General features: G+C 47.6%; 3 protein-coding genes and 1 non-coding gene across 11 annotated transcripts; 2 read left to right on the forward strand and 2 right to left on the reverse strand.

The window, feature by feature from the left end:
• Positions 1–354: 354 nt before the first annotated feature.
• ATP9A (ATPase phospholipid transporting 9A (putative)) lies at positions 355–122728 on the reverse strand. Of its 3 annotated transcripts, none has more exons than XM_043478778.1 (28): positions 122405–122728; positions 96301–96445; positions 93980–94093; positions 88117–88225; positions 74217–74275; positions 72857–72908; positions 70701–70795; positions 69343–69423; positions 68317–68392; positions 63410–63486; positions 58453–58613; positions 58074–58216; positions 57005–57117; positions 46234–46443; positions 33632–33793; positions 27096–27188; positions 25911–25994; positions 24412–24582; positions 21358–21456; positions 18669–18758; positions 18445–18589; positions 17538–17602; positions 14772–14927; positions 10584–10648; positions 9159–9267; positions 8311–8368; positions 6026–6229; positions 355–4776 (listed from the first exon to the last, which is right to left on the reverse strand). In XM_043478778.1, exons 1-28 carry the CDS (start codon positions 122680–122682, stop codon positions 4640–4642), a joined length of 3351 nt encoding a protein of 1116 aa, XP_043334713.1. In that variant the 5' UTR covers positions 122683–122728; the 3' UTR covers positions 355–4639. The 3 variants fall into 3 exon arrangements, with proteins under 3 accessions (XP_043334713.1, XP_043334712.1, XP_043334714.1); XM_043478777.1 differs by having other exon boundaries at positions 46234–46446; XM_043478779.1 differs by lacking the exon at positions 122405–122728 and adding an exon at positions 97416–97531 and having other exon boundaries at positions 46234–46446.
• A 7654-nt stretch (positions 122729–130382) lies between these two features.
• On the reverse strand, positions 130383–147720 carry SALL4 (spalt like transcription factor 4). 6 transcript variants are annotated; one of them, XM_043480424.1, is made up of 5 exons: positions 143801–144527; positions 142521–142741; positions 135077–137413; positions 133932–134212; positions 130383–132280 (listed from the first exon to the last, which is right to left on the reverse strand). In XM_043480424.1, the coding sequence occupies exons 3-5, from the start codon at positions 137403–137405 to the stop codon at positions 131861–131863; spliced, it is 3030 nt and encodes a 1009-aa protein (XP_043336359.1). In that variant the 5' UTR covers positions 137406–137413; positions 142521–142741; positions 143801–144527; the 3' UTR covers positions 130383–131860. The 6 variants fall into 6 exon arrangements, with proteins under 6 accessions (XP_043336359.1, XP_043336362.1, XP_043336358.1 ...); XM_043480427.1 differs by lacking the exons at positions 142521–142741; positions 143801–144527 and adding an exon at positions 147377–147720 and having other exon boundaries at positions 136400–137413; XM_043480423.1 differs by lacking the exons at positions 142521–142741; positions 143801–144527 and adding an exon at positions 147377–147720.
• A 103192-nt stretch (positions 147721–250912) lies between these two features.
• On the forward strand, positions 250913–251019 carry LOC122448995. Its single transcript, XR_006271816.1, has one exon. It is a non-coding gene; the product is annotated as a U6 spliceosomal RNA (small nuclear RNA).
• Positions 251020–272957: 21938 nt separating this feature from the next.
• LOC122448494 (small integral membrane protein 20-like) lies at positions 272958–273665 on the forward strand. The gene has a single exon (XM_043479825.1). It carries the CDS (start codon positions 273200–273202, stop codon positions 273503–273505), a length of 306 nt encoding a protein of 101 aa, XP_043335760.1. The 5' UTR covers positions 272958–273199; the 3' UTR covers positions 273506–273665.
• Positions 273666–288358: the final 14693 nt, after the last annotated feature.

The following is a 288358-nucleotide window of genomic DNA, read 5'->3' on the forward strand; positions in this document are numbered from 1 at the left end:
GGATTCTTTACCGCTGAGCCACCAGGGAAGCCCCCAATAAAACATACTCAAAGCAATCGAAGACTGTGGGTATAAATAAAATATGAATCATAAAAAAAAGTTTGCCTTTTTTTATAGAGATCACTTTTTGAACTTCTAACATGTTTGGAATAGGCAACAGTACAGAATAATAAATAATGCATGGATTTGGGGGGGGTTTTGCTGAAATTGAAATACTTCTTTACCCAGAGAAAAAGCTCTTTACTTTTTATGTACCAGAAGACACACACAAAATAGGAGCATTATCATAAAACGCTCTCATTCTGACACCAGAATTTCATGTTTCCGCACAAATTAAGATGATCCCTGAAGGCATAAAGTACACAAGCTTTATTGGGCAACAGCAACGGGCCACGCTGGCAGACAATGAAAACAGAACCGTTCAGAATCACGCAGGATCACATGTGTCATCACGGGATCAAGAATTTAAATCATCTGGGAGTTCCTGCTAAACTCAAGTTCTGTACTAGAGCTTCTCTCTAATCAAAAAAACGCTGTCCTGGTGAATATTTGCCATGAGGATTACAGATAATCTACTAATGAAGAAGTCAAGGAGTCCTAGAGGAATTCAGTCAGCCCCATCGCGACAAAAGAATAAATGAGCCACAATTTTTTTTTTTTTTTTTGGGCAATACCATGCCCCCTCCCCAGCTAGCCCCCAACACACACAATATTCACTGACATTGCCAAGCAACACCAGCAGACAGCGCCTCCAGCCACAGCGTGACAGAGAAGACCAGGTTCCCTGGAGCAAGGCGCTGGCCAGAGAAGACACTGCAAATCCCCAGGTACCGCCACGCACTCACATGCTTCCAGGCTTCGTACAAAAGCATAACATATACACATTTTTTATAAGACAGAATGGACATAATTCATGGAAATATTTCCTAAGAGGTATATATAAACGACAAAAAAAAAAGCACTTTATGTTAAAAGAGGGTGAGAGAAATAAAGTCTGTTGCCTTTGCAAAGCTCCTTGCATATTTCTTAATGAAAAAGAAAACCGTGAATGACAGGATTTTAACACAGTGAAAACCAAGTATGTCTTTGGAACACTTGAGGAGACATCATACGCGATCTCACACACACACACACACACACAAACACACACACACACACACACTCTCCAAACACGCAAAAAAGGTCAAAGATAAAAATGGCTGATGGGTGTTGGCCTTAAAAAGGATGGAGCCGAAGAACATATAGGTCCCCTTTGCAATTTTGGCGGAGGTTTAAAATGCTGCCCCATAAACACGCAAGGGCGTTTCCATCCCCACCCTAGGAAAAACAAAGTATGAAAGCAAAAGTCTGGAGAAAGAAAACTAGGCATGATCGTGTCAATTCCCAACGATCACAAAAGCTCAAAATACATTCAAGAGTATCGTCAGTATAGTCTAAATTTTCAGCGGAAACCATACGGGGAAAAGGGTAAGCAGACGTTGGTATTTAACACCACTGCTACGAAAAAGGGTTTTGCTAGGAAAGTCAGTCTGGGATCTGGAGACAGTGAAGTGGGAGGACACTCAGCTCTGTGCCTCCCAGCTCCAGGTGGCTGGAAACAGAGGGTCCTGCTCCAAAGTCGAGGTGCTCCCTGGGATGCCCTTCTTCGCTTCGGGGGAAAGTCCTTTGACCCAAGCAGCCCGAGTCAGCGTGACCAGCCTCTCCAAGCACCACTGGCAACACACACGTGCACAGGCATGCTCTCAAAATGGGCATCAAGGCAGGCAGAGGCAGGAAGTCACTCAAGCTGGAGAAGCTTGTCCGTCATTCTCCTAGAGAAAGGGAGGGAGGAACGGAGGAGGGAAAAGACACAGCAAACGGACTGCTCACCTGCCTACACACAGCACCATCGCCAAAAAAATGCAAGAAAAATAACCATCGAGTAACAAAGAAATACCTAGTACTGTTGAAGGGCAGGAGGAGGTGTCTTTTTTTTAACTTTGAAGGAAAGTATGTAAACAGCACTGTGCCCATGCGCCGGGGAGGGGGGAGGTCTCCGGCTTCCAATCAAACTGGCTGTGGGAGACTCGCGGCCACTGAGTTCCAAGGTGAGGGGACCTCCAAGCTGCCAACGGTGCTTCCTAAATTCCTTCCCAGGTGGTGAATAGAATCTTAGGCTTAAGGTTTATGAACTCAGGAGCTTCCTGTAAAACGGGGGGCTTTGTTTGTTTTTTGTCCTTGTCTTCTGCCCGCAGATAAGCCAGGAAGCGCCCGTGTGCGCCGGCCCTATAGGATTATGTCTGATGTGTGCAGGTCAGGGTCCAGTACCCTCAGCTGACTCATGGCTCCCACCCTGCGGGGTCTCCAGCATTTTCCTAGACACTCGGCACTCCTGCCGGCGGTGGGAACAGGCTGCCTGCCAGCGGGGTGGCTCTCCAAGGTGGCCACGGTCTCCACTCGCACGCTGGATCCTCCAGCTCCTGGCTGCCTCCACCGGGGTGTGGTCAAGAGACAGAACGAGAGGGTCTGTGGATGGCACGAAGGGGCACGCGCAACCTCCGGACAGGGCTTCCTCCACTCCCCTGCGACCCTTCCTCCCTCTCAGATGCCAGTAAGGAGTTTAGTCTAGTCAACTCAAGCACCTTAATCAAAGTTGGGAAATAAAGAAAAATCCAAAGAGACCATCTTCATTCCCCATCTCTGCTGTTAATCTAAACATTTCCTACTGAGGGTTCCAGGAGACCTTCCTGTGGAAGCCATCACCTGTCTGTGAACAAGGTCAAGGTCAGAGCTTGAGAAGGGGGAGAAGGACCTTGAGACTTCTGGGTCAACAGGGCTGACTTCCAGGCAGATAGGTGCAAAAACGCTGAGCACACCTTCCTCCCGCCCCTCCTCTGAAACCACAGAAAATCACCCAGCAAAGACGTCAGACTGGCTCATCCTTTCTCAAAGTTTTAGAGCAAGATCTTCTTCCTAAATAACCATTCATTTAATGCAACATTATTTCCTGTGGGGTAGAAATGGCTGGGACAGAATGGGAAAAATCTCGCAAAACTGCAGAATCTTGAAAACAAAAATAGAAGTGATGTCATAGCCAATTTAGCAATGCCTGCAACTTACTGTCATTCTATAAAGTTTTAAGAGGGCAACGGAAATACATCAGTGTATCAAGCAGTTCAAAGGCAAGGACCTGGTGTCCCCAGCAATCCAAGAGCAGGCTTACCCGTGGTGGGGTGGCCATAACTTACACCTCTGAAGCACAAGAACCAGGCAGGCCAAAGAGCTGGAGGGGACGCAGTCAGAAAGAATTCATCACAAATCTAAGATCTCAAGCACGATCAGCTCTTGCAGATCCACCAACCTAACCCTTCTGGCATGCACATGTGGCTTCTGGAGGGAGAGACTTGACAACCCAAGAAAGCTTTGCCGGGCCACGGCCAGCGCTCGCCAAGTCTCTTCTTCCTCTGAAACAAGAAGCCACAGCTTTATAAGAAACAGTCGCGCAAGGGCCCCACCCTGGTTGGGGAGAGGGATCTCCACTCGCGGCTGCCTTTCAGTGAGCTTCCCTTGAAATCCAGAGGCAGTGCAAGCGAGCCCAGACCGCAGAATCGCAGTTCAGGCCTCCCCCCGCCCCAGGCTCCTGACTCAAAGCTGCCATCGGTGACCCGCAACGCGCTAAGACATGTCCACCTCTGTCACTGCGTCCTCAGCGATTCCTCCTAACAGGAAACAGACTCCTGTGGACGTCGAGAGAGCCCCATCCCTGACCTTTCCACTTCAGACTAGGAGGGTCTGAGCCACATGTGCAACGGTGTCTAAAGAATTAGCTGAGGCTCTTGTCACGCTGTCGGCAGGTCGAGGGGCCGCCCGGTGGCACATTTCCTGCTGAGAAAAGAAAGTCCCGGGTGTCCTCAGGTAGCCGCAGGCTTTGTAATTGTTACCAGGTCCCAACGAAGCAAGATAACACCTTTGAAATTCTTTTACAAGGTGGTAGGTGTTAACGTTAACGCTGGGGATGCAGATGCTGAGCTGCAGGAAGGAGAACGTGCCTCTCTTGCTCCCTTCTCAAGGCTTTTTTGTAATTCCAGGAGTCCAGCGCCTTTTCGACAAGCCAGGCTGCCTTAGAGAGGATATTCAGCGTTTCAAAACTCAGATTACCGTCTGCTTAACTTTTTTAACCAAATGTCCCATCTTTTCCCCCAAACCTACACCAGGAGCTCTATCTTTCTCTGAAACCAGTTTTTAAGGGCAGAAAGACATAAAAAGTGCACAGACGTTGGGATGGTTTAAAACAACAACGAGAAACCCTCTACAGCTTTCAACTAGACAGAAACTTTTAGCACACGACAACGAAATTCAAGTTGTAAGGAAGCCTGCGCGGTGATGCACGTGTCAACCTCTGGGCTGAGTCACGGGGTTTCAGAGCCACGTTCAGTCCTCCGTGAATCGCCAGGGGCTCAGACAGGCCCTCGGCGGCCCTCCGGTGTCTGCCTCCCGCGTATGCCAGGCCGGGGCTCTCCGTGGAAGCCCAGAGCCTGGGCGGCAGGCCCACCTGTGGGCACCCGACCTGCACAGTCCCAAGGCGGTGGTCAACAGGAAGTGGCTTGTACGCTGCCCCGCCTGGCGTGAGCGGAGCCCGGGGTCCCCTTCCGCGCTCGGCCTAGGACGTGAGCTTCGAGTAGCTGGGAGGCGAGAACCGGCGTCGCAGGTACTTCAGGACGTAGAGGGGCAGACAGCTGACCAGAGTGATGACGGACACTTTCCACAGGAAGGACAGCGTGGCGATGAAGTACACGTCTGCGGGCAGACAGCACAGGGGTGGGCACCTGGCTGTCAGCCTGACCGCCGCGCTCCCCCCATCCCTCTGACCTGCTTCTGCAGCTTCCGGATCGTCCGTGACATGCTACTTTCAACAACTCGTAAAAGAAAACTATGGGGGGGGGGCACCCTTCCAGGTGTTTTTGATTTGGAATCTGACAGCTGGAGGTTTTTCTTCCTAAACCTGGCAGAAAGGGATGCTCAAATACACGGTTCTGCTTCCGAGCGGCTTTTTGCCTTCATCTCAGGGACAGTCACAGAAGCCGGAGCCAGGTCAGAGGGAGGAACAAGGGGGTGGAGACCCGTGCTCAGGAAGAGCATGACCTTGGGGGCGGGGGGGGCTGGCGTGAGATCCCCTCCTGGCCGCAGGAGAGTCATCCCTACGGTTAGGTGGCTTTCGCAAGAGAGGAATGACAGCTAGTGAGTACCAGCAGAACTGGGAGCATCTCCCCTGCCTCTTGAGCAGAAGCTGGGGGAATGCAGTGGGCACTGAGTAAGCCCCTACTAAGGGCCAGGCCGAAGGCCCCGCCCATGGGCCGCTTGCCCAGTCTCAGGGCAGGTCCACGTCTAAAGCAATGACTGAAGCTCCTGAGGGCAGGCTTGTCTGGCAAGCCTCTGTGACTCCCCGGAGTCAAGCCATTGAAATACACATGTAGGTGCTCACAAAACCCATTCACGGAGGCTTTCCAAACAAGTGTGCAACTGTCCTAAGACTTCACTTTCCACGGGAATGCCGCTTTATCAAAATCTTTTTGAGGAGCAGTTTGCTGATGAAGAGGCAGGATGCAACAGGGCAGTGCTTCCAGAGCCAACGGCAGTGTCAAGTCCTGCTGTCACCTCCTCTGTGGCAAGCCTGACTCGGCTCCCCACCCCGGCAGCTCCACGGGGCCCAGCACGGTGACCAGCTCCCTGGAGAAAGCCCACCAGGTCCTCGCATTAAACAAATCCCCTGCTAAGCCAGCGGGCACGGGGCGTGGTTTAAAGACCACACTCGGCACTGAGACCAGCCCACCAGCTTCAGTTCCAAGAGGCTGGCCAGCTGTCAACGGTCCCGTGCCCCGTGGGGTGCCCATGAGACAAGGAGGGCTGCCGAGTGCGGAGGCCTGCTGGACAGCGGGCCCAGGCCTCACGTGCTGAGGGGCCCGCCTCCCTTCCCATGCTGAGGCCCCTGGACCCGACGGGCAGGCTCTAAATGTGCGTGCGCGTCGGGGGCGGGTGGGGCTCTTACCGATGAACTCGTGGAGGAACACCAGGGAGGCGATGTAGCAGGCCAGGCTGAGCAGCTCGGCCACCGTCATCAGCCAGTGCCAGGTCTGGATGGTCAGGGCCACCATGAGCAGCTCCGTGAGGATGAGCGATGTGAAGGAGATCGCCACGATGTGCACGAATTCCGACTCGAACAGCAGCAGCGCCCCGTACATGATGGTGCTCCCTGGGGGGGGGGGGTGGTCCACGTGGGGAGGGGCTCATGCCGCCCCCGCAGCCCCCTGCTGGGCCCCATGCCCACCTTCCCCACCCCGGACACAGCCTGCCCACCCATGTCTGACCCCTCTCCTCTCCATTTAGACATGAAAGGCACCATTTGGTCAAGGAGGGTAATGAGAGGGCCTTCATGGATATTTGAAAGAGAGGCAGCAGATCCCAGTTTTCCTACGTTCCTTTCTTTTTTTTCTTTTAGATTTTTTGGCCACGCTGGGCAGCGTGTGGGATCTAAGTTGCCCAACCAGGGATCACACCCACACCCACTGGAAGCATCAGTTTTAACCACTGGACAGCCAGGGAAGTCCCTAATTTTGCTATACTCCTTTTGACTTAAATATAATTGAGAGTTGATCACCGGGAGAGAGAGGGAAAGATAGATAGGAAAGAAAGGAAAAGAGGCAGAAGACAACAGTAACTGTCTGGATTGGGAGGAACAAGAGACAGAGGGTTTTGTATTTGATTTGAAATGACAGGCGTGGCCAGCCACTAAATAACACACAGTGTGGGATCCCTGTTCTACCAGGGCTCTGAAGCAGTCGTGTTCGGAGACACGAGCAGAACAGTGATTACCAAGGAGCTGCTGGGAGGAAGGGAGAGAGGTGTGGGCTGTTGGACAGATACAGTTTTCGTTCGCAAAGCTGAGAGCGTCCTGGAGACTGGTTCCCCAACACCGCGAATGTGCTGAGCACTGTTGAGCTGGGCCGTCAGCAGGGCTCCGACAGCGAGTGGCGCCTCTCGTCTGCTCTACCTTCCACCACCACACCCCCCCCCCGCAAACACACACAAAAGGACAAGAGGCCTCTAAGAGACACTGGAAAAGTCCTGGCACTCATGCTGAGAAGAGAAAGCAAGTGGGGGAGGGAGTCCAGCTAAGTACGTCTTCATCCAGAATTGCTGGAACTGACCGGACGACGTCTCGTGTTGAACACACACACTAGCTATGTGAGATTACTGCGTAAGAGCAGGGCCCGGAGACTGTGAAGCCCCGAAACCCAGGTGAGTCTACCCCAACGGAGCTGGGGGTGGGGGAGGCTGCAGGAAAGCGCCATGGCTTCTCATTATGAACTTTCACATAGGCTTCGCTATCTTCCCCTGGATACACACACGTCACTTTGCTACACCTCTCAAAAAGACCCCTTCAAACTGTTCTAATGACAGTGTAGCCTCCCACCAACAAATGCAATGGTCTCTACACTTTTTAACTACACATCATCTCATCAGTAAAAATCATTAAGCACGGATCCCTACTGGACGATGTGTATTTGTGAAAGACCCATGTGGACCTGTGCAGACAGAGCAAGCAGGCCCACTGCACAAATGTATCAGATACATTATAAAACACACCACCAATAAAGAGAAATTATAAACAGAGTGAGGAAAAAGTATATACAAAGAGGGCTTGATATTTCCTTTCCATATTCCAGTGAATCCTCTTACAAAGCCTCTACGGTCTGAGGGACCCTCTCTGGAGGCTGCGGAAGTAAATACCTTGTTCAAAAACTAGAGCTGGACCTCAGAAAATGTATCAGGACATCCCCGAAAGCAAGCATTTCTTTTGTTACAATGACTCCAACACCCCAGCAAGCTTTGATTAGTTACATTTTTCTCTGGGCCTCCCGGGGGTTCAGGCTGGTCAAGAATCTGCCTGCAATGCAGAAGACCCAGGTTCAATCTCTTGGTGGGGAAGATCCCCAGGAAAAGGGAATGGCTGCCCACTCCAGTGTTCCTGCCTGGAAAACCCCATGGAAAGAGGAGCCTGGCGGGCTACAGACCATGGGGTCACAAAGAGTGGGACACGACTGAGCGTCTAACACTTTCTCTGATTTTGTCTCAGTTCACGTGTGACTCTGGGCCCCACGATGAAGTCCTCGGGGCTTGCAGAGGGGGCTTTGGGGGCACAATGCCACACTCCTGACTGCTGTCTCAAGATTCTACTGTTTCTCTTCATGTTCTACAGACAACAGCACAGGAAATTTGACCCTCAGGCCAAGGCCAGAGCACAAGACAACAGGCAGTTTCGCCCATCCTTACCTTGATAGATGCTGATCAAAACCCATATCAAGAACGTCTTGTAAGACAGTGGCCGTCCCTGAACGAGAGAGGAGACAGAGCGCGTCACCGGGTGGGGCTCGGCCAGGGTGCCGGCTGCCTTCAGACGCCCCTCCACCAGCCAGACAAGACAATTTGCCCGTTTTCATCGCAACAGTGACTCCATCGAAATACATTAGAGAAATGACGTTTTTTTAAAAGAGAAGTGATTTTAGATGAAATAAAGCTGCTCCTTATTAAAAATTCCTTGAGGACAAAAAAAAAAAAAAATGCCATTACACACACACACACAGATTTTTCTGGAGGGTACATAAGAGCATTTCCAGAGGCACAAGGAGCAGCTACAGAACAGAACTGTCAGGGGCTTGTAAAAAAGGTATGCGGGGGTTTGTTTTCTATTGACGTTATCAGTGTTACGGTTTAACAGTCTTTGCGTGTGCATAGAATAGTTTAAGAAAGATGGCAAGCCCCCACACCTTCCTCTCAAAGTAAGAAAGCCATCAGTTCAAGGGTGTTCACATCAGACATGCAGCGTCCGTGTGAAACATGTCAAAAGCAGCAGAAAGGTGAGGTCTTCAGACGATTTGAGTAGAGTCTACATAATACCTTCTGCTGACGGGGTGAGAAACGGTCTAGGGACTGTATCATAAAAATAAAGACGTGACCACAGCCATAGAATAGCTTTGTGGGTTAAGTCAGAAAGCATCTGCCCATCTAAGGCAAACATGCCACATTAGATACATGCTAACTTATCATTTAAAGCAGCAGCGGGGAGGGTGGGAAGGGAGGCGGGAACGGGGCTGGAGGAGGAAGCTGGCCGGGGCTGGAACCTTAAGCAGGTCTTTGTAGAGCTCGGGGTACAGCATAGCCACTTCTGACTCGACGTCCTTGTCCAGGACCAGAGAGAAGACGGGGAACATGGTGTAGACGGTGGAGTACCTGTGAGAAGAGATGCCCCTCAGCGAAGAGCCGGCCAGCCCCCGCCTCTGCAGGCAGCTCCCACCACTTCGCTCAACAACCACGCACAGAGCGCCCGGAGCACTCCAGGGCCAGTGCGAAGCCCTGGACATTCAAGACGAAAAGCAGGCAAAATCGCCCACCTTCCCAGAGCTCCCGTGCTGGGAGTCAAAAAACAAACTCAGAAAACCGTGCTGGGTGTGGGAGGTAAGGTGCTGAGGAGGGAAACACAACCGGGAAGAGGGACCAAGACGCGGGCTCAGACGGTGCGACTGCAGAGCAGGTGGACGGGATGAGACACCCACGAGAGGACGGGGTGGCCGTGCCGGGTTCCAGGGAGCAGCCTCCCGGGCAGGCACAGCGAGTGCAGAGGCCCGGGGTGGAAGTCTGTCTGTCCCGTGTGAAGAGCAGCGAGGTGGCCCCCGTGGCCAGAGCCGCGCAGGTGAGGGGGACGCGAGCAGATGAACGTCCCCCAAGGGGGAAGGGGGACCAGGTCCCGGGGAGGCACGTGCAGCGTAAAGCCCTGCCTCTGTTCTGGCACATTCTGCCACGGTTCCAGGGCCTGACAAAGGGCAGGCCGCTCTCCCCAGTGAGAAGCAGGCAGGACCCCAGGGCCGGCTCTCAGGCTGAACGGCACAAGAGTACTTTGTAAGACGGCCCTGGGATCAGCCGGCCCCTCTGGGCCTCCCGCCTTGGTAACCAGGGGCCCTACCAGCATCTACCTGGGGCGTGTGGAAACCAGACTCCACCTCCCCAGGTAACTCAGAGACTAGCACATCCTCTGAAAAGGTCACAAGGAACGTCACAAATTCCAGGTCGGGAACAGGGGTGGACGTGATGGCACAGCGTCCCAGGTCACGGCACAAGCTCTACCAAGGCTACGTACCCCCAAGAGGGCTAGGCTCCGGCAGCCTCAGAGACTCGCCCGCAGGCGGTCGCTGCAGGCGGCCATGGCAAGAAGGGTCCTTTCCTGCTCCCCTCATTCCGTTTTTCCTAAGACCCCTCGGGGACTTCAGTTTTGCCTGGTTGCCAATTATCTGATAACCTCAGGCTCTTGCTGCAAGCAGTGTTCAAGCATCAGGTACAGAGGGACCACAAACAGACTAGACTCTACCCCTGTAGTCTGGTTACGAGCTTATCAGTTCAAAGCCATATTGATTAAAGAAGGCTCTAAACCAAACTGCCAGACCAGCCTTGACCTGGGGACTGAGGCGTCTTTAACACAACACTTCTTCCTTCTTCTGTGGCGTTTTAGGGGTGGCTCATTAAAAATTAACACTTTGCCTGGACTTCCTTACCCAATGATGAGGAATCCTTGATAGAGGGGGACGGAGGCGAAGTAAAACACGGACGAAAAGACAGCCTGTGCCAAGGAGAAAAAAGGATGTCACCAAAACATACCAAAAACATTACCAAAGCCCTCATGTCTGTATCATAAAGACAGTGTCACTCACAGAGTGCTAATTTCACACCTGCCCATTACAGTGCTTTAAGTATATTAGCTCATTTAATTCCTACAGCAACCCTACAGAGCAGGTGTTGTTACCATCGTACCCACTCTACAGATGAGGGAAGTAAGGCACAGAGAGTTTCGGTGACTTACCCGAGACAGCACAGCTCATAAGGGACAGAGCCAGGAGTCACGTCAGAGGGTTTAGCTCCAGGGTCCACTCTCAGCTCCTCTAAACATTTATTAACTTACACACAAGCCGGACCTGGGAATACCTTATTATCTGATCTCAGTGAATCTCCACAACCACCCATGAGATCAAGTCCTAATATCCCCTACATCATAGAAGGGCAGAGTGAGCAGATAAATGGCCCTGCAAGGGTTCAAGCCCTGTTCTGTCTCCAGAGCCCACACACCCAACGGCTCAAAATCACCTGCTCTCCAGGTGCACAACTGATGAACAAGTTGGCATATGCATGGAAACAGACACAAAAAAAGATCCTCCACCCTAAGGGTATGTACCAGTTACCCTGGAGGGTGGGATCGCAGAGAAGGCTTCATGTCTCACATTACATGTTCTACTTTGCTTCAAAATTTTTACAGAGTCCAAAACCTACCACTTTTGCAATCAGACAAAAGCAATAAAGATATTTACCAACCCCTACTGTAACGTCTGCTTCCAGATTAGGAAAATATGAGTAGTGAAAAATTGGCTGGGGAGATAAAACCAGGCTTGATGCTCTGTTACTCCTTCTCTGAACATCTACTGACCTCAACAGAAGCAAAGTGACCTCTAAGCTAATTAGTATAAAACCTACCAGAGGCCAGGGACAGCTGTTGCCTGAAGGATTTTAAAAACTGAACATGAAAAAAAAAAAAAAAACTGAACATGGAAGAAAATCACTGCAGACAGTGACTGCAGCCATGACATTAAAAGACGCTTGCTTCTTGGAAGAAAAGCTATGACAAACCCAGACAGCCTATTAAAAAGCAGAGACATTACTTTGCTGACAAAGGTCCGTCTAATCAAAGCTATGGTTTTTCCAGTAGTCATGCAGAGATGTGAGAATTGGACCATAAAGAAGGCTGAGTGCCAAAGAATTGATGCTTTTGAAATGTGGTGCTGAAGAAGACTCTTGAGAGACCCCTGGACAGCAAGGAGATCCAACCAGTCCATCCTAAAGGAAATCGACCCTGAATATTCACTGGAAGGACTGATGCTGACATTGAAGCTCCAGTACTTTGGCCATCTGATGCGAAGAGATGACTCACTGGAGAAGACCCTGATGCCGGGAAAGATTGAGAGCAGAAGGAGAAGGGGACGACAGAGGATGAGATGGTTGGATGGCATCACCGACTCGATGGACATGAGTTTGAGCAAGCTCCAGGAGACAGTGAAGGAAAAGGAAGTCTTGCGTGCTGCAGTCCATGGGGTCGCAAAGAGTCAGACACGACTGAGCGGCTGAACAACAAATGGAAGAAAAGGCTGGGCCAGGCTAGTGGCTAGAAAGAGTGTGGAATCAGAGCCCTCTCCCCCTCATCACCGTCGTGGGCCTTGGCTTGGTACAGAGGTCAGGATGCAGGTGACACCAAGGGCCGTGGTCACGGGCAGCCTGGCTCTGCCCTGGCTGTGACTTTGGAATTGAAAGGTCAAAGCCTCTTTTCAGATGACTTCTCACACAGGCTGCTGCCCAGAAAGGATTAGAAACGGGTCAAGAATCCTGGTGCTCAGTTTTGCAAATCAGTCAGGAGCCTCTTCCTCTAAATGGGCCAGACTGACCACGACACCTTCACCTTGGAAACAGCACTGGGGAAAATAAATGCTCTATCTTCATCTATCTCATAGGCCACTGTCAAAGTGCCATTCTAACGGGACTCTCTCTTAGCCAGTTACTTTCAGCACAGTGGACAGGGTTGAGCGGGTTTTTTACTGAGGGGAGGGGGGGATGGTTTGTTTGTTTTTCCCTCGATAGCACAAAGAACAATTCCTCACGCTAGAACTGTTTTTCTCTGAATCCATGTTTATGGTAACATACGGGCATTACAGAAGTAAATTCATCCAGGCCAGCCTGTGTGTGTTTGCCCGGGAATGAGCTGATTAATCTCCCAGTGATTAAAACCATGACATTATCCAGTCCAACTGATGAGCTTACATAAAATAAAAGTACAGATGTGGTCTGATGAACCACAGCAGCTGTTAGCGTTTTGATCGTGCTGATGAAAATCACTTTAAAGCTCCTTCACTCATAAGTGCAATAGATATTGAAAATATAACCACCCCCAGCCCTCCCCCGCAAAGGCACAGACAAGCCAGTGGAGGGTGGATTCTCCTGTACATCAGGCAGCACCACTCGAGCCTGAAGGAGGGTGTCTTTTGCATATGATTAAACACCTTTCCCACCTTAAAACACCACCTTAACCGAGAACAGTCAAATTCAGAGAGTCAGAAAGTGCACGGGGAGATTCCAGGGGCTGGGAGGAGGAATGGGGAGCTGGTGTTTAACGGGCAGAGTTTCAGTTTAGAAAAGTGAGCAGTTCAGGAGATGGATGATAATGAGAATTGCACAACTGTGAGAATGTTGTACTCAGCGCCACTAATGTGTGCAGTTAAATGTGGTTAAAATAAGGTTTTATATTATGTGACTTTTACCACAATAAAAAAAGTAAAAGGATAAAACCTCACCTTAGGTTTACACATTAGCCTGTTTTGCTTTTATTAATGATGGTAAGGATGCCTTCAGCACTTGATGCCTTAATAAAACTCTCTGCTTCTCAAAGTAGCCCTCTCTGCGGGGCAAGAGCCAAGACCCTTGAACAGAGTGATGCCCCCTTGACAGGTGGAAAGACTGAATCCCAGAGTGGTAATGTGACTTGCTCAAGGTCTCAAGAGACACCTGGGGATACGGGTTCCAAGATGTACCATCCCTAAGTTCTCACCATTTAACTGGGGTTCTTTTTTACCTAAATGCCCAAGGAGAAAATCAGCCAATAGATGTTCAAGACCCAAAATGTTTTCCCGCTTTGGGCCTCCTCCCTAATACGACTTCACTGCCGCGGCCTGAGGACAGACTATGAAGGAGCTGGGGAGACAGAAGATGGGAAGATACCTTATACATTCTAGAATCCTCTGTGAAAAAGCAAGATGTTACTCCCTGGGTCTGACCCGTGGGTCAGGAAGATCCCCTGGAGTAAGAAATGGCAACCCAGGACAGTATTCTAGCCTGGAGAACTTCACGGACAGAGGAGCCTGATGGGCTACAGTCCACAGGGTCACAAAGAGTCGGAAACGACTGAGGATATCCGACTCTTTCAGCTCCCCGAGGACTGACTGGGATGGGCACACGGGACTCCCAGCCGGGCTGCGCTGGAGGCAGAGCTGAGATGCCCTGGCTGCACCGCCCTCACTAAGCGCCCCCTTCGGTGGAGGCAACACCCACCCCCCACAATGGAGGGCAGGGGGGTCCCGGGACTAACAGGGCAGGTACCAAGGCCCCCTGCCCAGGTAGACTAAATCCCTGAGGGATACGGTACCAATTTCTCGCCCTCACTGAGGCTCAGCCTCCCCATCTGTAGAATGGGCACAGACCACAGGGAAGACTGCAAGAGCCCCTGCATTGTGAACACTCAACCCACGGTACAGGATGCTCTCAAAAAAACACACTGTTCACTGATGGCTGCTCTCTGTAGGTCCTTGATTCTGCATGCGGAAAACTCCGAGCTGGAGTGTTCATTTGGTGTTTACCTCTGCATCCTTCCCTCTGGCAACTCATCCCGATGCACGAACCCAGGTCACCTACACCTCTGTCCATCTCGTGCCTGGCCAGGCCCCACCGCTGAGGCTCTGCAGGGCAAGCATAGCCTCGGCCCCCACACAGGAGGGCTCCAGGCAGGCGCTCGGAGCTCTTTCGGAGCTGGGGGGGCGGGGGCAGTGCAGAGCGGCGGGCTGGAACTGGCCCGGCGGGGTAACCGTTCCAAAGGGGGCCTGCTGCTTCTCCGGCGCTCTGCACAGCGGCCCCCGCTGCGCCCGCCCACCCACCTGCATGGTGCTGATGCAGAGGCTCCTGTGGATGACGAACTGGCTGAGGGCGGCTGAGCGCTTGTAGCTGTTGCGGCCATGCACCATGAGCAGGCGGCCGAGGTGCCGGAACTGAGTGATGGAGAAGTCGGCGGCCAGTGAAGCCTGCTTGCCCTCCTGGGACCGGACGTCGAAAGCGGGCACCATCAGAAGCACGGGGCGGGTCAAGGCAAACACATATTTTTTTTTTAATTGAAAAAGCAAGACACTGGTAAGGGGATCTTTGAAGAACTTCAATAGAGAAATTCTTTTGGCTTCCAGCTACACACAGTTGGTGGTCTGAGTCTAAATGTGATTTTAAGAGAGGAATTTATTTAAATAAAAAACATTCCCAAGCACAGATAGTCACAATTGGGAGGTCAAATGGATCTAGTATTAAGCCTTGGGGGTTAGGCCCAACCCATAATGGGAGTCAGGAGCAAAGAATCATTCCAAGATAGGCTGTGAGCACTCAGCTCCCTTAAGAGTTAAACATATCGGGGGGTGGGGCTGATGCTACCAATGATACCAAATTGAACATTCCCAAACACAGCTTTGCACATTCATAGAACTGGAAATAACTTAGAGCGCAGCCGTATTACGGGATTCTTTCAAAGGTACACAGCAGACGCTATCAACGGGACAGACGGATGTCACGGCCTCCTGGCGTGGTGAAACAGGGAGGCACAAGCCCCTCTTATGTACGCCGTACACCAAAACACAGAACCATAAGCAAATCCACCTGCCCCACGGACGTCATGGGATGGTTCTCCAACTGCCCTGCATGTTTCAAAAATGAGTGTCCTGAAACACACCGCCTCTCCCACAAAACAGACGGAGAGAAGTATTCTCCACTAGAGAAGAGTGCAGAGACATGACATGCAAACAAATGCAGTGTGTGAGCCTTCACTGCTTCCTGGAGATTTCTTTTTTAAACATTTTGAGGCCCACTGGAGAAATGAGACCATGAATATTATATAACAGTATCGTGTCAATGTTACACTTTTTTTTGATGCTATTTTCCTTATGTAGAAACACAGAGATCCAGGCTGAAGCACTGAGGGGTAACATATCTGCAACTTACTTTCAGCTGATTCAGAGGGAGAGGGAACTGGGAGGAGAACGTGACAAACGCTAATAACTGGTAAATTAAAGCAAAGAGTAAACAGGTGCTCACTGTTCTAGCTCGACTCTTCTGAAGGAGTTACATTTTTCAAAACAAAGTTTGAGGAAATATACAAAATGATGGATCTACATGTTCTGATGTATAAAGAAATCTAAGAACAACAAACTGATGTACAAAGAAATCTAAGCTACAGCAGATTTAGGCAAGTTTCATTTTAAAAAAACATAGTATAATGTTTTAAATGTTAAATTATACATGAGAACAATATATATGTGTGTAAGGTGTACGTATACATGTTGTTGTTGTTTAGTCGCTAAGTCATATCTGATTCTTTGCGACCCCGTGGACTGTAGCCCACCCGGCTCCTCTGTCCATGGCATTTTCCAGGCAAGAACACTGGAGTGGGTTGCCATTTCCTCCTCCAGGGGCTCTTCCTAACCCAGGGATTGAACCTGCGTCTCCTGCTTGGCAAGCAGATTCTTCACCACTGAGCCACCTAGGAATCCCACGTATATTTGTGTGTGTACATATAAATTATATACATTCCCATGACAAGTAGTAAACACACAGACAAAAATTCTAGGAGAATAATCAGTGTTACTAGTTTGATGCAGCTGTCTAAAAGAAAAAATGCATTTTACCCATTTCTACATTGTTGTGGCTTTTTTACTGTAAGCACTTGTCACTTTTATACTCCAAAAAACTAAAGAAGCAGACTATAATTTTTAACAGAAGAGAAAACGTTCTCGTACTATACAGCATTGTGTAAAGAATTCCATCTATTAACCTCAACTGTGCTTCTTACAACCTGCATTAAAGGAATCATACAGATTTTAGACCTAACATCTTCTTCAAGGATCAGTTAGCTCTATAACTTCAAGCAACTGTCAACTGGATGAGAACCAGAAAACCAGGGGAAAAAGGTGGAAAGGAAAAAAAATTGGTGGAAAATCCAGATGCATGAATGCATGGGACAAAATGCAGAGAGCACATCTCTGGCCTTCATTCAAGGCCTCCACACTCTCACTCCAAACACAGAGCTAACAAATGTGGGCCCAACCTTCTGGCCTACGGTCATCTCAAGTCACACAGGACAGAGGGCAGGGCAAACTATTAGTGGAAGGCACACAGCTGACAGGGAAGGAAAAAGAAAAACGACTGTAACACACAACCTTTAAAAACCTGCAGCTGCCACAGCATTTTAGGGAGGGGCAAACACTGCCCCATTCCTCCATAACCCCTGAGAGGCGGTCCACAGTGCGGTGACTGACGCGTTACTCACAGCACTGCCAGGGAGGGCTGGAGGACGTTGCTGCACCCTAAGAGTGCAGGAAGACACTTCAAAAGAGATTAGGTCTGGGCAAGCAGAGACTCAGCATTGGTCTGTAAGATACGGTGACACGGATCTCTTTCACAGTAACACCAAGTAATTACCATACCTGGTTCCTTAGGCTCTGTAATTCTAATCGAGAATTTCCAGAAGCATTGAAGCTGCATCTCGGAGGGAAAGAGAAAGCCCAGCTGGTGGAGCAGAGTGGCTCCCCTCTGCCGTCCTGAGGACCACTACCTAACACCCTAATGTGGACCCCCGGGCGAAATCAGCGTGCCCGATGCGTGCTCACCTTTCCCTCCACGCCCACGCCGCAGTCTGACTCCTGGATCATGCTGACGTCATTGCCACCGTCGCCTGCACAGATCAGAGGGCAAGGTCAGCAAGGGGGGAGAGGCGAGAAACCACCTCGCCGTTCACGGCTCCTTCACAGTCTGGTCCACCTCGGCCTCCCGTCGCGGGCTAAGTTTCTGTTCTGTTCTGCCCACTCAGTCTCTCTGCAACAAGCTGCGGGATCAGCTGCTTTGTTTACAGGCAGAGGAGCTGAGAGTCAGAGGGACCCGGCGACTGGCCGAGGGGCCTGGCCGCTGAGTCACTGAGCAAGGGGACTGTGTCCACACCACGTGGGGGTCTACAGCCCCTCGGGCCCTGCCTCCGAAGTGCGGGGGTCCCGTTATCAATAGCGATGACAGATGCTGCCCGGCTTACTGTGATTGCAGCAGGCGCCTTGCAAGGCTACCGCCCTTCTGAAACCTCTCGAAGGAACCTCGGGACCTCTCCCATTCTACCGATGAGCAGACCGGCTCCAGATGGGGAAACGAGGACCCCCGTGGACCCCCAGCTAGGGAAAACCGGCAGACTGAACCCAGACCCCGCTCGGCAGTGTGGTCTTCTTCACGCCGGGGCTTTGCTGCGCTGGGGTCACTACTGAAGGCACAAACCCAGGAGGAAGGCCTGGACGCCCTCAGCGTCCTCCTGGACGCTCTCTCAGGGAGAAGTGTTTGAAAATTATGACGACAGAAACAGGGCCAAAGGGGGGAAGGGGTATAAACGTCATGGCCTGGGTCAAGGGGCCTGGGAACCTGCAGCGTGCGGCCTTGGGGCCCAGTCCCCGAAGGTCACCGGGCGTCCCCTGCAGGGTCACGCGCAGCCGTGGGGCCCGCCCCCCCGCAGGTGCGCGGGCGCGGCCGCGGGCCTACCTACTGCGCAGGTCAGCCTCCCGGTGCGCTCCTGGAGCAGACGCACGATCTGGGCCTTCTGCGTGGGCGCGCAGCGGCAGCAGACCACCGCTGGGCACTGGCAGGCCAGCTCCATGAACTCGTATTCGTAGTACTTGAGGCATACCTGGCGGCGACGGGGAGAGGGGCTGGGTCGGCCACGGTCCCCCCGCCCCCAGGGCAGCTCCCGGGGTCCCCACGCCCACCTCCAGGGAGTCTCCGGAGATGACCAGCGCGCAGTCGTGCTTCCTGCGGAAGGCGTTCAGCTCCAGGTGTGCCTCGCCGCGGTTGGTCACCTGGAAGGGAAGGCGGTGAAGGAGGCCTTGCACTCCGAGCCGCTGGGAACAACAAGCAGCGACCTCCTGGAGCCCCGTGAGGGCCAGGTCCCCCGCCTAGAACCCCACCCTCCCCTGCCACCGACCCCCAAGCCAGAGCAGCCCCTGTTTGCTGTGGCTGTGGGAATCACGGGGGTCTGCACACCAACCGTCCCCTCACGTTGCCCCCAGGAAGGCTGGGACCACGTAATCAAGGGGAGAGCAAAAAGCCAGCGTCCTTTCAATCTGTGCCCAGCACCGTGCTAAGCGCTGTTCCTACACTTCCACCCTCTGTATTTCCCACAGGGCTCTTCCAGGCTCCACTGCAGGTGCAAGGAAACAGAGGCAGGGCACGGTGTGTTCTGGCTAGAGGAGCAGAGCCAGTCCATTTCAGACGAGATCGGGCGCGTTCAGGGTGGTATGGCCGTAGACAAGCCAGTCCATTTCAGAGCAGGCCTCGGAAGCCAGGCTTCCAGCAGGGTGGCTGGCTCTTCTATAAAGAATCAGATGTTAAATACGATATGCTCTGTGGACCACACAGTCTGCCTCAACTACCCCACTCTGCTGCTACGCTGCCAGAGCAGCCACAGATAATCCTAAACAGATGGGCAGATCTTGCATTTAAATAAAACTTTATTTACAAAAACAGGTGACCAGCACACAGGCCATAGTCTGCCACCCCTGAATCCTAGCACATACAGTGTGTTCTCATTATGGGCAACAGTTAGGCTCTATAAAATCGCTGTGAACACTCAGTTCGTGATTACTGAACCCCTGCTCCTGGGAAAGATACAGGGCTAGGCTCTTGCAAGCCTCTGGTCACAATATTTTTGTCCGTTCGTCAATACACAAGCTTGCTTTCTACATGTCTCAGTTTAAAGACATCTTTGAAAATATATACTGCTGAAATAAGTCAAAGATAAATACTGTACGATGTCACTTATATGTGGAATCTGAAAAATAAAACTAATGAATATAAAGAGACAGATACAGAGAACACATTGTGACCAGTGAAGAGAGGGAAGAGGAGGGGCAAGATGGGGTAAAGGATTAAAAGATACAAACTACTATGCATAAAATAAATAAGCTACAAGGCTCTACTGTGTAACACAGGGAATCTAGCCCATACTTTATAATTATAAATGTAGTGCATGCCAAGTTGCTTCAGTCATGTCCGACTCTTTGTGATCCCATGGACCACCAGAGTCTTCTGTCCATGAGATTCTCCAGGCAAGAATACTGGAGTGGGTTGCCATTTCCTTCTCCATATGCCATTTAAAAAACTATAAACCACTATGTTGCACATGTGAAACATATAACTTTGTACATCAACTATACCTCAAAGTTTTTTTTAGTAATATACATAGGTATAGTTGATTCATTAACCCTAGACTCATGGCCAACAGGACCGTAACTCACACCCGAAGGAAGCTATCTCTGGGAGGTACGGCACAGCCTTCTTGCACTCAGGGACATGGTCAGTACTCAGCTTTGCGCTGGGGACCATCTTAAACCGTGAAACTGCAGGTGGCAATGAACAGACTGAAGGGCCCGTGCATCTACTGAGGGCTGAGACGAGATGGCAGAGCGTCGCCTGACTCCACCTCAGCTGGGAAGCTGCTCGTCAGGTGACGCCACTGTGCACGTCCACATACAACTCTGAAGCAGCTCGAGTGCTGATTTTTGTCACAAATAAATCTTAACGAGTGGGCAGACTTGCAAATGCGGAATCCATGGATAGTGAGGAGCCACTGTATCTGCCTCTACGTGATGCTGGTTGGGCTATTCCAGAAACTGCCAGATTTCTTAAAGCTTCAACGTGCTATGGACCAACAGCAGGGGTGGCTGTGGGGGAGAGCCGCAGAACATCTAGAGAACCCCCAGCTGTTTGGCTCTGCTGGCAGATAAGCAGGACCATGATATCTGGCCCCAGAGGAGACCCGGTGGCTCTCGCCCCGCGACCCAGTAAAGCCGATCACAGTCCTCGGCTTCGCGCCCGGGAGCGGCTCCCCCTGCCTGCACTGTCTGGCCAAGGGCTTCCACCAGGGCAGGGCGTCCTCCTCTGCCACCCACCATGCCTCCTCCTAAAGGCTCCTCAGTGGTTTCCTTCAGAAAGGCAGACAGGCCAGTATCTGTGATCTCGAATTTATCTCCTATCCGAGGACTTGGCTTTCAAGGGTTCAGTGAAACCCTAGACTCATCTGCACAGTTTCACGTGTATGAGCTTATCTGCATCCCGTCAGCTTCTCCAAGGGACCACGGCCCCCCGCAGGTCAAGGACATGGGTTAACGCGGGGTGGTCACCAGGAGCCTCTGCACCACCTCCAGAAGGAATCCTTCAGCCTCACCCAGGCCATTCTGTAAGTCCACCCAAACCAGTGCCCTGAGCTCCCCCCACCCTCGGTGGTTAACGTCCTTCCCCTCTCCCTAGAGGGGCCCACGTGAGATTATGAGGTTACAGGGCAAACACAGTGTCCCGCCCCCGCCCTGCCCCTGCCCCAAGGCAGAGGACCCTTTACAGGCCGGAAAACACAGTGTCCCGCCCCCGCCTGCCCCCGCCCGGAGGCAGAGGACACTCTACCGGCCGGAAGATGTGGACGTCCTGGCTCCTGGTCACCAGGTGTGCGTTCTTCGCCGTGCACGTGGCTGTCTCCAGCTTGTCCCCCGTCAGCATCCAAACCTGAAATGACCGCAGGGAGGACGTCCCCTCGGTTAGCCTTCAAGCCGGCCTGTCGCCCACGTCAGCTGCGTTTCCAAACACGTCATGCTGAACCGATGAGCTCCAACCACCTCGAGGCTTACAATGTCCCCGAAGCACCACAGGGAAAGCCCTGGTTCAAGGGCTTCAAGACCCTGTGCGCCCGCTGCGGGAGGAGCAAAAGCTGGTGCAGCGCTTTCGGGAAACGGCACGTGCTCTGGCAGACACCGTGAAGCCCACCTCTGCCCTCCTGATCCCCCTTCTGGGAATTTTTCTTAAAGCAATAAATAATCTCAACAAAGGTGAAGGCTGTATGGATGGGGGATCACACGTCCATGTCCTACAAGAAACACTGATTTGTCACGTTACATGGGGTCTTTCTACGGAGTCAGATGCCCCTGTGTGATCTCAGGGGGCTTAAAAGTGAAAGTGTTTAGTTGCTCAGTCCTGTTTGACTCTTCACGACCTCATGGACTGTAGCCCGCCAAGCTCCTCCGTCCATGGGATTCTCCAGGCAAGAATACTGGAGTGGGTAGCCATTCCCTTCTGCAGGGGATCTTCCTGACCCAGGGGTCAAACCTGAGTCTCCTGCATTGCAGGCAGAGTCTTCACCGTCAACAGGGTTCCAACAGGGAAGCCCCAGGGAGCTTCACCCTAACTGTGAACTGCCCACAGTGAACACGCCAGGCTCCGCGTCACCTTGTAACAGAACACTCTGCGTCTCACTGCTGTGGGCTCAGAGAGGGTGGGTGAGATCCCCAAGGTCACACAACTGGCCCCTGTCCCGACCAGGCCCAGAACCCAGACCTGCAGAGTCTAAACCAATGTGCTTCCTGCTCCGCTTGTTCACTCATTAACTCTCTGTTCTCTCTGCTCCCAGGAGGGGTGGTGGGGTGGGGGCACCTTAAGAGTCACGGGACAGGGACACCTCGGCACGAGGGGAAGAGCAGGGAAGAAAATGACCGTGAAGGTTCTTCACTGTGCCAGGCACCGCTTCAGCGCTGTGCATTTAACCAAGTGCTCAGGGCGCTGTCCCTTCACAAACCCTTGAGGCAGGAAACAAAGGCGCTGTGAAGTCAGGCCACCAGTCAAGAACCACAGAAGTCATCGGTGGGGAGGCAGGATTTGAACCCCCAGGCAGTGAAATGGCCAGGATGAAGGCACCAGGCCCTGCTGGGGGCCCCTTGCCTCTGGATTTGACTCCAGGGTATGGTGATGTTTTCCTTCCATCTCCCACCTGGTCTTAAAAACAGTGCTGTTGTTCAAGAGGGAGGGGGCATATGTATACCGCTGGCTGATTCATGCTGATGTGTGGCAGAAACCAACACAATATTGTAAAGCAATTATCCTCCAATTAAAAATAAATAACAGTATTGTTTTATGTGATCCCAGTTCAGCGCCAGTCTTCAGGGTTCTTTGTAAGAGAGCAAACCCTGGGACAGGAGCTAGAAGGCTAGAGTTCCAGAAAACCATGGAAAGTCCTGAGCGCACTGAGGCTGTGCCCCACGCCGGGACACAGGCGGGGCCCCGAGGGGAAGCTCCAGTCCCAGGCCCGCGGTTCCAGCAGGAGAGCCTGCATGTGAAGCCACCTCGCGCGGCCTGAGGGGCTGCACCCGGGAAGGGAAGTGGAAGTTCCCAAGTTCTAACGCCTCCCGGCCTGTGAAAGACCACACGTTAGACCCTCATGACAAGCTAGCCGGACCCCTAACTGTACACTCCACGCCCTCCCCTCTCACGATGGAAACCAGCAGAAGTCCAGCACACATGTAATGAATAAAACATCGCTTTTGGACAGAATGGTTTTAAGGAGGGAAAAAACCTCAGGACAAAGCCAGCGGCAGAAACTTGGAATCTCCCAGGTTCCTAGAGGAGAGGTTTTAGAAATTGGCAGGAACAAACACGACAGGCCCCAAGGCGTCAGAAATGGGCCTCTCTGACGTCAGACTTTGTGCAGAAATGGGATCTCGCTGGCAATTTCCTTGCAATGAGCCAGGCCTGTGGGCCAAAGACAAGTGACAGTCTGGTGTGCAATGAGACACGCCCACACACGTGTGAGCCCCCGTGGGCTAGAAGGTGGCCGGAGCTGGTTTATGCCGCAGGCCTCATCCCTCTTGTTCACACCGTCCTGCTCATAAGGACTCCTGCCAGACGGGGGCCCTGGAATGTAGCTAACCTACGTTATCTTCAGGAGCTTCTAACCCACAGGGCTTCCCTGGTGGCTCAGATGGTAAAGAATCTACCTGCAGTGCAGGAGACCCAGGTTCGATCCCTAGGCTGGGAAGATCCCCAGGAGCAGGGAATGGCAGCCCACTCCAGTATTCTTGCCTGGAGAACTCCATGGACAGGGGAGCCTGGCGGGCTACAGTCCATGGGGTCACAAGAGTCGGTCAGGACTGAGCAACTAACACTTTCACTTTCTAACCCATGAGTTTGCTAATCCCTTTCTTGGGTCCACTGAGATGGAGCCTGCTCCCCAGACGCCCTCTACTGGCCTCTCCAGATTAAACAACTGGATATGAACTTTTTGGCCCACGAACAGGCGAGGACAAAAATGCAAACACGGGAGTTTGCTGGGGCAGGTGGTCACTCTGCCAGGTGGTCGTTCATTCGCCTAGACCATAACACAGAGGGCTAGCCGGCCACTCAACAAGGATGTAACAGACACTCCAGGCGTGCAGGACACCGTGGTCCTGAGCCAAGGTGAAGCGCCCGGTCCTGCCTTCACGGAACCCAGCGCGCAAAGGGGCAGCCACCAGCGCAAGGGAAGCGGGCTGTCAGAGCAGGAAGGACGAGCGCCTCAGGTCGCCGTCCGAAGCTGGCGCCCTGTGCTCCCGGTCACTGCTCCCACCCTCTGCCCCATCTCTAATTTTCACCCTCCACTGAAGAGACCCCTCGTCTGAGCCCAGAATCTGCTGCCAGGCGGCAGGCTGGCCGTACCTTGATGCCGGCGTTCCTCAGCGTCTCCAGGGTGGGCCTCACGTCCGCCTGCAGCTGGTCCTCCACACCCGTCAGGCACAGCAGCTCCATCTCCATCTCCAGGCTCTCGATCACCGTGGCCACCTTCAGGGAGCGGTCGTGCACGCTCAGCTTGGCCTGGACATAGCGGGCCTGGGACAAGCAGGGAACACGGTCACGCCGTGCGGTGGGGAGGTGCAAGGCAGGCCGGGCCCATACAGGGCAGTGACCCCAGCCCCTGGGTGAACCTCAAAGTGGTGAAACTGAGATCTTCGGCCTCCTTCCAAGTTCATCAATCCAGACACCGGAGGTGGAGAGACCAGAGTCCCACCCTCTGTTCTGCGCTCACCTGCTGTGCAGCTCCTAGCAGGTCACTAAACTTCTCAGAGCCTCAGCTGTCTTCCTCCATGAAGAGGCAATAACAGCCCCAACTGGACTGAGTTTTCACAAGGATGAGCACACCTCTAGACCTCAAAAAGCAGTAGGCTCTCCCCCATAAACATACGCTGTAACCAAGAACCAGGTTGTCTAAAGATGAAGTCCCACTTCCAAAGACTATTGACCCAACCCATCTGTTTATCCCCTCTTTATACGGTTAGCAAGGATACAGTCATTTCAAAGCATATGCCTTTGAAGTTGAGAAAACGGCAGAATGCATCAGGGCTAGAACTCCTGTTAAATCAAACTTCACAGAGAACTCACGCGTGTGAACGGGACAGACTGAAGCCCAGCTTCTCTGGGTGGAGCAGAGCAAGAGCCCAGAAGCCTCTCTCTGCAGCCTGCTCTCCCTCCCTCCCAGGCACGCACAAATACAGTCATTCAGCTTTGTGCCAGGACAGGCAGCACAAGGACCCCCTCAAGGGGCACACAGTCCATGGGGCAGGGTGACAATTGACAAGACAGATTGATACTGGAAGCCTTGGCTATGAAAGTCAGCGACCTAGTTCACATCCAGTACTTTCTACAGCTTAAAAAAAATCAGAGCCCCAAGAAAGTTTACCATTTCAAATTTGAAGGTTTCATTTCATATTTCCTAGAAGATTTACAATGACGACCCTAAGTGCTGGGGTACAAGAGCAAGCCAGACCAATAAAGTCTTTGCTCTCAAGATGATTTTATTCCAAAAAGAAGACATTAAAAAGAACGTTGAAATACACACATAAACAAAGTTATCATATTATAGCTGTTGATAAATGCAAATGAAGAAAGCTCAACAGGGTGACAGTGGGAAGGGATGGGGTGGGACTACCTTAGATGAGGAGACAGGAAGACTTCTCGGAGGAAGAAGCCTTTGAGCTGAGACCCAAAGGCAGCAAGGGAGGGGGGCCACGGAGTTCCACAAGGGAGGAGCATTCTAGGCACAGAGAAGAACCTGGTGTGCTCAGAAGTGACATGGGTCTGGGCCAGAGCAGAAGGAAGGGAGGGAAGATGGTGAGGGGGGCGGGGCTCAAAGCCAGCAGAAAAGCCACAGAACCCCTTACCTCGAAGTCTTGATACTGCTCCTCTGCTAGAGACTTCTTCGCCACCACGAGCACCCGGAGCCCCTCTCGGGCCATGTTTCCACACTGAAATGCAGACCCCGGTCAGCGGAGAGCCGTCCCAAGAGCTCCGAGTCCCCACCTCTCCCTGGGGCTGGCTGGAGGCTGAGGCCGATGGGACCCCCTTTTCAGTCCAGGGAGGACCCCTGGCAAATCACAACACTGCTTTTTCCTAAAGCCGTCTCCCTGAGCAAACCTTCTAAAAGGGGTTCAAAATTTAAGTCAATGCAGTCTGACTTAAATCTGGATATTTCTGCCTCATTGGAAAAACTGAACCTCTGACAAAAGCACTTTCCCAAATGACCACAGTCAATGACGCTGCAAGGCGGCTATTCCCATTAAACACAGTTGTCAGTATGCTGCCAGTATGTTTAACACACACAGTGTGGCCCTGCCAGAAAACACATCCTGGCCTGTCTCAGTCAACTGAGTTACCTGCAAGGCCGGCCCCTGTTGGCATGTGGGATTATTATCTTGCTAACTAGGAATTTTTTATTACTGAGTTTAAAATGTGACTTCTTCACCTGGAGCTGAGAGATGACACAGAAACAGCCTGAGACACAGGCAGGTCCTTCCCTCCAGGCTGTGGCGAGTTCCCACATCACAACCCGGGACAAGGCAGCCTGGGCCGGAGCCCCACGATGCCCGCCTCCTGGTACCCACATCCCTGTATGACCACCTGCCCTGAGGATGCAACGGACCCAGGGCCTTGTTCTCAACAGACAGAATGTGGCAAAGTGCAGGAAGGTCGTTTCAGAGAAGGTGGTTTCTGTTTAACCTCTGTTCCCTGGCTTGCTCCTCTGACAAAGCCAGGGCCACGTGTATGCTGCCTACGCACAGACCCACAGGGCCAAGAGCGCGGCTGCCTCCATCCAGGGGCCACTGCAGAGCTGAATCCCGCCCCCAACCGCTAAGTGAGCTCAGAAGTGGGTCCTGCCCCAGCCGAGCCTTCAGATGAGACCCCGGCCCGAGATCTGAGCGGAGGGCCTGGCTGAGCTGTGCCTGAAGTGCCGATTGGGCGGCCTGTTACACGACCACAGAAAACGCACACAGGGACCCCCTCCCCGTTGCACACAGGGGACAGGCCCCAGAAACAGGCCCCGCTCCCGCGTCCCGCGTCGTGCTCACCTCTTCCTCCAGCCAGTCATTGTACTGCACGATGCCTGCCATGACCACGTCCGCTCCCTTCATGTAGAAGGTGATCTCCCCAGTTGACTCATCCTAGAGAAGGGGCGGGGGGCGGGAAGAATGAACACGCAGGAGGAGCCCGCCTTCCGCACCAGTGCCCGCTGCCCGTGAGAGGCGCCGCACACCGTCCTTCCCCAGCAGATGTCGCGGCGTTTGCTCACTTGGCCAGAGATGAAAAGCGAGACAGGGGGCGGGTGGTGCGGGGTGGGGGAGCTCACTCTGGGGCAAAGGCCACAGAAAACAAAAGAAAACTCAAAGCACTTGGAAGATCATTAAAGGACTAAAGCAATGCCAAAAGGACAGAAGAACTCTGTTTTTGCAGTTATCACTGTTCTAACAGGAATGGACTCCCACACTGTAAGACCGTTTTAAATCGATACACAGCACTGCCAGTGTGGCTGAAAGGTGGTCTACCGGAAAGAGTTTGGGAAGTGAGATAATTCTCGAGGTCAGGGTTTCTCAGCCTTGGTGATATTAACATTAGGTAGGGGCTGGAGAATTCTCTGACACGAGAAGGCTGGACTGTGCATTGCACTATCTCCTGCAGCATCCCTGGGCCTCCACCCGCTAGATACCAGCAGCAGGCCCCATGATGACAACCAAAATCTCTCCAGATATGAACCAACATCCCCTGGAGGATACAGCGCCTCAGCTGAGAACCAATGATCCAGGTAAAGCTGAACCTTAGCTGAGGTCCAGCTGGACCTTGGCTCAGCCCTCGAGCCGAGGACTCAGCTAGAGAAGAAGGTACACAGAGTCTCAGTCCACACTGACCAGATGTTCTGGGGAGAGGGTAACATCGCAGCCCAGGCATCAAATGCTTAGACCCAGCACCAGCTCCTGGCTGTGTGCACCTGGACAAACTACCTCTCCTCTCTAGACCTCACTTTCCTCCTCTATAAAGCCAGGATCCTAACAACTCTTACCACACGGTTTGTTGGGGCTTAAGTGAGATACTCTACATAGAGCAGAAAGCAAAGGGCCAACATCTACAGAAACTGCTGACCCAGTGTTATTATTCCTGTTGGAGTGACAGGAACTCCTCAAGACCTTCAGTTGCACTGCTTATAGAAAACAGGGGTCTGAATGAGGGTGGTTTTGTCCCCAGGGGACTTCCAACACATCTCGACAAGTAACTGACTGTCTCAACCCGGAGATGCTACCAGCATCTAGAGGCTAGAGAACAAGGATGCTGCTAACCATCCTACGGGCTTCCTGGGTGGCTCAGTGGTAAAGAATCTGCCTGCCAATGCAGGAGACGTGGGTTCGATCCCTGGGTGGGGAAGATCTCCTGAAGAAGGAAATGGCAGACTGCTCCAGTATTCTTGCCTGGGAAATCTCATGGACAGAGAAGCCTGTAGGCTACAGTCCATAGGGTCACAAAGAGTTGGACACAGCTTAGCAACTGAATAACATCAATCAGCCTACGATGACCAGGACAGTCCCTGCAAGAGAGGCTCATCCGACCCCAGACGTCAACAGTGCAGAGGTTGAGAAACCCTGGCTTTAAGGAACGGCTGGTGAAATTGCTGATTCTTATCCCACGACTCTTTCCTCAGTGACCTTCATCACAGGAAGCCTGGAGGCAGTGAAGATGGGCAAGGGTAACAGCACAACCACCACCCCTTGTGCCTAAATTCTACTGCCCCATGGAGCCCAGAATGCATGTCTGGAAGCTCTTCGTGGAAGAGGAAATAAATACCCAGCGCCAAATCAGTGGTGTAGTTTCATCTTCTAAAGTAACTTCTGAACGCCTCTGATCACTGACCAACTTTTCGAACAGCATACTTACTCATAAAAGCACCCACAGGCCATGAAGAGGCACCTGCATTTTAAAAGCATCACAAATGCAGGCTGCTTCTTTGATGGATTGCATCTATGCTTGCTTGTGACCTGGGCCAAAGATAGCTATGGGGTCTGAACATGAAAGCATCAGGTTTCTCTTTTTGTTTGTTTCATTTCCCCTTCACCCTAAACATGTTGTGGGAAATAATGCCCCCCACCACTGCTTCCTCTACTCCAGAAGGGACTCAACAGAGCTTGGACATCTCGGCCAATATAAATACTGTATCGCCTGTCTCCTCCCGTTGGTCATTTCCTCCCACCAAGTTCACCGTGAGGTTACTTTGTTCCCATGTTATGGCAAGATTACGCTGTGAATTTACAGAGGTCTGCCCATTGCGTTGCATCATTTTGGGGCCTCATCTTTTTCCACTGTGGTCTGATTCTGGCACCTGTTCAAAGGCTCCTTTTATTCAGACAACGACAAGGGTACGATCTCTACCGACGACACGACTTCGGCACGCCACGTGGGAAGGGCGTGGGGAGGGCGACGGAACATCTTGTAACACAACGAAAACAAAACCAGCGGGCCGGCCCCGAGCCAAACACACAAGCTGCAAGGAAACCGGCTTCTCGAACCCGGCCAACCCTCTCAGGAGAGACTCACGCAAAGACCAGACCTTGCTTTGTGAGGGTTAAGATACTGCTCAGTTCCGTCCATGAGCTCACAGGTGCTTGAGGGTTGACGGGGACTTCCCTGGTGGTCCAGAGGTTAGGAATTCGCCTTGCAGTACAAGGGACACCAATGTGATCCCTGTTCGAGGAACTAAGATCCCACATGCTGAAGAGCACTAAGCCCGAGCGCCGTAACTAGGGCCCGTGTGCTGTAACCGAGACACAACTGAGCCGAATAAATAAAGAAAAATTTAAAAAAACAAGAAACTGTAACTGTCAACAGTCACTAAATCAAGTTGAGAACCGTTTGGTAACTGAGGGCAAACCTCACATCCAGTAACTGGACAAACAACAGGCAGAAAAGACGGACACCTTGGGACAGTTTCTCAGCCCTGGCCCGACGACCACGTGGGACGGGAACATTCTTCGTTAGCAGGCTGTCGGGGCCTCTACCCACGAGATGCCACTGGCAGCATCCTCTGAGTTCTAACGAGCAAAGAATGTCCCCAGACGTCCCCGTGTCCCCTGGGGGTGAGATGGCTCCAGGATGAGAAACGTCTGGCGAAGACAGGACAGTGAGGTTTGTGCAGAGACGTGAGCTAGTCCCACGGCCCTGACCTGCACTCGGCAAGACCAAAGATAAAGAGGGAGACGGGTCAGGAAGTACAAACATCAGCCAAATAATCCACATTTCATTAAAGACAGTCAAACAAAGATGGATGTGCACAGATTCACTGTTGGGAGTAAGAAACAACAAACTACCTAAGTATCTGAGAGAGGGATATTTGACTAAATAATGCCACGTTTTTTCCAACAGAACACTAAGCATGCATTAAATAATAAAAATGATGTTTTAATGACAGGAGAATATTTTCAGCATACCTATCGGTCAATGGAGGGGGTGGGAGTTTACAAGTTTTAGGTGGAGTTTGATATCAATTGGATAAAAATGTGTGTGGCTATTTACACTCATTTATGCTTAGAGAAAAAAACATAAGGGAAATTCCCTGAAAAGCCAAGAGTGAGTGAGTCTTCGGGTGGTCAAAATACAGATGAATGGTTCTAATCCCCGGCTTTAACATGTATTTGTTCTGAATGCTGGGTGAATGCTGATTTTTTAAAGTATTACCTGGGAAGGACAGAGCGCCATTTTAAAATACAATAGATTTGCCCATCCAACAGCATCCCAGACATACACCCCATTCTTGCTGGGGGCAGAGCCAGGGGTCACGGCTCGTAAACTATGACTCGAGTCTGGGCATGAGAGCCCTTCGCCACGCAAGGGAGGGGACGTACAGGGCCCACTTCTAGAACAGCTGATATCGGGACTATCTGATGATGACTCAACCCCCAAATGACTCTAGCAGAGCCCGCGGCCCTAGAACTTGGAAAAATAATGGCTGGAACAAAATTAAAGTAGGAGATAATGACTAATTCCTCAGGAAACACCCACCCAAAGGGTTCATGTGGCTGCTTCTAGGCCATGGACGTTCTTGACATCAGACATGAAGTCAAGACGTGGTCTGAAGGCGTGGGGCAGGCAGGATGCAGGCCAGTGGGGAAAGCAGGGACTGCAAGGGAGAAAAAGCCCTCATCCCACTTAGAAGCTGCCAAGGATATACATCCAGTGGAGTCTGAGGACTTACTGGCATCAGGGACATAAAAACCCCTTAAAGCGTGTTTTAAGGCACATTCCTGCTGTGTGTCACGGGACCATCAGGACCCCGCCTAACTTTAACCTGGAGAAGCGGCCTCGTCAATGACTCCCACGTCCCCCATCAAGTGTGGGGGCTGGACCCAGTGACCCGCTTCTGAGAACAGAATGAGCCAAAAGTGTGTCTGCTGCTGCTGCTGTTTAGCCGCCAAGTCGTGTTTGACTCTTTGGCAAAATCCCATGGACTATACAGCCCACCAGGCTCCTATGTCCATGGGATTTCCCAGGCAAGGATGCCGGAGTGGGTTGTCATTTCCTTCTCCAAAAGTATATCTATTCTCCAATAAAAATTAATTTCTAAAAAATCAGACTTGTTTGTAAGAAATAAAACTAATTAAAAATAAAAGCAATTTTAAGGTACGACTTAAAAGGGCATCTACAGCTTCCTTCATATAAAGCTCAAAGAGACAAAGTCAGTCAGTGGTAGGAATGGGACAGTGGCTATACCCTCGTGGGGAAGAAGGATGCAAAACCAGAAAGAGGCACAAGGGAGCTGCTGGCGTGACGGTGGAGGGGTTCTGTCCTTTTCTGGGCGCCAGGCAAGTGGTATTCATTTTCCAAACACTTAAGCTGTACATTTATGGAGTCTGCACCTTTCTCTCTGTATGTTGTACTTCCATAAAAGTTTCAAAGAATTTAAAAAGAAAATCTGAAATATCAATGCCAAAATGACTTGCTGCTGCGTGATCACGTTTTTCAGTAACTTTTGTGATTCTATGAATGAAAAATCACTGAAAATATTTTATTACGATAAAGGTGTCAAGACTATTCAATGGGGAAACAACAGTCTCTGCAGCAAACGATGCTGGGACAACTCTATATCCACAGGCAAAAGAATGAAGCTAAAACCCCTACCTCACACCATACACAAACATCACTCAAAATGGATCAATGACCTAAAGAGATAAAACTACAAAAACTTTTCAAAGAAAATATGGGGGTAAATTTTCATGACCTTGGGTTTAGCAATGGACTCTTAGGTATGACACCAAAGTCAAGAGCAACAAAGGAAAAAAATAAATTGGACTTCATCAAAATGAATAACTTATGTGCATGAAAAGAATTTTATCAAGAAAACAAAAACATAAGCTACAGAATGAGAGAAAATATTTGTATGTCCTATCTCTGATAAGGGACCTAGACCATATAAAGCACTCTTACAAGACAATGATAAAAGACAACCCAATTAAAAACTGGGCAAATGACTTGAACAGACATGTCTCCAAGGAAGAAATACAAGTGGCCAGTAAGAACATGGCAAGATGCTCAACATCATTAGCCAAAGGGAAACGCAAATCAAAACCACAATGAAATGCCACTTCACAGCAACCAGGATGGCTACAAAGAAAAGAAAATGAAAAATAACAGGCACTGAGGAAGAGAAACCAGAACTTCACACACTCCTGGTAGAATGTAAAGATGCATCATTTTGCAGAAAAGTTTATCAGTTTCTCATAAGGTTAAAAGAGAATTATCCAGCAATTGGGAAACAGACCCAACAATTCCACTGCTAGGCATCTATCCTGGAGAACTGAAAATAGGTACTTACATGTTTTTACTTGAGTGTTCACAGTAGCCAACTATTCACAATAACCGAAAGGTGGGAACAACCCAAACGTCCACTCATGGGTGAATGGATAATCAACAAGAAATATTATTCAGTCGTAAAAAGGAACGAAGTATGCATACATGCAGCAACATGGATGAATCTCTAAAACATGAGGCCAAGTGAAAGAAGCCAGGAATATTGTGTGATTTCATTTATATGAAATACCCAGAATCGGTAAATCCTAGAGACAGAAAGAAGACTGGAGACTTCCAAAGACAACAGGCAAGGAGGTTTGAGGAGTGACTGCCTAAGGCTATGAGGTTTCCTTCTGGGGTGATGCAAACTCAACAGAAGTGGTGGCCATACGACATTATGAATGTACTAGGTGGTAAAAAATTAACCACGTCATGAATTCACCTCAATAGAAAAGAATATATTTTAACTAAATGAACGAATATACAATGGGAAATGTATTATTACCAAGAGTTGCCCAATCTACACTCATTAGACCTTTCACTCTGAAATTGGGTTGACCAAAAAGCTGAGCAGCTATCAGAGATCTGTCCAACTGAAGAACAAATTCTCTTTCGGCAGAGGGAACTGTACCCTCTTGTTAGTCTGAACAACAGGCAATACGAGAGGAAAGAAAGGGGAAGAAAGAATGTGTGTGTCCCAGCCAGAGACACACACCAGACTTAGGCATGTTGTTTTTTTAAATAAAAAACAATTTTTAGCCATAAACAAAAGACAACTCACCCTCACGATGATGCCCATGCGCTTGCTTTCGTAGGTAAAGGGGAAGAGCTGCAAGATGGTGAAGTTCAGGATCTGGTCGCCAGGGGTCCTCAGCTGCATGGAAGACTGGTCGCGGCCCACCAGCGTCAAGCCCACGCTCTCGGTCCACTGCACTAGGGCCACCTAAACGAGACGCAGGCCGAAGGTCAGACACACATGCAGGCGTCCTGGCACACAGGTCAAGCGAACGAACAGGAAGGTGGATGGGGAAGCGGAGACAGGTGAGCCTGAACGCAGCCTGCATCCCTGGGGAGGCCACGCTGGCCCGGTGACTCGCCAGCACCCCGCTCAGGCCTGGGGGGGCCCAGGGCTCATGGCTGCCTCCTCTTCCCTAAAGCAGCCACGAGCCAGACTGTGGAGACAGCTACGCAGGTTCAAGGGTGACCAGCGCAACCAGGGGTCCCATCGGGAAGCACCTGCAGCAAGCCAACTGCAAATATCAGGAGAGCAGCCGCATGATGCGGGCGTGGGGGGGCTCCCGCCCCGGCTCCCCATTAAACCTCACGAAAGCCCAACTGGGAGGGGATCTACAGGAGCTCCCCACTGGGCAGCTCCGCCCGCGAGGGCAGTGTTGGGTGTTACAGCCAAGCAGAGGGTGGACGTTTGCTCTTGGCATCTTGTGGCGGAGGCCAGGAACTGCTAAACGTTCTACATTGCACGGGACAGCCCCCCTCCCCGACAGAGAATCACCCCCACCATACCCCACACAGCAGGCCTGACGAGGGTGAGGAGACAGGCTCGGAGAAGCTCCCAGGCTGTGAGCGGTGATGCTCCAGGGCCCGAACCTGGGTTTACCTGGTGCGCAGCCATGCCCTCCACCGCCCTCTGCACTTGCTGGGGGCCTGGTCCTGTCACCAGCTAAACGTTTTCACAGCCTGAGCAAGGCTTGCTTCGCTGCCCATCAAAAGGCATGGAGGATGCAGGTTCCAAGGTGAGGACCACTGCTGGGAACAGCAGCCAGCCAGAGCCCGAGCCCCAGCTGGAGGCGGTTAACCCCCGGGAATGGGGGTCCAGGGTGGGCACGGCTTCCAGCTTCTCAAGAAAAACCAGAAACCTGACCTTCTCCCCAAGCATTCTCAACTTTTCAACGTAAGCAAGTAAGCTGCATGTTTTAAACACCCGTGAAGAAAGTGAAACATGTCCGCACATGAAGCTGGCCTCGGGTCTTCAGGGAAAGAAGGAAAGAGAAGTAGAAAAGGGGGAGACAGAGAGGAGAGCTGGGAAGGGGCGACCGCCCAGCCCCGACCCCGGCGCCACAGGAAGGGGGACGGGCTGGGGGTGGTGGAGGACGGGCAAGGATGAAGAGCTATGGTGGATGAAGGACAGCCTCGTGTTTACTTGTCACAAGAGCCCACGGAGGCAGGAACTACCAACCAGCTCTACGTGGAGGGGATGAAGAAACGGTCTCAGAGACGGGAGGGGAGCTGCTCCCAACTGGCTGCTACAATGGGCTGAGATGAGCTCTAACCCGAGGTCCAGCTGACCCAAGTGAGAGGTCCAAGACGAGTGCCCATCCGGGGCCATCCAGATGCCCGTTCTTGAAACAGGGGCACGCACATCAGCGCATCCTCAGGGAGTGCCTGGCCACCCGACTCCCCACCGCCATCGGAAGTTGACGGGAGGCACCGGGGGCAGAGTAACAGCCCCCAAACATGCCCACCTCCTAATCCCCATGACCTCCACCTCCTAGTCCCCGCCGACCTCCACCACTTAGTACCCACCGACCTCCACCTCCAAAGAGAGGGCTAATCAAGTAATATTTTTTTTTATGTGGACCAGTTTTTAAGGCTTTATTGAGTTTATTACAATATTGCTTCTGTTTTATGCTTTGGCTTTTTGGCCACAGGTGTGTGATATCAGCTCCCCAACCAGGGATGGACCCACACCCTCTGCACTGGAAGGTGCATCTTAATCGCTGGACTGCCAGGGAAGTCCCAAGTAATAATTTATTTTTTGGTACTAACTTGCCTAAGTCTTCACAAACGCATTCATGTAACTGTTTGTTCTAATCACTCTGAATTTCAGTATGGCCTGTCTTATCTGCTAACAATTTTCTTTCAAAGTTTAAAATGAAAGGAATCAGTAAATATTTTGAAAATCTCATCCATATATATGAGAAAAACGTTGAGTAGTAGGCTCAACTAGTAAAGAATCCATCTGCAATGCAGGAGACCCCACTTCGATTCCTCGGTCGGGAAGATCCACTGGAGATCATTCCAGTATTCTTGGGCTTCCCCGGTGGCTCAGCTAGTAAAAGAATCCACCCGCAATGCGGGAGACCTGGGTTCGATCCCTGGGTTGGGAAGATTCCCTGGAGGAGGGAAAGGCTACCCACTCCAGTATTCTGGCCTGGAGAATTCCACGGACTGTATAGGCCATGGGGTTGCAAAGAGTCAGACATGACTGAGAGACTTTCACTTTCATGTGCATTAAAACGCTCACTGGGTAATACACATGAAGAGAAACTCCTTCCAGCTTTTCCTTTTCTCCATGTATACTACTGAAATATTTTAGCATGTACATGTATTTCTTTTATTTTTAGCATCTTTAATTTTGATTAAGTAAATAAATATCCCTATACAATGTGAGATATTATAAATACCTAGGTCTATACAAGACTCAAAAGCTTGACTAAATTTACATCCTCCTTTACATACCAATTTAATAACAAAGAAAAAATAATTGTTCCTCTGATGCTTTCTAACATGACTGCTAGGGAAGAGATTTTTTTTTTTCATCCTTGCATTTAAACAACTATTATTTCACTCCTTAAAAACATATTTAATTGTTCTGAAATGATGTGAAAAATCTCTAATACTGGGCTTTAAGAAAATACGCTAAGTCCCCGAAAACCTATTCTTAATGTCAATCAAGAGGACTTCCCTGGTGGTCCAGTGTTACAGTTAGAGTCCACAGGCTGATGCAGAGGACACGCCGTTGATCCCTGGTCCAGGAAGGTTCCACATGCCGTGGAGCAGCTAAGCCTGTTTGCCATGACTACTGAGCCCACAGGCCCTAGATTTCACAATGAGAAGGGTCCTTACAGTGGGAAGCCGTGCACCGCAATGATAGGCGGCCCCCACTTGCTGCACCGAGGGACAGCCCGCGTGCAGCCACGGAGCTGCAGTGCTGACCCAGAAAAGAAGAAAGAAAAAGGATCCGAAACTCCAAAACGGGAAGCGGCTTTCAGGGCTGCGGGGGCAGGTCTGGCCTCAGCCAGCCCAGGTCCCCCAGCGCAGACTCCACAGGAGTGCGCTGGAGGGAAAGCAGAACTGGAAATCTCAAACAAGCACCAGCGCAAGTGTTCCCGGGAAGCGTGAACTACACCGGCGTGGAAGTATCTTCTCAGCCTGCGTTCAGCTCCAGCATCCCCCCACCGCCCCCCACCCTCACCCCTGGGGGCCAAGGTCCTAATGGAAAGCTTGAAGGTCTCCTCAGGGGCTGATTCCAACAGGATATGAGCCCTGCGGGGGCCTTTCTTTCTCACCGTCCACTCTCTTACTCCGACAAACATTAAGTCAGCCTTAATTTAAAGCTGATTTCTATCAGAACACGTGAAGTCCCCAGGGGCCTACTCAGAAGAGAGCGGATTGGTTTAGAAGGCATGAGGGGTAGGGGTGCTCTCTAGGCCGTCTCAACTGCAGTGGGGACAGACATTTCAGAGGTCAAGAAGGGATGCTACCTATCCCTTCCCAGAACAAGAAGATGTGAATAAGGCTGCTACTTCTCCTAGGCGGTCAGAGCTTTAGTTCAAAAGAATCATTCCCTATTGCCAAATCATCAAGTCTCACCTGAGGTCTCATTGAGTCTTGCTGAGTACGGGGTCTTAGAGGGCCTCGGTGAAACTATTTGGAGGTCAGGACGGCAGCAGAAAAAGACATCTCGTAAGGTGGCTCAGTGTTAGAGAATCAGCCTGCCAATGCAGGAGACACAAGTTCGATCCTTACATAGCGAGTATCCCCTGGAGAAGGAAATGGCAACCCACTCCAGTACTCTTGCCTGGAGAATCCCATGGACAGAGGAGCCTGGAGGGCTACAGTCCATGAGGTCACAAAGAGTTCGACTGGGCGTTCACGCAAGCATAAGGTAAATGAATCAACAACTTAAGAGTCAAAGGCAAAGGCTAGAAACCAAGAAAGTGCCCGAGGTGGGGATCTGGCTCTGTGAGTTGGCTGCATATTCTGATTTGGATCAGGAAATAAAAACAAAACACAGAGTCTGCTACTCTACTCTGCCCCCACGAAAATAAAAGCCTATCTGAAGAATTCTTGCCAGAGCTGCCCATGAAAGGGCTTTTTCACCATTTGTTGGTCAGCAATGAGCCATCTGTGATAAGTTTTAATAATTTTCCCTTTGTACCTGGCAATGTGTGCTTGGGAATTATGCCAGGCAGGCTAAAGAGCCTTGAATTCTTGTCAAAAGCAGGATACATGAGAAACATAAGAACATGCACAAATCCGCTATCTGATTTATTAATAAAAGGGTTCTTTGGTGGCCTTCCATCAGATAAACAGCCAGGCTTACAAAGAGTGGCCAGTCTGCCTGAAGCCAGCCTTTCAGGATTATAAATGTATCCACAGATCTAGGGTATTCTTTACTGAAGAAATAAGTTTCATAAAACTACCATATGACCCAGCAATGTCACTACAGGGCATATACCCTGAGAAAACTGCAATTGAAAAAGACAGAGATACCTCAGTGTTCACTGCAGCACTGTTTACAACAGCCAGAATAAGGAAGCAACCAAGATGTCCATCGACAGATGAACAGATAAAGAAGTTATGGTACATATATATATAATGGAATATTATGCAGCCGTTAAAAGGAGGGTAAAATTTGAGTCAGTTCTGATGAGGTGGATGAACTTAGAGCCTATCATACAGAGTGAAGTAAATCAGAAAGAAACAGGGATCATATATTAAAGCACATACATGGAATTTAGAGAAATGGTGCTACTGATGAGCCTCTTTGCAGGGCAGGAATAGAGACGCAGACACAGAGAACAGACGTGAGGACAGTGCAGGGGCTGACGAGGGTGGGATGAACCGGGAGTGGTGCTGAAACATGCACATTATCACACGCAAAACAGAGCTACCAGGAAGCTGCCCGAGGCTCTGTGACAACCCACAGCGGTGGGAGGGGGTGGGATGTGGTAGGAAGGGGATTCAAGAAGGAGGGGACATATGAACACCTGTGACTGATTCATGTTGATGTATGGCAGAAACCAGTACCACACTGGAAAGCAATTATCCCCCAAACAAAAATAATTTTTTTTTAAGTCAAATAGGTTCCAAAATGTGCCACACGGTAGTTGCAGGTTTGACTCTCGACAGGATTAGGGCAGGTAGTGGACTGGGGCAGGGCAGGCCACCGGGGCGGTGGGGGTGGGGAGGGTGGGGGGGCGCCTGGGGAAACAGAGGCGGCAGCCACCCCACGCGGCTCACTGCTGCCAGGCAGAAACTGGGCCCAGTCTTTCCAGATTCTCATCTTTCTCAGGAGAAGCTGACTCTTCTAGAACACTAAGTGATTTTTAAATATTGCTGATTTAAAAAAAAAAAAAACCATCACGGAGCCAGCAACGTTTAAGAATCAGTGGACAGGCGGTTTCCCGGGGGTCCAGTAGTTAAGACTAAGCTTACACTGCAGGGGATGTGGGTTTAATAGCTGGTCGAGGAACTAAGGTCCTGCACACCACGTAGTGCGGTTAAAAATTTTTTTTCAAAAAGAATCAATGGACACTGTAGTAGAATAAATGGCCACTCCCTGATCTAAATTTCCTTGATCTTATTACTCAAAATTCAGCCTCCTATCACTTAACTCTGATGAAAATGAATATCTGAGAAGGAAGAATGGCATCATCTCCATTAAAATTCAGCCCTTTGGAAACGACTCTTTACTTAATCCATTCTGGCCAAAACTGACATGATGCGGGACAGAACTTCTACATGTCTGTCCACAGAGGGGCTCAAACCAAAGAAGGCTCATATGGCAGTTCTCTAGTGTCCCCACAACCCCGCGGTCCTGCCTTACACAGGACCCCTCTCTTCTGAGCAACCAAACTCCTATTTCAACATTCCAGCCCGCCGGTTAATAAATGACAGTGATGGAGGGTTTTTATCAAGTTCCCGAGCACTGTTCTCTGACCTCACCAATGGCCTGGCAACGTGATGGTGGAGCTCCACCAGCCTCCCAAACCTCTCTGCGTCAACACTGCACGCTCCCCCGAGCACGCGTCTAATGCTGGCGTGGTCCATGGCCTGGGCTGAGATGCAGGCACCAGGAGGCCTTCAGGAGAGACAGGGATGCAGTCGTGGGGTGAAGAAAAAAAACTCAAGGCCATGAACAGACTGGGAGGTTGCCAGCCCCTCCTCAAGGCCACGAGCTTCCCTTCCCCTATAGCTTTTCTCCTCGCTCTTTGCAACAGGGCTAAGAAAACACAGTGAGACAACTGGGACCTTTCGTGCACGCTGCGATGTGCACAGAGACTGAATACGCAAGGCTCTCCATCACGACATTATTTATGACGGCCAAAAGAGGGGACCACCTAGATGTTATGCTTGGGAGACAGGAAAAATCATCTGTGGTGTATCTCAGCAGTCACTAAGAATCTTCCTATCATAGACGGTTACCGGAAAGGGATAATGCAAGGGAACAAGTCAAGGTCATTGAACATATAAGGTGTATATATATATATACACACACACATATATATATACACACACACACACACACACATACTAGAGAGAGGTAGCAAAAACATCGAGATACTTTTGGCCTTTTTTCCTTTTTTCTTTTTCTATAAAAAGCTCTTGCTACTGTGTTCGCTTATACATACATAATTTATTTCCTTTCGGCTGTGCGCGGCCCTCGCTGCCGCACAGGCTCTTCTCTCGTTGCAAAGAGCAGGGCTTGCTCGCGAGCAGCGGTGCTTCGGTGGTTCCTCTGTCACAAAGCCAGGCTCTGGAGCACAGGCTCAGCAGCTCCCGGCATGGGGGATCTTCTCGGAGCAAAGACCGAACCCCGGTCTCCTGCACGGGCAGGCGGACTCCTTACCCGAGCCACCAGGGAAGCCCTGTCACTCTAACAATGAGTGCACGCCAAGCTGCCTCAGGCGTGTCCGACTCTGCGACCCCGTGGACTGTAGCCCACCAGGCTTCTCTGTCCACGGGGCTCTCCAGCAAGAAGACGGGCGTGGGGAACAAAACTAAAACCCACTCCTCGAGCGCTGCACCCTCACTGCACACCCCTTTCTCCCCGTCTGCAGGACTCCCAGCCCCTGACATTTGAATGGAGGCAGGGATGCTCTCCATCTCCAGAGGCTTAGAAGCCCCCTCCACTGCACCCCACCTCTGATGGTGCCAAACATCCTGGGAACTGGACGCATTCAGGGCGAAAGCGTGTGTGTTCAAGCCTCCGGGGGCCACTTCTCCCCAGCAGACTTCATCCATTTCACTTCCCCGGGGAGTCACTGTACTGGGGCGGGGGAGGGCGCTGCCCCCAGGCTGTAATCAATAGCTGAATAAAGACACTTCAAGGCTTCCCAGGCGGAATGCGCACAGGAAACAAATTTAGGAAATCCTGCTTTCTGTTACAGGAAATGAATCCTGGGCCAACTGGTAGGAATTACTCCAGCAGCCCCAAAGTAAAACGGATACTGGCTTCTGTATGTATTCCATCAACTGACCTTGCCCGCACCAGTGAGGCTTTATTGATATAGAATTTCAAAGGTGGGATTCTAGACCCCGCTGCTCCTACGTGGAATCCCACAGAGAGCTGGAAACAGGACGACTTTCTGAAAGAATTCATTGGCAACAGATTCAGCCAACTTTCTGTCAGATGGTCTATTTACATAAACAGATTTCTGTTTTGAGGTATGCATCTTTTGAAGTATTTTAAAAGGGTGATGGGGAAAATATTAACAGTGGTGACACCTTTTAGTTGGGCTTCCCTGGTGGCTCAGTGGTAAAGAATCCGCCTGCCAATGCAGGAGACTCGGGTTCGATCCGTGATCTGGGAAGATTCCCTGGAGAAGGAAATGGCAACCACGCCAGTATTCTTGCCTGGATAATCCCATGGACAGAAGAGCCTGTCCATGGAGTACAGTCCACAGGGTCACAAACAGTTGGACACAACTTAGCAACTGAACAACAACACACCTTTAGTTAGTAGGGTTTTGGCTTACCTTTTTTCTTCTCTACGCTTTCATATATTCTATCATAAACCTGAAATAACTGTGTAATTAAAAAAACTGTCATGGGGAAAAGGAAACCAAGAAAGTAATGCTGACCTCTGTGAAGACACCAAAGACCAAAGAAAATATCTTTTAAAAAAGAAACACTATTCAGAATCTTAGCAAAACAGAACAAATCTGAATCTAAAGGCGATTAACGGGCAGCAGAGATAAAGGGCTCTTCTCTTTAACAAAAAGGAGCTGAGAAGCACAAAGCATTCCATGGAAGATTTACCTTCATGGAAAAACCTTTGCACAGCCCTAAAACAAATATATCAAAGTTCAGCAGGAAGCAGGCATGTGGGGCAGGCATTAAAGACCATCACAGATGCATGTCAATAGTCAACAGGAGCCCAGAGGCACAAGGGCTCATCCGACCACCTACATTTGGAACCTGTTCGAATTTAAATTCTACCAATACCCACAAACTACTGGTTCCCAATCCACAATGATCAAGACTCTGGTCCTTTCTCACATGGACCATTCAATGGTACCATCCTCCCATTCCCAAATGGAAAAGCAAGAACAAGCAGACAAACCCCGGTGGAGAAAGTGACAAATGTGACAAGCTTTTGGTCCCAGGGCAGAAGTCCCAAGAGATCAGTAGGCTCATCAATAGCTATAGTCCCTCCTTTTCTCTCTTTGCACACAATTCCCATCTCAGAATGTGGCCAAGGGCTACCACATCTTTCACCCCTGAAAAGCCTGGTTCAGGTATCAATGGTCACAGATCAACCGGGCTTCCCAGTTTGAGCTCTTTCACAAATACGGAGCAGACAGGAAGGAGGACTCTCCCAGGAGACACGCTCCATTGCCCCAGAGAAGGAGGAAGAAAGGACCTCATGGGAAAGTCGCACCCAAGTGTCCTTCCTGACCTTTGGAGAAGATTCCCGTTGTGCCTCTCTCGACCACATCAGCTCACTGATGTTCTCAGAGGAGTCCGGACCTTCAAAACACATTGAATGAGTTTCAGCCTGAATTCCTTCCTTCCCCGGAACAGCTCAGCCAAAGGGGCACAGGAGCAAAGCCTGTTTCTGTTATGGGAAGCACACGACCGAAACTGCCCACCCTGGCCAGCACCACAGTAACCATCTGCACAAGGAGGTCGTCCTGGTAAGGAATATGGAACTAACGAGCCTCCACCAACCGGAAGAGCTCGGGAAAGGTCAACAGGAGACGCCACGTGTCTGACCACCGCCCAGAATCCTTCTCGCTGGCACCCATTTTGGCTGAGCAATGCGTGTGCTACCAGAAAGGACCCTGAGTCAGAGTGACTGGTCAGAGAAAACCTGGAAGCGAACCCCGTCACCCTAAAACCCAAGGCTGTGAGCCCCACGGTGGAGCAACTCTCCTGGGTTCCCTTACCCTCACGCTCTCTACTGCGGTGCCCCTTCCCAATGAAGTCTCCAGCACATGTGTCTCTCTGGACAACTCCCCGAGTGTTAGACAAGAGCCCGCTCTCGGGCCCTGGAAGAGGTTTCCCTTCCTGCAACATTTCCTTTAACTCCACCTACCAAGGCTTTTGTCTACAGCTTGTTCACCCACACGCTTCACCAGGAGGCAGAAGGCAGAGCCAGCGAGAGCAGGTGCTGCCTGGGTCCACCCTCTGGTGCTCACCAGCCATGCAACGTTGGCCAAGTTGCTTACCCTCTCTTTGCGTCTGTCTCATCTGTAAATCAGAGATCATGATAGAAACCGCCTCCCAATGCTGTTGGAAGCATTAAACAATAATAGTCACTGACATGGGTCAGGCGGTAAAGAATCCACCTACAATGTGGGAGACCCGGCTTCAATCCCTGGGTCAGGAAAATCCTCTGGAGAAGGGAATGGCAGCCCACTCCAGTACTCTCGCCTGGAGAATCCCATGGACAGAGGAATCTGGTGGGCTACAGTCTACGGGATCACAGAGTCAGACACAACTGAGCAACTACCACTTCCAGCACTCTTCCAAAGCTGTTGTAAGCATTAAATAATAACAGAGACAAAGTTTCGAACAATCCCCGGCACGTGGTAAATGTCAACTGTCATTGTTTTTCAGTCACCCAGTTCTGTCCAATTTGTTGTGACTCTATGGACTGCAACATACCAGCTTTCCCTGTCACTCACCATCTCCCGAAGTTTGCCCAAGTTCATGGCCATTGCATCAGTGATACCATCCAGCCACCTATCTCATCCTCTGACGCCCTCTTCTCCTTCTGCCATCAATCTTGCCCAGCGTCAGGGGCTTTTCCAATGAGTCAACTGTCATCACATACATATTAAAAAAAAAAAAAAAAAGAAACTTCATGTACCACAGAAGCCCCTCCCTCCTTCTTGAAATTAATAATAATAATAATAATTGGGATTCCCTGCAACATTGGTAGAAGAGTAAAACGGTTAAAAAAAAAATCCCAGGAAGCACTCTCATAATTTACATAAACACATTCATTCATTTGACCGGCGGGATTTACTGACCACTTACTAAAAGCCTCACAACACCCTCAGACCCACCGTGAAGAAAAGAAACCTACCCAGGTGTGGAGCTGGGAACCCAGGATCCACGTGCTCAGCTGTCTCACTCCAGCTGCCCCTACAGATGTGGCCTGGAGTCTTGTTTAACGTGGACTCCTAGGGCCTGGCCAATGGGAGGCCCTCAAAGATACCTGGTGAAATCATGAACCCAATTACACCATTTCTACAAACATCAGGTGCAAGGATGCCCATCAGAAATGTTTCTAACTACTACTGCTCGAAATTAAAACATAATCTAAATTCCAGAAATATGAGAACAGTTAAAAGATGTTATGGCCCATTCACGAGCAGTAAACTGAAGAACTGAATTCTAATAATATTCAACAAAATTTAGAAACAGGCATGATAAAATATTAAGTGAAAAAAAGGAGGATGCAAAACCCTTGCTTATATTAAAATTCTCATCTTTTTTTAAGAAAAAAATACATTAAAACCTAGTGGAGGGGCTATATATCAAATTAATGAAAATCGATATCTAGTGGTGTCTAAAAATGGTTTAGTGAAAGGTTTACCAGAAAAGTATAAGAATCTGGGCTCTGAAAACAAACTCTGGTTAAAGCCCTCGCCCTCTCACCCAGGGGGCTGGTAATAAGATGCATCAGCCACAGAAAATGGCAACTTCACCCGGAAGAACAGTTTTCTAGGGGACACCACCTTAGCCAAGAAACCTACGTTAGAAGCTCTGAGAGTGGGACACGCCAACATCATGTGACTCCAGATACCAAGGCCAATGCCAGAAACGCATAACCTGAGGCAACATCATAAGAAAACGTCAGACAGACACAACCTGAAGGACACGCTATAAAACCGAGGTTAAACATAAAGTTAATGTGACCCAGTAATCCCTCTCCTATACGTACACCGAGAGAAATGAACACACATGTCCGTATAAAAACCTGGACACAAATGTTCACAGAAAAATATACATAAACATTCCACAGGTCCATCAACCAAAGAATGGACAAACAGAACACAGTATTATCCATTCGAAGGAATACTGTTCATTCAAAACAAGGCATGAAGTATTGATACATGCCACTACAGGGATGAACCTTGAAACACATGCTAAGTGAAAGAAATGAGGCAGAATGAGATACAGGAGATGTTTCCATTTGCACGCAATGTTCAGAACGGGCAAGTCTACCGAGACAGAACATAGGTCAGGGGTTGCCAGGGGCTGGAGGGGGAAGGGTGGGGGTCTGTGGGAAGGTTGGCATGGAGTGCTTCCTTTTGGGGCGGTGAAAATGCACTAAAGTCGATTATGGTGGGGACTTCCTTGGTGGTCCAGGGGTTAAGAATCTGCCTTCCAAAGCAGGGGACACAGGTTTGATCCCTGGTCGGGGAATTAAGATCCCACATGTTGTCGGGCAACTAAGCCCCCACGTGGCGACGACTGGGCCCAAGCACCACAACAAAGAGCTTATGCAGCTGAAATAAATAAAAATTCACTAATCAATAAATAAAATCGACTGTGGTGAGGTTACAGAACGCCACGAAAATATTATTAAAATAAAAATACACTGAGCTGTACGTATCTGTTAAACAGGCAATTGCATGCTATGAGGATTGTATCAATAAAGCTTTTTGAAGGAATGTGGTTCTTTAAGGAACCTGTGTCCCGTGTCTGCTGGCCATCTGAACCACAGAGATCTCTTGCTCTTTCCTGATTCATGATGGATCTCAAGGTCAAAACTGCTCCTTCCAGAGGAAGGGCGGGGCCTTTAGGGACCCAGCATCAACCCGGCTCCCGCCGCCCGACAGGCGCCCCCACCCCCACGGGGCAGGTGCGCAGCGGGCCGGCGGCGCGCGTGCGCGGGCTTACCTCGTCCGGGCTGGACGCCTGGTACACACGGCAGGAGTCCTCATACTGCTTCTCGGCCTCGGCCTGGTCGGTGACGCCGTTGGACTCGTACACGGGGGTGACGTTGTGGCAGAGCGCGATGGCCTTGACCGCTTCATGCACGCGGCTGCTCATGGTCCGCCGCACCTTGGTGGTCGGCGCGGGGCCCTTCTGAGCCGGCGGGTCCTGGGGCTGCTGCGGAAGAGGAAAGCAGCGAGGAGGACCAGGACACGGAGGGGCCTCCAGGGGAGGGAGGCTTCGGCGGGCTCGCCGCTTCCCTCCCACCTGCTCTAGCAAGTGCCCTCCTAGGGGCGTGCAATTTAGGGATCCAGTCACTGGGGCTCAGCCAAAAACAACAAACAAAATAAACAGAAATGACAGTCTAGGGTATGTGGGCGATTCTACTGGGGAACGTTGGGTGGTGTTGGGGGCTCCGCTACACTGCCAGCGATGCTGGTGTTTCAGACCAGGGCCCCGGACCTCCGCACTGGTGACATTTGGGGCTTCCCTGGGGGGCTCAGTGGTAAAGAATCTGCCTGCCAATGCAGGAGACGCAAGTTCGATCCGTGGGTCAGGAAGATCCCCTGGAGAAAGAAATGTCAACTGACTCCAGTATTATTGCCTGGGGAATCCCATGGAGGGAGGAGCCTGGTGGGCTACAGTCCATGGGGCTGCAAAGAGTTGGACACGACTGAGCGCCTAAACAGCAACTGCTGACACTTGAGAAGGGTGATTCTCTATTGGGTGGGGGCGGGGGCGGCGGGCGTACTGTGTGTGGCAGATGCTTAGCAGTTCCTCTGTCTCCATCTTCTAAACTCCAGAAACAACCCCAGGTGTCACAGGAGAACAAAAAATGTCTTCAGAGGTTGCCAAATGCCCCATAGAGACCAAAATCCTCCCAGTTTAGAGCCACCGTCTTAACTGTACATTCCTCTCAGTGCAATTAAAATGGAAGACAGCCTCAATGGGGCTCTAGGGGGCACCGAGCATCCCAGGGCAGGTCAGGGAGACCGTCAGCAACGACACAATGCAAAATGGTACCCAGAAGTCCACTCAGCGTCGATTTTCAAGAGTTAACTGAAATGTGCTCAAGCTCTGCCTTCCGAACCGACCGAGGACCCTAATTCTTGTCCAAGACGTGGCTGCCTGGCTTACACAGCCCTCATTCACCTCTTCACTGTACCTTTCAGCACATGGCTTGTCCTCCTAATGGGTTAAATCTTGGGGAAAGGTTTTGAGCAACATGGTAAAAAGAACGAAGGTGAGAAATCTGAGTCTGATTCTCGGGCAGGTGCCAAGAGCTGGGTGACCTCAAGCAAGGCCCATCTGCCCTCTGGGCCTCGGTTTTGTGCCAATGAGAGGAGTGGGCTAGGAGCTGGTTTTCAACCCACATGCGGAGGAGAGGAACCACGAGAAATCCACTCCGCAGCATCAAACGTGGAAGACAAGCAGCCCCATCCCCACCTGTGCACCATCGGGTACCATGAAGGCTCTGCTCTGAAGAATGGGTTCTACTGCTTTGCTGTGTCCTGTGCGGAGTTGCTCTATTGCCTTAAAACATAATTTAAAAAATTAAGGCCACTAGAAAGAGTACACTTGTCAGGAGTCTATGAGTCAGTGATCGGTAAAACTCAGATAGCCTCCCATGACCCACCTGATCAGCCTCTCTCTCCAACCTCCTTATCCTGCCTCAGGGCCTTTGAACTTGCTGTGCCCACTGCCTAGAATACCGTTTCCCACATCTTTGCAGAATTAGTTCATTCCACCTCATCATTCAGGCCCCAAATTCAACATCACCTCCCCAAAGATGCCTTCGCCTGGTCCCCTAATTGGCTCTGCCTCATGTGCCTGCCCCACTGGGAACCACGCTTCCATGGTAGCATGTGTGTTATTGTCTTCACTGACTAAAACTGGATTGTTTACCTGATCATTCTCCTGTCAGATCGTGAGAAAAGAGAGCTTGTCTACTGAATTTTAGTACCAAGGGCAGGAGATAACTTGCTCAGATATTTGTTGAACAAATGAACAACTTAATTTTCCTGAGATAACAGTGAGAAGTCCTCATCTGACATGAACTTCCCCCCCATTTTTAAGAAGAAATAAATATCAAACTGACCAACATTGGTTCCAGATTTTAAGTCACAGTTTAGGACAAAAGACCTATCATAGCCTCCCTACCTCCACAACTGAGTCTTGGAAGCGAGAGATGTTTGTGAGTTACTGAATACTACGTTCCATTAAAAACATATTTTATCCAACAGAGGAGAAGCGATCTGATCTTTTAGAATGAATGTTTTATACCCATGAACACATGGTTGCCCAAAATAGAGAACAGATGGGTTATGAGAAACAAGAAAAGACTTTCATTTAATTTTTTAATACTATTTTTAGCAGTGGCATCAGACTCCTCAGGTAATTAGACAATTACTAAATTACTCTGGTCACGCAGGCACACACACACTGCTCTGGCTTCCTGCTCTGTTAACCTCCGGTGTCAAGAGGACATGGGTTTCACTTCCAGGCCAAAGGGCGCTGCATGGTAACAATAATTAGAGTAATATATCAGAACTACAGTTTAAATGAATCATTATTTGCCAAGTGCTTTTAACTATAAAGAATTTAACTCTAAAATTATAACGAGGACTGAAGATTTACAGAAAGGTCCCCTCTCATAGTGAGGCTAAATCAAGAATGTTTTTTTCTTCCCCCCAAAGTTCTGTAATTTATGTTCTGGCCCTAGACGTGTGTCTTCATTTTTTTGCCCACATTCCTCAGCACCTGGACCAAATTATTATTTACCATTAGGAGCAATAACAAGACCTTTGACAAAGTAATTGCTCTGGCTGGCAAGTTTTAGCAACAGTGGGTTTGAAGGGAAGGCTGAATTAAGGGTATCTTTCACAAACCTTTGGGTTTTAGAAGCAATCTGATTATGTCTACAGGAGTCAGATACTTCCACTAATATTTTAAATGTGGGCTAACACAGAGCCCTGGGGCTTTGCATTCCAGGTGAAACCACTCCAGAGCAAGGCAAAAAGAGAAACACAGCCCAGATTTTTGCAAAGACCCCACTCAGATCAGGGAACTACTTGACAATAAACTAGAAGATGACAATGACTGAATCAGACCAGTGTCACAAGCAACTGATTTGCTGCCTTCAAGCTCCTTTGTCTCTCTCTGAAATTGATACTCATCCCCTTTTACTACTAAGACCATTTTGGCCTGTCTCAGGTCAGATTTGGAGAGGGAAATGGCAACCCACTCCCCTGTGTTCTTGCCTGGAGAATTCCATGGATAGAGAAGCCTGGCAGGCCATGGTCCATGGGATCACAGAGAATCGGACATTACTGAAGCGACTCAACACACACACACACACACACACACACACACTGAGGTGTTTCAGGGAAGACAGGTCATAACCACTGATTCTGATTTAATCTGCAAATAAAAGGCTCATCCACGCACCAAACGGTGATCCCCACATACCAGGAAGGCGCTGGTCATTACGAGGGGCTCGGCCAGTGTTCGTACTGGTCCAGTCGTTAAGCATCCTCACGTTGCCCATATGGAAAAGTTTCACATTGTACAGTGTTTATCTCCAGCCTCCTCCCCATAGGCCCTTTAACCTACACACATTTCTTCTTACTTAAAAAATACCAGGGGAAAACAAAAACAGATGTGGTATCCACAGAGGCAGGTTACGGCCCTTTCTGCCCTAGGGGGGAAACCACCAGTCCTCTTGAGGAGGGAGGACACGCTAGGCCCTGGTGAGGTCAGAAGTCGGGTGAAGAATCAAGCTCTCAGCACACAAAGGCCCCTGCCTCGGGCCCGGGGTGGGTGTCCCGCACCGTGGGGTGTCTTGGTCATTCCACGCCACCCCAGCAAACAAATGAGACTTGGAGACTCCATGGAAAAAAAGAGGCCTCCGTTCCTCGTTAATAATCCACGGTAAGGGTATTTCCCGATGAGAACCTCAGCCTATATTTCAGGAAAGAGTAATACAAAAATTAAATGCTCAGTCACGATGAATATCCACCTTCTCTTATCCATCTTCTTTCCAAATGCAGTGAAAACACTACCACTTATGAACATTCATAAGATCAACAGATACCACGAATGGGTTGCAACTGCTTAAAAGTACACTATTCAAGAGAAGGAATTCCTGTTTCAATAGGTCCACTTCACTCCCCAAATAAAGCTCAGAGCTGAAAACTCATTAACCTCAAAGGGCCACTCTTCTAGAGACAGGCTCAGAGCTACAACTTCCAAATGAATCAGCTGACTTACAGGCTAAGTGACTGAATGAATACAACATTTACTATGTAGTAGCCGGGCGTCCCTAGTGGCTCAGACTGTAAAGAATGTGCCTGCAATGTGGAAAACCAGGTTCGATCCCTGGGTCAGGAAGATCCCCTGGAGAATGGAATGGCTACCCACTGCAGCATTCTATTCTGGAGAATTCCATGGACAGAGGAGCCTGATGGGCTACAGTCCACGGGGTCACAAAGAGTCAGACACAACTAAGCAGCTAACACTTACTATGTAACAGTACACACCTTTCTGTACAGCAAAGGCAACAAATTTCAATTTGTTGAAACTGAACCACATACAGCACAGGGGTTCTCAACTTGGGAGATTCTGCCCTCCCCCTTGGGCAGTGTCTGGAGATACGTGGGGCTGTCACAAAGGCGAGGGGGAGTGTGCTACATGCATCTAGATGGTGGAGGGCATGGATGTTGCTAGACATCCTAGGATGCACATGCTGGCCCCCACAACAAAGAATGACCCCGCCCATGATGTCATCACAGCAAGGCTGGGAACCAGACATGTAGTCATTGCTGCCACAAAGCCAGGGTCAGGACGGTGAGACCAGCCTGTGCAAGTGCTGAGCTGGAGCCTGTCAATTTAAGATTTGAATTTTTTGCCTTCGTTTTGAGTTTTTTAATACTGCATTACAATATGATTTGACTTAATGACTGCGTTTTTTGCCATCTCAATAAATTTTCCTTCCTAGGTGCATTCCTCACTCTACCCCTATATGGCCCAGTTGAAAAACCATTCAAAAGGATCATAATTATGACATGTGTGGGGGAAAAAAAGGAAGATGGACAATGTTATTCTAACAGTGGGTCTTAATCAGAAATGCTTCTCTGAATAACCAGGAAAGATTTTAAGAAATATATATATATATATGCCCAGGTCCCAGTCACTTAAAGAATATAGCAGGGCCTATGCATATATACATACTTTTCAATTCTACACATAATTTTGATCCTCAACTCTAGTTTAAAAGAATTACAAAAATATAATGACTTCTTCTTGGAAAGAAAAAAGAACCAGAGACAAAAAAGTAAAGTACATATCTCACAGACACACAAAGGCAGACAGTTAGCATTTTATACAGCCAGCTGTTAACACCGGTTATCTCTTACTGATGTGAATACAGGTGATTTCAGTGTTTTTTCTTTGTACCGATCCATATTTTTTTTCCTGTAGCCAAAAAAAAATGTATCCTAAGAAAGGATTAGAATTTTTTTAATGACTAAAAAACAAAGTAAGCTTTGTGTCCCAGAGAAAAACACACGAGTAAAAATTCTTCCCTGAGAAAACAAAACCTTCTCCATGCTTCCTATGGATGCAGAAAGCAAGACACACTACTTGGAACACAGCACGTACTGATAACCGAAAGCATCCTGTGCATACGTCTTGTGCACTAAGTGAATCACAAACTCACACGTTCACAAACATACTCGTTAAAAAGAAAAGGAGAAAACTGCTCAGTAAATTCCAACTCTAATAAATCCCAAAACAGTATCAGAGACAAACCATTAAGTGAAAAATCACAGTTGACAGATCAAAATGTGTAATAATGTGAACTATGTTTAAAAAAAAAAAAGAATGTACCTATATAAAACAGCCTAGAAGAACACTCAAAAGCACTGGTCTTGGTTTTCTCTGACAAGGGACACCACCTGGCTCCCAATTCCCATAGTCATTATTTTTCTCAGACACATATATCAATAAAAGTTAAAGATGCTTCCACTTGCCGGGATAAGTAAAATAAAATAGGTGATTCCATATTCCAGGCAATATATAGACTAGTCATCTCAAATATTTTGAACATGTTGAGAAAAAAAATTAAGTACCTTCCCCACATGTGTATTCAAGTTGTATACATACTGTATTGTGCATTAAGAAACAAAAAAATTATAAAATGACGTGCTAAAAAGAAGAGATCATATTTCATAGAATTAGCTAAAAGTTCAAAATAACATATACTCAGGATCATAGACTTAAAATTATAATTATTTAAAGTTACAGATTCAAATTGTCCTATCTGTTTGTCATAAAGGAGCATGAAGTGCTGACATGCGCTGCAACCTGGAAAAACCTTGGAGATGTTACGCCAAGTGAAATAAGCCAGGTGCAAAAGGTATTGATTGATTCCAGGCATCTGAGATGTCCAAAACAGGCAAACCCACAGAGACAAAAAGTAGACGGGTGGTTGTCAGGAGCTGGGGAACGGTGGGAGTCTAAGAGACAGGCAGGGTCCCTCTTTGGAGTAGTGAAAACAGACAGAAATTAGATAGCAGTGGTGATTGCAGAATATTGAGAATATACTAATAAACCCTGACCTGTACACTTAAGAGGATAAATGTTATGGTTTGTGAACCATCTCTCAATTTTTTAAAGGTGTCAGTAAGTAAATCAATAAGCCAGAGGAAAAAGCATCACATCTCCCTAGCCTGTCACAGGTTTCCCTCATAATGTGTTGGCCATTTCTTTGTGGTTTGCTCGGGCCTGTATTAATCATCTGGAGTTTCTCTGCAGGAATCTTGTAAAACCACCTGCCTTCTTTATGAGGTTAATGTAGTTAAATAACATCCCTAAGACCAGTCACCTAGACACTCATAAAACACAGTCTGTATTCCAGTGTTTCGAAAATAAACAATCGCGGAATTGTGACTCCTTCTGCAGGACACCTCAAGGACTGTACCTGACGAATGTTCATCTGATAAATCGGGTGAGGGTCCCAGGGTCAATCTTCATGCTCCTAGTAAGGTTTAAATTTCGCTTTAATTTTGAAGATGAAAATGAAGTGTGAGTGAACACTCAAATCTTTCCTTCCTACACCTCCATGGGTCACCTTGCACCCTCTGTTTTGGAGTTCACAGATCTAGGACAGTGATATTCTGAAAAATAACGGCAGACCTTAGATTCAAGGTGGGCTTCCCAGGTGGCGCGGTGATAAAGAATCCCCCTGCCAATGCAGGAGACACAGGATCGATCCCTGGGTCAGGAAGATCCCCTGGAGAAGGAAATGCAACCCACCCCAGTATTCTTGCTTGGGAAATCCTATGGACCGAGGAGCCTGGTGGGCTACAGTCCATGGGGGTCACAAAAGAATCAGACATGGCTTAGCGACTAAATAACAATTAGATTCAAAGGAGCTGTAGTACCCCCACTGTACTCTGGAACCACCTGGTTCACCTGTCAAAATTTGTAAATCCAGCTGCCATTCCTGGAGACTCTGACTCCAGGAGTGGAGTCTGACTCTGATGGCCAGATGGTCTCTGGCCATCTCACACAGGAGTTCCAAACGCTGTATTCAGGAGACACTGTTATAAATATCCTATTATTAAACTCTAAAGGGCAGATGGATGACTGTAGAGGCTCAGGAGAATCCCACTGGGGGGGGGGGGGGGGGGAACAGTCTAAGATTGGATTGTGGGGATGATTCCATAACTCTGTAAATTTACTTGAAAAAAGCATTAAACAGTATACTTAACATCGCTAAATGTTACGGTATGTATGTTATACTTCAATAAAGCTGTTTAAAAAAACAAAACACAGGAAAGGCTTCATACTTGTCGTCACAAAAGGATCCGTGTGTTTACTGCAGGCTTTTCGCTATCCGGAGAGAAGGGTGCAGATGGCCTCCCTGGGGGCGGGGTGTGTCCACACCAGCCCCGGCCTCTCCCCATCACACCCCGTTCTTTTAAACTGAAGGCCAGGATGGGCAAGTCAATTTACGAGCCTCTGCTAAGGAAGGGCGATGAGGGGTCATGGTAAAATATGTTGTTTTCTGACTTTCAGCACTTGACAGAGAGGCTTATCTGCGCTCCCCCAAAAACGGGCCACAAAGCTGAACTAGACAAATATCCTGGGAAAGGGTGCCTTCTGTCAATAACGCAAGCTCTTAAAAATACCACCAGAATGGGTAGGGCTGTGCCTCCCGCCAGGGCACGTACTGCAGCATGGAGCTGTCTAACATAACTGTCGGCAGGCCAGCACCGCTGACACGGGGCTCCGAGGGAGGCGGGACCCCGGGGGGGCTGACAAGAGTGACGATCCACACGGTGACCCCTGCTAGGGAGTCTGGAAGGCACTGGGGGGGCGGTTCAGAGGGAAGACTACTCCAAGACACAGAAGTGAAGTGGCTCACCCTGCCCGGAAAGCTGCAGGCCATGGTGTGTTGGGGTGAGTGGGAGGAGAGGCTGAACCACAGGAGAGGGTGGGGAGGGGATGCAGGCCACGCTGGATGCCACGGACCCTGCTGCCAGGACCAGGGCGGGGAGGAGGGAAGCAGGGAAGCTTGCAGGGGGGTCTCTGCAGACAGCCAGGCAAGGGAGAGTGCAGCTTCTGCCTAGTGAGCGAGGGGATGACAACCGAAGCCAAGCAGATGGTCTGGGGGCCGGGCCTGCGATTGCAGGCAGGCGGCCACGGGGCAGGAAGCAAGGGCATTTCCCAAACCCCTGGACGGAGCTCACAGGCCAAAGGGGCATGGTGCTTACAAAGACGAGAACGACGTCACGCAACCACGTAGGGGATGCAGGGAGAAGGATGGGATGTGGGCACACTGCCCTTCTGACGCCTGAGCGGGGATGCCAAGGATTCCAGGCTAAAGCTCCAGGTAGGGTCGATGCAGACCCGGGAGCCACCAGCTCTGACAGGGCAGCAGAAGCTGGCCAAGAGGGGAGCCCCCTAGAGACTGACACACAGAGCCCAGTAGAGACCATGACACGACAGAGGAAGACAGGTCAGGCGAGGGGGCGAGGAACTGAGGTGGGCTGCGGCTTCTCCCTCCAGCCCAACCACATCCTTGTGATTTTCTAACAGTCTGAAAGTCCATCTTTGAGAAAGGTCCACGGACCCATTTGGAGTCAAGCCACGATGCCCACACCGGCAGCAGAGAATGGCAGGTGCTTCGTGGCTGGCTGTAGGAAGTGACTCGACATGGAACGAATGAGCTTGTCTTCACTTAAAATCCGCCTCGCTTCCAGCTCTGTTCTCTGCCCTGCCATGTTTAGGAGACACCCCGGAAACCCAGGTGTGCCCCCCAGGAAATGTCCCGGAAAATTAAACATTGACTCTAACTGTGCCACTAAGCATTGAGAGAGTCCATCTCTAATCCTTACACAAAAATACACTTTTAACTGGCCTTCTGACTACAGAATCACTATCTAGTCAGACAAATTAAAGCAAAAAATGGTTTCTTTATTCTCTTGTTCTCAAACCAGTGTCATAACCCCGTAGCTGGTCTAATGCAATCTATGTTAGCTCTGGGTGTGTTTTCAGAATTACCAAGGGAATTGCTTCTTTATCATCTTCCCTTTAACACACAGAAGTGCAGGTTCTCCTGGCATCTGAATGAGTCAGAATCTCTAAGGTATCAGGCCCACGTCAAAGTCTTTTGTTTTGCTTTTATTTTACTTGTTTTTTAAAACATTACTAGGAATTCTGATGAGCAGCCAAGGTGGACATCCACTGGTCTAACATTTTAGGACACTTACAAGTAATATCTTTCTCTTAAAAAAAAAAAAAAATGACTGGTTTTGAAAAATCTTGTAGCGGGGGTAAAAACCAGGAGCAGATAAAGTTGATAGTCATTTCTGATCATTTCTTCCACTAGACTGCTAAATTGAAAAGAGATGACAAACTAAAGCTCATCAGTTACACCGTAATTATGTCACAAGCAGTCCATTAATTACTGATTGCTTTTGCTCATAACTGGGGAAAAGGAAAAAGCAAACATGTCTATAAACTTGAAGGAGAAGCATTAGGTTCTCAGAGCTTTTTCTGGTGCTGCTGCTGCTGCTAAGTCGCTTCAGTCGTGCCTGACTCTGCGGGACTCCATAGATGGCAGCCCCCCAGGCTCCCCCGTCCCTGGGATTCTCCAGGCAAGAACACTGGAGTGGGTTGCCATTTCCTTCTCCAAAGCAGGAAAGTGAAAAGTCAAAGCGAAGTCACTCAGTTGTGTCCGACTCTCAGGGACCCCATGGACTGCAGCCCACCAGGCTCCTCCACCAATGGGATTTTCCAAGCAAGGGTACTGGAGTGGGGTGCCATTGCCTTCTCCGTTTCTGGTACTAGTTATTGGCAGATAATTTTCTTCCATGTCTCCCCTATCATCCACTAGTAGTAGTTCAGTAGATCAACCCTTGGGATGAGGAAGATGGGAAAAAACCTCAACCACAGGTTTAATCAAAATATGAAGAATCAGTGATTGCCAGGGGCCTGGAAGGAAAGGCGGGGTGGGGGGAAGCGAGGAGTGACTGCTCATGGGTACGGGAGTTCTTTTTCAGGTGATGAAGACAGAACAGACTGTGACGAGGGTTACACAACTCTGAGTATTCAAAACAACCCACTGAGTTGTACACATTTAATGGATGAATCATATGAATTCTTCCCAATATAGATGTTAGTAAATACTTTTAAAAATCGCTTTGGGTATCGAAACAGAAGGCTTTACCTGGGTGTAAATACTAAAAATGTGGCTTTGAACTTCATCCATTGAGTCGAGGCCATAGGCTACAGTGCCGAGATGGAGCCGTTTGAAAACCATCTCATTCTGGGTAAGAGTTCCTGAAACACAAAACAAGGAGTAACTGTGCCTACATCCTGGAGCTCTTAGTAACAGTAATGAAAGCTGTTTTGTTTTGTTTTGTTTGAGTCTTTACTCTACGTCACACACTGGTTTTTGCACTGCTCCTGTTGGAGTAGACATCTGTGATAGTCTCTCAGCCTGGAATCCGAGAACTTCGTCTAAAAACAGAACCTTAAGGTTCCAGAGGGAATGACCATCCTTGGTCCCTGGGATGGTCTAGAGAAAATGCCAATCAGGGCGCCTGACTCATTCCATTGGCCAAGAGGGTGGGACATAACATACACGAGGCCAATCAGATTCTATCGTGAAGGAATCAAAACCTTGAGCAGACAGACGCACAGACAACAGATGAGTAGAGTCAAGTCAAGAGACCATCCTGATACCGACACAGCCAGAACTTGCCTGGTTCTTCTCCTTCCTGAAATCTAGTTTTGCTCTGACTTCCCGGATCTTTGCGACAGATCCCCTTCTATCCCATGTTCACCAGATGGTAGAGATGAAGGTTAAACCCAGGTCTCCCCACTTGCTCTCAACCACAACAACCTTATAACTTGACAGATGCTAAACTGTAAAGCGGCATTTTTGAGATGTGGTTTCGAGGTCAGGACTTGAAGCCAGTCTGAGTTCAAAGCCTACTTCTGCCACTATGTGCTTCTGACAAGTCACATAACCACGAAGTCACTTAATAACTCCAAACTCACAATATCAGGGGAGGATTAAGTGACTATAATATAGACACCCAGAACAGTGCTTTTCCACACGATTAGCACTAAATAAGGCTTTGCTGCTATCATCATCATGTCCACCAAGGAGTCTATCTTCATCCAAAGATGAAGAGGATAAAAGAACTGCAACACTCATCTCTAATACCTCCAGAAAGATACTCCAAGCATCTTCTTTGACTTTGAATTCTGCAAGGATACTGGACACTCACCAGTCTTGTCTGTGAGTAGGTAGGAAATCCTCCCCAGCTGCTCCGGAATCGTGCTGGAGCGAACCACGGTCCCAGGGATTTTCGAGTCCCTGCGAATGACCCAGCTGTACACGATCTTGCCCATGTCCAAGTTCACACGCAGGCTGGCAGAAAACCAGAGCACACAGGTTAACAGGATACACACAAACAGCTGATTGTTCTCTCCACACCGATTCTAAAACACACATTGTGGGCGCTGTAACATTCGGCACAAATGAGACCCCACCTGCTCGAGTCACCCCTTTATAACGGACCAGCTCCTTCTCAAAAACACAAAAGCATGACCTTCGAATAAACAGAGACGCGCAGACGCCGCGGCAGCAGCTCGCTCTCAGCGCACCTGATGGGAATGATGTTGGAGAACAAGAGAAGGAAGCGGATGATCTGCAGGTACCAACGCCCGGCGAAGTGCTGGAGTGCGACCATGACCAGAGACACCACCACCAGGGCTCCGAAGAGGATCTTCGTGAGGCAGTTCACCTCCAGGTCGAACAGGCCAATCTGCGGGACGACACATGGACGGAAGCGCGCAATGAGCCGCCGGCCACAGCCTGCCCTGGGTCTGAGGGCGGCACGTGGACGGACACGTGATGAGCTGGCGCAGCTACAGCCCGCCCGGGCCTGCACGCGGACGGACACGTGATGAGCTGGCGCAGCCACAGCCCGCCCGGGCTGAGGGCGGCGTCGGACACGTGATGAGCCGGTGCAACCCACAGCCCGCCCGGGTCTGAGACCGGCACACGGACAGACACGTGATATCACGAGCCGCGCAGCCACAGCCCACCTGGGGTCTGAGGGCAGCACGCGGACGGACACGTGATGAGCCAGCGCAGCCACAGCCCGCCTGGGGTCTGAGGGCGGCACACGGACAAACACGTGATCGAGGCGCGCAGCCGCACAGCCACCTGGGGTCTGAGGGCGGCCGCGGACGGACACGTGATGATGGCGCAGCCACAGCCGGGCCCCGGGTCTGAGGGCGGCACACGGTCGGACACGTGATGAGCCGGTGCAACCACAGCCCACCTGGGGTCTGAGGGCGGCACGCGGACGGACACGTGATGAGCCAGCGCAGCCACAGCCCGCCCCGGGGGCTGGGCCTCCCCGGGAACCTGCACCCTGGGTGACACAGGGGGCTCTACAGAGCCCCACATCTCTGGGTGAGAATACTGGGCTCCACAGGCTAACCGACATCCCAGGGACCTCAAGGAATCTCATTTTTATTTTTTCTTAACAATTTAAAGATTTAGCTTGGAAACACATAAGCGGGTTACTGCTGCCCTCAGGGGCGCTGTGCACTGCATGGCCTCAACCATGCCCCCAGAGACCTGTGAAATGACCCAGTTCTACACCATGCACTGGTTCCCTATTGCCTGGAGATTCAGGGCACACACCACCTGTGGCATCTGATTTTTAGGTGCTGCGTTAATGAACATTATTACTTTAATGACTATCTATTTATCTTAAAGCATGTTTAAACAAAATGGAACCAGCCCATGAAACCCATCACTTTGCAGAAACATGGCCCCAGATAAGGCTAAAACCTCAAATAAGTGGCATTTATAGTTGTAATATAGTTGGATATATGTAATAAACTTGGACATATGTAATATAGTTGGATAAATGTAATAGAGTACAAAATGAAGCAGGGCAAAGGCTAACAGATTTTTGCCAAGGGAACACACTGGTCATAGCAAACACCCTCTTCCGACAACACAAGAGAAGACTCTACACATGGACATCACCAGATGGTAATACAGAAATCAGACTGATTATATTCTTTGCAGCCAAAGATGGAGAAGCTCTATACAGTCAGCAAAAACAAGACCAGGAGCTGACTGTGGCTCAGATCATGAACTCCTTATTGCCAAATTCAGACCTAAATTGAAGAAAGTAGGGAAAATCAGTAGACCATTCAGGTATGACCTAAATCAAATCCCTTATGATTATACAGTGGAAGTGACAAAGAGATTCAAGGGATTAGATCTGATAGAGTGCCTGAAGAACTATGGACAGAGGTTCGTGACATTATATAGGAGGCAGGGATCAAGACCATCCCCAAGAAAAATAAATGTAAAAAGGCAAAGTGGTTGTCTGAGGAGGTCTTACAAATAGCTGTGAAAAGAAGGGAAGTGAAAGTCAAAGGAGAAAAGGAAAGATATACCCAGAATTCCAAAGAATAGCCAAGAGAGATAAGAAAGTCTTCCTCAGTGATCAATGCAAAGAAATAGAGGAAAACAAAAAAATGGAAAAGACTAGAGATCTCTTCAAGAAAATTAGAGATACCAAGGGAACATTTCATGCAAAGATGGGCTCAATAAAGGACAGAAATGGTAGGGACCTAACAGAAGCATTAGATATTAAGAAGAGGTGGCAAGAATACACAGAAGAACTGTACAATAAAGATCTTCACGACCCAGATAATCACGATGGTGTGATCACTCACCTAGAGCCAGACATCCTAGAATGTGAAGTCAAGTGGGCCTTACAAAGCATCAGTATGAACAAAGCTAGTGGAGCTGATGGAATTCCAGTTGAGCTATTTCAAATCCTGAAAGATGATGCTGTGAAAGTGCTGCACTCAACATGCCAGCAAATTTGGAAAACACAGCAGTGGCCACAGGACTGGGAAAGGTCAGTTTTCATTCTAATCTCAAAGAAAGGCAGTGCCAAAGAATGCTCAAACTACCACAGAATTGCATTCATCTCACACGTTAGCAAAGTAATACTCAAAATTCTCCAAGCCAGGCTTCAACAGTACGCGAACCATGAACTTCCAGATGTTCAAGCTGCATTTAGGAAGGGCAGAGGAACCAGAGATCAAATTGCCAACATTTGTTGGATCACAGAAAAAGAAAGAGTCCCAGAAAGACATCTACTTCTGCTTTATTGACCACACCAAAGCCTTTGACTGTGTGGATCACAACACACTGTGAAGAATTCTTAAAGAGATGGAAAGACCAGACCACCTTACCTGCCTCCTGAGAAATCTGCATGCAGGTCAAGAAGCAACAGTTAGAACCAGATATGGAACAGCAGACTGGTTCCAAATTGGGAAAGGAGTTAAGTCAAGGCTGTATATTGTCACCCCAATTATTTAACTTATATGTAGAGTACATCATGTGAAATGCCAAGCTGGATTAAGCACAAGCTGGAATCAAGATTGCCAGGAGAAATATCAATAACCTCAGATACGCAGATGACACCACCCTTATGGCCGAAGCAAAGAGGAACTAAAGACCCTCTTGATGAAAGTGAAAGAGGAGAGTGAAAAGGCTGGCTTAAAACTCAACATTCAAAAAATTAAGATTATGGCATCTGGTCCCATCACTTCATGACAAATAGATGAGGAAACAGTGGAAACAGTGACAGAAATTTTTAAGGACTCCAAAATCACTGCAGATGGTGACTGCAGCCATGACATTAAAAGACACTTGCTCCTTGGAAGAAAAGCTATGACCAACCTAGACAGCATATTTAAAAGCAGAGACACTACTTTGCTGACAAAGGTCTGTCTAGTCAAGGCTATGGTTTTTCCAGGAGTCATGTATGGATGTGAGAGTTGGACTATAAAAAAAGCTGACTACTGAAGAATTGATGCTTTTGAATTGTGGTGTTGGAGAAGTCTCTTGAGAGTTTCTTGGACTGCAAGGAAATCAAACCAGTCCATCCTAAAGGAAATCAGTACTGAATAGTAATTAGAAGAACTGTTCCTAAATATGAAGCTCCAATACTTTGACCACCTGATATGAAGAACTGACTCATTTGAAAAGACCCCGATGCTGGGAAAGACTGAAGGCAGGAGGAGAAGGGGATGACAGAGGATGAAATGGCTGGATGGCATCACTGACTTGATGGACACGAGTTTGAGTAAGCTCCAGGAGTTGGTGATGGACAGGGAGGCCTGGCGTGCTGCAGTCCATGGGGTCACAAAGAGTCAGACTGAGTGACTGAACTGAACTGACAGTTGTAATGATGGTGGTCATGGGGACTATAACGGTGGGATGAAGTGACTGATATTTGTTCATGGTACTGACAAAGGAAATCATTCTGCAGTATTCTGACTCTAAGAAACTGAAGGAGGGGTGGGGTCGGGAGCGAGGGCCCTGGTGTATTCGAGCAGTAACAGGGCTGTTCGGTGGACCCCAGAACTGACCCCGTGGACCGTGCCAGAGCCAGCCGCTTGGTGTGGGTTTGAATCCAGGTCTACGCAGCTTCGCCAGAGCGCGGTGCTTCTCAGGCCGTTTCTCCTCTTGGGGAGAGGCTGCAGCCGGGTGCTGACAGGCTGCTCTAGTACTACATGGAGCAAAGAGCAAGGACTCAGCTGGGGTTGCTTAGTCGCTAAATCGTGTCTGACTCTGTGTGACCCCGTGGACTGCAGCCCCGCCAGGCTCCTCTGTCCATGGGACTTCCCAGGCAAGAAAACCAGAGTAGGCTGCCATGCCCTCCTCCAGGGGGTCTTCCCGACCAGGGAGCGAACCTGAGTCTCCGGCACTGGCAGGGGAATTCTTTAGCGCCAAGCCACCTGGGGAGCCCCTCAGGACTCAATACTTCATTTTAAAACTTTTAAAATGTTATGTATTCATACACAGGCATTCCTTGTTTAACTGCAGAGAGCTCTGCAGGTACTGTGTTTTTTTACAAATTGAAGGTGTATGGCAAACCTGTGTTGCCAGATGATTGTTAGTATTTTCTAGCAATAAAGTTTTTTTAAAGCATGTACATTCTTGACACAATACTTTTACTGCACACTTTAACAGACTACAGAATAGTGTAAACATAACTTATATGCACTGGGAAACCAAAATATTCATGTGACTTGCTTTGTAGTGATACGCCCTTGACGTGGTAGTCTGGAACCCAACCACAGTATCTTCAAACACGAATTTGAATATGTGTTTATGTATGGTGTGTGCATAAATACATATATGGGCTTCCCAGGTGGTGATGGGGTAAAGAATCTGCCTGGCAGTACAGGAGACTAAGAGACGCAAGTTCAATCCCTGGACTGGGACAATCCCCTGGAGGAGGGCATGGCAACCCACTCCAGCATTCTCGCCTGGAGAATCCCACGGACGGAGGAGCCTGGCGGGCTACAGTCCACAGGGTGGCGAGGAGCCAGACACGACTGAGGTGACTTAGCACAGAATACACACACACGCAGTAAGTTTATACAAGTGAAGTCACACTTTTAGGGGTTCCTGTTCCTGAGTCTTGCTCCTCATCCCACCAACACCAATCATCAAACCACATCAGTCAAAGTTCTGGCAAGAAAACACACCCTATGGCCATGTACACACCTTACTTCGAGGATTCGAGGTGTTCATGACACTCCGGAGTTCTCTCCCCGTGTAAAGAACAACACCCACGACGGTACCTACGACGAAAAAACAGAAGCCAGAGAAGTGTGAGTCCCGACAGGCAGGCTTTTGGAGGGTCTGCTGCGCTCCAGCCTCCGCAGTGCGAGAAAGTCCCCGAGTTACATCAGGGCCAACCAACGTCCGCACCCACACAGATGTGTGGCCATTCACATTTAAATTCAGTGAAAAAAAAAGTGAAACACAGCCCCCATTTTCATTAGCCTCATTTCAGACTCAACAGCCACAGAAGGCCAGAGGCGGCCACCAGGTCAGTGAAGACACAGGGCATCCCCGCTACTGCTGAACGCGCCACTGCTCAGGGCTTCCCCGCCGTCCAGCGGAGAAGAATCCGCCTGGCAATGCAAGGGACAGCAGCTCGACCCCAGGCCTGGGAAGACCCACACGCCGCAGGGCACCTAAGCCCGCGCCCGAGAGCCTGCGGGCCTTTCCAGCTGAGCCAGGCCCACAGAGCCCACGCGGGCAACAAGAAGCACACTCTGCAACCAGAGCGAGCCCCAGTGCAGCCACGAAGGTCCAGTGCGCGAAAAATAAATACACATTAATGTAAAAAAAAGCATCACCAGGCACTGCTGGCCTGCGGGCCTGGCCGCCTCGGAGAACAGGAGAGGTGGAGGGGAGGGGGCCCGTCCTTTATGCCCCTGGCCTCAGAGGCTTCCAGAGGTGCCTGCAACTTCACAAACTACCCTGGAAACCTATGAACACGCCCCTCTTATCAGAGCACGTTCCTCCCACGGGCTCTGATTCCACTCAGAGTCGGGGTGCAACCAGAACCTTTGGCAGACGTCTGTCTGGATGGCAGCTCTTTCCTGAGAACTTCCTTCCATCCCTCCATCATCATTTGTTTTTAAAAAAGACATCAATTGTTATAAACAATTTCTAAAAGAAACCCCAAAAGCCCATTAATATCAGAAAAGACGTTTACCCTACTCAAAAAACAAAAAAACTGGGAAATTCTTATTCCCATCCTCGCAATAAAAATTCCGAAGCGTGGGAACAGCAGCGTGAGCCAAGAGGTGGGGACGTGGACTGGCACTCAGGCTGTTGGCTGGGGCGTCTGCTGGAACAGCCTGTCTGGGGCGGGAAACTGGCATTATCTATCAGAAACGCACCTCTGTCTCCCCTTTCCAGGATGTGCCAGGGAAATGGTCCGCACAGCGGGGCACGTGCAGAGTCAAGGGCAGCAGCACCGCAGTCAGCACGGGGCTGGTGGGCACCCCGATGGACCCAGGAGAGAAACCGACGGGAGCGGCTGGGGAGGGGCCGGTGAGCGCCGGCGACCAGGGACGCGGGCTCGGAGTGGAGGACATCTAAGCTGGAACCCGAAACACGAGAAGGGGCAGCCCCGCCAAGCACTCAGGGAAGACCCCAAGATACAAACAGCTGGTGTCCGGGATAAAGGAGTCCCTAAGCTCCTCTCCTCTGGCCCCTCAGCTCTTGGCACAGCACCAGCAGGGGGACGCACCCAAACCTCCAAGAGATTCAAAGAGTCGCTAAAGGAGCGTAACCCCGATGGAGTGCCGGGCCGAGTCTCTCGGCAGACACCCCAGGGGAGACACCGAGGGCCCCCTGAGTCGATGCACAGTCTTCTGCACAACGCGGTTCCCTTCCAGGGAGGTGCTCGGCAGGCGGAGGGCTGGGGAGAGAGCCTGCCTGCTCCCAGCGAGTGCAGGCCGACCCCCGCAGACCCCCGCAGACGGTCGGACGGGGGGAGCTGAGCTTGGGCCACGCAGGGGTGGCTGTGCGCCCACGACTCTCACCGCAGGGCAGACATGGGCTGGTCTCAACCCCCAGCGCCCAGGGTTCTAGCGAGTCCTGACAACAGGGGCCCCCGAGGGCAGCGTCCCCATCTAGTACTGGCCAATCCTGGTGCCTTCAAAGGCTGCTGGAGATGCCCTCCCCCCACACCCCGCTGTGCCCAGGACCGAACCTGTCTCTGGGAGAAGCAGACCCCAGCCTCAGCCACCCCACAAGAGCACAGAGCCGCGCTCGTCTGGTCTGCCCAGGGCTCAAAAGCTTTGTTTAACTTCCAGCTGTGCGGGGTCTTCACTGCCGCGGGTGGGCTTTCTCTGCTGCAGTGAGTGAGTAGGGGGCGGTGTGGCTACTCGCGCGTGCGGTGCACGGGCTTAGTTGTCCCACGGGACACGGAACCTTCTCAGACCAGGAACTGAACCCACGTCCCCTGCATTGGCAGGTGGATTCTTAACCGCCGGACCACCACGGAAGTCCCTAAAGGTTTTGAAGTAGTTGTCAACTTTTAAATACAGGAGCTTTCACATTAACTATATATATATGTATATGCATAAGTAGAGATTTCTGGCTTCTTCTGGAAAACTGGAAGATCTGAGGCCACTGGGTCTGCAGTCCTCACCGCATCTCCAGCGGGCGCTGAGCTCAGCCACCCTGTTTGGCCAGGCTCCCGCTTTCTCCTCATCATGGTCCCCACTCAGCCCTTAAGACCCCCTGCCCTGCGCCCCCCCGCTCCCCCAGACCGTAACCCCACTTCCTAGGCTACATTCCCGGCAGCTCCCCTCACACGGCCCCGCCCTCAGCCGCCTGCCCACCGTGGTGTCCGCTCCATCCTGCCCGCCAGGGTCTCCATCCAGCCAGGTATTTCCCCCAGCCTGAGACCCTCCACTGCAGTGCGCTGCCAGGGACTTCTGACCCCGTCTGAGATGAGAGAGGGGGTGAGCCCCAGAAAGGGAGGATTTGACACATTTACAGCAACCAGACGCTGCTCTGACACGACTCTGTGATTCCGGGACGAGCCCCAAGGAACAGGGTACAGACGAGTGAGCATTATCAGACCCGCGTGGTGTGACCCGCATGCTGGTCACAGTTCAGCCCCAGCAGGGCCACCGACTGACCTGCTGCACACTGGGGGTGTCCCTTTCCACGGAGTCTGAGAAGAACCGGGATCCACGACACCCAGGCTCTCCTTCTGCCAAGCCCCACCAGCCTCTCCCGACTATCATCACCCCAGTGACTCCTCAGCCTAGCAGCCCAGTTACCATGGCAACTGTATCCTCTGCAGACTGATGCCAGCCAGTGCACCTGGACCCTTAGCATTGCCTGGCAAGCTTTTTTATTCTTTAAATTTCCAACTGATGATGGTGCAGTGACCAAGACACGGGAATTAGATTCTGAAGGGAACACAGAAGTGAAATCTCAAATAATTAAGATTACTCTCGAGGGCTGCTTCTGGAGTTGAGCACCGGAAGGAGGAAATGGCTTGCATTTAACTCCGTGTTTACATTAGAACCAGAGTGTGGTCAGACATCTACCCAGGGAGAAGCCAAGGCCCTCTAAAGAAACGGTCACCGCCCAGCTCCTCAGACCCACTGCAAAGCAGACGTCTACTGCAGGGCGTGGCAGGCACTGCTTCTGGATTGGGGATCACGGCGGGCTCTCGTCCCACCTCACCAAACACAAGGAATTCACACAAGTGGGGGAAAAACGCGTGTTTTAATGTCACAGTGCATTTCTGAGGAACTGTGTGAAATCTTTTTTCCATCTTCAAGGTGTCAGTGTGCCTTCCCTTCTCCTCCTCCCAGGAGATGACCTCTCCAAGGCTGTGTGACCTTAGGCAAGTCGCTCGACCTCTCTGAGACTCAATTCTTTATTCCATTAAGTGTCCTCATTTAATGTTGTGCGATCGAAACAAGAGAATGGAAGATAAAACAGTCTGTACACAAACAGGGCCTGACAAATAAGCCTTCTTACTGCTAATCGCTGACATTAAGGCTGAGAAGCTGAGCCCATCTCTGCCCACGTGCACTGAGTCTGTGGATGCCAGCCTGGGCAGAGGCCGTGCGGGTCCTGCTCCTTGTCAGAGAGCATCCTGACCGCATCTGCTGTACTGAAGAGCCACAGAGCAGCAGCAAGCAGAGGGAAACAGGCTGGGTGCGGGAGCAGGGCGGGGAGCGGAGTCTCCCACAGTAAAGACAAAAAGTTGCCAGTAGTGGAATTACATGTTAATAACAGTATATACTATTACATATTGGGTTGGCCAAAAAGCTTGTTTGGGTTCTTCATAAGATGCTGCAGAAAAACCCAAACTTTTTGGCCAACCCAGTAACATATATAATAGAGTGGTAACAGGGGAACAGAGTTCTGCTTCTGGGGCAAAACGCCTGGGCTCAAGTCATGCTGTGTGACCTTGGGCAAGTTACTTAGCCTCACCGACCCTCAGTTTCCCTGTCTGCAGCATGGGGACGAAGCCAGCACCTGCCCGCAGGGTACGGCTGGGAGGGTTAAGTGAACCGCGTGACACACAGCAGGTGCCGACAGACGGGCGGTCCCACCGCCATCACTCCAGCCGCCCCAGGCATGCTCAGCCCCTGGAGCCCTTCCGCTCAGCTGCACCCCAGTGTCCCAACCCCTTCTTCCCGCTCCTCAACAGGTCATCCCGCAAACTCTGTTCTGGGGTCCAGATGACCAGACAATTTCTGCATCACCTTGGAGTCTCAAACACCAGGGCACCATCAGGACCAGCTGAGGAGCCCTCACAGATGCAAGAGCCCGGACCTCCAGGCTGACCCACTTTCTGGTTCAGATTAGGATGTCAATCTCACGTGGCAATTAGGGGTTATTCCCAGAGCGGACGCTGTGGCCGAGTCCACAGGCCAGGGCGGACTCCTCTCCAGACGCCTCCAAGCACCAGGGGCCAATTAGATGGCCATTGCACTCCCCGGGGGTGCAGGAGCCAGTGGAAAACACCATTTGACCGACAGCTCATTTTCCCCACTGACAGATGGTTATTCTCATTATACCGAAGGATTTGCTTTCCTCTTCAAATTGCTAACACATTCCTCCGTGAGGGCACGTACCTGACGCGGTGACTGTGCCGGCCCAGAGCGCGTTCTCTATGCTCAGGCTCTCGCTGATCGGGGGGTCGCTGTCCTCCTGCAAAAGAGCAGATGGACACAGGCTGACCCATCCAGGTCTGCGCGGAGCCCGCTGCTGTCTCCAGCCTGCTCTTTGCAAAAGAGGAAGAGAGGATGACCCCCGCATTTGGAAGCCAACAGCCCCGCCGGGAGAGAAGGATCATAAACCCTTATCCTTGGTGCTTCCGCCCCACGGAAATACTTGAAAACAGTGGTTCGTGATTTAAGAAATGCAGGCTTCCAGCACTGGAGAAACATTCCACAAGATGGGAATGATAATGGAGAGGGAAATCCATCAGAAACAGCCCTTTGCTGGCCTGTCTGAGGGCTTCTAGAACAAGAGCAGGAACAATTCATTACGGGTTTCACAAACCTATCATCTCAGATGCCTAAAATAATTCAAATCCAAATTTAATTTCTATTCTGAAAGGTTGGGATATCGTTTAAAAGTTATAACCATGGTGGACAGGACTTGGAGGACACTCATTGGAAAAGACCCTGATGCTGGGAAAGATTGAAGGCCGGAGGAGGAGGGGACGATAGAGGATGAGATGGCTGGATAGCATCACCGACTCGATGGACATGAGTTTGAGCGAATTCCGGGAGACAGTGACAGACAGGGAAGTCTGGCGTGCTGCAGCCTATGGCGTCCCAAAGAGTCAGAAATGACTTAGTGATGAACAATAGCAACGAATGGGCTCATGTGAAAAAGACAGAGTGACATTAATTACAAGAACACTTGGCTCTAAGTAGTCAGGGGACGAAAGCTGTCGGGAGGCTGGAAGAAATTTCCAGTTGTGTCGCTTTTACTGAGAAGCAGTTTTGTAGGTGGAGTCTTCTGACGGGGACGTCACCTCCACGTCACACAGAGCTACCCCCCAACAAAGCCCTGCCGGCACTGGGAAGCGGGCCTGCCCCCCGGTCATGCGCCCCCCAGACAGGACCCCGCACCCCTCGAGGCTTACTCACTCGGGTGAAGGTCCCCACGAAGTTGTGAATGTCGATGTTCGGCTCTTCCGCATACACATACGAGCGAATCTGAAGAAGGTCCTGTCCCCCGGGGGTGACGTTTTGGAGGTAAAACAAAGTCAGCACATGATTAAAAGGGATCTGGGGAAGCATCCGCTGTTTTTCAGAAGCAACTGTACTTTCCAAACAGGCCCTCAAAGCCACGGGGCAGGTGGAAGAAAGAGGGAAGCCTTCCAGCAAGTTAGTCTGGGAGTCTCTACCTGCGAGACCCCCAAATACCCGGAAGCCCCAAAGGGGAGCGTCTGTGTTTACCCGGCTTTTCCAGAACTGATTGATGGCGCACATCCCTCCCCCTCCACGACACTCTCGTGTACAAGAGTCATTCAAACCCACCAAAACCCTCGCCCGACAACAAAGGGCCACAGGGCGCTGACTGTGTGCAAAGCCTCGGAAAGGGCAGAGAGGCGAACAAGTGTGCAAGAACACCTCACACCCGTTAGGGTGGCTGCGATCAAGATATAGGAAAGAGGACTGACTTCCCTGGTGGTCCAGCGGCTAAGAAGCCACCTGCCAATGCAGGGGTCCTGGTTCAACCCTAGGAACACCTGGGAACACCCCAGGCACCTCCCTTGGGGAGACTAAGTGAACACACCACAACTGCCGGGCCGTCCTCTCGAGCCCGGGCTCCCCAAGAACAGACGCCACCCCGATGGAAGCCGCGGCCCGCAGAGAGCGGCCCCCGCTCACCGCGACTGCAGAGAGCCCGCACTGCAACCACGGCCTGGGCAAGCCAGATGCAAATAAACACATGGGGTTTCCACAGCAAACGGAGCCCCAGGGGCTGGCGCACACGGGCCAGGAGCGGGTCTGCCTGCTCCTGGAGGGGAAGGGCAAGGGCCAGGGTCGGAAGGCAGAGCTGGCGCCGGCGGGCACGGGGACGGGACGGGAGGGGAGTCCGTCAGAGACAGTCCTCTCGCTGGCCTGTCTGAGGGCTTCCAGTACCGGGCAGGGCCTCTGCAGAGAGATAAGAGCCGCAGGACCGAGTCCCAGTGACCGCGACGCCTTCGGAGAGCCCGAGCAAAGGAGCGCATGCCCTGCGTTGCCTTTTCATTTCTCACCAGGTGCTCCGCCAAGGTTTCTTAAGGGCTGGAGCTGCCCACCAGAGACCATCAACCCCATCGGCCAGACTGGGGTTCACAAGGCCGCACGGCCCGGAACTAGCGAGCGCCCGAGGTGCCAGGGCCCCGGGGCCTCATCTCACAGCGGGCGGCCTCCGTGTGTCCCGCGCGAGGTGGGGGTCAGAGCCCCGCGGGGACATGGCCATGGGGGTGGGGGCTTCTGCAGGGAAAGCTACTCACGGCGGCGGTGGGCAGCCTCTGCGTGCAGGCCACGGGAAGCCGAAGCTTCCAGTCTGTCTCCCCGTCCAGCTGATCCGTCCGCAGGAAGCAGGACCCTGTGGAGGGAAGAGGGGGCGCCCTCTGTGCACCTGAGGGTCAGGAGCCCCCCGGGCTGCGGGGGCGCCGACAGCTCCTGCTTTGGTCCGTGTCAGGACAGCCGGCCAATGGCCAAGAGGGAAGAAGTGATACCCGACTTCCCGCTTTCGCCGGCAGCTCTGGGTTTAAATCCCCGCTCATCCACTCACAGTGGGAGCCGGGGCTGGGCTCCTGACCGCGCTAAGCCTCAGCATGTCATGTCTGTAAACTGGGGAGAAACGCAGACCTCTCAAGCTGGCTGTAGAGGATTCAGTGGGGGTGACTGTACCTCCAGACAGCGGCTGGCACAGGCTCACCAACATTCACGTCTATGAGGTGCAGGCGTTACAAGCAGCTTCCCAGGAACCGAATCTCCTGGGTTCAAGGCTCCACGGCTCACTAGCTGCACAACTTGAGGTAGCCACTTCCCTCTGAGCCTCAGTCTCCTCACGTGCACAAATGAGGATATCAGAGCGCCGACTCACACTATGAGGACTAGAGAGCTGCTTCATGCAAACTGCTCAGACCTGGGAAGGACCACGGAACCGTCAGCCGTGACTATCCACCTGCACGCGTGACGGATGCCAGCTGCAGCCTGATGTGTGCACGTCTGAGCAGTCAGTCAGCTCCATGTTTCATCAGAGGATCCACCGAGTATCCTGACACTGCAGTTAACTTATGAGAACTTTCAGGAAGACCCCTTCCAGTCCATCTTCTGGTTTTGTTTTTGGGGAAAAGAGAGAACACTCTGGGACCCTAATCCATTTTCACTGACAAGGACACAAGGACCAATATGAGGACAAAGCTGTCGTGTTTAAAAGACTGTTTTAATGGAGTACATTCTACCCTCTTTGGATGATTTAATGTATCATTAGTATACCTTGCATAGTATACTTGATGCAAAGAGCCAACTCACTGGAAAATACCCTGAGGCTGGAAAAGACCAAGGGCAGGATAAGGGGGCAACAACCGACATGAGATGGTTGGATGGACATGAGTTTGAGCAAACCCCAGGAGACAGTGAAGGACAGGGAAGCCTGGCATGCCACAGTCCATGGAGTCACAGAGTCAGACGTGACTGCGTGACTGAACAAAAACAGCAAATTAAATATGAAACCTCAGCCTCACTTTTACCCAATTCATTACAGGATGAGGCTGCAGCAAGCTCAAAAGAATATAAAGGTGGATTTTTCTGAGATTCAAAGGTCTCTGCTTCTGCTTGCGGGGCAAGAGAAAAATGGCCTTGTGTCCTAAGAACAGCTTAAATAACAAAAATAAAAAGGAGATTTGAATCAACTGATGAGGTGGGCAGGCAGCAGAGGGTGCAGCCACCCTGGGGAATACAGCCGGGCCTCCAACCCTGCTGGGGATGCAGGACCTGTGCTGGCTGAGGGTCCGGCATCATTTCATATGAGGGACATGAGGATCCGTGGATTTGGTACCCACAGGGGGTTCCTGAAACCAACCCTCCTGGGTCACGGAGAGACAATGGTAACTGTGACAAGTAGAGTCTTATAGGAGACTAAAGAGGTTCATTCAGGCAAACGGGCTGTAACAATAAATAAACGGACAGGCAGGTGCACCCGTGACCCCACCACTCAGGAGCCGAGGTTGGGGGGAAGGCCACCCCGCTCTCTCCTGCCCGGCTTCTCTACTGCCCCACCTCGGGACACACCTCCCAGCATCTTCTCAGAAGAGTGTCTGTTGCTGTTGGCTTCTGTGTGTTCAACACACTTCCCCATCCTGCCAACTCCTGAGGTTGAGCTGAACGCAGCCCAGCAGGGAAAACGCCCAGCCACCACATGTAATCCCCCAGCAGTGACTCGGCACAGATCCCGCTTCCTCTGTCGTGATCAGAACCTGTTGACCAAGCCCCCTCGTCCCCCCCCCCCCATTTTTTTTAAAGACTGCTCTATGAAATTTTTGGTGTGCCTCCATGGCTCCAAAATGATCATCCATTTCTTACATTTTCAAATGATTATTTTGCCAAATCACCACTGAAAGGTTAATGGCTATTTTCAAAATTGATCCCAGATGCTTACCGTTTTTTTCTGATGTCCTCAGGAAGATCATGTCGGCAGGGACCCGCTGGTTCTGTGTTATGAACAGAGAGACTGTTACCGTGAGTGCCCCTGGGTGGGGGATTTGCGCCCCCGCTACCCCGGGCCCCCTCGGTGGGGAGTGGGGGGGGGGGCAACCAAAACCCACAGCCTCTTTTAAGTGTCTGCCTTTGTCGGAGACAGACCTAGGGATTTATCCTGTTTCTGAATCTGAAAAATCTTGCGCTGCTGCTGTTACACTGCTAATCCCCTATTGAAATCTTATCTCGGAAAGAAAGCTTCCCGTTTTCTGGCGAATCCAACCATTACCTCCTGCAACTGCAGCCTGCGGACCCGGGGGCCCAAAGCCTGCTCCCCGAACTGGCTCTCATCGAGGCTGTCTGCTGAAACTAAAGACAGACATACGCTGGGCTCATGCTTTCTGCTTCTACCAGTTTTCAGGCTTGATGTTTGGCTTTGAGCGGGATTTAAATAAGGAAGTCAAGTAGGAAGAAGCGAAAAAAAAGCCACGCTCAAAAAAAAGAGGGACAGCCAACAGCAGCCCTTGTGTAATTGTGAACAGGAAAGTGTGTCAGAGCAGAACGAGGTCTGTGAGGGTCTTCGCAGCTGCCACTCAGGAGAGCTTTGCTTTGCCTCAAATCAACTGTGAGTTCTTAGATTTAATCCTTTTAAAAGAGCAGAGTTCACTTCCTTCAGAAACGAGTTGAGATGCAATCCTTTTCTAAGCAGGTGTGACTCCAAGACTCTCCAGGGCCACCCCTGAATCCAACAGCTCCCAGTGTACGCAGTACCAGGAGATGTGAGCCTTGGCTGGAGTAACAAACAGAACAGTGCTGCTTAAAAAAATGCATTTGCGGCCTTCTTACTGTTCTCATGTTTCACTTAACGCCAACTCCCCATAAAATGACAGGACAGCACAATGTTTCAGTCAAAAATACGCAACCTAAAATTCTTCAACAGGCAAATGACAAATATTTTTCTGTGCTGACATAGCCAGCGGGCCTCTAGGAAAAAACTTGATGATGAATTAAAAACAAAAAGAAGACTCCCAAACAAGGAATACATCAAACGGGAAATCAGAGCGTATACTCTTCGTGTTTGTAAGCAGGATTTCTCGCTAAGCAGCACAGAAACCTTGAAACAATATTTTGGGTCTGTGTCCCATGTTTCTCCCAGGCAAAGGTGCGGAGTAGAACCCAGGAAGCTTATGGCCACAGATACAGGAATCGCACGGCGGGATTCGTTAAGTGGGTGCGCATGCGCGGGGCGTGGTCACGGGGCCACGCCCCGCGCATGCGCACCCACGCAGCAGCCGTCACGAGCCGCGAGACTCCGCTCTCACCTTCTCAACGATGATGAGGTCTCCCACCTGGATCCCGGAGCTCTTCACCTTCACCGTCCCTGCAAAGAAACGGGCCCACGATACCTCACGTCTGAATTCATTTCAAGTCCTCGTGTCTCTACAGAGCGTCCGCCAGCCTCCACACCCTGAAGGATGTGCCTCCCAAACCCAACGGCTGCGGGGTCTCCCGCCTCTCTCAGAAAAGGTTCGTCTACTGCAGAGGCCAATTCGAAACCTGATCCCCACATCTGAGAGCCCTGGAATGATTCACAGGCCTCAAGTCAGATCTTCTGTCCTAATGGCATCTTAGAGGCTATTCTAAATCGGGACTACAAAAGATTCATTCAGCCTCACACACACACACAGAAATGGGGAAGAAAATTCAAAGTCAGATCCATGGTCAGAAGATCAACACTGAATTCTCAGCACCACCAAAAAGAAAGCAGCTAACCCAAAGTGACTTTTTAAAATTTGCAATTGCTATACAGTATGGTTCATATGGGCTTCACTGGTGGCTCAGACAGTAAAGAATCTGCCCGCAATGCAGAAGACCCTGCTTCCATCCCTGGGTCAGGAAGATCCCCTGGAGAAGGGAATGACCCACTCCAGTATTCTTGGCTGGAGAATCCCATGGACAGAGGAGCCTGGTGGGCTACAGTCCACGTTGTTGCGAAGAGTCAGACATGACTTAGTGACTAAACAACAACTGGTTTATATGATTATAATCAGACCACACAACTCTGGCCGGATGCTTATCTGGATAAATAACAACAGCCTATATTAAACACGGATTCCATGCTAAGCGCTGTATTTACATTGACATCCTGATGGCTTCACTTCCTCCTCTCAATGGCCATCAGAAAAGATACTATCTCTAGCTTTCAGACAAGGGAAGTGGGCTCAGAGAGGCCCCATCTGCCCCCAGTCTCACAGAACAGGCCAGCAGCAACAGGCACAGCCCCACCTGACTTCAGAGGAAGGAAGAAAAAACAGGAAATTCAAGTCAACTCAAAAAACATTTACTGAAGTGCCATGGTCTAGGAATTCAAAGACAGTCCCCTCATCCTAAAAAAGCCACAGTCTCATGCAGGAGTCAACAAAGGTGTCCTGGGAAGAGCAGGACAGTAGATAGTTTAGGTTCTGCAGCCAATAAACAAACTCAAGTCTCCCAAAAACTGTTCTCCTCAAAGGCCAATAGTCTTTTGTGCATTTATGGTGTAAAGTGTAAAGACCCATTCCTGGCTCCCCAGCTGTAGTCTGCAAACCCATGAGCTGTGAGAAAGACAGCAGGATAGATGCTGTGAGTGCAAAATAGTGTGTGAAAGGCAGGAGTTAGGTGAGTGCAGAAAGGAATCAGGAAGGAAGGAGACCTCCCCCTCTGAAGGAGGACAGAGAACAGTGGCTGGCACCCTGAAGGCACTTGATGCCTCACCCCACATTTAAGCCCCTTCAGCTGAATGCCCGCTGGAAGCTAGAGGTTCCAAGGGTGGGCTCCGTGGGATTAGCACCAGGGGAGGAGGCAAGAGACGCGTAATAAGTGAATGGGGTGGGGCATGGGGAGGTGTCAACAAACACTGTACAGAAGCGCTGAGGTCAGACATGACCAGGTGAATCTGGCTACCAGCATCGGGAAAAAGGCATGAGATGGGAAAAGAGACGCATGAACAGTACACGTACGTATGTGTGTGGCCGCAAGCTGGGACTCCTTTAGCAAGACCAGAAGCGTCACATGGAGCACAGAGACGAAGGTCTGCGGGCAGCCAGGTGGCCAGCACCCTGTGAACACGCCTTCGGAGGACTCGGGTCTTTACTCTCGTGATGGATGGGATTCCCACACAAGGGAGCAACACCACCAAAATCTTCATGCTCCTCGCACCTCTTATTAGGCCCGTTCAATAAGTTCAGGGGTCCTGAATCTGCTGTCCCCCACGGTGGGCTCCTTCCTCCAACAAACACCCCACATTCACCCACCAGTAACTTGTGCACGCAGCTCAGATTATTTGATCTTATTTTCACGTCATTTAATGCCACGGGTCTTTCCAGTAATTCATCACTGCTGAGATGCTTCAAAGCATTCCGAAGACTTCAACTGAAACAGTTCTTTCTAAGAGGTTCCACAGGGTTTGATCTTTAACTAATGTTTGTCCTTAATTAAATTTTGTCATGGTAACAGTGAGAAGACCTGGTGCTAAAAGGGCAGGTCTCAAACACAAATGACATCTAGAAAGCACGATGCAGAGGGCCCTCAAGACGGTTAGACGGTCCCAGCTAGACCCTCCCTCCCCCGAAAAGGGAGACTCCCATAGAGCCTTGCCTTCATAAAGCAGAACTCAAGCCGATGGCCTGAGCCGGGGCATCCTTGGAACCCACTCGCCTTAAGCATCTATGACGCCACTATCTTTGCAGAGAGTCAGCTCGTTAGAAACGCATGAATGAACAGGGGGTGCGAAGCACAGAATTCTCTTCCTGCCTGAACAATGCTTCTGGCCCCAGCAGGGGGGCAACAGGGAAACCGCACACAGACACACTGCTCTTTCTGAGCAGCTTATCAAGGATCTTCCTGGAGGGAAGATCGTAAATTCAGCACGTCCCCCTACCCCCACCCCCGGTGCCCGTAAGCTTTTCCTTTGCCTGAGTTCACCCCAACTTTCCCAAACATAAATTTACACATTGTCTTTGGTATTCTCACTGGGATTTATGCTGGTGGCCTGGCCCAAACCATCCCTGAGCCTGTGTTCTGATCTTCAAGCCCTACTCACATGTTTTCTCTGAACGGCCAACCCTAAGAACACTGTTATAAGTCTTATTAAATAATAACTGCATCTGGATGTGCGTGGGCATGTGAGCAAGACAGAGGACAAAATCAGGGGCATTATCCTAAAAAGGTTAATCTAGGGACAGAGAGATTTATCCTTTTCTTTAGCATATGTACTTTCTAAATTCTTCACGATGATTTTTTCTTTTTTCTTTTTTTTTTTAGAGTTAACATGAGGGGCTCCTTCAATAAGAAAAAATATATAATAAATTAAATTAGCTCCAACATCTAAGTGACCAGGCCCAGACTTTCCCCTTCCAGGCGGGGTTCTGATTTACGATGGGTTAATTTGAACTCTGGCTCTCTGTCCTTCTGCTCTGCCTCAACAAAAACCCCTTTAATCCACTGCGCTTGCAGAGCAGTTTCTGACCAACCCCAGCAGGCCGATCCCTCGGACAAACCCTCCTACTGTAACGGGCTCCATGTCGGGAGGAGGGCAGTGGGGGGGCACCCCCGCCCCGAGGTCCCTGGGGAGTCTCAGTCACAGCTCCCTCATTAGCATGTTAGTATTCGGTGGGAGGAGCCTCAGCTTTTCAGGTTCCACACCAGGGGACCCTCAGACTCACCAGCTCCGCTGAGCCAACACACAGGCCGGAATGTAAGTTTGGACATCTCGGGTGGTGCTGCCATTCTAGGGTGATGAAAACTGTGCGGTTCACAAGTGTTAAATGGACAGCTAGCGGGAGCTGCTGCCCAGCATGGGCGCTGGGCTAGGTGCTCTGTGATAACCTAGAGCAGTGGGACGGTGGGCACGGGGAAGAGGGGGGTCCAAGAGGGAGGGGACGTGTGTACACCTACGGCTGGTTCACGCCACTGAACATCAGAAACCAACCAACACTGTAGAGCCAATGTCCTCCAAATTAAAAAAAAAAAAGTCTAGCTCACATCTGCATGCAGAACACACGTGTACCTGCTCCTTCTGATAAGAAAAGGCGAAACCAGAAGCACAAAAGAAGGAAAGAGAAGGGGAAGCTGAGATCCACACTCCAATTCCAACATCACTGGGGGTTTTGCTGCCCATATCCAACATCCGAATGACACGCCCTCTCTAAGGAGGCCTCGAGTGGTAAAGAAACCACCACTGAGGCAGGACAGAAACAGGACCAGAGTCAGCAGTGAAGAGCCAAGCACGCGGTGGCTGGGATTAACCCCGAGAAAGAGAAGAATCTCAAACCTGTGGAAAAGGTCCAAAACACATGATGTCTAACCATGCCTGAGCCACTGTGCTGAGCGTTCTACCAACGTTCCTGCAAAAAAGAGCAGAAACGTTCACACTCTCACGGAGCTCCCCATCTTCCTCAGAAAGGAAACCAAGGCCTGAAAAACGGCACAGCGACAGTGACGATGACCTAGACCTCGAGATAGACGAGAGCCTGACGCCTCCCTGCTGGCTTGGTGGTGAAGAGTCCGCCTGCCAATGCAGGGGACACGGGTTCGATCCCTGGTCCGAGATGATCGCTCAAGCCCCGGAGCAACTAAGCCCGTGCACCATGACGACTAAGCCTGTGCTCTAGAGCCGGGAGCCACAGCTCCTGAAGCCCACCCACCCTAGAGCCGGCGCTCTGCAACAAGAGGGGCGGCTGCAACGCGTAGCCTGCGCACCGCAGCCAGAGAAGGCCCAGGGGCAGCAAGAGACCCAGCACAGTCAAAAATAAAGCAGGTGTTCTGAGAGAGAGAGGAATCCGCCCTACAGTCCCTTATCCGACTGGAAGAAAATTCTCTACTAACACCCCACTGGGAAGTCAGCAGACCTACTTCCCAAGGGCTCCTATTTTCTGTTCCTTTTTTTTTCCCCATCTACTCGAGAGACTCCTAAAGCTTCTAGAGACGGAGCCCAGCCCTGTGTATTCATGTGGCCTGTGTGTTCACATGGATCCCCTCACCCTTGGGCGAATGGCCTACTCTTTTCATATTATAATTCTTAATAACTTCTAAACAAGGGACCCTGAATTTTCATTCTGCACCACGAATGCCACAGCTGGTCCTGCACAGGCGTGAACGCACGCACTCACACCTTCTTCACAAAGTGAGGAGAAGATCTGGTCTAGGAGGCGAAGACACAGAACTGCTCACCTTGCCCCCCAGACCTCCCTTCTCTTTCGGATCCTGTCACATTCAACCTCCAACCTCTTGGCTCTGGGATTTTCACATATCTTTGCAGAAACTCTACAGAAGTTGGGTAAGAGATTTTTCAAAGCTTAAGTGGCAGATTGCCTGCCGGCCACATCCTAAATCATGAAACGCCTTCTATAAAATAAAAATGCACCCTGTTCAGCTTCGGCCACTGCACCCAAGCCATCTCTTGAGTCAGAGTTTATAATGGAGAACAAACTTCCAATTACTAGATCTGTTTATTTCTGCAGAGATGGACCCCCAAGCCTTTCATAAGCAAACCTATTGAGCCCAAACCATGCTTTTCATGGATGAGAGCTTCAGAATAAGGGCAGTTTGTCTACACTGCAGAGAGAAACCAGATGTTTTCCATGAGTCGAAACAAGCAAATGACAATTCAGTCAAACTGCAGAACCGCCCGCAAAAAAAAAAAAAAGAGTAAATTCCAGGGCACTCGTACGTGTGGGTCAATTTTCTGACCCCTGAACACCTCCAGCTATACTTCTATTTTTCATTGTGCACGCAGGACATTAATTGCCTTTGTAGGTCTCTAGCAGCAAGCTCCATGCACTAACCCTGGTTAATGTATAACTCTTTAACTGGAACTCTAATCTGACTGTGACAGTGATGAGTTGTAAATTCTACAGCATGTGTACATTTCCTGGGCTTGACACGAAAACGCCTCTGCAGACCCGGCAGGGTTCACAGGTTTAAAGTTGGTATTTTCATCTTCCAATCGGCTTGTCTTGCATTGCCCAAAGTCGAAGAAAAGACTGTTATGTGAAAACAGGCAGAGGGTGGAAGAGTATTATTATAAATTCCATGGGCCACTTCCTGGGGCTTTTGTTTAAATTAGCGGGAACTTTAAAAAGAAAGGCTGGAGTTTAAATTTAACAAGTTTATACTCCACAGAGGCTTTTAAAATAAATATATAAATGGTCCTCCCCTGCTCCTGGTGCCCAATAATGATGGAATAGACCAACACCTCCCACAGAGGGTAAATACCTGTTGGGAAGGGTAACAGTGCAATTTGCATGCGAGATCTTTTTCCGGGGTTGCTTTTTTATTTTGATTAAACAGTAGATCAGTTCACCAGTGATTTGTAATAAAGTGAATTTTGAGTAGTTTGAAAGAATAAAAGGAACCTTATGAGTCTGAAATAACAAACTTCGTATCTGTCAGAAAATGTATGGGAAAGTGTTTGGCAAGACCTATTTTAAGTTAAGACTTGTAAAAGCTAATGCTCTGAATCTTAATGAGAGACGCCCAGGAAGGGAAATGCTTTGCTTACTGAGCTGTATTTGAGCGCCTCAGTAAAAACCTTTGCAGTAGTTTTGCAGCAGGGATATTCAAAAGACCATCACGGAGCAGATGCAAGCTATTTACGGATAAAATGGATAAGGTCCTAGTGTTTAGCACAGGAACCAGATTCAATAACCTGTAATAAACCACAGTGGAAAAGAATATATACATGTATCACTGAATCACTGTGCTCTACACCAGAAATTAACCTAACATTGCAAATCAACTACACTTCAGTAAAATAAAACTTTCAGGGAACTGTAGTCAATGTCCTGCGAGAAGCCATGGCAGAAAGAATATACACGAAAGAAAAGTCTCCGTGTGTCTGACCAAGTCACTCCGCTCTACCGCAGAGGCTGGCACAACACTGGGAATCAACTATACATCAATTTCAAAAATAAAGTTTAAAATGATTTTGAATAAAAAAAAAGTTTTAAAAGACCATCACTGTAATTCTCTTCTCGAAAAAAGTATGAAGCCTTTTTTAGTGTTATCCCATGTCTGAACAGAGTTCATACTTTGAAAACGTAAATGGTACCTGTGTTTAAGAACGCAGAGTTTCCGTTTCGCTCATTAACTATTAGCTAAACAACGGCCACTAATGAACCCGTGTTCCCTGCCCTATCCGATCTTCTCCCGACGAACTCCACTGGAATACAAGGTCCTAAAGGAAACACGTGTGTGTCTTTATACCTCAAATTTTAGTCATATTCATTGCAGTCCTAAATAATGGGGTAAAGTGGATTCTGAATTAAATTTTTTTTAATGTATCACTCTCAAATGGAAGCGAGGTCTTTGAGATGACTCTGTGACTAGCAGCATGGAGGAACAACCTGGAAAGAACAGGGGAAGGGTGACGATACCAGTTCCGTTCTTTGCACCACATCTGTCCTAAAAAGCTGAAGACAAGACAGATTCCCTCCACTCTGCACAGACCTTTGGCTTGTGACTTACGGTTCACCCTGTGCCCAGATGTCCCCAGCAGGAAAGAAGCCCCAGCAATTGTGTTAATTGTGCTTCTGTTTGCACTTTCTTTCAAGGCTAATTATCCACTTGCTTCATTTAGCCCTTGATCACAAGTTAGGCTGGGAAAACATTCCTGGCATGAAGACCCCTGGAATTCATCTGGTGGAAATGCAAAAACAGTTACCCACGCCCCACCTGTGATAAGCAAGGCAGGACCCCCTTCAGAAATAAAGTTGGAGTTTGGGGAAAGTCAAGGATAAAGAAAAATAATTCCTTTACTGATTATTATTTCCTGGCCCAAGCCAAATCTTTCAAGTAACAAAACAAAATTTTGCTGAGTCTGCTTCGACTTCAAGACCCTCTCTTCTTCAGCTTTGGTGTTTCCAGGGCCACTGAATACTATTTAATTGTAGAGCTGTCTTTCCAAATTAAGTCATAAAACGCATAAAGGTCAGAGAAGCTAACCTCTTTTAAGTCTCTGATCAGGTTTAAATGTGGATTTCAAGTAGGAGGAAAGGGGATGATCACTTATTTAAAAGCATCCTTCCTATGTGGCTTTCAACAGTTTGTCCACCTCAGAATGAGGAGGCTGGATCGACTTCTTTGGACTCAGAAATGTGTTTTGTCATATTGTATATTCAATATCCTATAATAAATCGTAATGGAAAATAATCTGAAAAGGCTTCCGTGATGACTCAGAGGTAAAGAATCTGCCTGCAATGCAGGAGATGCAAGACATTCGGGTTCAATCCCTGGGTTGGGAAGATCCCTGGAGAAGGAAATCACTCCAATATTCTTGCCTGGAAAATCCCATGGACAGAGGAACCTAGTGAGGAACCATGGGGGGTCACAAGAGTTGGACACGCCATAGTGACTAAACCAACATCATATATATGTGTGGGGTTGGCCAAAAAGATTTCACAGGAAAATGCAGACGAATGTTTTAGCCAACTCAATATATAACTGAATCACTTTGGTGTACCCCAGAAATGAACACAGTGTAACACAATGCTGTAAGTCAACTAAAACCTCAATTTTAAGAACACGTTTTTAAACTATGTACTAAAGCTGAACACTGTGGCAATTATTAAGAAATTTTCCAGGAAAGTCTGAGCCTCAGCTCGGGGCCCAGTGGTGACCAGACTCACAGACGAAGGTGTTACATCAGATAACCAGGCTCACACCACAGCTCAATCCTGTAACTACTACATCATCTCAGACACGATGCTGTCCCTCTCTGAGCCTCAGTTGTCCATCTGTAAAACCCACCTCTGTGAGGCTGTTTAAGCAGACCTTATCCAGCGCCTGGCTGGTTTATAGTCGAAAAACCTCCTTTGTTTTTTCCTCTCCTGCTTCCCACTGTGGACAGCATTTTTCTAACAGTTCCAATGCCACCTTCTCCCTGCTGCATGCCGTGATGACAGATTCCTGGATCACACAATGAACTTGCCCAGAGTCTCAGGTCTTCACTGGCCGATATGGTCTTGTCTTCTATTTTCCCAGGAAGGAGACGCTCAGGAAATAAGGCTGAATTGGGAAAAACAAGATGCAGCCAGAACATGAATTCTGTCCCCCATGCTTCTAACCACCACTGTCTGTGACCTTTGGAGAACTCTCTCTTCTTCCTTTCTCCCAGCCGTGCTGGGTCTCTGTTGAGGCTCACAAGCTTCTCCACTTGCTGAGCACAAGCTCCATGGCGCGCCGGCTCAGTGACTGGCACACGCACGTAGCTGTCCTGCAGCGTGTGGGAACGTCTTTCCCTGACCAGGGATTGAACCCTAGTCCCTGCATTGGAAGGCAGGTCTCTTAACCTCGGGATCCCAGGGAAGTCCCCTGGAGAACTCTTTACCAGGCCACTTCCCGGGCACGGGATCCACGTCACCGCACAGGGGGATGCACTCGGAAGCGGCCGTGACTTGGTTTCACGCTCTGCTGGGCCATCTTGAAATTCTGAACAGTTTTTGAATGGGGGCCCCTTGCCCCTTGCGTTCATTCTGCATTCGGTGCTGCAAATCACAATGCCAGTCCTGCCTTCTTTCGTCCTCGAGGACTCAGGATGCAGTCCTGCGAAGACCTCAGCAGCTCCTGCCTGAGGCACTCTCATAACCTCCAGTAACTCCCAGCTCATACCTCCATTTAGTCATCCACCAGCATTTAAGGAAGCCCTGCTACACCACCACGAGTGCTGCCTTTCTTGGGCACAGACCGAACCCCAGCCCAGTGCTAAATTCTTCTCATGCAAGAGTTATGTTCCTGGCAACTCTCTAAGGTCGGCACTATCATTATCCCCAATTTACTGACTGGTTAAGGGATCTGCCCCCACGGCAGAGGGGCGGCGGAAGCAGGACTCTTGAATCCGGCCGAACACACACTCGGAACCACTAACTCCTTCCACCGGCGGGCACTTTGCTCAGGACCGGAAATGCAGTGGTTGCCGAGAAGGGCCATAATGCTCGTGCCACTGAAGTGTAACTACGCGTTACGTTTTATAATCATCCTAATTACCTGTCTGGAGACCTTGCTGCCCTGTTAATGCCTTCAAGTCCCAATCTCTCATGTTTATCTCACCAATACAGAAACCTATCACAAACTCTGGGAAGTGACAGAGTCTGAAATATCCTTGAAGAATGAATAAAAGGTCATTTCTACATGTAGGTTAATTTTACTATTAAAGTGCTTCAAATACTTCCTATTAAACTATGACAATTACATTAAAATTTGATCTACTGGTGTGTTGTTTTAGACACATCTTGATTGAAATAAGACGATCTAAACCCTTGGAAGCAGCAATTAAAAAAAAAAAAAAACTATCCATTTTTCCTCCCAGTGGTAAGTTCCTGATTTCCAGGGTTTTAAGTTCAATTGTTTAAAATCAATTTTTTCCCTCCAAGTTCAGAACTCTTTCAACTTGACTAACATTAATGCCTCTAAAACTTTGGCAACATCCCAGAATCTGTGCCACTGACATTCTTATAATGATAGTAACTCTGTGATATCTTGAATCTAACTTTGAGACATTGGGCAAACACAAACTGAGGGACACACTACAAAGTGGCCTGAAACTGGCCTGTCCTTTTCAGAAATGTCAATGTCACGACAAAGAAATCTGGGGCTCTCTGCCAAGTTAGAGATTAAGGAAGCAATCAAATGCAACTGGCAGGCCTGTACTGCTCTGCAGACTAGTAAAAAGAAAAACACTATTAAAAAACATTTAAGGAACAAATGGCAGATTCTGAGTGAGAAAGAGAGAGGAAATTGACAGTAATATATTGATAATAAATTTCCTGATTTTGTAATCATACTGTGCTATTTAAGAGAAACATCCTACTAGGAATTAAACACAAGTATTTTGGTGGTTCAGACAGTAAAGAATCTGCCCGCAATGTAGCAGACCTGGGTTCAATTCCTGGATAGGAAGATCCCCTGGAGGAGGGCGTGGCAACCCTCTCCCGTATTCTTGCCTGGAGAACTCCATGGACAGAGGAGCCTGGTGGGCTACAGCCCATGAGATCACAAAGAGTCAGACACGACTTAACAACTAACACACACACACATTTAGGGGTTACCTGGAAAAGGAAACGGCAACCCACTCTTATCTTCCTGCCTGGAAAATCAGCCTATAGCTACAGCCCACGAGGTGGGAAAGAGCTGAACATGACTCAGTGACTGAGCAGCAGCATTAAGGGTTAAAAGGGAAGAATGTCTGCAACGTAATTCTCTGAGGACTTAGAAAGGGTGAGGCGAGGGTATTAAAAAGCAAGAGGTTAAAACCTGATAAACCTGGGTGAGGGCAAACAGGAGTTTTCCACGTAATTTTTGCAACTATTTTGCCAGTTAGCAATTATCACCACCCCCCTACCCACTTATTTGGGCTTCCCCAGTGGGTCAGACGGTAAAGAATCAGCCTGCAATGCAAGAGACACGGGTTCGATCCCTGGATCAGGAAGATCCCCTAGAGAAGGGCACGGCAACCCACTGCAGTATTCTTGCCTGGAGAATCCCATGGACAGAGGAGCCTGGTGGGCTACAGTCCACAGGGTCGCAAGGAGTCAGACATGACTGAGCGACTAACACTTTCACGTTCTTTCCCCAATTTTTTTAACTAAATTAGTATTAATACAAGTGTTGCTATTATAAACCAGGAGATGATGTAGGACGTAGGTAAATATTATGACTTCCAGTCTCATGATCAAGGACTTGATGTTTTGGTTTCCAAACTTTCTTGAGTTCCAAAAATAGTATTGAAAAGTACATTTTAAGATGCCATGTGATAAAAACAGAAAATAGTCCTGCATGGATACACATGCATGTATCTGTTTCCCTTCACTTTTGAACTTACTAAAAGGAGATCTTGGTGAAAACCCTTACTCCAGAAAATATTAAGCGATTGAATGGTAAGGTCAAAGAAGGTTTCTTTCTCTTCCTGTCTCTGAAATCCTCCAACTTTAGCTTCTTACCTTGGCCCTTCCCCCTAAAGTGTATCAAATAACTACACCCCCCACCCCACTTTCACTCTTCAAGCCGGCAGTTTTCTTCACTGCTTTTCTGGGGCTTTCGACACAAATGGTGGAGCCAGGGTCTGTGCTGACATTCAGAACTCGGCTCCGTGTCCCCCCTCCTTTTGGATTGGCATGACGATGGAAACCACGGGCCACAGAAGGAGACCCACAAAGGAAGACAAGTTTCTAACGCTGGAGCCATCTGCCAGTTCTCCTTAGGATCTTTTCAAGAGCTGAAGGAAGCTAAAGCAGGGGCTGAGAAAGGGGGTCTGCAGGGGAGGGAAGAAAAAAATCATTCACCGGAAAAGCAATCACAATATGAAAAAAAGCAAAGAAGGTGTGGAGCCTGGACGGCTGACGCATGGGGTCCCCAGACTCTCCTCCTGAGCTCAGCAAAGACCCATCGCACCCTCTCTGGTGGAGCTTCTGTGGGTTGCCGAGCATTTTAAATGTTACAGTCAGAATCCGTTATCAAGAGAGGATTTAATATACACGAACCACAAAAAAACGCCTTGCAGAGGGGTCTTCTGGTTACCTCCGTGGAAAGCCCAAGCCACCTGCCTTTGCAAAGATTTTGTTGGAATTTCTTTCTTTAGGTAGCAAAACGCCCTAAATATATGCAGTTTAGCAATAATAAAACATTTCTATACCAACTCTAAGTCCCCCCTTTTCCCAGAGACTGGCAACTTTTTGAGGCCACCAACTATGAAAATCTACTCAAATGAACTAAAGCAAAAATACTTTCATGCCCTCACGCCGTTGCTGTTTAGTCGCCCAGTCTGTCCGACCCTCTGCGACCCCCTGGACTGTGGCCCGCCAGGCTCCTCTGCCCACGGGATTCCCCAGGCGAGAATACTGGTGTGGGTTGCCATTTCTCTCTCCAGGGGATCTTCCCAAACCAGGGATGGAACCTGCATCTCCTGCCCTGCAGGCAGATTCTTTACCACTGAGCCACATAGGAAGCATGCCGTCATGCATCTAGACTAAAAAAAAAAAATTGGAGCCTTAAATATATTTCCCCAAAATTTTTCCTAGAAGGAAAATTCTTCTCAGATCAGAAACTACGGATGAACTGCTTCTTCAGAAGACTGAGGTCCTTAACATAAAGCAGTTCACACCCTGGCTGGGTGCAGGCTCCCTCAGGCATCTATCTTATCTCAGAATTCTCAATTTCCTGGAGGCAAAGCACAGCTTTCATTCCCTTCAGCTGCTCCTGAAACATTAATCCCTGAATAGAATCAGTCATCCTTGGGAGCTTTAGGTAACGTTCTTATTTCTTATGGGAAATCTACATAGAATCTGTACTTAGAAATGAAAGTTGACATCAGTTGGGTTGTTTCGTGGGTTCTCCATGGTGTATTTGACTGGATTTTTTAAATTCCACCATTTCAAAAATTCAAATGAAAGTCTGCCTACTCAATTCTCTTTGGGTCAGATTATTCACTCTTTATTCTTGCATTTTGAAAATGTATTAAGATCCCTTCAAAGAAACCTTCACAGCTGCAACATTTAGTATGTAAGTCTGGTGCCTGTTTAAAAAACTAACACTGCAAAGCAGTCACATTAGTTTTGTAAGGTTGAAGTCTATCTTTTAGAGCTGTGCTCCCTTGAAAACCTGTGTAGGACAGAGTTTGCAGCCGCCACACCAACAGAGCTCAAGTGGCAGAGCATCTGCCTGCAGTGCGGGAGACGCGGATTCAATCCCTGGGTCGGGAAGATCCCCAGAAGGAGGAAATTGCAACCCACTCCAGTTTTCTTGTCTGGAGAATCCCATGAACAGAGGAGACCGGTGGGCTACAGTCCATGTGGTCACAGAGAGTCAGACACACGCCCAAACACCAACGCTGAGCACGCACATGCCCAAACACCAACAGAAGGGCTGCCTTCTCAGCCAGCGGGCGACTGGGTGAGCAAGCGGAGGATGTCACAAGCGCACAGTTAATCCCAGGTGGATAAGTCTCAGGTCAGCCGTCAGCACGGGCTGCAGGGGCACAGTGATGGCCCAGGGATGTAGCGGGAGTCCCCCCAGGCCCGAGGCACATGCTGGCCTCCCTGATGTCAGCCACTGAGCCACTGTCCTGCCCCAGCCGCCCACACCCCACCAGCCCGGGCTGTGAACTCTGCTCCCTGACCATCAGCAGCCCGTGGCCAAGTTGGGACCCTGTGCCCACCCCGACGCCCTGGGGCTGGGCAGCCGGAGGCTGACCTCTCGCCGTGAGGCGGCTGTAGACCTGGGAGTTCACTTCCTTGTCCCGCATGTAGCATCGGATCTCCTCCACCGCCTCGCGGATGATGGTGACCGCCAGCACGAAGCCCTGCAGGAGAGAGAGACAAAGAGAAAGAGAGGGTGAGCCGGCCTGAAAGCCACCGGCCTCCCCTGGGGCCAAGACAGAAGAGACCAGAAGCCACGCGGCAGGGCGGCGGGTTTTCCACGCACACAAGCCCCAGCAGGCCTACTCCTCTGACTCTCCTACCCTGGAGAAACCCCCACGGGTACCAGGACGTCTCAGTCACCCCCACCGCAGGGCTCCTAAGAGTGAAAAACACAGAAGCCCCAGAACCGTCCGGCGGGGCCACCCCTGACGTCTGTAGCTCACTCGCCACATGCCGGATGCCATTGGAAGCACCTTCCCCACCTTGGAGCAGTTCACCCACTGCTAGCCGGGAAGAGGCAGACACACACAGGTGAAGAAAATAAAATGGGCCTCCCCGGTGGCTCAGTCAGTAAAGAATCCGCCTGCAATGCAGGAGACCCGGGTTCGATCCCTGGGTTGGGAAGATCCCCTGGAAAAGGAAATGCAATTCACTCCAGTATTCTTGCATAGAGAATGCCACGGACAGAGGAGCCTGGCGGACTACAGTCCATGCGGCCTCAAAGAGTCGGACATGGCTTAGCAACTAAACCAAGGACGTCAAGGTCCTGAGTGATCATTCAGGGGCTTCTGTTCCAGAGTCGGTGCTCTCAGAGGCCACAGCGTTCTGCACCTGCGGAAACCTGGATGGGTGGAACCAAGCAGGTGGGCCACCGGGGCACAAAACGAGTCACGAGGCCTGTTTGTATCGACGCCGGTAGGGAAATTAACCTTCCAGACAGAGCACTGTTCAGATAAACACCAACAAAGGTTCCATACGCTGCTAAAGACTTGCCAATATCCTTTTTTTTTTTAAATATAAGGTCTCTATTTGGGTTTGTGTGTGTGTGAACTCAATCATGCCCGACTCTTGGGACCCCATGGACTATATCCTGCCTGGCTTCTCTGTCCATGGAATCTTCCAAGCAAGAATACTGGAGTGGGTTGCCATTGCCTACTCCAGGTGATCTTCCTGACCCAGAGATCAATCCCACGTGTCTTGCGTCTCCTGCATTGGCAGGCAGATTTCTTACCGCTGTGCCACCTGGGAAGCCCCCACTCCTAAACTATTGGTTAGGTTCCTCTGTAAAAAACGGGACGGGGCAGGGTGGGGACTTCTTACTTGGCCACAAAGTATGTGGACTCTTAGCTCCCCTAGCAGGGACAAACCTGTACCCCCTCCACTGGAGGCAAAGTCTTAACCACTGAACCACCAAGGGAATCCTCATGTTAAAGTAATAATTGCATAAGCACCCATCAGTAAAAGGAAAATTTTAAGCCACCCCACCTTCCCACGTTAGATATGATATCCCCACTCATAAAACCTGGTGCAGACTGGTGTCTGTCACCCATGGTAAGAATCCATTTTTGTCTAGATTTTTCTTCTCGTATCAATAAAAGCAAGAGCAGCCATTCATTTTTCTTACAAAAGAGCCTTGGCATCTCTCTTTTTAAAGTCATTTTTTTTAAATACAGAGGGCACAATTGCCCCTGAGGTTAGCAGTCATGAATTCTTTGAGGATTTCATTTTCATACTGTTTACCCCGTGCAATATATTAACTTTGATTCAAAGGACGTTAAATCTCTTATGTAAATCTAGCCAGCGATGAGCCGCTTTGTGGAACCCCTCCCAAGGCCCACACATCTTTGCATTAAAGGATTTCTCCTATTTCCAATCAGAAGCAAAGTACACACTGGAGCCAAAGCAAAACCAGTACATTTTAGAATGAAAGCATGACCAGGCCACATAGGGAGGTGAGAGAAAACCTGGTCTGGAAAAGCAGGGCCCAGGTTTGCAGAATCCACATATTCCCCCCCCCCCCGCCCCCGCCCCACACACACACTGCTGTTTCATTCTGGGCCAGAATCCAGGTTTCAGCTGTTTGTTTTTTCAAGTGTTGCCGTTTCTAGTTCTCTCTGCGTGGGTCTGGCTAAATCCCACTGATGTTAATGGGAAGTGTGTGCTTATCACAAACACAGGAGGCGCTCACCTCCCTGCTGCATGTAAATGCTGCCTCCTAAGTCCCCCTGGGCTTCCCAGGTGGCACAGTGGTAAAGAACCTGCCTGCCAATGCTGGAGACACAAGAGTCACAGGTTCGATCCCTGGGTCGGGAAGATCCCCTGGAGGAGGGCATGGCAACCCTCTCCAGTATTCTTGCCTGGAGAATTTCCATGGACAGAGGAGCCTGGCAGGCTACAGTTCAAGGGGTCGTAAAAAGTTGGAAACGACTGAGCAACTTAGCACACAGGCACACAGTCAGGAGTTGGGACCCAGAGCTGAAAGTGACTTTCTACTGAGTGAAATTCCTTAGGAGTCAGGGAGCTCACAAACACAAGTTACCATATCTATGACCCCCCCCCCACCCCAACACACACACAGAACCCTCACCAACCCCAGGGGGCCGGCCGGCTCTTAAGCGAGAAACTGCTTTACAAAGTGATGCAAATGTGGTCCAGATATAAATTCCAACCATCCAGCTTTGGAGGTCCCTAAGGGCCAAATCACTTCATGGCAAATAGATGGGGAAACTATGGAAACAGTGACAGACTATTTTCTTGGGCTCCAAAATCACTGCAGATGGTGACTGCAGCCATGAAACTGAAAGAGGCTATGACCAACCTGGACAGCATATTAAAAAGCAGAGACATCACTTTGCCAACAAAGGTCCGTCTAGTCAAGGCTATGGTTTTTCCAGTAGTCATGTATGGATGAGAGTTGGACCACAAAGAAAGCTGAGCACTGAAGAATTGATGCTTTCGAACTGTGGTGTTGGAGAAGACTCTTGAGAGTCCCTTGGACTGCAAGGAGATCCAACCAGTCTATCCTAAAGGAGATCAGTCCTGGGTGTTCATTTGGAAGGACTGATGCTGAAGCTGAAACTCCAATACTTTGGCCGCCTGATGTGAAGAGCTGACTCATTTGAAAAGACCCTGATGCTGGGAAAGATTGAGGGCAGGAGAAGGGGATGACAGAGGATGAGATGGTTGGATGGCATCACTGACTGAATGGACCTGAGTTTGAGAAAACTCTGGGAGTTGGCGATGGACAGGGAAGCCTGACTGCTGCAGTCCACGGGGTCACAAAGAGTCAGACACGACTGAGCAACTGAACTGACTGAAGGGCCAAAGATACCGAGAAAGAAGCTTGAAGGGCAGTGGAGGGTCGCCTAAACTTGTAAAGAAATCAGAGGTGGTGGCAGTGAGCAGACAAAATCCTGAAGGCGCTAAGACTCTCTGTAAAGCTGTGCATCAAGAACAGATTTACTGGGAGTTCCCTGGGGGTCCAGAAGTTAGGCCTCCACGCTTCCACTGCTGAGGGCCCAGTTTAGATCTCTGGTTGGGGAACTAAGATCCCATAAGCTGCATGGTGCAGTCAAAAAAAAAAAAAGATCTACTAAAGCAAAACTCCTGAGAGAACTCAGAAAAGCAGCTCCTTCTGCTTGGGGAGGCAGGCTGACTGGAGAGGGGCAGAGAGAACTTTCTGGGCTGGTGAGAGTGCCCTGTCCTGCCCACGGGTGCTGGCAACACACAGGGAACTGAAAACTCAGATCACGTAGCCTGCATCTTAGTAACAAAGAAATCGAGATTTATTATTTGCTCTTCATACAATTTTACTGATTATCTCATCTGTTTCCTGAGGAACATCTCCCACGAGTACATTAGCATCAAGAAAGAAGTTACCAGGACTTCCCTGGGAGTCCAGTGGTTAAGAATCTGCTTCCAGTGCTGGGGATGTGGGGTTGAGCCCTGGTCCAGGAACTAAGACCCCACCCAGCACAGCACAATGAAGCCTGTGCACCAAAAGGAAAGGGCTCGAATGCCACAACTAAGACCCAATGCAGCCAAATAAATAAATACTTAAAAAAAAGAAAAAGAAAAAACGTTACCAAAAGCTAAGACGTAATCCACACGATGACCGACGATGGCACTAGTACCAGAATTTTAAAATTCAAATGAGGACATTTCCTGAGAATTTTCTCTGTGTCAGGAGCTATCTGCAGCATTCTTCTTGCTGTACTTCACTGCATCTCCCAACAAGCCATGGGAATAACCACGATCACCCCCTACCGTACAGACGAGGAAACCGAGGTTCGGAAAAGCTAGTTCCAATCACACGGCTTCTCAAAGAGGCTGCGGGGCAACAGTCTGGCCCCACAGCCCTCATTCTGAACCACTGAGCTCGCGGCTGGGCTTGAAATGAGAGGACTCTCGGGGCAGTCAGATACATTTCAAAATGTACTTCAGCCAAGCACTGGAAGTTGATTCTCCACATAAACATCCAAGGGACTTAGGAGAAATCAGCTGCAGTCACTGGGAAACAGATGTCGTCTACTTGTCTTTGACCCCAAACTCCCTTCTCTGTAGCCCCTGGAAAGAAAGGAACTTGTGCAAGACGCCCACCTCCTTCTGTCTCTGAACCATCACAGGAAACCCTGGCCATGGGGCAGTTAGAAGCCTCAGGACTGCCCGAGGCTGCTGGTAACCCTGGCTTCTCTCTGCAGCCAGAGGCCCAGGAAAACCAGGACTTGGCTGCTTGCATCAGGAGTCAGGCCTCTGGCTCCTCCTGGAAACTCTGAGCATCATTTCAGCGAAGAGACATGAGCTAGAACTGGAGCGGGGTGCTCGCTGGAAGGGCGGGAGCCCCCCAAGTCATCCTGGCCTCTCCACAGGCCCTCACTGCATTTCTGAGGGGCTTCTGCAGTCCCCGGGGTCAGCATCATCAGTACTAATACGCGGAATACATCCCAGACCAGAAAGGGTTACAGCACCTGCCTTTGAGTTGTGCTCAACACTTTGATCCTTGGTCACCAGCCCCAAGAACCAACGTGGTCTCCCCCTGCAGAGGGAGCAACTCTATTCAACAGTTTCAAACACCTTCACTACACATCTGGGCTAATGTAGTTTCCCATAAGTTTCCAACTTCCAGAAAGGCACTGAGCTGACTTGAGACAGAGGTCTCTGTACCTGAAGATAAAAAATACTTCATAAAAGGCTGCACTGCCCCCCCTCCAAGGACTTCCCTAGTAGCTCAGAAGTAAAGAATCCGCCTGCAATGCAGGAGACCCAGATTTGACCCGTGGGCCGGGAAGATCCCCTGGAGAAGGGAATGGCCACCCACTCCACTATTCTTGCCTGGAGAATCCCATGGACAGAGGAGTCTGGTGGGCTACAGTCCATGGGATCGCAGAGAGAGTGAGCAACTTTCACCACTGTTCCAAAGAAAACTGCTAGCTTTGGTGAAGAACCTTGCAGACCTCCATGTATTTATTTACCAGTCTCGGGTCATTCACACTCCATACACAGACTCACTGAAGCACAGAATCGGCCACTTGGTCAGCCCCTGACGCTGACACCGCCCACATCATAAACAGAAAACAATTCAAAGAGCAGAAGCCACCACGTCGGAGGCCCTGCCTTTCTCGGGACCGCTGTGTGCCAGGGCCCAGTACCTGGCAATCCGCGGTGAGCAGGCGGGAAATGCTTGTGAAACAAGGAAAGACTTGACAACAGACAGACAGAAAGAAGGAGGAGCCCAGGCACCATGGCGGTGGGCAGAACAGAGCGTCACCAGGAAAACCTCGGGGGCTCCCAACGTGTTGGCCTGGGGGCGTCCTCTCCCTCTGAGAGGCCACGTTCTGTTCCAGCTGCCCGAAGGACGGAGACCTTTCGGCTGCCCAACCTCGGATCCTCCCGAAAGGACGCCCCAGCTGACTCACCAGGGGAACCCAGTAGGTGTAGAGCGCGCCGAGTCGCATCTCGGGGACGAACTGGGAGCAGGCAAGAAGCAGGAAGTAGAGGTTGAAGAAGTATTTGAACTGGTTAAACAGCACCTGCAGTGGGGAGAGGAGACACTCGAGGCTGGTGGACTCGGAGCGAGGCAGACGCGTGACCTCTCAAACACTCCCCCGGAACACAACTCACGTGGTACCTGCACGTACACTTGGCACTCCGCCACCTGTTGTTTAGGAAAACTCACCTGGGTGATGAAAACACCATGGGTCAAAGTAAAGACGCAAATGATACCTCTGGGAATTCTAAACACCAAATTCAAGACAATGGGGACCTCTGGGTGTGGGGTCCCTGACAATAGCTGTTAGGTTTTATTTCTTTTGCAAGTGCAGAAATGGCCACTCCGAATGCCGCTGAAGAGGGTTTGGTGGGAAAGGCTTAGGTTGTAAGATTGAATCAAGAGAGAGACACGTTGATCTCAATGGTATGATTTCAACGCCAGACAGTAACTACAGCAGAATTTCATCCCATGTGGCAGGAGAGTTCTGGCAGTTTCCACTGGCCCCACGTGCCCTGGGAGTGTCACCGATACCCTGACTCATCTGGCCATCAGGCAACGAGCGGAAACGCCCTGTCTGCTCAGGGCACTGTCCAGCCCTAGTTCCTGCCCTGCCGTGGGGACGTGGATGTTCCACACCCCAGGTGGTGTAGCTGTGAGATGCGGGAGAGTTGCCTGACGTTCCTCAGAGTTTCCATGAATGAGAAATTAACTTGCACTTGACTTTAGATACTGAGATTTCGGGGGCCAGGGGAGGGAGTTGAACCAGGTAGCAATAAATGCAGTCAAAAATCACCCTTAAAGAAACATTCAGGGGCTTCCCTCGGAGCTCAGTGGTAAAGAATCTGCCTGCCAATGCAGGAGACACGGGTTTGATCCCTGGTCCGGGAAGATTACAGATGCCACAGAGCAACTAAGCCCGTGGGCCACAACTACCGAGCCTGGGCCCCGTAGCCAGCGAGCCGCAACCACCAAGCCTGTGAGCCCCAGGGCCTGTGCCCCACGACAAGAGAAGCCTCTGCAGTGAGATGCCTCCGTGCTGCAACTAGAGGGCAACCCCTGTGTGCTGCATCTAGAGAAAAGCCTGCAGGCATCAGCGAAGACCCAGAACAGCCAAAAATAAATCAATTATTAAAAAGAAATTCAGGCTGACCTTACGCTACGGTGTAAGGTATCTGTTTTCATGTTCTCTCTGAGTAAATCAGTGACTTTTTTTTTCTTTCAGCTTTGAAACTGATTGTTGCTGCTGCTTCTACAGCCAGCTGGTGTAGTTTTGGAGGTCACAATGGATAAAAATCAATATTTAACTTAAGGGCGTGCTGGGGGGGGAAGGTTTTCAGAAGGCTTGTCTGTTGATCTGTATAAATTAATGAACAAAACAGACAATTGCAGGACAATATACTACTAAGCAAAATAAACATTAGCAAATATGTTAATAGAAAGTCTCTCTGGATGGAAGTATTAAAAATCTATCTTAAAAAGATTTCTTGGAACTTCCCTGGCGGTCCAGTGGTTAAGAACCCACCTCCCGGGATTCCCTGCTGGTTCAGTGGCTAAGACCCGAGCTCCCAATGCAGGGGTGCCCAGGTTTGATCCCTGGTCCGGGAGCTAGATCCCACATGTCACAACTCACACTCAGGAGAGCCAAATAAATAAATATTTTTAAAAATTTAAAAGAAGAATCCACCTCACAATGCAGAGGATGCAGGTTCAATCCCTGGTCGGGGAACTAAGAACCCCCATGCTCTGGGGCCAGTAAACCCATGTGCCTCAACCGCTGAGCCTTCAGGCCTCAGCAAAAGACCCCATGGGCCACAACTAAGACAATACAGCCAGAGGAAAGAGACAAATTAAAAAAAAATTTTTCTATACACTTTTAGCTCCCAACTTTTCTATTCTGAATATGTGTTCCAAGATGGTAATGGGGGGAACTATAGGCACTGATTTTTTTTTTGTAACAAAGCTAGACCCTCAAAACATCTTTTTTCACTCCTCTTAGGCCAAACACACCAACTAAATGTGAAGTTATTGCAACTGATCAGGTGGCATCTCACAGCCTTGCAGACAGAAGGCAACCCCTTCCAGGTGCTCAGGACTAAGGGAGGTGAACGGCCAGTGGCCGGGGTGACGTGGGAAAGGCACGGGGTGCTCACAGACCCTGCAGCAGGTGCCTCGGTCTGCCAAGACTGGTACCACTGCACACGCGTGGTGTAAGAAGGAAAAAACCGTGTTGTCCCGGCCCGTACGTACCCCAGGCAGAAAGGTGAAGAAGTTGTACTTCTGATTGTTGATGACATTTCGAGGGTACCGCTGGTCCCTCTTCTCCGGGCGCCCCAACCAGACTGTGCGCGGCCTGGGCTCGCCTCCACCGCAGCATCTCAGCCACTCGCTGCACCTGTGGGAAAGACACGCCCACACCGTCAAGGCCACGCCCTTGTTATCAAGGCCACACCCATGCCATCACGGCCACGCCCACACCGTCAAGGTCACGCCCTCCCAGAACTTCTCTCTCTAAAGCATCTTCACTGGGTCAGAACCGCAGTCCCATCTGGGGCTTCATCCTTTAGTGAGAAGCGAAAACAGAGCTGATGCATCTAAGAAGACAGCCATGGTCCAAAACAAAGATGCTTTGTCCCCAAGCCCAAATTATTTCAAAAAGCAGGGTCTGTTTTTGTTTTTTTTAGATTTAGGAAGTAAATACATAACAACAACTTTTATCACTTTGATATGTTGCAAATGAGAGAGGAAAGCTCAGGATAGCTGAAAAAGGTCCCCCTGAGTTTGCCAAAATGTGAGAAACGGCTGAGTCTGGCCTTGAAGCAGGTCTGTCTTATTCTCAAAGCTATCAAGGGTGCTGGTTACACCAAGATTACTATAAAAGAAGAGAAGGAAAAGAATCTCCTTCCACGCCCATCTCTCCTTTTTAGCAACACACTGGAGGAACACGCCAGGAAGGTGATGACTTGGAGCCCCACATAACCCGGAGATGGGCCAGCGTGCCAGCTGCAGGCAAGCTGACCCCAAGGGCTGCCCCCAGAGGGCAGCTCCTCAGGTGCCCTGTGTGAGGCCAGGGGCACCTGGGCACCTGCCCAGCTCTGATGAAATCAGGCTGCTCTGAGACACACATCCTCAACCCCGACTCTCGCCAAAAAAAGGCACGGCATCCTTCAAGAGAGCCTGTAAACAAGGCGTCTTGAGAATCACGACCCTCATCAACCCCTTGCGGTAGAGAGACCACAGGCGGAATGCTCCTCGCCGGGCCCCAGCACACGCACAGGCTGGGACGGAGAAAGCCCAGCCCCGCCAGCCCCTTGAGACGCTGCCAGCTGAAAGCAAACCATCCCGATGTGGCCATCACGACTTACATAATTACTTGTCAGCGGCAGACCTGCCTTCTGTCCCTCCTCTTTCAGGCCAGGCATGTCCTGCTGGGGCGCTGGGTACGGAGCTGAGCACACACAGGCTGTGGGCTCAGGACTCTGGCAAGCCAGCAAGCCTGCTCAGATGCTCAAAATTTCCATGATGAAACACGATGCTCTTTCTTAAAAATAGCATCCTGGTTCCAGTAAACCGGTGCTGGGGGTGGGGCAGGGAGGCTGGTGGTGGCTCCCATGAGCACAGGTTTCACTCCTAAGTAACTCATTCGTGTCGGCCAGAGAAACACAGGGCAACCGGGAGGAGTCGAACCGCGCTCCTGCCCGTAGGTGCGAATCACCTAGGTGGGCCAGCGTGGGGCAAAGGGCCGAACGGACGGGAAGGGGGATGCGCTGAGCAGAATCACACCCCTCCCTTTGCAGAAACCTTCCTCGTGGTCTTCCACTCTGCCGCGGACCAGCAATTCTCTCCCTATCCTGTGATAATCCTGTAATGGTGACTCCCGGAGCGGAATGTTTCTAATGAAAGCTGAAGAGAACCACAGACTGTCAAGCTGATTGTTTAAATGAGTTCTGTTTGCTCTCTGCTAGCAGAAGCTTCCACACAGCCAGCTACAAGGTTAACCTCTCCGAGACTGAACCTGCAGGCGTGCGTGTGCCCAGGGGCAGGTCATGCAGGGCAACCTGCGTGAGGCAGCGAAGACCGGAAACTAACTGAATCGGTCATGGGTCGGGGGGCGGGCGGGGGCTGGTCAGGACTTCCCTGGCGGTCCGGTGGTTTAGACTCCGCAATTCCAATGCAAGGGGTACGGGTTCAATCCCTGGTCAGGGAACTAAGACCCCACATGCTGTCTTGTGAAGCCAAAAAAATATTAAAGGAAAAAAGTGGGTGCTGGTCAAACAAGCAGGAAACATTCATACAAGGGGATGCTCAACAGTCTTTAATGGAGGAGACAGAGCTGCATATGCTAAATGGTCCTATTTGCAAGATATGCTAAATGGAAACGGCTGAAAGGTGTGTCCAGGACACCATTCTTTGCACAAAGGCAAGAGGATAACATGCAGACGTGCTTGAAAGTGCAGAAAACTTCCATAATGAGCTGATAACGTGGGTTCCTTTGGAAGGAGGGGCTGGAGGGCCTTTTCCTATGTATTCTCTGGTCACACTAGACACATATTACCTATGTATGAGGCTAAATGTGCGCATATTACCTATATATGGGGCTAAATGTACGCATATTACCTATGTGTCAGAGAAGGCAATGGCAACCCACTCCAGTACTCTTGCCTGGAAAATCCCAGGGACGGGGGAGCCTGGTAGGCTGCAGTCCATGGGGTCGCTAGGAGTCGGGCAGGACTGAGCGACTTCACTTTCACTTCTCACTTTCCTGCATTGGAGAAGGAAATGGCAACCCACTCCAGTGTTCTTGCCTGGAGACTCCCAGGGACAGGGAAGCCTAGTGGGCTGCCGTCTATGGGGTCACACAGGGTCAGACACGACTGAAGTGACTTAGCAGCAGCATTACCTGTGTGTGGGGCTAAATGTACCCATATTACCTACATATGGGGCTAAATGTGCGTCTATGTGTGTATGTGTGTGTGCATTTTCAGCTAAATCCGTAATAGCATTTATTAAGTGCTCACCTGGTCCAACCATGATTCCAGGTCCTGGGTGGGGATTGGGGGGACCTAACTTTGGAACAAGATCCTTCGCAAATACTTCCTCACAAATACAAAAGTAGGCAAGCACTTGGCACAAGATAAAATAAGGCCTTTGTGTCACTGAGGTCAGGGCAGCAAGCCCCAGACCGAAGCCCTTCCGCCTGCATGTTCGCTGCCCTGCCTGAGCCACGCGGTGAATTCTCACATCAAGCTCCCCAGTCACTCAGTCACCCTTCGGGGCCTGCTGGCGGGGTGGACGGACTCCTTCAGGGCAGTGACATGCGAAGCTTCCCCAGGAGCTGGAGACAAGCCCCTGGAGGAGAAGGCGGCCACCACCCCGCACCCCCCAGCGTCCTAGGCCACGGCCCGGGGGACAGGTGGGCAGCATCTGCATGTGAGTCGGCCACGCGCCCGGCACCTGCCATCCCTCGGGCCCTTCAAGCCCCGCTGTGGCCCCGGGGTCACCTTCCCACGGCCCCCCTGTGGACGCCCCAGCCCCTCCACGCCAGCGCCGGGATTCTCTCCCACCAGGTTTGTCTGGGGGCCCTTCTGCCGGCGTCCACCAGGGGCGCTGCGGGCTCCGGCTCCCTCACACCTGTGAGCCAACCACCGCTGTGCCTGCGGCCCCCTGCCTGCCTGCAGGCCAGCTCCGCTCCCGCCGTCCGGCGGCCTGAACTGCACCGTCTGCAACCAGCCCGGCACCCCAGCCTCAGGGGGGCCCCTGTCCAAGTGCGTCCCGCCTGGAGTTCAGTCCCTCAGCCGAGGCCCCCATATCGTCTTCTCGTATCCTGCACTTACTCTTTTATCAGAAGTCAGTCAGTCAGTTTCCCTCCATCTCTCCACCTGATCCAGCAATGCCAACCCCACCTCTGAGCTCCACGTATGATGAGCCCAGGACCCAGGCTTGGCCAAGCAAAGCCCTCGACACGCTGATGGGCTCAGAGGAGGAGCCGATGAGAGGCCTGCCTGGGGGTTTCACTAGAAATTCCAGAAAAGACGTGCCCTTCACCCTGGGGTTGTTTAGGTGGCAGAAAAGAAGACTGGAGTTGCAGGCAGCCAGCTGCCTTGCTCCCGTTTAGGGAGAGTCAGCCTGAAAAATGGAGTCACAAGGAAGATGCAGAGACCCCAGAGGCTCTGAGCACCCGGGGACAGAGCGTAGGTCTCCTGGGCTTCTCCTGTCTTCCGTGTGCGCTATGTGACTTCAGTCGTGTCTGACTCTGGGACCCCCACGGACTGTATGTAGCCCCTCAGACTCCTCTGTCTATGGGATTCTCCAGCCAAGAATACTGGAGTGGGGTGCCACGCCCTCCTCCTCCAAGGGATTGTCCCGACCCAGGGATCGAACCCAGGTCCCTTATGTTTCCTGCATTGGCAGGCGGGTTCTTTAACCACTAGCACCACCTGGGAAGCCCAAGTCTCAGGCATCAGTAAATTGGTTTTTGTTTTTCACTTTGCTAAAGCCAATGTCGGGCTTCCCAGGTGGTTCAGTGGTAAAGAACCCGCCTGCCAATGCAGAAGATGCAGGTTCAATCCCTGGGTTGGGAAGATCCCCTGGAGAAGGAAATGGCAACCCGCTCCAGTATTCTTGCCTGGAGAATCTCATGGACAGAGAAACCTGGCGGGCTACAGTCCATGGGACTGCAAAGAGTTGGACACACATAGTTGGCAAAGCCAATGTTAAGTGGGTGTATTAACCTCTGCCCCAAATCTCCTAATAGTCCTGTCTGCCACGTGACTGGACCGTCCGTAAAGATTCATTTTTACTGGTTTGTGTATCTTCACTTCTAAGTTTTTAAAGCCTGTGGTCTTATCATCCTGACCTCTCCACACTGATTTCTTCGGGGCTGCGCTGTGCAAACATGGAAGTTTTACATTGAAGTTACTTAAAATAAGAGTTGAGTTCCTCATTCCCAATAGCCACATTCTGAGTGTTCCGCAGTCACAGGTGGCCAGTGGCATGTGCTGGACGGTGCAGACGGGGAACATTCCAGCACGACAGAGCTTCCCCTGGACCGAGCGGCTTTACAGCTTCTGGCCAGGCCCCTCCTCCCGCCTCACTGTGGACCAAACCTCAGCCACAGGAACATCAGTAAGCAGACCCCCAACTGAAGGCAATTTGCCAAGCAATCTCTCCAAAACCTCCAGCCATTTTCTCACACACACACACACACACACACACACACACACACACGGGATTTCTATATACCAACCACCTCCACTTTCTAAGTTCTTAAGTTTCCCTCAATTTGCACGTTTTTTTTTTTTTTTGGGGGGGGGGGGTGCGGCGCTGCATTTCAAGGCATGTGGAATGTTTTAGTTCCCAGACCAGAAGATCAAATCCGTGTCCCCTGTGGGAGTCTTAACCACTAGGGGGCCAGGGAAGTCCTCTCAATCTGCATATCTTAAATCAGTGTTTCTCAGCAGGAAGAAGGCAGGTAGTTACTGGTGTCTCCTAGGTGGAGGAGGGCAAGATTCTGCTAAACATTCTAGAAAACCCAGGATGACAACCCCCCGGCCCCTCAAGAATGATGCGGGTCCCAAATGCCAGTTACGCCTTGGTTGAGAGTCCCTGCCCTGTATTTCTATCAGTGTATCTTAAAAAGTAACAGAAGGGACCTCCCTGACAGTCCAGTGCTTAAGATCCCAGGCTTCCAAAGCAGGGGGCTTGGGTTCAATCCCTGGTCAGGGAACTAAGATCCCACATGCTACACTACATAGCCAAAAAATAAAAATAAACAAACAAAAAAAATTTTTTTAAAAAGGTAACTTAATACCACTATCATAAATGGAAAACTAGTTGCCATAAACAGAAGGTAAACAACAAAGTCCACGCCAGGAGAAGCGAACGTTACTAAATTCCCACTGGACACAGGGCCCTGGGCCCCGAGCTGCTGCTTCCTCTCTCGGCTGCACACACATTAGCAAGTGTCGGCTGTTCAAAAGTGGACCCTGGGACTTCCCCGGGGGTCCAGGGGTTAAGAATCCGCCTTCCAATGCAGGGGACGTGGGTTCGATCCCTGGGGGAGGAACAAAGATCCTACATGCCACGGGACAACTCAGCCTCGCTCAATGCATCGATGAGCCTGCAGGCTGCAGTGAAGCTGCAGCGCTGCCAAATTTTTGTTTAAAAAAAGAGGTTTGACAGAAAACAACAAAATTCTGTAAAGCAATTACCCTTCAATAAAAAAAATAAAAAGAAAAAAAAAAAAGTGGGCCCTGATAGGGTTAGAAATATTGAAGGAAAACTGAAAAGGGAAGTTAAGGGTCTCACTATATGTCTGCATGAGATCTACTTCCTGTCCATGAATTACTGAGATATCACCACTGTAGCACCTGGAGCCAGCTTCTGCCTGTATTTGGGGAACCGCTGTCCTGCAGCGAAGCCATGGGCTCGGTGGCAAATTTCCAAGTGACTCAGTTTCCCCCCGGCACCCCCGTCAGTCCAAACAGAAGAGGCAGCAGCCAGGGCCCCACCTGACATCTGGATTTATACCCACGGCTCTTCTTCCAGCAGATGCCCCACACCCCATCTGTGCAGGGGTGGAAGTCAGCCCCACGGGAGGTCCAAGCGGGGGCGTGCCTGGAGCTGTGGGGGCAGCTGCCACCCTGCTGCTGCTTCTCAACACCAAACTGAGCCGTCTGTCACTTTCCCAGACAAATTAGCTCCTACCCCACCTTCTAGACAGGCTTGGGGACAGGGGTTGCAAGATAGAACCTCTGAGTGTGAGAAATTAATGCAGAGGCTGGAAAAGAAGGAATAGGAGTCCCAGTTTCAGAACAGCAGGACCACGTGGGCTAAGTGATAAACCCCGGCTTCCTCTTTTTATCGGCTGTGCTATTTGGCACCGTCAGCTCTTCATTCACCAACCAGGGATCCAACCCTGCCGTGGAAGCATGAAGCCTTAACCACTCGACTGCCACAGAAGTCCCTGAACACTGGCTTTTAAACCAGACAGACCTACATGCAAACCCCAGCCCAGCTCCACCCGAGCTGTGCACCCCTGGACAATTCATCTTCTATGCTTCCCTCTCTTCCTGTCTGTAATAAGACCTGCTTTGCTGAATTATCAAAAGGATTAAGGGCTTTATATACAAAGGGAGTAAGCAATGCCTAGCACATAACAGGCACTCCACTAATAGTAGATATTATTTCCCTTGAGTTATTTTTTCAGACTTAAAAAAACATGAAAAATTTCTCACCTGTTGCTAGCAACAGCGATTAAACTAGGTTAAGATGGAAGGCGAGAAATAACGGAGCTTACACTGCTCCCAGCTTAGACCGTTTAAACAAAGGGAAACCAAAGGGGATCTTCTTATGGTCTGACTCTAGAACAAACAGAAGTTTTGATGGCCAGTAGCCTGATGGCCAGATGCGGTGGTTTCGCACAATCTGGGCAAACGCAAGGGGAAAAGCAAACATCACAGGGGGACGTGCCAAGGGAACGGCGTTTCTGGAAAACGTAACCAGTGTAACAAGGAGCCGCCTCCGAAGAAACGATCGTTTCTGCCTCGGTGCTGCTGCCAGCAGCACTCAGTAAATATTTGCTAAATTGACTTCGTGACGCACCCACCCTCCCTGAAGCCGGAGTCCAGAAATCTAGAGTTTTCAGTGTTGACACTGGGCAGAGCCAGGAAGAATGCAAGGGAAAATTAAACGCGATGCAGAGGACTCACGGACACACAGAACCAACTGCGGTACCTGGGGAGAGGGGCGAGATGGGGGAAGGGGTTAAGAGGTACCAACTACTGTCGAGCTGCAAGGATATACTGCACAACACAGGGGACGTGGGCAGGATTTTATAATAACTATAGATGGACTGCAGCCTTTATAAACTGTGAACCACTGCATGGTACATCTGAAACTTAGATGATACTGTACACTAAATATACACAATGTTTTCCACAAAGCAACATAGAGGAACTAGCCGGCAACAGTGGTTCTGAATGTGAGTATGGGGTCAGTTTGCCTCTGGGGACACGCGGCAACATCTAGAGAGAAGTTTGGTTATCACAACTGTAGGTTCAGGGAAGGGAAGGGCTAATGGCATCTACTGGGTAGAAGCCAAGGATTCTACTGAACATTCGCGTGCACAGGCTGGCCCCTTACAGAGGATTATCTGGCCCCAAATGCCAAGAATTAATGCTTTTGAACTGGTGTTGGGGAAGACTCTTGAGGATCCCTTGGACTTCAAAGAGACCAAACCAGTCAATCCTAGAGGAAATCAACCCTGAATATTCATTGGAAGACTGATGCTGAAGCTGAAGCTCCAATACTGGGGCCACCTGATGTGAAGAGTCGCCTCATTGGAAAAGACTCTGATGCTGGGAAAGACAGAAGGCAAAAGGAGATGGGGTGGCAGAGGATGAGATGGTTGGGTGGCATCACTGACTCAATGGACATGAGTTTGAGCAACTCTGGGAAATAGTGAAGGACAGAAGAGCCTGGTGTGCTGCAGTCCATGGGGTCGCAAAGAGTCGGAGGTGACTTAGTGATTGTACCACAACAAAAATGCTAACAGTCCCGAGTCTGTCCCCTGCATGTCAGTGACGAGGGAAATATTCTCCAGCTGCATCATCAAACACAGCGGCCACTAGCGACACGTGGCTGTTGAGCACTGGAAATACAAACTTTAAATTTTAGTTCACTACTTTAATGACCAAAAACAGCCATGTGAGTCTAGGAGCTGCCATACGAAACGGCCGGTCCCGAAGGACTAGAGGACGTGACCCCACCTGTTAAGCGCTTCGGGGCGGTGGGGGGCGGGGGGGACTGGAAGGAATGGAAGGGAAGGCATGAAGGAAAATTTTGCTCTTTGTTCCAGAATTGGGACAGATTGGCTAGATTTTTTTTAAACTGGGAGAATGTAAAATCTAGAATCCAGACAAATGCAAAGAAGGAAGCAGTCCACTGAAGTCTGAAGTATCTCTGGCCACAGGAATGCTACTGTCTGGAGAAGAAACAAGACCACAGTTGCCCCCCTTATCCATGGGGGACGCAGTCCAAGATCCCCCAGTGGATGCCTGAAGCCGAGGGCCGTTCCAAACTCCACAGGCACTGTGCTTTCCCTAAACACACAGACCTGTGGATAAAGTTTCACTTATAAATTAGGCACAGTAAGAGATTAACAAGAGTAACTGATAATAAGACAGAACAATTATAACAATAAAAGTTATGTGAATGTGCACTGTCTCTCAAAACATCTTACAGTACAAATTAAATGACTTTCTCATCTTAACTAAGTACTCATCACACCCTGTGGTCATAATCTTTGCAGTCTGAAGTCACGAAAACTCACAGGAATTTCTTTTTCCCTCTTCACAATTTTATGAACAGAAGATCCATCCTTACTGTACATCTTAGCAACCTCAGCATAAGTTTTTTTTCTTTAAGTCGAGAACTTTCCACCTTTTCACTTAAAGGAAGCATTTTACAGCTTCTTTGTGACATAGCCAAATTGCCAACATCATTATTTGGGGCCATTTTTAAGTAAAATAAGGGTGCGATACAGTCGCTCTGATAACAGAGGGGGCTGAGTGACTACCAGGCCGGACAGGCAGGACAAACGATGACGGTTCAAGTCCAGGGCAGGACTGAGCTGCAAGACACACAGTCTCACCGTGCAACTCAGAAGGGCAGCCAATGTGGAACTTACAACCCATTTATTCCTGAAACTTTCCATTTAAGATTCTTGGGTCCCTCGCGCCTAACTGAAACCACAGGAAGCAAAAGCTCAGAGAAGGTGGGACTGCTGTGTATCAGTGAAAAAGTTCAAGTCAATGTAGCAACTTCTTTAAATGTAAAGCTCAGATCCTCTCACCTCGAAGGCTACCTTGGACGTGTCTTACACACATTTTGGTACAAGGTGACCAAGGGGAAACACACGGCGATGCTCACAACAGCAATACACAGGAGAGCAAAACCCTGGGCATGAGCAGGTGCCCACGGCAGACGGACCCCTGGACGGCGGCTTTCTCTGCTCCTGCCCTTGTCATGGGCCACACACTGAGGCCTAAGCGCGACAGACATCGGCTCATCCGGTCCTCACATCCCCCGAGCAGTGTCATCATGACGCCCATTTTCAGAGAGCCGAACTCACCCGGCCAGGGTCACAGGGCCAGGGAGACGCGCCTCCGCCAGGAAGCCCCCTCCCTCCCAGCCCAGCTCCTCCCCTGCCCCCCTGGAGGCCTGGACCACAGCCCAGCCTCTGCGCTGCCCACCGGGAGTGGCTTTGGTGCTGAGACAGCTCCGCATGGCCACAAGCGAAGCTTCCAAGGGCGCCTGTAAAGCGCCAGATAGTTACAGCACCTGTCGCTTGTGGGGAGTCGACTTCTGGAATCAGGCGCTGGAGGGGCTGGTCCAAGGGGGACACAGTCACACCTCTCCTGGTGCTGCTGCCCCCCCGGGAATGGAACCTCCTCCTACCGCCCTCCTCTCTCTGCAGGGCGGTAGACATGGTGTCTGCACGCAGCTCTGTCAGGAGAACCTGTATCTACGAGGACCTTTATTCACTCAGCAAACACTTACTGAATGCCTGCGCTGTTCTCCCTCATGACCACTAACTGCACCATCACGAGGCGCTCGGCCCCAGTCCACACACAGAGAGCCCACCGGCGGCTGGTCCTCAGTCAGCCGCGGGCCCCTGCCCTCCACCTCCACCCGTCTCAGACACTCGGAAACAGGAAGCCTGATACGCAGTCAACAGAGAAAGGAAAAAACTTACGTTCTTACTTCTTTTACTCTCCTTTTTTAAAACTTTCCCAATCTCGTGGGTATGCACTAGGCAAAAGGAAAAAGGCAAATGACTGGAGGAGGCCACCGCCCGTCTCCTGACGGGGAGCACGGCCGTTCTGGCTTCTCCAGGGTGGAACACAGCAGGGCCCGTCCAGAGAGTGGCTCAGTGATTAGGACATGGTGAGAGCCCCTGAATACTCACCAGCTCCATCCAACCCAGAGACCTGGGGATGCTAGCCCATGAAAGCTGTCCAAGATGTAGCAAAACTTCATGCATCAAGACTGCCTCTGCAGACTTTAATTTCTAACAGCAAAACCCAACAAAATAAGGTCACCTAATAGCCATCTGATAAAACTGTAGATCAGAAGGAAATATGTTGTTGAGGCAGTAAGTCATGTCCAACTCCTGTGTGACCCCATGGACTGTAGCCCGCCAGGCTCCTCTGTCCTTGGGATTTTTCAGGCAAGCATACTGGAGTGGGTTGCCATTTACTTCTCCAGGGGATCTTCCTGACCCAGGGATAGAACCTGCGTATCCTGCACCTTGAGGCAGATTCTTTACCAGTGACCCACCAGGGAAGCCCAGAAGGAAACGTATTTCGTATCAAGAGGAAGTTGGGCTTTAAATTCCAGCTACTGCAACTTTAACTTTTCTATAAGAGAAAGCACTAGTTTCCTTTAACAGAAATTATTACTTTTATACTGGAAAACAATAAAATGCTAGTGTTTGGACGTCTCCATGTGGGAGCCAGAGAGGGCTCTGGGCGGGTTAGGCAGGTCCAGGCAGGGCCTGGCAGCCACCCTTGGCGGAGGTGCCGGGGCTCTTCTCCAGCAAGCACTGGCTCCCCGAGCCCCACCGAGCCCCGTGCTGCAGCGCTAGGACGGCAGCCTCGGCTGTCCAGGGGCCATTAGTGGCTGTCCGACAAAGGTCCACCCCGGTTAACACGAGAGATCACGGGCCGCGTCAGACGGACCTAAACAGGGGCATCTCCAGTCACGCAGCAAACACAAGGTCACAGAAACCCAGGCCTGGGCCTCCCTGCACCGCCCTCCATGCGTCTTCCGGCCGCCTCTGCTCTGGAGGGCCAGCGTTCAGAACGAATATAAAGTGACAACACAGTAAGAAACACCTGTGAACACACAGGGTCCTGGGTTATGTGAATTAAAGACGCCTCCTCAAAGAGACAGCATGTTGCCACTTAAAGTGTCGTTTACAAAGCACATTAGAATGCCAAACCAAAGCCTTACCTTAAAACGCTGGGTGAGAAAAAAAGGAAATAAAAGCACACGTGCTGCATGGGTGTAACTCACCAAACAATGTACACGTGGATACAAGACAGGAAGAAAGCAGCATATGCTAAAAGTCTGTGTTAACTATGGCTGCCGTTGAAGGGAAAAGTTAATACTCGTATCTCATTCAATAGTTTTCTCTGTTCTTCAATTCTTCTTTAATACACATGCACTCACTTTACAATTAAAATACAACTTAAGACTTTTTTACTACTTCCCTTAATATGCAAACTACTCAAGAAGGGGTGTTTGGTTGTAGAGTATACAGAAGCAGAAATAAAATGTTGTTCACATGAAGCACATAAGATTATAAACCAGTTACTTTGATTCTCGGGAAAAAAAATAAGAAATGCAAAAAAAATAAAATAAAAAAGGGGCTTCCCTGGTGTTCCACTGGTTAAGACCCTGAGCTCCCAATGCAGGGGGCATGGGTTTGACCCCTGCTTATTAGCAAACTAAGATCCCTTATGCCCTTTGGCCAAATTAAAAAGAAAGAAAGAAAAAAAGAAAGATCAAGCTGCAGAATATACTGAGAAGAAACAGGCTCCTCTGCCCATGGGATTCTCCAGGCAAGAATACCGGAGCGGGTTGCCATTCCCTTCTCCAGGGGATCTTCCCAATCCAGGGATCAAACCTGGGTCTCCTGCACTGCAGGCAGATTCTTTACCGATAATCGGCTATACTCCCATACAAAACAAAGAGTTTAAAAAAAAAAAAAAGAACTAGGGTTTGAGTCCTGATTCTATCCAAACTGTTTCAGCTTCTGCCCCTGGGTGAGTCACTTATCAATTCTTTTGTTTTTGAGGCAAAGATAGCAGGCCCAGTCCTTGGACTGTTGACTGTTTGAGGGTCGACACTCCTGAACCCCTCCTTGTTCACAGATCAATGACTGACTCCTACACGGACTTCATTTGGCAACGGAAGTGAGCAAACTCTAAAAACAGGCAGCATGGTCACCCCTTATGAACAAAAGATGCAGCAAGAATTAACAGGCATGAGTGAGCACCTGCTCCATGACCACATTCACTTAAAGGTCAAAAACAGGCCCAGTCTCTGCTGTTAGAAGTCAGGACACCAGTGGGGCGGGGGAGGAAGGAGAGGCGGGAGGCTTCTGAGGTCACAGCCGATTTATTCACCTCCAGTTACGGGAGTGCGTTCACTTCATGAAAACTCATCAAGCTGTGCGTTTAAGATGAACGCACTTTCCTGTGTGTGCACATGCATGGATGTGCATATATGCATAGTTTTTAATCAGTTAAGGAAGAAAAAAAAAAGCCCTGCCCGTGGGACAAGTGGTCTTATCTGTTTACTTCCTGGTCCTTTGACTTAGCCAGACATAGTTGTGTCATCCCTTCTATGAGAGTCTCAAATTGCCTTTAATCTGGAGAACAAAAAAAGAGGGAAGAACATGAAGGTGGGGCAGTTCTCCAGTTTTACATTTTCTTTGGACCTCCCCGGGGACTGACCGCTTCGTACAAGCTAAAAGGTATTCAGATTCAAGGGTGAGTCCAGACGTTTCAGAAACAGATGTTCCACCCTTTTCCTCCACTACCAGGAACGTCTCCCTCACAGACAGTGAATTAGGAAAATAAGGATCAACATGCAAACTAACCCTGAAAACAGAAACCATGCTTGTGAAGAATTCACAACCACTGGGATAATCTGAAGTTTCTAAAATTTCCCCGTCACATCATTTCTGCTCTCTGCCTCCGCCAGAAACAATGCACGTAATGGGTTGGCCAAAAAGTTCGTTCAGAGGTATCCGCAGACTCCCACGGAAAAACCAGAGCAAACTTTCTGGTCAACCCAATAGCGTGATAGGCGCTCAGTCGTGTCCGATGCCGTGGGACCCCACAGACTGTAGCCCGCCAGGCTCCCCTGTCCATAGGATTTCCCAGAACAAGAATACCGGAGTGGGTAGACATCCCCTTCTCCAGGGGATATTCCTGACCCAGGGCTTGAACCCGGGTTTCCTGCATCATCGCAGGCAGATTCTTTACCGTCTGAGCCCCCAGGGAAGCTCAGTCAGCACACATCAGGAGTGAGCAACTCTTATAATTCTCAGCAGACTAACCTAGCCCAGTCCGAGTGACAAGAATCAGTGAACCAACCATCCAAAGCACAAACTGGAAATGTGACCACCGTAAACTCTGTAAACACAAGGAAACATCTGGAACCGGTGCCTCCTCCCTGGGGAGCACAAGGGCTGTGCTTTAGGTTACGGGAGCGGGTGGTACCCAGCTCTAGCGCACGTGACTTTGCAATACGCTGAGGGAGACTGGACTGTCTAAAGAAAACTGCTGAAGAACTTATCCATCGGTTTAAAATAAAAGTTTACCACTGACACCAAGAGACTCCTCACCCACAAACAACCAGCAGATGCTTCCTGTATTCGTCTTCTTAGGCGGCCATACGAAAATACCACGGACTGGGTGGTTAAACAACAGAAATTTATATTCTGATCGTTCTGGTGGCTGGAAAGTCCAAGATCAAGATGTCGGCAGACTTGGCACTTTCAGAGGCCTCGCTCCTTGGCATGCCGACGGCCACCTCTGCCCTGGGTCCTCGCGGACTGTCCTCTCATCTCTGGTGTCTCTCCTCCTATCCTCATCTCCTCTTCCTAGAGTACCACTCAGCCTGGTTAAGGGCTCGCCGTAAAGGCTTGTTTTAATCTGATCACCTCTTTAAAGGCCCTGTGTGCAAATACCGTCCCTTTCTAAGGTGCAGGGTTAGGACCGTGGGGTGTAAGTTCAGGCCCAGAGGCTCTATTCCAACAGCTCAAGGCTTCTTTAGTCAAGAAGCTGAACTCAGAGTTGAGAACATGGTCCAAACATGAATTTCTTGCCCAACAGGTTTTTCTTTTATTTTTTTAAAGAGATGATGACTCACCTGAAGGACAACAAAGGCTATGGCTATTCACAGAACATTCCACTCATCCAGGGGTTCCTAAAAGCGGTGATCCCGCCCACTCCTACTCCCTCACCCCCGGGGGTCATGGCAACGTCTGGGGACCCTTCGGGTTGTCCCAGCTGGGGGGCCCCTAGGTCACAGGAGTGCTACTGGCCTCCAGGGGGTGGAGGCCAGGGTTGCTGCCCAAACTCCTACCACGCACAGGACACGCCTCCACGGTAGAGAATTGTCAAAGACAACATCAACAGTGCGGAGGCTGAGGGCTGGCCAAACCCGACTTCATCTGTGGCCCAGCAGATGGCCGGGCGGAGGGAGGCGACCTGCCAGGCCCGGCTCCGCGGGGAGGGCACTGTTCCCTCCGCAGGCGGCTCCTTCTCAGGCAGGGCAACCAGCAGGCTCTACCCTGGCACAGGGCAAATGCCACAGAGATTTAACGGGAAGGAGGCAACAGCCTTCAGCTCACCCAGACTGCCAGTTCACACAAGAAGCCTTTCTTTCCACGGGGCCCCTTCCAACTGTCCTCTCCCACAAGCCCCTCAAACTTTAGACGCTATTAAAGCAATGATAAGATTCCCAATCAACAAGGCAAACTAACCACTGTTTTAAAATCATTTCTTTCCTGGATGACTTGGCGAAATAAAAAGGATTTTTTAAGTCTGCAAACAACAAATGCAGGAGAGGGTGTGGAGAAAAAGGAACCCTCCTACACTGCTGGGAATGCAAATTGGTGCAGCCACTATGGAAAGCAATATGGATGTTCCTTAAAAAAACTAAAATAGAGTTGCCATATGATTCAGCAATCCCACTCCTGGCCATACATCCGGACAAAACTATAATTCGAAAAGATACATTCACCTCCAAAGTTCACTGCAGCACTATTAACAATAGCCAAGTCATGGAAGCAGCCTAAAAGTCCATCATCAGAAGAATGGATAAAGAAGATGTGGAACCAATATGCAGAGATGTTACTAAGCCATAACAAAGAATGAAATGGACTTCCCTGGTGATCCAGTGGTTAAAACTCTGCGCTTCCAATGCAGGGGGCACATGTTGGATCCCTGGTTGGGGAAGATCCCCCATGCCATGGGGAAAAAAAGAATGACATAATGCCATTTGCAGCAACATGAATGTACCTAGAGTTTACCATTCCGAGTGAAGTAAGTCAAAGACAAATATCATATGATATCGCTGACGTGTGGAATCTAAACTATGATCTAAAGGAACTCATCCATGAAACATAAACAGACCCACATAGAGAACAGTCCCGCAGCTGCCAAGGGGGAGTGGGTGGGGGAGGGCCGGGCTGGGAACTGCGAATTGTTGCTGCTTGTTCAGTGGCTTGGTTGTGTCCGACTCTTTGCGACCCGTGGATTGCAGCCCACCAGGCTGCTCTGTTCATGGGATTTCCCAGGCAAGAATACTGGAGTGGGCTGCCCTTTCCTTCTCCAGGGGATCTTCCTGACCCAGGAATCGAACACACGCCTCCTGTCTTGGCAGGCGAATTCTTTACCACTGAATCACCAGGGAAGCTGGGTTTGAGATTAGCAAATGCAAACAATTATACACAGGATGGATAAACAACAAGGTCCCACTATATTCTGTACAGAGTCACAATGGAAAGAATATGAAAAAGAACGTATAATGCACAACCAAATCGTTTTACTATAAAGCAGAAACTAACAACCCTGTAAATCAACTGTACTTCAATAAAATTAGAAAAAAATTTTTTTAGAATTTTAACTCTATTAGCACAAACAGCTTATCCCTTTTCTTTCCCCTTGTTAACAATGCCATTATATTTTTAGACCAACAGCACCATGTCAGCAAGCCCACTGCTTCCTAAATGTCAGCCATGACGCGGGCACATCTACAAAGCTCCCCAACTATTACTGACTTCATACTTCTAACTTGACTCTGTGTTTTTTTTACTGAAACGTATGCAAAAAGGAAACTTCTGTCACTACTACAAAAAGAAGACAAGTATCGCTTGGCATAAACAGAGGAACCATAAACATAATTGCAAGTCTTTCAATGTTTGGCCCTGGGCCACCTAAAGTGATCTTTGGCGATGCTTTCCACAGGCCAAGCTCTGAATGCGTAAATCAATCTTTCAAAGTCACATAAATAAAGCAAACGCTCGCTTTAAAAAAAAATCAGAAAAAAAAAATCAGCACCCATCTCTCTCTTTGGCTTTCCTGGTAGCTCAGCTGGAAAAGAATCTGCCTGCAGTGCAGGAGACCCCGATTCCTTTGATTCCTGGGTCTGGAAGATCCCCTGGAGAAGGGATAGGCTACCCACTAGAGTATTCTTGGGCTTCCCTGGTGGCTCAGACAGTAAAGAATCCTCCTGCAATGCAGGAGACCTGGATTCAATCCCTGGATCGGGACTATCCCCTGGAGGAGGGCATGGCAACCCACTCCAGTATTCTTGCCTGGAGAATCCCATGGACAGAGGACCCTGGCGGGCTACAGTCCATGCGGTGACAAAGAGTTGGACACGGTTGAGCAACTAAGCACATTCTCTCCCTTTAGGTAGAAGTCATCAAAACAACATGCTACGATGGGTTTTCTTCTTTCCAAATTAAACCAAAGCCCAGTCGCTTTCAGGAGTGAAGCTCGAGCCACTCCGTGGCCATTCCCAAAGGTGGCCGTCAAACGTGGACAGCCCTCACTGGTGACTTCCATCGTTTGCACCTGGGTGCAGATACTGAAAGGACTTTCTGTGCTGAGAAGTAACAGCCCAAGAAGTCCGAAGATGGCTTATTCCATACCCTGGCTCCTCCTTCCCACTGACTGCAGGGATGGGGGGCAAAGGTCAAGGTCAAACGGCCGCCTTGCCGCCCTGGGGACTGGTGTGCAGCGGGCGCCCTGGCCTTCCTCGGTCCTCAGCCCAAGCGCTCCCTTTCAGCATCTCTACCTGGCTGTGTGTGTGCAACTTCACAGCCGATGTCACAGCCTGGGCCCGCCTGGGCAGGGAGCACCGGGGCGGGCCCACGACAGGGAGGCCGTACCAGGAAGTGGATGGCACCCGTGCAGCTGGGCTGGCAGAGGGCACAGAGACCGCTTCCGGGTGGGCAGCTGCCAAGCCTGCCCCGGCTGTTCTCTTGTCCGAGGCAGCCAAGAGCCCATCACAGGAGGGGAAGGGCTGGGCCCCTCGGCGGAGGGACAGAGAGGGGCAGACAGAGGGCGCCTGGTGTCTTGGCCTGTGACTCCCCTCTCCCGGTACTCACGTTCCAAGTCCCTTGGGCACCCCCAGCCCTGCCTTCAGACCACATGGCTAAGACAGGCAGAGTTGATCCCCCCAACCAGGGAAGACCTCCGAGCCAGGAAAACACAGGAGCAGATGGTTAGTGAGCAGCAGTTCAAGGATGTCCAACAGGCGTCCTACAGACTTAGAGCTGAGAACATGGAGACTTTTTCCTGGACCGGCTGGAAAAGGTTCCTCCCTCCCCATTCTCAAGGGCAGAGGCGGCTCTGTTTCTTTTATAAACGGGAGATCTGCTTCAGGCGTGTTTCTCTCAACAAGGATTTATTGGGCCCTTTCAGTCACCTTGGCCCCTGTGGAGGCCTGCTAGGAGGAGGACTTCTAAAATGACAAATATTCTAGAAGGCTGTGGTCCATAGCCATTTTCGCTGGCTACAAGTGGGGTCTATGGAACTGGAGGGGGCACACAGCTCTCCTGAAAACTGAAGATATACTGGGCTTCCCAGGTGGCTCAGTGGTAAAAGAATCCCCCTGCCAATGCAGGAGACACCAGTTCAATCCCTGGGTTGGGAAGATCCGAAGGGACTGGCAACCCCACTCCAATATTCTTGCCTGGGAAATCCCATGAGATGAGAGGAACCTGGTGGGCTACAGTCCATGGGGTCCCAGAGAATCAGACACAACCAAGCAAGTGAGCACCCACACGCATGCACGCACGCACGCACACACACACACATGCTCAGGATAACACTGAATTCTATCTTGGCAAGAGATGTGCTTTTGTGTACAAAACAAAGAACAACACAGTAACTCCTGGAGGAAAACTTAACAAAACCAGAGTAATCTGGAGAAAGGTAACACGTCTTATGGAAACAGTAGCATGGTTCATACCAAATTTCAAAACAACTCTTTATGCCAAGGCCACTGGACACAGAATCCGACTCTTGGCTGGCCCGTCAAGGAGTGATGCTGTACCTTCAAGGATTTAAACTTATTGAAAAGTAAATAAAAGTGTAGACTTGTTCTCTTCTTAAAAAAAAAAAAAAAAAAGAAGGATGTGTTGGGCACCTAGTCCGTGCCCGGCTCCGTGCAATGGTGACTAACCTGTCCCCAGCCAGGGCCCCGCAGTGTTCCCAGCTGAAGGATCACACAGGGACACGTCTAACTGCAACTGAGCAAAATAGAAGAGGAGCAGGTGCTCTGAGAGGCCCCCAGAATGGGACCTGCTCTGCAGAGGGGACGTCAGGGAAGTCTCCCCTGAGGACCTGAGGCTTCAGTGGGACTTAACGGAAGACGGAGCTTCGACCAGATGAACAGGGGAGAGGAGGACTTTCCAGGCAGAGGACAGCATGTGCAGAGGCCCTGCGTCCAGAGGGGGCCGGGAGGAGACAGTGAGGACAGATCCCGCGGCTGGACAAGGAAGGGGCCGAAGCGCGCTGAGATCAGATCAGGAGGCGGCCAGGGTGGAATTGCTGGTTTCTGTGCCAACCTGTCCAGCAGGCACTGGCCATGTGTGGGGACCAGACGCTGAAACGTAGCTAGTGCCACTGAGGGGCTGAATGTTTAACCTGATTTTAATTATTTTAAACCTGAATTTACACAGCCATAGGAGGCTAGTGACTACCATGCTGGACAGCGTGGGGCCAGAGCACCTAGTGAGGTGGTTCCCTGGAGGGCTTTGAGCGGAACATGCCCACGATCAAAGCATCTGGCCATATCTGGGCTTCCCAGGTGGCTCAGTGGTAAAGAACCCTTCTGCCAGTGCAGGAGACACGCTGGTTCCATCTCTGGGTCAAGAAGATCCGTTGGAGGAGGGCACAGAAACCCACTCCAGTATTCTTGCCTGGTCAATCTCATGGACAGAGGAGCCTACAGGGCTACAGTTCATAGGGTCACAGAGAGTCGAGCATGACTGAATCAATGTAGCACACACATTCTGGCTGAGAGGTGGAGACCCCACTGGACAATCAAAAGCATGGATGAAGGGTATCAACTGATGATGAAGACGACGACAAGGAGGATGGGCCGGTGGCAGCAATGCTAAAGGAGATGTGAACAGATTCCAGAGCAACTCAGGGAGCAAAAGCGGGAGGTCCTGATCAAGGCTTAGCAAACGAAGAGGAGGGCGAAGGCAGCATCCAGATCCTGGGTTTCAGGGTTTTGCCTTGAAGAGCTGGCACACCATTCTCCGTGCATGGGAACACTGGAGGAAGGAAGACCAGGCTCATGATGGGAGCCAGGCTGAAAGGACTCAGGAAGAGGGCAGAAGGACTTGAAGGTCACTGAAGCCACGGGTTGCAAGTGTTAGTTGCTCAGTCGTATCTGACTCTTTTCCACCCCACTGACTCCAGCCCGCCAGGCTCCTCTGCCCATGGAATTCTCCAGGCAAGAATATTGGAGTGGGTTGCCATTCCCTTCTCCAAGGGATATTCCCAACCTAGGGACTGAATCTGGGTCTCCTGCGTTGCAGGCCGATCCTTTACCAACCTGAGCCACCAGGGAAGGGCTCCCCCATGGCTCAGCAGGTGAAGAATCCGCCTGCGATGCAGGAGACACAGAAGATCCGGGTGCGATCCCTGGGTCGGGAAGATCCCTGGAGGAGGGAATGGCAACCCACTCCAGTATTCTTGCCTGGGAAATCCCAAGGTCAGAGGAGACAGACAGGCTACAGTTGGACGGGTCGCAAAGAGTCGGATGTGACCGAGCATGCACACACGAAGCCATGAGCAGGACAAGCTCAGCCCAGACTTCAAGGGGAGGAGGGCCAGGAGCAAACCCTGAGCAACCCCGTCTCTGCGCCGGAAGACAGAGGAGATGATACAGGGGAACCCACAGGGCCACCACGGAAGAGCCGGGAGCGACTGACAAACCAAGTCTCAGACACTCACAGCAGACAGGAGGAAGGAAAGCATCTGTCTGCATGAAGACCTGAATGTTCTTAGTGATTGTTTACATACAACAGCCAAACACGAGACGTAACCCCAATGTCCATCGTGGTGAAGAGATGAAGCATGGTATACCCACACAATGGAAATCTTTAAGCAATAAAAAGGAACTTTAAAACCACTGTGTTAACAACTCTGCTCAAGATTCTGTAATATTCCTTGGTGGCCCAGCGGCTAAGACTCCACTCTTCCGGTGCAGGGGGCTCCAGTCCGATCCCTGGTGAGGGAACCAGATCCCACATGCTGCAACTAAGAGCTCTCACGCCACAAGGAAAGATCCCACATAAGGCAATGAAAAGGATCCCGAGCACTGCAACTAAGAACCGCTGCAGCCAATAAAATTTTTTTTTCAAAAATTCTGTAACAACCTAACTGGGAAAAGAATTTGAAAAGGATACATGTATATGCAAAACTGAATCAGTTCACTGTACAGCTGAAACCAGCACATTGATGATCAACTGTTCTTCAACATAAACTAAAAGGTTTCAAAAAAAACACTCGTTGTGCTCGCAAAACAGAAGCAGGCTTACAGAGAACAAACCAGTGGTTACCAGCTGGGAGGGGGTTGTTGAGGGAAAAATACGAACTACTGAGTGTGGACGGCTCGAGGACGTATTACAACACAAGCCAATATTCTGTGGTAACTGTAAACACACAAGGCTTTCCAGGTGGCACTAGGAGTAAAGAACTTCCCCGCCAATGCACAAGATGTAAGCTCCTTGGGGTTGATCCCTGGGTTGGGAGGATCCCCTGGGGGAGGGCATGGCAAGCCACTCCAGGATTCTTGCCTGGAGAGTCCCATGGAGCCTGGTGGGCTATGATCCACAGGGCTGCAAAAAAGAGTCAGACACAACTAGCAAGTGACTTAGCACATAAATGGATAGTAACCTTTAAAAACTGTATTAAAAGTTAAAATTAAAAAACCATTCTGTTAAATGAAAAAAAAAAAAGCAGATACAAAGACAACACAGTTTATGACTCCATTTATATGAAATTTCCAGAAAGGGCAAACCTATGAAAACAGAAGTCAGCCTGGGATGAAGGCATGAGGGAACTTCTGGGGGAGATAGAGATGTTCAAAAACTGGATTGTAAGGAATTACAGAAACTCTGTACATTTACTTAAAAAAAAAAATCAATGTGTTGTACCTTAACAATGGATGCATTTTATGTGATATAAAGTAACCCAAGTGTAAGTTGCTCAGTCCTATTGGACTCTGTGACCCAGTGGGCTGTATGTAGCCTGCTAGGCTCATCTGTCCAGGGGATTCTCTAGGCAAGAACACTGGAGTGGGCTGCAGGCGGATTCTTGACTGTCTGAGCGACCAGGCAATACAGGAGACCTGGGTTCAGTCCTTGGGTGGGGAAGATCCCCCGGAGGAGGGCATGGCAACCCACTCCAGAGTTCTTGCCTGGAGAATCCCCTGGACAGAGGAGCCTGGTGGGCCACAGTCCGTGGGGTCGCAGAGTCGGACACCACTGAGCGACTCAGCAGAGCACACAGCGCCCCCGCACTGCAGGTGGCTTCTTTACCCTCGGGGCCACCAGGGCAGCCCCATACCCCAGCAAAGTTGTCTGCCCCCCCCCAAGAAAAGCTGAAGCAAACTGTGTACCTAAATACACAGCTGTTTAATTCAGTTCACATCCAAAATTTCCTTGTTCCCCATTTCCAGATACATCAAAAAATCAAAGCATCCTGTCCAAGTTGGCCACGAGATCCCAAATCATTACTCAGGAAAGGCAAAGTCTCGGTTCTGCCCAACCTGCTCTCTACCTATCACACCAGGGCGCCTACTTATCTGTCCGGAATCATTTATGTGGTTAATCATTTCCTGGATTTGATCAGGAGAGAGCAATGAAGTCTGTATTTCTCAACTTCCCACCATCAAATGTCCTTCTTCTCAAAGGAGCATTCTGGAAATTACCAATGGCAAACCTCACACAAAAATCTAATTATCACTATTTGGCCTAGTGAACATCTAAGATGTACTGAGTGCTTAGTGTTCCAAACTTAAGATGGATTAAGTCTCAAACAATCCTAGGAGGTACACATAATTATGGGGTTCCCTGGTGGCTCAGAAGATGAAGAATCAGCCTGCAATGCTGGAGACCTGGGTTCAATCCCTGGACTGGGAAGATCCCGTGGAGGAGGGCATGGCAATATTCTTGCCTGGAGAATCCCATAGACAGAGGAGCCTGGTGGGCTACAGTCCTTGGGGGTGCAAAGAGCCGGCCATGACTGAGCAGCTGAACCACAAGCACACACAGAGAATTAGTTAGTCCCACTTTACAGGTGAAAAAGCTAAAACTCAGAGAGGTTAAGTAACTTCCCCCGAGTCACACAGCCAGTGAGGGGCAAAACCCAGGCTTGCACCTGGTTCTCCAATCCTACGCCCATGCTCCTAACCAGTCTCTTGTGTTTCACCAAGAGGAGAATTTCATTTAGCCAGAAGCAAAGCACATGATGTCAGAAAAAAGGTTTCCAGCGATGTGAGGCAAATGCTTATGTCCTAACAAAACCACTGCAATAGTTTTCTCAACATCAGGATGTGGTAACTTTCTCAAGACAGAAAAGAGCTTTGGGGCTATGGGATTCCTCCAGCAAATAAACTGCATGTCTTGGCATATGCTGAGTGATCCCAGCCTTAATTATACTCTGTCTTCTGGGACCTGTGGCACCTAGGTTTTTGGTTTCTTTAACCACAAAATCCCCGAACCATCCTACAGCTTAGAGCCATTAGATAAAAAGAGTTGATCAGGTTCAAATCCATCCCCTGACACTGACTACTCCTTTGACTTCCAACAAATTATTTAGCATCACTGAACCTTAGTTTCCCTGGCTATAAAATGAAGAAACGAACTCCAAAAATTCACACAGTGGTTATGAGGATTTAGACACAGGCCAGGTGGCACAGTGGTAAAGAATCCACCTGCCAATGCAGGAGACGAAGGAGACTCAGGTTTGATCCCTGGATTGGGAAGATTCCCTGGAGCAAGAAATGGCAACCCACTCCAGTATTCTTGCCTGGAAAATTCCATGGACAGAGGAGCCTGGCAGGCTACAGTCCATGGGGTTGCAAAGACTCAGACACAACTGAGCGATTGAGTATGCATTTTATTTCAAGTGCCCAGCAGAGAGTCTGACCATCACAAATATGTTTGCTTCTTATTTCTTTACTTCACCTCCCACCCTGAAATTACAAGGTTTTCCAAAAGTGTTTCCAGATACCAAGATCACCAACTTGACAAGGCCACTCCTAAAAATGCAGATTAAATACAAGAATATATATGCAAACACCTGGAATTCCCGATACCTGACTTGAATTTGAATCCACGTCACTGCTCAGGAAACAAATTAGTTCCCAGGTGGCAAATTCTAAAGGAGAGGCAATCCTCCACTCCAATACTAAACAGAAACCTTTTTTCCCAATTGTTGGCACCACTCGGCCCCTATGCTAAGGATGCATATTTCTCTCATGGTAATCATCACTTTTAAATAATTATTTGCATTTTTCTCTCTTGCACTGAATGAGAGGTTCTCAACTATGCTGACACGTTAAAATCATCCGGGGAGCCATGAAAAAATAAGGTAGATAAGACAGATAAAGATAGCCAAGTCCCACTTTAGATTTTTATTTCAAAGGTAAAAAACGCGGCGGGAATGGTCATTGTTAAAGCTGCCCTGGTGATTCCAATGCACAAGCAGGGTCCAGAGGCCCGCACCTGTTGTCAGGGCTTGTTTAGTTCAGCTTTGAACCTGTCTCCCCGCAGAGCCTGCACACACAGTAGGCATTTTTATAACTGTGGCATGAATTAATAACTAGAGGACCTCAGAGTCCACTGATGTTATTAACTCATTAAAACATTCACTGAGGGTGTTTATTACATGCAGGCCCTCTTCCAGGCATAGGGCTCAAGCCGTCACCGTTCTTTAGCCTTGACAGGTAGGGATTAAAACGTAGGCCGAAAGTGAAGAAAGCTGTGGAGGACAGTTCACCTCTGGCTCAGAGATCCTGAGTTCAGTCTGCGTTTTGCAGCATCTTCGCAGAGGTCCCTGACCCCTCTGGGCCTCTGTCTTCTACCAATGGGGGTCTCCTCCCCGGAAGATTTAAGGAAGATGGGGGACAAAGACCCCACAAAATGGCTGCTGGCATCATCCCTTCCCCCACTTTTAAATAAATTCCACTGACACCTGGTGAAGTCACCCTAGGTGTTCATCCGGCCCACGCCCCTGCATCAAGCAACCGACGCCGCACAAAGCGGCCGCCACCGGGAAGTGCGCGGGGAGAACCGGACGCCAAAGCGAAGGGCGGCCCGCGGGGCCCGGCCCCGCCCAGCTGCCTTCTCCGGCGACCGCAGCCCCACCTGGGCAGCCTCGGGAAATGCACGCTTCCAGGTCCCACCCCAAGCAGTCACCGGCGGGCCCGGGCGGGGCCAAGAATCAGCATTTTAACCAGCTCGCCTCCCCCCGCACCCCCCACCCCGTTAACTCTGCCCCAGCCCCTTAAAACCTCAACAGGTCAGCGCCCTCCTCCCAGTGGGAAGCTGTCAGGGCGCAAAACGCCCGCGCCTCCTCTTTCCGAGTGGGTGCAACCCTCACGAGGCGGCCCAGGGGCCTGCCTCTGCGGAAGGATACAGCAGGTGGCAGCCACCGCCCCTGACAGAGGGGGTGGGGGGCTCCTTCCTCACATTGTGGGGGAGCGCGGGGAGGGGGTGCCCAGGCGACCAGCAGGAGCCCCTCTCGCCCTCCGGCGGTCCAGCCGGCGCCGGGGAGGGAGGGCGGCCATCTGGCGGCGGGGACCCCGCGGCGGGTCTGCAGCGGGGGCAAAGCCAGCCGAGAATTTCCGGGCTCCCGAGGGCGGTTCCAGGAGAAAAGAGAGGTTCGATATTGACCAAATCGGAATTACGAAGACAAGGCGTAATCAGGAAACAATAAAATGGATAGAAGGCGAGGCTGATCCCAGTTCCACAGCGCCGGGCGGGCCCGGCCTCCCGCGGTGCCTAAAGCAAGGCAGGCAGAGGTGCCCGGCAGCCGGGAGCTCGGGCCCGAAAAGGACGCGATTGCGCCGCGGTGCCGGGCCTGGTTGAGCCGGACCGCTCCCCGCCCGCCCCTCCCCGGGCCCGGCCGCCGGCTCATGGCGCCGGCCGACCTGTCAGGCCCGGCCCGGCCCGCCCCGCCCGGCGCCGGGCTGCGGCCGCGCGCGGACAAAGGAGGGCTGCGGCCCGGGCCCCGCTCACCCGGCGCGGGGCCTGCTGTCCATCCGCTTCTTCTGGCGCACCGGCTGCAGTGGGATGTTGTCCGTCATGTCGCCCGCCTTGGCCGCCGCGCCCCCAGCGCAGCCTGGGCCGCTGCCCGGTCCGGCCTCCGCGCCACCGCCCGCCGGCGCCGCGCCGCCCCGGGGGAGGAGGCGGCGGCAGCGGGCGGGCCGAGCCCGCAGCGACGGGGCGAGCTCGCGAGCGCCGGGCCACGCGCGGAGCCGCCCGCGCGGCCCGACCGACGGACACGGGCGCACCATGGGCCCGAGCTCCGCGCGCCGCCCGCCCGCCCGGCGCCGCGCCTGCCTGCCTGCCTGCCACGGGGGGCGGCCCGCCGTGTCCGCGCGCGGCCGCCGCAGAGGCCCCGCCCCCGGCCCGCGCCGCGCGCCCCCCACGAGCGCCCACCCGGCCGCGCGCCCCCCGCCCACGCCCCGCCGTGCGCGCGCCCGGCCGCCCCCCGCCCCCGCGGACGCCACTTTCACCCGCACATGTTCGCCTGTGCGCACACGCACACGCCACCAGGCTCACTCTGCACACGGCATCCATCCTCTCACGGGCTCACTCTTGCACACTCACACGCGAGCCACACACACACATTCTCACCCGCCCCCTTCCTACCAGCGTCTGACGGTCACGCTCACCCGCACAAGCACGCACCCTGCCACACTCACACCCATTGTCCACCCTGGACCTCACACACGTGTGCCCCCAGGACTCACAATCACAGGGACACACTGCCTCACTGCTCTGCAGACTCTCTCAGCCACCATCCTTCACCACCGCTGCCCCCCACTCTCCCACCTGGACCCTGAGATTCCCCATCACGGAGTCCACTCACACACTTACACACCCTCCATCTCACACTCACCCCTCACCTGCCTCTGGGGCTGACACGCGTGTTCTGTCACACAGACACATTCAGCCACACTGAGACCACACAAGGACTCCTCCGCCCAGACCCGCGTCCACACCTATCCGCCTCCCACACAGTGTCCAGGATCCACTCACTTTGCAAGGACCCCGATAAAAATTTAAGAACAGAAAGAAAGCGAACAGTGGTGTAGGAAGGAGGCAGGGCAGTTAAAAATCCATGTGTAATGAAAGAACCTCAAAATGTAACACGGTGTTAACTAACCTGCTGCAACTAAAGGGAATTTTTAAGTAGTTACACCTAACACATTTATTGTGGACGTGAGTGCCTTTCCATTCGTTTGCTATGAATAAGGGCAAAGCCACCGAGTGTCTGTGTCCACGGTCCTGAGTGAAGGAAGGCAGATAGCAAACCAAGAAGTGTGACTTATCTCATGTCCTGATGAAGTTCCTCAAGAAAAGCATGTCACTAGACGTTGCTGCATTGCACCTTTGAAGGAGAAGCGGTATTCTCTGGCTAACAGACCTGATCTGCTTTGCGTCCTGTTTTCTCTGTACATAGGACGGTGCCAGGCACGCAGCATGATGCACAGTCAACTCTCAGGAAAGGTTTATTGAGTGGAGGCAATGTAAACACCCGACCCACCAATTATGGCATCAGAGGGGGCCCCACCCTCTCCCACCTGCTCCCCGGAGGTCCCCTCTCAAACCCCACCCACCTCAGACCCTCTTCTCCGCTCCACCACCACACAGGGGACAGGAAAGACCAAAGAGATCATGGCCCTTTAATCGAAGGCCCCACACAGCTGGGAGCCAATAAATGCGAGCTCTTGTTTTTATCAAGCACCTAAAACATACATGCAATCCCGTATTTCATCCTCCAAGCGGCCCTGCCAGCTGAGTCTAAATGATCACACCCATTTCACAGGTGAGGAAACAGAAACTCAGAGTGGCCTGCCCAAAGCAACCTGGTTAGGAAGGAACGAGACTGGGCCTGGTCTTCTGTGCTCCAGAAGGAAGGAAGAATGCTTTCCAGTGACCAGTGGGATCAGTGGGATCAGTGATTGTGACATTTCCAGGCAACTATGAATCCTAGTCTCAAACACCTTCCAGCTCCCTCTGGTCCTCAGGGCGCCCACCTCTGGCCACCCTCGCTCACCAGGCTGTGCCCTCACTGTCTAGAGTACAGAGTAATAATAGTGGCCCCTCACCTGAGATCCTATATCACTTCAGCACCTCACAACTGTAGAACCAGAGGCAACAAACAGTTGGGCCTCAGTTTCCTCATCTGTAAAATGGGGGGCTTCCCTGGTGGCTCAGATGGTAAAGAATCCCTGCATCAGGAAGATCCCCTGGAGAAGGGAATGGCTACCCACTCCAGTATTCTTGCCTGGAGAATCCCATGAACAGAGGGCCTGGCATGGGTCACAAAGAATCGGACCCAACTGAGCAACACACACACACACTGGCCTCATAGGAGTGTTGGGAGGATTAAATGAACCAATCACATACACAAAGCAATTTGAAAGCTGCATACATACAGGGAGAATTGTGGGCAGCTCAAGATCGTTGCAGGAATTCCGGGCAGTAATAGCAAAATGTAAAACAGTGAAGGAAAAAAAAAAAAAAGTAAAACAGTGCAATACATGTCACATAGTAAATTCTCACCAAGGTTAGTGATTATCATTTCTCCTCCTCCTCCTACTATAAATATTAAAGATTTTTACTAATTAAAGAAACAACAAGGCTTCTCTGGTGGCTCATTGGTAAAGAATCTGTCTGCCAATGCAAGAGACATGGGTTTGGTCCCTGGTCTCGGAAGATCCCACATGCTACCAGGCAACTAAGCCCATGAGCCACAACTACTGAGCCTGTGCTCCGATACCCAACTGCTGAGCCCACACGCCCTGGAGCCCGCGCTCTGCAACTAGAGAAGCCACTGCAGCGAAAAGCCCGAGCACCGCATCTAGAGTAGCCCCCTGTCTCCACAACTAGAGAAAAGCCCTTGCAGCAATGAAGACTTGGCACAAAGAAACTAAACAGAATTCTTTTTTTTAAATAGTAAAAAAACAAAAATACCATCACAGTGTTATCAAACAGTGGTCTCCGGACAACATTCTAGGTAGATTTTTGAACTATAATCAATAATTATTTCTGTAGTAGGTGGTACAGAGAGCTCCACATACCCACTCCACATCCACCCTGACCCCAAACCGAGCAGTTTTCCTCATTAACATTTTGCAGGAGTGTGGTACATCTAAATGGATCTGAAATTTCTTCTTGTCTCTTTCTGCTTTTTCTCTAGTCAACAGGTATCACTTTTTTTCTTTAAGTGAATTTTGAAAAGACCAAGAGCCCCTCCGAATCTCCAAAGGTAAGAATATTTTCATATGAAAAGAGAGGCGCTTTTTTTTTTATTGCCTTTGTATTTTCCAAATTTCTTTCTGTGTGCTTTTATAATCACTGCAGAAGACAAAAATGACTCCCTTAAAAAAATAAAAAAAAATGACTCCCTTCCAGGAAGGCAATCCCTGAGGAAGGGAGGCACTTAAAGGCTTTTATCTCTTGGTGAGAAAGATCCAGATGCTTGTGTGAGATAGCAGAGGCCTGTGGGCTGGCGGGAACGGAAGAGCAGCAGAGTGGGCAGTGACGGGGTGGGGCTGGGGGGAGGGCTCGGCCCTGCCTTCTCCCGGTGGCCCTGGAACCGGCTACCGACCTTAGGGCCCTGCCTTCTGAGGAGCCCCTTTCATGGCCTTTGACAGCCCTGTCCACCCAACAGGCTCTGGAGCGGGCTCCATCCAACAGGAAGTCACTGACCCCTAGAAACCTGCAACAGAATGATCTTTGACAGACAAGCCAACCTAGTCCAGCCTCGTCTTTCCGCAGAGGCCCACAGAGGTCACCAAACCTCACCAACAGATGTTGGGCCCGGACCATAATCTATTTTGAGACTCAGTGCAGCCTACCCTGGATCCTCGTCTCCACAGCTCGCCAAGCTGGCTGAGGCTGTTTGCAGAACGCAGGTATTCAGGAGGACAAGGGTACTAGCAGGGGTGAGATCAAGGCAGAGAAAAGGGGACCGAGGACTTAATGAAAGTGTTTCAGATAGGGGCTTCCCTGGGGGCCCAGTGGCTCAGACGCTGCACTACCCATGCAGGGGGTCAGGGTTAGATCCCTGGTCACGAAATTAGCTCTAACATGCCACAACTAAGAGCTCACCTGCCCCGACTAGATTCTGCAACCAAGACTCTGTGCAGCCAAACTGATTTTTAAAAACGTTTTGGGTAAACCCAGACTGGGGAGACTTCCTTTGGGCCTACAATCTTCTGTGAATTAATGCCCCAGGTAGTCCCTTTGAGTTTCTCAACTTGGGCGCTACTGACTTCGGGGCTATTCCCAGATTGGGGGGGGGTGCTGCCCTCTGCACCATAGGATGTCCAGAAGCAGCCTTCGTGTCCACCCACGACGTGCCAGGAGCAGCTCACCCCCTTCTCCCAGGTTGTGACCTCCACTGACGTCTTCAGACATGGTGAAATGTCCCGAGGGTAAAACTGTCCCTACTTGAGACCCACTGGGCTAGAATGTGATGTTAATCTAGTAAGACCGTATCTCTAACACCGACCTCATCTTGCCGGTTCCCCTTTTTTGGGGGAAAGAACTCTCTAAGTGCTTTCCACAAGCAACTATATCTAGTTAGGATTTAATTATATTAGTTTGTATGGTACTGTTTTTATCTCCAAACAGACATCGGGGAGTTTAAGGAAAACAGCACTGAACATTCATTCATTCAAGCCACCTTCACCTAGCACCTACAATATTCCGGGCACTGGGGATACCGTTAACAAGACACGCAATACCAGCTGCCCAGAGCTGAGGTCTCTGCTGGTTCCTAGAGCTAAGAAAAGACCGAAATGGGCAAGATGACCAGAAGGCCAGGCCTTCTGGGTTACCTGCCTCTTTCATTGTCACTGAGCTCTTTTACAACAGAATACTGTAGTTAACACAAAAGATTCTCCTTGGTAGAGATGCAAATAAGTTTTGCCCAGTGGAATGCAGTTGATTCCAGCCCTGTGAAAATTGACTCCTTTTTTCCATCAATTTACTTCAATCTTCCTGATTGCTGGAAATTGAGGAGTTTTTTCAATTCTCCTTTCAACCAGTTCTGTTGATAGAATCTTGGATACATGTTCATTTTATGTTTGTAGGAGTCTTGATTTTCCCGTTCCAAAAGGTTATACTTTAACAGGATAGACAGAAAATAAACAAGCCAACATTTTAGAGAGTGCAAAATGCCATGTAGATACAACAGGGAAGCACAAAAGAGGTGCTTTTATCCTTCTTACTTGATAAAAAGTTGGCAATTCTCTATTTCCCCATTTTTAAGAACAGTTTCCTGCTTTGTGGAATCCCAAAGGTGAACAATCCTAAATTCTATTATAATTTCCGGTCCTTGGTCCCCTGGGGTCTTTACCACACAAGCACATGCAGACAGACTCAGCCTACAACACAATTAACCCAGGATATTTAGGAAGGTCAGTGAAAACAATTTCTCCCACCAGGATGGCCTGAAAGCCATCAGGATAGCCAGCAAGCATTAAAAAGCAAAACAAACCAAAAGCTGGTTCGGGTGAAGTTAATAGAGGCAAACTTAACTTTGACGCCAGGTGTATCCACAGCACGAACCACGGGATGATAGAGAAGGCCGTTTCAGTGCTTTTCACTTAAGGACCGACGGTTATCCCTTCAGCATAAAACACTCCTCTGTATCCTTTGTCCCAAGCCTTTATAACATGGGTATTTCTTTCAATTTACCTCTTTCCCTGAATTAATGGGCTTCCCTGGTGGCTCAGGAGACATAACAGACACAGGTTTGATCCCTGGGTCAGAAGATCCCCTGGAGAAGGAAATGGAAACCTACGCCAGTCTCCTTGCCTTGCCTGGAGAATCCCATGGAGAGGAGCTTGGCGAGCCACAGTCCGTGGGGTCACAAAGAGTCGGACACAGCTGAGCAACTAACACAACTGAAGTCACTGGTTCAGTCCCAGGCTCTGGCTCGGGAAGAGTCCACGTGCCTCCAGGCAACTAAGCCTGAGGCTGCGGCTACTTTAGTCCCCGAGCCCCAGAGCCCGTGCTCCCCAAGAGATGCCACCGCAACCAGGGGCCCGCTCACTGCAGCTAGAGCGGCCCGACTCGCCACAGCCAGCGAAAGCCTGCGAGCAGCGGCCGACACCCAGCACAATCAAAAATTTTTATTTTTTTAGACTGAACCGCAAAGTTTGATGCTTCTTTTAAACACATTTGTGAGGTCTTACCTTAACACCTCAACTGCAGCATCCACTTCAGAGGCAAATTTGCTTCCTTTGCCTCGTTTTGGCCGTGTTTGGCTAATGCTCCATTTTCATTATTTAGAAACAGTTGGAATTCGTCACAGCAAAGTGGTAAGGACCTGGGGGTTTTTTTGGCATTTTTTTATTTAGGGGGAAATCTGAATTTTCATGGATAGCCAGGACCAAAGCAGGATCCCTAGACCAAAATCAGTTGCTTCTCTCAGCATATGAGAGGTTAATAGCTCTGAAAGCTAATAACTCACTTTCTGTGAAGAGAGATGTGCATTTCTTATTGTAGCCGTTAATGACTTTGTTTGGAAACAAGGAAACCGAACTCAGAGAGTTGCCAGGACAGAGAATGATTACGCCACAAGCATATGCTTTCTCCACCAGGAAAAGTGCCCCTTTAAACGACTATGGTTACCGAATCTATAAAGTAAATGGGGACGAGGAGAGAAGAAAGCAAAGGCATCAATTAGCCACTACCGTGTTTAGATCTTAATCAGAGACAAGGGACTCCCTGGTGGTCCAGTGGTTAGCGCTGCACTTTCCAATGCAGGGGGTACTATTTCGACCCCTGGTTGGGGAGCTAAGACCCCACATGCCTTGTGGTCAAAACCCACAAAACATAAAACACAAGCAATATTGTAACAAACTCAATAAAGGCTTAAAAAATGGTTCACATTAGATTAAAAAAACAACAAAAAGCATAAGGTCTGAATCACAAACAGCCAAAGATAGCTCTTTGATGGATTCAAAATAGGCTTCCCCCAAGCCCAGGAAAGGGCCTACAACCAAGGTTCTGCCATCTTGTAACTTCCATCCACAAGCACTCACATGTCCTGGGGTAAGCTGACCGAGGCAGTGGTGGGGAGGGGGATAAAATGCACACGCTGGAACCAATGAAGCTGCAACTCCCCCTGAAATACTGTTGCGGTTTCCGTATTTGAAGACACACAGAAAACCCACCGTAGGATTACCCCCACCGGCCTACTCTCTTTGTACATTACTAGAGGATGATGACGTATGCCATTGCACGCATGCTTCCTGGGTTACGAACGCCAGGAACCACCGTCTGGAAGGTGAAGGAGGCGCCCACGTGCCTGCCTTCCTCAGTCTCAACAGACTGAACCAAGAGAATGCTCGTGATCCACAGTCGGGCCCAATCTTTATGCTCCTCTAATCTGGGACACAGTGAGTGTTCAGTACATTAGCCATCTCGTTTCGCTCGTTTGGCTCGGGAAGCTGGAGGATCCCATTTGTGCAGCATGCTCAGCCCCTTCAGCCGTGCCGCCTCTCTGTGACCCCGTGGACTGCAGCCCACCAGGCTCCTCTGTCCGTGGGGTTTTCCAGGCAAGAGTACTGGAGCAGGTTGCCATGCCCTCCTCCAGGGGATCTTCCTGACGCAGCGTGTCTCCCGCACTGCAGGCAGATTCTTTACCACTGAGCCACTTCGGAAGCCCCTATCCTACTTAGCTGGGTGGAATTTCTCCCAAGGCAGCTGGAAATGATCGTCAGGAAAGGACTGTCAGGTGTGGAACAGAAAATAACAGAAAAATGTACATACACGCCGGGTGGTGAAAAAAAAAGAACCATTCAAAATTTATTCTCCAACAGACAGACAGCATCAGCAGGTAAAAACTACAGGGGTTTCTCCGTAGATCATACATTCACAAGGCATTATTAAGCTTAACAAGTGAGAAAGCCTCTGGTCTATCTTCTGTAACAATATCCGCTTCACAGTGTAAACAGGTACTATATTATTGTGTTCACTTACAATTCCAGAAGGAAAGGCACAACTCGGCAAAACAAAACAAAAAAATTTGGGGGGGGGGATCCTAAAGTCAGGTGCAATTACCAAGAGACAGACTTGAGAACAGCCACAATCCACTCTTCCAGAGGGGCTAAGACTTCTCCGCCCAGAAATGTGGGTCTTTCTCCTTGCTTGTTAAATCTTCAAGAGGAACGCTTCATCGTCTGCTTAATATCACATATACAAAAGGGGGGATTAAGAAGAAGGAAAAAAAAGAATCACAACAACATCTTGAACTTCCAGCTGCTGCCACCAATACATCAACTCTTAGGTTTACAATAGGGTCTAGGAACACTTCAGCGGTCATCCAATAGGAAAATAAGAGACTATAGCTACAAAAATAACACATGAATGAGGTAGATAAATTAAAGCTTTCACATCCAGGACTCGCCTGTTCCAACTTGGTAGCCTTCATGCAATACTCAGAAGAAAACAAAAAAATCTTCATCATTACTTGGCATAAGTCACAATCAAGGAAATGTTGGTACAAATTAGTATAAGAAGTTTTTAGTATATAATAAGAAAACATGCCCTTCCATGAGTTTGTTTCAAGAATGGACACCGAGCTCTTCAACAGAGCAGGCACTGGTGAACTAAATTACATCACCTGAGATTCCCTGCTCAGGTGTTCACCTCTCCTGGTTTTAGGAAGGCGGCGGCATCTGGAAGGGTAGAGAGGACCTTGGCACTCTTGAGGCTCCAACTGAACTGTATTTAAATAAGCAGCAACACACACACTGACTCTCTAAGGACTAAAATCAGTCCACTTGAGGGCATCCTACTTAAGGTTCCAAGGTTGAAAAACACTTTGGAATTCTACAACCTTCGTTTTCAAAAAAAAAAAAAAAAAAAGTACATTCAGAAAAACAAAAGAAAAATGGGTGCAGGGTTGGGAGAATACAAAAACAGGTCCCGAAACAGACGACAGACCTTGTCCATTTACCCGCATACAGTCCCCGCAGAATTAAGTATACAGCTGCCCCCCACCCCCCGCCACTCCACCCCCCAAGCAGGTGAAACAGGTGTCTTCTCCATGGTGGTTCAATACCTTCCAACCTGAAAGAGGTGACCGTCTTTGGAAACAGTTACTCGAGGTTGTACAAAGGTTTTTATGTATATAGTTTGTTGCAAGTAACAAAACTACTTTGCAAGACCCGCTTTTTTCCAAAATTTAAAAAAATACTAGTATTTGTTTTAGTAAGAATTTTTTTTTTTTTCTCTCTTTTCTTTTTTTGCAAAGCAGCATAGCAACATTGTGATTGTAAGACTTGCCTGAGGTTGTGGTCACAACTGTAAACATTATTTGCACATCAGGAAGAAAACTGGAGGAGATGGGGGCCTTAAAAAAAAGAGAGAGAACAAAAAAAGATACAGTTCTCTAGAGAGGTCACTGCCTGCACTGCTCTCAGAGGTGCGTCGTCCTGCGGCTTAGCTGACTGCGATCTTGTTTTCTTCCAGGAGGTGCGGGAACTGGTGTTTGGGGACATTGTCAGCCGTCCCTGGCTTCTCCACCTCGGCACCGACGGCAGACTGGGAGCCGTCGATCTTGGAGGCGGCCGTGTTATTCACCACGGAGCTGGCCCCCAGGGACACGGGGAGGGTGGGGATGCCACCACTCTGAATTACGGAGATCTCGTTGGTCTTCATGGCCAGACCGCCGTTGAGCATGGTGGCGTACTGGTGCCACACGACGGGGTCCACGCTCACCGAAGGGGCCGTGATTTCCTTGGGAAACATCTCGGGGACCCTCTTTCCGTCCGTGCCTAACAGAGCCATGGTGTTCTCGATGGCCAGCTTCCTGCCACGGCGCGCTGAGCTGTTGTTGGCCCCGTGTGTCATGTAATGGACCTGTGGGAAGAGGGACAGAAAGGTTTCCACCAAACAGAGGTTTTGGCGTGTGGGCCAAAGTCAAGTCTGCCCACAGGTTTGGTCCACCTAAACTTCTAGTTTAAAATTAGATGTCGGAGAATTCCCTCGTGGTCCAGTGGTTATGGCTCCATGCTCCCACTGCAAGGGGCACAGGTTAAAACCCTGTATCAGGGAACTAGGATCTCACAAGCTACAGAGAGCAGCCAAGAGAAAAAAATTAGATTTCATATTAAAAAATCCAGATTATTCACTTGGGGAGAGAGAATTAAAAAAAAACCACAATCAGACCATCTGGCAACAATGGACCCACATTCCTGCCTAGAGGCAAGCGAAGTGGGGGACACACACTCCAATGTTCCCCATCCCACTATTCACGGGCACTTCTGTCAACACCTACTAGGTAGTAGAGTGTTGTTTTGGGTGCTAGGGTCACAATGTGTTTAACACACAAACCTACAGAGGTAAGAAATGGTATGGAACCTAAGGCATAGAGACTGGGCACAGGGGAAATGGGAAAACACGTGAGACCAGTGTCGATACCCTGGTTATTATTGATTCTATGCACAAGTGCTAAGTTGATTAAGCCATGTCCAACTCTTTGCGACCAACCCCATGGACTGAAGCCCTCCAGGCTCCTCTGTCCATGGGATTCTCCAGGCAAGAATACTGGAGTGGGTTGCCATGCCCTCCTGCAGGGGATCTGCCTGACCCAGGGATCAAACCCACATCTCTTGTATGTTTCCCGCATTGGCAGGTGGGTTCTTTACCACTAGCGCCACCTGAGAAGCCCGTTTATTCTACAGCTGAGCAAAATTAAAATTCTACCACTGGGAGAAATTAGCAGTGTGTGAGCATCTCTGTGCAACTTCCCCCCCTTTGTGGGAACTGACCCAAATAAAAAATTTGAGTTGAAAAAATTAACTTTTGAACAAAACAGACGCTGCCCTGATGGAGCTGACATCCTAAATACATAGTGTCAACAGGAGCAATCATCGCTGAGGAGAAAATAAGCCTGGCTGGGAAGGTTTCACAAGGCCACCAGGAATGAATGTTATTTCACTTACGGTGGGAAGCAGGACAGGGACTCTTCTGAAGAGCAAAGATACTCGACTGCCTCCTGCTTCTTCAACCCAGCCTCCTTTCTGCAATTATTTTCCCAGTTTGGCTTTTGAGTTTTCAAATCCCCTTTTTAAAATAAAAAGTTGAAGACCGTGGTAGGCAGTCATCAAGTCTCAAAGCACAAGATAAACCCATAAAGGACTTATCAATTTTATATTACGAACATGACAATCACTATGTTTCCAGATCTGCAGGATTTTATAAAGGCAACTAACATCCCAACTTCAGAGATGTTCTAATGTGAGAAACCTGTTTCTTTTTGTTTTTTTTTCACTGCACTGCACAGCTGGAAGGATCTTAGTTCCCCAACCTGTGCTTGAACCTGGGGTCCAGCAGTGGAAGCACGCAGTCCTATCCACTATTCCTTTTTAAGAAATACTATTTCAAGAGCCAGTTTTGAGACCGCACAATGTAATATCCCACTTGGCCCTGATAGAAGGATTTATTATGGATGAATGTTGCTGCTTAACACTGAGCCCCACCTCCCTGCTGAAGCCTGAAGGAAGCTCACCTTCAAGTTGCCTTTGGTGGTGAAAGCACGCCCACATATGTTGCACACGAAGGGCTTCTCCCCGGTGTGAGTCCGCTCGTGGATCTGAAGCGCGCTGGCCGATGAGAAGTTCTTCCCACACCTCGTGCAGCCGTGCTGCTTGGCCTGTCGTCGGGGCTGAGCCGCTAGCAAAGGCGTCATACCTGGGGACATGGTCGCGGGACCCACAAACCCACCAGGAACTTCAACTTTGACATACGTCGGCTGGGCTCGGATAAATGTCGATGGAACGTTGCTCCGACCTGCGCACAGGAAAAAAAAAGACAAAACTTTTATCATCGCGTCATCACTCATTCTTCAAACCAAGAAAAGAGTTTTGACTACCACTGCCCCGCCTGTTGAGAGTCTGGAAACACCTTTCAGGAAATTCACACCTTGGAAGCAGTTTTCTTCTTACTTATTTAGCTACACAGAGAATAACGACTCCAAAACTTAAAAGAATTTTCCTATTGGGTGATCCAAAATATTCATTCGGTTTCTCCAAAAGAGATGGACATGCCCAAACAGACTTTTTGGCCAACCCAGTATTTTGGCTTTTAAAAGGTATCAGCATCAGAATAAAAAGGTATCGGCATCAGAACACATGCAACGCAATTCCAAGTTCGATTCCCACATCAAGTTACCCTTAAAGTCTGCTCTGACACCATCTTTCCGATTCTACAATAGTGTTCCCCCATTCGACCATTAATGCCATCAACAGGCACCCCACAATTTAAAATAGGTTAGATTCTCTTTTCTCCCTCAAGAATTACTCATCTGTGACTCTTACATTAGAGAGTGGGATCTCTGAATCAAGGAACTATGAATTATCTCACTGGCATCCACTTCCTCAAAATACTCTTCTAGGAGAGCATTAACTTAAAAGAATTCCCATGTGGCCACCATGGGCCTCCAACACAAAGATCAAAACCAAGCAAAGTAAACTGTCCACGCCCAACCTGCGAGGACTGGCCTAAGTGAAAAGCATGTCAGGACTACGACAGAGGTAGTCACTAACTGCCCTATAGAGGAGCTAATTCACTCTCCATCGGTCGAGGTGCCTCCGGGTTCCTTCCGGATGACCTCGAGCCCAGAATGGACCTAAGTGAAATCCAAAGCTCTATCACCTTCCATCTCAGCGCGGCTGCTCTCGGAGCCGTCCCCTTTGCCGTCGGCGTCCGGAGACTTGGACTTGACGCTCTCCGCCTGGCTATGGGCCGGCGAGACCGCCTGGAAGGACGTGCTCTCTAGAACGTCTGGGCTTCGGCTGGCGCACTCGGGGTCGCCCATCACCGAGGAGGCGTCGTCGTTGGTTAGGCCATCGCTCTCCGTGGACCCGTTTTCTCGGCTGCCCTGCCGCTGCAGGACGAGCGCGGCGAGCCCCGCCTTCACTGGGGCGTCCAGCGAAGCCACCGTGGCCAGCCCCGGGGTAGGGGACACCGCGTGGACGCCGGTGAGGGGCCCAGGGACCCTCGAGGAGCTGCCGAGGGCCTCTTGGGGGCAGACTTCGTCTACGTCGATGGCTTCCACGATCCCGTCGTGAGGGGGCGCGCTGGGGCTGCTGTTCTCCCCGACCGCCGAGGGCTCGGGGCCCGCGAACTCGCAGGGGCTCTCGGGCAGAGGCGTGTTGGGGATCTGGCCGCCCATGTGCATGCGGATGTGCTGCTGCAGCAGGACGGCGTTGGTGAACTTCTTCTGGCAGATCGGGCAGGAGTGCTGCGTCTTCACCGACGCGCTGGTGCGGTGCACCCCCAGGTGCGTCTTCAGGTTGCCTTTGGTGGAGAAGGCGCGGCCGCAGACCTTGCAGGGGAAGGGCCTCTCCCCGGTGTGCGTGCGGTAGTGCATTTTGAGCGAGCTCTGGCAGCTGAGGACGCGGTGGCAGATGAGACACTCGTTGGGGTCGCTGGTGGCCTTGTCTATGTTCTCCACCAGCCGCTGCAGCTTCAGGGTCTCCGACCCCGGCTCGGGCGGCCCACCCCCTGGGAAGCCTCCGACCCTGGGGGAGGGATGGGTCGGCCCCACCCCGGACAGGATGGAGCCGTCCTCGCTTTCCGGAGACGGCCCGGGCTGCAGGTCACCGGGCAACGGGCCCCCCACGACGTCCTTGGGGTGAGGCCCCGAGGGGAGATTCTGAGCTAGCCCTATGACACTGGGGGTCCCCGCCGCGAGCGTGGGTTTGCTGTCTAGGGAGAGCCCGGCTTCCTCGAGGGGGGCGGGGCCGGCCAGCGCGAAGGGAAGGCCGCTGCCCACCGCCGTCTTGTCGTGGAAGTCGGCAAACAGCTGGGGGTTTGCCTTCACCTGGGGATGCCGGTGGAAGTGCACCTTGAGGTTGCCCTTGGTGGTGAAGCGGTGGCCGCACACGGAGCACGCGAAGGGTCTCTCTCCGGTGTGGGAGCGGAGGTGGATCTGCAAGGAGCTATCAGTCCCAAAAACCTTGCTACAGTACTTACACTTGTGCCGGCAGAGAGCCTCGTCCTTGAGTTTGATCTCCACCGGGGAGACACTCGGGGGCTTCCCTTTGCCTTTCTTGGACGGGTCTAAGGCCACCGCGGAGAAGGGGCTCTGGAAGAGCACGGAGCCCGGGGCCTGGGGGAGCAGCGCCCCGGGGAGGCGCGACAGGACGCCGGGGAGCACCCGGGTGGCGTCCGGCTTCAGGGCGAAGGGCGGCAGCCCCGGGGAGGCGGAGCCGCCGGCGGAAGGGACGTTGGCGTGAGGTAGCTTGGCGGGCTTCAGGGCGTCCAGGGGCAGCCCGGCGCTCCCCGCCTTCTGGCTGAGCAGGGCCACGGCCGCCGACACCTGCTGCGACACGTGGCCCCCGAGCGTCTTCAGCGAGTCGGCCGCGTGGCCGGCGTGGAGGGCGTGGGAGGCCCACATGTTCACCTGCACCCGGATCTGCTCCGTGAGCTGGATCTGCTGCAGCTGCTGCTGCTGGAGGCACAGGATCTGCTCCAGGACCCAGGGCAGGCTGCCGGCGCCGGGCAGGGGCGCCGGGGGCGCGTCGGCGCTGCGCTGGTTCACCGCCACCTTGGTGCCGCGCAGCGCCTGAAGCGTGACGTTGGTGTTGGCCACCTTGCCTTTGGGTAAATAGCTTATGTCCTGCGGCGCGGGCGGCAGGGCGGCCTCCGTCTTCAGGTACAGAACGGATTCCGCCCCCGGCTTCTCCCTCGCGTCCCCGGGGCCCCCGCCGCCGCCATCGTCCCGGTGGCCCTCCCTCCGGCCCGGGCTGGGCGGCTGCGGACTGAGCACAGTCCCCGACAAGTCTTCGGACGACATCGGCCCCTCACTGTCCTTCAAGATAAGCACGGGGGGCGTTTTAGTGCAATTTTTCTTGTGGTCTAAGAACTCCGAGAAGCTGAAGAACTCGGCGCAGCATTTCTCGCAGACGTGGGTCTCCTCCCGCCGGGGCCGCTTTATCCCTGCTCCGTCCCCATTCAGCTCGTCGCCGGGGTACTTCATTGGAGCACCTGCAGAAAGAGCGAAGGAGATGAGAACTCCACCCTAGGAAGGACGCCGGGCGATTGGGGGGCGAGGGTGGGGGGGACCACAACTCAGAATTCAGAGGTCTTCATGATCTGTGTCCTAACAAGAAGACCATGGCAGGGAATGAGGGCCTCAGTGAGCCAACCATTCATGTAGTGGGTGGAACCATAACCCCCCAAATGTCCAATCCTAACCCGTTCCCCTGTGCATGTGGTCTCCTGGGGGAGGACAGAGGGAAGGCTCTGTGCAACTGTAATTAGGGTGAATCCCAAGCCCAATACCTGGTGTCTCTAAGGAGAAAAGGGACAGGAAAACTTCCCTGGTGGTCCAGTGGTTAAGAATCCACCTGCCAAGGCAGGGGACACAGGTTCAACCCCTGGTCCAGGAAGATTCTACATGCCTCGAATCAATTAAAGCCCATGTGCACACAACCACTGAGCCCGTGGGCCTAGAGCCCATGTTCTGCAACCAGAAACCACCCCACAATGAAGCCCTTGCACCGCAACTAGAGAAAGCCAGCGTGCAGCAACAGAGACCCAGGGCAGCCAAAAATAAACGGAAATTTTTCTAAAAAAAGACATGAGACAGAATAAGGCCACGTGAGGCCAAGGCAGGAGTTACAAAGCTCTAAGCCAAGGATGCTGGACCCAACAGAAGGCAGTAAGGAGGCTGCGTGGTACACACTCCCCTTGGAGCCTCCAAGAGAAAAGGACCCTGCTGCTCCTTAGTCTCAGGGGTCCAGCCTCCAGAACAAACAGACTGGTCTAGTGTGTGTTCATTCACTAAGCCACGTTCGACTCTTTGCGACCCCATGGCTATAGCCCGCCAGGCTCCTCTATCTATGGAATTTTCCAGGTATGAATACTGGAGAGGGTTGCCATTTCCTTCTCCAGGAGATATTCCCGAGCCAGGGATTGAATCCGGGTCTCTTGCATCTCCTGCACTGGCCATCTAGTAATCTGTACCAACTTATTATTAAGGCAGTGCTGGGAAACTCAATATAATTTCTTAAAATAATCCCCACGGAGCTCTCTGCCCCACCTCAGAGCTGGCTTACAAAAGCAAATGGATTACATGTCATCCATTAAAATGACACTGGAAGCCTGCTGTTCATCTCCACCCTGGGTCCATCAAAAGTAAAACTGCAATGAATCACTCCTTCAGACAATGTGGTAACTGTACCTTCCCACCAGAGATGCTGGAAGTTTAAAGGTGCCAAGAACTATGACGGTGGTACTAAATTCACCTAAAACATGGAGACCTAAATAAGATGAAGCTGATATTCCGAGGAATGTTTTTTATGTGTGAGGGGAAAAAAAACACTGGAAACAAAAAAAAGGAAAAATTGCATGTCCAAGAAAAAGACTTTACTGACCTTCCTGATTATGGAAAACCTGTAGAAATGCCACAGCATGACATTAAAGGATTATTAAGCCATTAAACAAAGAAAGAAGCCCAAGAAAAGAGGGAAGGGATGGAATGATGGGAATTTATTCCTCGCCCTCCATTTGCAGCTTCTACTACTGTTACATTAAATCAAACAACCTTCATATTCTGGGCAGTTCTCTTCCTAAAAATGACTGGTCCCTGGGTTTCTTTTGCCAATTGGGTCCCATTTCCTTCACAGTGACTGCCAGTCTGCATGCTGAAACAGCTATTGGGCAGCCATACTTTAGCCAGATGCCTGGGCCCTGGTGAGTGGAGACTCTGTAAATTACTTGACTGTTTTCATTTCCTGGCTGTTCTGTTGTATATACACCCTGACCTGAGAAGTCACACAGGCACACCTCAGACCCAGCGACCCCAGGTGTGCTGAGCTAAATCACAGACCTTTGCATATGGATACAAAGATCCACCTAGGAAGAAGGGTATTTTTCACAGAAATGTTTATAGCCACAAAAAGGGGGGGGGGGGGTATGGGATATAAATTTTAGTATACCCACAGTATGAAAACAATGTAGAATTTCCATATGTCCTGATTTGGAGACAGAAGTTAGGTGGAAGTAGGTTACAGAACAAACAAGTGACAGTTTTTGTTTAAAACAAAAAACACCTATTTGAAATGTACAAATGAATGGGGAAATGGCCAGGAAGTATTCATTTATTTTTTAAATAAAATAATCACTTTTTAAAAGAAAATGAACCTATTTTGCCTCTTCTTGGGTGATTACATTTCCCAACACCATGAATTTTGACTGAGGAGTCAGTCAACAATTTGGGGGAGGGATTGATCTTGAAACAGTGTATTTCTCTTAAGAAAGATCTATACTTTCCAACAGACTTTCAAACACTGGTTCTTTTAAATTTCCACAGCATAACCTTAATAAATTGAGTTGATCTTTCCTAATTTCAGACTAGGTAATAATCAGAAGTTTAGCAAGGTGTATGTGGGCTCGGGTGAGCCAAGGAAAAGAAAAGAAATTATAGTAATCTATCATTCACAGGTTTGATATGGTAGGTTTACCCCTCAGGATTTCTATTAAATGTGTACAGTCACGACAGCTACATAAGGTAGATGCCTGGGTTAAGTAATGTGATTAATAAGTGTTTGTGAGTGCTGACTACGAGCCTGGCACCATCCTAGGATCTGGGGAAAGTACAGATACTGTAGGTGTTCAGTGAACATCAATTTCTTCACCTTGTCTATTTCAGTGGCTTGGTTACCTGGGCAACTAGGGCTGCTGAAAATAAGACTTAATAACAGTCATTTAAAGTCTCACTCATTTTAACAATCCTTCTCACTTCCTACTGAGAGCAAGGCAGGGCGAGGGGTCTGATGATGCAAAGAGGAGCAGCCTGGCAGTCCCCTACAGTCCAGACTAGGACCTCGAGGTGCCCTGGGGTCCACACTACATTCGTCCAATCCTATTAAACACCAGCCTCATTTACAGATGAGAAAAACAGACTCCCAATTGTGACTTACCCAAGACAACACCATAAAAAATGTAGTCACAGATAACTGTTGAGCACTTACTACCTACGGGTGTAATTTGTGTTATTAACAACGAAAGAGACTACGACATTTAACAGAGGGAGAAACTGAGGACGGGACATTAACTTCCCCAAGGTAGTGAAGCTAAAAGCCAGGCATTGGACACAGATCCTCCCTCTGAACTCTTCATTCCTGCACTTCCTTCCTCTCCTAGTATGTTTCTTTTACTGAGATGGCAACTATCTTGCCTCCTGCAGAAACCCCTGGGGAGGACAGGAAAGCTTGAGGGGGCAGGTTGGGGTGGGGGGTGGGACAGGGAGGGTTAAGACACAATACACCCCAGCTATTTCCATGGGGTACAATAGGTAGGTGCCACCTCCCTTCCAACTCTACAACTGCTCTAAAGCAACCACATTCCCAAGAGTCAAGTTAAAAGTATTCATCAGTTCCCAGAATCATGAAGCTGGCGTATCTACTGGTACATTTGTAATGGGGTGCTTGTGGAGGTGGGTTAAGTGGCACCATCTTTCTGGAAGTGCAACTCTGGCAATTATGTGTCAAGAACTTTCCAAGGGAAACTTAGGAGGTTTCTCTTGGGAGGGAAATAGACCAGCCAGGTAAATGCATAAATATTTATGATACAACTTCTTCAGAGTCCAGTCCACCATCATCATCCTTGTAGTGCAATGCTTCCACCCAGCAACTCCCTTGGTAGGAATTTACTTTCTGTGATTCCAGGGTCAGGTCTCAGCAAGGAACAGTCCAAACAAAAACAGACACACTCTGGTCCACCAGCAAGGTTCTGATGAAATAAATTAGGGTACAGAAAAAAGATGACTACTTTGTAGCTCTTCACTATATGTGCTTGCTCTATAGGACAACCACCCAAGAGTGATTTCAAAAGGAGGGAAAAAACGCAGAGAACAGGCTGTGCGGATAATGTGCTCCCCCCCTGCCATGTTTGGGAATAGATATAAGTATGTCCCTGGGAAACTTCTGAAATAAGAGATGCTGAGACTGGTCGCCGGCTTCTAGAGCATGGGTCTGGGGTGGAAGACAAACTTCAAAATGTATACACTTTTGGCTTTTTTTTTTTTTTAATTAGCATGTCACACCCCTTGTCTCAGCCATGCTACTTCTGGAAACCTCTAGCAAAGCCCATGCACAAATGCCCATTCTGCTTGTTAAGCGCCAAAGCACAACTAGGACCATCCCCCATACATTGCCACAGAGCACGCACTGCAGACTCTCACACCTTAACTCATTTATCTTTGCAGCCGCATAGACAAGCATCTGTGCTTCCAGCGTGCAAGCGCGGAAACTGAGGCTCAAGAATAATTGACTCAAGGTGCCACACTGTTCACTAGAAAACACAAGAGCAGGGACTCGGTCTTAAATGCATTTAAAAAGGCACTACAGTTAGTGGCCTCATGTATTACTGTTTCTGTTAGAACACTTTCTTTTCTTCATTTTACCCCTCCAGGAAAGCTTTTAAAGCATTTTTCCCCCTACTCTCCCCCAACCCAGTCCAAAACTTTAATACCACAAACATACTGTGTATCTGTTTATGCACTATGATCCTTTGGAAGACCACAAACCACTGTAACACCCATAATTTTTTTTTTTTTTTTTTTGCCAGGATCCACAGCACACAGGATCTTAGGAACCTGTGCCCGCTGCAGTGGAGCATGAAGTCTTAACCACTGGAACACCACGGAAATCCCAAATATACGTTTTTGTCTCCCTCTCCCCCCCAAAAAAAGTTTTCACCCCCATGCAGACAATATTCTTTCTATTATGAACACTGAGGACACACCTCAGCAGTATTTGCAGAGCCAGTGCGCCTATGTCATCAACAGAAAGCAGGTATTTTCCTACGATGTTAATGTGGTTGTGTTACTGGAAATTCTGGTTACCTGACTGACTGCTAGATCTTCTTTACTGTGTTCATAAAGAAGCACATATTACTGTATCATGAATGTTTCCAATCATTTTTGCTCAGTGCATCTCAATGCGATTTATTTCCTTGGTATTTCTATGTATTTCAATAATTCTGTATGTGTTTCAGTAACTCTGTTGGGGGAGGGGAACTGTGGCACAAAAAAGGTTAAGCTCCCTGCCCCAGAAGGACCCAGCAGTTCCCAAGAGTGATTTACAACCTGAATACCAGCTTGCCGGCACTGTATACACAGGCTCGCCTTTCTGCAGCCTCCAAGCAATACTGGCAACATCCCACTTCTTCTTCACTCAGCAGGAGCTGTTTGCTGGTGCAGTGAAGTCCTTCGACATCCAGGCCACCATTGGCAAATACTGACAGCGTATTTGCCCAAGAGTAACAGGACTCTGTTATGAACAATCGCTGGGTATGCTTAAGTTAACCCTTCCCAAAAGGAAAAAGCAAAGTTCAGAGGGATTACAGCAACTAGATCTTCCATCCTTCCACCCCACCCCCCACGCCCGAATTTTAGGAATGTTATCTCTCAGCATCTAGTTATCCAATAAGTTGGAAGAATGCAGTAAACCCAGCAGGGGGCTTAGATTCAATCACTGCCAAATGGATAGAAAATACTCTTACTATTGTATAGCAAGAAAAGCTCATCTGCCAGAGGCCAATCAAATTCTGAAGCCTATGAAAATGCTTGTATATCTTGAGACACGCATTATGCCTGAAGCTTATCTTTTTTTCCTCCCATTCCTATATTAAAAGAACTACAACAAGTAGATTATCTAAAGTACTTAATATCTCTTACCCCACCCCCACCAGCAGGATAACTGCTTACCAAAAAAACAAAAGGAAATTGAGATGTCCTTAAGTACTGAACCACTTCAAAAAAAAAGTGCTTAAAATTAAACCAGTTTAATTTTACATCTGCATTCAGCAATTTGAGAAATGCCTTTAACTCAATTTGTAGGTGGCAAATTAGAGCTGTAATTAAGTTTCCATTTAATAAAAATACCAAAAAAAAAAAAAAAAATTGTTCCAAACGGTCTTGGATCAAAACTCAAGTTTGCTGAAAAGGAAGAAGTAAAAGAATCAAAGTTTTTTGTGCTAATGTGTGCAAGCTCTGCTGTTTATGCTAGATACGTCCCATTTTGCCTCAACTGGAGCTCATCTTTTACTTATTTTTTTTTTTTTTAGTTCTAACAGTTTATTGCTACCAACCCATATCCCTCCACGCTTGTGCACACATGCTCGGTCATGTAACCCCATGGACTGCAGCCCGCCAGGCTCCTCTGTCCACGGACTTTTCCAGGCAAGAATACTGGAGTGGGTTGCCATTTCCTTCTCCATGGAGCTCATCTTTTAAAAGCAAGTTGTAAACTTCATGCAGGCAGTTTTTGCTATCTCCTTCCCCAGAACCCCTCAGAACAAAACCTGACATGGACTCGAAATTTGGGGGGGAAAATGGATAGCAATGATGAGAGATGCAGTTCTTACCTGGATTTAGAGGCTTCGAAAGATGGTTTAGATGCTTTTTTAAGCAATCAAAAGCACACAGGTGATGGATGATGAAAAGGGATATCTAAAACTCTTTCCATCATTCTTTCCAAGGCAGTAAAGCCCGGAGCACCAAATGCAAACTGTTTAATTTCCAAATTGCTCCCCAGACCCCTTATTCTAAAGCCTACAACAGCCCGGCTCCTCCATCTGAAAGAATACTGATAGAAAATCCCATCCCATAACCAACTCCTCTAAAACCACAATAAACACAACTTCTTGCGTTTAGAGCAAGGCTCAAATCAAACAGGACAAGGAAACTCTGGGCAAGCCATTGCAACCAGGAGCTGAAGTTTAAACAGAGCAAAAACGAAAATCAAAGGTAATGTACGTCAGGTCTCCAGCCTGGTGTGCGCTACCAATAAAACTGCAGAATTATCCCAGTTTGGCAGTTAAGCTGTCTTGACACAATTTTTTTTAATTGTTATTTTGAATAAAATTAATCACCGATCACATTCCCAGCACACAGTGGGCCTTCTATAGTTGAAACTATCTAAATAGGATGTTTCATCTTCCTAGTACTGAGAAAGAACCCAGAAGCTCAGAAATCCAAGCTTACAGCTGAAAGTCTTACAAACAGATTGGAATGCACACCTCACTCTTATACCTTACAAAAATACTTCATTTCATCTAAAAAGAGGAAGCGTTAACTCTATCCCTCCCTCCCAAGATGGCTCCCTAACATGAGGAAGGCTGAAGGAGCCTGAAGATCAGCTAGGCCTTGTGCAACTTCTTTTTAACGGAACAAAGAGGCGTGGGCAAGCTGTAGCCCTTGTCTTTGGGAAAGCCAGATGCAAACACAGAAACTCGGCCTGCAACATTCACTGAGGCCACTGTCACCAAGATTTCCCTTGCCCTCGATTAAAACAGAAACTCCCAAGTGTCCCCTTTCTGACTCCTTACCGCCGATGTAGGTCATTGCAGTTTAGAAACTGGGGCTAGGAGGTTATTTGAAATTGGGGAATCTTAAATCGTTGATGGTTGTAATCCAGTTTAGCACAAAAGGCATTTGAACCTCTTTTGAAAAAAATGCTAATTTTCCTGTACAAGGCCCGAGTCCTCTGACCACCTGCAGATTTTTTGGATCTAACTGACGGCCGAACTTCATTTTCCTCCCTCAAAAAGTGCATTTCTTTTTTAAGTAGTCTCAAATCGGCTGTGCACAATAAGATCAGTCTAAACTGAATGTTTTTTAATCATAGGCATACACACAAACAGGGGCTCAAACACAAAATGTATCCATTAAAATGGACTGCTTGGGAATGTACTGCTACTACCTTCTGTTTCACGGCGGCAACTGGGGGCTCTGCAAACCCATACTAGGATCGAAGGATTCTTTCCAAGAATTCTAAACACCTGGCAAAGAAAATTCAGCACCGCCAGGGAGAGCACAAGGAACTGACTGGAGTCCCGAGGAGCGCCCAGCCCAGAGCTCTTCAACCCCCGGCCCCAGCGCGTCCCTCCCATCAGGTGGGAGCCGGTACCTTCGAGGGGACCCGCCTCTCAGCCGAGCGCGAGGTTCCCGGCTGGGCCTCCAGGGGACGCCCGCGCGCAGCTCAGCGGCGACCGCAACCCAGCGATCAATAGCAACTCCCCCTCCCCAATTGTGGAGGGAGCGCACGGCCAGGCTCGCGAGCCTAACCAGCTCGGGCTAACTGGTGGCCGACTCCAGCTAGCGTTCATTTAAGAACGTCCCCTCGCCCCCCGTAACCAGCTCCCCCTAAGGTGCCAAACCCCACCAAAAGCCCCACTAAGAGTACGCCCACCCAAAACGAAGCGGGCAGGGGGAAGGGGGGGTCAGAGCAGGACCAGGGGAGGGGTCAGAGCCAGGAGCTCGCCCCTCCTTCTCGGGAGGAAACGGGCGGGCGGCGGGTTAACCCTTTTGTTCCAGGTGGGCCAGGCAACGAAGCCTCTCCGTCCTTCCCCCCCACCCCCCTCCCAAGGCACAAAGAGAGGCCGCCCTCCTCCGACCTCCGGTGCGTGCTGCCCTGACCATCGGACGCCCCCAAAACCTCAGAGCCGCCCCCTTTGGTCAAGCCGATCTCCGTAACTTGCCCTGGAAAAAGATTATTTAGGGGCGGGGGGGGGGGGGGTGAATAGGGATTTACATTATCTTATAGATTGAGAAAATGTATTCCATTCCCTCCCCGAAATAAAGGGTACGGTAACCAAAAAGTGGCGACGGCTCTTTCCCTCGTTGTAGTGGATTGGAGCGACTGGGGTTGCCGCGCGCACCCCCATCACCCGCTGGGAAATTAGAAAGCAGGCGGCGAGGGCAGCGAAGCCTCCAACAAGGCCCGAGAGGAGATTGAAGACGCCCCCTCCCCCCCACACGTACGCGAAAAACTTATCAGGCGACAATTTGGCGGGCCAGGGCGGAGGGGAGATAGTGGGAAAGCGACTCGCTCCTAAAGCCCCCGAGGTTAAATGATTAGGGAGAGAGGAGTCCGCTCGGCCGCTCCCGACTAGGCTGGGGGTCCCGAACTCCTCCCGACCCCGGAGACGCGCGGCGCGGAAGCGTGGGCCGGGTCAGCCCCCGGGAGCTCGCCCTGGACGCGACCGCCCAGCCCTGGCGCGACCTCTCCCCTCCGGCCCCCGGGGCGCGCTTTGCGGAAAGCGGGGCGAGCCACAAAAGCCACGCGCAACGCTAGGCGGGTGCACCCCAGCGGGGCTGCAGAGCGCGCGCGACCCCAGCGCTCCGGGGCCCGCACCCCTCCCGCCGCCCGCGGTTATTTTTAGGAAGTCGGAAATCAAAGATGGCTGGAGGTCAGGCCCCGAAAGGTTAGGGCGAAGATCGGCAGGCGGCGTAGCCCCGGGAGAAAAGAGGGAAACCAAAAAAAGAAATTTTTGAAACAGAAAAGAAGGCAATCTTGTGCCCTTGTCCTCCACTTCTTCCGGCCCTCAGTCCCCTCCGCAGCGCGGGTGGCCCGCACCCCAGCTCCTGGGGGGTGGGGAGAGGTCGCGCCCCCTCCCCCTCACGGCACGGGAGGGGCGCGTGCAACAGATCGGCCTCCCCCGGGGGGGTCTTCCGAGGGTGCGCCCCTTCCCCAGCCTCCTAGAAAAGCCCCCAACGGGTGAAGGAATAGAGTGGGGACCCCCGGCGTCTTTTCTTTTAAAAGCGGCGCCAGGGAGGGAGGAGGGGAGCCTAAGTTACAAGTGGGGGGGGTTACTAGTGAGGGAGAGCAGCCAATTAAGAGAGGGGCAGAGGACGCGGAGAAGGGGACCTCTCGGGAATGAGGGGCAGGCAGAGGCTCGGGGTCAATCCTACACTAAGAGCGAGACCTGGGGGTGAAACTTCCACGAGAGAGGAGAAGCGAGAAAAAGTGTAAAATTAACGAGAGCGGGGGTGGGGGTGGGGAACCAGGCTGCCGGTTCGCCCCTGGAACTAAGCCCCCGGATCCAAGTTCCCGAATCTGCGGAGGGAGCCGCGGCCTCGCCAAAGCCCGCGCCTCCGAGGGGCGGGCGAGCGTCTGGGAAGCTGCCCGCCCGGGGCGTGCGCCCCCCAGCCCCACTCACCCAGCGCCCCCGCCGCCGGCGCCGCTGGGGCCGCATCTGCAGACTCGGGGGCCGGCTGCTGCGGCTGCCGCTCGCCCTGATCCTCCTCCGAGTTGATGTGCTGGGGCTTCGCCTGCTTGCGCCTCGACATGGTGCGAGCATCGGGGCGCCTGGAGAGCCGCGGTTATTTGCCCACTCCGCCACAAATTCCTGGAGTTGGGAAATTTACCCCCCTTCGGCCGGAACGCGCATGTCCCAGTAATTATTATTATCAATAATGCATTGCGATTTATCATGAGCCCTGACAGCTGATTGGCCTGGGTCCAAGACCTCAGAGATCATTTAAATAAGCCCTCATTGATCAGGGAGGGGCGAGGCATTCTGGGCTTTGTAGTCCGGCCCTACAAGCGACAAAGGCGTGTTCATCGGGGGAGAGCAACTAATTAGCATTCGGGCTCAGATTGGCTGGGTGCTGGGCGAAATCCGAGGGGGGACCATCCTCGCTTCAGCTGAGTTCTGGGAGAGAAAGAGAAAAATAATTGTGTACTTACTAAAAACTAGGAGTTTCCGTAACAGTTTTGGAACAAGCGTATTCGGTAGTGTGCTCCAAAAATTACTTTGGTAAGGTTGATAACCGCGCAAGCTGGGGAGGAAGGTCTTTCCAGTGAAATATTTCGTCTCAATTTTTACCTCTAACAAAAAAATAAACAAACAAAAAACCCTGAGATTTGACCCTTGTCCCCTCCCATCTCCTTTTTCATTGAAATGTTTAAATTGAGTTTTGAGATATCCGAAGAATGGCGGTATATTCAACCTTCCCCCCTCCTCCCAACACTTAAAGTGGCCTTCAAATTCCCCAAATTTCAGAGTAGCCCCTGGCCATGATTTATTTCCTTTAAATGCTAAATAATAACCTCCAGGATTCATATGCACAAAGTCTGGTTTTCTGTCACAGTGCAGATCTTGATTAAAAAAAAAAAAAGACACTTTAAAATGACTGGATGCTAAATATAGAAAAAGTAGATTAAAAACAAGTATAGTCAGAGATAATATCAAAACATGGAGAGGTTGCGTTTATTCCCCCCACAAGCCATAAATGTCTGCTAACATCTTATAACTGAGACAATCCTCTTACCTCTCCCATGATTGAGCAAGGGGCATTGTCAGAGAAACTGGGTGTTGCCAAGCTAGCCATTATTGGAATTTTTTTGCTATACCAACTTTACTATCGAAAAGATGTATATAGTTCAACGTGATTGCCTCACCCTGACATGGAGACGCCTGAAATCTTCTAAAATTGTGTATGTGTGTATACACATTCCTATAGTAAATTAACATGTATTTTATTCCATTAACTCCCTTGCATGATGTCAATACTCAATGTTGAGTAAATGATGAAATATTCAGCCTTCTAAGTCTTTGACTCAGTGATTCCCTGATTCCTCTCCGCCTGTGTCTTAATTTAGCACTGACTCCATTGTAAGGAACTATGCAATTATAAACCCTTCTTCCACATTTGTGCATTGCATTTTCTTGATTAGTTATTCATCAGGTTCCCAGCTTGTAAGCTCATCGGGAATGCAAGCAAAATAGAATGCTAAGCTGATAAATATGTTCACCTGGTTGTTTGGACAACCCAAGGCAGAAAATAAATCAGCTTGATCATCTTTTTGATATTCATGGTCATCAATAAAAACTTACTGAAGGACGTAAGGTTAACCTCCAGTTTTTGAGTCTTTGTTTGAATACTTGGAATTGTTTTAAGTTCCCTCAACCAGAAAAGATAGAATTACAGTCAACAGCCCAAGTTGGAAATGTAAGAATTTGGTTTCATAATACATGGAAGCTGTTTAGCATTCTCATACTGAGTAAAAAAGCCAATTAACGCCTGCCTCGCTGACTAATCTGCTTATATTCCCAACACCTTTTCTGTGTAAGGTAGGCGATGTAATTTACCAATGTAAATGCGTGTGCACAGAGGCTTACAGCTCGTGAAATATTAGTGGTCTAAGGAAAAGTTCATTTCACATATAGGTGAATATTGAAAAGAAAGACCCAGTACACTTTTCAAATCTACCTCCAACTGATGAGCTGCAGCCACGAGCTAGAAACCAGAGGCAAAGTAAGACCTTAGAACAAAGCGGAGAAGGGTGAGTGGTGCAGAAGGCTAGTCTCTAAGCCAAGGTAATTTTTTGATTATTTAATATTCCTTATAAACAACCAAAAGACCTGCACGTGTGATGAGAGTCAGGGAAGAGAAAAAAAAAAAAAAAGATCACTGTACAGGGTTAAACTTTTTAATGCCTTTTGTTAGATGACTGGGTTTATGTATAATCAGGTTCTTCTCCCTGTTTGCCCCAGACAGAAATTGTCGGGAAATTGACGTCTTTTATACCTTTCAACAAGCAGTCAATGAACACTGAGGCTTTATTGTGTCTAAGGGTATTTGGGATACATAATCCCATTTTTATCGTCATTAAAATCCTTTTTTATGGAGAAGGAAATGGCAACCCACTCCAGTATTCTTGCCTGGAAAAGTCCATGGACAGAGGTGCCTGGCGTGCTGCAGTTCCTTGGGGTTACTTGACTGAGCATGTGTGCCCGAGGGTGGAGGGAGATGGGTTGGTAGCAATAAAGTGGTAGAACTAAAAAAAAAAATAAAAATAAAATCCTTTTTTATTCCCATTTCATCCAATGCCTCCTGGGTACTAACAGTTGTATGATGAACGTATAAATTCAGGAATTTTCCAGTTAAAGCTGTCTGTGGAACTCAAACCTTCCAAGTCCACAGAATCCTACCACTGCTGTGTTCTGCAAGGAACTTTCTCCCCTCCTATTCTTTGCCTCTCTTCACATGCCCATTTCTACTAAGCCCCCAGCCTCAGCTCGAATTTTTCTTCCTAAAACCGGTTTGTTCTCATCCAAATTAGAACAGTCTTGCTTATTAGTGTAGATCTTTTAGAAGCCAGTTCTTTCCTTTTATAGCATAGTTCAAAGTGTATAATTGTAGATTGAATGGTATATGCGTTTATGATTGCTTTTGCACAGTGCAGGCTCCACAAGGGCAGACACCTCCACCCCTGTGTCTCTAGCACAGCCATCGTAACAGAACACGGAAGTCACAGTCAGTGACTTTGGAGAAGGATTTTGGGGGACTGAATATAAAACAGGGTATTAAAAGCCAATTACCATTGATGGAGAAGCTGATGCTGAAGCTTAAACTCCAATACTTTGGCCACCTGATGCAAAGAACTGATTCATTTGAAAAGACCCTGATGCTGGGAAAGATTGAAGGCGGGAGGAGAAGGGGACGACAGAGGATAAGATGGTTGGATGGAATCACGGACTCAATGGACATGAGTTTGAGCAAGCTCTGGGAGTTGATGATGGACAGGGAGGCCTGGTGTGCTGCAGTCCATGGGGTCGTAAAGAGTCAGACACGACTGAGCGACTGAAATTAACTAAACTGACCATTGATGGAAATGTACAATGTGCAACTGTCATGGTTTCTTAAAAAATCAAAATAGAATTACCATAGGATCCAGCATTTCCACTTTTGGGTATGTGAAAGAACTGAAAGCTGGGACATCAACAGATTGTTCGCGCATATTCATAGTAGCATCATTCACAGGCATTAAAAGGTGGACAGAACCCAAGAGTCCATCAGCAAGTAAACGGCTGAACAGACCGTGGTGTCTACGTACAATGAAATATCATTCACCCTTGGAAATGAAAGAAATTCTGACTTGCTACGGCCTGAATGAACCTTGAAGATATTACGCCAAGGGAAATAAACCAGTCCCCAAAGGACAAATAACGATCCCAGTTCTATGAGATACCTAGAGAAGTCACCTTCATGGAGACAGAAAGTAGAGGGGTGATCACCAGGGGCTGGGTGGAGAGGGAAATGGGGAGTTATTGTTTAAAGGGTACGGAGTTTCAGTTTTGTAAGATGCAGAGAGTGCTGGAGACCGCACAATAATATAAATGTTCTACTTAACCACTGAAGAGTTCACTTAAAGATGGTTAAATGGTAAAAATTTTATGGTATGTATATGTTACCACAATTGGAAAAAAAGGCCATTACAAACTGATGGCTGCCCAACCATATATATTTATTAAAAATCACTGAAGTGTACAGTTATAATGGGTGAATTTTATGATATGTACAGCATGTCTAAATGAAGCTGTTGTTAAAAAGGTGATTAGGTATTTATGTTATGTTGAATGCTCAGTGATGTCCAACCCTTTACGATCCCATGGACTATAGCCCTTCAGGCTCCTTGGTCCATGGGATTTCCCAAGCAAGAGTACTGGAGTGGGTTGCCACGTCCTCCTCCAGGAGATCTCCCTGACCCAGGGATGGAACCCATGTCTCCTGCATTGTAGGCAGATTCTTTACCACTGAGCCATCTGGACTTCCGTTTAGATATTTGGTTGAAATATAATTGAAAGAGCCGTAATTACCTGCGTGCTTTTTTCCTGTGTGGGATTCCCAGCATCTTAGTCTTGAAAAGACAGAAATGGCAAAGCTGGTGTCCATAAATCACAGTCTGCCACTGTGAAAGGATTGCCCCGTTGGGCCCCTAATTATTTGTACCAGGAAACAGCTAAGCGGACCAATGTGGTGACCACTGCTGCTTTAATTTGGGAAATCTAAGGTTTGGATTCGGGAAGTAAAAAGAGTGGATTTTTTCTCAACATGGACCAACCTCTTGGAGGCTATGGACTCATCGATTTGATATCTGCCTGCCTCAAATAGAAGGTTTTGTATTACAGGAAGCAGCCGTTCAAGCCTAGAGATTTAGAAGTTGAGTGAAAATTGCTTCAGAATTCATCTTTGTCATTCACTGGGAGTGCTTTATTATGGGGCCGACTGTCCACTCTTCTGAGCATCCTGACCCAGAACTCTTTTATATTGAGATGATTTATATTTGCAAAATCTGGCTAATTGCAATAATCACCACTTAAATGGCGATACTCTCCCGATTCCTGTTTTAACGTCTCTCTGCTTGTTAACATTTTATCAATCCCAAATTGGTATTGAACAATTTCTAGCTCCAATTAGTCTTCCCTGTTAATACATCCTCTAATATATTGAAGCCCACAACTGCATACTCAAAGGAGAAAAAAAAAATAAGTACAGCTACTCCAGCAAGTTCATTAAAGCAGGAATGAATTGTCCGAAACAGGAATTTCTCCCAGTTACTTCAGAGGAGATGGACTAGGAATGAGAAAGTTGAGGCTACTGGGATGTTTTGGTCCCTCAGTCCCTTGACGGGCCTTCTGTGGCCCATGCCTACAGGTCTGGAGGGCAGAGTCTGGGGCCCTTATATGCTCTAGAGAAGGCTGATCAGGCCTGACCGTGCTGCTAAACCCAAGGCAGTGGTTCTCAGTCGGGGAGATTCGACCTCCCCCACCGCCTGGGGACACACGGCGATGAAAAATCGCTGCTGCTCCATAGGAGACAGAGGCCGCAACACAGTAGGCTGAGGCGGGGAGAGCGTGCTAATAGCCCACAATAACCTGGGACAGCCGCCCACCTACAACCAAGAGCTACGTGTCAGTAATGCCAAGCTGAGAAACCAGGTCTATAGGTAATATGATTTTCAAGGCCATATTCAGTTTCAGTTCAGTCACTCAGTCGTGTCCGACTCTTTGCGACCCCATGGACTGCAACACGCCAGGCCTCCCTGTCCATCACCAACTCCCAGACCCCACCCAAACCCATGTCCACTGAGTCAGTGATGCCATCCAACCATCTCATCCTCTGTCGTCCCCTTCTCCTCCTGCCCTCAATCTTTCCCAGCATCAGGGTCTTTTCAAATAAGTCAGCTCTTTGCATCAGGTAGCCAAAGTACTGGAGTTTCAGCTTCAGCATCAGTCCTTCCAATGAACACCCGGGACTGATCTCCTTTAGGATGGACTGGTTGGCCATATTGCTGTTGCTGCTGCTGCTAAGTCGCTTCAGTCGTGTCCGACTCTGTGCAGCCCCATAGACGGCAGCCCACCAGGCTCCCCTCCCTGGGATTCTCCAGGCAAGAGTACTGGAGTGGGTTGCCATTTCCTTCTCCACTTCATGAAAGTGAAGTAGCTCAGTCGTGTCCGACTCTTAGCAACCCGATGGACTGCAGCCCACCAGGCTCCTCTGTCCATGGGATTTTCCAGGCAAGAGGACTGGAGTGGGTTGCCATTGCCTTCTCCTTTTTAGCATCTATCTAATCCTTTTTTAAAAATAATAATAATAATAATGTTTATTTAAATTTATTGAAAATAAAATAATAATTCCTAATAAAAGTGAAAGTGTTAGTCACTCAGTCCTGTCTGACTCTTTGCGACCCCAAGGACTGTAGCCCACCAGGCTCCTCTTTGCATGGAATTCTCCAGGCATGAATATACTGGAGTAGGTTGCCCTGCCTTCCTCCTTCAGGGGATCTTCCCAACCCAAGGATCAAACCTGGATTTCCTGCATTGCAGGAGGGTTCTTTGCCATCTGAGCCACCAGGGAAGCCCTTTCTAATAAAACAAGGTACTAAAAATCGCAATCACAGTAAATCCTCTTATCTTCTATAGAGAACCAACTAGCCAACTAGTTACCAGTGGGAAGAGGGAAGCAGGGACAATAGAGAAGTAGGAATTAAGAGGTATGAACTATTATGTATAAATAAGATATAAGGACATATTGTACAACACAGGGAATATAGCCAATATTATATAACTATATAAGGAGTATAACCTTTAAATATTGTGACTCACTGTACAGTACACCTCTAACTTGTATGATATTGTACATCAACCATTGTTGTTGTTCAGTCACCAAGTCGTGTCTGATGCTTCGTGACCGCATGGGCTGCAGCACGTCAGGCTTCTCTGTCCTTCCCTATCTCCCCGAGTTGCTCAAACTCATGTCCATTGAGTCGGTGATGCCATCCAACCATCTCAGCCTCTGTCGTCCCCTTCTCCTCCTGCCCTCAGTCTTTCCCAGCATCAGGGTCTTTTCCAGTGAGTAGGCTCTTTGCAGCAGGTGGCCAAAGGATTGGAGCTTCAGCTTCAGCATCCAGTCCTTCCAATGAACATTCAGGGTTGGTTTCCTTTAGGATGGACTGGTTGGATCTCCTTGCAGCCCAAGGGACTCTCAAGAGTCTTCTCCAACAGCACAGTTCAAAAGCATCAATTCTTTGGCACTCAGTCTTCTTCATGGTCCAGCTTTCACATCCATACACGACCTCTGAAAACACCATAGCGGTGACGATGTGGACCTTTGGCGGCAAAGTGCTGTCTCTGCTTTTTAATACACTGTCTAGGTTGGTCATAGCTTTCCTTCCAAGGAGCCAGTGTCTTTTAATTTCATGGCTGCAGTCACCGTCTGCAGTGATTTTGAAGCCCAAGAAAAGAAAATTTGTCATTGTTTCCACTTTTTCCCCTTCTATTTGCCATGAAGTGATGGGACTGGATGTCATGATCTTCATTTTTTGAATGTTGAGTTTTAAGCCTATACCTCAACTAAAACAGAATCCTCAGCTTCTCCAATACTTTGGCCACCTGATGTGAAGAACTGACTCATTTGAAAAGACCCTGATGCTGGAAAAGATTGAAGGTGGGAGGAGAAGGGGACAACACAGGATGAGATGGTTGGATGGCATCACCGACTCAATGGACATGGGTTGGGTTTGAGCAAGCTCCAGGTGTTGGTGATGGACAGGGAGGCCTGGCGTGCTGCAGTCCATGGAGTTACAAAGAGTCGGACACGACTGACTGACTGAACTGAACTGAATTGACCATTGATGGAAATATACCATGTGCAACTGTCATGGAAAATAGTATGATGGTTTCTTAAAAAAATCAAAATAGAATTACCATAGGATCTAGCATGTCCTCTTTTGGGTATATAGCTGAAAGAGTCGGATATGACTGCACACCCACGCATCCTGTCTTTTCTCTCAGATTGTACAGGGAATCTTGTTAACCTCCCCCCCCAATTGAATCAAACCCATGCATCCCCACCTTTTCTCTCAGGTTGTACAGGCTTATATTCCCTCATTCCCTCATTGGGATGATTTGAGTAATTTTTCTGCTGCTTCTACAGATGAGAGAAAGATAATATTTGAGTGAATTTTCTTCTGATCTTTCTTTCATGAATATCATAACTTTTACAGAGTTGAGATCTATTTGAAAATACATTTTGGGGGAAAAAAAAAGAAAGAAAAAAAAACATTTTGCAGTTCTATTTTACTTTTATGGGATAGTATATCAGCCTTTTCTACCTTGCTAACAACAAATCTTTGTTTTATCATGTAATTTTTTCACTCTCTGGATGAACCTTTAATTCACTTAACCAATCCCTGTTATATATTGAGTTGTCTTTATTATAGAGAATATGAGAGTGAACATCCTGTTGATTTGGCTCTGTGCAAATTTGGGCTTTCTTTTCTTAAGACCACACATCCTGAGTTTTTCTGCAATAAGTGTTGGTGCTTCTCAAATTCACAACCCATCAAAAGCTTCTGAAAATACTCTCTTATTCCTTTGTGGGTTCTTGTGCAAGACATGAGCCTGGGTAACATGAGTGGTCAAGCTAAAAGGGTAAAACCATAAACATGCTTATCGGGACATTCAGATATTTCGTAACTGGACAGGAGAAATGTATAGATTTTCAAAAGCAAGTTGAAGGTTCAATTGATTGAACAATTTTTCTGCTAAAAAGTGCTTTCCACTGCATTTCCCTTGCTAGCAGTTCTGATTCATTCTTTAAACATTTCTGTATTGGCCCCCACAACCTTTCCTAAAAGTTTTCTCTTGCTTTTTCTTCTTTCTTTTTTGTGATTACCTTCCAGACACACACCCTGCTTCCCCCGCTCCCAAAAAATACCTATTCTGAACTTCAAAAAAATAACACTGAGGAGGCACTTCTGTCAATTTGCCACAAGCGTTCTTTATTATAACAAACCTTTAAGAGCTAAAAGCCCAGCACTGGAAAGTTTATTGTCATAAATATCTATCTATCATTGCAATATAAATTATAATTGAAAATAAACTTGTCAGAGAACTCTGCCCAAGACACAAAAAGTGAGTGGGTTAGAGCGAGGCAATTAAGAATGTTAATTGGCACAGAGAGAAAAGCAAAGGGCAGTCATTGTTAAGATAACTGGTCTATAAACACCTAAATGGATTTTGTGAAGGGGAAGAAAAGAAGGATCATCTTTTGACCATGAAAGGGAATATAAAATGCCCCGTCTTTGTTTTAATGTGTGGAGAGATTTTGACTTCTTTTCTCAGCTCCAACTTCCAAATAAACAAATGACTTGGCTCTGGTCTGGTTACAAAGACTGAGATGAGGCGCTGAAACGGAGGGAAAGAGGGCAAAATGGAGAGAGCAGAAAAGAGCAGAAAGAAGCAAAGGTTGAAGAAGAAAAATAGGAGGAGGAGGAAGGGAGGGGTGATACGTGTGGAGGAAGAAACAGACGCCAAAAAGGAAGGAGCTCCGAGGAAACAGAAGAGCTGCGGACAGTTGTTGCTTTGTTTTGTTCTGAGTTTTTTTGCTGGGGCTGTGCCATGCAGCTTTCAGGATCTTAGTTCCCCAACCATGAATCGAACCCAGGACCCAGCCGTGAAGTTGTTGCATCCTAACCCCTGGATCACCAGGGAATGTCCTGAAAGTTCATTTCTTAACCCGGGCAACGTGGACGCGCCGGGGTGTGCGTCCTGACTTTGTCATCATCCTCCAGCCTCTCTCAGTCTCTCCAAAACTGGTTTCCTTTGCCAGTAAATGCAGAGACTAATCTCCACTTTGCCTCAAAATTAGAAATGATGGTAGTAAAGCCTCTGGCTTATACTGGTGTTCAGGAAGCACTATCGTTATCATGCACACTTTTTCAGGCTACAGTAGCAAGATTAATCTAAGGTTTCTGATAATATTAAGTAGACCCACAACATACATGATAGCCTGGGGGCCAGAGTTATTTGATTCACTTGGCTATCTTGTTCATTCAATGAAGAATTATTTTGTGCCCTAGGTGCCAGGCCTCAGGCTGGGTGCTGAGAATCTTAGGATGAAAAAACTCACCTGGTCTAAAATGGGCAAAAGGGAATTCTCTGGCTGTCCAGGGCTTGGGCCTCTGGGTTTCACTGCAGAGGACCCGGGTTCGATCGCTGGCAGGGGACTAACATCCCACAAGTTGTGCGAGGCAATTAAAAAAAAAAAAAAGACACCTCCCCACCACAAACCTAATGTGAACACTATTGGGTCATGCAAAGAGAAATGGAGGTCGAGGGTACATGGACTCTGCCTAGAATGGGACTCTGGGATGGGACGATGGATGCAGTTGTGGAAGGCATCAGTTACCTTGCAGACTTGTCAGTCCATGACAGAAGGCACCCTGATCACTTCTTTGCGTAAACAAATACCTTTAATACGTGTCAGCTAGAAGCGAATACCATGAAGACAGTGAAACAACATAAAGGGATAGAGAACGTCAGAGGATGCTTTTTTGGCGGAGGAATGAGGAAAGACCTCACTGATAAGGAGACATGTGAGCAGAGACATGAAGGAAGTGACAGCCGAGCTGATATCTGTGGGAAGGGCATTCTAGGTAACAGACAGTGCAAGGGCCCTGGGGCAGGAATGTGTTTGCCCCGTTTGGAGAAATTTAAAGAGGCCACTGGGGCGGGACTGGAGCGCATGAGAGGTAATGGGGAGCAAGCACGTTTATGGCCTTAGAGGTCATGACCCTAGTTTTTTGGGTTTTATTTTACAATTTAAAAAATTGTGGAAAATACACATAAAATGTAGCATCTTAAATTCAATTAAATTAAAAACAGTGCAGGTCAGTAGTATCAAACGCATTCTCAGCGTTGTGCAACCATCACCGTGACTCATCTCCATCACTTTTCATTCAGCAAAACTGAAACTCTGTACCCATTAATCACTAACTCCCCAATTCTCCCTCATCTCAGGGCCTGGCAACCACCATTCTACTTTCTGTCTGAATACTCTGGGTACGTCATGCAAGAGGAATCATACAGTGTTTGCCTTTTTGTGACTGGCTTATTTCATTAAACATCATATCCTCAGGTATATCCATGGTACGGCAAGTATCATGAAATGAAAAATGAAAATATTTCATTTTTAAGGGAATAATATTCTTTTGTATGTATATACCACGTTTAACTTATAGATTCATCCATCATAAACACTTGGGTTGCTTCTGCCTTCTAGCTATTGTGAATCATGTTGCTATGAATATGAATATACAAGTATCTTTTCATAGACCTGGCTTTTAATTCTTTGGGGTATATATATGCAGAAGTGGAATTGCTGCATCATATGGTAATTCAATTTTTAGTTTTTATTTTTTTTCTTTCAGTTTTTATTGGAGTATAGTTGATTTACAATGTTGTGTTAGTTTCAGGGGTACAGCAAAGTGATTTAGTTATACATCTATCTTGGGGCTTCCCTGGTGGCTCAGATGGTAAGGAATCTGCATGCAATGCAGGAAGGCCCAGGTTCAATTCCTGGGTCAGGAAAATTCCCTGGAGAGGGGAATACCAACCCACTCCAGTATTCTTGCCTGGAGAATTCTATGGGCAGAGGAGCCTGGTGGGCTAAGGTCCACGGGGTTACAAAGTGTTGGACACAACTGAGCAATTAACACATACATATATCTATTGCTTTTCAGATTCTTTTCCCCTACAGGTGATTACAGAGTATTGAGTAGAGTTCCCTGTGCTATACCGTAGGTCACTGTTGATTATCTATTTTATATATAGTAGTGTGTATAATCCTATTTTTCATTGTTTAAGAAGCTGCTATACTATTTTCAGCAACAGTTGCACCACTTTACATTGCCACTGACAGTATTCAACAGTTCCAATTTCTCTGCATACTCACTCAGTTCATTTCCGTCACTCAGTCGAGTCCAACTCTTTGTGACCCCATGGACCGCAGCACACCAGGCCTCCCTGTCCATCACCAACTCCCAGAGTTTACTCAAACTCATGTCTGTTGAGTCAGTGATGCCATCCAACCATCTCTTTCATCCTCTGTCGTCCCCGTCTCCTCCTGCCCTCAATCTTTCCCAGCATCAGAGTCTTTTCCAATGAGTCAGTTCTTCCCATCAGGTGGCCAAAGTATTGGAGTTTCAGTTTCAACATCAGTCCTTCCAATGAATATTCAGGACTGATTTCCTTTGGAATGGAAATCATACTCACTAACTCTTGTTATTTTCTTGTTTTTGTTAGTAACTATTTAATGGGTGTGACGTAGTTTCTCGTTGATTTACATTTCCCTAACAATTAGTGTGTTAAGTATATTTTCCCAGGTTTCTATGTATTATGTATCTATCCAAAATAAAAGCTGCTGTTAACTCTTTTTTCCCTTCCTTCCATTTATTTTATTAAAAAAAAAATCCCCCTTCCATTTATATTAAACGTCATATCACAGTGACACCCTCTATCAAATAGATACCCAAATAACTGTCAGGACATTTCAAGGACATAAAAAGTTACTCAAGAGTGGGTAACTACGTAGGATGTTTAAGAAAATCTTAATTGCCCTGCACCAAAAACACATAAGATGAAATTTTTAAATAAGTTTCATCTTAATATGGCTTCTCTGGTGGCTCAGATGGTGAAGAACCTGCAATGCAGGAGACCCGGGTTCAATCCTTGGGTCGGGAAGATTCCCTGGAAGAGGACATGGCAACCCACTCCAGTCTTCTTGCCTGGAGAATCCCATGGACAGAGGAGCCTGGTGGGCTACAGTCCACGGGGTCGCAAAGAGTCAGACAGGACCAAGCGACTAACACTTTCACTTTCATCTTAATATGCCTGCTAAGAGCAGTGAAACAGCCTTCTGTTTTTAAAAAGAACATTGCTTTTTGTCTAGTGAGACGAAAAACTGCTGGAAGGTTTTGAGTGGAGGAATGAGGTGACTTTCGTTGGGTTTTAGAAGAAGAACTGTGAATGGGACGATGCGCTCGAGAGGGCGGGGCGGTGGAGGCTCTAGCAGTGGGCTCCAGGAGAGATGCCTGGACAGGAATCCATGGGACCTGCAGACGGACTGGATGAGTGGATACGGGCAGAGAAGATGGGGCAGAGGATGGCTCCTGGATGGTTTACCCGAACACCTGGAAGGAAACAAGTGCCACGTCGTGTCCAGAAGCAGGAAGGCTGGGGAGTCAGTGTGGGCTGGGGTCGTCACTCCTCAGCTGGGACTTGTTATGCTGGAGACGACAGTTGTAGAGAGTAGCCCACACTCGCTGCAACTAGAGAGAAGCCGGTGCAGCAGTGAAGTCCCAGCACCAAAAAACAAACAAAAGACAACGCATTTATATATTTAAAAAATCAAGGGCCCTGTGGGCCCTTTCTGTTACTATCATCCTCATTTTCCAGGGGAGCAGACTGAGGCACAGAAAGGTAAATGACTCACCCAAGGTCTCACGCGGCTAGGGCCGACCTTCAGAACTGAGCAACTTTCTCTGAGGGCCACGTAAGGCGTCAGCCAACAACAGCCCAAAGGCCAAGTCCAGCCTGCCTTTGGTTGGCAGGACCCATGCGTTAACAAGGGACTTTACAGAGAAATGGCACCCCACTCCAGGACTCTTGCCTGGAAAACCCCATGGACAGAGGAGCCTGGTAGGCCACAGTCCATGGGGCTGCAAACAGTCGACACAACTGAGCGACTTCACTTTCTCTCTTTCTTACAGAGAAAACTTCACTATCTCTTTCAGGATAAAAAACATGACTTTGAACTCCAATCAAGCAATGTTATCCTCCAAAAGAATTCCATTCTTTTCATTCATAGACTTACATTGAAAAAAAATTATAATCAAGTATTGTTATTATATTTTGAAGTTCATTAACTGAAAATTTGTTTTCTCCCTTACATAAGTATCCGCATAATATCCCCGGTTTGGGGACCCCTCTGGCTGTCCAGTGGTTAAGACTCCGAGTTCCCAGTGCAGGCAGCCCAGGTTCAGTCCCTGCTTGGTGAACTAGATTCTGCATGCCACAACTAAAACCTGGCAAGCCAAGTAAATAAACAATAAGGCTGCTACAAATATCCAGGTACAGGTTTAAAACAAAAATCCTCAGTTCTGTCTCTTGGTCCGCAAAACCTAAAATGTTTCTACCTGATCCTTTGCAGAAAACATTTGCCAAACTCTGTATTCTATTCAACTGTCTCTTAGTGGAGGAAACGCTCAATATGTCAAGTTGGAATCGGGATGCTGTAATTATCACCGGCACTTAATTCTTAGGACTTAAAACAACCGGGCTGAGTCACCTCATGGGTGACATCATCCAAAATGTTAGCTCGTAAATGAATGAGTGAATGAATGAATGAGTGGTTGGGCGGAGAGGCTGGAGGTGGGGTGGGGGTGGACAGTGATAGTGTCTCTCACCAAGACAGAGAGCATATCAAGATGGGGAGGGTCAGAAGCAGTGAGTTTAGTTTCAGAAACTTTGTTGGAGATGAGAGTTGATTAGGTCAGCATAAACCCAGGGAAATGCTAACTCAATCTAAGCAAACCCACCATTGTCCTCTGGTATCTGACCTCTGACAGAAAATTCCATAGCTATGCAGAAAGCCCTGTATACCTCTGGGATATTTTTATAGGGAGTATAAAAGAACTGGGTGTGGTTGGAGAGGGAGGGGAAGATTCTGGAAGGCTAGTCTTTCGAGAAGAGTTTATCAGGAAAGACCAGTATTTATCGGGCTCCAACTAAATTAAAGACAACATGCTGGGCCCTTATGGAACTATCCTCACAATTCCGAGAGAGAGAGAGGTATTATTATTCCCATTGTGCAGATGCGGAAACTGAGGATGGGAATAGCTGTGACCCAGGGCACCCACCACAGAAGCAGCCAATCCAGGCTTTCTATCGGCTCCTCTGACTGCCAGTCACCCATTTGTTTTTTATTTTTTAATTTTTAAACTAACTAATTTATTTTGGCGGGGGGGCTGTGTTGTAATTTTTGGGGGGCTTCATTGCTGTGCAGAGGCTTCTCGTGGCAGTGGCTTCTCTTGTTGCAGAGCGCGGGCTCAGTACTTGGGGTGCGGGAGCTCAGTTGCCCCATGGCACATGGAATCTTCCCTGACCAGGGATCGAACCCTTGCCCCCTGCATTGGCAGTTGGACTCCTTACCTCTGGACCACCCAAGAAGTCCCACCCATTTGCTTCTTGCTGCCACCCGTGGGGCAGGCAAGGTGCTAGGCCCCAGGATTCGGTAAAGAAGAGCCCACCTCTCCGAGCCCAGTGAGGAAGACAATAGACAGGCAGCAGATACACAGGTTAATACGTGCCGTGAAGGGTACAGATGATTAGAGAGTGACCGGAGGTGGAGGCCACCTGAGTTCATGGGTTCATGAATCCAGAGCTGATGATACGCGGAGGAAGAATGCTTCACAAACAGCCAGGGCCCTGAGGCTGGAATGAGCTTGGACAAGTTGAAGATCAGAAATGAGGCCGATAGACAGTGCCCAGCAGAAGAGGCACCCGCGCCTCCTCAAAGGAAGTGCCCCCCAGGCGGAACGAGCTTCGAGTCAAGGTTTGGAGCAAGGCTGAAGCTGGCTGGGGCCAGTCGCCCTTGGGACTGGTCTTTTTTATTACTTGTAATCATTTCTTCATTGCCATTTCCCCCCCTCTTCTTTTCCTTTCTCTGTGTGTTTTTTTGCCCTGAGGTCTCACTGTTGATAGAACAATAATCTAGGTCAAAATTGTTCATCTGGGGGGGAGGTGGAACCGAATATCTGTTCCTTTAAAAATTGCTACATAGTTGTCAAGACTTTGAACACCATCACTTGTGGAAATGAAGCCCTTCCTGAAATCAAGGGCTCAGAATGTCCCCTCTGTCGTCTGAAGTCGGATCCCTGGATCGCTGAGCCTCCTGACTGCGTATCCTAGATCGGATGCCTTTTCCTGGGGAGAAGCTCTCCCGAGGTTCTCCAAGGGTGTGTCCGCCCCTCCCACTCACCGCCCTTCATCTAAACGCTCCATCAGGCTTTCTCAAACGTCACATTCTTGCCGGCTTGCGGGGTGGATAGTGCTTTGCAGGGGGCTGTCCTGGGCATCAGGGGATGTTGAACCGCATCCCCAGCCTCCACCGAGACGCCAGTAACACCCCCTCCCTTCAGAATGGCCGCCAAGCATGTCTCCAGACATTGCAGAATGTCCGCAGGAGAGGGGGCAGAATGGCCCCTGGTTAAGCGCCCTGCTCTAGGTGGCCCGTGAGGACCCTGAGACAAGAAGGAGCGCCGGGCACGTCAGTCCTGCTGCCCGGGGCCACTGCTCCCCTCCCCGAGTGCAACCGGTGCCTCCTAAGCCACGGTCCTCCCAGGGGACCTGACCCTGACACTGACAGTGTTGACCTCGCCCCAGTTCTTCAGGGGATTCAAGGAGGTCCTGTACCTGCCACCAAACATGTCCTAAGAGCTCTAGAGGGGGACTCCCCTGTGGTCCAGTGGGTAAGACTCTGCGATCCCAATGCAGGGGGGCCTGGGTTTGATCCCTGGTCAGGGAACTAGATCGTGCCCGCCCCAACTAACACCCAGTGCATCCAAAATAAATAAATATTTAAAAAATTTAAGAGCACTACAGGAATTATGATAAATGTCATCATCGCCACGAATAGAAACTATTTTAATAAACATCTCTAAGATATCAATCCAAAAAAATAAATAAATAGATAGATAAAATATCAATCCAATCCATCAATATTTTGGACTGGACTCTCCTTCGTGTGGGACAGATTGTTCTTTTTGTTGTTCAGTCGCTAAGTCGTGTCTGACTCTTTGTGAACCCCGAGCATGGTAGCCTGCCAGGCTCCTCTGTCCATGGAAGTCTCCAGGCAAGAATACTGCAGTGGGTTGACATTTCCTTCTCCGGGGGAATCTTCCCAGCCCCGGGACTGAACCCACGTCTCCTGCATTGGCAGGCGGGTTCTTGACCACTGAGCCACCAGGGAAACCCATGTGGGTCAGATTACATGCTCTGCATTTCATCCTTCTCTTTCTGCCACGACCACTGTAGAGTTGCTCAGTAGCTATTTCCTGAACACCGACCATGTGCCAAGCCCGGAGACTCACCCCTGCCGTGGGTGTTGGCATCCAGGTCAACCCCGCAGTGACCGGCCTCCATGATCTGCTATCTTTATTTTCCCTGCTCTGTTGTCTTCACAGCAGAAAATCTTCATACCTGACACTGTATTCTTAACATAACTGGTTTTGTCCCCTAGAAAAAAAGCAGGGAGTGGGGGCTGTTTCTTTCACTTCTGAATCCCAGCCTTTAGAATAGAGCTTGGCTCACAGCAGGAAATCCCATGGAATTTTTTTTTTTTTTTTTTTTGCTTAAGATTTTTTTGATGAGAACCATTTAAAAAGTCTTTACTGAATTTGTTATGATATTGTTTCTGTTTTATGTTTTCCTTTACAGCCATGGGGCCAGGTGGGGGGCGGTGGTTTTAGCTCTCCAACCAGGGATTGACCCTTCACCGCCTGCATTGAAAGGCAAACTCTTAACCACTGGACCATGAGGCAAGTCCCCCATGGGATTTGGGTTTTTTTTTTTTTTTTTTTTTGGAGAAATCTCTCTCAGCAGTAAAGAATCTGCCTGTAATGCAGGAGACTTGGGTTCGATCCCTGGGTCAGGAAGCTTCCCTAGAGAAGGAAATGGCTACCGGCTCCAATATCCTTGCCTGGGAAATCCCGTGGACAGAGGAGCCCGGCGGGCTACAGTCCCTGGGGTCACAGAGAGTCAGACACGACTGAGTGGCTACATAGCAGCAGTTAACAGTTGCACCTTAAAAGGGAAGTCTGGGTTGGAGATGGAAAGTGGGGAGACGCTGGTGAACAGGTGGTTTAGAGGTAAAGAGACAGATCATCCTGGGGAGAGAGGATTCAGTAAGAACTGACAAGGTCCCTGAGGCTCTCCACGGTGCTTTGGGGTTGTGGTCCTAGGAAGGAGGTGGAGCCTCCTCAGGTGGAAGGAAGACATCATTTAACAGCAGGAGGGAAGCCGAAGACCTTCCAAAGATGCACAGTGGAATCCCTCCAGGATGGGTCTCCACATCTTCTCTGGCCTCATCTCTCTTCTCCTTCATCAGCCTCTTACTCACTCTGCTCTGCCGCCTGCCCCCTTGCTTTTTTCTTTCTTTTTCCCTCTCTTTCTATCTTTTTGGCTCCGAGGCTTGCTGAATCTTAGTTCCCCGACCAGAGATCAAACCCATGTCCCCTGCAGTGGAAGCACGGAGTCTTAGCCACTGGACCGCCAGGGAAGTTCCTCCCTTTTTTTTCAAATCCTCCAACCAGGCTTCTCTGCTTTGCTTTTGCCTCTACCTGGGACACATACAGAGAGCCACGGGGCAGTCCTTCACTGGCTGGTCTCTGCGGCCCGTCCCCTTTGCAGAACCCCCGCGTGGGTATCGGCACCTCCTGCCATGCAGGTCCTGTTGTCAGAAGCATCCCGTCCTTGTCCTGCATGGGCTTCTCAGCACAATCCAGCCGTGTGCCACACATTTCACTTGTGTTTATTCATCATCTGTTCCCTCTTGATGGCTTAGTCCCACAGCTGAAGCCCCACTTCCTGGTAGAGCGGGGGGCAGAGAAGACATGCCCCGGAATGGATGTAGGGATAAGTGGATTTATATATCAAGCTGGGGCAAGTTGGGGCTGTCCCCTTCTGATGGAATCCCCTTCCTGCACGATGAAAGGAATGAGATCCTGACTTGTGGTGTTGGGGTGTGGGGTAGCAGGGAGCCAGTCAGAGATCTGAGTTCTTGGGAGACTAGGTCGGGAGAAAGTGGAGAGTTAGATTAACTGGGGTTGTGCATCTGGGCTTTAGGCTTCCCTGGTAGCTCAGTGGTAGAGCATCTGCCTGCCAATGCGGGAGACACGGGTTCAATCCCTGGGTCAGGAAGATCCCCTGGAGAAGGAAATGGCAACCACCCCAGTATTCTTGCCTGGAGAATCCCATGGACAGAGGAGCCTGGTGGGCTACAGTCCATGGGGTCACAAAGAGACACGACTGAGTGACTAAGATTTCACTTTCAAACAAGAAAGGAAGGTGCAGAGGGTGGGGGGGAGAGGGGAGGGTACCTACTATTCTCCCCGTTTTACAGATGAGAAAACAAAGTTACTGAAAAGTAAAATGACCTTCTGAAGTTCCATCTGCTGGAACCCTGTCTGCGTAGGAACCCAGATCTGCTACATTCCATAGCCAGACTCATCAGTGTGGCTTTAAGGCATGATTTCAAGACAGTTGCCTAAAATGATTCTGGCTTTTGAGCTGGAAAATCAAAGGGAAGCATCCCCAGGTGGGGTTTTAGGTGTGTTCTAAGGTGGGACAAAGACAAAAATCTCTTTTTGGATTTCAGGTCTCTGAGATCTCTTTTGTTATGTTTATATTTCAATATCCTTCAGATTATTTCTGTCTCCTCCCCACTCTATTTTTTAAATTCCTTTAGTGTTTTGCTTGAGGTCTATAGGGTGTGGCTGAAAAAAATTTAAACTGGAGGCATAGAAGCTTCTTGCTCAATTCATCAGGTGACTTAATATCACCAGTTATTATGATAATAGTTTCCCTTTACATTGTAAATGAAGCTCTTCTTGAAGGCAGCAATTTTTAACCTGAAGTCCAAGGTCTGGGGCTGGGACCGTGAAGCCTCTGCCGTGATATATTACACTTTGTGCACACCAGCATATTCTGCCAGAGGAGGAAGTCAAAATTCTCATCAAGTTTTCATGACCGCCCCACTTGCAGCCTCTAAGTCTCCACCAGCTTCTTTTCAGACCTTCTCCCTACCACAGGGCCTTTGCATCTCCCTATCTGGAACACTGTCTTCCCTGAAATCTTGTTGATGACTCAAACTTGATTTTGTAAGGCAATTATCCTTCAATTAAAAAATAAATTAATTAACAAACAAAACAAAACTTGAGCCCTAACTCAGGCATCTTGTATTCAGTCCTGTCTCCTGTACTTCCTTGACTAATTCGGGTTCTGGCTATCTCACGCATGGCCATTGGACAGCTGCATTTTTGTTGTTGCTCAGCAGCAAAGTCGTGTCCAACTCTTTGCGACCCCATGGACTGCCGCTCACCAGGCTCCTCTGTCCTCCACTAACTCCCGAAGTTTGCTCAAATTCATGTCCATTGAGTCAGTGATGCTATTTAACCATCTCATCTTCTACTGCCCCCTTCTCCTTTTGCCTTCAATCTTTCCCAGCATCAGGATCTTTTCCAGTGAGTCGGCTCTTTGTATCAGGTGCCCAACGAACTGGGGTTTCAGCTCCAGCATCAATCTTTCCAATGAATATTTAGAGTTGATTTCCTTCAGGATTGACTGGTCTGATCTCCTTGCCATCCAAGGGACTCTCAAGAGTCTTCTCCAGCACCATAGTTCAGAAGCATCAATTCTTCGGTGCTCAGTCTTCTTTATGGCCCAGTTCTCACATCTGTACATGACTACTGGAAAAGCCATAGCTTTGACTAGGTGGACCTTTGTTGGCAAAATGACCTCTCTGCTTTTAATAGACTGCCTAGGTTTGTCATAGCTTTCTTTCCAAGGAGCGCTAGATACCTCTTTATTAGCATTTATCATGGCTACAACTTGGCTTATTTGTGAGTTTATTTGACCAAGATCTGTCTCCTCTAAAGGTGCCACCTGAGTGCTCCAGTGCCTGGCATAATGCCAGGCGCCTAGCAGGTGCCCCGCACTGCGGCCCTCAGGCATTCTCCTGTACCAGAACCATGGCTCAGCCTGACCCCCATTCTGAAGACGAAGGTTTGAAATATACCACCTGGACGCATTTATCATGCACCCAAACCCCTGCGGTCCACACACGTTACCGCCCTATTTTCCTGGGAAGACCTTTCGATTATTTAGATGATACTGCATAACAGGGATGGACCCTAGAGAGTGTCATACTGAGTGAAGTAAGTTAGACGAGAAGGAGAAGTATCGGATGGAATCCTTTATATGTGGAATCTAAAAAGAAATGATACAAATGGATTTATTTATAAAACAGAGACTCACAAACTTAGACGACGAATTTACGATTGCCGGGGGGGAAGGGAAATTGAGGGACCTTGGTAAGGTCATGTACACACTGCTGTATTTAAAATGGATAATCAGCAAGGACCTATTGTATAGCGTGTGGCCTCTTCTCAGGGTTATGTGGCAGCCTGGATGGGGGGGGAGTTTGGTGGAGAATAAACGCATGCGTATGTATGACCGAGTCCCTTTATGTTCATCTGAAACTACCACAGTGTTGTGAATTGGCTAAACTCCAATACAAAATAAAAAGTTTTAAGTTTGGAGGAAAAAAAAAAGATGATACTGCATAAATGTTAAGAGTGTCCTCTAGAATCAGACTGCCTGGATTTGACTCCTGGCCCTATTTGCCAGCTATGTGGCCCCGGTTAAGTTGATTCAGCTCCCTCTGGGCCTCACTTACCCATCTGTAAAATGGGCATAATAATATATACATTATACATCCATCACAAGGCTGAAGGCCATCAAGTATGCAGACTGTGTACTCAAGTGAGCTACTCTTTCCACATACCAGGTTTTGTGCTAAGCTCTCACCGACTTTTACTCTGAGCCCCTAGAGATTATCAGCCCAAGTTCAGGTGCATGCATCTTTTTTCATGTCTCAGAAAGCTCAGATTGGAGGTTAGAGGCACAACGCCTGAACACAATGCAAGAATCTCTCTTCACCAATATATCTCCAACTGACTGAATTCCGTTTTTCAAAAAGCAGCAATTATTTGCAAGAGATGGATGGCAGGAAATGAATGAAGGAATGGGTACGGTCTCAAGACTCAGTGACAGCTTGGCCATCCTGGGGGCTGAGCAGGTCGGGGGATGAATCTATTGGCTTCCATGTCAGATGTTCAGAGGGTCATGAGATGTGCCTTTGGTCCTGATGTCAGCTAAGAGTGGATCTGTGGCAGGATTTGTCTGTCAAGCACATTTGCTGAAACATCTTGGCTTCATTACATTTATGAGTTTTAAAAGCATGTAAAATATTTTATATGGTCCTTGCAAAAGGGGAGCAACATAAGTAACCAGCGGGGAAAGGATGGCTTTGGAGAGATGGGGTCTCCAATGGCAGCTCTGCGGACGTCCCGAGAGTGCAGAATATTCTGTTTTTCCTCTTTCCTGCCCTGTGCCTAGGAGCCTGGCCTTCAGGGCCTGCAGTCCCTGGCTCCTGTGACATCTGGGCTTGTATGGGTTTCAGCCCATAGGAAGCAGGTGCTGGAGATGGGCGGTCAGGAGAGTGTGGCTGGGGTGCTGACCCCTTGGCCGGCCACTCCTGAAGGCACAGCTCCTGGGGGCGGCCCTTCCCCAAAGCTGTGGCCAGGTCCTGCTAACTGCTCCCTCCGGTTGCCTTTTCCAGCCTGGAGGAGGCAAGGGCCCCCTGCTGTTAGTAGCCCCAGGCTGCTTCCCCTACCCCTACAGGCTTCTCTGTACCTGCCTGCACCTTTGTAAACACCTGCTTCATGAAACTCTCCTCGGTGACCCTGCTGGAGTGAGCCTTCTGACTCTTTTTTTAATATTTATTTAACTTATTTATTTGGCTGCTTCGGGTCTTCAGCGCGGCTCGCAGGGCCTGTGATCCCCATCGTGGCCGGCGGGGTCTTTAGTTGGAGCATGCGAACTGCTCGCTGCTGCAGGTGGGACCTAGTTCCTCGCCCAGGGATAAAACCCGGGCCCCCTGCATTGGGAGCGAGGAGATTTGGCCCCTGGACCACCGGGGGAGTTCTAAGCCTTCTAAGTTTTGCTGGGACCCTAAAATGGACTGACATTAATATTGGATTAAGGTTAGAAATCGAACTCAGAGGAGCTTGAAGTTTCATGGTGTGGTCCCAATGAGAAGAAAATCCATCCTGTAGAGGGAGGTCAAGCTCAGGACTGTAACCTGAACCCCCAAATATCTGATATCTTTCAGGTGCCTTTTAAATGGCAACCCACTCCAGTATTCTTGCCTAGAGAATTCCATGGACAGAGGAGCCTGGTGGGCTGCTGTCCATGGGGTCGCACAGAGTCAGACACGACTGAAGTGACTTGGCATGCACGCATGCATTGGAGGAGGAAATGGCAACCGACTCCAGTGTTCTTGCCTGGAGAATCCCAGGGACAGAGGGGCCTGGTGAGCTGCCGTCTTCTATGGGGTCGCACAGAGTCGGACACGACTGAAGTGACTCAGCAGCAGCAGCAGGTGCCGTTTACCTACTAGAGGTGCAAGCTATGCATGATCTCAACTGCCCAGAAAACATCTATGTTAACAGAGAAGACCGACAACTCAATAAAAAGATCATAGTACAGGAGGAACATGGCTTAGCGTGGTCCTAGGACTGGCATTAGAGTTTGCTAGGGCTGCTGTCACCTGCTGGGTGGCTTACACAGCAGAAAAGTATCGTATCACAGATACGGGGGCTGGAAGTTCAAGATCAAGGTGCCGGCAGGGTTGGTTCTCCCGAGAGCTGAGAGGGAAGGTCTGTCCTGACATCTCTCCTTGGCTTGTAGAGGCCTTCACAGCGTCTTCCCTCATCATTTCTGTCTCAGCGTCTACATTTCCCAGAAAAGCTGTCAGCCATCCTGGATCAGGGCCACTCGGACGCCCTCATTTTGATTGATTACCTCTCTAAAAACCCCGTGTCTACACAGGGCCACATTCTGGGGTCCTGGGAAGGAGGCTGGCAACGGATGCTTTTTGAGGAGACACAGCTCCACCCGTCACCAAGTCCGACACTGGCGAGTTCAAATCCCATCTGGGTCACCTGGGACAAGTTATTTAAACTATTAGATAGTTGAAATAACTATTTCCATCTCATCAGCTGAAAAATGGGGATAATGTTGCAATCACTTTGCAGGATGCCCACGAGCGTGTTATGAAATACAGAGTGGGAGAATGCTCCAAAAGGGCCTGGCGCATGAGCAGCGTCTTTTATTGTTGGCGTCCAGTCGCTCAGTCGTGTCCGACTCTTTGCGACCCCATGGACTGCAGCACGCCAGGCTTTCCAGGCCTTCACTATCTCCTGGAGTCTGCCCAAATGCATGTCCATTGAGTCGGTGATGCCATCGAACCATCTCATCCTCTGTTGCCCTCTTCTCCTTTTGCCGTCAGTCTTTCCCAGCACCAGTCTTGAGCAAACTTCGGGAGACAGTGGGGACAGGGCAGCCTGGCGCGCCGCAGTCCATGGGGTCGCAAAGAGTTGGACACGACTGAACGACTGAACAACATCCAGGGGTTAGGACTCTGTGCTCGCGTTGCAGGGGACCCGGGTTCGATCCCTAATCAGGGAACTAGGATCCCACAAGCTGGACGATGCGGCCAAAACAAAAATGAATCACATGATGTGATATCACTTACATGTGGAATCTAAAAAAAATGGTACAAATGAACTTATTTACAAGACAGAAATAGAGTCACAGTTATAGAAAGCAAACTGTGGCTACCAAGGTTGGGGGGGGGAGGATAACTTGAGAGACTGGAATTGATATATGCACGCTACCATATGTAAAATAAATAACTATTAAGAACCTGCTGCATAGCACAAGGAACTCTACTCAATACTCTGTAATGACCTATATGGGAACAGAATTTAAAAAACAGTGGATATATGTACACCGGATTCACAACATTGTAATTGCTAAGGTATGTCCAACTCTTTGTGACCCCGTGGACTGCAGCCTACCAGGCTCCTCTGTCCATGGGATTCTCCAGCAAGAAGACCAGAGTGGGTTGCCGTGCCCTCCTCCAGGGGATCCTCCTGATCCAGGGATGGAACCTGTGTCTCTTGCGTTGCAGGCAGGTTCTTTACCACTGAGCCACCTGGGAAGCTTCTGTAAACCATCTATACTCCAATAAAAATGAGTTAAAAAAAAAAAAGAAAGAAAAACATGGATCACATTATGCCTTTTCCTTCTCAAAACTCTTGATTTCCCACTAAAATTGGTACACAGTGTAATTCCGTGCTCCGACTTCCCAGGCCCTGGTGAACTGGCCTCTGCCTGCCTCTCCCACGTGACTTCCTGCAGCTCTCCGCCTCGATCGCTACGTTCCCGCCACACGGGCCTTCCTGCCCTTACTCTAGAATGAGAGGTAGAGCCAGCTTCAGGCTCCTCGAGCTTGCTGTCCCCGTCACCTGGAATGCCCTTTCTGGGACGTAGGCCTTCCTCCCCACTCCATCCTGCTTTCCACTCAGATATGACCTCTTCAGGAGGTCTTCCTTGGCCATCCTTTTCTCGATGATGTGGGCTCGTCTGTTCCCCCAACTTAATTGCCTCATTTTATAGTATCGTCCTCAATAGCCCTTGTCACCCTCAGTAGTTAACCACACGCATGTGCTTGTCTGTTTACGGTCTGCCTCTATCATCAGCATGTAGTCTCTCTAACTGCCGAGAACTCCCTTGCTCATGGCTGAGTCTCCAGAGTCTAGAACAGCGCCTGGCACGTAATAGACAGTGAACCCATGTGGGGGTGGGGAGGGGAAGCCAATATATGCCCCTTTCTTCTCCCTCTTCCTCCCCTGGCCCCAACAGAATCATCAGCAGGGGAAAGAACCAGCTGTCGGGATTCTTGCTTTGGAGAGACAGCCAGGGGCTGGGGAGGCCGGGACGGGCCGAGAAGCAAGCGTTAGGCTCCTTGGAACTTGGTATCCCGCGATGGGACGCGTGGGTGGGCTGGGGTAACAGACCCGCTGCGGGGGCAGGCGGGAGCTCTGCGAGGTGTTTAAGCCTGTCAATAAAAAAAGTGACCGCTGCTTTCTATCTGCAGCTACTCAAGGGAAATAAAGCCGTTTGCTTATAAAGAATTTCCATAAACATTTCTGAGGCTGTGTATTAGGGGTAATCTTGGGATGTGCATTAAACTAAACAGGGTAGTATAAACACAGGAACAGGCTGAAAGAGGGAGAATAAATGGCCCAGGTTTGCCCCGGCCCAGTGGCCTCCGGCAGAAACCCAGAGACTTCGCTCCTTTATTTAAAGAAGGGGGGGCGCAGAGGCAGTCACAGGCAGCCCTTGCCACCAGCAGATTCTTGAACAATCTCTGGAATTAGGCATATTTTTTTCTTTCTCCCAATGATCAGTGGTTTGAATTCCTGAAGTCATCTGTGTCAAAACACGTAGAGGTGGAAAAAAAAAAAAAAAAAAAACAGAAGGGGAGGCACCCTCAGGAGCGCCTTCTGTGCCAGGAAGCTGTGTGTGCACAATCTCATTTCCGTTTCCCCTTACCACTCCCGGGAAGGTCATGGTGTTGTCTCCATTTCACAGATGAGGAAACTGAGGCACAGACATGTGATGACCCACTGAAGGTCACAAAACTAACCGGAGCTGGGTCCAGAGTCTGAGCTCTTCCAAGGACGGTCTACTGAAAGAAAGAAAATGCATCCTCGTGCCGTTGTCTACATTTTGTCACTGAGCCTGTGAATTTATTCTGAGGAATCCGGGGCACACAGTGGAATGGATCATGTGCTCTGTTCAGGCTTCCATCGCTGGTCCATGCAAGAAGATGCTTCTAAAATTATTTACCTAGGCACTCCCCTGGTGGTTCAGAGGCTAAGACTCTGAGCTCCCAACACAGGGGGACCAGGTTTGACCCCTGATCAGGGAACTAGTTCCCACGTGCCACAACTAAAGATCGGCACGCCACAGTAAAGACCTGGTACAACCAAATAAATAAGTAAATAAAATAAATATTAAAAAAAAAAAAAAATGAAAGGCTTCCCTGGTGGCTAAGCCAGTAAAGAATCTGCCTGCCAGGCAGGAGGCCTGGGTTGGATCCCTGGGTCAGGAAGATCCCCAGGAGAAGGAAGTGGCACCCATTCCAGTATTCTTGCCTGGAGAATCCCATGGACAGAAGAGCCTCCTGTTTACACGCTGTCTTGCTTCTTGCTTTTTCATTTAACAAGATATTTTGGAATTTATTACGTAGCCTCACCTATAGAACTACATCATTCTTTTTAAAAAATACTTTATTTATTTTGGCTTCATAAGGTCTTAGCTGTGGCATGCAGGCTTCTCTCTAATTGCGGCATGGGTTCAGTTGCCCCACAGCCCGTGGGAATCTTAGTTCTCTGACCAGGATCGAACCCACGTCCCCTGCATTGGAAGGCAGATGTTTAACCGCCGAAGCACCAGGGAAGTCCCTACACCATCCTTTTTGATGATTGCATAGTATCTCACCAAATGAATGGACCACGATTAAGGTGGTCAGAACCCTTATCCTATACCTAAGTATTTAGGCTGTTTCTAGTATTTTGTGATTATAAGCAATTCTCTGGCTTAGCGGGTGGGTGTGGTGTGTGTATAATTTTGTACACGTGGATGTGTGTATATAATTTCATACATGTGCAAGGATCAGTATACAGAGTAGAATACCGGCACCCCCACAAATTATTTTACAATTTCCCCTTCATCTCCATCTTCAATTCTATTTTTCTTTGTCATGTATAGCCACCCTTGTGTATTTAAAATGAGTCCCACCAATCCACTTTCTACATCTTCTCTTTATCTTGTTGTTTATCTTTAAATATACACATACGTGCCTATGCACATACACAATATTATTTTGCACATGCTTAATTGCCGAAAAATTGATGCTTTTGAACCGTGGTGTTGGAGAAGACTCTTGAGAGTCCCTTGGACTGCAAGGAGATCCAACCAGTCCATCCTAAAGGAGGTCAGTCCTGGGTGTTCACTGGAAGGACTGATGCTGAAGCTGAAACTCCAATACTTTGGCCACCTCATGCGAAGAGTTGACTCATTGGAAAAGACCCTGATGCTGGGAAGGATTGGGGGCAGGAGGAGAAGGGGACGACAGAGGATGAGATGGCTGGATGGCACCACCAACTCGATGGACATGAGTTTGAGTAAACTCCGGGAGGTGGTGATGGACAGTGAGGCCTGGCGTGCTGCGATTCACGGGGTCACAAAGAGTTGGACACGACTGAGCGACTGAACTGAACTGAATTTATATAAATAATGTTTTGCAACTTGTTACAAAGATTTCTTTGTACCTTTCACCACTTTTCAGTTAATGTTAATATCTTACAATTAATGTTCATATCTTACCTATTAACAACATTTAATATGCAATGATCAAAACTAGGAAATTAACATTGGCATATTACCATTAACATTGGTGCAACACTATTAACTAAACTACAGGCTTTTTTCTAGCTGGTGATGGACAGGGAAGCCTGGCGTGCTGCAGTCCATGGGGTCGCAAAGAGTCGGACACAACTGAGCTACTGAACTGACAGACTTTTTCCAATTTTCAAGTTTTCACACTGATTTTTTTTTTCCTGTTTCAGGACTCCATATGGCAGCTGTGAGAGCTCCTCGATCTTTCCTTGTGTTTCACGACTTGGACGCTTTTAGAGAATTCTCATCGGTTATTTTGTTAAATGTCCCTTCATTTGAGATTATTATTATTATTATTTTCTTCTGATTAGAAAGAGGTTATGCATTTTTGCAAAGACACTAAAGAAGTGATGTGTCTTATTCCGAGGCCTGTGTGTTGTCTATGTGTCTTAGGGTTAGCGATGTTGACTTTGATCCCTTGGTTGAGGTATTATCTTTATAATTTTCAGATCTACTGATGACGCTAAGTGTGATTCCTTCCTTAGGACTGCTGCAGAGAATTCGTCCTTTGTTACATTGTACTTATTTTTCATGATACGCTGAAAATCTCATTCCTTGGGAAATAAAAACTTTGGCCAGGTTGATTGAAGAAGGGTTAAAGAAAGTGTGTTTTAGTCATGAAATACTATGCAGCTGTCAGAAAATAAAACCAATTTAAAAAGAGCTAAGACTAGAGATAACGATTGGGGGAAAATTCCCAAGACATATTATGTTTAAGAAGTAAGTTTCAGAAAAACTAATATTTTCAATACATTTGCAAAAACATTCTTGAATTATTGGAAGGTGTTTGTGTGTGAATGCCAAAAGGTCTAGAGGAACAGTCACTTATTTACAATAACCCGTGACTTCTCTGGCGGCACACCGGACAGGACTCCGCCTGCCAATGCTGGGGACACAGGTTCGAGTCCTGGTCCAGGACGACTCCATGTGCCGCAAACACTGAAGCCCCTGCAGCCTAGAGCCGGTGCTCCACGAAAAGAGAGGCCACTGCAAGGAGAAGCCATGCACCAACGGAGAGGGAGCCTGCGAGCAGCAGCACAGACCCCGCAGAGCCCAAGACAAACCAGCACACACGCAGCGGCCGAGCCACGGGAGGAACTGAGGTTTCCCCAGCAGATGGACGGGTGAGCAGGGTGTGGGACATGCACACATATACACACACACGCAGCGGCCGAGCCACGGGAGGAACTGAGGTTTCCCCAGCAGATGGATGGGTGAGCAGGGTGTGGGACATGCACACATACACACACACACGCAGCGGCCAAGCCACGGGAGGAACTGAGGTTTCCCCAATGGATGGGTGAGGAGGGTGTGGGACATGCACATATTACACACACACGCAGCGGCCGAGCCACGGGAGGAACTGAGGTTTCCCCAGCAGATGGATGGGTGAGCAGGGTGTGGGACATGCACACATATACACACACACACGCACATATAGACACACACACACAAATAAACACACACACGCACATATAAACACACACACACATAGGAGAATACGAGCAGGAAAGAAATGAGATTTTGCCACGTGCAATAACACGGGTGGCTGGGAGCGGGGAAATGGGGTTCTGCTCGGGGAAGTCAGTCAGCCAGAGGAAGACAAATACTGCTCATCTTCATTTATATGTGGGACCTAAACAGTTTTTAAAATGAATGGCTGTAACAAAACAGAAACAGACTCACAGATACCGAGAACAAATGAGTGGTTCCCAGTGTGGAAACGGGTGGGGGTGAGATGGGGCAAGGGCATTCAGAGGTACAAACTAGTAAGTATAAAGACGAATAAGATATAAGGGTGTTATGGACAGCACAAAAAATATAGCTAACATTTTATAATAGCTTGAAATGGAGTATAATCTATAAAAATATCGAATCACTATGTTGGATACCTGAAACTGATATAAAAAAATATATATTTCCAATAAAAGAAAAGAACCACAAACTATTAACAGTAGTGAGTGAAAAACTCCAGCGTGTAAGAACTTGCACTGGGAATACACGCAGTTTTTATCCTATACTCCGTATATACATCATACATTTACATACATTATAATATGGTCCTTTCAAAGAATGAGGAGGCTCCTAGAGCACATATGAAATGAACTTCAAGATAATTTGATTGAAAGGGAAAAAGCAAACAGTGGTGGGTGGGGAGTGTGCGTAGTACATCAACATGTGTAAAAGTAACAGAGGGAAATAAGAATCCGTATTTGTATTCACGTAGAGAGATTTGGCCAAGATCGATGAGAATGATGGGGGTCGACTCGGTGGAGGAGGAAAAAGACTTCGGGGAATCTTTCCATCATGTCCATTCTTCTCAGGCTTTAGATCTTGTGACTATATTATCTATTCAACAATTTGAGTTACTTTAAAAAAAAAAAAAATCTTCAGGGGAATTCCCTGATGGTCCAGTGGTTGGGACTCTGGGCTTTCACTGCTGAGGCTTTGGGTTCAATCTCTGGTCAGGGAACTAAGATCTCACAAGCCGTGTGGCACAATGAAAATAAAAAAGCTTCCATGGAGATATAAATTTTAAAGCTTTTTTTTTTTTAATGCGATGCAAAAAAATTTTACCATAAACAATAGGAAATGAAGGAAAGCAGTCAGGAATGCAGAGGCAATATGCTGTTATAACAGCATAACCTTGCTTCTGATGTAAAGGTTAATTGTGGAACTAAATTAGCTGGCAAGCAGGTTGGAGCAGCGTGAAAACATTGGTGAAGTCAGCCCTCATACTGCCTTATCGACATGAAAATTATCTTCATCAACAGAGGTCAAGCCACTCTCTGCCTCTCTTCTCCCGCTGGCCTACATGCCCCAGTTCACAGTCCTGGCACATTAAAAACAGACAGAGCCCCTGCACACGCTCTGGCAAGGCCTGAAGACGACAGAGACGTGGGGCGCCAGAAAGGCTGAATATCAGTTTTATCACGGATGTTTTGATGATCATCGTATCTGTTTCCTGGGAGGCAAAGATCAGAGAAACTCATCAAGTAGCCGGAGGCTGCTCAAATCTGAGGTCAAAACACCTGGGAGAAGTCAACTCCGAGATCTGGTTGCTTCCACATACCTGGATTCATTCATCCAACAAGTATTTATTGAGCACCCATCATATGTCAGGCCTGGGTGGGGACCAGGATGAGGGGTCCTGGGGCATCCAAGGTGAGGGGCCGCTCTTGTTCCGTCCTCATCCTGACCCATGCCAGGCGCTGCACCAGTCACTGAGGCTACAGCGGAGAACAAAACACATAAGTAGAGAGGAAAAAAAGCTGGACACACGATGAGGTCCTCTGGATATTGTGGGTTTCCCTGGTGATTCAGACGGTAAAGAATCTGCCTGCAATGCGGGAGACTCGGGTTCGATCCCTCGGTCGGGAAGTTCACTTGGAGAAGGGAACGGCTACCCACTCCAGCCTTCTTGCCTGGAGAATCCCATGGACAGAGAAGCCTGGCGGGCTACAGTCCATGGGGTCACAAAAGAGCTGGACATGACTGAGCAACTAAGACTTTTTCACCTTCAGTACGGTGATCAGCTGTTTCTGTCAGAAGTTCTGCCCACCCCTCACCCTGGAGTTACCAAGTGACCTCTTGTGAAGTCCTGCCTTCGCTGGCTTTTCACTCTGCTTCTCCGGGGTGCCCCCTGTGGCTCAGAGGTGGCTCTGAGGGTGGACACCCCGCTTCCTGGGTGCTTACGAAGGTCTGGCGCTCCAGGGGCACAGACCGAGTGAACCCACCCCGTCCCTCACTACGTGGGACCCCGATTGTTACCAGGTTTCTGGGCTGAGGTCACAGCTGGTGTGTACCCTGGGAGAGGCGGCCGAGGGAGGGAGACTGGATGAGACTAGGGCTGACCCTGGTGTGGATCCGAATAGTCCCCCGAGGGTGCCCTTCACAGCTCCACGCTGTAACAAAGACGGGCTGAATCTGGGGCCTCCCTGCTGGCCCAGAGTTCACTCTCTGGTCCGGGAAGACCCCATGTGCTACAGGGCAGCTGGCCCAGCCGGCCACACCTGCTGAAGCCTGCTGGCTGCGACTACCGAAGCCCACGCGCCTGCAGCCCGCGCTCGTCAACAGGAGAAGCCACTGCAGCGAGAAACCCTGGCGCTGAGCTCGAGAGGAGACCCTGCTCTCTGCAACCAGAGACAGCCCGAGCAGCAGCCCGGCTCAGCCAAGAGAACGTAAAGAATTCTGAACACTGCTTCTTTAAAAAAGGGTTGGGTTGGCTGAGTATGGTTGACTATTACTTCTGAGGTGTGAGTTGGGGGTCAAGATACTGCCCTGAAATGCAGGCAGGGGCTGTTCTTTCTCTGTCAGGTGCTAATCCTGGCAAAACTCTGGCACCTCCGGTAAGCCCCGAGATGCCACCGCTCCCCGCCATCCTCCCTTTCGGTCCAGCCCCAGAGGAACGCAGTAGCTTCGCTTTCTAGTCCCTTCCACTTTCCCAAACCGGCCTGCCCCTGTTTATCGCCTCCTCACTCGGCATCTTCACCGAATCACTCTCGCTACAGGGTCCACAGCAATCACAACAGCTCGCATCACGGGCCCCGGGTCCCCCTTCCTCCTTTCCTTCGAAAAACAAAAGTATCCCGCGACCACGCATTGCCTGCCAAGCCCTGTGGTTAGCACCGAGGCCCACCAAGAAAGAAGCGCGGACACGCTCCCATCCTCATCGAGCCCAGGGCCTATTGGATGGAGGCAGACTTCAGTCCAGTAATCCCCTCAAATATGTAGAGAGATACCATTACACAATGGGTTAACTGGTATGAAGGAGAGGTGCAGGGTGCTACTGCGGGAGTGGGTTAGTCCAAGGGGGCTTCCCGGAGGAAGGGACATTTGAGCTGAAACCCGTAGGATGAGGTTATGGGGTGAAGGGGACAGAGGAGCATTCCAGGCAGAAGGAACGGAGTGATCTCTGGGAGGCTGGGACGGGAGCCCGCAGGGCTGGAGGATGCTGAGCAGGGAGCAGGGCCCAGTGATGAGACGGAGGGGACGGCGGAGCCCTATCGGGAAGGCTCTGAGGTCAGACTACGAGGACGGGCACAGCTGTGGGCCTCACACAGGGCGATCATGGGGTTCAGTGTGAGCTTCGTCCAACCAGCCCGGCTGTGGCCGGAGAACCCACTGGAGGGAGTAAGAGTGGATGAGAAGAGCAGCGAGGAGGTCCTGCCGGTCTGTTGCTGAGACGGGGCTGGGGTCAATGGAGGTGCAGACAGATGGGCCCCCCTGTAGCATGGGGATCTGGCGATGGAACTCAGCAGAGGTGAGCAGGGCGGCGAGAGATCCCTGGCTCCGGCTCAAGCAGCCAGAGCAACTGTCGGTCCTGCAGCGACCTTCCAGTGACCTTCCCAAATTCGCACCATCCGCCCTCCCGTGCACATGTAAGACGTGACGGAGGAGTCTGTCTGTTGAAGAGAGACTCTGTGGTCCTCTTTGGTTTTCTCTATGCTAATTAAAATGCCCAGTGGGGCACAGACTCTGAGAAAACCACAATTCTAAGAGACACATGCACCCTAATGTTCACTGCAGCACTATTTGCAATAGCCAGGACATGGAAGCAAACTAGATGTCCACTGAAGGATGACTGGATAAAGTTATGGCACATATATTCAATGGAATTTACTCAGTCATAAAAGGGAACGTATTTGAGTCAGTTCTATTGAGGTGGGTAAACCTAGATCCTGTTACACAGAGTGAAGTCAGAAAAGAAAGAGAAAAACATATCATATGTTAACGCATGTCTATGGAATCTAGAGAAGTGGTACTGATGAACCTATTTATAGGGCAGGAACAGAGACGCAGACAGACAGAACAGACTTGTGGACACAGCGGGGAAGGAGAAGGTGGGAAGAATTCAGACAGTAGCACTGAAACATACATTACCATAGGTAACACAGCCAGCCAATGGGAATTTGCCATGTAACACAGGGAGCTCAATTCGGTGCTCTGGGACAGCCGAGACGGGGAGGATGGGGTGGGAGGTGGGAGCGAAGCTCATGAGGCAGGGGACGGGTGTATGCCTACAGCCAATTCATGCTGGTGTAGAGAAGCCAAGACAGCGTTGCAAAGCAATTATCCTCCCATTAAAATAAATAATTAGAAATGAATAAAGTGCCCACATGGAAACTGGTTTCACTCACTGATGCTCAGAAACTAGCATCTCCTTCTCTCCTCTCAAAAGACACGCTATCAAGACCAGCAAACAAGAACGAACCGATTGGAAACAATTCTCATGTCATTTGAGGCTCATTTTCATCAGCCAATGAAAACTGCGTCTATTACCACCACCGATGCTTGGAATTCAACGAAATCAATTTGGGAAGGTCTCTGAGGCTTCCCAAGTTGAGAAATCAAATGAAGTGGTTTTTTCATAAAAGTTGATGGTATCAATATGTATACACAGTTCAGTACGTTCGCAAGACCTCATCCATATTGTCTTTCCAAATGACCTGGTCAGGGAAAAATGTGAGTTGCAGAGCAATAAGTAGGTATAGTCTCATTTTTCTTAAAACAAATCAAAACCAAAAAGATACCCAAACTCAGCAGTGTTGGTCACGTTTGGGAGCTTGTTTGGAAATGGAGACGCTCGGCTTTCACCCCAGACGCAGAGTCAGATCCTCCATGTAACAAAATCCACAGGTGAGACTTCCGCACGGAAAAGTTTAACAGGCACTGCTGTTAGCTTCTCTATTTATGTAGCCACACATAAACACCTGTCTCTGTATTTTTCTTTATCCAGCCATCTCTGCCGGCATCTACCTGGATATACTAGAAACACGTACATGAGTAGAAATGTAAATACATAGATGGGTCTGGAATTACATGGATGAACTCACAGTGGTCAATACTGAGAAAGAGAATGTGGTGGTGAAGGTTAGGGGGTTGAGAATTCAAGGGGAACTTTCCCATTTTACCACGCAGCCTTCTGGACTGTTCGTTTAAGCTACAGGGAGAACCTGTTAATGTCTTATTTGGGGGACCTAAATGTAAATACTAAGGTAGTGTAAAACAGAAGGCATGAAAACCTAGTCCTGTAAATAACACGAACATCTCAAGTCTTTCCTCTCTGCCCATGGGCTAATAACAAACTCTTTGACCCACCATTTCCACTTGGAGGAAATTCCCTGCAGAATTGCTCACACATGTGTGAAATGATGTCCCACTAAGATCAGCCAAGGGAGCTCTGTTTGTAATAGCAAAAGATCAAAGGCCACCTAGCCGCCCATCCAATGGGAACGGTTAAATAGGTTAAGGTGCATTTATAGTGGAACAGTATGCAGCCGTAGAAAAGACTGATGAGCTAGCTGTGTATTGACATGGAACAGTGGCCAAGACCAACGGGTCATCCACGGGAGAAAGTGCCAAGCGATCTGTAAGGCATGTCAGTGCTGTGTGAGAAAGGAGGGAAAAGGAAGACGCACTTACACGTGTTACACTTGCTGAGGCGCACATACACCTCCGAATATTGTCCTGCACAAGATCACCCGGAAGGGATTCACTCCGAGCAGGCGCGCAGGTGACCGCGGCACAGTAGTTAAGGAAGAGACAGCTCCTCGTTTGCTCCACGCTGTGCTTTTTGAACCACTTGCAGGCACTACCTCGTCAAAACTTCACCGAAACAAGAACAAAACAAAACAAACAGAAGCCTCTGGGGTTGGCTTTATTCCTCTGAGAATCCTTATTCCTGGGAACTCCATCTGGGGAACTCATTGTGAATCTAATAACCAGGGGCTTGGTTTCCCATGAAAAGAAGGCTGCTTTTCATGGGAGGGGAGGGACGGTCCCCATCCTGAGGGGACACACACATCCTCGGATGCCCCTTTATTGCCGTGTCGTCCTCTGCTGCTCTCAGTTCATGTGACTCAGCCTTTTTTCTTAAAGGTCCCACGAGTTTTCTTTAGACAGAGCACCCCAAATAAAAACCTCTTGTCATTTTCCTCCTAAACCATCTCATTTAAAAATCAAAACAATAAAGCTCTCATTCTAGGATTAAAGTGATGAATAGGACAGAGCTGGTTTCCTCCTTCTTTCCTCCACCCTCACCCCCAAACTATGGAAACAAAACGAAATAAAACCCAAAGTGAACAGAAACAACAGCCAAGGAAAATTTGTCAAAACCAGGACACTTCGTGTCCTTTGCAGCCGCAGATCCAGCACCCAGGGGAAAATTCTATTGAAAAATACAGTTTTCCAAAAAGGGGCACGTGCTTGTTACAAAAACACCTCAATCATTTTCAGAGCAGAGAAGCCAAACATACCTCCTTGTTTCACTAGCATTTTCCTTATCTTTCTCATGCTTCCCTGAGAGCTGAATGATGCTTGAGAAAAAGAAGAAAACAGGACAGAAAATAATGCTTGGTTAGGTAAATATAATCAGCTAAGGAAAGCCTCCTGGAAGAGCATAATTCACTGAGTCCCAGTTTATAGAGGGAAACCCCCAAACAAAGGACTTTTGTGAAGGGATCAGCCTGAAGCCCACCATAACTTAGCATACAATGGGACAGCTTAATAAAAGAGCCTTCCAAGTTCCACCGTGGTTATCTAGGCGCACCCAAGGTGGGGTGGGGGTGGGGGGCTGTTGAGAGAGAGACAGAGAGACAGAAGGAGAGAGAATAAACATTTGGAATGTTCCCAACTTTCTTCCTAGTTAGCATTCATGAATGCATGAAAGGTTTCTTATCAGCCTGAGTTCCACACATTTTTCAAAATAAAAAGCTACGGCAATTTTCTTTTGGATCTGTTAATGGATCCAGAAAGGTCCAGGGCATTTGTAAATTCATGTAAATGTTTTTTCAATGAATGTTAGTGTTTCAGTGAATCTCTCGTTGTTTATGTGGAACGACCAGATATATACACATATATACCAACAACAGGGAATGTAATATAATGGTATTTATTGGCATGTATATCATACATGTAATTTTTGAAGTGTTCAAAAATTAAATGTGCAGTTATGGATTTTGTTAAGAACAGGATATTTTGCTCTTGGGATTGAAAGACCCCTAAAAACTAAGTTTAGGTCAGTGGCAGGCGTGGCAGGCGCCGGTTAGCATGATGAGACACTTTGTAGTCACTTATGAATTTTGTATTTTCTTTAGCTGGTGCAAAGCTCCTTGGGTCCCTCAACCTAGGGCCCCAGCAGCCTATAAAAATCCCCCTGAAAACTTAGGCAAAGCAGCCCTTGGTTCTCTGCTGGACCTGACCCCACCTCCTGTCCAGTTGCATTTGCTATTCATCTTAAGGCACATTTCTGATTTCTCCTTCAGTCTTTGTAGCCTCAGGAGGTGAGGGTGAGGCTCAGAGAGGGTGGGGGTTTGGGGCCAGGTGTGGTGATTAATCTGCAAGGATTTCTTAATCTTCCACTGTATGCAAATACTCCATGAGATAAAAGAAATATAAAGCAAAATCTCTTTAGGAGATTACAAATGAATACTATGTTAGCAGGCTGTATAGGAAGATTCTTGACCTAGGCATACAAGAAAAATGCAAATATAAATTACTCCGAGATATCTTTTTTTCCCATTCATAACATTAGCAGATATGCTAATACTGTCTTTGCAAAACGTGGGGCCACAGGCTCTCAAACATGGCCTTGGTGGGGGAAGCTGGGAGTTATCATTGGTTCAGCCTCTTTGGTGGGTATTGGGAAACATTTGCGGAAATAAAAGCTATATATATCCTTTGACCTGGTAATTATTCTGCTGGAAATTTATCCTACAGACCCTCTACTGAACACATGACAAGTGATGTATGTTCAAGGAAATACATGGCAACATTGTAGGTAAAAGCTAAATAATGGAACAACCAAAATGTCCATTAGAGGAAACTGTCAAAATAAGTTACGGTCATCTATAATATGGCATTGTGTTTCTGCAGCTGGAGGCAGCTGTGTTTGGACTGATATGGAATATTCAATGCACAGTGGAGTGAAATGAAAAAATGAGCTGCCAAAACGGGTTTTGGATGCTACCAATTCAGTTGAGTGAAGAAAAAACATCAGGCTGAACCGTGTGGAAGTGCCAACATGAGACCATTTTTGACCTATAAACACAAATAAGATTCAATGCTAAATGCATTTAAAAATATATTTATATATATTATATGCTATCTATCGATTTAAATACATATACATTTATATATTTTATGTAAGTTTTTAAAAATATTTAAGTTTTATGTATTTGGTTGTCCTGGGTCCTAGCTGTAGCATGTGGGATCTAGTTCCCTGACCAGGGATTAAGCCCTGGCCCCCTGAATGGAGTCAGCCACTGGACCACCAGGGAAGTCCCTATGTAAGCTTTTTAAACAAACTTTTCGCTTTGAGATATGCATTGATTCACATGCGGTTGCAGGACATAATGCAGAAAAGCAAGGCACTGTTTCAGGTACTCTGGGGACTGAGCTCCCAGTTTCCAGAATAGTAACATTTTGCAGTGTTACTGCTCAGTCGTATCTGGACTCTTTGTGACCCCGTGGACTGTAGCCCTCCAGGCTCCTCTGACCATGGAATTCGCCAGGCAAGAATACTGGAGCAGGCTGCCATTCCCTTCTCCAGAGGATCTTCCCGACCCAGGGATTGAACCCAGGTCTCCTGCATTGCAGGCAGATTCTTCACTGTCTGAGCCACAGGGAAGATCCAGTAACATCTTACCACACTCTAATATCACAGCCAGGATGTTGACGCTGATACAGTTAAGATACAGAACATCTCCATCTGTTCAGACACGGGGTCCGTATATTGTCCTTTTACAACCACTCCCACCCGCTTTCCTACTGCCCCGACCCCTTCCGTAACCCCGGGAAACTACTGATCTGTTCCATATTGCTTTAGTTTTTTATTTTATTTTTATTTATTTATTTATTTTTTGCTGTAGTTTAAAAAAAATCTTTATGACTTATTTATTTGGCTGTGCCGGGTCTTAGTGGTAGCATGGGGCATCTTTAGCTGAAGCGTGTGTGATGTAGTTTCCTGACCAGGGATCAAACCCGGGCCCCCTGCATTGGGAGTATGGAGTTTTAGCCCCGAGACCACCAGGGAAGTCTCTATATTGCTATAGTTTTGTCACTTCAAGGATGCTAAGTAAATGGAAGTACGTAACCTTTTGAGATTGGCTTTTTCCATGCATAGAATTCTCTGGAGGGTCATCCAGGTTGTTGACTGTATCAAGAGTTTGTTCCTCTTCAGTGCTGGACCCTACTCCTTGGAGTGGGGTACTCCAGATTTTAACCGTTTACCTGCTGAGGAACATCTGTGTCGTTTCCAGTCTGGCCTATAGTGAATAAAGCAGTTATAAACATGTACAGATTTTTGTATGAACATAAATTTTCATTTCTTTGGATAAATGTGAGTAAAACATTGCTGGGACTTAGGTGTGTGTGTGTGTGCGCGTGTGCACACGTGCACGCTCAGTCGTGTCCGACTCTGTGACCCATGGGCTGTATCCAGCCGGGCTCCTCTGTCTATGGAATCTCCCAGGCAAGAACAGTGGAGTGGGTTGCCATTTCCTCCTCCAGGGGATTTTCCAGACCCAGGAATCGAACCCGCATCTCTTGCGTTTCCTACATCGGCAGGCAGATTCTTTACCACGAGCGCCACCTGGGAAGCCCGGGGGTGGTTGCATTTTCATTTTGTCTTCTTTTAATAAATATTTATTTATCTAGTTGGATATTTTTTGTCTGCACCAGGTCTTAGTTGTGGCATGTGGGATGTAGTTTCCCGACCACAGACTGAACCCGTGCCCCCTGCATTGGGAGCACAGAGTTGAAGTCTTAACCACTGGACCGACTAGAAAGTCCCTCCATTTTATTAGCAGGCAACAGAGTTTGGAATTTCTTTCCTTTTTTTTTTTTTTTTAAATTTATTTATTTTAATTGGAGGCGAATTACTTTACAATATTGTGGTGGTTTCTGTCATACACTGACATGAATCAGCCACGGGTGTACATGTTTTCCCCACCCTGAACCCCCCTCCCACCTCCCTCCCCATTCCATCCCTCAGGGTCATCCCAGTGCCCCAGCCCTGAACACACTGTCTCATGCATCAGACCTGGACTGGTGATTCGTTTCACATATGATAATATACATGTTTCAATGCTATTCTCTCAAATCATCCCACCCTCGCCTTCTCCCACAGAGTCCAAAAGTCTGTTCTTTACATTTGTGTCTCTTTTTTTTTTTTTTACAACTGTGTCTCTTTTGCTGTCTAGCATATACGGTCATATTTCTAAATTCCATATATATGTGTTAATATACTGTATTGGTGTTTTTCTTTCTGACTTACTTCACTCTGTATAATAGGCTCCAGTTTCATCCACCTCATTAGAACTGATTCAAATGTATTCTTTTTAATGGCTGAGTAATATTGCATTGTGTATATGTACCACAGCTTCCTTATCCATTCGTCTGCTGATGGGCATCTAGGTTGCTTCCATGTCCTGGCTGTTATAAACGGTGCTGCGATGAACATTGGGGTGCACGTGTCTCTTTCAGATCTGGTTTCCTCGGTGTGTATGCCCAGCAGCAGGATTGCTGGGTCATATGGCAGTTCTATTTCCAGTTTTTTAAGGAATCTCCACACGGTTCTCCATAGTGGCTGTCCTAGTTTGCATTCCCACCAACAGTGTAAGAGGGTTTTCTCCGAATCCTCTCCAGCATTTATTGCTTGTAGACTTTGGATAGCAGCCATTCTGACCTGCGTGAGATGGTACCTCATTGTGGTTTTAATTTGCATTTCTCTGATAATGAGTGATGTTGAGCATCTTTTCATGTGTTTGTTAGCCAGCTGTATGTCTTCTTTGGAGAAATGTCTGTTTAGTTCTTTGGCCAATTTTTTGATTGGGTCATTTATTTTTCTGGAATTGAGCTGCAGGAGCTACTTATATATTTTTGAGATTAATTCTTTGTCAGTTGCTTTGTTTGCTATTATTTTCTCCCATTCATAAGGCTGTCTTTTCACCTTGCTTATAGTTTCCTTCATTGTGCAAAAGTTTTTAAGCTTAATTAGGTTCCATTTGTTTATTCTTGCTTTTATTTCCAATATTCTGGGAGGTGGGTCATAAAGAATCCTGCTGTGATTTATGTCAGAGTGTTTTGCCTATGTTCTCCTCTAGGAGTTATATAGTTTCTGGTCTGACATTTAGATCTTTAATCCATTTTGAGTTTATTTTTGTGTATGGTGTTAGAAAGTGTTCTAGTTTCATTCTTCTACAAGTGGTTGACCAGCTTTCCCAGCACCACTTGTTAAAGAGGTTGTCTTTTTTCCATTGTATATCCTTGCCTCCTTTGTTGAAGATAAGGTGTCCATAGGTTCGTGGATTTATCTCTGGGCTTTCTATTCTGTTCCATTGATCTATATTTCTGTCTTTGTGCCAGTACCATACTGTCTTGATGACTGTGGCTTTGTAGTAGAGTCTGAAGTCAGGCAGGTTGATTCCTCCAGTTCCATTCTTCTTTCTCAAGATTACTTTGGCTATTCGAGGTTTTTTGTATTTCCATACAGCTTGTGAAATTATTTGTTCTAGTTCTCTGAAAAATACTGTTGGTAGCTTGATAGGGATTTTGAACCCTAGAGCACAGGAGGAGGTGTTCTTCAGCCTTTTCAGGCTCCAGAGATGCTTCTGGAAATCACGCCTGAAGAGTATCCACAAGATTGAGTGTTTGTGCTAAGACAACTGGCTATCAGTATCTGAACAAATGGACCTTTCCTTCACACCATACATAAAAATTAACTCAAAATGGAGCAGTGGCCTAAACACAGACGCTAAAACCCCAACAACTGTAACATGATGTTGGATTTGGTGATGGATTCTTACATATGACACAAAAAGCATGAGTAACTGAAGAAAGTATAGATAAATTGGACCTCATTGAAATGAAGGTCTTGGGCTCCAAAACCGCTGCAGGTGGTGACTGCAGCCATGAAATTAAAAGACACTTGCTCCTTGGAAGAAAAGCTATGACCAAACTAGACAGCATATTAAAAAGCAAAAAAAAAAAAAAAAGCAGAGACATCACTTTGCAAACAAAGGTCTGTATAGTCAGAGCTGTGGTTTTCCCAGTAGTCATGTATGGATGTAAGAGTTGGACCATAAAGAAGGCTGAGCGCCAAAGAGTTGATGCTTTCAAACTGTGGTGCTGGAAAAGACTGTTGAGAGTCCCTTGGACATCAAGGAGATCAAACCAGTCAATCCTAAAGGAAATCAGTCCTGAATATTCATTGGAAGGACTGATGCTGAGACTGAAATTCCAGTACTTTGGCCACCTGATGCAAAGAGCTGACTCACTGGAAAAGACCCTGATGCTGGGAAAGATTGAGGGCAGAAGGAGAAGGGGACGACAGAGGATGAGATGGTTGGATGGCATCACTGACTCAATAGACATGGATTTGAGCAAATTCTGGGAGACAGTAGAGGACAGAGGAGCCTGGTGTGCTGCAGTCCGTGCATGGGGTTGCAGAGTCAGACACAACTTATCGACCAAATAGCAACAACAAAGCTAAAAATATCTGTGCATCAAAGGACATCATCAAGAAAAAGACAGCTCACTGAATGGGAAAAAATAATTGCAAATCATGTCTCTGATGTAAAATATATATAAAAAACTCTTGCAATTCAACAGCAGAAAAGAAATAGCCCAATCAAAATAGGGGCCAAGGACTCTTCCAAAGAAGTTAGGCACATGGCCAGCTAGCACATGAAAAAAGGCGCAGCATCATTAGCAGTAGGGAAATGGAAATCAAAGCCACAATGGGAACCACTTCATACCCAGAAGGACAGCAGTCAGCAAAAAACAAAACACAGGGACCTCCCTGGCGGTACGGTGGTTAAGACTTTGCCTTTCAGAGCCAGTGTGAGGGTTCGACCCCTGGTCGGGGGAGCTGAGATCTCACATGCCTTGCAGCCAAAAAACCAAACATAAAACAGAAGTAATATTATAACAGATTCAAAAAAGACTTTAAAAATGGTCCACAGCAAAAATATCTTTAAAAAAAACATTAAAAATGGAAAATAATAAGGGTTGACAAGGTTGTGGAAAAAATTGAAACCCCTACTCTGAAAATCAGTCACTCTGAAAATCAGTTTGGTGGCTTCCTGAAAGGCTAAACGCAGAATGACTGTATGATCCAGCAGTCTCTAAGTGCAATACTCAAAAGAACTGAAAACAGGTGCTCAAACACACGGGCACCGTAGCACCAGACAAGAGCAGTAAATAACCCAGATGCTCATCGAGTAAGGAATGGACAAACAAGATGGGCTACAAATACGGTGGGATATTAGTCAGCCGTCAAAAAGGAATGGCGTGCTGATACATGCTACAACGTGGATGAACCTCAAAAACATTATGGTAAGTGAAAGAAGTCAGATATAAAAGGCCCCATGTTACAGGATTCCCTGACGTGAAATATCCAGAATAGGTAAGTCCATAAGGATTGGCAGCTGACAGGGTTGGCAGGAGGGGGAAACGCAGAGCGCTGCTTAATGGGCACGGGATTTTCTTCTCAAGTGATGAAAACGTTTTGTACTTGACTGAGGTGCTGGTTGCACAATAATGCAAAGGTAGTAAATGTTCCTGGATTGTTCACTTTAAAATAATTTTATGTCTAAAAATTTCACATCAATTTTTAACTTTATTTATTTGTATTTGGCCACATCATGTGGCATGTGGGATCTTAGTTCCCTGAGCAGGGCTCAAACCTGTGCCCCCTGCAGTGGAAGCATGGAGTGTTAACCACTTCACCAGGGAAGTCCCTCAGTTTTTAAAATTATCACTTGATTCCAGGGATTTGGAGACCAGCTGCTCCTCACAGTGGATTTTTACTGTCGCCAGGGCAGGGACATAAAAGAGAAGAGCCAAAAGGGTGTACCTCCTTCAGAAAAGATATTGCAATTTATCTCTGAAGTCTCTTGGCTTCCCATGTCACAAAGCCCTGGACGTGGCACCTGAAGAAGCCCCTTAAGTTCCCTTAGCCTCTGTTTCGTGGAGGCAGCCCCACTCCACTGGCGGCTGTGGGGTCTGGGAGGGGGTAACGAATGCAGGGTGGACTGTTGGTCCTTTTCCTCATATTCCACAGGCGATCAGGGTACAGATACAGCCGCAAGCAGAGGGAGCATCAGCCCAGACCTTCGGAGGCACCTGTCCATTTCACCCAGGTAGTCAATGGGGTGAAACCATCAGATTGGTCTTTGCCATGGATTTCCCTGGTGGTCCAGTGGTTAAGATTCTGTGCTTCCAATGCAGGGGACACGGGTTCAATCCGGTCAGAGAACTAAAATCCTACAGGCTGCACAGTGTGGCCAAAAAAAAAAAAAAAAAAAAAAAAAACCACCCTAAATGCCAAATTGGCCTTTGCCAACAAACAAGAGGTTTTCAGGTTCAGGGGCTGTCCACTCACCTCGGCGTGGGCAGATTCCACTATGACACCCACTCTATTCCAGCTGCCCACCCTCACAAAGGCTCCCGGGACGGATCGAACCCTCGCCCTTGATGGCAACAGGGTACCGGATAAGAAGCTCTTTAGATGTGCCAGAGAACACATTTTAACAGCCCCAGAGAGGTGGAATTATCACAGAGTGGTGTAAAAGGAGCAAAATTATTTTGGATAAACCATGAAGGAATTTTATTACCCAGTGATGCGATAAATCAACTTCTCTGTAAATGCAATAAAACAATTGTTTAGTCTGCATGATTCATACCGCAAACCTTAGGGTTCTGGGTTTTGATCTTATTGCTGCAATAAACTGTCTAGACAGCAATTAACAATCTGTTTTTCCTTCAGATGTTTGGAGGGCCAGCAAGGCGGGAATCGGCACTTAGAAATACAGGGGCTTCTTCCTGACTCCTATTAATTATCGGGTTGGGGTGAGTGGGAAAAGCCCCAAATCGTCGGAATGAGCCTCTAGACACATCCTCTCTCTTGAGTGCCAGGTACCGCTACCTAATGCTGATTTCTAGTTGGCAGGAAAGCTAAATATTCAGTTTTGTTTTGTTTTTTTGCTTATTATTTTATTGTCAGAGTTAAGTTAAAAGTCAGCAGCAGGGAAAGTCTAAGCTAGACACCTCAGATCCTTTGAGAGATAGGAGACAGACTCAATTTTAACAGTGACAATCTGTATCTGTTGAGGGTTTCCCAAAGGGCAGGTGACCCCCACACTGTTTAAGTCAGCTTTCACAATTAGTTCTATGAGGGGTGCAACTGAGGGTATCAAAACTCTGAAGGAGAAGTAAACTTTACTCAAGGTGGCAAGAGGCTGGGATGAAATGAATACTGTTTGGTTCTGAGCCCTTTCTCTTCCCACTGGGTCACACTGTCTAAACGGATGGAGAAGAAATACACTCGATTCTAAAAAATGACTAAGTTTAAAGTCCCGTGAACACAGGGCTTTCACTGGTTGCTCTGTATCACATACATAGCTTTCAAATTACTGATGAATGACTGTCCCCTCTGCTGGTAGGTGGGGATGTAGGCTGGTGCGTTATTGGTGAGAGAGGAAAAACTGGAAACTCCCCAAACGTCAACAAACAGGGAAGTATTAAGGCGTGGGATATATCCAAGCTATAGCTAGAAGAAGGTCATAGTCTGCAGGACTGAAAGAGAAAGAGACAGGCTTATGGAGACTTGGGAAGCTTTACACATATTACTAAGCGACTCCAAGCAAGTTGCAAGATGAAACCAGAAAACACAAAACAAGGCAGAGCGTTCTCTACAGATGCGTCGTTGTGGCCGCGCCCCGAAAACACCTTAGAAACCTACACTCCGGACGGACGGCTGAGGCTTCTAACGGGGGAGGCGCGGAGGAGAAGTTAGGGCTGGCAGGTCCTCAAAGGGGACTTCAGGCTTATCTGGAGTATTTTAGCTGTTTTGCAAAGAGAATATGTTCGTGTATTATTATTGGTGAACTTAAAAATTAATTAAAGAAAAGGAGACAGTCCACTTATAGAAGAACAGCTAGATAAATTGTAATCCAAGTGTTAGTTGCTCAGTCGTGTCTGACTCTTTGGGACCCCATGACCTGTAGCCCACCAGGCTCCTCTGTTCATGGGATTTCCCAGGCAAGAATACTGGAGTGGGTTGCCATTCCCTTCTCCAGGAGATCTTCCTGACCCAGGGATTAAACCCGGGTCTCCTACATAGGAGGCAGTTTCTTTACCATCTGAGCCACCAAGGAAACCTAAAAAAATTGTAACTCAAACAACCCATGAATTACAATGTACCATGAAAAATAGTGAGGCAGGTCCATGGTCCTTCTGTAGAAATCCTTGCAAGACTCGCTATCAAGCAAAAAGCCTTTACATGGAATGACTGAATTCACATAAAAAGAAATTCCAGAAGGACACTAGAAAAAGCCGTTATTTCTAGGGAGAGTAATGGCCTATGGGGCACTAAAGGTAAATTTTGATTTATTTTTATCTTTGTACTTGAAATAATTTTACTCTAAAATAAAGCTGAATTATCTGTGTAGCTTTAATTTTGTAATGAATAGTAGAAGCAAAACGTTTAAAAAAAAAAAAAACAATAAGAGCTAACATGGAATTGAGTCCCCAGTGGCCAGACACTGTGATAATGTTATCCAACCACTCTACAGCATATAAAGTGGGTCATGTCTGCTTTTACAGAAGAGGAAACTGAGGCACAAAGGTGAAATCAGTAGTCTAAAAGGCCACCTCGAGTCGGAATGAGGCACCCAGGCTGCCTTGATTCGGAGCCCTGATCATCCCCTGCCCCCAACGCTGCCTTTTGGCACAGTGGGGACCATGTCCTGTCCTGGCCAAGGGTGAGTGCAAATCTTAACCAGAAGAGTCTGGGGAAAGGGCTTCACATTCACAGTCATTCAGTCCAGCTATTCACTGAAGCCGCAGGATTGCGAGGTTGAGAGAGCCCAGGCAAGCTCTGTGGTCCAAACTGGGACAACCAGCTGCAGAATCAGTTTCTTCCTAGACTCTCAGACCACTGCTCCATCCATGGTTTTTCTAACCCTTTTACGGTCAAAGGCCCCCAGATTTATAAGTTGGAAACTTCTTAAACACCTACACTAACTTTTTGTTGTTGTTCCAATCTCCATTGTTTGGTTTGCAAAGCAGTGGGAGGAAAACGTTCCGGTTTGTTGCTGAAGAGGTAACGCTGAAGACACCGGTTTGTTCCTGTTTAGTTTCTGTATGTCCTTTAAGGAAAGTCTGTGCTGTGTGCGTGCTGAGTCGCTCAGCCGTGTCCGACTCTGAGACCCCATGGACTGTAGCGCGCCAGGCTCCTCTGTCCATGGAGATTCTCCAGGTAAGGCTACTATAGTAGGTTGCCATGATCTCCTCCAGGGGATCTTCCCAACCCAGGGATCAAACCCAGGTCTCCCGCATTTCAGGCGGATTCTTTACTATCTGAGCCACCAGGGAAACCCAAGAATACTGGAGTGGGTAGCCTATTCCTTCTCCAGGGGAACTTCCCGACCCAGCAATTGATCGGGGTCTCCTGCATTGTAGGCAGGTTCTTTGCCAGCTGAGCTACCCAGCAAGCCCTTAAGAAAAGTCTGAATGCAGACAAATCATTCATTTATCCATCTATGTATTCAACATCAGGATATAATGATTCAGTATGCTCACTCAGGAATTAGGAAGAATTATGTCATTTTGGGTTTGTGACAGCTCTCCTGAAGCTTATTTTTCATATATTGAAAATGGTGGAGAAGATGAAATTAATCTGTATAAATTTCTTGGCACATAATAAGGGCTTAAAAAATGTTCACTATTATTATCTATCATCCATCCATCTATTCATTTGCTAGTAACCATCTATCCATCCTTCTCCCTCCCCCGTTCCTTCCTTCCTCATTCCCTTCTTTTCTTCTTTCCATGTTTCCACTCATTCCAAACTTCCTCCTTTCCCTTTCTTCCTACCTTCCTTCCTTTCCTCCTTCCTTCCATATACTTATCTCCCCATCCATCCATCCATCCATCCATCATCCACTCCTTCATGCCTCCCTTGCCTGGTGCTCTACGCCAGATCGTGGAGATTACAAAAACAAAGAAGACATAACCCCTGACTCCGTGGAGATCCCAGTTTAGATGAAAAGACACAATTAGGCCTCTGGCTGTAGGGAGTATTTGATCCTGAAGGGAACAGAGAAAGAAAACCTGGGAAACTGTTTAACTTCCGTCCCAGCTCTGGGGGTTGTTTAGGAAGATATGTGATACCCACTCGTCTCCCGAGACTCCTGACGGCTCAGAGTGCAGGGGATGAACAGGGCTTGATCTACACAGTTGGTGAGAGTGCGGCGCTGCGGCTTCTGCGAAAGGCCCCCACCACACAAACAAACAGCGTAATTTGGGTTCAAGGGTGACAGGCTATCACATTCTTCAAAAGTAAAAGGCTCCTCTGGGTTTCTTCCATATCCTTCCCCTGCTTCCTTCCACAAACTCCCTCTCCTCCATTCTGCACCAGATACCATACACATCGAGGAGATACCACCCAGGCCACGCTGGGGACTGTTGCCTTATTTATAGAGAAAACAGAACTCCTTAGATTAACAAGATCTGTAAAGGAGAGCTCTCCTAAAAAGAATTCCAGGTTTCTTTTCTGAGGGCTGAAGAGCAGGGCTGGGGGCTGCAGTGAGTCTCCAGAGAAACTGACTCTTAAATTTCCCTCCTGGTGACGATTTGGTGATGGCAAGGAAACATTTCAAGGGCCTCTCCATGGCTCAGTGGTAAAGAATCTGCCTGCCAATTCGGGAGATGCAGGAGACGAAGGTTCAATCCCTGGCCCCAGAAGATCCCCTGGAGAAGGAAATGGCAACCCACCGGAGTATTCTTGTCTGGAAAATTCCAAGGACAGAGGAGCCTGGCGGGCTACAGTTCATGGGATCACAAAGAGTTGGACACGACTGAGTGATTGGGCACAAAGGCTTTCTGTAACTCTTTCCTGCTTTAATCTTTTTTCATTAGCATTGATCCCTATAAAGGTTGCCTTACTAGGAAGTAAATTTTTAATCTACTTATCTTTCTAAACAGAATGTAAGCATCACGAGGGCCAAAGATTTTCTGTACTAGTCACCATCCCCCGTGTTAGAAACATAGCGCTCAATAAGTATTTGCTTAATAGATAAATTCTGATTGTGCAGATGAGAAAACTGATGTTCACAGAGGTTAAAAACTTTGCCCAAAGTCACACAGTGGATTTGAATCCAGGCAGCTGGACTTCAGAATCCAGTACCTGCCTTTTATACTGCCCCTCTTTGCTAATGCTTGGGTTCATGTACCTGAACACTCCAGGTATGAAGACTAGGCGCATGAAAGTTCCTCAAAAGTTAAACCAAACTTTAAACCAAACTTAGTACACGATCTAGCAATTTGACCTCCAGGTATTTATCCAAACCAATTAAAACCAGGATCTTGAAGAGATCTGCATTCCCATGTTCACTGCAGGATTATTCACAATAATCAAGGTGCAAGGACTTCCCTGATGGCCTGGTGGTTAAGATTCCACGCTTCCACTGCAGTGGGGGGTGGGTTTGATTCCTGGTCTGAGAACTAAGATCCTGTATGCCGTGGTGTGGTGAAGAAACTAACCAACCAAAGAAACAAACAGGATGTGGAAGCAACCGAAACGTCCATCAAGGGAGGGACAACTACAGAGAAGGTGATAACCATGCACAAGGGAATATTATTTGGCCTTGTAAAGGAAGGAAAGCCTGGCATAAAACATCCCATGGGGGGAAAAAAAAATCCCATGAATGAACCGTGAGGACATAATGCTAAGTGACGTAAAGCCAGTCACAGAAGGACAAACACTGCAAGGTCTCACTTATGTCCAGAGCAGTCAGTCATAGAAACAGGAAGTGGAATGTGGCTGCCCGAGGCTGAGGAGAGGGGCTGGATGGGGAGCTGCTGGTCAATGGACATAAGGCTTCAGTTACATAAGATGAAAGCCTAGAGATCTGCTCGACAACGTTGTGTGGTTCCCATCAGAGGACTCTGGAATCACTCAAGATACTTCTAAAAATCCTTATGCCTGAGCCTCACCCCCAGACATATTACATCAGAGTCCCTGGGGTGGGGCCCAGGCATCAGTATTTTTGAAGCTCCCCAGTTGATTTCAGAAGTGCAGCCAAAGTTGACACCCACTGCCTAGTGACCTTAGCTGTCCCTATGGCCTTAGACACCCCTATGACCTTAGCCATCCCTAGTGACCTTAGCCATCCCTATGGCCTTAGACGCCCCTATGACCTCAGATGCCCCTTAAAGGGGGTGTCCCCGATGGCTCAGAGGGTAAAGGATCTGCCTGCAAAGCAAGAAACATAGGAGACCTGAGTTCGATCCCCGGGTCAGGAAGCTCCCCTGAAGGAAATGGCAACCGCTCCAGTATTCGTGACTGAACAATCCCATGGACTGAGGAGCCTGGCAGGTTACAGCCCATGGGGTCGGAAAGAGTCGGACGCGCCTGAGTGACTAAGCTCTCGTGTGCACCTGCGCGCGCGCACACACACACACACACACACACACACACACACACACGGGTTTAAACAGGCAGATGAGTCCAGTTGTAACCATTTCAAGTTCCAAGTTGACTACCTTTCTCCTCAAACATCACCACTGAACGCCTAATGGACGTCTCGTCTCGCAAGAGTCAAGTGACCCGTTCCCTCCAGACCTGCTCCTCCCCAGTAGTCTCCACTGCAGTGACTGACATCACCAGTCACCCCTTGTTTCAGGGCAAAAGCTGAACATCTTTCTTGATTCTTTGTCTTGCAACTCCTTTCCAATCTGCTAAGGACTCCTGCTGGCTGTATCTCAAAATATATCCCCATCCTGGGACTTCCCTGGTGGCTAGTGGCTGGGATTCTGGGCTTTCACTATCGTGGCCTGGGTTCAGTCTCTGGTCTGAGAACAGAGATCCCACAGGCTGCGAGGTAAAATATATATTTCACTGGGTGTGTGTGGTGGTCACTCAGTCATGTCCGACTCTTTATGACCCCACAGACTGTAGCCCACCAGGCTCCTCTGTCCATGGGATTTCCCAGGCAAGAAACCCGGAGCAGGTTGCCATTCCCTTCTCCAGGGGCTCTCCCTGACCCAGAGACTGAACCCATGTCTCCTGCATCGCAGGCGGATTCCTTACCTTCTGAGCCACTAGGGAAGCCCATATATGTGTATCTCCCCATTCTAATCCCTCCTCACCACTTCTGCAGCTAGCCTTCTAAGAGACCCCTTCTAAGATCCACTTCTAAGTGGATCCACTTCCTCTTCTGAACCTTTCCAGTCTGGTCTCTCCCAGCAGTCAGAGTGAAATCTATTAAAAATGAAACTCAGCATGAAAAAATGCTCAGCATCATTTAGTCACTGGAGAAATGCAAATTAAACCACAATGAGTTATCAGTACAGACCCACGAGAACGGATAAAATAAAAAGACTGACCACAAGGAATGTGTTTGAGTCAGTGTTAATGAGGTGGATGAACCTAGAGTCTATTATACAGAGTGAAGTATGTCAGAAAGAGAAAAACACATGTCGTGTATTAAGGCATATGTATGGCCATCTCATGCGAAGAGCTGACTCACTGGAAAAGACCCTGATGCTGGGAGGGATTGGGGGCAGGAGGAGAAGGGGATGACAGAGGATGAGATGGTTGGATGGCATCACCGACCTGATGGGCATGAGTTTGAGTAGACTGTGGGAGTTGGTGATGGACAGGGAGGCCTGATGTTCTGGGATTCATGGGGTCGCAAAGAGTCGGACACGACTGAGCGACTGAACTGAACTGCACTGAACTGATGGACTCTAGAAAGATGGTTCCGATGAACCTGGCGGCAGCGCAGCATGGAGATGCAGGCGTAGGGAGCAGACTTCCGGCCCGGGCGGGGACGGGGCGGGGACGGGGCGGGGCCGGGAGAGGGAGGGACGAAGGGGGAGAGCGGCCGGGAAACACATGCACCTGCACGTGTGAAGCAGACAGCTGGTGGGAGTCCACAGTGTGACTCGGGGAGGCCAGACTGGGGCTCTGCGACAACCCGGAGGCGTGGGTGGGGGCAGGGAGGCCCAAGAGGGCGGGGAAACATGTGTACCTGCGGCTGATTCATGTTGTATGGAAGAGACCAACACAGCACTGCAACGCCATTATCCTTCAATTAAAAATAAATAAGTTAAAGAAAAGAGTGATCACACCCAGTACTGGATTGTATGTGTAGTAGCATCTGAAAACCTCACAGATCGCTGGTGGGATAAATACTGTGCAGAACTGTTTGGAAGTTCTCTAACCAGCAATTTCATTTCTAGGTAATGAAAACCTATGTCTACACAAACACTGTATAAGAATGTTCATAATAGCCTTATTCTCAATAGATCTAAAATGGAAACAGCCCAAAAGTCCATCTCCAGGAGAATGGATAAACAAACTCTGGTATATTCCTCTAATTGAATACCACCAGGGAAGTCCAGAATGTGTTTTAAATGCTCCAAATGTGTGGGGTTTCTGTAGTCATCTTTTTGTTATTGATTTCTAACGTTTTAGTCAGAGGACATGGTATGAAAGATAAAATTGAAACTGGATGAAGTGTGCTTTATTTTTGTAGTGAAGAACACAAAATGATATCATTTCTTTCTGTAAGTATGGTTACTGTTTAGACGCTAAGTTGTGTCTAACCCTTTAGCGAACCCATGGACTGTAGACCACCAGGCTCCTCTGTCCATGGGATTTTCCAGACAAGAATACTGGAGTGGGTTGCCATGCGCTCCTCCAGGGGATCTTCCTGACGCAGGGATCGAACCCTTGTCTCCTGCATTGGCAGGGAGATTGTTTACCACTAGTGCCACCTGGGAAACCCTCCATAACTATTTAGGTAAAATTATCAAAACATCCAGGAAAGAAAGGAACTCCAACTTCAGGGTGAGGTTTTCCCTTGAGGGAAGGACAGAGGGAAATGAGCTCGTGAAAGGTGGGTGGGAGGATAACTCTACCTGTTATGATTTTAAAATTGTACAGAAATTGATTCATTAGAAAAGACCCTGATGCTGGGAAAGATTGAAGGCAGGAGGAGAAGGGGACGACAGAGAATGAGATGGTTGGATGGCATCACCGATTCAATGGATATGAGCTTTAGTAAGCTCTGGGAGATGGTGAAGGACAGGGAAGCCTCGTGTGCTGCAGTCCATTGGGTTGCAAAGAGTTGGACATGACTGAGCAACTGAACAAAATAGAAACTGTATGAAAAGATACTTGAAACTAATTTGATAGAGATCCACAATATTCCCAGTGGAACCTGGGGCAGCCCCTGTAATCAAACACAGTGCTATATTGGCAACGAAATATCTGTATTTCAAATGAGGTAAAATGTTAGGATAATAGATAGCCTTACATCAGTTGTTGGTTTTCAGGGCTTCGTATATTCTGTGAGTGCAGGTAAAGAATCATGGACTTGTGGGTATTAGTGTTGATTAAATAGGGATGGAGTAACAGGTATATCTGTTATATTATTTATTTGCATTTCCCTGAACATTTGAAATAGTCCCAAATATGCAAGTATTAAAACATTTGTTAAAAAGATTGGAAGGGCTCTTCTCAAATTGCTTTCCTCCAGCTTTTTGTTATTGTTGTTCACCTGCTAAGTCGTGCCCATCTCTTTGCAACCCGTGGACTGCAGCACGCCAGGCTCCTCTGTCCTCCACTGTCTCCCAGAGTTTGGTCAAATTCATGTCCGTTGAGTCAGTGATGTTATCTAATCTTATCCTCTGCTTTCTCTTCTCCTTTTGCCTTCAGTCCTTCCAAGTGTCAGGGTCTTTTCCAATGAGTTGGCTCTTTGTATTAGGGGGCCAAAGTATTGGAGCTTCAGCTTCAGCATCAGTTCTTCCAATAAATATTCAGAATTGATTTCCTTTAGTATGGATTGATTTGATCTCCTTGGTGTCCAAGGGACTCTTAAAAGTCTTCTCCAGTGGCACAGTTTGAAAACATCAATTCTTCAGCGCTCAACCTTCCACCCGTGGTCAGGGAACTAGATCCCGCATGCTACAACTAAGACCCAGTGTAGCCAAGTAAATAAATAAAAAGAGGGTAACAGTGCTCTTGAGGGCATGGACTTAAGGGCTATCAAGAACACTTACATGTTGGTGAGTGGGAGAGTCACTGTTTTAAGGGAATATCAATTTCTTAGGGTTGCCTTGACAACCACAAATTCGGTGTTTTAAAACAGAGATGATTTTCTCACAGTTCTGGAGGCAAGATGTCTGCAATCATTGGGTCACTGGGGCCAGGCTCTCCCTGAAGGCTCTAGAGCTTCTGGTGACTCCTGGCAGCCTTGGCTGTTCCGAGGCTTGTAGCTGCATCAGGCTGATCTCTGCCTCTGTCTTCACACAGCATCTTCCTTGAGTCTCTGCTCCTGTCTCCTTTCTTCTTCTTATAAGGATACCAAATCTAGGTTAAGGGCCCAACCTACTTGTGTGTGTGTGTGTGTGTGTGTGTGTGTGTGTGTGTGTGTTTGTGCGCACTCGCGCGCTCACTTGCTCAGTCTTGTCCGACTCTTTGTGACCCCATGGACTGTAGCCCGCCAGGCTCCTCTGTCCATGGGATTTCCCAGGCAGGAATACGGGCGTGGGTTGCCATTCCCTTCTCCACAGCAACTTCCTGACCCACGTCTCCTGCATTGGCAGCTGGATTCTTCACCACCGAGCCACCTGGGAAGCCCCACTTTTAGTATGACCTCATCTTAATTAATTACATCTTCCATGACTCATGGAAATAACCAAACAAGGACAACTTCTGAGGTTCTGGGAAGGAAAAGAATTTTAGGAGCATCATGTTCAGTTTAGTACAGAAGACAATTTAGGTGTGGATCCCATTTCCGCTGGCAGCCCCTCTCCCGGGTATATATCCAGAAGGACTATTCCCACAGGGACTCAGCATGGCCGGTGTCAAGTACACATTGTAACCCTGTGCTCCTAATGATGAACTGGAAACCAGGGAACTCTCCGTTATGGATTGATAGAGCCAAACAACGCTTCACTCACATTCAGAAAATCTATGAAGCAGGTGAAGAGATTGAGGGATACTCCAAGTACTAACAGTGGCAGTGTTTTCAAGTGAGAAGGGAAAGTTAGGGGAAAATATGTACAGTTTGATCCAGTCTACATAGTTTTGAACACACAAAAATAAAGAAATATATTTTTATATGGGTGTCAATGTGTCAATGTACAGGAAAATCTGTAAGGCTATACACAACGGTACTGATTCTCTTTAAGAAGAGAGTGAAAAAGGAGGGCTGTGACACCAACTTCCTGGGTTGTTTTTTTTTTTATACGTTTGACATTTTTAAATATTTATGTTTGCAACAGAAATGTTTTCATCTGCTTCTTATTAAAATTAAAATAAAAACTAAGCAACATGTAGATCAGCATGTGTCATTGACCCAAGTTTTGAAAAAATACAGAAATTATTTTTCATAAACACACATACTTTTAAAAATATATAGAGAAAACAGCCTGGAATGATTCACCCAGAGTGATGGTGAGAAGAGGGCCTCTGAACTGAGGGGTGGAGGCAAGGACATGAGGAAAGTAGAGGTGGTATAAGTTTGGTTCACTTTTCATTTTATAGTCTTTATAAATTGTTTGGGTATTTTCTTCAATACAAGACGCATTCATTCTGCAATTCAACATTTTAATAGCATTTTAGCAAACATTTTTCTGGGGTTTAATTCATTCTAAGTGTCCAGATTTTCTGTTGACCATCACAGGAATGAAAAGCAAAGCTCCAGTGACCTGCTTCCTGCCTAACCCCGAGCTGGGGTGTAACACCGACACGACCAGCAGATATAACAGCACGAAAGCACAGGACCACTGCTCTGGTCGAGTTGTTGAAATCCCCTCCATACTTTTAGGATCGGAAAAGGAAATGATAAGCACAGCCTTTGAGATGATATTTTTTATTGGAAGTTTATCCCTTGAAAACTGCCTTGCCCAATATGGTAAAGCACCAGCTGCACATGGCTCTTTAAGAGTAAATTAATTAAGGTAAAATAATGTTAAGAATTTAGTTTCTCAGTCACATGAGTACCATTTTCAAGGCCCAAGAATTACTTTGGTTAGTGGCTGCCATGTTGCATGGTGTTTCCATCGATGTGGGAGGTTCTATTGGACAGTACCGCTTAAAAGCAGAACGACACATAACCATTTTTGTTTACCACACTTGACAGGATTTCCACTGTGGAAAGGCATCCTTGTGTCTTAATTACTCAGAGACATCCAAGGGAAGGTAGTTTGGCGGATAACTTCTCCTTAAGCCCCCACTTCTGAGAGCAGGTCACGTGTGATTCTGGGCTGTTTGTCCCATGGACCTGCCACCCCAGTCCCCCCTGCATCCTTCCGCTCATTTAAAGCATCCCAGTGGATCCTATGAAGTATTCCCATGTTCTGGCCAAACTGGTTTACAAAACCATGGTTTGAGGAGTCCCGTCTTGCAGGAGGCCGGCCCCTGCCTTTGTGTGGCCGTAATAAGGTTATTTATGGAGGAGGGAGACGACTCTCTGAGAAGATGAAAGGTTTGATGGTAAAGGAAAGCAGAAGCTCGGAGGAGCAGGTTTCTCCTATAGCAATGACTCTCCAGATAAGATAAATCACTCAGGACCATTAAACCTTCAAGAAGAGTGCTCGTAAACCTCTCCTTGAAATTCACAAAGCATATTCCCTCTCGGAGGAGCCCACGTGGTGAGGGGCTCACCGCCTTTCCCAAAGTGCCCGCTAGTCCCCGTTTTACCTTGCTGGGCCCTCGGTCCAGGACCCTGGAACAGAAAACCACTTTTGAAGTCCTTTCTCAGGGTGGTCAGCTGTCCCTAGCTTGCCAGGTACTGCAGAACTCCTGGGACTACAGTTGGGAAAGTCACAGGCAGACGCGGGTGGCTTGGTCATCCTACTTTCTCTGTACCTTGACGACAAGCCTGGGACTCAGTTCAGCAACAGAAGTTTTTTTGTTTCATATTGAGCTACCATTTACTGGGTTCTACTGTGGGTCAGGCAATGAGGGCTCTTTATTTGCTTTTTCTCCTTTAATCCTCATAACCAGTTGGGGGTGGTAGAATTATTATTGTGAATCTCAAGGGACAGGTGAAGAAGCTGAGGCTCAGAAAGTGGAAGTGACTTGCCCAAGGTCACACTGAAACAGTGTCCATGCCTCCACAGCTCATGTTCTGAAGTGATCTATTTATCTTTCCTTCTTTTTCTTATTTGGCCTCCTGCACAAATGGAGAGGGCTTCCCTGGTGGCTCATAGAAAAGAATCTGCCTGCAATGCAGAAGCAGCCGCAGGAGACATGGGTTCGATCCCTGGGTTGGGAAGATCCCCTGGAGGAGGAAATGGCAACCCACTTCAGTATTCTTGCCTGGAGAGTCCCAAGGATGGAGGAATCTGACGGGCTACAGTCCACGGGGTCACAAAGAGTCAGACACGATTGAAGCGACTCAGCACGCATGTATGCACAAATGGGGATCTCTGGGCTTTCTAGAAACTTTCCACCAACGAGGATCTGGAAGCAAGCTCACCGCCCTCATGAACCAGGAGGGGAGGAGCAGGCCCCGAGAGGGTCAGACTTGTGGCTGAACTGTGTCTGCGTGTTCAAAAGCCAAGTCTAATTCTCTGTAACTGTCTGGACCTTTTCATCGGGAAAGGCCAAGTTCCAAAGATGGTCAGTAAATCACTCGCAGATGGGCCCTGGCCATGGCTGGGTGGACCCCATCCTGCTCACCTTACCACCGGAGCGCCCTCGAGACATCAGGAGCAGAGGATTCCCGCCACATTCTGCAGGTATCGGAGCCCAGAGCACCTGCAAATAACGGGAAAGTCTGAGGCTTACGAGGTGCCAGGCTGGGCTTGATTTCATTCCTCTCCCACGCCTCTGCTATCTGTGAAACAGGTTAGGTTGTTCTTCCAGCTCAGGGCTGAGGAAACCGAAGCGAAGTTGTCCCCAGGGGACACGTGGCGATGTCTGGAGACACTTGTGGTCACAACCTCGCGGGGAGCGGAGTGGGGGGGTGCACTGCCGGTATCTGGTGGGTAGAGACCAGGGATGTTCTAAATGTTCGGCAATGCACAAGACGGCCCCCTTCTCCCCAGTTAAGGATTATCCACTGCGGGCCCCCTGGTGGTCCAGTGGTTAAGAATTCACCTGTCAATGCAGGGGACACGGGTGCAATCCCTGGTCGGGGAAGATCCCACGTGCCACAGAGCAGCCAAGCCCGTGTGTCACAACTGCTGAAGCCCGCACACCCTAGAGACCCGTGCTCTGCAGCAAGAGGAGGCCCCTTGATGAGGAGCCTGCACCCCAGAACCAGAGAGAAGCACCCGCAATGAGGAGCCTGTGCCCCAGAACTAGAGAGGAGCCCTTGTGATGAGGAGCACCTGTGATGAGGAGCCCACACCCCAGAACCAGAGAGGGGCCCCCGCAATGAGGAGCCCGTGCTCTGGAACCAGAGGAGCCCCTGCTTGCCCCGACTAGAGAGAGCCAGCCCGGCAACAAAGACCCAGCACAGCCGGAAAAATAAAATAAAATATAAACTAAGAAAAGGTCCCTGGTTCCTGAGGGGCCTTCTTGCCCCAGAGCTTGGATTCACCTGGAGTCCCAGGCCTCACCAGGGGCGCAGGAGCTGTTAGCTCCTTCTTGGCCTCACCTTCTACCTCGGAGAACAATCAAAGGCCAGCTCAGGAGGGGACAGACTTTGTGCTTGTCTGATGCTGGAACAGGGCTAGGCACAAAAAAGGGTGCCCAGGAAATACCTGTTGCATGATGAATGGATGGATATGAAGTACCGTTCATGGAGGGCTTTCTGCCTGCCAGGCTTCATGCCTAGCACGCTGCCAGCACCATCTCGTTCCTTCACTCCCAGAACCTGTCTCAGAGGCAGGCACTGCGGGCTCCAGGCTTAGGTTACGGAGCAGGGACCAGGGCGCAGGGAGAAGGGGTCCCAGGCCAGGGTCACCCAGCTGGACGGCAGAGGAGTCCATCTCCAGCTCTGCCGCCCTGTGTCACACCAGAGTCTCTGGAAACAAGAACAGCCTCTGGGGCTTAGTCACTGCTCTCATTGTCCTGGGATTTACGCATACATCACTCCTTGCAGCACTGAGTTTTTTTTTTTTTTTTTAATTAGTTTTGGCCCTAAGAGGTGCCACAGACCATATAATAAGTAGAAGAACTCTGGGGACAGCTGAAGAAAAGGCCCCATTGCAAAGCCCTGCTGTGATCAGAAAGGAAAAGTTGGAGATGAGCCCTCACAGTGGGAGATGAAGCCTTAAGGGCTTTATGGCCCCACTGGCCTTGCCGTTCTCCGGGAGACTGAAGGCGCCGGGGCCCAAGCGTGAGATGCTTTCCCACCCCGGGCCCAGCCTTGACTTCCCCGGATTCCAGTCAACACGGGCGTTTTAATGAGTCTCCCCGAGATGTGAGCGCACCATTGTACTTCCACTTTATGACATCTTGTTATATTTCCGAGGAGAGGATTCTGAATAAAAATGAGCCAGGCTTTTAGGGCTCCTTTTTATTATTAGCATTTGGTAAAAAAGCAACCTTAATGAGGTGTTAAGAGTCATCCTGTAGCCTATTGTGCAAGAAGCCTGGGAGCAGAGACTCCTGAAAAGCCACAGGGCGATTTATGACCCTTAATACCACCCCTTCCTGACGGAGCTTCCGAGGGCGCATCTTTAGTTCTGGGGCGCTTCCGACAATTCACACGCCCAAGCTGCTTCAGCAGCGAGCTGAATTAAACCTGATTAAACGTCAGCAAGGATTCTTCGCCAGGCTGCTCACTGAGGAGGAAGTCGGCCGGGTCCACCGGCGTGGAGGCAATTTTCCATTGAGTTTGGACAGAAGGTTCCCAGCACTTGACTGTTCCTGTTTCTCTCCTCACTGGTGAGGAATGGGACAGCGATGCTTGGAAAGGGAACAGAAGCAAGGACAGCTTTTGTTCCTCAGCGGGGAGAGGAGTGCCTTGGCAAATAAATACAGTGGAATTGTACTAATGAGTCAACATTCTTCCTGAAATAGGCTTCTTTTAAGGCTGAGGGTTTTTATTCCCCGCCCCCTTAACCCAAAAGATACGCTACCTAGCAGTGATGAAAAACAAGTCAACCTCTGGGAAGCAGAGATACCCAGATACCGCAGGTTTAATCTTGGAGTCTATAGTTTGTGCAAAAAAAGAAATGATTCAACCCTTTATATCCTTCTCATTTGAAAATATATATATGTGTATATATATGTGTGTGTGTGTGTGTATACATATATATATGTATAAATGTATATTAAAGAAAAACCTGTATTCCACCATGTATATTGCCCCTTCCTAACTTTATGCAGTTAAAACCGAGAATTGGTCAATAACACTGTATTAAATACTTCAAAAGTACAAAGAGGGACTCCCCTGGCAGTCCAGTGGTTAAGACTCCACACTTCCAGTGTGAGGGGTGCAGGTTCAACCCCCTAGTCAAGGAATTAAGATCCCACATGCTGCACAGAGCAACCAAAGAACAAAACGAAAAACCAAAAAAAGTGCCGAGATACTAGATCTGAGACGTTTCTCACCGCACGCAAAGAAGATAAGCATGTGATGTGATATTCGCTCAGGCTGTGATGGTAATCACATTACAGTATATAAATGCATCAGATCAGTACACCTTAAACTTATACAGTGCTATATGTCAGTGATAGCTCAATTAAAAAATCTCATAATTGAATTTTTTTCATAGCTAGTAAATTGTAATATCAGCATTTCACACAATCTCTATTGGATTTGCATAGTTCCTTTCGATGGACTACAATTAATATTTAACTTGGAAACATATATCTACATTTCACTTGAGTGAAATATAAAGTGTGTGACTTATTTTGTCATGCAGGATTTTATGGTGTTTCCAGAGCCTGACGGAACACCCCATGGACTATAGCCCACCAGACTCCTCTGTCCATGGAATTCTCCAGGCAAGAATACTGGTGTGTGGGTAGCCATATCCTTCTCTAGGGGATCTTCCCCACCCAGGGAGTGAACTCAGGTCTCCTGCATTGGCACCATCTGAGCCACCAGGGAAGCCCAATTAATTCATACGTGAAGTCTATATATTTGCTCCCTTGATCCTCTAGGAAAATAATATCCCTACGGAAGCATTACGGGAGGGAAAACCCTACAACATTTGGTGCTGGAAGGCTACAGGGAAAATCTCCAAGTGACACTTAGCAATAGTGTGGTCTTGGGACCGTCCCACCACTCACGGCCACTGAACCGGAATTTTTTTCTCTTGGCTGCGTCATTCAGTTTGCAGGATCTTAATGCTCAGACCAAGGACTGAACCCATGCCCTCAGCCTGAAAGCATGGAATCCTAACTGCTGGATGACCAGGAAACTCCCCCTCCCAAATATTTTTATTAGTAAAGTGAAACCAGTAATAACTATGTCGACAGTTGTTGTATTACTAATATCTATTTTCATTGCGGTTTACACTTAGGTAATAGGGCTTCGCTGGTGGCTCACGCAGTAAAGAATCTGCCTGCAGTGCAGGAAACTGGGGTCCAACCCTGGGTCAGGAGGATCCCCTGGAGAAGGGCATGGCTACCCACTCCAGTATTCTTGCCTGGAGAACCCCATGGACAGAGAAGTCTGGTGGGCTACAGTCCACGGAGTGGCAAGGAGTCCGACGCGACGGAGGCCTGGTTCAGGGAGGTGTGGCCAAGGCATCACAGACTTTTGAGAAGAAAAAGGCACTGCGAATTACCTAATTAGAGAACCCAGTTTTAGAATGATGAGTCTGAGCGCCCACCGTAGGTGACAAAGTAGGAAAGAGATTTCAGAGGAGAAAGATCCCCAGCGGTCCCGAGTCTCACCGTGGTGCTGTGGTTAAATACTCAGACTTGGGATCCTGAAGCCTGGGGTCAAATCTGAGCACCATTACTCACTAGCTGTGTGACCCTGGGAAAGGGACACAGATTCTCCTTGGGTTCTGCATCTACAAAATGGGCTGGATGAGAATAATCACAGAAGGACTAAAACATGTAAAATGCTCAAGATAGTGTCTACTACATGGTGACTGATACACAGATAAAATCATTATTCTAGCCGCCACTAATGAAATCACACCATTCCTGGTTGATGAGTTGAGCATACAAAGAAATCCATTATCAACTCTGTCTCTTGGTTAACAGCTAAGGACAGATTAGCTGGTACAAGATATCTTTGCAAACCACTAGTCTGATCGTTTTATTGCCTGATTAACTCTTTGCCATAAAATATTTGCACATCGTATATCTGGTAAGGGACAAATATGTGGAATATATAAAGAACTCTTGCAACTTAACAATTTTATTATTTTTAAGACAAATAACCCAATGAAAAATGGGCAAAAAGATGGAATATACATTTCTCCAAAGAAGATATGTAAATGGCCAGTAAGCTTATAAAAAGATACTCAGCATCATTAGTCATCAGGGAAGTACAAGCCAAAATTACAATGAGATACTATTTCACACCCTCTAGGGTAGCCACAACTTAAAAAATGGACAGTGAAAGTGTTGACAAGGATACAGAGAAACTAGAACGCTCATACGCTGCTGGTGGGAATGTAAATGGTGCTGACACTTTGGAAAGCTGTTCAGAAGTTCCTCAAAATATTAGACACAGAATTTCCACTGATCTAGAAATTTTCCTTTTAGGCATGTAGTCAAGAGATTTGAAAACATGTGCTTATACAAAAGCTTGTACACAAATATTTACAGCAGCGCTACTCATAATAGCCAAAAAGTGGAAAAATCCAAATATCTACTTATTGATAAAGTATGGTATAGCCATGTGATGGAATATTATTCAGTCATAAAAAGGAAATATAAATGAAATGGGATAGAGAGTTCAGAAATAAACCCATACATGTGGCCAAATGATCTTCAAAAATGGTGCCAAGATAACACCATGAGGAAAGGACTGTCTTCAACAAATGGTGCCAGGGAAACTGTATATCCACACACAAAAGAATGAAGATAAACCCTTATCTTACTCCATATACCACAGTTAACTCAAAAGAGAATAAAAATCTAAACATAAGGCCTGAAACTATAAAGCTCCCAGAAGAAACCATAGTGGGAAAGCTTCATGACATTGGAATGGGCAACAATTTATTGGATATGACACCAAAAACACAGATAACAAAGCAAAACATAGATAAACGGGACTACGTCAAGCTTAAAAACTTCTGCACAGCAAAGGAGACCATCAACAGAGTGCAGAGGCAACTAGCAAAATATTTGCAAACCATATATTGGAAAAGGGTTAATACCCAGAATATATAAAGAACCCTGAAACTGAATAACAACACCAACCATTAAAAAATGGGCAAAGGACTTGAATAGACATTTCTCCAAAGAAGATACACAAATGGTCAACAAGTGCATGAAAAGCTGCTGAACAATCATCAGGAAAATGCACATCAAAACCACAAGAAGAGACTTCCCTGGTGGTCCAGGGGCTAAGACTGCAGCGCAGGGGGCCCAGGTTCTACCCCTGATCAGGGCACTAGATCCCACACACTGGAACTAAGACTCAGTGCAACTGAAATAAATAAATATTAAAAAAAAAAAACCAAAAAACTACAAGGAGATATACTTCACACTCATTAGGATGGATACCATATTAAAAAAAATGACAAGTGTTGGCAAGAATGTGGAGAAATTGAAACCCTCACACACTGTTGGTGTGACTGTAAGATGGTGCCACCATGGAAAACACTATAGAAAGAAAGAAAGAAAGATAGCGCTAAGTCATGTCCGACTCTTTGTGACCCCATGGACTGTACCCTGCCAGGCTCCTCTGTCCAGACAAGAATACTGGAGTGGACTGCCATTTCCTTCTCTAGGGAATCTTCCCAACACAGGAATCGAACCCAGGTCTACAGCATTGCAGGCAGATTCTTTACCAACTGAGCTACGTGGGAAGCCCATATAGAGGTTCTTCAAAAAATTAAAAATAGAACTACCATATGACCCAGTTATCCCACCTCTGGGTGTATCCTAAAGAATTGAAAACAGGATCTAAAACAGACACTTGTATGGCCATGCTCTTTGTCATATTATTCACAATAGCTAAGATGTGAAGTCAGCCTAAGTGTCCATCAACAGATGAACGGATGAATAAAATGTGGCATACATATATAATACAGTGGAATATTACTTAGCCTTAAAAAAGGAAAATCTTGTCATATGCTACAAGGTGGATGAACCTAGAGAACATCATACCAAGTGAAATAAATCAATCATAGAAGACAATTACTACATAATCCCATTTAGATAAATTATCTAAAATCAAATCCGAAAAAAAAAAATAAAATAAAATCCGTAGAAATAAAGGGCAGAAGGATGGTGGCCAGGGATAGGGTTACCAGGAGCTGGGAGGAGGGGAAAACCCGGAGATCAGCTGTATAAGGATGGGCCTATAGTTAGCAACACCATTAACATACACTTAAAAATTGTTACGAGGATAAATTGAAAACAACAACAGCAACAACAAAGAAAACTGATAGAAACAAAGTGGTATGAAGTACTGATTCACGCCGCAACCTGGGTGGACCTTGAAAATGTGTTTTGCCGAGTGAAAGGAGCCAGACACAAAGGACCACGGCTCCGTGTGACTTCACTCCCGTGATCCACAGAGACAGAATTAGAGGAGCAGATGCCAGGGGCTGGAAGGAGGGGCGGAGGGGAGTGACTGCGGATGGGGACTGACTTCAGGGGAGCTTATCTAACGTGTATTTCCCTGTAGGGCACACACAGCCTCCTGCATTTAGAAACTGTCGCCAGAACTTCAGCCCTGCGCTTAGGGACCATTTGAAACAAAGAAATCAACACAAGGCGCAAGGATGGAAGAAATACGGCAATAAATGGACAGAGAAAAGACAGTGTTTCCAGGGTGAGAGCTGAGCCCGGCAGGCAGAGGGCTGTCCGCCCGCTCTGCGCCTGTCTGCAAGAGACTGGGCAAGAGCCGAGAGTGCTGGCGTGGGGTTACAGATGCACTTCAGCCGGGAGGCTGAAACACGCACCTCTGCAGAGATGAGGACTGACCGTCTTTGGAGGACTACCCTGGTGGGAGTGTAGTCAGGAGAGGCAGTCGCCTCGTTCTGATGGTCGAGCTTTCAGGGCTGTTAGTGGAGACATGTGAGCTGAAATTTCTCACGTATGTGCAGCTGAGAGACTCCTAGCTGACTCTGCCTCATATTTCACCAGAAATTATGAAGCATTGGCAGTGTTTTTCCTAGCACCCGGAAACAAGAGATTTCACACAGCCAAGACGAGCTACAATTTATTACCTAGAGTTCTCCGTGGCTGGGAGATTTCAATCAAGAGATGAGGAATGCGGAGGTCCGTCTCCCTCAGAACAGGAAAGCACATCTTGTTATTATTTCCCTACCTCTAGTTTGTAAGGCCTGGCTTTTTAAAAACTGACACATAATATTTTGGTTCCAGGGTGCTCTGGAAGATCCACATGAGTTGCTACGGTTCATATAACAGCAGGCCCAGATACCCTCTGGCTGCTTGGGTTCTAATCCCAACTCTGTCACATCCTAGATATGCACTGTTGAACAAGCTAGCATGCCTCAGTTTTCCTCATCTATAAAATGGGATAATAGGCATAACATTGTGAGACTTAGAAGAGTTCCCAGCAAGGAGGATATGTCACAGACATTCAAGAAATGCTGACCCTTAAGAAAAGCAGCTAACAGTCATCAAGCCTTTGTTCCATTCCATTGCGCACCGTGTCAAGCAAATCACATTGCAATTTTAATTTTAAAAACTGTATCTATTTATTTATTTGGCTGCACAGCACGTGGGTTCTGTAGTTCCCCGACCAGGGATCGAACTTGTGCCTCCTGAATTGGACGCTCTTATCTTAACCACTCGATTGTTGGGGAAATCCTGGCAATTTTAATTTAAATATCACTTGGAGAGCTATCTCTAGAACATGTGATCTGAAAGACAACCTCCCCCAACCTGCTTTTTCTATTGCAGAGAGCCCTGATCATAAGTTTCAATTACTCTATGTAAAGTTATATTTTCTCTCTCCTCATCACTAGACTGAAAGCTCCATCGAGACAGGGACTGCATTCCTCTTGTTCATCTTGTATCCTCAGCACAGTGCCAGACACGTAGCAGATGCTCAACAAATCCATACTGACGGAGGAAGGGAATGATAGTCAACCATGTCTGAGCACTGGGGTTGGCGCAGGGATGGTCCGAGTTAGAATACCACATCTAACACAATAGCTAATAGCCACAGACAGCTACTTAAATTTAACTTCAAAGTGATTAAACTTAAATACATTTAAAAACTCAGCTCCTCAGGCACACTAGCAAATTTTAAGTTCTCAGCATGGACAACTGCCTCACAGCTAGGAGATGGTCCAGATATAGAATAATTCCCTCATCATAGAAAGTTCTGCTGGCAGAGCTGGCTTAGATCAGTGATTCTCCACTGAGGCTGACTGTCTGCCCGGGGGTGCCTGGCCGTATCTGGAGACGTTTTGGGTGGCCACGACTTGGGAGATGCACCTAGCGTCCAGTGGGGGTAGAAGCCAGGCATGTTGCCAGCGCCCCACTGTGCAGGGAGTGGCCCCTCAGCAAGGATCACCGGGCCCTCGTGCCCAGAGCGCTGAGGTGGACACACGGCTTCCAGGGAGGCTCTTGGATGACAGTTTTCTGTTTGACCAGAATGCTAAGTGTCCTAGGATTTGGATGGTTTAATTTGTAATTAAAAGCCTGGGGAGTACTTTCGGGTGTGTGTGGCATGAAGTGTAGTTTCCTGGCTTAAGTTCCTGGAATTCCTCACTACATCTTTGAATAGGATATTAAAATCCAGAAATCATCATCCAGTTGTGTTGTCAAATGTACACATTTGCCTGTGCAAGTAGCAAGACCCGTCAAATCCGATCCACATCATTCAGACCAGAAGCGTGTTCCAAGGACAGATCGTTCTAGATCAAGGGTCTGTAAACTACAGTCCCTGGACCAAATCCGCCCATGAGGTGAGAATGCTTTTTACATTTTGAGATGGTAGATTAACCACCAAAATAATACTGCTTTTATGACATGTAGGAATTATAGAGATTGCAATTTCGGTGTCCATAAGTTTTATTGGAACCCGGCTGACACTATCATATACATTAAGCGATGCTTGTGGCTGTTTTCATTTCACATACATCGGTGGGCAGGCTCGTGCAGAAACTGTAAAAGTCACAAAGCTGCAAACACTCACTCTCTGTCCCTTTACAGAAAAAGTTTGCTCATCCCTGCTCTGGATACTAAATATCTTGATGAACTTTTTTTTTTCTTTTTTCTTGCCTGCTTCTACTTTCTTTTCTCCCCCCCACCCCCCGATCATAATTATCCTGATAATTTGCAGGTGGAGACTCAGACCAAATGACCAAATGGGTTTTCTTTGGGAAGCAGAGTGCAGGAGGGGATTAACAGGAATGCAGGGGCGTTCATGTGAAAGATTCCTCTTAGATGAATTTAGGGAACAAAGACCCCCGTGGCCAGTGAGTTCTGTGGGTAGGAAAGTAGGAGAGAGTCTGAGTGCTTTTGTCAGCTCCGCAGCACAAATCACAGTTACTGAACGCCGACGTTCGCAGTAGTACGCTTTTAATGCTTAACTCCGTGACCTCACAAAAATAATTGCTGGGGAGCAAATTTACTTAGCTCTCTGCCTTTATTTGCTGACCGAGGGGTTTGGTCTGATGGTTATATTGTTTATGGAGATGCTGGAGGGGGCAGGGTGTGGGGAGGAGAAAGAATACAATTTGGTCAGAGAAGTTGGATGGATTGAAAGGACTGAGGGATTTCGTCTTTGCTTTATAATTGGAGTCAGGATTTCCCTTCAAGTCACTCGCGGCAGACTCAAAATCTCCCTGGGCTTCTCAGCCCACAAGTCCTGTTAAGCTCTTTGTCACCAGGTTAGCATCTGGCTTTTAAAATCCTTGTCATTTTTATGATTATAATGACTGTTACAACTTGTCGGTGAATGGGTCTTTCCAAATGCTGAGAATGTCTTTAGTCAGAAAGGGAAGAAAAAAAAAACAACCCACAAAAAACAGGTTAATTAAAAATGATTAGTATATTTTGGGAGCAGTGGGGATATCTTTTTTTTTTTTAAATCTATGAGAATTTTCACATTAGGAGGCATTGCCACTGGCTCTTAATTCAGCTTGGAATTTTACTTTTAGAAACGAAAGGTGGCATCTTGAAAGAAAATCCTAAGAAACATATTTTGTCCTACACCTTCCATTTTAGAAAAGAGATGGATGATCCTGTGATTACAGTGAATAACATTCAGTAATCTAGAGGGTGACTTGGTGGGCAAAAACATTGGGAGATTCTCCAGCCCTTTTGTAAAATTTGTAAAATAAAAACCTGTATTGGCTGCAACTGATCAGGAAAAAAAAAAAAAGTTAGTGTACCAAAAGCAAAAGTTAGCAACCATGACTTTAGGAGGCTACAGCCAGTTTGTTAAACCCCTCGGAAGGCAATATTGAAAGTGGCTTCCTCGGGAAAATACTTAACCACCCAATCAGTCAAACCATCTGATAACTGCTTATCTTCTCTAATGCGATTGGGAGTCCGTTTGATGCCCCTTTGCATTCCAATCACAAAGCTCATCTTAGGTAAGCACCTTGAGGAGGGAAAAAAGGAAAATTCATGAGTCTCTTGCTTCTGCATTCATGGAATTTTCTTTTCACAATAGAAGGAAGCATGTTAAGCTGGGTGGGGGCAGGGTAGGGGTACCGAGGTGAAAATCTCGGAAAGAGAGAAGCATGGTGTTCAATTTCGGTGAAGCACTTTACTCTGGCTAAATAGTTGGGAAGCAATCCAGAGAAGATTATTTTATGATGTGTGAAAGCTTTGAAATTCATGTTTTCAATGTCCATTAAGAAAACTGTGTTGGAAGGCAGCTTCCAGCCTCTAGAGCAAAATAAGATAGCGAAAAAAGTCACGAAGATGAAATGGCTACATTCTTCTCCATTTTTAGCTACCCAGGAACACAGGAAAAATTAAACATGCGCATTAATGAAGATTTTCAGCATTTGTGAGGAGCATGGCTTGCATATCTGTGCTCCCTACATTCACAGTCCTTTTTAGAATCCTCTGCCCCGGAAGTCTTCTATAAAACGGAGAGCAGCAGAGCGCCTCCCTGAGAGTAAAAAGTTAATAAGTGAGAACTGCCTGGCATGCGGTAGGTACTCAGAACAATCTTGGCTGTTATTCTTAATAGGTTATTGTTAATGGCAACTGTTCCTTTATTCCACCATCCCGTTGACAGTAATCAGGCAGTATCCATCACATTTTTATTCAATATCTGCTTTGACCCAGGATTTCAATTTATAGACATTTATCTCACAAACTCCCAGTCTGTATGTCAAACAATTCACATTTTTGTTTGTCTTGAGTTCCATACTATGTGCTTGTATTTTACTTTCAATTCTGTGTTATTAATAATATATAGATTTAGCATTATGTCATTTGGTGGATTGACCCCATTTTCATTTTGAAATGTCCCATTTATCATCACTTTTTTTGGTCTGTTTTGGCGGGGTGGGGTGCTATACTATTTGGCTTAGTTCCCCAACCAGGTATTGAACCCATGTCTCCTGCATCGGCAGGTGGATTCTTAACCCCTGGACCACGAGAGAAGTCCTATTTTTAGCTTTTTTAAGGAACGTCCATTCTGTTCTCCATAGTGGCTGCACCAATTTACATTCCCACCAACAGTGTAGGAGGGTTCCCTTTTCTTCATGCTCCTTCCAACATTTGCTATTCGCAGACTCTGTGATGAAGGCCATTCTGAGTATCTTTGACTTGCATTTCTCTAATAACCAGAGGTGTAGAACATCTTTCCATGTGCCTGATGGCCACCTGGGTCTTCTTTGGAGAAGTGTTCTGTACTGCTGACTGTGCCTCTAGGCAGAACCCAGCAACGACGAGGCTCACTGATGTATCTCCTTCTTCTCAGACAACCTGTCATGATCTTCCTATTGGCCAGTGTCTGAAAAGGTAGACTTTGAAAATTCAGTGCAGTTTTGTTTTCTAATTATATAATAAATGAGGATAGATCTAGTCTCTGTTACCCCATCATGACCAGAAGGGGAAATCTATATATATACAACCTATTTGAATATCCTCAAATAGTGAGTGGCTTGAGAAGCATTGTGTTATAACACTGGATCCATAAACATTTCATGAATGGCGGCTCTTTCTGTTCCTTGTATGTCCGGCTTTTATGGTGCAGTGTTTGCTTCTTACAGGCAGTCGCTAAATGGATATTGTCCGGCCAGAGTGTTTTTGGGTGTCATAGACCATTCTGCCTGGAAAAGAGTTTGGGACTTTCAACCTACCCATTTCAGGTAGGAATGGACTGGATGGAAAAATTGATAACTAACGTGGGGCCACTTCTTTTTTTCTAAAAGGACACTTATTTACTCATTTGGCTGCGTCAGCTCCCAGCTGGCCGTGGGCTCTTCTGTCGCGTGTGAGGACGCTCCAGGTGTGGTGTGCGGGCCCAGCAGTCCCCGTGCCCGGGCTTAGATGCTCTGTGGCATGTGGACTCTCGGTTCCCCGACCCGGGACTGAACCCACGTCCCCTGCAGTTCAAGGTGGATCCTTAATCACCGGACCACCAGGGAAGTTCCGTGAGCATTTCTTTACCTGGCTTTTGGCCCCTTAAACATTCAGGGCTTCTTACCATAGAGGAATGACAGGTTATATCAGACTTACTAAGCGATGGCATGGCATACAAATGCAGACTGCATTTTCTTTACAAATTAAGGGATTTTTTTTTTGAGGGCAGTTTTATGACCATATCTGTTTTTCACTTTCCATACTGGCTTCCAAACCAAATTTCCACGTAAGATGCAACTTCACAACGGTCCTGCTATAATCTGTGGACAGTAAAATTACCCAGAGCTACGAACACTTCTCTTTTCTACCCTATGCAGACATGCAGGGCAGTGCAGGGCAAGTCGCTCAGTTGTGTCCGACTCTTTCTTTGTGACCCTATGGACTATATAGTCCATGGAATTCTCCAGGCCAGAATACTGGAGTGGGTATCCTTTCCCTTCCCCAGGGGATCCTCCCAACACCGGGATCGAACCCAGGTCTCCCGCATTGTGGGCGGATTTGTTACCAGCTAAGCCACCAGGGCAGCCCCATACAGACTGGGAATAGATCATCTATCAGACAAATTAATCAATAGGAATATCTGTTCTCAGCCTCAGCTCCTGGAGGACAAAGATTTTATTTTAAAAACTGAAAACTTGAATCAAGTTTTATAACTTTTTTTTTTTTTTTTTTTAAGTTTTATAACTCTTGACTGAGCATTTTCACTTCTGAGATTTCATTCTGCAGAGTCAGGGCACAAGTGAGGCTTGTTTTATGTATGGAGATATATTTTTCAGTGTTGCTGCAACTGTGAAAAACTGGAAACAAACTCAATGTCCATTAGTAGAAATGAAATATATTGATGTATATTTATGCAAAGAAAAATGATGAGGTAAAAAAAAGAATGAAGTAGAAAGTCTATAGAGGAACATAGAAAGTTATCTAGAGCAGCGCTAATAGGACTTTCTGTGAAGATAGAAATGTTCTATGTCTGCCCTGTATAGTAGCCACTCGCCACATGTAGCCCTTGAAATGTGGCAATTGTAACTGAAGAAATGAAGGTTTAATTTTATTTGATTATGTATTTATTTAAGCTTGAATACCCACATAATGTACAGATGTGAGAGTTGGACCATCAAGAAAGACTGAGCACTAAAGAACTGATGTCTTCAAATTGTGGTGTTGGAGAAGACTCTTGACGGTCCCTTGGACTGCAAAGAGATCAAACCAGTCAATCCTGAAGGAAATCAACCCTGAATATTCATTGGAAGGACTGATGCTGAAGCTGAAGCTCCAGTACTTTGGCAATCTGATGCAAAGAGTCGACTTCCTGAAAAAAGACCCTGATGCTGGGAAAGATTGAAGGCAAAAGGAGAAGGGGGTGGCAGAGGATGAGACGGTTAGATGGCATCAGTGACTCAATGGACATGAGTTTGAGCAAACTCCGGCAGACAGTGAAGGACAGGAAAGCCTGGTGTGCTGCAGTCCACAGGGTCGCAAAGAGCCGGACGTGATTTAGTGACTGAACCACACGGAACCCACATGAGGCTCACAGTACTGTACTGAGCAGCACATGCCTAGAATGTATTGTTCTGTAATGCATTCCTTAGAGAAAAAGCTGGTGGAAAAATAGTAAGAAGAGAATAATTCCCTTAAAAGGCAATCAATAACATATGTTAATTTATCCATTAAAAGAAGTCTGATGGAAAATACACCAAACTCGTAATAGTGGCTTTCTTTGAGACATGTTGTAGACTTTCACTTTAGTATTGTATATCCATACCATATTTGAACTTTCAAGTCATGAAAAGAATTTTTTTGAATTTAAAAAATAAGTAAATCCCATAAAATAAAACCAAATTCTGAAATTTCAGATCACATCGAGTTGAATGAACAGGTAACATAGTTGGAGGACAAATCTGAGAGAATCTGAGGAATTATCAGAATCTCACCACCCTGAGGAAGAGGATGGGGCTGGCAACTGTGAAGACAGTCAGGAGGGGCCGGCAGGCTGCCCTGGGGCTCTTGGGAGATGGATTTAGCAAACAGTTTTTATGCCTAATGAGGAAGGAGAGCAGAACTCCAACCTCTGCCTTCCAGCGGGTTGGAAGCCTCGGGACAGCGTGCCTCCTCACTCCAGTGCTCATCACAACGGCTGGCATAGACTCGCTGTGCAACAGACATCACTACAAGGACGAGAACGACCCAAACCCAGCACGGCCAGGAATTCAGATCCAGACTAAAACCTCGTCTTTGTTGATATGCACCTGATATGCAACCAGGTGGTTTTGTTTGTTTTTTAAAGAACACTCTAAATAAAGGAAGGAGGCCAACACTTTCTTTTCCCTTATAACTGCCAACCCCTTTCCCTCCTGAAATCTAATATCTGGTATCTGTGGACCAACATTGTGAGGATGGGACACAAAACGCTGAGGGAGGGACAGAAACCTGTTCCGCCTTCAGGATGATGCAATCAAGTAGATTGATTCTATTTGGCTTAGAGTTGGAGGTGAGGCCAACAAGGTCCTCGAGGCACTTGGGGGCTTCCCTGGTGTCTCAGTAGTAAAGAATCTGCCTGCCAATACAGGAGATGGGGGTTTGATCTCTAGGTTGGGAAGATCCCCTGGAGGAGGAAATGGCAACCCACTCCAGTATTCTTCTCAGGTGAAGACAGAGGATTGGGGTCGCAGAAGAGTTGGGCACAGCTTAGCAACTAAACAACAACAAAGGCACTTGATTTGGGAAATTTTCCTTAACAGTGAATTTATTCTCCAAGCTAACTCTGGCATAGGAGTCCCAGGGAGGGCTCTGATCGGCTCAGTGTGATACCTTATTCATCTCTGAACCAATCAAGGAGGCAGTGTTGGTAGCCAGAGTGGAATAGAGATCTCTGATTGGCTGATCTATGAGCAGGGGCAGGGTGGAATACATAGGATCTGCAGGATCCGATGGAGTGCAGAGAAACTTTCCTGAAGGAGGCAGGGTGGTCAAGGAAGGACAGTCTTGCTGGGATGATGAGAGCAATCTATGGTACAACTGCAGGGCCACCATTCTCATAGGATCACACAGACATACATATCCTTCTTCCTTGCCTGAACTGTCCATAATGTTGCCTCTGCTACCAAGTGTTAATGTAGTAAAACAGACTTACCCAGCCCTGAGAGCGGCATCTCAACATCCAAGGGGCTGCCTCTGTCTCCGTTCCAGTATCTCTGGGTGATGTGCCTTCCTCTGCTTCAGTCTGAATGTGACTTCTTGGCAGGTGCCAGCCTATGGTCAAATGATAAATTTTCCTTCAAATCACCTACTCCAATTATACATCTCCACACAGTGTACAAAGGTTGGGTGTACACTCGTGGAGGCCCAGCCGCACAAGAGTCCAGTCATTCTACAGCTGTTTACTGAGCACCCTTCACGTGCCAGACCCTCCTATCTTTAGTTCTTTTCTTAATTTTTAAAATGTATTCATTTTGTACTGCACTGGGTCTTAGCGGCGGCACTCAGGATCTTTGTTGCTGGGTGCTGGCTTCTCTAGTTGTGACGCATGGGCTTAGTTGCCCCCTGGCATGTGGGATCATAAATCCTCGACCACGGATTGAACCTGGGCCCCTGCAGTGGAAGCACTGAGTATTAACTACTGGACCATCAGGGAAGTTCTTGAGTGCATCCCTTTTTAAGGTGAAAGACAACTTTCCCGAAGCCTCTGGCAGGTTCCACTCTCAAGTCTGCTGGACTGGAATGATCTCAAGCCTGTAATTGTGGCCATCACCCGCCAGGACACACAGGTCACCTGGGAACTGTGCCCGGCTCTGCAGAGGGAACCTCCATGGGGATGGGGCCACCTGGAAAGAAGTGGGCCTGGCAGTGGGGGCACAGGCCTCAGTTTCCTCGAGCACATAAGAAAGGATTTAAACAAGACCAAGTGCTTCCAATTGTTCTTGTTCAGTCACTAAGTCATGTCTGACTCTTTTCAACCCCAAGGACTGCAGCATGCCAGTCTTCCCTGTCCTATCGCCTGAAGTTCGCTCAGGTTCAGGTCTATTGAGTCGGTGATGCCATCCAAACATCTCATCCTCTGTCCTCCCCTTCTCCTCCTGCCTTCAGTCTTTCCCAGCATCAGGGTCTTTTCTAATGAGTCAGTTCTTCACATCAGGTGGCCAAAGTATGGGAGCTTCAGCTTCAGCATCAGTCCTCCCAATGAATATTCAGGGTTTATTTCCTTTAGGATTGACTTGTTTGATCTCCTTGCTTTCCAATGGACTCTCAAGAGTCTTCTCCAACACCACAAGTCGAAAGCATCATTTCTTTGGCCCTCAGCCTTCTTGATGGTCCAACTCTCACATCCATTCATGACTACTGGAAAAACCATAGCTGTAACTATGTGGCTTTTGGTTGGCAAAGTGATATCTCTGCTTTTTAATACACTGTCTAGGTTTGTCATAGCTTTCCTAATGTTTCCAAAATTGAGGCCTTTAAGCACTCTCCTTGACTTATCTGTGAATTACACAATTATTTACTTAACATCTTACTTTAAGTCTTCTTGATATTGACTCACTTTTTTACATTCAACCTCATCCCGGCAAATGATGTTTGTAAAATGATCTTACTGGCTTATTATATTTTTTTTCTAAAAGCCATTAAAATATATACATAATTTTTGAAATAAAAAATGTCTCTTGGCATAACACCTAAAGTATCTCATGTGTACCATCTGTGGGATGAATACCGTCACTTAGGAAATATAGATTCTAGGGTTCCCTTCAGATGATTGTATTCTCCTGTGACTTTTTTTTTGACTGTGCTGCACAGTTTGTGGGATTTTAGTTCCCCAATCAGGGATAGAACCCAGGTCCTCAGCAGTGAGACTGCGGATTCCCAACCACTGGATCAAAGGACATGAGTTTGAGCAAGCTCCGGGGGACGGGGACGGACAGGGAAGCCTGGCATGCGGCAGACCACAGAGTCACAAAGTCAAACATAACTGAGCGATTGAACAACACAACCACTGGACCACCAGGGAATTCCCCTGTGACTTATTATTAATGACAAAAACAGAAAAACAGCTAAATCACCACAAAACACCTGAAACACCACAAAACAAAAATGCTGTGGGGAGGTCGATGAGATGAAAACAAAACAAGATTTTTTTTAAAAAGCCACTAAAAATGCAAAGTGGTATCTTGGATTAGATTCTGGAGCAGAAACAGGGTAACAGTCAGTGGAAAAACTGATGAAATCATAATAAAATCTGGAGTTTGGTTAATAGTATCTTATCAATGTTAATTTCTCAGTTTTGACAAGGGTACCATGATATGCGGGCCTCCCCTGATGGCTCAGAGAGTAAAGAATCTGCTTGCAATGCAGGAGACACAGGAGATATGGGTTCAATTCCTGGGTTGGGAAGATCCCCTGGAGGAGGGCAAGGCACCCCACTCCACTGTTCTTGGCCTGGGAAATCCCACAGACAGAGCCTGGCGGGCTGCAGTCCGAAGGGGACACGACTGAGTGAGCAACACGAACCAGGATGCTGGGTGTTAAAATCAGGGGGGCCGAGGTAAAGAGACGGAGAAGGCAGTGGCACCCCACCCCAGTACTCTTGCCTGGAAAATCCCATGGACGGAGAAGCCTGGTGGGCTAAGAGTCGGACACGACAGAGCGACTTCACTTTCACTTTTCACTTTCATGCATTGGAGAAGGAAATGGCAACCCACTGCAGTGTTCTTGCCTGGAGAATCCCAGGGACGGGGCAGCCTGGTGGGCTGCCGTCTATGGGGTCACACAGAGTCAGACACGACTGAAGCGACTTAGCAGTAGCAGCAGCAGCAGGTAAAGAGAGCATGTAAGAGCTCTCAATATCATCTTCACAATTTTTCTGTAAAGTTAAAATGATCCCCAAATGAGATATTTACTTGAAAAAGATAGGTCCAGCAGTTGGAACGATCTCATCTCTCTGCTTTTAAGTTTCTATTGCTGTCACTAACAGCAGCCATTAAAGTGACATTAATTGCCATAAAAAGCAGGAGTAAGTGGTAAGTTTAGATGGTCCCTAAACAGAAGATATGTCCATGTGCTTAGTTGATCAGTCTTTTGTGACCCCACGGACTGTACCCCACCAGGCTCCTCTGTCCATGGGATTCTCCAGGAAAGAATATTGGAGTGGGTCACCATGCCCTCCTCCAGGGGATCTTCCCAACCTGGGGATCAAACCCAGGTCTCCCACATTCCAGGAGGATTCTTTATTGTCTGAGTCACCACAGAAGCCCAAGGATACTGGAGCGGGTAGCCGATTCCTTCTTCAGGGGAGACTTCCCGACCCAGGAATTGAACCAGGGTTTTCTGCATTGCAGGCAGATTTTTTTTTTTTTTTACCAGCTGAGCTACCAGGGAAGCCCCAAACAGAAGATGGTGATTCTCAAATTCAAAAGAGGTGATTTCAATTCCCACCCCCTCCCCAGTGCCCCCCACCACACACACACACACACACACACACACACACACACACATACTTAGCTGTGCAGTGAGAAATGTTCCTAAGGTACCCTTAGCTTCCAGGCCTGCATCTAGAGCCCTCTAACCCAGGATGCTCACGTTAACCCATCCATGCATATGGATGGAGGGGGCGGGCAGAGTCTACTTGTGTTTCCAGAAACATGAGGGGGAGTACTTCCCAAGGAGAGGGTGTCCTCTCTTTGAAATTGGACCCTTTAAAAGTTGGGCTGCTGGACACTAATAAGGAAGAATGGAAAGTGCAGATCAATAAGACTTGCTGAAAATAAAACACACATTAGCATAGAGTATTCCCCATAACCAAGATTAATGCCTTTTTAAACCAAACCAGAGCAGAGAGGTATATCTTTTAGGCTAATTGCCACTAGAGATTGCAGAGAGAAAGGAAGACAGGCTTGGGGGTGGAGTGGGGGGATGGGAGGGGTGGGGGGTGGGTGGTGGACAAAACCCAATTGCAGAGCTCCAAAGAGCTGGAGTGAAATGAAACCACCCCTCCAGTTACACAGAGAATTTAACTCACACTAGGCTTGGGCTTATTATTTTAGGCATGCATTTGAAATTTAAATACGTTCTGGGGACAAAGCCTTTTTGCAGCACGGCTGGGTGTTTGCCCAATTGGAGTCCTGCAAGTTTATTAACAGGAGCACATGATCAAACATAACCTAACAAGTGAAGGGTGCTCTTTACTGGCACAGCCACGCCGAAAAGCCTTCTGTGGAATTCCAACCCTTCACCCCACATACCCCTTGTCTGGGGCTGTATTTACTCAGCCACTCTCCCTTCCTTTTAAATTTTATTTGCAATTAGCAGTTACTCATTGCAAAGCCACTTTGGAAGATTTTAATATCCTTGTATAGGGTTTTTAGGAACTGCAGTACTGAGAGTTTTGCTGGTGTAATATTTTAGTATCAAAAAATATGAAATAAAAAACATGAAATCAGAGGAATGGGTGCCTTGAAATATTCCCAGGTGCATAGATATTTCGAATCAAATGTGTACCTGTTTAAAAAATTTCCTGGGACTTCCCTGGTGGTCCAGTGGTTGGGACTCCATGCATCCAGTGTAGGGGGCCTGGGTTTGATCCCTAGTCAGGGAACTAGATCTCACATGCCACAACTAAGACTCAGCGCAGCCAAACAAATAAGTATTAAAAAAAAAAATAATGCTGTTGGAAAAATGGCGCTGATAGAGTTGCTCAACGCAGGGTTGCCACAAACCTTCAATTTTTAAAAAAATGCTGTATCTCCCGAACACAATAAAGTGAAGTGTGATACGACAAGACTTGGTCTGCTTGCATTTATAGCTCGCTGAGGAAGAGTTTCAATAAATGGAAGCTGTGGTTGATTTAGATTTTTCTCATCCTGTGATTAGTGAGACTCAACTGTTTCCCCTAGAACTGGTCTTGGAACAGCTCCCCTAGAACTGTCTTGGAACAGAGTGGGGTAGCGGCTGATGGGAGGGAGACCCAGGGAAATGGAGGGGTGTGGTGGAAAGAGAAAGGGAGGGTGGGGTGCCTCACCCACCTCCTGGGACCTGGAAACCCTTGCCCCAGGCTAGTCTCTCAGCTCTGCCTCTTGTCCTCCAGGACTGATCCATTCTCCATTTCCTAAGATAAATTTTTGTAATCATGACCTTCTCCACTGATCCTGCCTGGGAAGACTCAGGCCAGCCTCTCTGATGAAGCTTGATCCCTGACTATGGTGTTCTCGTGGGTGGGGCAACATCTAAGGACAAGGCATAGAAGGCAAAGTTAATGATATTTCACTTTAAAGAAAATATGGCTGTGAATTAAGACAGGTAATATTGTAGGAGAGGCTGGAGAAGGAAATGGCAACCCACTCCAGTATTCTTGCCTGGGCAGTCCCACGGACAGAGGAGCCTGGCGGGCTAGAGTCCATGGGAGGTGGGGAGGGGTGTCACAAAGGGTCAGATCCAATAACAACAACAACAAAATTGAGAGAACTGAGATGAGGAGAGTTTGTCACTTTTATATAGTTCATGGGCTTTAGTGTTTGGTTTGGGGGAAGATTTGATTTGATTATACAGAACCTTTTTTTTGTTGGACTATTTAATATTTATAGATCATTGCAAAGAGACAAGGTCACTTAAAAGCTGTTTACTGTGTCCTTGTTTGTTTTGCACTCAGATTTGAAAATAAAAAATAAACAAGGTATCATTCCAGCTTCCTAAAAAAAAATACTATTGTAGGAGAGGCAAACTTTTCCTCTGCTTTTAGTGTCTCTGACTAAGCCTGAGAATTAAGTTGACACAAGACAGATGAACAGGGGAAAAGTGTGTACCCTTGAGCTCTGCACTACACGGGACTGAACTGCGTGGGTCCACTTATGTGCACATTTTTTTCACTAAATATGTACTGCGTGATCCACAGTTGGTTGAATCCACAGATGTGGAACCCCAGAAAGAGAGGGCTGACAGTAATGTTACATCTGGGTTTTGAATTGCCCAGGGGTTGGCACCCTTAATTCCTGCATTGTTCAAGGGTCAACTGTAAATTTTATTTAGTAATTTAACAGTTTTATTACATGGACATGGGAGCTCTTCAGGAGCATGAAGACCTAGAAAGCAGCTGGGGAGGGGGCATGGGAAGGAGACTCGAGACGGAGGGGTACATGTATGCTCATAGCTGATTCACACTGTCTATAGCAGAAACGTCTGAGCGGCTCACACACACAGCAGAAAGTAACACAACGTTGTAAAGCAATTTTACTCTAAATAAAAATAAATTTTAAAAAGGTATATATCTAAACAAAGAAGAAAGAAAGCAGTTGGGTCGAAGTGCTTATATACTCAGTTTAACAGATTATGAAAAAGTAAAATATATAGGGACGCTAAAGGCAGATGAGAGTTTCTCAACAAAGTTTGTGCAAATTCTTGGGAATTCCCTAGTGGTCCAGGGGTTAGGATTTGGAGCTTTTGCTGCCAGGGCCCAGGTTCAATCCCTGGTTGGGGTACTAAGATCCTGCAAGCCTTGTGGCCAAAAAAAAAAAGCTTATGCAGAACCTTCTGGTTTTTCTTGGGCTCAAAGCAGCCCCCACCCCCAGGACTCCGGTGACTAGAATGTTCTCCTCCTCCAGGTGTGGTGGAGCATCTTTCCTGGGGGAGTTCATCTCTGGCTTTCAGGAAGATCAGGAGATGTTGGAGAGACTTTTTGGCATTTGCTATTTTTTGAGTGCCTGAGCTTATAACCATCAATATGCCAAATTGACATGTTTTGGGGTGTTTTGAACCCCCTCTGGCCACCTGATGCGAAGAATTGACTCATTGGAAAAGACCCTGATGCTGGGAAAGATTGAAGGTGGGAGAAGAAGGGGATGACAGAGGGTGAGATGGTTGGATGGCATCACCGGCTCAACGGACATGAGTTTGAGTGAGCTCCAGGAGATTGTGAAGGACAGGGAAGTCTGGCGTGCTGCAGTTCATGGGGTTACAAAGAGACAGGACTTAGTGACTGAACAAAAACAACAATTCAAAGAAATGCTCCCCTGTTAAAGGACAATTTATAGTCAAATAGCTTAGGGTATATCTTCCTTAGGAAATTCATAGGTCCATTGGCATCCTGAAGGCCCTGACAAGTCCTATAGAAATAAACCCAGTTTGCCTTGTTGACTGAGAACTTCCCATGCTCTTTGACAAACACCCTGTCCATGCTTAATATATATGACCACTAACATTCCATAACACTAGTCTTCTGAGGAACACACTTCGACTATGTGCTAGATCTTTTCTAAGATTCTTTTTATCTTTTGTATGCCATGATAGATCATTCAGGAATGTGTTTGTCTATAGGTAACAGAAAACTCCACGGTTTCTCCAGATAAAGATTTATGTGTTGCATGCCACCACGTATTTGGGAGAGGAAATCTGGGGTCAGTTCTATTGCCAAGAATGCCTTTAGGGAAGGGTTTCCACATTTCTTCTCTGCTATCTTCAGCACAAGGCATTTGTCCTCGTGGTTACAAGATGGCTGCACCTGCTCCAGGCTGGTAGAAGGAGGCAGAGACAAAAGCCTTCTCTTTGTGGTGGTTTCTTTTTTTAATTCATAAAGGGATGTCCTTCCTAGGAACCTCAATGACCAATGAAGATTCACATGGCAATGCCCAGCTGCGTGGGAACCTCAGAAGATAAGTTTTTTCTTGGGGGGAGGGGGGTGCAGTGTGCAGCTTGGGCTTCCCTGGTAGCTCACTCAGCTGGTAAAGAATCTGCCTACAGTGCAGGGGACCCCGGTTCGATTCCTGGGTTGGGAAGTTCCCCTGGAGGAAGGGATAGGCTACCGACTCCAGTATTCTTGGGCTTTCTTGGTGGTTCAGATGGTAAAGAATCTGCCTGTAATGCAGGAGACCCCAGGTTCGATCCCTGGGTTGGGAAGATCCCCTGGAGGAGGGCATGGCAACCCACTCCAGCATTCTTGCCTGGAGAATCCCATGGACAGAGGAGCCTGGGGGCTGCAGTCCCTGGGGTCGCAGAGTCGGACATGACGGAGTGACTAAGCACAGTTGCCCGGCCAGGGATCAAACCCGCGCCTCCTGCAGCAGAAGCGCAGACACTTAGCTGCTGGACCACCAGGGAAGCCCAGGCCTGCGCTTCTTAGAGAATTCTTCAGCTTGGCTCACAGTCACTTGATCCTGCCTCTTGGTTAAAAGAAACAGAGAACCCCTTGATCCTTTTTTTCTCTGCTTTCCCCAAGCCAGCCAAGCATCCATCTCCACCTCTGAAGTGTGCTTTGAATCTGACCATTCTCTCCTGCTCCGAGTCTGGGGATAGGGATGGCTTCCAGGCTGCTCTCCTTGGAGCCTTCTGCCCTGTCTTGTTCTACACCGAACAGGCAGAGGGATCCGTGAACACGGACATCAGATGACAAGGCTCATCTGCTCGAGTCCAAAGCCTGGATCCCATGGCCCCGCCGACCATGGCTCTTCCCACTCTCCCTGTTGCTAGCTCCGCCTCATGGTCCAGGAGGAACCAGGTGTGATCCCACCTCTGGGCCTTTGCACCGGCTGTTCCCTCGGCCTGGAACACTCCCCCTAGTCATTTCCATGTCTCTCTCCCTCCTTGTTCTGCTTTGCTTCAAGTCACCTTCACTGACCTTTGGATATAAAATGGCAGTTCAGTTCAGTCGCTCAGTCATGTCCGACTCTTTGTGATCCCATGGACTGCAGCATGCCAGGCCTCCCTGTCCATCACCAACTCCCAGAGTTGACCCAAACTCATGTCCATTGAGTCAGTGATGCCATCCAACCATCTCATCCTCTGTGGTCCCCTTCTTCTCCTGCCCTCAGTCTTTCCCAGCATCAGGGTCTTTTCCAATGAGTCAGCTCTTTGCATCAGGTGGCCAAAGTATTGGAGTTTCAGCTTCAACATCAGTCCTTCCAATGAATGTTCAGGACTGATCTCCTTTAGGAGAGACTGGTTGGATCTCCTTGCAGTCCAAGGGACTCTCAAGAGTCTTCTCCAACACCACAGTTCAAAACCATCAATTCTTTGGTGCTCAGCTTTCTTTATAGTCCAACTCTCACATCCATACATGACTACTGGAAAAACCATAGCTTTGACTAGATGGACCTTTGTTGGCAAAGTAATGTCTCTGTTTTTTAATATGCTGTCTAGGCTGGTCATAACTTTTCTTCCAAGGAGCAAGCATCTTTTAATTTCATGGCTGCAGTCACCATCTGCAGTGATTTTGGAACCCCCCAAAATAAAGTCTGTCACTGTTTCCATTGTTTCCCCATCTATTTGCCATGAAGTGATGGGCCCAGATGCCATGATCTTAGTTTACTGAATGTTGAGTTTTAAGCCAGCTTTTTCACTTTCCTCTTTCACTTTCATCAAGAGGCTCTTCAGTTCTTCTTCACTTTCTGCCATAAGGATGGTGTCATCTGTATATCTGAAGTTACTGATATTTTTCCCAGCAATCTTGATTCCAGCTTGTGCTTCATCCACCCCAGAGTTTCTCATGATGTAATCTGCATATAAGTTAAATAAGCAGGGTGACAATATATAGCCTTGACTTACTCCTTTCCCTATTTGGAACCAGTCTGTTATTCCATGTGCAGTTCTAACTGTTGCTTCTTGACCTGCATACAGATTTCTCAGGAGGCAGGTCAGGTGGTCTGGTATTCCCATCTCTTTAAGAATTTTCCACAGTTTGTTGTGATCCACAGAGTCAAAGGTTTTAGCATAGTCAATAAAGCAGAAATAGATATTTTTCTGGAACTCTCTTGCTTTTTTGATGATCCAGCAGATGTTGGTAATTTGATCTCTGGTTCCTCTACCTTTTCTAAATCCACCTTGAACATCTGGAAGTTCTCAGTTCACGTACTGTTGAAGCCTGGCTTGGAGAATTTTGAGCATCATTTTGCTAGTGTGTGAGATGAGTGCAATTGTGCAGTAGTTTGAGCATTCTTTGGCATTGTCTTTCTTTGGGATTGGAATGAAAACTGACCTTTTTCAGTCCTGTGACCACTGCTGAGTTTTCCAACTTTGCTGGCATATTGAGTGCAGCACTTTCACGGCATCATCTTTCAGGATTTGAAATAGCTCAACTGGAATTCCATCACCTCCACTAGCTTTGTTTGTAGTGAAGCTTCCTAAGGCCCACTCTTGACTTCACATTTTAGGATGTCTGGCTCTAGGTGAGTGATCACACCATCGTGATTATCTGGGTCATGAAGATCTTTTTTGCACAGTTCTTCCATGTATTCTTGCCACCTCTTCTTAATATCTTTTGCCTCTGTTAGGTCCCTACCATTTCTGTCCTTTATTGAGCCCATCTTTGCATGAAGTGTTCCCTTGGTATCTCTAATTTTCTTGAAGAGATTTCTAGTCTTTCCCATTCTATTGTCTTCCTCTGTTTCTTTGCATTGATCTCTGAGGAAGCTTTCTTATCTCTGCTTGCTATTCCTTGGAACTCTGCATTCAAATGGGTATATCTTTCCTTTTCTCCTTTGCCTTTAGCTTTTCTTGTCTCAGCTATTTGTAAGGCCTCCTCAGACAGCCATTTTGCCTTTTTGCATTTCTTTTTCTTGGGGATGGTCTTGATCACCGCCTCCTGTACAATGTCACGAACCTCTGTCCATAGTTCTTCAGGCTCTCTGTCTATCAGATCTAATCCCTTGAGTCTATTTGTCACTTCCACTGTATAATCATAAGGGATTTGATTTAGGTCATATCTGAATGGTCTAGTGGTTTTCCCTACTTTCTTCAATTTAAGTCTGAATTTGGCAATAAGGAGTTCATGATTTGAGCCACAGTCAGCTCCCAGTCTTGTTTTTGCTGACTGTATAGAGCTTCTCCATCTTTGGCTGCAAAGAATATAATCAATTTGATTTTGATATTGACCATCTGGTGATGTCCATGTGTAGAGTCTTCTCTTGTGTTGTTGGAAGAGGGTGTTTGCTATGACCAGTGCGTTCTCTTGGCAAAACTCCATTAGCCTTTTCCCTGCTTCATTCTGTACTCCAAGGCCAAATTTGCCTGTTACTCCAGGTGTCTCTTGACTTCCTACTTTTGCATTCCAGTCCCCTATAATGAAAAGGACATCTGTTTTGGGCATTAGTTCTAGAAGGTCTTGTAGGTCTTCATAGAACCATTCAACTTCAGCTTCTTCAGCGTTACTGGTCAGGGCCTAGACTTAGATTACTGTGATATTGAATGGTTTGCCTTGGAAACAAACAGAGGTCATTCTGTCATTTTTGAGATTGCATCCAAGTACTGAATATTGGACTCTTGTTGACGATGATGGCTACTCCATTTCTTCTAAGGGATTCTTGCCCACAGTAGTAGATATAATGGTTATCTGAGTTAAATTCACCCATTCCAGTCCATTTTAGTTCACTGATTCTTAAAATGTCAATATTCACTCTTGCCATCTCTTCTTTGACCACTTCCAATTTGCCTTGATTCATGGAACTAATATTCCTGGTTCCTATCCTATATTGCTCTTTACAGCATTGGACCTTACTTCTATCACCAGTCACATCCACAACTGGGTGTTGTTTATGCTTTGGCTCCATCCCTTCATTCTTTCTGGAGTTATTTCTCCATTGATCTCCAGTAGCATATTGGGCACCTACCGACCTGGGGAGTTCATCTTTCAGTGTCTTATCTTTTTGCCTTTTCATACTGTTCATGGGGTTCTCAAGGCAAGAATACTGAAGTGGTTTGCCATTCCCTTCTCCAGTGGACCACATTCTGTCAGACTCTCCACCAAGACCCGTCCGTCTTGGGTGGCCCTCCACAGCATGGCTCATAGTCTCACTGAGTTAGACAAGGCTGTGGTCCATGTGATCAGATTGGTTAGTTTTTTGTGACTTCTATAAAATGGCAATGCCTACCAATCAGTCCTGGCTTCCCCTGCACTATTTTTATCCACAGTGCTTGCAGCTATCTAACTGATTATGTCTTTCGCTCAGATTATTTTGTTTATTGTCTGTCTGCCTTCCCTCACCCCCATGCGAGCGCCGTGAGATTAGGGACTTGGCTTCATTCACTGCCCCGTCTCCTGCTGGAACAGTGGCTGGCACACGGTGGGGCTCGATCATTTTCTACTGAATGGTTATGATTAATGTCTACCCACTTGAGCTCTGCCTGTTTCATCTTCCTCGTTACTCAGAGGAAGCTCCTGTGTCTCCTTCTGCTACGCCTGTATCTGACGCACAGTGGTGGTTCAATGCATCTCTCACCATGGCCCCCCAAAGGTCTTGGCTCCCCTCTCTGCAGTGTGAGGAGTGGGCCTGGCCTCTGGAAAGTTCAGGCCTGCCCACAGAGCAGGCTGTCCTTGGGCCCAGCCAGGTACCCAGAGCCCCTTAGGAAGGCAGGCCCATGTAACCAGAACTTCCCATTTGTCAAAAGGATATGATCTGAATTCTTATGTGAGGGCCCTTAAGGTTTTAAATGGTAGCAGTTACTCTAACATGTTCAAAACACAGCTGTTTCCTTCATGGCAAACCAGCCCAGCGCCGAGTGGCTGCATGCGGCTCACTTTCTCTGTCTTGGGCAGTACAACTGACCCCTCCAGATCAAACAGTCCTGCCCGGCGACACAGACTAGACTCCAGACCGCTGGCGAGCAGAGAGCCTTTGTACGGAAGGAGGGAAACTCTGCCATCCCGGAAAAGTCGGCATGAAATCAAGGTGGCAAGGGAAGAAAGGAGGCATGAGCTGCTGGCCACATAATTCAGCTTAATCTCCAGGAAGTGATTGTCAAAGCGTTAGAAGGTGTCTCTGCAGACACAGGGAAGCCGGGCTAAAACCGCCCGCCGGTGTTGGAAACAAATTCACATTACAGGTCACACGCCCCGGGGTAGCCAGCGCTAGACACGACGATGACTGCGTTATATGACACGGAATAAAGAATTGATTTAGGTGTGAGGGACATCGAATGATGAATGGAGGGAATAAGAACCCCAAATTAGGAGAAACTGCATAATTTATGGTTGTCAAAGAGGGGAGACAGAGGAGAGATAAATTGGGAATTTGGGATTAAAGATACACATCACTATATATAAAATATTAATAGATAACCAACAAGGACTTACTGTAAAGCACAGGAAACTATATTCCATATCTTGTAATAACCTATGATGAAAATAATCTGAAAAAGTGTGGTGATATATATCTATATACATATATAAAAATATAAAACTGAATCTGTTTGCTGTGCACTTGAAACATTGTAAATCAACTGCTTCAATAAAAAAGAATCCCCAAATTAGGATGAGCTCACAGTTACTGAGTATATGGTTAGTGGCCATCAGAGCCACAAGTCCCATCTAGTTTTTTGAGATTCTCTGTGTGTATATATATATATATATATATACTCCAAATATGCATATAATTATTCTGTATACATTCTGTACAAATTGTATGTAGAATATCTATTACATATTCTGTGTACGTATATTATATATAATATATTCTGTATATATACAGAATATATTGTGTGTATATAATTAAAACCATAATGATATATACAGTTACAGGTAATATATAATATATACTCTATATCCATGGGGTTGCAAAGAGTTGGACACAGCTGAGCAATTGAGTGCATGCACACACACAGACACGGACACACATATACAGAAAACTTAAAAGTAGGGTATTTTAACTCAACAGTATGATATACTGTCAAATCTGCATGCTATGCTAAATGTGTGCTGTTTTAAATTATAACTTTTAATAGAGTAAAAAAAAAGGCAAGAGGAAAGAAATCTAAAAAGCAATGTGATATAACTGTGCTTGTCAGAAGATAATTTATAAAACATTGACTCGTCTGGACTGTATATTGTGGTCCAGTGATGAGACACTAAAGTTAGACAAGGTATTCCTGAAGGAGGTCAAACTGGCGCTTCAGAGAGTTCATGTCGTAAGAAAAGCAAAAGGATGGGCTTGGAGGGTGGCCGTTCTGGACTTTACAAGGGACACGGGACATGTAACAACCATGTGAAATGCATGGTCCTTGATTGCATCCTAGCTTGAACATACCAGCTGGGAAGAGTGTTTTGGGGAAAATTAGGACTCCCAAATTAGGACTGTATTTTTTTTAAAAAATCCTCTCTGTACTTTTACAGCTACAACCTGAGGGAATTTAGGGACAAAAATTCATGGCGTCTATCATCTGAAATACTTGAGGAGGAAAGAAATGATTCATGAAGCAACTATGGCAAAACGTCAACAATGGCTCTATTTAGATGGTGGGTGTCCATGTAGTGATAAAAGTTGATTTTCTGCGTGATTGAAAATTTTCACAGAAGTAAAAGTAGCGCAGCGAAAGCTCAGGAGTCTGTGAGGAATGTGAATAATATGTTTGTACTTAATATATTCCAGGGTATTGTAAACGAGGGTTAAAGAGCACTGGAATATTTTGAGAGAAGAAAGTGAAGGAGGAACAGGATCCTGCTTCAGCCTTACCAGTGCTTCTGTGCGACTGTAACCTGTGTGAGTGTAACCTCACGTGAAGGTCATGGTGAAAGTCCAGAGTGTGGACCCTTGTGAATGAGAAGAGGGGGCCTGATGGCTTCCTTGATCTCCTTGTGAGGACACCGGTAGCTTTGTCTCTGCCCTCCTTTTTATCCCAACAATGATTCTGCCAGAACACAGATATTAGAACGCCCCAGGGACCCACCCAGCGTCTCATAAGTCCTCTGTTTATTTTTCAGAATAGGAGAGGGAAGGTTAGTTTGGAGATAAGGAATGAGGTTGATTAACCAGTTAAACCATTTCTGTTAGTTCAAGAGATCACATTTCACTGTATTATCTATAATGTGAATAGTTAACTTTCCAGGTGGAATCTTCTTTAGAGGAGATAAATTAAGAAGGTAAAAGCATAACAATAGTGGATTTTTTTCCCTCCTTGCCTTTTTTAAAACTTTCCTAATTAATCTCCTAAACTTCAGATTTGAAGCGATACCTTAATATTGCTAAAATGAACATAAAATTAATTTCCTTTGTGATTAAGGAATTTCCGAAGAACCAAAGGCCATAGATGGAACATTTACAAGCTTCTATACAATGAAACACCTTAGCACAGAATCAAACATTCTGGTTACTCAGATCTGGGGTTCATGGTTATGTGGAACACACTCAAATTTCAAAATACAAACTTAGTATCTTGAAACACCAAAAAATTCCCCAAAACTTCTGAGATTGACCCTATTCTCATGCTCGTCAAAACTCAAAAAAAAAAAAAAAAAAATCTGATGTTACAGATCTTGACAAAGAAACTTAATGCTGGCAATTTTGATTCTCAAGGAACTTTAGATGCTGATGTAGCTGAATGGAATTAAGCATTACGAGAGGAGGTCTTACTGATGAAAAATCTAAATACCTGGCCTATCTCTGTTTATCTGGTTTTAGGAGGCTGTAGGGTTAACCCTGTCAGTCAAGACAGCATTGCCTAACTTATAGCAATGCTGTTTTTAAACACACACTTTAATGAAAATCTATAGAATGCATATCTTGCTACTGTGCAGTCACTAAGTTGTGTGAGTCTGACTGTTTCGGGACTTATGGACTGTAGCCCGCCAGGCTCCTCTGTCCGTGGGATTTCCCAGGCAAGAATTCTGGAGTGGGTTGCCATTCCCTTCTCCAGGGGATCTTCTTCCATCCCTCCGGGGACTGAACCCATGCCTCCTGCATCTCTTGCATTGGCGGGTGGATTCTTTACCACTGATCCTTCCCAGGTGGCCAATGCAAGAGACATGGGTTCGATCCCTGGGTCAGGAAGATCCCCCGGAGGAGGTAATGGCAACCCACTCCAGTATTCTTGCCTGGGAAATCCCATGGATGGAGGAGCCTGGCGGGCTACAAGTCCATGGGTTTGCAAAGAGTTAGACGTGAGGAGCACACATGCACGCATGAGCCTCTAGGGAAGCCCTACAGCAACTAGAAACGCCATTGAAAAGAAGGAGGGGGAGGAGAAGGGGGGTGGGAAGGGGCGAAAGAAGACGAGATGAAGACAAAGGGGATGAAGAAGCAGAAATTTCATGAGGCCCAGTAGCTCCATGTAGACCGTCCACAGCTGAACTGGGCTGGCCAGTTGTCCTCAGTTAATTCACACACAAACCACAACAATGGTTTGTGCATAAATTCATGCATAAAATGAATTTAACTGGCTTTTAGAAACTATTTACTTTCTTTAAAACTTAAAAAACTACCCAAGTCACATATTTGTTGTAGAAAATGCAGATAAACACTAGGAAATAGAAAACCAATCACCCATCAGCTTGTAATGACCAGGTGTAACCTGCTGATACAATGGTCCTTCCTCATCGGCAAGGCATATGTTCCAGGATACACACTGGATGCTTCCTGCCAAGTCACTTCAGTCGTGTCCGACTCTCTGCGACCCTGTGGACTGTAGCCGACCAGGCTCGTGTGTCCGTGGGATTCTCCAGGCAAGGATAACTGGAGTGGGTTGCCGTGCCCTCCTCCAGGGGATCCTCCCAACCCAGGGATGGAACTGGGGTCTCCTGTGCCTCCTGCATTGGCGGGTGGGTTCTTCACCACTAACGCCAGCTGGGAAACCCACATCGGATCGTACTGAATCCTGTATGTAGATGACGGTTCTCCTATGCTAGCAGGAGGGTATCCTATACAGTACAATATAAATATGCCAAACAAAGTGGTGACTCACGTCCTGGGTGGGACAGAGCAGAGGGTGGGAAGTTTCATCCCCATGCCAGAGTGGCACAGGACTGAAAACTTCTGTGTATTTCTGGAACTTTCCATTTAATATTCTCGGCTCACAGTTTACCCTGGGTTACTGAAACCTTGGAAAGTGAAACCAAGGATTGGGGGGGGCGGGGGTGGATACTGTTTTCTAGTTTAATTTTGATATAGTTTTTTTTTTTTCTCCCCCTGCTGCTGCTGAAATTGTTGCAATAAGTCATAGTGTAAAACATTTAAATAAACCATCATTAACAGTGGTTTGGTGGGGGGGGGGGGGCGTTGGGAGGGGCAGGGAGGTGAGAGAAGTTTTCCACTTTCTACGTTGTATATTTCTGTACTCTTCTACCTTTTTTTCCACCAAGCCAGAATCTCTTTTTTAAGGTGAGGAAAAATCCACCAAGGATCAGTTTTTAAGTTAAAAAATGAAAGCTTACAGTGAAATCAGCATTAAAAGCACCCATATCAGTTCCAAATCTCTCTCTTTGGAAAGCAGAGTAGCCGGCACAGACCTATACACAGTCTTTGAATATTTGGAAAGATCCATCATTAACTGAGTTTTCCCCCATGAGGTGGAGTGGTTAGTCTGTGTCCACACAATTTCAAAACAACTTGTCAATGTGGTAGGGACAAAAAAATTCCCAGTATTAACCATCTAGTTGACTCAGGGAAAAATTACCAGTCAACCATTTGTCATTTAATCCAAACAAATGGTTGACTAAGTAAATCTACTTTTTAATTAGTTACACTTATATTGCATAGTCACTGTGTCAGGCAAGGGTTTTAGTAGCAAAACAAAAGGCTGTGAAGATTTTTAAGGAGATATTTCTATTAAATCCTCTTTGGAACCCACACAGGGGTGAAAACACACTGTTGTGTATTTATCTTAGTTCACGATTATTGGAAGAAGAAATTAACTAATTATGGGTGTAGGAATCTCTTTGGGGGGAAAAATTGCTGAAGCCTTTTCAACAAAATATTTAGTCACAACCAAATTGGCTCCTTATAACAAGTCATACAAATATATTGCATTTAACAAACAAATAAAACCTATTACAATGCAGGCAGGAGCCATTTCTCATTAGTGGGAATATGAGCAATCTTTGTTTTCTTTTTGCTTCCTGGTCAGTTCTGATTTTCCTGCATTGATCATGTAGGCTATAACTACTTGTATAAGAAAACAAACAAACAAAAAAAACCCAGAAAATAAGAATGATACACAAAATGAAGGCTGAGAAGGTAGACCCACACCCTTAGAAGCAGGGTGTTAAAAATAAGATGGAGTACAAATCTCCACATGTGGTGTAGGAAGGTCAGTGTCCCTCCTTATCTTTAACTCCTTCCCTAACATTTTTCTTTGTGTAAAAAGAAAAGATTCAAGATCAGAGGCTGTGCCATTCTTTAGGTGAATGTCATGGAGATCATCAATCTATCAGATCAATACACTCCAGGCCATTGGTGTCTGGAATTCTGACTGTGTGTGTACTTACATGAGCACAGATAATTTAGAGAACTAAAATTTTACTACTATCTACCTATCTACCCCTCCAACCATCCATTAGAGCCATGGTACAATGCAGAGGAGAGGAGCATGGACTCCAGAGCCAGACTGCTTCAGTCTGAAGCCTGGCTCTACCATCACTAGCTCTGTGGCGTTCAATGACCGATTACATCTCGTGGAACTGCCCCCCACACTCAGGGAGTCTCTCCTCTGAGTCAGCCTCATTTCCCCATGAAATGCAGACCCTGTTCACAGCTGAGTGGTTTTGCAGCCTTCTTCTAGTCAACAGAAGTTAGGGTTCAAGGCCTCTTTTCCCTTTATACTGTCTGTGCTCACTTTAGTCCAAACCTCATTGTACTTATGCCAATACACTTCTTTTAAAAATGTTGTGGGTCTCCTATGAATTCACAAGTAGCTTAGCTGGGTGAACTGGCAGACAAGTTTCTGGCCAGGGTTGGGGTCCAATGCAGACTTGACTGGGGCTGGCAAACCTGTTTCCAAGATGGTGCGCTCACATGACCTGCAGGCAGGTCCTGAGTGCGGGTGGGAGGCCTCAGCTCTTCATCATGTGGGCATCTCCAGGGGGCTCTTATGTGTCCTCACGGCAGGGCAGTTGGCAGGTGATCCAAGGGAGAGCAATGCAGAAGCTACAAGGTCTTCTATGAGCTTCTCTGGGAATGTGTACATTGTCATTTCCTCAGTCTTCTACTGGTGACGTGGATGAAGAGGTGAAGACTATCAGAGGCCATCTGGAGGATAGTTACTACAGGACTTTTTCAGACCAAGTCTAAGACAAGTTTTTTAAAATGCACATGAAATGCATGTGGAATCTGCCCAGTCTGTGTGTGCTCATTGAGTCTGACCCTTTGCAGCCCCATGGGCTGTAGCCAACCCAAGGATCAATCCCTTGTCTCTTGCATCTTTACCACTAGCGCCACCTGGGAAGCCCTGGAATCTTCCTGGACCAGGGATCAAACTCCTGTCCCCTGCATTAGCAGGCAGATTCTTATCCACTGTACCACCAGGGAAGGATGAGGTGCCTACCATACTATTGAATTTATTTGCTTGTTTATCGCCTGTTACCTCCTCTCACACCTATTCCAACTAGGACAGGGGTTTTTGTCAGGTTCTAAGTCCTCAGCATCTGGAAGAGTTCCCGGCACGTAGTTAGCCCGTAGTATGTTTTAGTTGAATCACTGATTACCTATTTTACGGATGAAAAAATGAAAGCGTAGAGAGAAGTGACCTCCCCAAGATCACACCCAGGAAGTGATGGAGGCAGAATTCTAAACCATGCTCGTGTCCACCGCAATAAACTCTCCCCCCAGATACCGCCTGTGCTCGCAGTCATAAAAACGGAATTGATGAATAACTTATCCTAAGAAGATATTCATTGTAGATGATGTTTTTAAAAAAATGATAAAAAATCTATATATCTAGCATTATGCTTTTTTGGAAGTAAAATAGTTATATGCACAGATAACCAGGAATTAGCAGACTTCAGTGGCCAAATCAGACCCCCCCGCCCACCCACCGCCTTTGGTTTTGGTTTAGCTTGTGAATTGAGAATGGTTTTTACATTTTAAAATGTAAAGGATAAAAAACAACTTCAGTCTTTTGGCAGGAATGGTTACTTGAAGCATTGAGGACATTGCCCCTTGGATCACAAAGTCTAAAGTATTTACTGTCTGACCCGTTACAGAAAAATTGCCGACTCCTGGTAACACCAAAGAGACCAACAAACTCTTGCGGTGCCTTCAGACCCGCTGGATCAACGCAGCATCCTCTCTCCATCCCAAGGTCAGCCGACCTGAAATCTATCTGCTGTCTTAACTCCTCTTTGTCAGGTAACAGCACAGTCAGAGCTTCTGAGGCTTGCTACTGCTGCTGCTACTAAGTCACTTCAGTTGTGTCCAACTCTGTGCGACCCCATAGATGGCAGCCCACCTGGCTCCCCCATCCCTGGGATTCTCCAGGCAAGAACACTGGAGTGGGTTGCCATTTCCTTCTCCGATGCATGAAAGTGAAAAGTGAAAGGGAAGTCACTCAGTCGTGTCCAACTCTTAGCGACCCCATGGACTGCAGCCCACCAGGCTCCTCTGTCCATGGGACTTCCCAGGCAAGAATACTGGAGTGGGGTGCCATTGCCTTCTCCTCTGAGGCTTAGACAAGCACATCTTTGGGAAGCCTGATGGCTTAGAGAGAGAGCCGGATCTCCACATCCAACAGGATAGAGATTCTCAGACATTATTATCAGGTATTATTATTATGGGCTTCTCAGGTGGTGCTAGAGGTAAAGAACCCGTCTGCCAATGCAGGAGATATAAGAGACGCAGGTTTGATTCCTGAGTTGGGAAGATCCCTTGGAGAAGGAAATGACAACCCACTCCAGTATTCTTGCCTGAGAAATCCCATGGACAGGGGAGCCTGGAGGGCTACAGTCCACAGGGTCGCAAAGAGTCAGATGCGACTGAAGCGACTTAGCGTTATTTTTATACTGATTCTTAGATCTTGTTAGGCAGTATGTAATAAGTGGTATTATTTTATCTAATCCGCCAAGGATCCCCAAATGTGCATACCATTACCTCCATTTTGCATATGAGGTGACTGAGGCCCCGAGGGTAAGGTGATCTGCCCGGGATCACCCAGCTACAGCGTCAGGGTTGAAGACTGAGCCCAAGGATGTGGGGCTCCAAAGCCTGCGGTTTTTCTGCAGTCGGCCTTGTCATCGCTGACATGCGCAGAACAGTCTCTTCACTTGATGGCTGCACCAGGAAGGGTACAGAAACCTCAGCTAATCAGTTGCTCAGCCATGCAGATTTCAGAGTGGAGAAGAAAGACAGAACAGGCTTCTGAAGACCGAGGCTCAGACCCCACCTCGGCAAAGGATGTCAGCTCCCGGGGTCTCACTCAGCTACTCAGGGCAGGGCTTGGGCGTGGGGGCTGTAGTGAACCAGCTCTGCTTCTGTAGCAAAAGTTTGTTAAGCTTCTCTACATGCCAGAATCCAGTCTAGAAATTGCTAAAGCACTTCATCAAAGTAGGATAAGATCACTTTATTTGAGTCATGTAGATCATTTTGCCAATGAGTCATGTTAATAATGGCTTCCCAGGGGGCTCAGTGGTCAAGAATCTGCCTGCTAAGCAGGAGATGCAGGTTCGATCCCTGGGTTGGGAAGATCTCCTGGAATAGGAAATGTCAACCCACTCCAGTAATCTTGCCTGGGAAATCCCATGGACAGAGGAGCCTGGTGGGCTACGGTCCATGGGGTCTCAAAGAGTCGGACCTGACTGAGCAACTAAACAAGAAGAAGAACATGTTAATGATAACTGCTGAAGTTACTAAGCATTTGCTGTGTGCCAGGTGAGAAGCCACGGGCTTTGCAAATCTGAATCACAATTCTAACAGCTGGACTTCAAAAGAAACAGCAGCCTTCCATCGCCTTCATTCAAGGGTGGATATGCCCTTAATGAAACCCCAAATTAGGAGCCAAAGAGCGCATGACCCTAAGAAGAACCACCAGGCTTGCTGTGGGGGCGATTGGCTCCTGGGGGACACTAATCCTCCCCACTTCCCGTCCTGGCGTCGGGCCTCTGATCTTCCAGCTCACAGATGACAAGTCCAGGGGGACCGCTCCGTGAGTTTCTGTCTCGCTGAGGATGGAGGTGTACGGATGCGCTGAGCCGCCTTGCTCACTATCAGAGTTTATGAGCGTTAAACTGTGAATTTTGAAGGCCTCGTTTCATTTCAGATCAATCTGCTTTTCTTTTTTTTGAAGTTAAAGCGATTTGACTCTGCTCTGTGTTCACTGCAGAAGGGGTGGTGGGACCAGGAGTGTTGATGACCAAGTGTTTTTCCAGGGAACCTCTCCTGCTTCAGACTTGGGGAGTCTCTTGTTTGCAGGGTGGGTCACTGCTGGGACTCACCATTTGGCTTGTCAGTTGCCTCTCAGAACAAATTTATGACAGTAACGGATTTTTTTTTTTTTAAGTTTCTGGAACTTGCTAACAGAAGGGAGATGAGATGAAAATGTTTGTACCCTACAGATAGTTTCCTCATAAATTGAAGTGAACTATCCCAGTCCTTTAGGCCACTCCCTACACTGGTGATGGAGGCGGGTCAGGGGAAGAACCAGTATAAAATGTTGTTAATTCAAAACTCTTAGAAAATGAGCTCTCTCTGACCATCATCCCTCCATCTCTCCATCCCGCCATCCTTCCGTCATCTATCTAAAGAAATGACGATATGAGCTAAAAACAGTCTGCCTCACACAGGAAGAAGGAATACTAAGCCTAAATAATTTGGCAGTAATGCTTTTCAGTATGAAAAAGACATCTGGCCTTAGATGCAGCAACTTCATGCCTAGCACATAAGCCTCCAACAATCATGACAGGCGTGTGTAAAAACTGATGTACAAGGACCCTCTTCACTGCATTGTGATATAAAAAACTGGCAACAACCTTTCCATTATTAGGACCATCGTTAATTATTTCTCAGCCGCTTGACTGTTTCGTTTCTTAATTCCCCCGTTTGTAGAATGAGAATACTCAGAATACTTCTTGTTGTGTGGTGAGGATGAGATGAGTGAATGCCCTGATAGGGTTTAGAACTAGGCTGGGAACGCAGTACATGCTCAATAATTTTAGCCTTTCTTATATTCCAAATAATAGAAACTAACATATATTTATTTTTTAAAAAGGCTGAAGCTGATCCAAATTACTGATTCACACTTATGGTTAGGGAAAATATAACCACAAATGACAGAATATGGAGAATATGATACATCAACAAATGTGCTTTTCAACCAAGGCCATGTTTCATATTTAACATACAGGTTTATTTGTAGGTGGAACATTTCAGGAAGGATCCACAAACATTGGTGGTCTATAAAAATATCTGCTTAGTCTCTAGAGGGTTAATTTCAAAACACGGAGGAGAAATCTGTCGATGTTCTTCAAAAGACATCTGTCGTCTAAACCAACAATTCTCATTTATAGCTTACGACACATATAGGATAGAACATGGGCTTCCCAGGTGTCAGAGAAGTAAAGACTCTGCCTGCCAGCGTAGGAGACGCAAGAGACCTGGGTTCGATCCCTGGGTTGGGAAGATCTCCTGGAGCAGGAAATGGTAACTCGCTCCAGTACGCTTGCCTGGGAAATCCATGGACAGAGGAGCCTGGCGGCCACAGTCCCCGGGGCCGCAGAGTTGGACACGGCTCACACCACCACCATCACAGGGTGTGACAGTCCCAACTGTCTCGTGTGGCCGAGTTTGAAACTAGTGGTTTTAATCAATTTATAGTCTGAATCAGTGAAAAGCACCAATGATAATCTGTGTTCAGCAAAAAACTCTGTACAGCTCTGCCAGAGCTAAAAAACATTAGCTTGAAAATGACTGAGATCAATGAAAGTTCATGAAATATAAATTTGTGGGATAAAAAACCTATGCACCCTTCAATCTACATTTTCAATTATCTTCTGTGCCAAATACTAGGTATGCATTAATGATAGAAAATCAAAGAAAATGCCTTTATATAAGACACTAGAAGCTGGGCTACACTTTGATATTAGTTAGGTACCTATTGCTTAAATGTCTTTATTTTATACCAATAACACAACTGCAAAAATGGGCGGAGTTTCTGGTTTCAAAAGAACCATCCACGATTCTGTATTGTGTAATTCAGCATTCACCCATGCTTGTTAGATAGTCTTTATCGGTGTAAAATCTGGGTCATTTTACAAACACACGTATTTCTGGGTCCCCCCAGAGTGTTAGCCTGTTCTCATTAGACTTCTCTTTCCCTGACCAAATTCTGTGACTTTTCCGAAGCATCCTTTGACAGCAGTTCATGTGAAGTCATCATCTTTAATGAAAAACGGTGCCTGCTTATTCCAAGCCATTTGGTGCCCTCCTGTCAGGGGAGAAGGATCACACTGAATAAGGCTGAAGGTTTTTATTATCACGTCGTAAATGAGCAAATGGCATCTGTCAATACAGAGGCCTGCGGGGCCTGGAAGAGGAAGCCACTCTGGGGGAGGCTTCCAGGGACAAAATGGATTTTTACTAACCTCCTGATCCAACATCTCTTTTCCTATTTTATTTTGCCTCATTCACTTGGCAGACTCATAATGCCACAAAAACACCCAAACAGGAAGCTAGCAAACCATTAGGCTGCCCAGCCACCCCGTTACTGAACAGCAGTCAAGAGTTTGAATCCCAGACGATTTTTAGAGTTTTAAGCATGAGTGTGTCACTATCACGAGTGTTTTCACACCCGGAGCCCTGCCGGCTTTGGGTTGTCTTTAGAAGGTATTTCTTGCCAAGAATAACACAGCCTGTTTGCCGAAGTGTTAATTCTCACCAAGTTTTCATATTTGGGTCATAAACATCCTTCCTGACACTGGTAAAATGGCCAAGGTGTTTATGAGCCGCAAGAAATCTTTATGCCAAATGCATAAAAGCAGAAATGGAACTGTTCACATCCATCCTGGGAAGAGCTGTCCTGGTGTGGGGGGTGGGGGGAGGGAGGGGGGTATCTAGAATGATTTCACTGGACGCGGTTACAGTGGAGGTCTCATAAAAATGTTTCATAAAAGGTGATAGTAATTCATGCGTAGACAGGTGTGGGAGCGGCACACTCTGCCAGGAGGTCTGGAAGATGTACCCCCTGGGGGCTTTGTGCCAGGGCAGGGCAGGGATCTAGCTCAGGAAACGTCACGGCTCAGGTTCTGAAATTCTGACAGGTGGGACTTGTGTGTTCCAAAGAAATTTAGAGGCTGGGCATAAATTGAGTTCCTACTTCCACGGGAAGTCAACAGCCACCGTGCAGATGTTTCACCCTAAAAACATTCACACTGCAGCAGATCTAAATTTGTTCCGATTATGGAAAGATGTCCATGATTGTTTTCCAAACGCAAATTAAAATATATATATATAGCTCAGAACATCCTTTTAGTTGTTGTTTAAAAAAAAAAAACACAGCATACACACTGAGACTAACCTGGAGAAAACATCCCAAACCTCACGGTGGGTTTGAATATTCTGCACACCGTATTTCTGTATTGATTGCATTTAAAGATTTTATTTATTTAGTTGTGCTGGGTTTTAGTTGCAGCATGTGGGATCTAGTTCCCTGACCAGTGATTGAACTCAGGGCCCCCGGTATTGGGAACACAGAGCCTTAGCCACCAGACCACCAGGGAAGTCCTTTGGAAGTCCGTTTTTAAAAAGAGCAAGTAGAGATAAAATCGAAAAGAACTGATGCTTTTGAACTGCAAGGAGATCCAACCAGTCCATCCTAAAGGAAATCAGTCCTGAATATTCATTGGAAGGACTGATGCTGAAGCTCCAATACTTTGGCCACCTGATGCGAAGAGCTGACTCATTGGAAAAGACCCTGATGCTGGGAAAGACTGAAGGGAGGAGGAGAAGGGGATGACAGAGGATGAGCTGGTTGGATGGGATCACTGACTTGATGGACATGAGTTTGAGCAGGCTCCGGGAAGTAGTGATGGACTGTGAGGCCTGGCGTGCTGCAGTCCATGAGGTTGCAAAGAGTCGGACACGACTGAGCGACTGAACTGAACTGAGAGATAAAATGTCATAGATCTACATCTAGAGACAAATTAAAGAACAAAATGCATGTAAACACTGGTGAGTCTGAGGAAGGTCTGCAGTCTTCTGAATTGACTGTGCCACTGTCCATTTCTTGGTTTTGATAATGCACTGTAGTTACGGGGGGGGTCATCCCTGCGGAAAGCTGAGGGAAGGCAACGGACAGGTACCAGACACCCTTCTGGACTATTTTCACAGTTTCTGTGATCTATAATTATTTCAGAATAAAAAGTTGAAACAGGCCAGCTATTAGTTTGTAAATGAAAAACATAATGAAAAGACAAAGTGATTCATAAAACTGCTCACTGCATATTGTTGAAATTTACAGATACGGATGGCAGAGCAGAATGAATACACAGAACAGATCCAGCGAAATGGCTCACATCTGCTCAGAGGAATAGTTAGAGGCTGCCAAAGCACCAAGAGTGGTTACCTTAGACGGAAGCTTTTCAGTTGGCGGGTACTTCTTGGTACTTAATTTTTCGTTTTTTGTTTTTTTGGCTGAGCAGTACAGCTTGCAGGATCTCAGTTTTCTGGCCAAGAATTTAACCTGGGTCACCGCAGTGAAAGCCTGGAATCCTAACCACTAGACTACCTGGGAACTCCCAGTCCTTAATTAAAAAAAAAAAAAATTATGACTATACATCACTTTTAACAGTGATTGTTGCTTTTTCTCTTTTTTCCTTTCTTTTTGTCACGTACTTTTCTGAGGTTGATTTTTTTCCCCAAACTTAAACACACACACACACACACACACACACACACACAAGCATACATATATGTGTATGTTCAGTTCAGTTCAGTTCAGTCACTCAGTCGTATCCAACTCTTTGCAACCCCATGAACTGCAGCACGCCAGGCCTCCCTGTCCATCACCGACTCCCGGAGCCTACCCAAACTCATGTCTATCGAGTTGGTGATGCCATCCAACCATCTCATCCTCTGTCCTCCCCTTCTCCTCCTGCCTTCAATCTTTCCCCAGCATCAGGGTCTTTTCAAATGAGTCAGCTCTTTGCATCAGGTAGCCAAAGTATTGGAGTTTCAGTTTCAACATCAGTCCTTCCAATGAACACCCAGAACTGATCTCCTTTAGGATGGACTGGTTGGCTCTCCTTGCAGTCCAAGGGACTCTCAAGAGTCTTCTCCAACACCACAGTTCAAAAGCATCAATTTTTCGGCACTCAGCTTTCTTTATAGTCCAACTCTCACATCCATACATGACTACTGGAAAAATCATAGCCTTGACTAGACGGACCTTTGTTGGCAAAGTAATGTCTCTACTTTTTAATACGCTGTCTAGGTTGGTCATAACTTTCCTTCCAAGGAGCAAGCGTCTTTTAATTTCATGGCTGCAATCACCGTCTACAGTGATTTTGGAGCCCAAAAATATAAAGTCAGCCACTGTTTCCACTGTTTCCCCATGTATTTGCCATGAAGTGATGGGTTAGGGTTAGCTGGAATAAAGACTGCTGGGAGAAATATCAATAACCTCAGATATGCAGATGACACCACCCTTATGGCAGAAAGTGAAGAAGAACTAAAGAGCCACTTGATGAAAGTGAAAGAGGAGAGTGAAAAAGTTGGCTTAAAGCTCAACATATGTGTATGTACATGCATTTAATTTTTGGCCTAGGCAAGTTCTTCTTCACTGCTTACTCTTCTGGGAAAATCTTTTCATGTGTGAAAATGGAAAAAAGACTATTATCTCATATTTTGGATCCAACTGTCAGTATGATAAGGGGAAAGCTTGGCCTGATATGTTACACTGATCTCTAAGGAGAAGGGAATTAGAAAATGCTGGGGACCTACTGTGTGTCAGACTCCTTGCATCCTTTCTCTTAGTTACTCCTCAATGCAAGCAAATGGGGTAGGTATGTTTTTGGAGAGTCTTTCAGCAGGTAAGGAAACAGGAAGCAGAGCTCACACAGCTGCTAAGTGGAGGGGCTGGGATCGGAACCCAGAAAGTGTAGCTTGGGTGTCTGCACTCTCAACCAGTACTTTATTCAACCTCTGGATGGAGACTTAGGACATCACCGTCATCACAATGACTAACACATAATAAATGTACTTCTGCTTTTGGATTCTTAACCAGTACTATAACCAACACATAATAAAGGGCTCGGCATCACAGACGGAGAATGTAATGAATGACTTAGCACCAGACAACTGAATCAGTGTTGTAATCAGAATTTCCTATGGCTCAAGAAGACGGTGCTGCCCCTCACTGGGTTGTATACAGGATGGGAAGGGGGTACATCAGGATGGAAGGACGGACTTGAAGCTGCCAGATTCTTTGCTGTAAACAGAGCTCCAGACATCACAGCGGGGCAAGGGCAGGAGTCTCAGGGGTCCTTTGGGAAGAAAGAGGAGCAGCATCTGGGGAAGGTGTCTGCAGGCTTCGAACCAGGGTCTCCTGCATTGCAGGCCGATTCTTTACCAGCTGAGCTACCAGGGAAGCCCTGGACCGACCAGGAGGCTCCAAAGAAATGGTGGGGGCTGTGATGGACTGAATAATACCACCCCCCAAAGATGCCACACCCTAAACCCTGAGGCCTGTGGGTATGTTACCTCATGTGGCAAAAGGGACTTTGCGCATATGCTTAAATTAAGAATCTTTAGAAAATCAAAGATGATCCCAGATTATCCAGGTGGACCAGTACAACTGCAAGGGTCCTTATAAGAGGGCAGCAGCAAGTCAAATAAAGAGGTAAAAGATGTAACAACAGATGCAAGGGGTTGGGTGATGTAAGGAAGCCTCCAGGAGCCAAGGGATGCAGGCGCCCCGCAGAAACAAGATAAGGCAAAGGCCAAGTGTTTCTACTGGAGCCTCCAGAGGGAGCCAGCCTTGCTACATGGCCTTGACTTCAGTCCAGGGAGAAGAATGTTGACTTCTGGTCTTCAGAACTGTGAGATAACAGACTTCTGTTGTTTCAAATCACTGAAGTTGTAGTAATTAGTTAGAGCAGCAATAGGAAATTAACACAGGGAATATGAGTGCTACTCAATCCCAAAGGAAATTGAAAATTTTTTGGGTATTCATTGCAAGGACTGACGCTGAAGCTGAAGCTCCAATGCGTTGGCTACCTGATGAAAAAAGTTGACTCATTGGAAAAGACCCTGATGCTGGGAAAGATTGAGGGCAGGAGGAGAAGAGGGTGACAGAGGATGAGATGATTGGATGGCATTAATGATTCAGTGCACAGGAGTTTGAGCAAACTCTGGGAGATAGTGAAGGACAAGGAAGTCTGGCGTGCTGCAGTCTATGGGGTCGCAGAGTCAGACAGGACTGAGTGACTAGACAACAACAATAATGAGTGCTACTGGCTTTAAATGGACCCCTCTTCAATTGTTGTTATTTATTTATTTTTAAAGGTCCATTTTATTATATGTGTGTGCATGTGTTCTGTTGTGTCTGACCTTTGCAACCCCATATACTATAGCCTGCTAGGCTCCTCTGTCCATGGGATTTTCCAGGCAAGAATACTGGAGTGGGTTGCCATTTTCTCCTCCAGGTAATTGCTTTTAGATAGAAAAAAAAAAAGATAAGAATTCTTTGTAAACTAATTAATTTTTGTTGCCTTATTGTGCTTCTTTAAGTGTGTCGTTGTGTGTTGACTGAGCTGCATGGAGTCCTTGATTTTATTTGGATTAAGTGTTGGAATCAAGATTGCCAGAGAAATCAAGCTGGAATCAAGATTGCCGGGAGAAATATCAATAACCTCAGATATGCAGATGACACCACCCTTATGGCAGAAAGTGAAGAAGAACTAAAGAGCCTCTTGATAAAAGTGAAAGAGGAGAGTGAAAAAATTGGCTTAAAACTCAACATTCAGAAAACTAAGATCATGGCATCTGGTCTCATCAATTCATGGGAAATAGATGGAAAAACAGTGGAAAAAGTGACAGACCTTAGTTTTGGGGCTCCAAAATTACTGCAGATGGTGACTGCAGCCATGAAATTAAAAGACACTTGCTGTGCTCGCTTCGGCAGCACATATACTAGGATTGGAACGATACAGAGAAGATTAGCATGGCCCCTGTGCAAGGATGACACGCAAATTCGTGAAGCGTTCCATATTTTTAAAGTAGAAAAAGAAAAAAGAAGAAAAAAAAAAAAAGACACTTGCTCCATGGAAGAAAAGCTATGACCAACCTAGACAGCATGTTAAAAAGCAGAGACATTACTTTGCCAACAAAGGTCCGTTTAGTCAAAGCTATGATTCTTCCAGTAGTCATGTATGGATGTGAGAGTTGGATCATAAAGAAAGCTGAGGGCCGAAGAACTGATGCCTTTGAACTGTGGTGTTGGAGAAGATTCTTGAGAGTCCCTTGGACTGCAAGGAGATCCAACCAGTCCATCCTAAAGGAGATCAGTCCTGAATATTCATTGGAAGGACTGATGCTGAAGCTGAAGCTCCAATACTTTGGCCACCTGATGCAAAGAACTGACTCATTGGAAAAAACCCTGATGCTGGGAAAGATTGAAGGCGGGAGAAGAAGGGGATGACAGAGGATGAGATGGTTGGATGGTATCACCGACTCGATGGACATCAATTTGAGCAAACTCTGGGAATTGGTGATGGACAGGGAGGCCTGGTGTGCTGCAGTCCATGGGGTCACAAAGAGTCGGATGCGACTGAACTGAACTGAATTAAACGTTAGTGATAAAAACCCAAGAGCTGAATCTACTTCACAGAATGGAAAACCATGGCACAGTCAGACTCAACTTCAGAGTTGGAAGCTGCATGCACATTGCAAAATTTCACCCTCCCCACTATGTTAATGGATACAGAGTCCAATATGTTAAGTCTATAAGGATACAAGGGCAAAAATCAGGCATTTTTGCGGGTGCGTACTGAGTTGCTTCAGTTCTGTCTGACTCTTTGCGACACTACGGACTACATTTAGCCCTCCAGGTTCCTCTGTCCGTGGGATTCTCCAGGAAAGAATACTGGAATGGGTTGCCATGCCATCCTCCAGGGGATCTTCTTGACCCAGGGACTGAACTCACATCTCTTGACGTAGAGAACCCACCATTGACTGGTGGGTTCTTTATCACTAGCGCCATCTGGGAAGCCCATTTTTGCAGGTAGGGGAGGGCAAAGGTAAAATATGAAGGGAGGGTTATTTTCTTTAAAACAACAACAACAACAAAAAAAACTTTACGTAAAAAGGTACATACTCTTGTAGACACATTATAAAATACAGATAAAAAGAAGAAAAAGAAATTCACTTGTGAGCATATAAAACAGATCATTTCTGTTGGCAAAAATGATGTCAGTGTATTTTGTATGCCTAAATATACTTACATAGATTCACCAAAAAGTGATCACACAGCACAAACCACTTTGTGACAGCTTGGTGCACTAAATCAACATGAACATCTTTCCATGTCAATAAATAAATTTCCTTAAAGCTGGCTTCCAAAGAATGTTAAGAGGTATTGGGAGACGTTCCAGAGGGAGATGACCTGGCAAGTCTGGGTGAGAGGAATTTGGGGAACATTTCTCAGATACTCTGATATGACAGTAACAATGCACAGGTCTCAAAGGGCTACACAATAGGACATTTTTCCAATCTATCTTACCATGGGACCGTCCATCCCCGCCTCAACATCTTTTAAAGTTGAGAATAAATGTACATAAGTTAACCATTTTGAGGTGAACCATCCAGTGGTATGTAGTGCATTCACGATGTGTGCGACCACCATCTCTCTCAAGTTCCAAAACGTCTTCATCACTCCAAAATAAAACCCTGTACTCACGAAACAACTGAACCTTCCTTATCCTGGCATCAGGAGCTTCCTGGTTCTTTCTGGTATTTGTTGAATGAATAAATAAAGATAGGGTTTAAGACTATAATAACAACTCTTAAGACTTTGATCTGCAAGGCTACCTATTTACAAGAAGACAAAAGCCCGCGATATAGATCCACGCTCAGTGATAATCCAAGAGGGTCATCTCTCAAGTCCCAGAGAAATAGAGACTCTGCTAAGATCTGGTTTGTTATCACGATAGCTCAACCAAAACAATATGCTTATGCAAATTATTTAAGCATAACAAGAACATTTCCAAAGCATTCTGGCATATTAGAAACATTTGAAAAAGGGCTCCTAACATCTAAGTATCCTCCGCTCATAAACAGTCAGAAAGGAGTCATCTTGCATCTCTTTTTTAAAAAGGTTACTTTATGCAAGAAGTCAGGAGATGAAATTCTCCAGCTGATACTCCACAACCAGTGGTATAAATCTAATATTTGGAATTTGGAATGAGAATGAAAAAAACTTCAACCAGAAAGAGTTAAAAACAGTTTCCTCTGAGGAATGGGCCTGGGGCAGGGCAGGGCAGTCTGGCCTTTCATTAGCCCTTCTGTTGCTGATTAATTTTTAACCCCCGGCAATGAATTCTTCCATTCAAAACAAAAAAAAAAAATTTTTTTTTAAACAAATAGGTATTTCTGGATGCTAACAATGGTAATAGGTAATCTTGCATTAGAGAAGATCAGGAGACCTAGCCAAATTTTACTCCAACGTGAAGGCAAGAGAACATATTGATAAAATATTTCCAGAAGGACACACAACAGGTGAGAAGGCTGGTTCCTACCAGGGAGGGGGACAGAAAAGCAAGAAGGCCTTTCACTGGGCATCTTTTTATACTTAAAATTTTTGAAAGATGCAAATGTATCACATGTAAAATATAAATGTCTTGGGAAGAAGAAAAGCAAGAGTTTTATTTTCAGTGACTCATTTTCACTGTTATAAATGTATGAAGATGGATAAAACTTACTATAATGAATCTTAAAATTGGATTATTCAAAGCAAATATAGCGAAATGTCAACTGCGAAGGAATCCAGGTGAAGGAATGGTCAGTTCGGTTCAGTTGCTCAGTCGTGTCCAATTTTTTGCAACCCCATGGACTGCAGCACGCCAGGCCTCCCTGTCTATTGCCAACTCCCGGAGTTTACTCAAGCTCACGTCCACTGAGTTGATCATGCCATCTAACCATCTCATCCTCTCTCCTTCCTTTCTCCTCCTGCCGTCAATCTTTTCCAGCATACACAGTTTATTTAACTATTCATGGAATTAAAAAATCATTTTTCAATAGAAGTTTGAGGGAAATTATTATGAAATTAAAATACAGTGATAAACACTTGAGAGGCTTAAAAAAAAATTCTGGTGCTTAGGTTACATCCTGGAACAATAAAATTGAAATCTCTGGGGAGGCAGTAGCCTTTAATATATTTTTTAAAAAATTCCCAGATGATGTCAACATACAGCAAGGTTGAAACCACTGCTCTAGAGAGTCTCAAAGAATCCTTTTTTGCTTCAACTTTCTCTAATCTTTTAATTTCCTATGTTGGCAAAATAGCTCCAAACCACCCAGAGTAATTTCTAGCTGATTTTCTAAATAATCTTTAAAGAAATGAAAAACATAAAATTATATACTAGGAGCAGGGAAGTATTGTTTGCTTTCAGGAAACAAATAGCATATTCTCTGAGAAGCCATACAATGCTGACACATACTTGGCTTGCAGAATACTGAAGGTACCCTGTGTTTTTATAATTTTATTTGAACTATTGAGTTTGATAAAGTTCCCTTCTCACCCTGTTCCACACTTGGTGACTTCAAAGAGGGGATAGGGTCAGTTCAGCTCCACAGGCGAGAAGAGAAAGTTCTAGATCTTTCAATATACTGGGGAAGCTGGACTGTTAGGACAGCCTTAGCTGCAAATAATGGAACACCCAGCTCAGCAGGGCTCGGGCAGTCTTGATTCACTGTCTGTCAAGGAGTCTGTCTCCGGCAGTTTCTAGCGGTGCTGACTTAGTGCGGGAGCCAGGTTTCCCCTTTCTCCTTTCCAGGTCCAACCACAGCTTGTCTTCCTGGGCTGTTCCCACCACGGCCCCAGACGGCTGCAGAGTTCTTAACCCAGGGAGACCGTGATTCCCAGAGGCAAGAGGAAAAGCCCCTGCCTTTCAGCCCTCTTTAAGGGTGAGGAAAACCCTCCCCGAAGGCCTCTCGGCTGATTGCCCTTCATCTTTTTGTTCAAAATGGTGTCATGTACCATTGACGTGGCGAGACAAATGAGACACCATAGTGGGCTCACAGTCATAAGAACACCGTGTGTACACACACACACACACACACACACACACATGCCCAAGCATCTAAAGTGAATATAAAAGACTTTTTTTCTTTTTTTGGCACACCTCACAGCTTCTGGAATCAGCTCCCTGACCAGCGATTGAGCCTGGGCCTGGCAGTGAGAGCACTGATCTCTAACCACGGGACCGCCAGGGAATTCCCCAAAAGACTTTAATTCTAGTGTATTCTGATTTGGAAACAGTTTCCCTTTGCAATTAGTGAGTTAAAATACACACAACATATGCTTCTCAGAAGTCCTCGGTAATAAGTCCAAGTGGGAATTTAGTGTTTGATAAAGACTGCCTTTCAGATCCGTAGAGGCAAAGATGAGTTACTAAAATAAAAGGTGGCTATCTAGAAAAAAATGTGAAGTTGGAACTGTACTTTGGATCCCGTGCGTGCGTGCGTGCGTGCTCAGTCACCTCAGTCATGTCTGACTCTTTGCGACCCCATGGACTGTAGCCCGCCAGGCTCCTCTGTCCGTGGGCTTCTCCAGGCAAGAATTCTGGAGTGGGTTGTCACTTCCTTCTCCAGGAGATCTCCCTCACCCAGGGACAGAATCCTTGTCAAGATCCCAAATATCCAGAGCAATTACGCCGACTGCCACAACTAGAGAAGCCCGAGCTGCCGTGAAGACCCAGCACAGCCAAGATAAATAAATAAATTAAAAGGTTCCCTTGGCTATTATGTGGCTAGTGCTTAAAAACAACGACAAAACCAAAGTGGATTAATTTGAACAATTATTTCCCAGAAGAGAATCAAGGCATCTATCTGGCAGCTTTTAAATTTTTTTCTTCTGTTTTGTTTGAAATAAAAATTCGCAATCTAAGAACAAAACCACAACTTTTGATGGCTTGCTCTTTTTGACATAAAAGTTAATAAAGCCTAAAACAACATGCCTGAGCCCATTTGAGAACGCCCCATTTACAGCGGTGCCGCTTCTTACTGTGCTTTCCAGATTTAACCCACAAGGGTCTTTGTTTCATTGTGTTTGTGTTATTTTGAAGGGACAGAAGTAACAGCCAACATCTCAACAAAGTCCGTTCCTCATGCTGTCTCTCACTTCTGTCTTCCTGTGACCCAATAAACAACCAAACCCGACAGAGTGATGGTTAAAAGCCAGTGCAAACTGAGATTGGGCAACTTAGGGCTTCTTACTCACACAGGCTTTATCTTTGCAAAGCTGTGACATTAAATCCCACTTATCCATATCAAATGTGGACATCCAGCCGTAGATACAAGTTATCTTTTTTTCTCCCCCCACTGTCTATACTCCCCTACCCAACTTTGCATTAAGAAAACAATCGACAGACTAATGTACGGAAAACAACTCTTTCGTGCTCCTCATAAAGACCAGTTCCTCCTCTGGGCTCACCAAAGCTGCCCGAACAAGAGCCCCACTGTCCCTTTCGGAAGAGAAGAATAGAAAATTACTTAATGAAATCTGGAGCTCACTGGACCGCTTAGGAAACAGGGAGCTAGATGTTGCAGCTGTTAGTATGTGACAGGTCATCCACACTCGTATTTCCAGAGGAAATGATGAGGATTTCTGACGTCCAAGGAAGTTGTGCAATAGCGGTTTCCTCATTTCAGGCTTCTGACTCTGTGCCATACCAAAGAACCCACCAATTATGCTTTATCCAAAACCAAGATATAAGTAAGTAACAAATAATGATCAGCATCGTAACAGTGAGCATCACAGCAGCTACCATTTCCTGAATGTGTTTAATCCCACCATGACCCTGTAAGGAGGGCATGACTATTACGCCCATTCTATAGATGAACAAACTGAGGCTCAGAGAAGGAAAGTAGCTTCTTCAGGAAGTGTTTTTAAAATCTGGATCATTTGGGAAACTACTTCCTCTCTCTCTCTCTTTCTTTCTTTTAAACTATTTATTTATTTGGCTGTGCCAGGTCTTAACGGCACACAGGATCCAATCCTTGACCAGGGGTCAAACCAGGGCTCCCTGTACTGGGGAATCAGAGTCTTAACCACTGGACCCCCAGGGAAATCCTGAAATTTCTTTCTTGAACAGGGCACTCCTCTGCTTTTCATCTTTCAGACTCTTTTTTTTTTTTTTTTTTGGAAATGTTAAAAAAAAAAAAACTACCATGTTTTAAATTATATAATAAATATTACTGCAGATTATAAACTGGTACATCATGAATTTTTCACAACAATGAGACTATCTGCTGGCTTAGTTTCCAGAAATGGAATAACTGGATCAAAGATCAAAGATACCTGATTAACTTCGGCAAATATTGCCAAATTGCCTACCCATCAACAGGAGAGGGGCTTTGCTGGCAGTCCAGTGGCTGAGACTCTGCACTCTCAGTGCGGGGGGCCCGGGTTCCATGCCTTCTCCAACTCTGCCCCCCACCTTTTTGCTGTTGTTGTTTCACTGCTAAGTCATGTTCAACTCTTTGTGACCCCCATGGTCTGTAGCCCACCAGGCTCCTCTGTCCATGGGATTCTCCAGGAAGAATACTGGAGTGGGTGGCCATTTCCTTCTCCAGGGGATCTTCCCGACCCAGGGATCAAACCCATGTCTCCTGCCTTGGCAGGTGGATTCTTTCCACTGAGCCACCAGGGAAGTTCCCCCACCCAGCCCTCCTCAAACATCGGTCAGACCGTGTCACCCTCCTGCTTGCACCCTCCACGGGCTGCTCATGGCAGAGTCCTGGGTGATGGACCATGAGGCTCTGAGTCTGACTACGGAGAGGCACTGGCAGAGGGAGATGGGGCTGCAAGAAGTAGAAGGGGGTGAAACGAACCCGCTCCGTCTGCAGAGGCACAGGCTGCTGATGCCTCGGTGGACTGGAGACTGTCCCCTGGGCAGCCCAGGGGGCCCTGAGCTGAGATGGCAGGGCCATGCTGTGAAGGAGCCTGGGTCCCTGAGTCGAACCCATACAGAACACCTGGAGGTAGACAGTTCAGTTCAGTCGCTCAGTTGTGTCCGACTCTTTGCGACCCCATGAACCGCAGGATGCCAGGCCTCCCTGTCCATCACCAACTCCCAGAGTTTACTCAAACTCACGTCCATTGAGTTGGTGATGCCATCCAACCATCTCATCCTCTGTCGTCCCCTTCTCCTCCTGTCCCCAATCTTTCCCAGCATCAGGGTCTTTTCCAATGAGTCAGCTCTTCGCATCAGGTGGCCAAAGTATTAGAGTTTCAGCTTCAGCATCAGTCCTTCCAATGAACATTCAGGACTGATTTCCTTTAGGATGGACTGGCTGGATCTCCTTGCAGTCCAAGGGACTCTCAAGAATCTTCTCCAACACCACAGTTCAAAAGCATCAATTCTTTGGTGCCCAGCTTTCTTTATAGTCTAACTCTCACATCCACACATGACCACTGGAAAAACCATAGCCTTGACTAGATGGACCCCCAGAAAATCCACGAACTTGTACAGAACACCTGGATTGGAGGTAGACAGGCTCCCCAGAAAATCCATGAACTTGTACGAACTTGCCTTTTGGGATTCATTCCTCCTGAGTTCTCACGATTGAAATCCCAAACCGACAGTCCAGCTGGAGACACCCTTCCATCCTCTGTCCTTGCCCAAGCACTGACCACATGCCAGAGTGAGTGAGTGAGTCTTAGAGGAAAGACATCCCTGGGACTTTTGTAGTCAAACCTGGGCTTCCCTGAGGCAGAGGGAAGTTGAGATCAGGAGACCTCATCTAGGGCTCACTGCGCTCTGACACGCTCATGTGTGCAGAGAAGGGGGTAGGGCGTGGCACCGCGTGACCCCCTGGCTTTGCTCTCTAACCACGTCCACTCCCTGAATGTCTTGTGCAGGTGATACCACGATCTGTGCAGGGAGCAGAGCAGTCAGGGAGCACGACTTTCTAGAACCTGCAGGACCTCCCCAGTCTCAGCCCTAAGGGTGGTTCGCCCTCGTTGCCAGGCACCTGGTTGTCACAGAGACAGAGTACCCACAGGGTTCCGTGTGGTCAGTTACGGCCCATGGGACACTGGAGATCAGAGGCAGAGCTGGGGTGCCCGTGGGATCAGCGAGGGCCTGCTGCCCGTCTGCAGAATGTCTTCACCACTGGGTCTGTGGGATGCTCTCCTGCTGGTCTCTGCGGCCTTGAGAGGAGTCCCAGGTCCCTGGGGGTTTCCTTGGGAGATTCTGCTGTGTGCAGCGATGGCGCTTTTCATAGTCAAGAGCCGAAGCACTCTAAGAAGAGAGGCAGAGCTGGCCGAGAGGTGTTCTGCCCGCGCTGAGGTCTACAGGAAAGTCAGGGAGAAGACTGGACTCATGGCACAAGCCTATGAAGCCCTCGAGACGCCCGTGGTGGTGGCCAGTGCTCCCACCTTACAAATCCTGTGCTTGGAGGCCCTCAACAAAAACCCAAGCGGATCATCTCTTGAGGACATGAAAGACCTCCTTGAAAAAGTACAGAAAAGTGAGCCCTCCTCCCAACTTTCGTTTCATGGGCTGATGATGGCTCGTCTCCAAGGACAGATACGGTCCCTTGGAGACCTGGCGGACTCCCACCAATTCCAGGTGACCGAGGCAAAAAACATCTTGAAAGCCTCTCAGGACAAGGTGTGGCATCTCCAGGACCAACTAAGGGATGGTTTGAATGAAAATAGTCATCTTAAGCAAAGTCTCAAACTGCTCTCCCGAGAAATGGAGGGATGGAGGCGCAGGACACAGGGCCTAGAGGGAGGAAAAGATGTGCTGGAACACTCCAACGCGCAAATGCAGCGGCTGCCGGGTGATAAAAGGAGTCAGCTGAAGTCACTCGTCGAAACCACGCTGAAGGCCAGATATCCGCCTGACCTCTCGAGAGAGAGGGTCCCGTTGAGAGGAGCAACTTGGAAGTGGGAGAGAACAGAGAGGCAGAAAGTGAGCGTCCCCCAGGGGGCCTGTCGGAAGCTGACCTGAAGGGTCTCATTCATGCTGTTAAAAGTGTCCTTTAAAAGGAAGAAGAAAGAAAAAGAAGAAATATCCAGAAAACTGTATGAAAAAAATCAAACCAATGAAGAGCGAGTGGGACAAATAAAACGTCTCAAAACTGAGCAAGCCTCCTTGCGGTCCGAAAACGCACAGCTGGAGAGGGAGACTCAGAACCTTCCGCCGAAACTTGAAATGCTGCCTGAATGACATCAGGAGCAGGTCCAGCAGCTACTGAGAAAGTCAACGGAGGCGGCAACATGCCGCCTGGAGATGGAGAGATGTCCCCAAGGGTACCGAAGACTGGCCTACGCCAGTCAGAAGTGCAGCCTCTACGAGAAGATGGCAGAGGACACAGAGAACTGGAGACAGCCACGTTCTCCTGCCGAAGCGAGCTCCTCGCAGGAGAAAAGAGCCCGGGAACGGTGGGCGGAGGCGCTGTACACCGAGACGGCGCTCCACGAGCTGCGGAAGCGGAACCACCGCTTCACGCAGGTACTGGCCAGCCTCCAGCTCAAGCTCCAGCCCTTCCCCAGCGGAGCGTCTGTTCCTGCGGCATCAGGGTATCCGCTGGGTCCGGAGGCTCCGCAGGAAGCTGGAAGGTCAGCTGGGAGGGCTCAGGGCTCCAGGCTCACGTGCACGTTTGACGCTGCTTCCAAGCAGCTGGGGCTGCAAGACCCCACCCACAGCCACGCCCAGACATGTGCCTGAGTCCTCTGTCCATGAAAGGAATTTTGATTTCTCTCTTTCCGGTCTAACGGCTGTGTTTAGTTGATGCTGACTGCTCATATTCAAGTTTTATGGCATTAGAATATGCCTAGGTAGTATTTTTTCAACTGGAGAGTCCGCGTGCCACAAGAAAGACCCAGCACAGGCAAAATTAAAAATAAATAAGCAAATGAATAAATAAAAATAATTCTCTTTCTACATTACTTAAGTGGAAAAAAAACCCAATGAATACAGACCAATTTGAATAGTAGGCTACCATTGGTGGGAAAACAATGCTTTTATACTTCATCTTACATAAACTTATGATATATGTTCATATTATATATATACACACAGACGCACTTCCTTGAGTATGCTTAAGTTGTATCTAGTAATATGCATATACCCGGAGGAGGGCATGGCAATCCCTTACTTGGAGAATCCCATGGACAGAGGAGCCTGGCGGGCTACAGAGACCACCGGGTCACAAGAGTCAGACACGACTTAGTGACCAAGCCACCACCACATACCCTGGGCAAAGTTTCTTTACTTTATTGTGTATTTACCAAAGAGGGTTAGTTATATATTTTTAAAACTCTAGTGATAGCCTCACTGACAAATTTAAGACTCAGCTAACTTTAAAAAATGATCCATGTACCAAAATGACTGCTGCTGCTGCTAAGTCGCTTCAGTCGTGTCCGACTCTGTCTGACCCCACAGACGGCAGCCCACCAGGCTCCTCCGTCCATGGGATTCTCCAGGCAAGAACTCTGGAGTGGGTTGCCATTTCCTTCTCCAGCGCATGAAAGTGAAAAGTAAAAGTGAAGTCGCTCAGTCTTATCCAACTCTTAGCGACCACATGGACTGCAGCCTACCAGGCTCCTTTGTCCATGGGATTTTCCAGGCAAGAGTACTGGAGTGGGGTGCCATTGCCTTCTCCAACCAAAATGACTAGTGAAGGTCAATTGTTGAGTCAACTATAGAACCTGGTTTAGGAACCGAAGAACAAAAGTGAAATCAGATACCTTCAGATCGGATGTACAGTTCTGTACAGATACTGTAATATATTACAGTTCTCTGAAATCTTAAGTCAAAAGAGAAAATAAGAGATTAACTTATTTCTAATTTACTTCAGACTCAAGCATATAGATGCATGACTTTTCTTAGCAATTAAAATATTTTTTGGACAATCGAGAAAGAAAAGTAATGGCAGAAAGAACAGAGGATGAGCACACAAAAATTTACATGTGAGGATATTTTTTGCATCATTTTTTCGCAATTGGGAAACCCTGGAAGAAACTTAAGTGGCTGCCAAAAATGAATTGGTTGTAGACATTATGGCATAGCCAACTCACAGACCACTGATGCATAAATGAAAAAGAGTGAGGTTGGCTTATGCGTGCCAGTGGAATGATTGGCAAATGAAACTGCCAAGATCAAGGAAGTATACACAAGTTTTGGCACAATTAGTTTTAAAAACACCACCACTAAATATATGTATTGTTATTGTTTAGTCACTAAGTCATGTCCCACTGTTTGCAACCCCATGAACTGTAGCCCATCCACCAGGCTCCTCTGTCCGTGGAATTTCCCAGGCAAGAATACTGGAGTGGGTTGCCGTTTCCTTAAATAAGTATATAGATCTGTGCCTTTATGCCTGCCTATGGACATCTATGTTCCCACAAGGGACACAGAGAAACACTCCCGAGGGAGGAGGGAGTGACCTAATGTTAGAAGCACAGGAGCAGCGGAAGATTTACTTTATAAACTATTACAACACTGGGCTCTTCCACCTAAATGCACGCCTCCTGTGCGCGTGTTTTCACTGCCACAGAAGCACATGCCGGCTGATGACATTAAAATGATATGCTTTCACCATCAACATATTTCACTCTTCTAAAAAATAACCTGGTGATTTAAAATTCATCCTTAATCGAAACAGCCAGCCAGCCCATGTGTGGCTCATTCATTTCCCCCAGAAAACAGTGAATAAACACAGCAGGGTATAAATGCATACGTCTGGAGAAGATGAACTTTTACCAGTTCTGTCTTTTCAGAATTCTAAAGTGAGGACCTTACCAATTTCTTTGACCTTTTTTCTTCCCCCCATTCGGATGCATGGCGGTGACAAGGCATTGAATTTCCAGTTTGTCACTAACGCCATAGGCTTTATTATGCCTTTGAACAGAAGCTGGGCTTAAAAAGAAAAGTTTTTCTTAATAAGTAGCTGTTCATCCTTTGATATGCACATCTGGATCCCTCGTCTTATCTCGGGCATGCTAATGCTGCTTCCTGCAGATAATGATAAAAGAACAACTCAAAATAACAAAAAAGGAATAAAATGTGCCAGATGCCTAAAAAATAAGGCGGACAATGCATATAAAAGCAACTGGTTTTTCAATTCCGGAGAATAAACTCTAACCAACAATTGAAGCAATCATTTTAGTGGTCAATTGATGCAAGAATTTTTTTTTTTAAGGGATTAGGAAGGGAAAAAAAAAAGCAAACATTAGCTGACAGCCACCACCACATTCTGTTAGAAATTAAGGGGGAAATGTAAGTATGCTGTAAATCACTTTGGGCTTTAATTTTGCTTCTGCCACGTTACTTTGTTGCTTCTTTTTTCTCTCTTTTCCCCCATTGGGCTGCGACTTAAACACTGTTAATTAACACAATTAAAAGCCAAACAGAAAGGCTGATTCATAAAATTTTCAGGAACTACAGAACATTTCAAACACAGAGAAGTACCAAGAATAATATAAGGGACATCTGTGTACCCATCATCTGGGCTTAAAGACCACTTTTTCATTTTTTTTTTTCTTTCTGTTCATTTTATCAGAATAAATTTCCTTCATTCTCAGAAGGAGTCATTCCGAATGTGACTATTTCTTAATTTCAACACCATCTTTGTTTATTGAAGGAAGGTGCTCTCCTTATAAAAATATTATGATTTTCTCCATTTTGCTGGGTCTCAAAAGAGCTGTCTCCTACCTAGTGTGTGAATGGGCCTGATGCTTTGAAAGTGAGATTAGTATTCAGGAAGAAAGAGTAGAACTGTTATCTGTTGAATATACATATTTGATTTATAGATATTACTTATGGTTACTATCTAGATGATCTTTGTCCTTTATGGCTTCTTTTCACAAAAAGCAGTGACTAATCTGTTTTGTCAGTGGGTGCACACAGCATCAGGAGTTCTGAGGCTGATTGCGAATGATATATTAATAGTCGGGCAAATTAAAACTTCTGCTTTACAGAAACTGCCCCCCGAAACAGGAGCTGAGGACTGTGGGGAGAATGAAAAGGCAGTGGCAGCGTCTACCTCTCAGCACAACGGCAAACTGCGGTCTGGACTCTTTCTTCCCTAACCAGATAACGTTTGCGAGTTGATTCTGCATTAGCATGCAGCAGGCATGGGAAAATGATAAACTCCTATTACCACTGTCATGGCAACTGAAAAAATGGCTGCTTTGGGGGAGCAGGGTCCACAGGAGAAGAAAAGCAAAGACCCGTCTCTTTCTTCTATCTGACATCTGCTGTTTAACATACAAAATTGTATTATCATGATGCAAGCTAGTTGGCCAGCACGAAAGCCTGCCTAGGAATTGTTAAAGCCACAGCCCCGCCACTGCCCACTCCCCTCTCTTTACCATAAGAGTATATAATTTGACCCTGAGCATTTCCACCGAGGGTGATCAGTTCCCTTCCTTTTCATCCCAGGTAGAGCGTGTGACGCGCCCTAAGAAGGTGCAGCGTAGGGAGAAGGGTCTTGTGGGGTTAGAGGAGGGTACAACTGAAGGATTACACAGCAAAAATCATGCTCTTCATTTTGTAGTTGCTTTTCTGAATTATCTGTGCCTCTCTTTGCCCCATGTCCCTTCTCTTAAGCGTTCTGGATTTTTCTAAGACAGCAATTTAGGCAGAGCTTGCGACCGAGAGAAGATAGGATACCATGAGGAATGGCAAACAGACGTGCCGGGCTAAAGGTTTAAACTGGTTGTTGCAAGAAAAGAACCAGAAGGACGTGCTCTCAGCGCCAGAATCCTGATTCGGGAGAGAGTGGACAAGAGGGATATCGTCTTCTCTATACTGCCCTTTTCCAAATTTTTAAAATCAAGTGCATGTATCACTCTTGTAACGAGCAAAAACATCCAGTAAGTGTTTCAAACGGGGCTACAGAAGTAAGTTTCTGGAAGAATGCCAGTGCTGACACGCATACAAAAATTCCACATTATCCAAAGTTACCATCTGAAGCAAGTGCTTGGTTCGCATATGTGTCTTATACATATTTTGTATGCTTGAATACATATTTACACCTGCATTTTAATACATAATAATACACATATTTTAATAAATAGTACAGTTTAATACATATGTATTATGTACATATTTATAATATGTAACATTTGCGTTTTACATAAACACATGCGTCCACGCTAAGTTGCTTAAGTCCTGTCTGACTCTTCGAAACCCTGTGGACTGCAGCCCGCCAGGCAGAATACTGGACTGGGGTGCCATTCTCTTCTCCATTTACATAAATACATATTTAAATGCATTTGTATTTATAAGCAAAATAAATATTTAATAATATATAGCTATGTGTTAAAATGATAATTATTAAAATAATTCATATTTTAATACTTTCTTAGTGAGAAAATTTAAACGAAACTCCTTTCAAACATTTTGCTCCCCATCCCCTCACAGTTGTGTAAACAGAACAAGCCAGGGACCAATTTGGGTTGTTTTCACAATACTGCCTTGAAACAGCTGTTAAGGGTTCCTTTGGGGCTATCCTTAAATAGACGAAATTTGGGGAAAGAGTGAGATTAAGCCCAGTGATAGGAGAAAGTCAGAGGCACACCAACAATAGGAAGATCATTGGCGTCACTCACAGCAATCATTGGCAAAGTGGGCGAAAGAAGGCCATGAAGCAAGACCTGTGGATGGAAGCCCCGGCCCGCCGAGCGTGCGTGGTTTGGAGCATCCTCAGGGTTTTTAATAAGGATCACAACCAGCAGGCAGGCTGGAGGCGGAGAGGCCGGAGCAAGAGACATCAAACAGGCCAGAACAGCTCTGTTTGTTTTCCCAAACTGTCAGAGTAAAGTCACCATGTGCCACCTGGCTAAGCCATGAGCAACGTCCCCGGAAAATGTCCACAGTAACCACAGGGATTTCTCGGACACACGCACCGGGGACTGCTAGGAGAAGAATTTGCTTGGGGGAAGGGAGCTGCCAGGAACCAGTCCCAGCGAATCACCTGGGACGGCTCAATGCTTGACATGACAACGGTCTTATTTTTAATCCTCAACACGACCCTTTGAGGGTAGGTATTACTAGTCCCAGAATAATAATGGGGTGGGGGGCTGGCACGCTGATTCGCCCCCTGGTGTTTCCCTTCTCAGATATTCCAGTATCAGGTCATTTCTGCTTCTCTTTTTGGCTTTCAGGGCCATCAGCATAATCTCTGTCAGAGGGTGGGAGTTTTACATTTGCAATTCTAGATTTTTCTTTCTGCTGGGTTTCCGGCAGCCCACTGCTGTTTTTCACATCTCTTAACTGCACATCAAATGAATCAAGCCCTGGAACTAGTCCTAAGGTGTTTCCTGGGGAAGGGGGGGTGGTCCCGGGGGGATTTCTCTCTTTGCAGTTTAAGATTTTGAAAGGCATAACTTTCTGGTCAGGGGCGAGAAAGTTCTGTGAGTCAGCTTTTTCAATTCAAACCCCCACTTTCTTCCCTCCCAAGTCATTTCACTGGGTGCCTGGGGCCTCAAACCTGCTGGCCTTCCCAAACCTGACTGTGCATTGAAGCACCTGCTGGGTTTTCCAAAAATGAGGATTTCTCAGGCTGGGCTTCTATTTTATAGGTGCAGACTCTGATGGCAAGAGTCCCCTCACTCGAGCCTCAGCCATCAGAAAGAACCATGGACAAAGGAAAATACACACTAATTTAAGACTCATTCTGATTACGGACCAAGTCCCATCTCTGTAGATGCCACCTGCGCTGAGACCACCTCCCTCCATCATTCTGCAGCTCCCAACCTTCTCAGCGGGCACAGTTGACGTCATTTCCTTGTAAGCTGCCGTCGGCCTCTCCCACCAGGACGGCAGCCTGGCCCTCCTCACGGTCACAGTGCCCAGGGTGCCCGACAGCTCAGGGACTCGGGATTACACGAGTGACCGAAGGGCTTGACTGCACAAAATTCCGTCAGCAGGCAGGGACCGGCCCTTCCTGAGCCTGCTCTCCTTTGGTACGGATGCGGGAAGGCGGCTGAGTGGAGCTCCCCTGTGAGCCTCTCAGCTCAGCTGCCGCAGGGCCGCAGAAGCCATCACCTGCTCCTAGGACATCTGGGCTTTTTAGATGCAGGAAGGTGTGTATGGCAGCATCTTTGCTACAGCATCCTAGTAGCAAAAAACTGGAAACAAAAGGAATAAATGCTGGCACAGTCACATATGGAATATCATATAGTCGGCCCTTGGATGCGGAACCCATGCGCACAGAAGTGCAACCATATACTACGTTATTTTATATCAGGGACTTGAGCCATCTGTGGATTTCAGCTTGGGCAGTAGTAGTCCTGAAACCAGTCCTGCTAAGGTTACCAAGTGATGGCTACTGATTGTATGACAATGAGTAAAATTAATGAATAAATCTGTATGAATTGTGTCAAGTGAATTTCCATTAGGTATGATGGAGTGACAAGAATAAAATGCACTAATATGTAACATACTACCCCATTTCGGGAAAACAATGGTAAGTTATCCTTGTCGAGGGTTACTTAAACCTGGATAAAAATACGAAATGATAGCAACTTCACTGTGAAGACCGCTGGTGTGCAGGGCCTGAGTGGGAGAAGAGGGGAGAAGATTATGGAGAAGAAGGGAGATGTTGGCAGAAATCAAGGAAAAAAGAGGAAGAAAATTAGAGGGCAGGAGGAGAAGGGGATGACAGAGGATGAGATGGTTGGATGGCATCACCGACTCGATGGACATGGGTTTGGGTAGACTCTGGCAGTTGGTGATGGACAGGGAGGCCTGGTGTGCTACAGTTCATGGGGTCACAAAGAGTCAGACACAACTGAACGACTGAACTGAACTGATATTAAAATCATGTACTTATAAAAAATTATATAATTATGCATGCATGATAAGCAGAATTGCCTTTTTTTTTTTTTTAAATGTGAGACACACCTGAAATGATGGAAGAAACTTTGAACATATTTTTTAGGAGAGAAAGATGAAGAAGCAATAAGTTAATGTTTACCTTAGGAGTTGAGTAGAAAGAAAACGAGGTCAATGCCAAGAAAGATGGAAATAAAAGGAATCACGTATCTGAGATTTTTAAAAACGGAAATGTCTTAAAGCTAATACGAAACATTAGTTGCTTATTAAGGATGAAGAAGATAGGGATGCTCACTGTGTTATTTTTTCCTACTTTTCTGTGTTCTTACACTTTCTTGTTAGGAAAAAAAACTACATCAAAAGACACATTCAGCAAAGTGTCCCCATGAGGGCTCCTCTCTCCCAGAAGCAGGAGGCATGCGTCCTGGGGGCGACGATGTCAGGGTTCCTCCCCTGTTCTGGGGCTGCTGCCCCCAAAGCCAGGACTTCTGCATCAGCGGGGGATACAAACAAACTGGGGGACACTGATTCTGATTTTCCTCCGCCTGCCATCGCTTCTCTGCCTACTGCCCCCTTACGGAAGGCATCTCTCAGAGTTTTGCCTGATTCTGGTATCTCAAGGGTTGAGCATGCTGTGGGGACGGCCTGGGTGCACACTCTGGAGCTGCCGAGGACTAGCTGCGCGATTTTCTTCAAGGAGGAAAGGAGAGGGGGCAGGTGCTCGAGGTGGAGCTTGGTGGAGGAAGGAGCCTTCATTCTTCCTCTCTCCACGGAGCCTACTCCCGTATCTGGGTAGCTCATTCTGAAGTCTGCCTTTGCTGCAGGTTTACTTCTGGATGGTTCTGCAGCCTGCCTCTGTCACACCAAAACTATGCAACTCCTCCTGAGCCAGGCAGCGGGCACCCAGCATGGTAAGTAGACACACACCTGTCTTCCCATGGGTCCAGTGGGGAGGGTAGATATGGCCTCAAGCGTAGTCCAGGGACTAAAGTGCTGGGCTAGTAGGTCCTCCATCTGACCAGCTGACTGAAGCTGTTTCCTCTTATGTAAAACCAGCGTTACACACTGGGTATATCCTTGAAGTCTGCAGTCAGCGGGCTTCCCTGGTAGCTCAGTGGTAAAGAATTCACCGTCCTACAGAAGCCACAGGAGACGCAGTTTCAATCCTTGGGTCGGGACAATCCCCTGGAGGAGGGCGAGGCAACCCACTCCAGTGTTCTTGCCTGGAGAATCCCACGGACAGAGGAGCCTGATGGGCTACAGTCCATGGGGTCGCAGAGAGTTGGACATGTCTGAAATGACTTAGCACGCATGCACAGGCTGTCAGTGTTGGGACTTTTTGTTTCTGGTGTGTCTTCCTTCGTCACAACCATGAGGCCACAGTCTTCGATGGTTTCACTGACCATAGTTTTCTTAGAGCCTTAACTAGTACCTGGCATATACAGGTGCTCTGTAAATATTTGTGGAGTCAATTCCTTTTGTCTTATAGTTGGACTTTAGAATTTAAAAGAAAATTCCCTTGCTTCCTTCCCTAAGAGGAGATATTTTTAAGGGTCTATCTAAAGACCATATCTAGACATTGTAGTTTTGGGTGGTAGGAAATTCACATCTTCAGTTTTAACTAGATGTCACCAAATGTTTTCCAAAGGGTTGCATCAACTTCCACTCCAAAGAGAAGTTTATAAGGGGTCTCCTTTGTCTGCATTCTTTTTTTTTTTTTGGCCATGCCATGTGGCATGTAGAATCTTAGTTCCCTGACTAGGGACTGAATCCAAGCCCACTGCATTGGAAGCTCGGCCTTAACCACTAGATCATCAGGGAAGTTCCTTGCCTGCATTCTTTCTAGGATTGGGTATGATCAGACTTTTAAATCCTCTGCCAAAGATTTCTCTTGAAAGGGAAAATGCAAATGAAGCTGTTTTCAGAATATATCACACCTTTAAATGTTTTTTTTTAAATACTGTGACTAGATTTTGACACTGTTATCACCCCAGACCTCAGCTCAAATGTCCCCCTCTCCCTTCCCCCGAGGCCGTTCCCAAATCCCTACAGAGGCTGGTTTCCCCTTCAGTCACTTTCCGCCCCATCTCTCTGTTTATTTCCTGCATGAAGCACTGGAATCAGAAATAATCTTTTGAGCAGTTCTTTTTGATTGCTTTCTCCTCAGTGTGTCTACAAGGGCTCTTATCTGTCATCACCAGATTTCCGAGCCTTGTTCGGAGCCTGGGTAAGAATGTAAGAGATACTTATAGAATAAACGAAAGCGTATACGACCTTTTACAAAGCTAAAGCCGTTTTAGACATTTATTAGGCATCAGGTTTATTTTTTTTAATCTTAACAGTATTAGGCAAGTACTGTTATCAGATAATCTTCCTCTTTTATTTCACCTTACTGCTCCTAAACCACAGATTTCATAATTCATTCAATAAGTGATTGATAGGTCACTTATTTGCCAGTGACTGTGCCATGAAAGTACTCATGGGATGAAGACAGAATTATATATCTGCAATTTTGCTGAAAGTAGGGGTTGGGTGACCCAGCCAGAGTGACATGTGGAATCTGGCTTCAAGAATTTCTCAAAAGAAGGAACTTTTTTTCAGTAGAGAAGTAATAGTGGGAACAATAAGGAAAGCTAAAATATTCTGGATGTTTACCATGTGTGAGGCCCCGAACTAGCTGCTTTACATGAATTATATTTTTAATCATCAGAAAAACCATACAGGGTAGTTATTGTTAAAGTGCAGTCACCTCTGGGTCCGTTTAACTTCTCTGAATTCTACTAGATGTGTGTGGGGAGAAAAGAGGGAGAGAGAGAGGAAAAAAGAAGGATTTAAATTTACCTGGGCAGGGATTTCCCTGGTGGTCCAGTGGCTAAGAGTCCGAGCTGTCAATGTAGGGGCCTGGGTTCCATCCCTGGTCAGGGAACTAGATCCCACATGCTGAGCAAGGAATGTACATCAAACCTCTAAGAGTTCACTTTCCACAACTAAAGATCCCGCATGCCGCAACAAAGACTGAAGATTCCATGGGCTGCACCTAAAATCTGGTGCAGCCAAATAAATACTGAAATAACTAAACAAATTACCCAGGCACCCATGTGCGTTATTTCAAGGAAGAGATGGAGTGGGAGGTCCCTGGTCCTGAGTTTTGTCTGGTCCTTGCCTGCTCTACTACTATAACGGAAAGGATGGTCAAGGGTAATTTTTGATCATACTTGATTTCTTCCCCTCTACACATTAGCTTTTAGAACTAAAGCCTTTGCAAATGGAGGCTCAGAAGAGCTGAATGTCTTCTATAGCAAAGTTACATGCTTGCACAGCAGTTTCAACAACTATAGGGACCAGTTTCTCTGATCTGAGCACATCTCCTGACTTTAATGTCACCATGTTTTAGGTCCTTGGCACAGGCCCACGCTATGAGCACGCTGCCTGTGTGCTAAGTCACTTCAGTCGTGTCTGACTCTTTGCGACCCCATGGACTGCAGCCCGCCAGGCTCCTCTGTCCAAGCGATTCTCCAGGCAAGAATCTCAGAGTGGGTTGCCATGCCCTCCTCCAGGAGATCTTCCTGACCCAGGGATCGAACCTGCTTCTCATTGTCTCCTTCACTGGCAGGTGGGTTCTTTACCACCAGCACCACCTGGGAAGCCCAAAGTAAAAGTGTGAGTCGCTCAGTCGTGTCTGACCCTTTTGCAACCCTATGGACTGTAGTTTTCTAGGTTCGCTCTATCCATGGAATTCTCCAGGCAAGAATACTCGATGAGTAGCCATTTCCTTCTCCAGGGGATCTTCCCGACCCAGGGATCGAACCTGGGTCTCCTGTATTGCAGGCAGGTTCCTTACCCCTGAGCCACCGGGGCACTTTAGCGCATCAGTTATTACTGTTACAGAGATTACTTCCTCCAAGAACACGGAACTAAGCAAGCTCTGGGAGAGGTGCTAAAGACTGCAGTGAAGCCGCTTTCACTGGAGGTCTTTTTAACAAGAAGAGATACTAAACTGACTTGGATTTCTTAGATGCACTGGAGACAGGGGGAAAGAAATCTGGAAGGTTATTCTAAACCCAGGATTCTGTGACCATCTCATAGTTTCCCAGACTTCCTTGATCACAGAAATCATTTCCTAAAAAACAAAAACAAGAAAGAAATGCACATCCAAACAAACAAAACAAAATAAAACACAGTTCCTGGCACACAGGAAGTGCTCAATAAATATTTGTTGAATGATGGAAGGAAAAAAATCACAAATTGAAAAACAAAATGTAGGACCTGATCTTTGCCAATAACCTTTCTCAAACCATATATGTTTCTGTCTTATGTTGGTACACACACACACACACACACACACACACACACACACACCCCTACACCTCTTATATAAGTTTGTATCATCATACCAAAATCTTTAAAGGTGTTTAACAAACTGTTTAAAGTAGGTCCTCTTTGGGGCTTACCTAATGGTTCAGCAGATAAAGAACCCGCCTGTTGATGAAGGAGACATAGGAGACGAAGGTTTGACCTCTGGGTCAGGAAGATCCCCTGGAGAAGGGAGTGGCAACCCACTCCAGTATTCTTGCCTCGAAAATTCCATGGACAGAGGAGCCTCTAGGGCTGCCGTCCATGGGGTCGAAAATAGTTGGACACGGCAAGGAACACATTGTTGTTGTTTGGGGAGAGAGAAACTGTCTTTGCTCCTAAAATGCTTGACTCTTAAGAGGAAGAGACACCGGAGATCTCTCTCTCCTTCACATCCACGCACAGTGAAAAGGCCACGCGAGGACACAGCCGGAAGATGCCATCTGCAAGTCCAGGGGAGAGCCCCTGCCAGAAACCAGTCTTGGTCAGGGGCTTCCAGCCTCCAGAAGCGGGCGTGGCTCTCTATGATGGAAGCCCAAGCCGCCCAACACAATGAAGCAAAGAACAGCTCTCCACGAGAGAGACCACCCTCCATCCAGGCAGCCGTGTGAACCGCTCTCCCTCTGCGTGTGATTTCCGTTTCGCAGGTAAAGTCACACGTATGCAGCTGAGTGGGATTTTGAACCCAGCACAGATGACTTCCAAAGGCTGTGTTCTCTGCCACCATGGGGGTGGGCGGGTGGGGAGGTGAATCCCATAATTTTCGGATTTCTCTACAATACGCTTTATTTAAAGTTTGAGGCAGTTCCATTTCTCACTTTATTAAGGGACCAGGAGAGGGAAACCCTGTTAATTTCCCTTTATCAGGATGTTTTTCATCACAAGCACCAATAGACGGATGAAATTTGGCTCAAACGAGAAGTCCATCTTTTTTTTTTTTTTTAATTTTTTTTTTTGAGAAGTCCATCTTTTATTCACACTTAACAAGAACCCAGAGGTTGACCCAGAGGTTCCAAGGCTGGTGCAGGAGATGACCAACACCGTTAAGAAACCAGACCCCGGCCCAGCCGGCGGGAGCTGGGTTTGGAGAGTCCCGGGCACTCGGAGAATCCGCGTAGCTCCGGCTGGAGCCAGGTCCGGAAACCTGCGCACTGCTCTCGTTTTCCGCGGCTTCATCTCCCTGCGCGGCGCCGCCTGCTACCCCATCTACTTCCAGGCCTTAATGTGGCTGGAGGAGTACAAGAAGGAAGAAGCCATGAATCGAGCTGGTATTGTTCAAGAAGATGTGCGGCCACCAGGGTTGAAAGCGTGGTCGGATCCATTTGGCCGGAAATGAGAAGACTAACACCGCCTCTAATGATGCAAGTAGACAGAGGCGTCATGCTTCCTGGTCTGCAGCAAGTGCAGTAAGTCACCTGGCTGGAGAACAGTGGCTGAGCAGAAAACTCTGGAAGGCCATAGAGAGTCCTGTGCATGAGGATTACGTCCCCTCTTAAAAGAACCCTGGAACAAATCATACTGTTAGGAGGGTTTTCATGATTTGGTTTCCTTCCTAAAAATGAAGCTGTCTCACTCAGCTGGGCTTGAAGGCCATCTACATATTATTCAGTCTCTACCTCTTAGCCAGCCAAGCTGTGATATGAATACAAGCAACGAGTAGACTGGGGGAAGACCCTAGACTGTTTTGCCATCCTCCAAATAGGAAATTTCAGGGGAAAACTGCCATATTGAGTACCCTCATAGGGCTCTTTGAAAATGTTAAAGTTGATAAAACTCTTTGAGGACAAGGTACATTGTGTTCTTTAAGAATAAATAGTTCAACTCAGCCATCTCATTAGGAAGGTTGCTGCATGTTGAGAAATAAACAAATTTGAAGCAAACTAAATGGGTCTGCATGCCTATTAGAAACCATTGTTGAATTGACTGAAGTGAAAATGTATATATTAAAATGATTTCTCTTACTTCAAAAAAAAAAAAAAAAAGAAAGAAACCAGACCTCTCCATTCCTCCATCCATCATTCTTGTCATTTTCACTCTGTCCCTGAGTGTCCTCACAGTCACAGGATGGCTGCTGTAGCCCCAGCACCTCCTCCTACAACCACGTCAAAGGCAGGAAAAGGGGGGAAATATATATAGAGCAGAGGAAATAGAGGAGGTGGAAATCTTATAGATTTATAGAGGAGGAAATCTTATAGAGGAGGAAATCTTCCTTTAAAGTCCTCTAGCAGGTTTCTCGGTTTCCCCCTTTTTGTCTGTGGCCTGAACTGGGTTACATGCCCACTTCTAGAACATTCTCTGGCAAAAAGCCTCAGGGGTGGGTGGAAAGGTATTGGGAACTCACCTTCCTTGAGCACCCACCTCCAGATAACCTGAAGAAAATTCAAGGTCTGGATTGCAAGGAAGAAAAGGAAGGTGGCAGTTGCGTATGTGACTGAGATCTTTGCTTGCGATCTTGTTTCAGGCAAAGTTCACTTGCGAAGCTGGGTTAGTGCGGTTCACTCCAGAAGTCCCTGGACCCTACTGCACTGCCTTCTGTCTTCACATTTCAGGCTTTCAGATAACCTTGCTGCTGCCACAGAGATAAACTGAGTTACTAAACTGCAAGGCAGGATCGTTCCATTATAAAAATACTGCTGGTAATTAAATCCTCCAATTACAGGTAGTCAGATTAGTGAGAGGAGCAGGGTATATTTTAACTAGTAACTCAATTGGGGTTACTAAAGATGGAAAGAGATAAATTTAAACAGCCTTAAGCTTGACAAAGAAAAGGGCATGAAATCAATTTGTATGTAAATTTCTCCCAGTTAGAACGTCCCAGAAGAAGAGAGTTATGCAGAACACATGTTCTTCTGGATTAAAATCCTTCCGAGACAGTCCTACAGGAATGTCCCCGGTGGTCCAGTGGTTAAGACTCCACACGGCCGGCGTAAGGGGCCTGGGTTTGATCCCTGGTCAGGGAACTAGATCCTGCATGCGGCAACTAAGACTTGGCACAGCCAGATAATTTCTTTTTTTTTTTTAAAGGAGGGAACAGAAAAATATCCTTAAAAAAAAAAAAAAGACCATCCTGTCAGTTTAAAAGTAACCAAACGATGACGTCAGGAGTTAAGAGCCTAACTGTGAAAAAAATAAATGTCATCTTTCTCGACAGTTTACAGAGAATGAGAGAGAAAAGTACACAGTGCACCTTCCTGACGTTATGTATTACTTTTCTTTCCTTTCCAAGGTGGATGCCTGGTTCTACATCCTGCAGCAACTTTCATGTGGGGAAATAATAATATAGGATAAAGAATTATTGATGTCTCACCGTCTAGGTTGTAGCTTAAATCCATCTTTCCCTACAGATATTCTGTTGCTTTAATTGAAGGGAATTGATAATAAAACAGATGATAATGAACATGATAGCAGTCGCAAACCTCTCCAGAGTTCTTGCTCTAAACCAGACACTGTACTTTCATGTATAAAACCACGATCACAAGCTGGGTTGCTATGAACCCAACTTCCGAAGGAGGTGGATCCCTTGCTGCTGCTGATGCTGCTGAGTCGCTTCAGTCGTGTCCGACTCTGTGCAACCGCATAGACGGCAGCCCACCAGGCTCCCCCGTCCCTGGGATTCTCCAGGCAAGAACACTGGAGTGGGTTGCCAGTTCCGTCTCCAGGTGGATCCCTTAGTTAGGCCCATTTTACAAGAAAGGAAATTGAAACCTGGAGAGGTTAAGTAACCATCCTGAGAGTCAGAATAGTTCAGGGCCCTCCCTGCTGGTCCAGTGGCTGAGACTCCACGCTCCCAGTGCAGGGGCCTGGGTTCAACCCCTGGTCAGGGAACTAGATCCCATGTGATGCAACCAAGAGTCTGGATGCCGCAAGTAAGACCTGGCCCAGCTAAACTTAAATATATATGAATATATGTAGTGTGTCTGAGTGACAGTGTTAGCTGCTCCGTTGTGTCAGCTCTTTGTTTGTGACCCCAGGGACTGCAGCCCGCCAGGCTCCTCTGTCCATGGGGTTCTCCAGGCAAGAATACTCTAGTGGGTTGCCATTCCTTTCTCCAGGGGATCTTCCTCACCCAGGGATCGAACCCGGGTCTCCTGCATTGCAGGCAGATTCTTTTCTTTTTTTTTTTTTCTTTTTTTATTGAAGGATAATTGCTTTACAGAATTTTGTTGTTTTCCGTCAAGCCTCCACATGAATCAGCCATAGGTATACATACACCCCCTCCCTTCTGAACCTCCCCCCCCATCTCCCTCCCCATCCCGCCCCTCTAGGTTGGTCCAGAGCCCCTGTTTGAGTTCCCCGAGCCATATAGCAAACTCCTGGTGGCTATCTATTTTACATGTGGTGATGTAAGTTTCCATATTACTCTCCCCATACATCTCACCTCTCCTCCCCTCTGCCCATGCCCATAAGTCTATTCTCTATGTCTGTTTCTCCATTGCTGCCCTATAATTAAATTCTTCACCCATATATATGAACATATATTTTTAAAAAAGGATACTTTAGTCTTAGTCCTAGCCCTATCACCAACAAGCCTTATAATTGTAGAGGGCTGAACTGTGCTCCCTCCAAAATACAAGCCCAAGTCCTAATCCTTGGTACCTTGAACATGACCTTATTTGGAAAAAGGGTCTTTGCAAATAATATTAAGTTGAAGAACTCGGGATGAGATCACTCTGGATCACCTGTGTAGATCTTAAATTCAGTGACAAAGTTTCTCATAAGAAAAGGAGAAGACAGAGATGCCGAAAGGAAGTCCATGTGAAGACAGAGGCAAAGACTGCAGTGGTGTGGCAGCAAGCCAAGAAATGCAAGGAGCACCCAGGAATTGGAGGAGGCGGGAAGAATTCGGCCCTAGAAGCTTTCGAGGGAGTGTGGCCCGGCTGACACTTCGATTCAGGACTTGCGTTCTCCAAAACTCTGAGAAAGGAAGTTTCTGTTGTGTTAAGCCAGTCTGTGGTACTTTGTCATGGCAACCCTAGAAACTAGTGCTGTAACCACAGGCAGATCCCTCTGGGTCTTGGTTTCCTCATCTGTTACAGGTGAGGTTTGGAAAATACCAGCCTCTAAACGTGAGATGATGAACCTGGGCCAATCTTCTAGAACATTCTCTGGGCAAAAAGGGGTGGTTTACATATTCCCCCCACAATTTTATGAATTATGAATTATGCATAAAGTGCAGGAAGAGAAGATAGAATGATACTAGGTCAAACTGATTGAGCTCAAATTGATTGTGCCAGACCTCCCAAGCTCTTTACCTGCACTTACTCATGTAATCTCTTATTGACCTATGAGGTAGGTACTCTAGTTATCATCCATTTTATAGATAAGAAACTAAGGTATAAGATTTTACATACATTGCTTAAGATCTTGGTAGAGGAAAAAGATCTGAACCCAAACAGTTCTATTCCAGATTCTACTGTCAGTCATTACCTCTCTGTATAGAAGTAATCATAAGACAAAGTAATACTTGGTTTGGTTACTTTTTCCCCTCCTGTTAGTACTGCAAAGAATAAGCTTTATTACACCAAACTCTCATTGCACTTTGATGGAAAGATACTTTTTCCTGATTCCCATTTTATACATGAGAAGACTGTGGTTTACAGAGGTCACACGATTGAGTCTAACCACCGGGCTATGAAGAGGCATGAGAGCTTTGCCACAAGCAAGCTGGGTGTAAATCCTGATCCTGGGACTTCCCTGGTGGTCCAGTGGCTAAGGCTCTGAGCCCCCAGTGCAGGGGGTCTGGGCTCAGTCCCTGGGGAGGGAATTAGATCCCACACGCTGCAACTAAGACCTGGTACAGTCAAATAAATAAATTTAAAAAAAAATCCTGGCCCTGTCACTTTCTGGCTGTATAACCTTGGTCAAGTCATTTAAACTTTCCGAGCAAAGTAATTTCTCTTCATAGGTTGTTGAGATGATTAGGCTAGAACAAGACTGCACAAGCTGGCCCATGGGCCAGGCACGTTCCACCATCCGTTTGGTACAGCTGTGACCTAAGAATGCTTTTTACATCTTTAAATGACTACAAAAAAATCAAAAGGAGAATAGTATTTTGTAACACGTGGAAATGACATGAAATCCAAATTTCAGTGTCCTCACCATCTTCCTGGCTCATAGCCATGCCCACCCCTTCACTGCCTCTTACACTCAGCATGTTGAGTAGCAGCCACAGAGACGGTATGGGTTGCAAAACCGAAAATATTGACTCTCTGTCCTTTCACAAAGTTGGCTGACCTCTGGATTAGGTGACAAATAGAAAATCCATGCTAGGTACTCAATAACTATTACTATAAATAACAACAAAAACAATGATGTATCACTTGAAATGTCCAGGGGTAGATCTGAAGTCAATGTTCAAAATTATACTGATTTTGTCATTATTTGAAGTGAAAAGAAAAATCTTCTGTCCACTGAGGGACTCAGAGGAAGATACAGGGAATTAACATGTATTTATTAATTATTATTATTTTTGATGTGGACTGTTTGTAAAGACTTTACTGAATTTGTTACAACATTGCTCATGTTTTGGGTTTTTGGCCTTGAGGCATGTGAGGTCTCAGCTCCCCAACCAGTGATTGAATCCCCACCTGCTGCATTTGAAGGTCAAGTCCCAGGCACTAGACTGCCAGGTAAGTCCCAACACTTTATTAAACAGAAAGCAAACAGGAACAAATAGCTTATATCCTCAAGGTCTATTATCTCTACTTAATACCAGTTGTCAGCTATTCTTGCCTATAAATAAGTACAGCTTTCTTCTTGGCATAAGCATTTCTACAGACTTTACGTTTTATTCAAATTAAAGGAGAGCTCAAAGTCCAATAATGGAACAATAATGAAATGAGCTTGGGTACATTTACTATTCAATAAAGTCACACCTAGTCTGTACAAATGAGAATTAAGACTTTGCAGCAATATTGGAAACTGATTATAATATAATAATTGATACAATATGATATACATTTTGTAGAAACACGGAAAAATTTGTGTGTGTATACAAAACATATATATAATATATATAAAACATTTATATATATATAATTACAAAGAAATATGCCCTAAAATGTTGGTAGAAATTATCTCTCAGTTTTGGGGTAACTTTAATTTTCTTCATTATAAGTTTACAGGTTTCTGTATTTTTTGGTTTTTCTATAATGAGTATAAGGTATTTTTACATTATGGAAAAACATTAAGAGAAAAAGTCAGACGCATAATTGCAGGATTCTATGATTCTAATTGAGAAAAACATACACTTAAGAAAAAAGACTATAAATGAATACCAAAAAAACCATAATTGTTTCATAGTGAAATGCAATAGAGCATGTTGTTACCTTTCTAAGTAAAAAGAATAGAAAACTTTATCATTATTGATCCCACATCTTATCATTTATTATTGTAAAATGATAATTCTGTATATCTTATTCATACAAAGTTTGTTGAAGACAACATAGCTTTCAACAGAAATTTAAAATTATGCTCACATTCCACCACCTTCCGCTATTTTAAGAATGCATTTTCTTCCTCTTACACAATTACAATCAACTTAAACTTACTTATAATGCATTTAAAAAAAAAATTTAACTCGTGTTACTAGTTTGACAAGTATTACTCCCTACTGAAAGCAAGAGGAATGTTTTCCAAGTGACCAGTTGTCACATTTCTAAACTAAATCAAACCTGTTTTCCCAGCTTATAAGTAACCTTTTAATTATGCAAATAGAAGTACAACCTAAAGAAATGGGTCAGGAGAGGGACGTCTGGCTAATTAATGCAGGTGAACATAATGTTTTCTTTCCACGGGAGCATGTGTTTCACTCACCAGGTGATGTTAAAGTTAAAACTAGGTAGGTTTATCAGACATGATTAAAGACCTTAGCATCGAGCTGAACTAAACCATAAAAGAATTTGCCCTTTTGTGTTCCTCCACAGGCGGCTGAGTTGAGCTTACACACTCTAGAAGCTGAAGGTAAAAAGATTCATGTTCCTCAGTGTTCACAGAGGACTCTTTCTGATGACTCTGTTCTGTATCATCACAGATTGCCGCTTAAAGAAACACTTAAATGCATCTGTACTAAGACATTCGTTGCTACTGCTGAGTGGTAGGATTTCAGGTGATTTTTTTTCCACTTCGCTTTTTTATATTTTTCTCGTTTCCTTCTATGACCATGGACTATATTCATAAGTGAAATGAACAGCACACAAATAAAATACTTAATGTATCATTTCATTCACTCAGCAGCCCAGCCTGGCTCATGCTGGGCACTCCCTCCCTGAAAGCCAAGCAGCATAGCCAACATGGTTTACCTCGATCATTGTATGGAGCTGTGGATAAACGGACTCAGAAATGGGAAAAGCATTCTGCAAAGTACAAAGCCTTAAAAAAAAGAAAAGAAAAAGACTCTCAGGGACTTCCCTGGGGGTCCAGTGGTTAAGTCTCTCTGGTCGGGGAACTATGATTCCACATGGGCTCAGCATGGCCAAAAACAAAAAAAACCTTTTCAAATAAGACACTCATGATCGTATACACCCAAGCAGGTCATTTCTTTCTCCTTGGGTGAACTCCAACAGGTGTGCGAAACCCAGCTTTGCCAATAGTTGGATGTCTTACTTTTTACTGTCTGTGTCTCAACTCTGCCCTGATGTTGAGGAAGCCACTGTAATGCATGAACAACAGATGTGGCTATGTGCCCACATTCATTTATGGACTCTGAAGATTACATTTCATATGACGTTCATGGGTCTTAAAATATTTTTTCCAGTTACTTAAAAATGGGAAAACCACTCTTCTCTTTTTTGCCGTTCAAGATAAGATGGCAGGATGTCATGTGTGGAGAATGATGCAGAGTTTTCTCCTAAAGGACATGAAAAGGATGGGACTTCCCTGGTGGTCCAGAGGGTGAAAAGTCCACCTTGGGAGGCAGGGGACGAGGGTTCAATCCCTGGTCGGGGAACTAAGACCCCACAAGCCACAGGGACTGAGCCTGTGTGCCCTGGAGCCCGTGTTCCACAATGAGAGATCCCGCATGCCCCTGCAACCAAGACCCACACAGCCAAATAAAAACACAAGTAAATAAAAGCAAAGGATGGCAGAAGACAGAGGGAGAGAAAGGCCCTCCTGTCCAATTTCCCAGCATTCATCATTCTGGCAGCACCATCCAATTCTTGCCAAATCTGTGCATCCAATGGTTTACTTAATACACACAAAACAGTTTAACTCATGCTGTTTTTCGCTTCCTTGTGTCTGTTTTAAAAGGAGATTTTTATCGATCACTGTCGTGAATGAAAAACTCAGTATCAGTTATCGTAATAGAAGGTAACGAGCAAGTGAATTTTAAAAAATGAAATTTTAGTCAGGCACGCTCATCTACTAAAGCCTTAGCCCCTGAGCCCCGCTGTCTCTGTTAAACAGGAAATCAGTGAGTGTGGAAAGGTGCTAAGGATCTATTAGCACCAAACAGGGGCTTTCTCCTTGATGTGATCAGGCAGACTGAAGGCGCCCGCTTTCGGTATTGTTGGATGCCACGTGTGGGTCTCACCAGACCGCGCCCTGGAGCGCACTCCTCACTTTGGGAAAGCCGACCTCGCCAGAGCTTCCCGAAGTACATTCCATGGTGCACGCGTGTGTACATGCTCGGTCGCTAAGTCGTGTCCGACTCTCCGCCCACCCCGCCCCCCGCCCCGAGCCACCGCCATGGACTGTAGCCCACCAGGCTCCTCTGTCCATGGCATATTCCAGGCAAGAATCCTGGAGTGGGTTACCATTTACTCCTCCAGGAGATCTTCCTGACTCAGGGATCAAACCTGCATCTCCTGCATCGAGAGGCCGATTCTTTACCTCTGAGCCACCTGGGAAGCCGTATTCCATGATGATGGGCATTTAACTGGTTCTCCAGTCCAAGACTTGCTTCAATGACTATATCCTGAGTGAAGGGCAAGTTCACCCTCTTCAGGACCAAAATTTGCTTGCTTACTAATAACTTACCTACAAGTAAAACATGGTTTGTGGGCATTGGAACAAATGACAGGGTTGTAAAACCTCCCTGAGTGTGTCCCAAAGAACAAAACTAGTATTGTCTTTAATGAAGAAATGAGAATTTCTAATAAGCTTTCTCATTTGTTTAGGGGAGGATCATAGCTATCATTAGGCTTAGAAAGTTAATTTGTAACCTCATTCTTATAAGTTTTTGGGTCCCTTCCATATGTAGTCTCTGCTTTAGGGCTTTTAGTATTGAATTAATTGTCTGTGAGAGTTCTCCTCTAGTTCAATTATAGGGCCAAAGAATGCCTGTTTCTTTTTTCCTCTCCTAGGCAAATGAGATTAAATTCATACTTAAATTTTGTGTGAAGTTTACCAACATTTCCCGCTCTTTATTTTTGCTCTTGGTTTCAGAATAAAATTTTGTCTTGTTCTTTAACATTATAATTGCTACTCAGGATTCTAGGTTGTAATTTTGCTCTTATGTAAATTACATCACTTCAGTAGCAAAGCCCAGCAAACAGTATTTATTTCCTTCCTCCGTCTTGGAAACTGATTCCATTTGAAAAATGAAATGCAGGAACTAATGAAAGCGAGACCCACTATCTGCCTTGATCTAGCTGATCTGATTTTAAATCAGTTTGCAGAGGAAAGAACAGACAAAAATGATGCAATTCTAGCTAGCATTCTTGGCTGTTTCTGACCATCCAGAAGCAACATGACTAATATGTCAAGTGAAAAAATGTTTCCTTGATTAAAATCATAACAACATATTATGTGTAATAACAGGGAGTATACATGACTCAGATTCCAAAAATGTTAGAAATGGGAGGCTCAGTAACAGAAAGCAACCAGTGGGGACTGCTCTGCTGGAGGAGGTGTTTGGGAAAAGCTTGCCAATTGCACGCTGAAGTTAAACAGGAGCCTAACTTAATTCTTATTCCTAGTGAAAAGTAGTGTATTATGTCTTTGCAGCTGAGAGGGATACTGAAAGCCCTAAAAAAAAATAAGTGTCTTTAACAAGATAGAAGTTTATTTTCTTTCCACTGAAAGCTCGGTAGGTGGTCTAGGGCTGCTATGAACACATTGGACCCAAGCTGCTTCTCTTCTTCGCTGCTTTACAGATTCAACTGACCTCATGGCCCAAGATGGTAGCAGCAATGTTCCAGAGAGCAAGACCGAGGAAGCGACAGAGCCAGAGGACAGCAAAGTCACTCTGCTGACATTTCTTTACACATCCTGTTGGTCAGAATGTAGTCACAGGACCTCAGCTGAACTAGAAAGGGGGCCCTTCCCAGGTGGCTCAGCGGTGAAGACCCTGCCTGCCAATGCAGGCGACGTAGATTCGATTCGATCCCTGGGTCGGGAAGATCCCCTGGAGGAGGAAATGGCAACCCGCTCCTGTATTCTTGCCTGGAAAATCCCACAGACAGAGGAGTCTGGCGGGCTACAGTCCACGGGGTCGTAAAGAACCGGACACAGCTGGGCAACCGAGCAACATACACGCAAATGGGAGACGAGGCCTGGAAATCTAGTCTCTTTTTTGTTTCTTGGTGAAAATTTTCATCCCAGCTGAAAATTCTATTATGTGGAAGAAAGAGAGATAAGATCTTGAGGAACAACTTAAAAGTTTCTACCAGAACAAAATTATCTTTCTGGATTTAGCCTAAAGGTTCACAGGCATAAAGAAAACCATTCATTTATTCATTCAACTGCTTAACTCAACAAATGTTGATGGAGCATATACTATGTGCTAGGCACTGTTTTATGAACTGAGTTATACTGGCGAGTAAAACATAATTCCCTGCCCTCAGGGAGCATACATCCTAGCAGGGAGAGAAAGATAAAAAATAATAAACATAAGTAATTAAACTACATCCTATCTTAAAAGATACAGATTATTATAGCAGAAAAGAGGGACTTCCCTGGTCGTCCAGTGGCTAACATTCCGTGCTCCCAATGCAGGGGGCTGGAGTTCAATCCCTGTTCTATTTATTTATAAATAGAATTCATTTATAAACAGGGATTTATTTATAAATAAATAATAGAACAGCTAACCTCCCTGCTAGGATGTAAGCTCCCTGAGGGCAAGGAATTGTGTTTTATTCACCAGCAAAACTTAACCCATAAAACTGCGGAGCACATAGTATGTGCTCAATCAATATTTGTTAAGCAACTGAATGAATTAATGAGTGGTTTTCTTTATGCATATGAATCGTTAGGCTAAAACCAGAAAGATTTAGCCTAAAATTGTTTAAAACTAAAGATTTAGCCTAAAATTGTATAAAGCAAAAACAAAAATTGTCTTGGTATAAACTTTTGACCTTCAAGATCTGATCTCTCTTCCAGGGACCGAACTAGACCCCACGTGCTGCAACTAAAGACCCCGAGAGCCACAACCAAGAGCCGGCACAGTCAAATAAATAAGAAAATAAAAATAAATATTTAAAAAATAATTATAGCAGAAAATAATAGCGGGTGCTGAAGTCAGTGGGAGTGGCTACATTAGGTGGCCACGAGTAGGTGGCTATGAGTAGGTGGTCAGGGATGGGTCTCCTTGAGAAGGTGACCTTTGTGCAAAGACTTGAAGGAGGTGAGGGAGTGAGTCTTACAGAAACTGGGGGGAAAAGACTTCCAGGCACCGGAAACAGCCAATGCAAACATTCAAAGTTGGGAGTAAGCGTGATTGAGTGCTGTGTGCAAAGAAGCAGGAGACCAGAGTGGGCTGGAGCAGAATGAATTTTAAGATGAAAGTAGAGAAATAATAGGATGCTAATTCATTTGGGGTGGGCTGTTAAAACTGCTGGGCTTCCCAGCTGGCTCAGTGGGTAAAGACCCTGCCTGCAACGCAGGAGATGCAGGAGCTGTGGGTTTGATTATCAGGTCAAGGAGATCCCCTGGAGGAGGCCATGGCAACCCACTCCAGTATTCTTGTCTGGAGAATCCCATGGACAAAGAAGCCCGAAGGGCTACAGTCTATAGGGTCACAAAGAGTCAGAACGACCAAAGCAGCTGAGCACGAACTTACAACTGTTACAAGTACTTTGACTTTTCCTCAGAGTGAAATGAGAGCTATACAGTGTTTGAACTGGTGGAGTTCTACATACACAGAGTTTATAAATAAATAGATGCACCCATATTCAGGGTGTTGACTAAAAATGTCATCACTACTGGGGTGCATGAGTTAAACTGGAGATCCCTGGTGAAACCTATTTTCTGCACCTGTGTAAGAAAAGCTGAGACACAATGGTTTTCTACCAGGTTAAATTTCTGATCAGAAAATTTTATTCATGAGCAATACTGGGCCATCATGGGTGGTAACAATCATCCACTAACAGGACGAGATGGTTGGATGGCCTAACCGATTCAATGGACATTAGTTTGAGCAAGCTCCAGGAGACAGTGAAGGACAGGGAAGCCTGGCGTGCTGCAGTCCGTGGGGTCGCAAAGCGTCGGACACGACTGAGCGACTGAACGGCAAGAACAGTTACTCAGAACTCACTGTGCTGGCACTGAGCTAAGTCCTGTATCCAGGGTACCCTGTTACATCCTCACAGCCAGTCTGCTATTGTCCCTTATTTTATAGGTGAGGAAACAGAGAAGTCAAGTGACTTGTCCAAGGTCACACAGATATCAGGTCATAAAGCTGAGACTGGACCCCAGGCTCGTGCAGAGCCCCGACCCTTAACACGATACCCCACCATGCTGCCGGGTCGATAGAGACCTGGTGTGTCCTGTAGGACAAAGTACTGCTCTGAAGAGCAGCGTGGGCTCCCTGCCTTTCCAGGCCTGTAAATCTTGATGCTTTGCTGATCTACCACCTGAGAGTCTGTGTGCGGGACTGGCACAGTTTGGGGCCAGGGCTGCAGGGTCATGATGATGCCTCGGGTCAGCTGGTGTTTCTGCCACACTGTCCGTGGCATTCAAGCCAAGCCTCCGGAAGCGACGTCAGTCTTTATCTTTTATGATGTAAACACTGCTGCCAGCATCACGTCCCTCTCAGATGGAATACAGCGCACTGGGTAAGGCCGTGGCCACGCATCAGGGAGGGCCTGGGTTTGAACTTCAGCACGGGCCCGTGACAGCTGTGTGACCTTGGGCAACCGCTTAACCTCTCTGTGACTCAGGTTCTTCCCGGTGGTCCCCACCTCAAGGGCTTGCGGGAGGGTTAAATAAGATCATGCAAGTAAAACGTGAGTAATAGGGGCCCCGTCCACATTTGTTATTACCACTATGGAAGTTTTGTAACCTGTCCACTGTTTACCTGTAAAGCCTGAGTAATCACTCTCAGAAAAGTACAAAAGTCAAGGGATAATCCAGAAGTTCTTGTACTTCAGTGACTTGAAATACTTTCCCTCCTCACACAGTCAGTTCTGCTCTAACCCCTGTTTTGAAAACACAGGGGGCTTGGGTTATATTCCTGGTCAGGGAGCTAGATCCTACATGCCTCAACTGAAAGTGTCACATGTTGCAACTAAAAATCCCACATGGCACAGTGAAGGCTGAGGATCCCAAGAGCAGCAGCCCAGACCTGGTGCAGCCAAAAAAAATCAGGTAACTCTTCTCCCCTCACATCACAGTACCTCACAGATGCAACGTCCAATGCCACTTCTGCAAGCAGGGTTGAGGTCTTTTTCAAAGTAAAGCGTTGTTTATTACAGTATTTATATACTTCTTAACAATTTAATGATGATACATTTATAATTAGGCTCCTGTCCTTTAAAAAAAAACTGTCACCGATGAGGTTTTTCAGTGCTGTACCCACGCGCTTTTTTCCATCAGCCCTGTGGTCTCTATTGCGTAATTGAGCATGGTGATTTTTTAGGAATGCAAGTGCCACAGACATGGCTGTGTTACCAAATGAATTGCATGCTCATTGCAGAATATCTAGGAAAAGGTTAATAAGAAGGAAAAAGAGAGAAAAGAGAGCAAAAATCACCTGTAGTTCCTCCCTGGCAAAAGAAATCACATCTCCTAACTTGTTTCCTCTGCCTTTACACACACACACACAACCATACATACATCAGCCACACACACAACTACACACATATCAGTCAACATCACTTTTCTAGTCCTCTCCCTCTTCAAATGCAACAAAATGCATCCCATTCATTAAATCTTTATCTACAACTTTACTATTAGTAGATATTGCACCATATTCCATTGCATAGATGGACCATGTTTTCGTTTAAAAACATAAGCAATATTTTTTCTTCTCTAAAGGATACATTTGAAGTAAATAACTTCAGACATTACAAGGTTCTGTCACGTACGAAGGAAGAGCTTCCCATAATCTCACCCTAACCAGCCATCTGGCAAATCCTGGGATTTAACAGAGGGTAAAACCAGGCACTGAAGATGCTCTCAAGAAAGTGACGCTGCAGTGAGGGAGAGATGTCAATCAAGTCAGCTCACAGGGCAATAGGAAATTACAGGGTATAGTGACTGCTATGATGCTGGGGAGGGCTTCCCTGGTGGCTCAGCTGGTAAGGAATCCACCTGCAATGTGGGAGACCTGGGTTCGATCCCGGTGTTGGGAATGATCCCCTGGAGGAGGGAGAGGCTACCCATTCCAGTATTCTGGCCTGGAGAATTCCATGGACTGTATAATTCATGGGATCGCAAAGAGTCAAACACGACTGAGCAACTTTCACTTTCATGATGCTGGGGAAGAGTGAGGGCAGGAGGAGAAGGGGGCAACAGAGGATGAGATGGTTGGATGGCATCATTGACTCAATGGATAAGAATTTGAGCAAACTCTGGGAGACAGTGAAGGACAGGGAAGCCTGGTGTGCTGCAGTCTTTAAGGTCGCAATGAATCGGATAGGACTTAGTGACTGAACAACAGGTAGGAAATGTGCAGGTTGCAACTAGAGGCTACCACTGGAGGCCAAGTGTGTGTGTGTGTGTGTGTGAGAGAGAGAGAGAGAGAGAGAGAGAGAGAGAAAGAGAATGCCTCCCTAGAGCCAGTACTGCCCAAGAGAACTATCAGCCAAAGTTAAATGCATTCTCTTTCAGTTTGATTTTTACACAATGCACATCGCAATTTTTTTCTTTTCTAGAAATGGACCCATGCTTGTTAATTTGCCTCTTTTTGTCCAACAGTGTACTCAAGGCAACTTTTCAAGGTCACATACCACACTAGGTAAGACCCTGGCTCCTGGGTTCAGATCCTGGCTCTGCCTTTCACTAACTGTGTGCACTTGGGCAGGATGCG

The sequence above is a fragment of the Cervus canadensis genome, chromosome 10 (genome assembly GCF_019320065.1).
Source record: "Cervus canadensis isolate Bull #8, Minnesota chromosome 10, ASM1932006v1, whole genome shotgun sequence".
Lineage (NCBI taxonomy): Eukaryota > Metazoa > Chordata > Mammalia > Artiodactyla > Cervidae > Cervus > Cervus canadensis.

Coding starts and splice junctions, on each gene's coding strand:
- ATP9A (XM_043478777.1), bottom strand. CDS start 122,682: ATGGTGCGCCCGTGTCCGTCGGTCGGGCCGCGCGGGCGGCTCCGCGCG. Junction 72,909..74,216: donor ACCTCATCATCGTTGAGAAG/GTGAGAGCGGAG, acceptor TTCATAACACAG/AACCAGCGGGTCCCTGCCGA. Junction 6,230..8,310: donor TTTGATCAGCATCTATCAAG/GTAAGGATGGGC, acceptor CCCCCCCCCCAG/GGAGCACCATCATGTACGGG.
- SALL4 (XM_043480422.1), bottom strand. CDS start 145,327: ATGGGAGGGACGCGCTGGGGCCGGGGGTTGAAGAGCTCTGGGCTGGGC. Junction 137,414..145,137: donor TTGCCGCCGTGAAACAGAAG/GTAGTAGCAGTA, acceptor CTCTTTCTGCAG/GTGCTCCAATGAAGTACCCC. Junction 132,281..133,931: donor CCACCAAAGGCAACTTGAAG/GTGAGCTTCCTT, acceptor CTCTTCCCACAG/GTCCATTACATGACACACGG.
- LOC122448494 (XM_043479825.1), top strand. CDS start 273,200: ATGACCAACACCGTTAAGAAACCAGACCCCGGCCCAGCCGGCGGGAGC.